The sequence below is a fragment of the Nematostella vectensis genome, chromosome 14 (assembly GCF_932526225.1).
Source record: "Nematostella vectensis chromosome 14, jaNemVect1.1, whole genome shotgun sequence".
Lineage (NCBI taxonomy): Eukaryota > Metazoa > Cnidaria > Anthozoa > Actiniaria > Edwardsiidae > Nematostella > Nematostella vectensis.
The window spans coordinates 4,635,373-4,919,055 of NC_064047.1; the positions used below are offsets into that span (position 1 = coordinate 4,635,373).

At 40.6% G+C, this 283,683-nt stretch overlaps 25 protein-coding genes and 1 long non-coding RNA gene across 46 annotated transcripts in view; 12 read left to right on the top strand and 14 right to left on the bottom strand.

Moving 5' to 3' along the window:
* Positions 1–10,600: 10,600 nt before the first annotated feature.
* On the bottom strand, positions 10,601–11,984 carry LOC116611462. The gene is made up of 2 exons (XM_048722074.1): positions 11,813–11,984; positions 10,601–11,671 (listed from the first exon to the last, which is right to left on the bottom strand). The coding sequence occupies exons 1-2, from the start codon at positions 11,982–11,984 to the stop codon at positions 11,226–11,228; spliced, it is 618 nt and encodes a 205-aa protein (XP_048578031.1). The 3' UTR covers positions 10,601–11,225.
* Positions 11,985–13,617: 1,633 nt separating this feature from the next.
* On the bottom strand, positions 13,618–16,676 carry LOC125559732 (beta-galactosidase 9-like). Its single transcript, XM_048721306.1, has 4 exons — positions 16,560–16,676; positions 15,001–15,349; positions 14,281–14,553; positions 13,618–13,757 (listed from the first exon to the last, which is right to left on the bottom strand). Exons 1-3 carry the CDS (start codon positions 16,629–16,631, stop codon positions 14,282–14,284), a joined length of 693 nt encoding a protein of 230 aa, XP_048577263.1. The 5' UTR covers positions 16,632–16,676; the 3' UTR covers positions 13,618–13,757; position 14,281.
* Positions 16,677–29,562: 12,886 nt separating this feature from the next.
* On the bottom strand, positions 29,563–30,696 carry LOC125559734. The gene is made up of 2 exons (XR_007306406.1): positions 30,394–30,696; positions 29,563–29,705 (listed from the first exon to the last, which is right to left on the bottom strand). It is a non-coding gene; the product is annotated as an uncharacterized LOC125559734 (long non-coding RNA).
* Positions 30,697–41,046: 10,350 nt separating this feature from the next.
* Positions 41,047–43,392, bottom strand: LOC116611463 (beta-galactosidase 9-like). 2 transcript variants are annotated; one of them, XM_048721308.1, is made up of 4 exons: positions 43,261–43,392; positions 42,434–42,782; positions 41,717–41,989; positions 41,047–41,181 (listed from the first exon to the last, which is right to left on the bottom strand). In XM_048721308.1, the coding sequence occupies exons 1-3, from the start codon at positions 43,330–43,332 to the stop codon at positions 41,718–41,720; spliced, it is 693 nt and encodes a 230-aa protein (XP_048577265.1). In that variant the 5' UTR covers positions 43,333–43,392; the 3' UTR covers positions 41,047–41,181; position 41,717. The 2 variants fall into 2 exon arrangements, with proteins under 2 accessions (XP_048577265.1, XP_048577264.1); XM_048721307.1 differs by having other exon boundaries at positions 41,047–41,186.
* Positions 43,393–51,498: 8,106 nt separating this feature from the next.
* On the top strand, positions 51,499–54,611 carry LOC125559891. Its single transcript, XM_048722075.1, has 3 exons — positions 51,499–51,518; positions 52,104–52,487; positions 52,562–54,611. Exons 1-3 carry the CDS (start codon positions 51,499–51,501, stop codon positions 54,609–54,611), a joined length of 2,454 nt encoding a protein of 817 aa, XP_048578032.1.
* Positions 54,612–54,815: 204 nt separating this feature from the next.
* On the top strand, positions 54,816–56,903 carry LOC116608828. The gene has a single exon (XM_032369867.2). It carries the CDS (start codon positions 54,816–54,818, stop codon positions 56,901–56,903), a length of 2,088 nt encoding a protein of 695 aa, XP_032225758.2.
* Positions 56,904–62,483: 5,580 nt separating this feature from the next.
* LOC5503456 (matrilin-3) lies at positions 62,484–65,414 on the top strand. Its single transcript, XM_001624482.3, has 4 exons — positions 62,484–62,771; positions 63,618–63,907; positions 64,470–64,725; positions 65,240–65,414. The coding sequence occupies exons 1-4, from the start codon at positions 62,582–62,584 to the stop codon at positions 65,242–65,244; spliced, it is 741 nt and encodes a 246-aa protein (XP_001624532.3). The 5' UTR covers positions 62,484–62,581; the 3' UTR covers positions 65,245–65,414.
* An 874-nt stretch (positions 65,415–66,288) lies between these two features.
* LOC5503458 (histamine H3 receptor) lies at positions 66,289–67,355 on the bottom strand. Its single transcript, XM_048722076.1, has 2 exons — positions 66,913–67,355; positions 66,289–66,645 (listed from the first exon to the last, which is right to left on the bottom strand). Exons 1-2 carry the CDS (start codon positions 67,353–67,355, stop codon positions 66,429–66,431), a joined length of 660 nt encoding a protein of 219 aa, XP_048578033.1. The 3' UTR covers positions 66,289–66,428.
* Positions 67,356–79,404: 12,049 nt separating this feature from the next.
* Positions 79,405–87,921, bottom strand: LOC5503459 (DNA helicase B-like). Its single transcript, XM_032371826.2, has 4 exons — positions 86,766–87,921; positions 83,400–83,968; positions 81,538–82,899; positions 79,405–81,271 (listed from the first exon to the last, which is right to left on the bottom strand). Exons 1-4 carry the CDS (start codon positions 87,331–87,333, stop codon positions 79,880–79,882), a joined length of 3,891 nt encoding a protein of 1,296 aa, XP_032227717.2. The 5' UTR covers positions 87,334–87,921; the 3' UTR covers positions 79,405–79,879.
* A 109-nt stretch (positions 87,922–88,030) lies between these two features.
* Positions 88,031–107,425, bottom strand: LOC5503466. Of its 2 annotated transcripts, XM_032371824.2 has the most exons (21): positions 107,135–107,425; positions 106,829–107,021; positions 102,915–104,151; positions 102,306–102,474; positions 101,746–102,054; positions 100,740–101,094; positions 100,053–100,348; positions 99,676–99,816; positions 99,242–99,440; positions 98,791–98,862; positions 98,535–98,554; positions 98,329–98,406; positions 97,837–97,902; positions 97,396–97,469; positions 97,013–97,134; positions 96,403–96,630; positions 94,750–95,873; positions 92,099–93,508; positions 90,976–91,206; positions 90,073–90,510; positions 88,031–89,774 (listed from the first exon to the last, which is right to left on the bottom strand). In XM_032371824.2, exons 1-21 carry the CDS (start codon positions 107,240–107,242, stop codon positions 88,947–88,949), a joined length of 7,698 nt encoding a protein of 2,565 aa, XP_032227715.2. In that variant the 5' UTR covers positions 107,243–107,425; the 3' UTR covers positions 88,031–88,946. The 2 variants fall into 2 exon arrangements, with proteins under 2 accessions (XP_032227715.2, XP_032227716.2); XM_032371825.2 differs by lacking the exon at positions 90,976–91,206.
* Positions 107,426–109,165: 1,740 nt separating this feature from the next.
* Positions 109,166–117,360, top strand: LOC5503460 (patched domain-containing protein 3). 2 transcript variants are annotated; one of them, XM_048722145.1, is made up of 6 exons: positions 109,166–109,282; positions 110,965–111,121; positions 111,709–111,894; positions 112,949–115,098; positions 115,315–115,707; positions 116,091–117,360. In XM_048722145.1, exons 2-6 carry the CDS (start codon positions 111,045–111,047, stop codon positions 116,192–116,194), a joined length of 2,910 nt encoding a protein of 969 aa, XP_048578102.1. In that variant the 5' UTR covers positions 109,166–109,282; positions 110,965–111,044; the 3' UTR covers positions 116,195–117,360. The 2 variants fall into 2 exon arrangements, with proteins under 2 accessions (XP_048578102.1, XP_048578103.1); XM_048722146.1 differs by having other exon boundaries at positions 110,965–111,076.
* Positions 117,361–118,757: 1,397 nt separating this feature from the next.
* On the bottom strand, positions 118,758–125,628 carry LOC125559892. Its single transcript, XM_048722077.1, has one exon. The coding sequence runs from the start codon at positions 125,106–125,108 to the stop codon at positions 118,758–118,760; it is 6,351 nt and encodes a 2,116-aa protein (XP_048578034.1). The 5' UTR covers positions 125,109–125,628.
* A 940-nt stretch (positions 125,629–126,568) lies between these two features.
* On the bottom strand, positions 126,569–131,614 carry LOC5503468 (serine/arginine-rich splicing factor 5; the record flags this gene model as incomplete). Its single annotated transcript, XM_032371813.2, has 8 exons — positions 126,569–127,424; positions 127,702–127,757; positions 127,833–127,926; positions 128,551–128,624; positions 129,642–129,732; positions 130,580–130,651; positions 131,090–131,160; positions 131,267–131,614. Coding segments are annotated over 8 exons (1,239 nt in total), but the record flags the coding sequence as incomplete, so codon positions are not given.
* On the top strand, positions 131,583–142,013 carry LOC5503461 (zinc finger-containing ubiquitin peptidase 1). Of its 3 annotated transcripts, none has more exons than XM_032371812.2 (10): positions 131,583–132,017; positions 132,150–132,206; positions 133,573–133,763; positions 134,546–134,704; positions 135,485–135,653; positions 136,669–136,860; positions 137,357–137,419; positions 139,630–139,735; positions 140,621–140,808; positions 141,321–142,013. In XM_032371812.2, the coding sequence occupies exons 1-10, from the start codon at positions 131,837–131,839 to the stop codon at positions 141,584–141,586; spliced, it is 1,572 nt and encodes a 523-aa protein (XP_032227703.2). In that variant the 5' UTR covers positions 131,583–131,836; the 3' UTR covers positions 141,587–142,013. The 3 variants fall into 3 exon arrangements, with proteins under 3 accessions (XP_032227703.2, XP_032227701.2, XP_032227702.2); XM_032371810.2 differs by having other exon boundaries at positions 131,585–132,017; positions 132,144–132,206; XM_032371811.2 differs by having other exon boundaries at positions 131,585–132,017; positions 132,144–132,206; positions 137,360–137,419.
* A 2,154-nt stretch (positions 142,014–144,167) lies between these two features.
* On the top strand, positions 144,168–151,882 carry LOC5503469 (dimethyladenosine transferase 1, mitochondrial). Its single transcript, XM_032371818.2, has 7 exons — positions 144,168–144,437; positions 145,496–145,644; positions 146,761–146,872; positions 147,274–147,425; positions 148,161–148,280; positions 149,581–149,708; positions 150,866–151,882. The coding sequence occupies exons 1-7, from the start codon at positions 144,326–144,328 to the stop codon at positions 151,068–151,070; spliced, it is 978 nt and encodes a 325-aa protein (XP_032227709.2). The 5' UTR covers positions 144,168–144,325; the 3' UTR covers positions 151,071–151,882.
* Positions 151,883–152,322: 440 nt separating this feature from the next.
* On the bottom strand, positions 152,323–163,090 carry LOC116611467. The gene is made up of 4 exons (XM_048721566.1): positions 162,351–163,090; positions 159,378–159,532; positions 154,385–154,577; positions 152,323–153,613 (listed from the first exon to the last, which is right to left on the bottom strand). Exons 2-4 carry the CDS (start codon positions 159,530–159,532, stop codon positions 152,873–152,875), a joined length of 1,089 nt encoding a protein of 362 aa, XP_048577523.1. The 5' UTR covers positions 162,351–163,090; the 3' UTR covers positions 152,323–152,872.
* Positions 163,091–170,376: 7,286 nt separating this feature from the next.
* On the top strand, positions 170,377–176,455 carry LOC116611465. Its single transcript, XM_032371815.2, has 3 exons — positions 170,377–170,845; positions 175,042–175,268; positions 175,725–176,455. The coding sequence occupies exons 1-3, from the start codon at positions 170,725–170,727 to the stop codon at positions 176,376–176,378; spliced, it is 1,002 nt and encodes a 333-aa protein (XP_032227706.2). The 5' UTR covers positions 170,377–170,724; the 3' UTR covers positions 176,379–176,455.
* A 1,954-nt stretch (positions 176,456–178,409) lies between these two features.
* On the bottom strand, positions 178,410–178,784 carry LOC116611472 (prostatic spermine-binding protein-like). Its single transcript, XM_048722078.1, has one exon. It carries the CDS (start codon positions 178,782–178,784, stop codon positions 178,410–178,412), a length of 375 nt encoding a protein of 124 aa, XP_048578035.1.
* A 329-nt stretch (positions 178,785–179,113) lies between these two features.
* On the top strand, positions 179,114–186,044 carry LOC116611466. The gene is made up of 7 exons (XM_048722079.1): positions 179,114–179,322; positions 179,785–179,861; positions 180,504–180,663; positions 181,160–181,385; positions 184,480–184,525; positions 185,161–185,314; positions 185,660–186,044. The coding sequence occupies exons 2-7, from the start codon at positions 179,795–179,797 to the stop codon at positions 185,883–185,885; spliced, it is 879 nt and encodes a 292-aa protein (XP_048578036.1). The 5' UTR covers positions 179,114–179,322; positions 179,785–179,794; the 3' UTR covers positions 185,886–186,044.
* A 189-nt stretch (positions 186,045–186,233) lies between these two features.
* LOC5503464 (mucin-19) lies at positions 186,234–215,082 on the bottom strand. 8 transcript variants are annotated; one of them, XM_048721777.1, is made up of 23 exons: positions 214,804–215,062; positions 214,601–214,698; positions 213,017–213,217; positions 211,917–212,471; positions 211,002–211,031; positions 209,961–210,245; positions 209,130–209,156; positions 207,463–207,668; positions 206,648–206,984; positions 206,424–206,501; positions 205,112–205,308; positions 203,500–203,694; positions 202,934–203,075; positions 202,559–202,657; positions 200,724–201,287; positions 198,317–199,618; positions 197,485–197,574; positions 191,890–192,330; positions 190,929–191,480; positions 190,445–190,480; positions 189,198–189,752; positions 188,347–188,476; positions 186,234–186,649 (listed from the first exon to the last, which is right to left on the bottom strand). In XM_048721777.1, the coding sequence occupies exons 2-23, from the start codon at positions 214,692–214,694 to the stop codon at positions 186,499–186,501; spliced, it is 6,267 nt and encodes a 2,088-aa protein (XP_048577734.1). In that variant the 5' UTR covers positions 214,695–214,698; positions 214,804–215,062; the 3' UTR covers positions 186,234–186,498. The 8 variants fall into 8 exon arrangements, with proteins under 8 accessions (XP_048577734.1, XP_048577735.1, XP_048577736.1 ...); XM_048721778.1 differs by having other exon boundaries at positions 209,961–210,158; positions 214,804–215,061; XM_048721779.1 differs by lacking the exon at positions 197,485–197,574 and having other exon boundaries at positions 214,804–215,061.
* A 1,773-nt stretch (positions 215,083–216,855) lies between these two features.
* On the top strand, positions 216,856–245,731 carry LOC5503465 (protocadherin Fat 4). Of its 2 annotated transcripts, XM_048721523.1 has the most exons (20): positions 216,858–217,138; positions 221,245–221,469; positions 223,008–224,365; positions 224,782–225,007; positions 225,359–225,655; positions 226,112–226,411; positions 226,882–227,205; positions 227,918–228,120; positions 228,937–229,081; positions 229,349–229,518; positions 229,800–229,935; positions 230,439–230,623; positions 230,727–230,934; positions 231,239–231,405; positions 238,233–238,381; positions 238,608–238,732; positions 239,117–239,310; positions 240,657–240,824; positions 240,991–241,179; positions 243,162–245,731. In XM_048721523.1, exons 1-20 carry the CDS (start codon positions 216,997–216,999, stop codon positions 243,429–243,431), a joined length of 5,181 nt encoding a protein of 1,726 aa, XP_048577480.1. In that variant the 5' UTR covers positions 216,858–216,996; the 3' UTR covers positions 243,432–245,731. The 2 variants fall into 2 exon arrangements, with proteins under 2 accessions (XP_048577481.1, XP_048577480.1); XM_048721524.1 differs by lacking the exon at positions 243,162–245,731 and having other exon boundaries at positions 216,856–217,138; positions 240,657–240,823; positions 240,989–241,039.
* LOC116614950 lies at positions 245,631–251,981 on the bottom strand. Its single transcript, XM_048721525.1, has 6 exons — positions 251,821–251,981; positions 251,353–251,526; positions 250,807–251,016; positions 246,975–250,371; positions 246,293–246,442; positions 245,631–246,004 (listed from the first exon to the last, which is right to left on the bottom strand). Exons 1-4 carry the CDS (start codon positions 251,929–251,931, stop codon positions 250,249–250,251), a joined length of 618 nt encoding a protein of 205 aa, XP_048577482.1. The 5' UTR covers positions 251,932–251,981; the 3' UTR covers positions 245,631–246,004; positions 246,293–246,442; positions 246,975–250,248.
* A 2,197-nt stretch (positions 251,982–254,178) lies between these two features.
* LOC5507853 lies at positions 254,179–262,264 on the bottom strand. 8 transcript variants are annotated; one of them, XM_048721526.1, is made up of 15 exons: positions 262,108–262,264; positions 261,288–261,404; positions 259,811–259,975; positions 259,348–259,464; positions 258,911–259,084; positions 258,494–258,610; positions 257,988–258,152; positions 257,423–257,539; positions 256,978–257,151; positions 256,571–256,687; positions 256,053–256,217; positions 255,489–255,605; positions 255,147–255,332; positions 254,591–254,704; positions 254,179–254,411 (listed from the first exon to the last, which is right to left on the bottom strand). In XM_048721526.1, the coding sequence occupies exons 1-15, from the start codon at positions 262,213–262,215 to the stop codon at positions 254,298–254,300; spliced, it is 2,067 nt and encodes a 688-aa protein (XP_048577483.1). In that variant the 5' UTR covers positions 262,216–262,264; the 3' UTR covers positions 254,179–254,297. The 8 variants fall into 8 exon arrangements, with proteins under 8 accessions (XP_048577483.1, XP_048577485.1, XP_048577490.1 ...); XM_048721528.1 differs by lacking the exons at positions 259,348–259,464; positions 259,811–259,975; XM_048721533.1 differs by lacking the exons at positions 258,494–258,610; positions 258,911–259,084.
* Positions 262,265–268,523: 6,259 nt separating this feature from the next.
* On the top strand, positions 268,524–274,990 carry LOC5507850 (aldo/keto reductase slr0942). Its single transcript, XM_001628424.3, has 9 exons — positions 268,524–268,600; positions 269,970–270,031; positions 271,215–271,397; positions 271,814–271,901; positions 272,411–272,512; positions 272,847–272,964; positions 273,319–273,375; positions 274,258–274,397; positions 274,602–274,990. The coding sequence occupies exons 1-9, from the start codon at positions 268,598–268,600 to the stop codon at positions 274,818–274,820; spliced, it is 972 nt and encodes a 323-aa protein (XP_001628474.1). The 5' UTR covers positions 268,524–268,597; the 3' UTR covers positions 274,821–274,990.
* Positions 274,991–275,079: 89 nt separating this feature from the next.
* On the top strand, positions 275,080–281,898 carry LOC5507852 (multiple epidermal growth factor-like domains protein 11). Its single transcript, XM_032376569.1, has 7 exons — positions 275,080–275,218; positions 276,135–276,203; positions 277,278–277,598; positions 278,167–278,458; positions 279,195–279,966; positions 280,392–280,487; positions 281,372–281,898. Exons 2-7 carry the CDS (start codon positions 276,144–276,146, stop codon positions 281,604–281,606), a joined length of 1,776 nt encoding a protein of 591 aa, XP_032232460.1. The 5' UTR covers positions 275,080–275,218; positions 276,135–276,143; the 3' UTR covers positions 281,607–281,898.
* A 184-nt stretch (positions 281,899–282,082) lies between these two features.
* The window catches only part of LOC116614948, an 18,827-nt gene continuing 17,226 nt past the window's right edge, over positions 282,083–283,683 (top strand). The window contains exon 1 of the mRNA XM_032376570.2: positions 282,083–282,592. The gene's annotated coding sequence lies outside the window, so the exon portion shown is untranslated. The remainder of the gene's footprint in view (positions 282,593–283,683) is intronic.

Consider the following 283,683-nt stretch of genomic DNA (forward strand, 5'->3'; position numbering starts at 1 on the left):
ACATTTTATGCACTAGTCATTTGGAACCCCCACCCCCATGGTCCCGGGGAAGTGTGGGGTTAAGGTGGCAGTTTAGAGCACTTTTGAACGAGAATCTGTCCCGAGGGGGTGGGGGAATTGACAGTTTTTGACTCTAAGACTTATCCCCACCGTGGGGGTTTGGGACAAGTTAATAGTGTCACAAATATCATGTTAGTTTCTGGCGTGAGACTCTTCTGTAGCAAGCAATTCCATGTATCAGCGTGTGGCATGCTGCACGTCGACATGTGCAAAAACGAGTATTAAAAAAAATTATGCCAGATGAAGATGATTTATTTTACCATCTTTTTTGTAACTGTTATCTAAATAGTTATTGGTACAAATGTACTCGCTGAAGTGTACTGGCTTTGAAAGATAAAAAAGCTTATTTAAAATGAGTTGTTGTCGAGTAGTTGCCTTTAGTTTGCACCCAAGGGGTAGGGGCATTTAACTGCTGTTTTGTCCCGAGGGGGTGGGGGCTTTTCTCGGTTTTGTACAGGGTCAAAGTCTAACCCCCCACCCTTCACCGGGTGGGGACACCAACTCATTTTTTTTTATCGGAGTGGACCTTTTAGTTGAGTGAAGGGTTATTCCGAATAAAGGAATTATAAATCTGGGGAAATAAATGAAATTGTAGGGATTAGAGTACCGTGGGGCATGTCCCCAAGCCCCCTAACATGTGCTTAGAAATTACATTTTTATAAGGACATTTGCGGATTGGCGCATCCCCCCTCAAACAGCGTTTTCAACGCAATATAATCTTGTAATGGAAGACAATTATCTCTGGCGTCTTTCTCATTATTCGCATTTTTCGCCTACTCGGTCTTCTAGAATAAAGGTCCAGTTTTGGTTGCTCCGCTTCGTTATCGTCACATGCAACAAATTTTAGATGCAATTATAGATCTTGTTGATAGGTTTTATGTTGCGGTGGACAAATTATTACTTGTACTACTTCAGCTCATCACACAATATTTAGCTAGCCCATTAATAGCAGTATAATACAAAAAACACCCAACGTTATCAAACTTCACATAGAAACGGCTTTTTTTGCTAAAATTGATGTAGATTTGTTGTCTTATGGAAAATCTGTATAATGTATTCATTGGAGGTTCTGTATTTCGTGGTGGTTAATAGAAATGTGTCAGAAAACAGAATATGGATTTGGTTTCCTTGTAGAGCGAATAAAATCTTCAAAAAGATACGAGCATCAACATTACTGTCAGAAGCGATACCTCGTCTCGTCTCGCGCGACCTATAAGGTAAAGTTGGAAATTCGATAAAATGATTACAGCAAAATGTGTATTGTTCAGTCCCCGCCAAGTATAAACTAAAACAATTATTCTCCTCAGGCTCAGCGAATAGCGGTGGATAGTCCTCGAGACGGAAAGCTTTAATTAAAGAAATTAAAGAATAATTGTTTAATATAGAGATATATGGTGGACCAAGCATGGAAACGAGGCTTGTGTCGGACAAGCAGCTCGATTATCAATGGCGAGTTTCGCCTCATTCTCGCGCCTCGTTGCTCTGACCTTCACCCCACGCCATGGTTCCCCGTGTATGTAAGTTTGTAAGACCATCTTTATTGAAATTACACTCGTGTGCATTATTTCAGCGATTAGACGCACCGTATTAGGGGCAGTCGGTCAGCGATTAGCGCCTTCGATCGCACACACAAATATTCCAAAATATTCAGTGCCTCGTTTGTTAAACGATAAAACGCGCAAGAGCGCTCTGATAAGAATTGGAAATTGAAATACATTTTGGAGGGAAACGGAAATGCATAGAAAGGGTGCGATAAGTGGGTCGTGTTGGGCTGAGAGGAAGAAAATTAAAAGCGTCATTCGGTGACTTTATTACTCCTTTTTTATTGTATAACACTTGATTATCACAATTTCTTCATTGGATTACGTTACCTTTAAATTTATCTCATTTCACATCATTGTTCACTCTCGTTTTACACTCACCTATGCCAATTTCGGTTCGCAAAAACGCTTTATATTTCCCCTGTAATAAATAACAAAACTTATTAAGTAAAGGAACACCAGATGCCTGAGAAATTATGAAGAAGGAAATATGTTTTTTTAGAGACAATGAAGTTGGTACTAGACACAGTGAACAGATTTAAAGAAAGCCAATCATGCAGCCATTTTATGCTTCCGTTCAATGGCGAGTCACAAAAAGCATCCATTTCCATCGGCTACCTCAAGCGAGTAACCAATATATTTTCAATCAAATATCACCAATAATGTTTCAGGCTTCATTTGTAGTTTTTTTTTTTTTTTTTTGGAGTTACCCTGCAAATAAACCATTGTATTTTCAATAATAAGCAACAACAAAAGAGTCTGAAGAACATTCTTTAATTTTACCTTTTTTTGTATGCCTTTTGTATGCGTCTTTACACTGATAGATGCACAGTGTACAGTGTTACACAGATAGATGCACATAATTTTTTATCTAGTAGGGCTAGAGCATTGCAAATTGGTGACTTTTCCCAAAATTTATTTGGGATCAGTTTGGGGTAAACAAATTTTTGATATGTGTAGCCTGGTAACCATGGCAACCAAGTTTTGAGACATAGGTTTAATGAAAATAAGGCAAAACGCTTTAAGTAGTTAAGATCAACTATTAATACGACGTGTTTTGAAAAAAACACAATAAAAATTTACTTTTCTTTTTAGGGGGGGAGGGATGGTGTTTTTTTTGTCAATTTTTGACCTCAAAATAGTGCTTGTAAAAATACCAAAAAAACATTCATATCCCCCTGAAATCATTAATATAACTTGAAACGAAGATTGAATACTGTCAAAAAGCTTTACATTTCGCTACCAAGTTTTTATTGATTAAAATCAATAAGTTTTATTAAATCCAATATGGCGGCTCCAAGATGGTGGATGCTGATGTCACAGAATTATCAAAAATCGCAGATTTTTTAAAACTAACATCTGAATTTGGCAAAACACTTTTGATACTCCTCTATTGTAAATAAAAAGTAAAAAAACCTTTTTGGAAAAGATATTTAAATTATTACTTTAATTAAGAGTTCGCAAACTTATGCTATATTAAATGTACCATGCCAATCAATGACGTCACAGATGTCATATATTGTTGTCATAGAAACAGTGTCCTTAATAATATATGTCTACTGCAATATAATAAGATTATCGAAAAAAAGACATACAGAAATACATATCTGAAAAAAACAGAAATATTGCACGTTTCTGCTCATTTAAGTGACTTCACCGTAACGTCACAAAGACAATTATTTTGAAGAATATCGGTGGCTTATTGAATACGAAGTGATTATGATAACTTATTTGGATTTGGGATGTTCTATGCAAAAGTTTCGAAAGATAGGCTATTTATAACCATATTTTGTTCCTCTTTGTCAGATAATGATTCAGCGATTTTTGTCGCTGTATCAATTAAAGTAGATTAGATTTGCCGTTTTATCGGGCAAATTTTCAAAAAGGTGCTGTTAATATATATGATGATTGCGGTTGTCATGGAAACATACCTGAGATGCATTTGTAGTGGACTTCCAGGTACTTGTATGCACTGAGAAATGGGTCGCCTAACATCCACTTCTTCGCCTAAAGCGTGCACGAGTTTTTCCCTTGACACTTCTCACGGATTGACGCAGAGCTGAGCCAGAAGGAATCACTCAATCACTCAATATTTAATTATTCGCACTTCCTCTGTATTTTTTATAAAGTTTGTTTGTTTATTTAAGCTTTTTAAATGTTTTTTAAATTATATTCTAACTTAAATATTGATATATGCAATGAAGTGCCTAGTACCTAAATTAACTTGTGTACGTCCGTAGTTGCAATACGAGATATCTATCTTGTGGCTTGAAGGGCACTTAACATGGTATACCAGGTCGTCTCGCAAAGAATAGCTGATTTGATTAGAGTCAATGATGTACTTTAAAATAACTATTTGGAGAGGTATAGAAAAGCGGTACTTACCTTTTAGTGAGGTGATTTCGTACACAAAATTCGTCCTGTGCTTCTCAACGTCATGCTCACAGCTGTTTGATGCTCCGTGCATGTTGTATTGTATTGCTGCCCGCACATCCCTCCAGCACTTCCCATAGAACTGAACACCGAATATGCCAGAGAATAAGCGGTTGGCCTTATTTGCGCACGCCTTGATGACTTCCGAAGAATTTCTGTGTGAATAATCCAGGCGAGTTCGCATGGACCTTCAAATATTATCCTTTTTCCATGTCATACCTATCATTGCGCACCCCGTCCCCCCCCCCCAATCCCCTCTTCGGGTTAGGAGCAAATGGCTGAAGTCATCATATGGTAAATGTCCCCATTTTCTTGTCCCCCTCCCCCCACCCCACCCGCCCCCCTTTGGGTTAGGAGCAAATGGGTGAGGTCGTAAGGGTACATCATTGAAAACAGTCACCAGATGGTAAAAGCTACAGAGAACTATAGTACCAAAGCTATAGAGAACTATAGTACCAAAGCTATAGAGAACTATAGTACCGAAGCTACAGAGAACTATAGTACCAAAGCTACAGAGAACTATAGTACCAAAGCTACAGAGAACTATAGTACCAAAGCTACAGAGAACTATAGTACCAAAGCTATAGAGAACTATAGTACCAAAGCTACAGAGAACTATAGTACCAAAGCTACAGAGAACTAGAGTACCTAAGCTACAGAGAACTATAGTACCAAAGCTACAGAGAACTATAGTAACAAAGCTATAGAGAACTAACTATGGTTACCAAAACTACAGCGAACTATTACAAAAGCTACAGAGAACTATAGTACCAAAGCTACAGAGAGCTATAGTACCAAAGCTATAGAGAACTATAGTACCAAAGCTACAGAGAACTATAGTACCAAAGCTACAGAGAACTATAGTACCAAAGCTACAGAGAACTATAGTAACAAAGCTACAGAGAACTATAGTACCAAAGCTATAGAGAACTATAGTACCACAGCTATAGAGAACTATAGTACCAAAGCTACAGAGAACTATAGTACCAAAGCTACAGAGAACTATAGTACCAAAGCTTTAGAGAACTATAGTACCAAAGCTATAGAGAACTATAGTACCAAAGCTCGGAGAACTATAGTACCAAAGCTACAGAGAACTATAGTACCAAAGCTACAGAGAACTATAGTACCAAAGCTATAGAGAACTATAGTACCAAAGCTACAGAGAACTATAGTACCAAAGCTATAGAGAACTATAGTACCAAAGCTACAAAGAACTATAGTACCAAAGCTACAGAGAACTACAGTAACAAAGCTACAAAGAACTATAGTACCAAAGCTACAGAGAACTATAGTACCAAAGCTATAGAGAACTACAGTACCAAAGCTATAGAGAACTATAGTACAAAAGCTACAGAGAACTATATTACCAAAGCTAGAGAGAACTATAGTACCAAAGCTACAGAGAACTATAGTACCAAAGCTACAGAGAACTACAGTAACAAAGCTATAGAGAACTATAGTACCAAAGCTACAGAGAACTATAATACCAAAGCTACAGAGAACTACAGTAACAAAGCTACAGAGAACTATAGCACCAAAGCTACAGAGAACTATAGTACCAAAGCTGCAGAGAACTATAGTACCAAAGCTACAGAGAACTATAGTACCGAAGCTACAGAGAACTAGAGTACCAAAGCTACAGAGAACTATAGTACCAAAGCTGCAGAGAACTATAGTACCAAAGCTACAGAGAACTATAGTACCAAAGCTGCAGAGAACTATAGTACCAAAGCTACAGAGAACTATAGTACCAAAGCTACAGAGAACTATAGTACCAAATCTAGCACCGAGCGGCAAATCCTCTCTGATCAAACGTCGTTTCGTGCTAAGACGTAGTAAGCGATTTCCCTCCCCTCCCATCCATGAGGTATATAGTTACTTAGTATTCCACTGCTTATCAGTGTGACGGGTGCCCAGTGTGGGACAGTGACATGGTTGCCATGGTTACCAAGCGCAGCAATCTCCATTGGGCACCCACCCGCCAACTCATCTAGTGTTCATGAGTTTAAACAAAGGTAAATGGACTCGAATGTCTTATGATATAATTCAAGTATTTAGAATAACCAAGGGAATATACAAAACAACAGTGGCTAAGTCTAAATCTCCTATCGGATAGAAACATAAGAGTTCAGGGACTCATGCCAGAAATAGGTCAATGGTACAAACAATGTATTCAAGGACTCCTGACTAAGCCTGTTAGATTATAACACTGTAAGATTATATAAAGTACATTTACTTAAATGAATAAACAATCATTTGTTGCATTATTAACCATACCTAAGTATTACTCTACTGGTTTGTGACATTGTTAACAAATGACTCATCACTGGGTTCATTTAAAGGGTCTAATCTTTGTTCTTTTCCTCCATCACATTAAGCTTTCACTGTGTTAAGACATGTATGGCACAAGAAACTCAGATTTTTCTGCAATCACCACCTTTGAATTAATAAAGATATATATATATATAATCTTGAGTTGCATTGTAAATGCCATATCATAACACTGATTAGGGCAAAAAAGAATTTTCTGAATTTTATTACAATGCTAGCTGTACGTAAATGTGCCTTCTCTATGCTAGTTATGCTCTCTACTCCCCAAAGGCAAAGCGTTTTGGTAGAATTTTGCAAAAGATAAGGGGTAAATTTGCTGTTAAACCAAAAGTGAGCCATAAAAACAATATAAATTGTTTTCATTGTTCACGGCATTTGTTATTTTACGTGCAAAGTAAGCAAAAATATCTATTTATGCTTTCATATTTTTTAGCAAACACAGTTTTTGGAGACAAAGGAGAGGGGTATAGAATACCGGACATGGAATTAGGACATTATTTCAGTACTGTAAGCTACCAGGCGCAAAAACACTACGAAGACAACGTATAAGCTTAACTTCTAGTTTTTTAATGCAAATATAACCAGAAAACATATAATGACATTCAATGAGGGATAGAGGTTTGATTTTAGAAAAGAAAAGCTTATCGAAAGGAAACAACATGTGTTTTTAAAACTAAACAGAAGCCTTTATGAAAAAACACAAAATGGCGATTTATATATAGTAGACAGTTCTCATCAGCTGATTCAAATATCTACTTCGCAATAGACCAAGCAAATTGAGGTAAATACCTTTAGCTCATTCTTGAGTGTCCAGGTCACAAATAAGGTCTTGAGACTTGATTGACTGCAAGTTTGAAGTTTACACGGGTCTCAACGCGACGCTAATGTACAACACAGCGAAATTTTCCGTAATCATTCCGAGTTTAACACGACTTTTCACAATAACTTGATAGAAATTAAAGCTATGGTGAAATTTACAGTAATAGAATCGCGAATCTGGCATTTTCCACTGCACAAATAACATGGATCTGAGAGGTGGAATTACAAAATCCAAGATGGCGGCCATGACAGAGTTTGCAGCGTAGAGCTGTGCATTTCTATTCTCTTTCACTGCGTTCAGCCGAATAGAAAATATTTATTGTCTATATTATAAAATAAGAGAGACAACGTGTAGGAGGATAGCCATCCAGCTGGTTAAGTTTATTGAGTAGTTACAGTATAAGCGATTAAACATTATGATACAATTGGTGAAAATATACCATCGATTCTAGAGAGAGTTATTAGTAGAGCTGGAAGGGGTCAAGTGAATAACGCGACGCCAAACAATGTATAATAAGGACATACTAAAGTCATGTGACCAAATAGATAACAAAAGAAACAACAACAATCTCGTTAATACCGAAAATAAATTCATTTCTATTCTCTTTCACTGCGTTCAGCCGAATAGAAAATATTTATTGTCTATATTATAAAATAAGAGAGACAACGTGTAGGAGGATAGCCATCCAGCTGGTTAAGGATGTTAAGAATTAAAGAGAACTGGCACGAGAATAATTGGAGAAGGCAAATATGGAATTACAAGCCTAAGTTAAGGCTTACAAGCAATTGGTGTTGTAGATCTTCCCTACAATAAAGATCTTTGCATCTTTCTGTCTTCCACCGACCGTGTTTCTTAATCAGGCGATCAGGGACATCGCTATTGGCTGCAGAGGTGGCGCCGCCACTCCTAAGCGAATGGAGACCACGCGTGCGGTGTCAATGCCGATAGATTTAAACTTGGCTAGAATAACTTCGCGCGCTCTAGAGTATGAGAGATTCGAACCAGCTCGTAGAGTGTAAACGTTATTCGGGCGATGCGCAACGAGAGATCGAAAAACAAACTCATGGGAGGAAGGATTGTCACCGGACAATAAGGCATACCTTTTTAACATGTTATAGGGGCAAGTAGCATTGCCTGTCTTAGCGATTATCACGGTTGAACCTAAGCTAAGCTGGTCTGTCTTACTCTTAGGGATCAAGATAGAAAAATAACTTTCTTCAAATTGTATGTGTGACCACTTAATATTACAGATTTCGTCATAGCGAAGAAAACCGGCAAAGCCGACCAAACAAATACAAACATCTCTAATATCAGATAGAGTAGCAAAAGTGCCGGCAAACTTATTAACTAACGCGGATAAATGCTCAGGCAAAATAGGTAAGCGTTGTCTAGATACTTTAGGCTTAGAAACTGATAACATGCGAGAGATACCCTTCAAAACGGCCTTACAAAAGTTACTATCACAAGGATTTGGGGCCCCACAGGATTTATGAAAGAATGAAATAGCATAGTAGCTGGACTGAACAGAGGAAAAAGACAGACCTGACTGCGCTAAACTAACTAAATACAAAGCAACATAAGAATCTTTAGCTGGGAAGTAGGTGACCTCGTCGAAACAGCTTGTCCACTGTCTCCACTTTTTAAACTTGGCAGAATAGCCTTTTACTGTAGTGGGGGCGTTGGATGACAATAGGACTTCAGGGACTTGTCTTGACAGGTCAACCAGCAGAGGGTTGTCTAAATAAGCAAAGCGATTTGTAAAGAAAAAAGGAAAAACAATTGTTAATCTCAAGTAAGTAGATTTTAATTTTACACCAATATAATGACATCATACACACAGGCTTAAAACAAACATAGGAAAATAGTTTCATTATGATTTCACATATATCATTCTATAGGCTATAAAGCGCATACGAATGTATCCTCTCTTTAATAACAAGTTCATCTCTTTTCATTGTATGATGTTTATCATATGGAATAATCCAACATGCGAGCTATAAAGCTCCAGGCATAAGCCTTCACAGCGGCCTTGATTACACTCTAAATATTCAGCTATAAAGCTCGGCTACTAAATAAAGCTAATGAGAAGCATCAAGCTTAATGACTAGAACCGGGGATTGGAATTTACCATCCGAGAAAATCGTGTTAAAGCTAGACGGACCAAAAATTCCACTAGAGTCCGAAAACTCCATCACCTCGAGGACTGAAAACCTGGGCTCATGTAAAGGAAAAAGCACTGACCAAAAAACGGACGATTGCCATTTCGGAACAACAAGACACCCATGAGCGTGGCACGCCTCTAAATGAAAAACCGTGCATGGAATGAGGTAGATAGGCGGAACAAGCCAGTTGTTGTCATGGGACCAATCGACGCTAAACGCATCAACCGCTTGTGTGCCCGGACACCAGAACTTGGAATAAAACTTAGCACACTTGGCCGAATTGTGAGAAGCGAAACAATCAGCTGAAAAGGGGCCGAACAATGAACTCATGCGAATGAAAAAGGCATTGGACACGGTCCAGTCATCATAGTCGACAACTCGACTGAGCAAATCTGCATACTCATTAAGTTGCCTAGGAACCCACTCGACTTCAAGAGAGACTTGGTGTGAAGCACAAAAATGAAAAATATCCAAAGCTATCTTATGAAGCCTCAGAGACATGCTTCCTTTGCGAGTTATTATAGCGGCGTTGTGATTGTCCGTATAAATCTTAACAATCTTACCCTCAATAAGCGGTCTAAAAGACTTAAGTGAGTAAATAATTGCTAACAATTCACGGCCATTGCTATCCGAAACGGATTCAATAGTAGAGAACGCTTGAAAAAATAATTCAAATTCAGCACTATCTAGAACAAGAGCATGACCACCGCATGCAAAAGCGCTAGCATCAGAATGAATAACGACAATGGGCTTAGAATAGGAAAAAAGAATCTTGTTATTCAAACGCACGGATGACAAGAGCCAGAACTCAACTTCTACGAGGCATTGTTGAAAAAAAAAACTGATAACAACGAAGGTCTAACTGAGTGTCCCATTGTTCTCTAAAATTAACAGCAGACTGCAAAAATCTGGTCATAATGATGGCAATATTACCGACCACAGGCGAAAGTGAAATTATCTTACCTACACAAGAGGCCAAAAAACGAGGTGTAACTAACGGCAAACGCGACTTAAGTTCTTGCAGAGAAGAAATTAACTTATCAATTCTAGGTCGAGGGATAGAAATACTCGAATCCGCAAGGTTCCAGACAATGCCGAGCCATTCAAGCGTTTGAGAAGGGTGCCAGACCGATTTCTCGGAACTAGGAACAATACCAGCGCGAATTAAGTCTGCACGAACAACCTCAGCTACGCGCTCGGCCGTAGCCAAATCTTTCTCGCAAAAAATACCGTCATCTAAATGATGGTGATATCCGGACTTCATATCGAACTTAAACAAAAAACCATTCTGAACGATAATTTGAATAAATGACTTCCAATCTTCCATGCGAAACTTCTGCTTAGGAATGCACTTGTTAACATGCCGAAGATCCAGTATGAGTCTAGGTTTCCCAGCGGAATTATACGAAACAGACAAAGGATTTATGACAGTCGGCGGAGCAAAAACTTCAACAACTAAGCCTAAGTTAAGCAATTCTGCAATAGCATCAAATACGAAAGTGGGATCACTAAGGGCGGACTTATTATTAGGCAAATGAACCCTAGTTGGCAAACTGGAGAGCGGGATAGAGTAACCTATATTACTAACATCCAGAATCCAACTAGGAGCGTTAATATCCTTCCAAAACGAAACATGAGCTTTAAGACGACCCTTTACTACAGGTGGGGTAACACCACTTTCGTATTCATACAAGTTACGCTTATAAAAGTCTAAGACAGTATCATTGTCATAATTGATAACAGACTTATCTTCAATCAAAGCTTGCATCTCTTGGTCGGGTGTAGCACAATCAATGCAATTATCACATGAAGTAGTAAGAGAACCAGAAAACGCCTCACTGACTTCACTAGCCAAGTTCTTAAAAAAAGGAAGGGCTACTGGCGGCTGGCTGACGTGGAGCTTGTTGTTGTGCCGGGAGTACCAAACTGGGGGAAGGATTTGGCGATGCGCACAGGGCAATCCCTCCACCAATGCCCAGGGGCTCCACAGTAACGACAGGATCCTCGTTGCTGTTCGTTGGGACGCTGTTGGCCAAAACTGGAGCCATACTGCTGGTAGCTTGGCTGTCGACCGGACCAACCGGCTCTCTGGTCGAACGAAGGCCTGTTGTAGGGCGCAAAAGCGCCGCGACCTCTTCCTGAAGGTTTCTCAGCATACTTGTGCTTGTTGGCTCTGGTTTTTTCTCGCAAAGCTTCCCGCTCGGCGGCCCTAATCTTCTTGTCGTCCTCCTGATCGATAGCTACCGGCGAGCCCTCGTAATGTTTAACAGTGGCCCAGCCACCCTCAGAGGAATCCGCAATTCTGATCTTACGATTTCTGTCTTAGATAAGCGATACGGCGTGTTTTATATGAAAGTTCGCGTCGTCGGTCTGTGGAGCAGTAGGGGTTAAGGCCAGGCTTGACAGTGATTTATCGAGATGCTCCTTGACAGAAAGATTGAATTTGTAGTTCCGTAGGTTACCAGGGTGAATGAGCTTGACTTCGGATTCGGTTTTTAACTGCTTCGACAAAGTTAGCGCTTGTTCAGCCGAGTCGGAAGACTCTTTAAATAAACTTGTGAGACTTGATTTATGGGCGTCAAGCTCGGTCAGTAGAAAGGATTTGAAGCTTTCTAGATCCTCTTTAGTAGCCATAAATATACCATCGATTCTAGAGAGAGTTATTAGTAGAGCTGGAAGGCGTCAAGTGAATAACGCGACGCCAAACAATGTATAATAAGGACATACTAAAGTCATGTGACCAAAAAGGGAACAAAAGAAACAACAACAATCTCGTTAATACCGAAAATAAATTCATTCCTTCTGCGGTAACTAGGCCAGCGATGACGAAATGAGGGGAGGCTAGATTAGCATAGATACTTCGTGTAAGAAAAAGGCCTGAGTAAGGTCGCAGCAAGTACACTAAAAAAATACACACACAATGGTGCATGGACTTCCTGGGCACTGCACAATAATGCACGTTGTTAGGAAAAACGACGAAAAAAAAAAAAAACAGTTCATTTTACAACTGGGCTACCACAGGTACCCCAGTAACAAACAACGCAAAAACCCAGAGGCGTGAATCGTTTTAACGATTTTAACGATTTTACTTTAAAAGTACTAAAACCAAAAGAACGAAAACTTTGCTAGCATTTTACTTTTTTTTGCAAACTAAGGGAGTGTTCATTAAATACACAAAGGGGGGGGGGGGGGGGGGGGCGGGGAGGTTGCAGGATTTTTTTTCCTCAATCAGTTATTTGCAGAATTTTTTTTTCCAAACCCCCCCCCACCATCCTCCAAAGTCACATGGTCCGCCCCTGAGGACGCCTGTGAAAAAGTATACCTTTGTATATATTTGTTTTTGAATATTTTTCTGTATAAAAAGGGATCCAATGCCCAACGTATAAGACATCGTTATATCTTTTTGTGGATTTGCATGCTCCACTGTGGGTAAATCCAGTTGTTATATACTGAAAGCTGGAAGTATCTATATTATGGTTTATAAAGACAAAAGTATTAAACATTGGTCATTTGGCTTAATATTCAATCTGTATTTTTGCTACTAACAAGATCATATCAGTAAAATTAAAGCTGAAAAGTACGGCTCCTAAGAGCCCCCCCCCTCCCTTTAGAGGACGTTTTTTTCGGAGCATCCCTCCTTTTGGTTGTTAAAAATATTCGAACCCCCACCCTTCAATAACCCCTTCCCCCCTTGGTGTATTTAATGAACACTTCCTAACAACTTGAATTGGATTGAACCGTAGAAAATCGATTGACGTCTGGTGACAAATGAGAGGCGCATGCGCACACGGATGGAAAACTTTTCTGACAAATCTAGCTTATAATGTGTCGACCAAGGTCTGATGTACAATATCCTATAGCTTAATTGTTAAAATTTTTTCCAGTAGCGAACAAGCACTTCGGAGAATAGTGAATTATACGGGTTCACCGTTGCGTTGCCATAGAGAAACAGCAATGTAAACACATGTTACGTTTTTTATAAAGTTCATCCCTAGCTGTATGGCATGGCCAAATAGTTTGATGGACCGATCCCTGTAGCAAAAGATACGAGTTGTGATTGACAGGATGGTTGGGAATTCGGAAAACTGCATCGCATCTCAAAAAATACCTCTTTCTGGTGCTTGCATCTAATCGAGGTAGATAAGGACGCTTTTGACAATTCTATTCCCTAAGAATTGTAAGATAAGTAATATGTAAGACTAACGGGAAAAATAGTGCTACACAACTACTCAACTTGTCCCGCAACAATCAGAAAAATACGATGTTCTTGTTTATGATACACTTTTTGATTATGTTTATTTATAAGACCCATGTGTGCCCATATAATAGTTTAACATTAATAGTTAATATTTCATTTTTAACTTGAGCTTGTCATTGCCATTTTCAAACAGTTGATTTCTTGCTGCCCTGTAAAAAAAGAGAAAGATGTCATTTAGCATGGACGACCAGTAACGGAAAAAAAAATAGATATTTCGTTTCAAGTAAAGTACAGAAGAAATCATACGCAGCTTTTAAGAAGCAGATTCTAGGTAGCGGCCCCTAGAGCCCGAGTTCAAAATGGCCGATTAATTAGGCTCGACTTTGTACCTGAAGTCCTTATTCTTTAACGTGCTATTTGCTATTTGCTTGTTGTTGGTACAGTTGTTGTTCGTGGTTGTTGCTGTTGTTGTTGTTGTCTTCGTGGTTGTGCTGTTGTTGGTATAGTTGTTGTTCGTTGTTGTTGCTGTTGTTTTCTTCGCGGTTGTTGGTGCAGTTGTTGTTCGTGGTTGTTTTCTTCGCGGTTGTTGTTGTTGTTGGTACAGTTGTTGTATTGTCTTCGTGGTTGTTGCTGTTGTTGGTACAGTTGTTGTTGTTTGTTTGTTTGCTTGTTTTGTTTGTTTGTTTGTTTGTGTTTTTTTTTTTTTTTGGGGGGGGGGGTGTCCGGACTTACCTTAGACACAATTGTATCTGATCTCGATGTACTTGTATGTGCCGACACACGGATCCCCGTACACCGAGTTCTTGGCCTGGAGTGTGCACGAGTTTTGCCCTTGGCACGCGGCAGTGATCGTCGCAGAGCTGGAGACGCAATTCGTGGTTTGTATGGAGGCACTAGGGCAGGCTTCAGACCCGGGGGCTGTTCGACCGTAGTTCGCGTACGAGACGTCAATTGTCTTACTGGCTGGGCACTGGATTGTACGAGTGTGGTGCTCGCATATTATGTCTGGTGAAGGATAAATGTGCAGGTGTTTCAGTTTGTTAGTGCGTCAGCTCATGAGGACGTCATCCCTGATTTAACACGCTCGAGGCATGGATATTATCATCTTTTTCTTCTGAAGCTGATGTTATTAATATATGTATTAGGATTTTAAATGCGGAGCGCTTGCTGTAGGCATTAAATAACAGGTAAAAAAATAGCTAATACATAGTAATGACGACGTTGAGACCAAATTTGCAACGCTTTTCTATCATAACTTAAAAGTACTTAACTGCTAAAAAATAAATATCTTCAGAGGCGAACCATGAGATTTCAAAAATATTTTAATTCGTTCCGCCATACTTTGTATAGGTCCCAATATCTCATTTTCCAGCCCACTTTTTTCAGCCCACATGCCCCCCCTCCCTTGCATCCCTAGAACTTGAAGAGGTAAAAAAAATACGTAGAGCTTACCTTTAAATCCGTTAATTCTGTATACTAAATTCGCCCAGTTCTCTCCAACGCCATTAACGCAATGAGATGATGCACCGTGCATGCTATATCTCGAGGCGGCCGAGACATCACTCCAACACTCGCCATAGAACTGAACACCAAACATGTCGGTGAAGCCTTCCTCGAAAGCCTCCCTCGCACATGCACTGATGACGTGGGTCATGTCAGGCCAAAGTGCCCACACTATTTCTGAGCGGTGGTTGTGGTAGAGGGTACGGAGCGAGCGGTTAGGGGCGTCTTCGTCATTGTAACATCCGACATGTCCGAGTGTGGCTGTTTTGCCATCTCCAATGCTCACCTCTATTTCACCCTAAAGTAAAGAACGATACATTTTGGTATAAATCGCAACCTCCTCTCTCCCACGAACACGTGTGTGTGTTCAAGCTAGGAGACAGCATAAACTGGCCTTGTCTCAGGGGAGTTAAAGCTGAAATGAAGGAGTTTTCATAAAAAAATCAAAGCATATAAGCAGAAGTGGAGTCTAAACGCTATAAAAGGAAAAAAAAAAGAAAAATCTTGTAAAATATAAACAGTAATCAAAGTTACTGTTTTAGTTTTTAGAGTTTTTAAAATTTTGTGGCTTTTCGAAAATGCAACGCTCTTACACGTATGTTATCAAGAAGCAAAGGGAAACATGTTTACTAGAAGGAAAGGGAAAAAAGCAAGAAGCAAAGGGAAACATGTTAACAAGAAGCAAAGGGATACAAAAAGAAGGAAAGGAAAACATGTTAACAAGAAGGAAAGGGAAACACCTTAACAAGAAGCAAAGGGAAACGTTAACAAGAAGCAAGGGGAAACATGTTAACAAGAAGCAAAGGGATACAAAAAGAAGGAAAGGGGAAACATGTTAACAAGAAGGAAAGAGAAACGTTAACAAGAAGCAAAGGGATACAAAAAGAAGGAAAGGGGAAACATGTTAACAAGAAGGAAAGGGGAAACATGTTAACAAGAAGCAAAGGGATACAAAAAGAAGGAAAGGGAAACATGTTAACAAGATGGAAAGGGAAACACCTTAACAAGAAGCAAAGGGAAACGTTAACAAGAAGCAAGGGGAAACATGTTAACAAGAAGCAAAGGGAGACATGTTAACAAGAAGCAAAGGGATACAAAAAGAAGGAAAGGGAAACATGTTAACAAGAAGGAAAGGGAAACATGTTAACAAGAAGGAAAGGGAAACATGTTAACAAGAAGGAAAGGGAAACATGTTAACAAGAAGCAAAGGGATACAAAAAGAAGGAAAGGGAAACATGTTAACAAGAAGGAAAGGGAAACAATTTAACAAGAAGCAAAGTGAAAAAACGTTAACAAGAAGCAAGGGGAAACATGTTAACAAGAAGGAAAGAGGAACACGTTAACAAGAAGCAAATGGAAACATGTCAAACAGAAGCAAATTAAACATGTTAAAAAGAAAAATGAGGAACACGTTAACAAGAAGCAAAGGGAAACACGTTTACAAGAAGCAAAAGGAAAGCAAGAAGCAAAGGGGAACGGGTTAATAAGAAGCAAACGGAAACATGTACCGTTCCATAGACGGTGATCAAAACAGAGGCGAACACAGCGCCAAGCGCTACCAAAACAATCCTCGAGGCCATGTTGTTGTGCAGGGTGTATAACTGAACTGGGTGTGACACTGTCAGGACACGGTGAAACGGTTAGGAATGGGACGTCTTATATAGGTTACATTGGTCATTCACAAAGTCATTTGTATGATTAATTTTGACGGCCAGCTTTTCTCGTTAGCTTCATTTTCGCTCATAGATTACAGATTTATCATTGGTAACTGAATGGTACATGACATTAATTCTATTATTTTCATTTCTGATATAATCCGATGAAAAAAAAAGTCGAATACAGACAAAATGAACACCAAGTTTTAGTGGATAACGCAGCCCTAGCGCCTTCATCGGTTAAAATTCCTAATAATCCAGGTATTAAAGAAGATACTCAGACGTTGGCAGGCACACCCAGGTTTGATATCATTTAGCTAATGTTTTACCGCCATTCTTGTTTCCATGGGAACGATAGTGTTAAATAAAAATTCAATTAGAAATAATTATGACACTAAGGTAGATTTTTTTGGTATCGTCAAGTTTCTTTTTATTTATTTATTTTTTTACAGATTTTATTTGCAAACGGAATTGAAATGTTTTTTTTTGCGGTGGCAGAAAGGGCGAGGCTTCTCATCGTGTGCTTGCGCCACTTGAGATAACATCACACTCAACTTGAAACGGTGTTGTGCTCTTTGCGCGCTCATCTCAGAAAGGAATTAAGCATTATGACTATCATCAACATTAGAAAACAGTCCATTCAAAATATAAAAGAAAAAAAAAACAAGGTAATACAAACATCTTCTAGAGTAGGTAAAAAAGGCCTAATACCTGACGAATCAAATCTTTGTTTTTTTCTTAAAAATATATAATAAGTTTTATTCAGTTGAGACTGCTAGTGTAAACTTGTGGGTTTTTGTCAGGCCTTCTTTTACAAATTTCAGATTAAAAAGTCTTTTAAATTTAGAATATAGTTTAACAGGGTGCTAAGTGTGGTTAAGGGCCAGTAGGGTTAAAGATACACAAAATACATGGGCCACTATGGATAATCACACACTTAACCTTGAAAAAGCTCTCATTAATTTGTATCCACTTCTGTGCCACAACAAAATTACCGACAAATACACAAGAAAGCTCGATGTAACGAAGGCTATTTGTCGTCATGCTTCATAAAGATTCAAGAACTTCTCCTCGGTCGTGATGTTATTATCTCACTTTACACTCAGACATGTCTCTGTGTGCGTCTTTTATTTCAAAGCCCTTAAAAATATTTCCGAGATTTCTTGCTTTCATCACGACTCACGACTCTATCGTTTTGGGTTGTTTATTTGTGTAGTTTAAGAAAAACTACACAACGATAACCTATACGGTAAAATAAGTTATCATCTATGCAAGAACTGTAGGCAGAAACCCATTGTCCTGATAATGCTAAACTTCCCCACATGGATTTTTTTGTACCAAACACACAGAAAGAGTAGTGGTCTGTATTCAGACATTTTATGCACTAGTCATTTGGAACCCCCACCCTCATGGTCCCGGAGAAGTGTGGGGTTAAGGTGGCAGTTTAGAGCACTTTTGAACGAGAATCTGTCCCGATGGGGTGGGGGAATTGACAGTTTTTGACTCTAAGACTTATCCCCACCGTGGGGGTTTGGGACAAGTTAATAGTGTCAAAAATATCATGTTAGTTTCTGGCTTGAGACTCTTCTGTAGCAAGCAATTCCATGTATCAGCGTGTGGCATGCTGCACGGCGACATGTGCAAAAACGAATATTGAAAAAAAATAATGCCAGATGAATATGATTTATTTTACCATCTTTTTTTGTAACTGTTATCTTCATAGTAATTGGTACAAATGTACTCGCTAAAGTGTACTGGTTTTGAAAGATAAAAAAGCTTATTTCAGATGACTTGTTGTCGAGTAGTTGCCTATAATTTGCATCCCAAGGGGTAGGGGCATTAAACTGTTGTTTTGTCCCGAGGGGGTGGGGGCTTCTCTCGGTTTTGTACAGGGTCAAAGTCTAACCCCCCACCCTTCCCCGGGTGCGGACACCAACTCATTTTTTTTTTATCGGAGTTGACCTTTTAGTTGAGTGAAGGGTTATTCCGAATAAAGGAATTATAAATCTGGGGAAATAAATGAAATTGTAGGGATTAGAGTACCGTGGGGCATGTCCCCTAGCCCCCTAACATGTGCTTAGAAATTACATTTTTATAAGGACATTTGCGGATTGGCGCATCCCCCCTCAAACAGCGCTTTCAACGCAATAGAATCTTGTAATGGAAGACAACTATCTCTGGGGTCTTTCTCATTATTCGCATTTTTCGCCTACTCGGTCTTCTAGAATAAAGGTCCAGTTTTGGTTGCTCCGCTCCGTTATCGTCACATGCAACAAATTTTAGATGCAATTATAGATCTTGTTGATAGGTTTTATGTTGCGGTGGACAAATTATTACTTGTACTACTTCAGCTCATCACACAATATTTAGCTAGCCCATTAATAGCAGTATACTACAAAAAACACCCAACGTTATCAAACTTCACATAGAAACGGCTTTTTTGCTAAAATTGATGTAGGTTTGTTGTCTTATGGAAAATCAAAATTTGTATAATGTATTCATTGGAGGTTCTGTATTTCGTGGTGGTTAATAGAAATGTGTCAGAAAACAGAATATGGATTTGGTGTCCTTGTAGAGCGAATAAAATCTTCAAAAAGATACGAGCATCAACATTACTGTCAGAAGCGATACCTCGTCTCGTCTCGCGCGACCTATAAGGTAAAGTTGGAAATTCGATAAAATGATTACAGCAAAATGTGTATTGTTCAGTCCCCGCCAAGTATAAACTAAAACAATTATTCTCCTCAGGCTCAGCGAATAGCGGTGGATAGTCCCCGAGACGGAAAGCTTTTTAACATCTTCACATCGCCTTCGGGGAATAATTGTTAAATATAGAGATATATGGTGGACCAAGCATGGAAACGAGGCTTGTGTCGGACAAGCAGTTCGATTATCAATGGCGAGTTTCGCCTCGTTCTCGCGCCTCGTTGCGCTGACCTTTACCCCACGCCATGGTTCCCCGTGTATGTAAGTTTGTAAGACCATCTTTATTGAAATTACACTCGTGTGCATTATTTCAGCGATTAGACGCACCGTATTAGGGGCAGTCGGTCAGCGATTAGCGCCTTCGATCGCACACACAAATATTCCAAAATATTCAGTGCCTCGTTTGTTAAACGATAAAACGCGCAAGAGCGCTCTGATAAGAATTGGAAATTGAAATACATTTTGGAGGGAAACGGAAATGCATAGTAAGGGTGCGATAAGTGGGTCGTGTTGGGCTGAGAGGAAGAAAATTAAAAGCGTCATTCGGTGACTTTATTGCTCCTTTTTTATTGTATAACACTTGATTATCACAATTTCTTCATTGGATCACGTTACCTTTAAATTTATATCATTTTACATCTTTGTTCACTCTCGTTTTACACTCACCTATGCCAATTTCGGTTCGCAAAGACGCTTTATATTTCCCCTGTAACAAATAACAAAACGTATTAAGTAAAGGAACACCAGATGCCTGAGAAATTATAAAGAAGAAAAATATGTTTTTTTAGAGACAATGAAGTTGGTACTAGACACAATGAACAGATTTAAAGAAAGCCAATCATGCAGCCATTTTATGCTTCCGTTCAATGGCGAGTCACAAAAAGCATCCATTTCAATCGGCTACCTCAAGCGAGTAACCAATACATTTTCAATCAAATATCACCAATAATGTTTCAGGCTTCATTTGTAGTTTTTTTTTTTTTTTTTGAGTTACCCTGCAAATAATCCATTGTATTTTCAATAATAAGCAACAACAAAAGAGTCTGAACAACATTCTTTAATTTTACCTTTTTTTGTATGCCTTTTGTATGCGTCTTTACACTGATAGATGCACAGTGTACAGTGTTACACAGATAGATGCACATAATTTTTTATCTAGTAGGGCTAGAGCATTTCAAATTGGTGACTTTTCCCAAAATTTATTTGGGATCAGTTTGGGGTAAACAAATTTTTGATATGTGTAGCCTGGTAACCATGGCAACCAAGTTTTGAGACATAGGTTTAATGAAAATAAGGCAAAACGCTTTAAGTAGTTAAGATCAACTATTAATACGACGTGTTTTGAAAAAACACAATACAAAATTACTTTTCTTTTTAGGGGGGAGGGATGGTGTTTTTTTGTCAATTTTTGACCTCAAAATAGTGCTTGTAAAAATACCAAAAAAACATTCGTATCCCCCTGAAATCATTAATATAACTTGAAACGAAGATTGAATACTGTCAAAAAGCTTTACATTTCGCTACCCAGTTTTTATTGATTAAAATAAATAAGTTTTATTAAATCCAATATGGCGGCTCCAAGGTGGCGGATGCTGATGTCACAGAATTATCAAAAATCGCAGATTTTTTAAAACTAACATCTGAATTTGGCAAAACACTTTTGATACTCCTCTATTGTAAATAAAAAGTAAAAAAAACCTTTTTGGAAAAGATATTTAAATTATTACTTTAATTAAGAGTTCGCAAACTTGTGCTATATTAAATGTACCATGCCAATCAATGACATCACAGATGTCATATATTGTTGTCATAGAAACAGTGTCACTAATAATATATGTCTACTGCAATATAATAAGATTATCAAAAAAAAAGACATACAGAAATACATATCTGAAAAAAACAGAAATACGTTTCTGCTCATTTAAGTGACTTCACCGTAACGTCACAAAGACAATTATTTTGAAGAATATCGGTGGCTTATTGAATACGAAGTGATTATGATTACTTATTTGGATTTGGGATGTTCTATGCAAAAGTTTCGAAAGATAGGCTATTTATAACCATATTTTGTTCCTCTTTGTCAGATAATAATTCTTTGAAAATTTGGTCATAATAGCTACAATGGTTCAAAAGTTACTGATGGGGGGCCGAAAGAGCCCCTCCACACCCCCCTCCCCCAGGTCAGGGGAAGCCCCAAAAAGCCCGGTCTGAATAGGGTTAATAGGGTTAGGGTTATGATAACTTATTTGGATTTGGGATGTTCTATGCAAAAGTTTCGAAAGATAGGCTATTTATAACCATATTTTGTTCCTATTTGTCAGATAATGATTCAGCGATTTTTGTCGCTGTATCAATTAAAGTAGATTAGATTTGCCGTTTTATCGGGCAAATTTTAAAAAAGGTGCTGTTAATATATATGATGATTGCGGTTGTCATGGAAACATACTTGAGATGCATTTGTAGTGGACTTCCAGGTACTTGTATGCACTGAGAAATGGGTCGCCTAACATCCACTTCTTCGCCTAAAGCGTGCACGAGTTTTTCCCTTGACACTTCTCACGAATTGACGCAGAGCTGAGCCAGAAGGAATCACTCAATCAATCAATATTTAATTATTCGCACTTCCTCTGTATTTTTTATAAAGTTTGTTTGTTTATTTAAGCTTTTTAAATGTTTTTTTAATTATATTCTAACTTAAATATTGACATATGCAATGAAGTGCCTAGTACCTAAATTAACTTGTGTACGTCCGTAGTTGCAATACGAGATATCTATCTTGTGGCTTGAAGGGCACTTAACATGGTATACCAGGTCGTCTCGCAAAGAATAGCTGATTTGATTAGAGTCAATGATGTACTTTAAAATAACTATTTGGAGAGGTATAGAAAAGCGGTACTTACCTTTTAGTGAGGTGATTTCGTACACAAAATTCGTCCTGTGCTTCTCAACGTCATGCTCACAGCTGTTTGATGCTCCGTGCATGTTGTATTGTATTGCTGCCCGCACATCCCTCCAGCACTTCCCATAGAACTGAACACCGAACATGCCAGAGAATAAGCATTTGGCCTTATTTGCGCACGCCTTGATGACTTCCGAAGAATTGCTGTGTGAATAATCCAGGCGAGTTCGCATGGACCTTCAAATATTATCCTTTTTCCATGTCATACCTATCATTGCGCACCCCGTCGCCAATCCCCTCTTCGGATTAGGAGCAAATGGCTGAAGTCATCATATGGTAAATGTCCCCATTTTCTTGTCCCCCTCCCCTCCCCCCACCCCACCCGCCCCCCCTTTGGGTTAGGAGCAAATGGGTGAGGTCGTAAGGGTACATCATTGAAAACAGTCACCAGATGGTAAAAGCTACAGAGAACTATAGTACCAAAGCTATAGAGAACTATAGTACCGAAGCTACAGAGAACTATAGTACCAAAGCTACAGAGAACTATAGTACCAAAGCTACAGAGAACTATAGTACCAAAGCTACAGAGAACCATAGTACCAAAGCTATAGAGAACTATAGTACCAAAGCTACAGAGAACTATAGTACCAAAGCTACAGAGAACTAGAGTACCTAAGCTACAGAGAACTATAGTATCCAAAGCTACAGAGAACTACAGTAACAAAGCTAAGTACCAAAGCTACAGAGAACTATGGTTACCAAAACTACAGCGAACTATTACAAAAGCTACAGAGAACTATAGTACCAAAGCTACAGAGAACTATAGTACCAAAGCTATAGAGAACTATAGTACCAAAGCTACAGAGAACTATAGTACCAAAGCTACAGAGAACTATAGTACCAAAGCTACAGAGAACTATAGTAACAAAGCTACAGAGAACTATAGTACCAAAGCTATAGAGAACTATAGTACCAAAGCTACAGAGAACTATAGTACCAAAGCTATAGAGAACTATAGTACCAAAGCTACAGAGAACTATAGTACCAAAGCTACAGAGAACTATTACAAAAGCTACAGAGAACTATAGTACCAAAGCTACAGAGAACTATTACAAAAGCTACAGAGAACTATAGTACCAAAGCTACAGAGAACTATAGTACCAAAGCTACAGAGAACTATAGTACCAAAGCTACAGAGAACTATAGTACCAAAGCTGCAGAAAACTATAGTACCAAAGCTGCAGAGAACTGTTACAAAAGCTACAAAGAACTATAGTACCAAAGCTACAGAGAACTATTACAAAAGCTACAGAGAACTATAGTACCAAAGCTACAGAGAACTATAGTACCAAAGCTACAGAGAACTATAGTACCAAAGCTATAGAGAACTATAGTACCAAAGCTATAGAGAACTATAGTACCAAAGCTACAGAGAACTATAGTACCAGACCTACAAAGAACTATAGTACCAAAGCTACAGAGAACTACAGTAACAAAGCTATAGAGAACTATAGTACCAAAGCTATAGAGAACTGTAGCACCAAAGCTATAGAGAACTATAGTACCAAAGCTCGGAGAACTATAGTACCAAAGCTACAAAGAACTATAGTACCAAAGCTACAGAGAACTACAGTAACAAAGCTATAGAGAACTATAGTACCAAAGCTACAGAGAACTATAGTACCAAAGCTACAGAGAACTATATTACCAAAGCTACAGAGAACTATAGTACCAAAGCTACAGAGAACTATAGTACCAAAGTTACAGAGAACTATATTACCAAAGCTACAGAGAACTAAAGTACCAAAGCTACAGAGAACTATAGTACCAAAGCTACAGAGAACTATAGTACCAAAGCTATAGAGAACTATAGTACCAAAGCTATAGAGAACTATAGTACCAAAGCTACAGAGAACTATAGTACCAAAGCTACAGAGAACTATAGTACCAAAGCTACAGAGAACTATAGTACCAAAGCTACAGAGAACTATAGTACCAAAGCTACAGAGAACTATAGTAACAAAGCTATAGAGAACTATAGTAACAAAGCTATAGAGAACTATAGTACCAAAGCTATAGAGAACTAGAGTACCAAAGCTACAGAGAACTATAGCACCATCATTTTGGTGGGAGGGTCCATGTCTCCCATGTCTCCTCTCTCCAAGCACCTTGGATAACAGTTGGGGCGGTGACATGGTTGCCATGGTTACCGAGCGCAGCAATCTCCATTGGGCACCCACCCGCCAACTCATCTAGTGTTGATGAGTTTAAATGAGGCTAAATGCTCGCATTTAGGCAAGGTTAGACTCACAACACAGGGCAGCGTCTCAGATATCCAGAGGTTATGCTTACGTGACCTGCGACGGCGCGCATGGTGCAGCGGTATGCTTTCGAAGGGTAGCTTTGCACCGAGCGGCAAATCCTCTCTGATCAAACGTGGTTTCGTGCTAAGACGTAGGAAGCGATTTCCCTCCCCTCCCATCCCTGAGGTATATAGTTACTTAGTATTCCACTGCTTATCAGTGTGACGGGTGCCCAGTGTGGGACAGTGACATGGTTGCCATGGTTACCGAGCGCAGCAATCTCCATTGGGCACCCACCCGCCAACTCATCTAGTGTTCATGAGTTTAAACAAAGGTAAATGGACTCGAATGTCTTATGATATAATTCAAGTATTTAGAATAACCAAGGGAATATACAAAACAACAGTGGCTAAGTCTAAATCTCCTATCGGATAGACTACATAAGAATTCAGGGACTCATGTCAGAAATAGGTCAATGTTACAAACAATGTATTGAAGGACTCCTGACTAAGCCTGTTAGATTATAACACTGTTAGATTATATAAAGTGCATTTACTTAAATGAATAAAAAATCATTTGTTGCATTTTTAACCATACCTAAGTATTACTCTACTGGTTTGTGACATTGTTAACAAATGTCTCATCACTGGGTTCATTTAAAGGGTCAAATCTTTTTTCTTTTCCTCCATCACATTAAGCTTTCACTGTGTTAAGACATGTATGGCACAAGAAACTCAGATTTTTCTGCAATCACCACCTTTGAATTAATAAAGATATATATATATATAATCTTGAGTTGCATTGTAAATGCCATATCATAACACTGATTAGGGCAAAAAAAAAATTTTCTGAATTTTATTACAATGCTAGCTGTACGTGAATGTGCCTTCTCTATGCTAGTTATGCTCTCTACTCCCCAAAGGCAAAGCGTTTTGGTAGAATTTTGCAAAAGATAAGGGGTAAATTTGCTGTTACACCAAAAGTTAGCCATAATAACAATATAAATTGTTTTCATTGTTCACGGCATTTGTTATTTTACGTGCAAAGTAAGCAAAAATATCTATTTATGCTTTCATATTTTTTTAGCAAACACAGTTTTTGCAGACAAAGGAGAGGGGTATAGAATACCGGACATGGAATTAGAACATTATTTCAGTAATTAAGCTACCAGGCGCAAAAACACCACGAAGACAACGTATAAGCTTAACTTCTAGTTTTTTAATGCAAATATTAACCAGAAAACATATAATGACATTCAATGAGGGATAGAGGTTTGATTTTAGAAAAGAAAAGCTTATCGAAAGGAAACAACATGTGTTTTAAAAACTAAACAGAAGCCTTTATGTAAAAAACACAAAATGGCGATTTATATATAGTAGACAGTTCTCATCAGCTGATTCAAATATCTACTTCCAAATAGACCAAGCAAATTGAGGTAAATACCTTTAGCTCATTCTTGAGTGTCCAGGTCACAAATAAGGTCTTGAGACTTGATTGACTGCAAGTTTGAAGTTTACACGGGTCTCAACGCGACGCTAATGTACAACACAGCGAAATTTTCCGTAATCATTCCGAGTTTAACACGACTTTTCACAATAACTTGATAGAAAATAAAGCTATGGTGAAATTTACAGTAATAGAATCGCGAATCTGGCATTTTCCACTGCACAGATAACATGGATCTGAGAGGTGGAATTACAAAATCCAAGATGGCGACCATGACAGAGTTTGCAGTGTAGAGCTGTGCATTCCTTCTGCGGTAACTAGGCCAGCGATGACGAAATGAGGGGAGGCTAGATTAGCATAGATACTTCGCGTAAGAAAAAGGCCTGAGTAAGGTCGCAGCAAGTACACTAAAAAAATACACACACAATGGTGCATGGACTTCCTGGGCATTGCACAATAATGCACGTTGTTAGGAAAGACGACGAAAAAAAAAAAAAAACAGTTGCATTTTACAACTGGGCTACCACAGGTATCCCAGTAACAAACAACGCAAAAACCCAGAGGCGTGAATCGTTTTAACGATTTTACTTTAAAAGTACTAAAACCAAAAGAACGAAAACTTTGCTAGCATTTTACTTTTTTTTTGCAAACTAAGGGAGTGTTCATTAAATACACAAAAGGGGGGGGGGGGGGGGGGGGGGGAGGTTGCAGGATTTTTTTTCCTCAATCAGTTATTTGCAGAATTTTTTTTTCCAAACCCCCACCCCATCCTCCAAAGTCACATGGTCCGCCCCTGAGGACGCCTGTGAAAAAGTATACCTTTGTATATATTTGTTTTTGAATATTTTTATGTATAAAAAGGGATCCAATGCCCAACGTATAAGACATTGGTATATCGTTTTGTGGATTTGCATGCTCCACTGTGGGTAAATCCAGTTGTTATATACTGAAAGCTGGAAGTATCTATATTATGGTTTATAAAGACAAAAGTATTAAACATTGGTCATTTGGCTTAATATTCAATCTGTATTTTTGCTACTAACAAGATCATATCAGTAAAATTAAAGCTGAAAAGTACGGCTCCTAAGAGCCCCCCCTCCCTTTAGAGGACGTTTTTTTCGGAGCATCCCTCCTTTTGGTTGTTAAAAATATTCGAACCCCCACCCTTCAATAACCCCTCCCCCCCTTGGTGTATTTAATGAACACTTCCTAACAACTTGAATTGGATTGAACCGTAGAAAATCGATTGACGTCTGGTGTCAAATGAGAGGCGCATGCGCACACGGATGGAAAACTTTTCTGACAAATCTAGCTTATAATGTGTCAACCAAGGTCTGATGTACAATATCCTATAGCTTATTTGTTAAAAATTTTTCCAGGAGCGAACAAGCACTTCGGAGAATAGTGAATTATACGGGTTCACCGTTGCGTTGCCATAGAGAAACAGCAATGTAAACACATGTTACATTTTTTATAAAGTTCATCCCTAGCTGTATGGCATGGGCAAATAGTTTGATGGACCGATCCCTGTAGCAAAAGATACGAGTTGTGATTGACAGGATGGTTGGGAATTCGGAAAACTGTATCGCATCTCAAAAAATACCTCTTTCTGGTGCTTGCATCTAATCGAGGTAGATAAGGACGCTTTTGACAATTCTATTCCCTAAGAATTGTAAGATAAGTAATATGTAAGACTAACGGGAAAAATAGTGCTACACAACAACTCAACTTGTCCCGCAACAATCAGAAAAATACGATGTTCTTGTTTATGATACACTTTTTGATTATGTTTATTTATAAGACCCATGTGTGCCCATATAATAGTTTAACATTAATAGTTAATATTTCATTTTTAACTTGAGCTTGTCATTGCCATTTTCAAACAGCTGATTTCTTGCTGCCCTGAAAAAAAAAAGAGAAAGATGTCATTTAGCATGGACGACCAGTAACGGAAAAAAAAATAGATATTTCGTTTCAAGTAAAATACAGAAGAAATCATACGCAGCTTTTAAGAAGCAGATTCTAGGTAGCGGCCCCTAGAGCCCGAGTTCAAAATGGCCGATTAATTAAGCTCGACTTTGTACCTGAAGTCCTTATTCTTTAACGTGCTATTTGCTATTTGCTTGTTGTTGGTACAGTTGTTGTTCGTGGTTGTTGCTGTTGTTGTTGTTGTCTTCGTGGTTGTGCTGTTGTTGGTATAGTTGTTGTTCGTGGTTGTTGCTGTTGTTGTTGTTGTTTTCGTGGTTGTTGCTGTTGTTGGTATAGTTGTTGTTCGTTGTTGTTGCTGTTGTTTTCTTCGCGGTTGTTGGTACAGTTGTTGTTCGTGGTTGTTGCTGTTGTTGTTGTTGTCTTCGTGGTTGTGCTGTTGTTGGTATAGTTGTTGTTCGTTGTTGTTGCTGTTGTTTTCTTCGCGGTTGTTGGTACAGTTGTTGTTCGTGGTTGTTTTCTTCGCGGTTGTTGCTGTTGTTGGTACAGTTGTTGTTGTTTGTTTGTTTGCTTGTTTTGTTTGTTTGTTTGTTTGTTTGTTGTTGTTGTTGTTGTTGTTTTTTTTTGGGGGGGGGTTGTCCGGACTTACCTTAGACACAATTGTATCTGATCTCGATGTACTTGTATGTGCCGACACACGGATCCCCGTACACCGAGTTCTTGGCCTGGAGTGTGCACGAGTTTTGCCCTTGGCACGCGGCAGTGATCGTCGCAGAGCTGGAGAAGCAATTCGTGGTTTGTATGGAAGCACTAGGGCAGGCTTCAGACCCGGGGGCTGTTCGACCGTAGTTCGCGTACGAGACGTCAATTGTCTTACTGGCTGGGCACTGGATTGTACGAGTGTGGTGCTCGCATATTATGTCTGGTGAAGGATAAATGTGCAGGTGTTTCAGTTTGTTAGTGCGTCAGCTCATGAGGACGTCATCCCTGATTTAACACGCTCGAGGCATGGATATTATCATCTTTTTCTTCTGAAGCTGATGTTATTAATATATGTATTAGGATTTTAAATGCGGAGCGCTTGCTGTAGGCTTTAAATAACAGGTAAAAAATAACTAATACATAGTAATGACGACGTTGAGACCAAATTTGCAACGCTTTTCTATCATAACTTAAAAGTACTTAACTGCTTAAAAATAAATATCTTCAGAGGCGAACCATGAGATTTCAAAAATATTTTAATTCGTTCCGCCATACTTTGTATAGGTCCCAATATCTCATTTTCCAGCCCACCTTTTTCAGCCCACATGCCCCCCCTCCCTTGCATCCCTAGAACTTGAAGAGGTAAAAAAAAAATACGTAGAGCTTACCTTTAAATCCGTTAATTCTGTATACTAAATTCGCCCAGTTCTCTCCAACGCCATTAACGCAATGAGATGATGCACCGTGCATGCTATATCTCGAGGCGGCCGAGACATCACTCCAACACTCGCCATAGAACTGAACACCAAACATGTCGGTGAAGCCTTCCTCAAAAGCCTCCCTCGCACATGCACTGATGACGTGGGTCATGTCAGGCCAAAGTGCCCACACTATTTCTGAGCGGTGGTTGTGGTAGAGGGTACGGAGCGAGCGGTTAGGGGCGTCTTCGTCATTGTAACATCCGACATGTCCGAGTGTGGCTGTTTTGCCATCTCCAATGCTCACCTCTATTTCACCCTAAAGTAAAGAACGATACATTTTGGTATAAATCGCAACCTCCTCTCTCCCACGAACACGTGTGTGTGTTCAAGCTAGGAGACAGCATAAACTGGCCTAGTCTCAGGGAAGTTAAAGCTGAAATGAAGGAGTTTTCATAAAAAAAATCAAAGCATATAAGCAGAAGTGGAGTCTAAACGCTATAAAAGGAAAAAAAAAAGAAAAATATTGTAAAATATAAACAGTAATCAAAGTTACTGTTTTAGTTTTTAAAGTTTTTAAAATTTTGTGGCTTTTCGAAAATGCAACGCTCTTACACGTATGTTATCAAGAAGCAAAGGGAAACATGTTTACTAGAAGGAAAGGGAAAAAAGCAAGAAGCAAAGGGAAACATGTTAACAAGAAGCAAAGGGATACAAAAAGAAGGAAAGGGAAACATGTTAACAAGAGGGAAAGGGAAACAATTTAACAAGAAGCAAAGTGAAAAAACGTCAACAAGAAGCAAGGGGAAACATGTTAACAAGAAGGAAAGAGGAACACGTTAACAAGAAGCAAATGGAAACATGTCAAACAGAAGCAAATTAAACATGTAAAAAGAAAAATGAGGAACACGTTAACAAGAAGCAAAGGGAAACACGTTTACAAGAAGCAAAAGAAAAGCAAGAAGCAAATGGAAACGGGTTAATAAGAAGCAAACGGAAACATGTACCGTTCCATAGACGGAGATCAAAACAGAGGCGAACACAGCGCCAAGCGCTACCAAAACAATCCTCGAGGCCATGTTGTTGTGCAGGGTGTATAACTGAACTGGGTGTGACACTGTCAGGACACGGTGAAACGGTTAGGAATGGGACGTCTTATATAGGTTACATTGGTCATTCACAAAGTCATTTGTATGATTAATTTTGACGGCCAGCTTTTCTCGTTAGCTTCATTTTCGCTCATAGATTACAGATTTATCATTGGTAACTGAATGGTACATGACATTAATTCTATTATTTTCATTTCTGATATAATCCGATGAAAAAAAAAGTCGAATACAGACAAAATGAACACCAAGTTTTAGTGGATAACGCAGCCCTAGCGCCTTCATCGGTTAAAATTCCTAATAATCCAGGTATTGAAGAAGATACTCAGACGTTGGCAGGCGAACCCAGGTTTGATATCATTTAGCTAATGTTTTACCGCCATTCTTGTTTCCATGGGAACGCGAGTGATAGATAAAAATTCAATTAGAAATAATTATGACACTAAGGTAGATTTTTTTGGTATCGTCAAGTTTCTTTTTATTTATTTATTTTTTTACAGATTTTATTTGCAAACGGAATTGAAATGTTTTTTTTTGCGGTGGCAGAAAGGGCGAGGCTTCTCATCGTGTGCTCGCGCCACTTGAGATAACATCACACTCAACTTGAAACGGTGTTGTGCTCTTTGCGCGCTCATCTCAGAAAGGAATTAAGCATTATGACTATCATCAACATTAGAAAACAGTCCATTCAAAATATAAAAGAAAAAAAAAACAAGGTAATACAAACATCTTCTAGAGTAGGTAAAAAAGGCCTAATACCTGACGAATCAAATCTTTGTTTTTTTCTTAAAAATATATAATTAGTTTTATTCAGTTGAGACTGCTAGTGTAAACTTGTGGGTTTTTGTCATGCCTTCTTTTACAAATTTCAGATTTAAAAGTCTTTTAAATTTAGAATATAGTTTAACAGGGTGCTAAGTGTGGTTAAGGGCCAGTAGGGTTAAAGATACACAAAATACATGGGCCACTATGGATAATCACACACTTAACCTTGGAAAAGCTCTCATTAATTTGTATCCACTTCTGTGCCACAACAAAATTACCGACAAATACACAAGAAAGCTCGATGTAACGAAGGCTATTTGTCGTCATGCTTCATAAAGATTCAAGAACTTCTCCTCGGTCGTGATGTTATTATCTCACTTTACACTCAGACATGTCTCTGTGTGCGTCTTTTATTTCAAAGCCCTTAAAAATATTTCCGAGATTTCTTGCTTTCATCACGACTCACGACTCTATCGTTTTGGGTTGTTTATTTGTGTAGTTTAAGAAAAACTACACAACGATAACCTTTACGGTAAAATAAGTTATCATCTATGCAAGAACTGTAGGCAGAAACCCATTGTCCTGATAATGCTAAACTTCCCCACATGGAATTTTTTGTACCAAACACACAGAAAGAGTAGTGGTCTGTATTCAGACATTTTATGCACTAGTCATTTGGAACCCCCACCCTCATGGTCCCGGAGAAGTGTGGGGTTAAGGTGGCAGTTTAGAGCACTTTTGAACGAGAATCTGTCCCGATGGGGTGGGGGAATTGACAGTTTTTGACTCTAAGACTTATCCCCACCGTGGGGGTTTGGGACAAGTTAATAGTGTCAAAAATATCATGTTGGTTTCTGGCTTGAGACTCTTCTGTAGCAAGCAATTCCATGTATCAGCGTGTGGCATGCTGCACGGAGACATGTGCAAAAACGAATATTGAAAAAAAATAATGCCAGATGAATATGATTTATTTTACCATCTTTTTTTGTAACTGTTATCTTCATAGTAATTGGTACAAATGTACTCGCTGAAGTGTACTGGCTTTGAAAGATAAAAAAAGCTTATTTCAGATGACTTGCTGTCGGGTAGTTGCCTATAATTTGCATCCCAAGGGGTAGGGGCATTAAACTGCTGTTTTGTCCCGAGGGGGTGGGGGCTTCTCTCGGTTTTGTACAGGGTCAAAGTCTAACCCCCCACCCTTCCCCGGGTGCGGACACCAACTCATTTTTTTTTTTTATCGGAGTGGACCTTTTAGTTGAGTGAAGGGTTATTCCGAATAAAGGAATTATAAATCTGGGGAAATAAATGAAATTGTAGGGATTAGAGTACCGTGGGGCATGTCCCCAAGCCCCCTAACATGTGCTTAGAAATTACATTTTTATAAGGACATTTGCGGATTGGCGCATCCCCCCTCAAACAGCGTTTTCAACGCAATATAATCTTGTAATGGAAGACAATTATCTCTGGCGTCTTTCTCATTATTCGCATTTTTCGCCTACTCGGTCTTCTAGAATAAAGGTCCAGTTTTGGTTGCTCCGCTCCGTTATCGTCACATGCAACAAATTTTAGATGCAATTATAGATCTTGTTGATAGGTTTTATGTTGCGGTGGACAAATTATTACTTGCACTACTTCAGCTCATCACACAATATTTAGCTAGCCCATTAATAGCAGTATAATACAAAAAACACCCAACGTTATCAAACTTCACATAGAAACGGCTTTTTTTGCTAAAATTGATGTAGATTTGTTGTCTTATGGAAAATCAAAATTTGTATAATGTATTCATTGGAGGTTCTGTATTTCGTGGTGGTTAATAGAAATGTGTCAGAAAACAGAATATGGATTTGGTTTCCTTGTAGAGCGAATAAAATCTTCAAAAAGATACGAGCATCAACATTACTGTCAGAAGCGATACCTCGTCTCGTCTCGCGCGACCTATAAGGTAAAGTTGGAAATTCGATAAAATGATTACAGCAAAATGTGTATTGTTCAGTCCCCGCCAAGTATAAACTAAAACAATTATTCTCCTCAGGCTCAGCGAATAGCGGTGGATAGTCCCCGAGACGGAAAGCTTTAATTAAAGAAATTAAAGAATAATTGTTTAATATAGAGATATATGGTGGACCAAGCATGGAAACGAGGCTTGTGTCGGACAAGCAGCTCGATTATCAATGGCGAGTTTCGCCTCATTCTCGCGCCTCGTTGCTCTGACCTTCACCCCACGCCATGGTTCCCCGTGTATGTAAGTTTGTAAGACCATCTTTATTGAAATTACACTCGTGTGCATTATTTCAGCGATTAGGCGCACCGTATTAGGGGCAGTCGGTCAGCGATTAGCGCCTTCGATCGCACACACAAATATTCCAAAATATTCAGTGCCTCGTTTGTTAAACGATAAAACGCGCAAGAGCGCTCTGATAAGAATTGGAAATTGAAATACATTTTGGAGGGAAACGGAAATGCATAGAAAGGGTGCGATAAGTGGGTCGTGTTGGGCTGAGAGGAAGAAAATTAAAAGCGTCATTCGGTGACTTTATTACTCCTTTTTTATTGTATAACACTTGATTATCACAATTTCTTCATTGGATTACGTTACCTTTAAATTTATCTCATTTCACATCATTGTTCACTCTCGTTTTACACTCACCTATGCCAATTTCGGTTCGCAACGACGCTTTATATTTCCCCTGTAACAAATAACAAAACTTATTAAGTAAAGGAACACCAGATGCCTGAGAAATTATAAAGAAGGAAATATGTTTTTTTAGAGACAATGAAGTTGGTACTAGACACAGTGAACAGATTTAAAGAAAGCCAATCATGCAGCCATTTTATGCTTCCGTTCAATGGCGAGTCACAAAAAGCATCCATTTCCATCGGCTACCTCAAGCGAGTAACCAATATATTTTCAATCAAATATCACCAATAATGTTTCAGGCTTCATTTGTAGTTTTTTTTTTGGAGTTACCCTGCAAATAAACCATTGTATTTTCAATAATAAGCAACAACAAAAGAGTCTGAAGAACATTCTTTAATTTTACCTTTTTTTGTATGCCTTTTGTATGCGTCTTTACACTGATAGATGCACAGTGTACAGTGTTACACAGATAGATGCACATAATTTTTTATCTAGTAGGGCTAGGCATTGCAAATTGGTGACTTTTCCCAAAATTTATTTGGGATCAGTTTGGGGTAAACAAATTTTTGATATGTGTAGCCTGGTAACCATGGCAACCAAGTTTTGAGACATAGGTTTAATGAAAATAAGGCAAAACGCTTTAAGTAGTTAAGATCAACTATTAATACGACGTGTTTTGAAAAAAACACAATAAAAATTTACTTTTCTTTTTAGGGGGGGAGGGATGGTGTTTTTTTGTCAATTTTTGACCTCAAAATAGTGCTTGTAAAAATACCAAAAAAACATTCATATCCCCCTGAAATCATTAATATAACTTGAAACGAAGATTGAATACTGTCAAAAAGCTTTACATTTCGCTACCAAGTTTTTATTGATTAAAATCAATAAGTTTTATTAAATCCAATATGGCGGCTCCAAGATGGTGGATGCTGATGTCACAGAATTATCAAAAATCGCAGATTTTTTAAAACTAACATCTGAATTTGGCAAAACACTTTTGATACTCCTCTATTGTAAATAAAAAGTAAAAAAACCTTTTTGGAAAAGATATTTAAATTATTACTTTAATTAAGAGTTCGCAAACTTATGCTATATTAAATGTACCATGCCAATCAATGACGTCACAGATGTCATATATTGTTGTCATAGAAACAGTGTCCTTAATAATATATGTCTACTGCAATATAATAAGATTATCGAAAAAAAGACATACAGAAATACATATCTGAAAAAAACAGAAATATTGCACGTTTCTGCTCATTTAAGTGACTTCACCGTAACGTCACAAAGACAATTATTTTGAAGAATATCGGTGGCTTATTGAATACGAAGTGATTATGATAACTTATTTGGATTTGGGATGTTCTATGCAAAAGTTTCGAAAGATAGGCTATTTATAACCATATTTTGTTCCTCTTTGTCAGATAATGATTCAGCGATTTTTGTCGTTGTATCAATTAAAGTAGATTAGATTTGCCGTTTTATCGGGCAAATTTTCAAAAAGGTGCTGTTAATGTATATGATGATTGCGGTTGTCATGGAAACATACCTGAGATGCATTTGTAGTGGACTTCCAGGTACTTGTATGCACTGAGAAATGGGTCGCCTAACATCCACTTCTTCGCCTAAAGCGTGCACGAGTTTTTCCCTTGACACTTCTCACGGATTGACGCAGAGCTGAGCCAGAAGGAATCACTCAATCACTCAATATTTAATTATTCGCACTTCCTCTGTATTTTTTATAAAGTTTGTTTGTTTATTTAAGCTTTTTAAATGTTTTTTAAATTATATTCTAACTTAAATATTGATATATGCAATGAAGTGCCTAGTACCTAAATTAACTTGTGTACGTCCGTAGTTGCAATACGAGATATCTATCTTGTGGCTTGAAGGGCACTTAACATGGTATACCAGGTCGTCTCGCAAAGAATAGCTGATTTGATTAGAGTCAATGATGTACTTTAAAATAACTATTTGGAGAGGTATAGAAAAGCGGTACTTACCTTTTAGTGAGGTGATTTCGTACACAAAATTCGTCCTGTGCTTCTCAACGTCATGCTCACAGCTGTTTGATGCTCCGTGCATGTTGTATTGTATTGCTGCCCGCACATCCCTCCAGCACTTCCCATAGAACTGAACACCGAATATGCCAGAGAATAAGCGGTTGGCCTTATTTGCGCACGCCTTGATGACTTCCGAAGAATTTCTGTGTGAATAATCCAGGCGAGTTCGCATGGACCTTCAAATATTATCCTTTTTCCATGTCATACCTATCATTGCGCACCCCGTCCCCCCCCCCCCCCCCCAATCCCCTCTTCGGGTTAGGAGCAAATGGCTGAAGTCATCATATGGTAAATGTCCCCATTTTCTTGTCCCCCTGCCCCCACCCCACCCGCCCCCCTTTGGGTTAGGAGCAAATGGGTGAGGTCGTAAGGGTACATCATTGAAAACAGTCACCAGATGGTAAAAGCTACAGAGAACTATAGTACCAAAGCTATAGAGAACTATAGTACCGAAGCTACAGAGAACTATAGTACCAAAGCTACAGAGAACTATAGTACCAAAGCTACAGAGAACTATAGTACCAAAGCTACAGAGAACTATAGTACCAAAGCTATAGAGAACTATAGTACCAAAGCTACAGAGAACTATAGTACCAAAGCTACAGAGAACTATAGTACCTAAGCTACAGAGAACTATAGTACCAAAGCTACAGAGAACTATAGTAACAAAGCTATAGAGAACTAGCTATGGTTACCAAAACTACAGCGAACTATTACAAAAGCTACAGAGAACTATAGTACCAAAGCTACAGAGAGCTATAGTACCAAAGCTATAGAGAACTATAGTACCAAAGCTACAGAGAACTATAGTACCAAAGCTACAGAGAACTATAGTACCAAAGCTACAGAGAACTATAGTAACAAAGCTACAGAGAACTATAGTACCAAAGCTATAGAGAACTATAGTACCACAGCTATAGAGAACTATAGTACCAAAGCTACAGAGAACTATAGTACCAAAGCTACAGAGAACTATAGTACCAAAGCTATAGAGAACTATAGTACCAAAGCTATAGAGAACTATAGTACCAAAGCTCGGAGAACTATAGTACCAAAGCTACAGAGAACTATAGTACCAAAGCTACAGAGAACTATAGTACCAAAGCTATAGAGAACTATAGTACCAAAGCTACAGAGAACTTTTATAGTACCAAAGCTATAGAGAACTATAGTACCAAAGCTACAAAGAACTATAGTACCAAAGCTACAGAGAACTACAGTAACAAAGCTACAAAGAACTATAGTACCAAAGCTACAGAAAACTATAGTACCAAAGCTATAGAGAACTACAGTAACAAAGCTATAGAGAACTATAGTACCAAAGCTACAGAGAACTATATTACCAAAGCTAGAGAGAACTATAGTACCAAAGCTACAGAGAACTATAGTACCAAAGCTACAGAGAACTACAGTAACAAAGCTATAGAGAACTATAGTACCAAAGCTACAGAGAACTATAATACCAAAGCTACAAAGAACTACAGTAACAAAGCTATAGAGAACTATAGTACCAAAGCTACAGAGAACTATATTACCAAAGCTAGAGAGAACTATAGTACCAAAGCTACAGAGAAATATAGTACCAAAGTTACAGAGAACTATATTACCAAAGCTACAGAGAACTATAGTACCAAAGCTACAGAGAACTATAGTATCAAAGCTACAGAGAACTATAGTACCAAAGCTACAGAGAACTATAGTACCAAAGCTACAGAGAACTATAGTACCAAAGCTACAGAGAACTATAGCACCAAAGCTACAGAGAACTATAGTACCAAAGCTGCAGAGAACTATAGTACCAAAGCTACAGAGAACTATAGTACCGAAGCTACAGAGAACTAGAGTACCAAAGCTACAGAGAACTATAGTACCAAAGCTGCAGAGAACTATAGTACCAAAGCTACAGAGAACTATAGTACCAAAGCTGCAGAGAACTATAGTACCAAAGCTACAGAGAACTATAGTACCAAAGCTACAGAGAACTATAGTACCAAATCTAGCACCGAGCGGCAAATCCTCTCTGATCAAACGTCGTTTCGTGCTAAGACGTAGTAAGCGATTTCCCTCCCCTCCCATCCATGAGGTATATAGTTACTTAGTATTCCACTGCTTATCAGTGTGACGGGTGCCCAGTGTGGGACAGTGACATGGTTGCCATGGTTACCAAGCGCAGCAATCTCCATTGGGCACCCACCCGCCAACTCATCTAGTGTTCATGAGTTTAAACAAAGGTAAATGGACTCGAATGTCTTATGATATAATTCAAGTATTTAGAATAACCAAGGGAAAATACAAAACAACAGTGGCTAAGTCTAAATCTCCTATCGGATAGAAACATAAGAGTTCAGGGACTCATGCCAGAAATAGGTCAATGGTACAAACAATGTATTCAAGGACTCCTGACTAAGCCTGTTAGATTATAACACTGTAAGATTATATAAAGTACATTTACTTAAATGAATAAACAATCATTTGTTGCATTATTAACCATACCTAAGTATTACTCTACTGGTTTGTGACATTGTTAACAAATGACTCATTACTGGGTTCATTTAAAGGGTCTAATCTTTGTTCTTTTCCTCCATCACATTAAGCTTTCACTGTGTTAAGACATGTATGGCACAAGAAACTCAGATTTTTCTGCAATCACCACCTTTGAATTAATAAAGATATATATATATATAATCTTGAGTTGCATTGTAAATGCCATATCATAACACTGATTAGGGCAAAAAAGAATTTTCTGAATTTTATTACAATGCTAGCTGTACGTAAATGTGCCTTCTCTATGCTAGTTATGCTCTCTACTCCCCAAAGGCAAAGCGTTTTGGTAGAATTTTGCAAAAGATAAGGGGTAAATTTGCTGTTACACCAAAAGTGAGCCATAAAAACAATATAAATTGTTTTCATTGTTCACGGCATTTGTTATTTTACGTGCAAAGTAAGCAAAAATATCTATTTATGCTTTCATATTTTTTAGCAAACACAGTTTTTGGAGACAAAGGAGAGGGGTATAGAATACCGGACATGGAATTAGGACATTATTTCAGTAATTAAGCTACCAGGCGCAAAAACACTACGAAGACAACGTATAAGCTTAACTTCTAGTTTTTTAATGCAAATATTAACCAGAAAACATATAATGACATTCAATGAGGGATAGAGGTTTGATTTTAGAAAAGAAAAGCTTATCGAAAGGAAACAACATGTGTTTTAAAAACTAAACAGAAGCCTTTATGAAAAAACACAAAATGGCGATTTATATATAGTAGACAGTTCTCATCAGCTGATTCAAATATCTACTTCCGAATAGACCAAGCAAATTGAGGTAAATACCTTTAGCTCATTCTTGAGTGTCCAGGTCACAAATAAGGTCTTGAGACTTGATTGACTGCAAGTTTGAAGTTTACACGGGTCTCAACGCGACGCTAATGTACAACACAGCGAAATTTTCCGTAATCATTCCGAGTTTAACACGACTTTTCACAATAACTTGATAGAGAATAAAGCTATGGTGAAATTTACAGTAATAGAATCGCGAATCTGGCATTTTCCACTGCACAAATAATATGGATCTGAGAGGTGGAATTACAAAATCCAAGATGGCGACCATGACAGAGTTTGCAGTGTAGAGCTGTGCATTCCTTCTGCGGTAACTAGGCCAGCGATGACGAAATGAGGGGAGGCTAGATTAGCATAGATACTTCGCGTAAGAAAAAGGCCTGAGTAAGGTCGCAGCAAGTACACTAAAAAAATACACACACAGTGGTGGATGGACTTCCTGGGCATTGCACAATAATGCACGTTGTTAGGAAAGACGACGAAAAAAAAAAAAACAGTTGCATTTTACAACTGGGCTACCACAGGTATCCCAGTAACAAACAACGCAAAAACCCAGAGGCGTGAATCGTTTTAACGATTTTACTTTAAAAGTACTAAAACCAAAAGAACGAAAACTTTGCTAGCATTTTACTTTTTTTTTGCAAACTAAGGGAGTGTTCATTAAATACACAAAAGGGGGGGGGGGGGGAGGTTGCAGGATTTTTTTTCCTCAATCAGTTATTTGCAGAATTTTTTTTTCCAAACCCCCACCCCATCCTCCAAAGTCACATGGTCCGCCCCTGAGGACGCCTGTGAAAAAGTATACATTTGTATATATTTGTTTTTGAATATTTTTCTGTATAAAAAGGGATCCAATGCCCAACGTATAAGACATTGTTATATCGTTTTGTGGATTTGCATGCTCCACTGTGGGTAAATCCAGTTGTTATATACTGAAAGCTGGAAGTATCTATATTATGGTTTATTAAGACAAAAGTATTAAACATTGGTCATTTGGCTTAATATTCAATCTGTATTTTTGCTACTAACAAGATCATATCAGTAAAATTAAAGCTGAAAAGTACGGCTCCTAAGAGCCCCCCTCCCTTTAGAGGACGTTTTTTTCGGAGCATCCCTCCTTTTGGTTGTTAAAAATATTCGAACCCCCACCCTTCAATAACCCCTCCCCCCTTGGTGTATTTAATGAACACTTCCTAACAACTTGAATTGGATTGAACCGTAGAAAATCGATTGACGTCTGGTGACAAATGAGAGGCGCATGCGCACACGGATGGAAAACTTTTCTGACAAATCTAGCTTATAATGTGTCGACCAAGGTCTGATGTACAATATCCTATAGCTTATTTGTTAAAATTTTTTCCAGTAGCGAACAAGCACTTCGGAGAATAGTGAATTATACGGGTTCACCGTTGCGTTGCCATAGAGAAACAGCAATGTAAACACATGTTACATTTTTTATAAAGTTCATCCCTAGCTGTATGGCATGGCCAAATAGTTTGATGGACCGATCCCTGTAGCAAAAGATACGAGTTGTGATTGACAGGATGGTTGGGAATTCGGAAAACTGTATCGCATCTCAAAAAATACCTCTTTCTGGTGCTTGCATCTAATCGAGGTAGATAAGGACGCTTTTGACAATTCTATTCCCTAAGAATTGTAAGATAAGTAATATGTAAGACTAACGGGAAAAATGCTACACAACTACTCAACTTGTCCCGCAACAATCAGAAAAATACGATGTTCTTGTTTATGATACACTTTTTGATTATGTTTATTTATAAGACCCATGTGTGCCCATATAATAGTTTAACATTAATAGTTAATATTTCATTTTTAACTTGAGCTTGTCATTGCCATTTTCAAACAGTTGATTTCTTGTTGCCCTGTAAAAAAAGAGAAAGATGTCATTTAGCATGGACGACCAGTAACGGAAAAAAAAAATAGATATTTCGTTTCAAGTAAAGTACAGAAGAAATCATACGCAGCTTTTAAGAAGCAGATTCTAGGTAGCGGCCCCTAGAGCCCGAGTTCAAAATGGCCGATTAATTAGGCTCGACTTTGTACCTGAAGTCCTTATTCTTTAACGTGCTATTTGCTATTTGCTTGTTGTTGGTACAGTTGTTGTTCGTGGTTGTTGCTGTTGTTGTTGTTGTCTTCGTGGTTGTGCTGTTGTTGGTATAGTTGTTGTTCGTTGTTGTTGCTGTTGTTTTCTTCGCGGTTGTTGGTGCAGTTGTTGTTCGTGGCTGTTTTCTTCGCGGTTGTTGTTGTTGTTGTTACAGTTGTTGTATTGTCTTCGTGGTTGTTGCTGTTGTTGGTACAGTTGTTGTTGTTTGTTTGTTTGCTTGTTTTGTTTGTTTGTTTGTTTGTGTTTTTTTTTTTTTTTGGGGGGGGGGGGGGGGGTGTCCGGACTTACCTTAGACACAATTGTATCTGATCTCGATGTACTTGTATGTGCCGACACACGGATCCCCGTACACCGAGTTCTTGGCCTGGAGTGTGCACGAGTTTTGCCCTTGGCACGCGGCAGTGATCGTCGCAGAGCTGGAGACGCAATTCGTGGTTTGTATGGAGGCACTAGGGCAGGCTTCAGACCCGGGGGCTGTTCGACCGTAGTTCGCGTACGAGACGTCAATTGTCTTACTGGCTGGGCACTGGATTGTACGAGTGTGGTGCTCGCATATTATGTCTGGTGAAGGATAAATGTGCAGGTGTTTCAGTTTGTTAGTGCGTCAGCTCATGAGGACGTCATCCCTGATTTAACACGCTCGAGGCATGGATATTATCATCTTTTTCTTCTGAAGCTGATGTTATTAATATATGTATTAGGATTTTAAATGCGGAGCGCTTGCTGTAGGCATTAAATAACAGGTAAAAATAGCTAATACATAGTAATGACGACGTTGAGACCAAATTTGAAACGCTTTTCTATCATAACTTAAAAGTACTTAACTGCTAAAAATTAATATCTTCAGAGGCGAACCATGAGATTTCAAAAATATTTTAATTCGTTCCGCCATACTTTGTATAGGTCCCAATATCTCATTTTCCAGCCCACTTTTTTCAGCCCACATGCCCCCCCTCCCTTGCATCCCTAGAACTTGAAGAGGTAAAAAAAATACGTAGAGCTTACCTTTAAATCCGTTAATTCTGTATACTAAATTCGCCCAGTTCTCTCCAACGCCATTAACGCAATGAGATGATGCACCGTGCATGCTATATCTCGAGGCGGCCGAGACATCACTCCAACACTCGCCATAGAACTGAACACCAAACATGTCGGTGAAGCCTTCCTCGAAAGCCTCCCTCGCACATGCACTGATGACGTGGGTCATGTCAGGCCAAAGTGCCCACACTATTTCTGAGCGGTGGTTGTGGTAGAGGGTACGGAGCGAGCGGTTAGGGGCGTCTTCGTCATTGTAACATCCGACATGTCCGAGTGTGGCTGTTTTGCCATCTCCAATGCTCACCTCTATTTCACCCTAAAGTAAAGAACGATACATTTTGGTATAAATCGCAACCTCCTCTCTCCCACGAACACGTGTGTGTGTTCAAGCTAGGAGACAGCATAAACTGGCCTTGTCTCAGGGGAGTTAAAGCTGAAATGAAGGAGTTTTCATAAAAAAAATCAAAGCATATAAGCAGAAGTGGAGTCTAAAGGAAAGGGAAAACAGCAAGAAGCAAAGGGAAACATGTTAACAAGAAGCAAAGGGATACAAAAAGAAGGAAAGGGAAACATGTTAACAAGAAGGAAAGGGAAACAATTTAACAAGAAGCAAAGTGAAAAAACGTTAACAAGAAGCAAGGGGAAACATGTTAACAAGAAGGAAAGAGGAACACGTTAACAAGAAGCAAATGGAAACATGTCAAACAGAAGCAAATTAAACATGTTAAAAAGAAAAATGAGGAACACGTTTACAAGAAGCAAAAGGAAAGCAAGAAGCAAACGGAAACATGTACCGTTCCATAGACGGAGATCAAAACAGAGGCAAACACAGCGCCAAGCGCTACCAAAACAATCCTCGAGGCCATGTTGTTGTGCAGGGGGTATAACTGAACTGGGTGTGACACTGTCAGGACACGGTGAAACGGTTAGGAATGGGACGTCTTATATAGGTTACATTGGTCATTCACAAAGTCATTTGTATGATTAATTTTGACGGCCCGCTTTTCTCGTTGGCTTCATTTTTGCTCATAGATTACAGATTTATCATTGGTAACTGAATGGTACATGACATTAATTCTATTATTTTCATTTCTGATATAATCCGATGAAAAAAAAAAAACTCGAATACAGACAAAATGAACACCAAGTAGTGGATAACGCAGCCCTAGTGCCTTCATCGGTTAAAATTCCTAATAATCCAGGTATTGAAGAAGATACTCAGACGTTGGCAGGCACACCCAGGTTTGATATCATTTAGCTAATATTTTACCGCCATTCTTGTTTCCATGGGAACGCGAGTGTTAAATAAAAATTCAATTAGAAATAATTATGACACTAAAGTAGATTTTTTTGGTATGGTCAAATTTCTTTTTATTTATTAATTTTTTTACAGATTTTATTTGCAAACGGAATTGAAATGTTTTGTTGCGGTGGCAGAAAGGGCGAGGCTTCTCATCGTGTGCTCGCGCCACATGAGATAACATCACACTCAACTTGAAACGGTGTTGTGCTCTTTGCGCGCTCATCTCAGAAAGGAATTAAGCATTATGACTATCATCAACATTAGAAAACAGTCCATTCAAAATATAAAAGAAAAAAAAACAAGGTAATACAAACATCTTCTAGAGTAGGTAAAAAAGGCCTAATACCTGACGAATCAAATCTTTGTTTTTTTTCTTAAAAATATATAATTAGTTTTATTCAGTTGAGACTGCTAGTGTAAACTTGTGGGTTTTTGTCAGGCCTTCTTTTACAAATTTCAGATTAAAAAGTCTTTTGAATTTAGGATATAGTTTAACAGGGTGCTAAGTGTGGTTAAGGGCCAGTAGGGTTAAAGACAGACAAAATACATGGGCCACTATAGATAATCACACACTTAACCTTGGAAAAGCTCTCATTAATTTGTATCCACTTCTGTGCCACAACAAAAATTACCGACAAATACACAAGAAAACTCGATGTAACGAAGACTATTTGTCGTCATGCTTCAAAAAGGTTCAAGAACTTCGCCTCGGTCGTGATGTTATTATCTCACTTTACACTCAGACATGTCTCTGTGTGCGTCTTTTATTTCAAAGCCCTTAAAAAATATTTCCTAGATGTCTTGCTTTCATCACGACTCACGACTCTATCGTTTTGGGTTGTTTATTTGTGTAGTTTAAGAAAAACTACACAACGATAACCTATACGGTAAACTAAGTTATCATCTATGCAAGAACTGTAGGCAGAAACCCATTGTCCTGATGATGCTAAACTTCCCCACATGGAATTTTTTGTACCAAACACACAGAAAAGAGTAGTGGTCTGTATTCAGACATTTTATGCACTAGTCATTTGGAACCCCCACCCCCATGGTCCCGGAGTTGTGTGGGGTTAAGGTGGCAGTTTAGAGCACTTTTGAACGAGAATCTGTCCCGATGGGGTGGGGGAATTGACAGTTTTTGACTCCAAGACTTATCCCCACCGTGGGGGTTTGGGAAAAGTTAATAGTGTCAAAAATATCATGTTAGTTTCTGGCTTGAGACTCTTCTGTAGCAAGCAATTCAATGTATCAGCGTGTGGCATACTGCACGGCGACATGTGCAAAAACGAATATTAAAAAAAATAATGCCAGATCAAGATGATTTATTTTACCATCTTTTTTTGTAACTGTTATCTTCATAGTAATTGGTACAAATGTACTCGCTGAAGTGTACTGGCTTTGAAAGATAAAAAAAGCTTATTTCAGATGACTTGTTGTCGGGTAGTTGCCTATAGTTGGCATCCCAAGGGGTAGGGGCATGAAACAGCTGTTTTGTCCCGAGGGGGTGGGGGCTTCTCTCGGTTTTGTACAGGGTCAAAGTCTAACCCCCACCCTTCCCCGGGTGAGGACACCAACTCATTTTTTTTTTATCGGAGTGGACCTTTTAGTTGAGTGAAGGGTTATTCCGAATACAGGAATTATAAATTTGTGGAAATAAATGAAATTGTAGGGAAATTGTCGTGCAGGGGGTATAACTGAACTGGTTGCGACACGGTAAGGACACGGTGAAACGGTTAGGAATGGGACGTCTTATATAGGTTACATTGGTCATTTACAAAGTCATTTGTATGATTAATTTTGAAAGCCCGCTTTCCTCGTTAGCCATATTTTCGCTCATAGATTACAGATTTATACTTGGTAACTAAATGGTACATGATATTAATTCTATTATTTTCATTTCTGGTATAATCAGATGAAAAAAAAAAAAAAAGTCGCAAACAGATTAAATGAACACCAAGTAGTGGATAACGCAGCTCTATCCCTTCATCGGTTAAAATTCCTAATAATCCAGGTTTTAAAGAAGATACTCAGACGTTGGCAGGCGAACTCAGGTTTGATATCATTTAGCTAATATTTTACCGCCATTCTTGTTCCATGGGAACGCGAGTGATAGATAAAAATTCAATAGAATTAAAAATATTTATGACACTAAGGTAAACTTTTTTGGTATCGTCAAGTTTCTTTTTAATTATTTATTTTTCACAGATTTTAGTTGCAAACGGAATTGAAATGTTTTGTTGCGGTGGCAGAAAGGGCGAGGCTTCTCATCGTGTGCCCGCGCCACATGAGATAACATCACACTCAACTTGAAACGGTGTTGTGCTCTTTGCGCGCTCATCTCAGAAAGGAATAAAGCATTATGACTATCATCAACATTAAAAAACAGTCCATTCAAAATATAAAAGAAAAAAAAAACAAGGTAATGCAAACATCTTATAGAGTAGGTAAAAAAAGGCCTAATACCTGACGAATCAAATCTTTCGTTTTTTTCTTAAAAATATGTAATAAGTTTTATTCAGTTGAGACAGTTAGTGTAAACTTGTGGGTTTTTGTCAGGCCGTCTTTTACAAATTTCAGATTAAAAAGTCTTTTAAATTTAGGATATAGTTTAACAGGGTGCTAAGTGTGGTTAAGGGCCAGTAGGGTTAAAGACAGACAAAATACATGGGCCACTAAAGATAATCACACACTTAACCTTGGAAAAGCTCTCATTAATTTGTATCCACTTCTGTGCCACAACAAAAATTACCGACAAATACACAAGAAAGCTCGATGTAACGAAGGCTATTTGTCGTCATGCTTCAAAAAGGTTCAAAAACTTCGCCTCGGTCGTGATGTTATTATCTCACTTTACACTCAGACATGTCTCTGTGTGCGTCTTTTATTTCAAAGCCCTTAAAAAATATTTCCTAGATGTCTTGCTTTCATCACGACTCACGACTCTATCGTTTTGGGTTGTTTATTTGTGTAGTTTAAGAAAAACTACACAACGATAACCTATACGGTAAAATAAGTTATCATCTATGCAAGAACTGTAGGCAGAAACCCATTGTCCTGATAATGCTAAACTTCCCCACATGGAATTTTTTGTACCAAACACACAGAAAAGAGTAGTGGTCTGTATTCAGACATTTTATGCACTAGTCATTTGGAACCCCCACCCCCATGGTCCCGGAGAAGTGTGGGGTTAAGGTGGCAGTTTAGAGCACTTTTGAACGAGAATCTGTCCCGATGGGGTGGGGGAATTGACAGTTTTTGACTCCAAGACTTATCCCCACCGTGGGGGTTTGGGACAAGTTAATAGTGTCAAAAATATCATGTTAGTTTCTGGCTTGAGACTCTTCTGTAGCAAGCAATTCCATGTATCAGCGTGTGGCATACTGCACGGCGACATGTGCAAAAACGAATATTAAAAAAAACAATGCCAGATCAAGATTATTTATTTTACCATCTTTTTTTTGTAACTGTTATCTTCATAGTAATTGGTACAAATGTACTCGCTGAAGTGTACTGGCTTTAAAAGATAAAAAAAAGCTTATTTCAGATGACTTGTTGTCGGGTAGTTGCCTATAGTTTGCATCCCAAGGGGTAGGGGCATGAAACTGCTGTTTTGTCCCGAGGGGGTGGGGGCTTCTCTCAGTTTTGTACAGGGTCAAAGTCTAACCCCCCACCCTTCCCCGGGTGCGGACACCAACTCATTTTTTTTTTTTTTTTTTTTTTTTAATCGGAGTTGACCTTTTAGTTGAGTGAAGGGTTATTCCGAATACAGGAATTATAAATCTGGGGAAATAAATGAAATTGTAGGGATTAGAGTACCGTGGGGCATGTCCCCAAGCCCCCTAACATGTGCTTAGAAATTACATTTTTATAAGGACATTTGCGGATTGGCGCATCCCCCCTCAAACAGCGTTTTCAACGCAATAGAATCTTGTAATGGAAGACAACTATCTCTGGCGTCTTTCTCATTATTCGCATTTTTCGCCTACTCGGTCTTCTAGAATAAAGGTCCAGTTTTGGTTGCTCCGCTCCGTTATCGTCACATGCAACAAATTTTAGATGCAATTATAGATCTTGTTGATAGGTTTTATGTTGCGGTGGACAAATTATTACTTGTGCTACTTCAGCTCATCACATAATATTTAGCTTGCCCATTAATAGCAGTATAATACAAAAAACACCCAACGTTATCAAACTTCACATAGAAACGGCTTTTTTTTGCTGAAATTGATGTAGATTTGTTGTCTTATGGAAAATCAAAATTTGTATAATGTATTCATTGGAGGTTCTGTATTTCGTGGTGGTTAATAGAAATGTGTCAGAAAACAGAATATGAATTTGGTTTCCTTGTAGAGCGAATAAAATCTTCAAAAAGATACGAGCATCAACATCAACATCAGCATCAACTGTCAGAAGCGATACCTCGTCTCGTCTCGCGCGACCTATAAGGTAAAGTTGGAAATTCGATAAAATGATTACAGCAAAATGTGTATTGTTCAGTCCCCGCCAAGTATAAACTAAAACAATTATTCTCCTCAGGCTCAGCGAATAGCGGTGGATAGTCCCCGAGACGGAAAGCTTTAATTAAAGAAATTAAAGAATAATTGTTTAATATAGAGATATATGGTGGACCAAGCATGGAAACGAGGCTTGTGTCGGACAAGCAGCTCGATTATCAATGGCGAGTTTCGCCTCGTTCTCGCGCCTCGTTGCGCTGACCTTCACCCAACGCCATGGTTCCCCGTGTATGTAAGTTTGTAAGACCATCTTTATTGAAATTACACTCGTGTGCATTATTTCAGCGATTAGACGCACCGTATTAGGGGCAGTCGGTCAGCGATTAGCGCCTTCGATCGCACACACAAATATTCCAAAATATTCAGTGCCTCGTTTGTTAAACGATAAAACGCGCAAGAGCGCTCTGATAAGAATTGGAAATTGAAATACATTTTGGAGGGAAACGGAAATGCATAGAAAGGGTGCGATAAGTGGGTCGTGTTGGGCTGAGAGAAAGAAAATTAAAAGCGTCATTCCGTGACTTTATTGCTCCTTTTTTATTGTATAACACTTGATTATCACAATTTCTTCATTGGATTACGTTATCTTTAAATTTATATCATTTCACATCATTGTTCACTCTCGTTTTACACTCACCTATACCAATTTTGGCTCGCAAAGACGCTTTATATTTCCCCTGTAACAAATAACAAAACGTATTAAGTAAAGGAACACCAGATGCCTGAGAAATTATAAAGAAGAAAAATATGTTTTTTAGAGACAATGAAGTTGGTACTAGACACAGTGAACAGATTTAAAGAAAGCCAATCATGCAGCCATTTTATGCTTCCGTTCAATGGCGAGTCACAAAAAGCATCCATTTCCATCGGCTAACTCAAGCGAGTATTTTCAATCAAATATCACCAATAATGTTTCAGGCTTCATTTGTAGTTATTTTTTTTTTTTGGAGTTACCCTGCAAATAAACCATTGTGTTTTCAATAATAAGCAACAACAAAAGAGTCTGAACAACATTCTTTAATTTTACCTTTTTTTGTATGCCTTTTGTATGCGTCTTTACACTGATAGATGCACAGTGTACAGTGTTACACAGATAGATGCACATAATTTTTGATCTAGTAGGGCTAGAGCATTGCAAATTGGTGATTTTTCCCAAAATTTATGTGGGATCAGTTTGGCATGGCAACCAAGTTTTGAGACATAGGTTTAATGAAAATAAGGCAAAACGCTTTAAGTAGTTAAGATCAACTATTAATACGACGTGCTCAACGTAAGTCCATGTCATATAAACGTTTTGTTTCAAGTTTTGAAAAAAACACAATAAAAATTTACTTTTCTTTTTTAGGGGGGAGGGATGGTGTTTTTTTGTCAACTTTTGACCTCAAAATAGTGTAAAAATACCAAAAAACATTCATATCCCCCTGAAATCATTAATATAACTTGAAACAAAGGTTGAATACTGTCAAAAAGCTTTACATTTCGCTACCCAGTTTTTATTGATTAAAATAAATAAGTTTCATTAAATCCAATATAGCGGATCCAAGATGGCGGATGCTGATGTCACATAATTATCAAAAATCGCTGATTTCTTAAAACTAACATCTAAATTTGGCAAAACACTTTTAATTCTCCTCTATTGTAAATAAAAAGTAATAAAAAACATTTTTGGAAAATATGTTTAAATTATTACTTTAATTAAGAGTTCGCAAACTTATGCTATATTAAATGTACTATGCCAATCAATGACGTCACAGATGTCATATGTTGTTGTCATAGAAACAGTGTCCTTAATAATATATGTCTACTGCAAGACAATAAGATTATCAAAAAAAAAGACATACAGAAATACATATCTGAAAAAAAACAGAAATATTGCACGTTTCTGCTCATTTAAGTGACTTCACCGTAACGTCACAAAGACAATTATTTTGAAGAATATCGGTCGCTTATTGAATACGAAGTGATTATGATAACTTATTTGGATTTGGGATGTTCTATGCAAAAGTTTCGAAAGATAGGCTATTTATAACCATTTTTTGTTCCTCTTTGTCAGATAATAATTCTTTGAAAATTTGGTCATAATAGCTACAATGGTTCAAAAGTTACTGATGGGGGGCCGAAAGAGCCCCTCCACACCCCCCTCCCCCAGGTCAGGGGAAGCCCCAAAAAGCCCGGTCTGAATAGGGTTAATGTTGTCTTAAGTTATTTAGTCTTGGGGGGCTCGCGCGCAATCTGACGCTAAGCGTGCGCGTGTCCTCTTGTAATACATGGACCCTTGACCAATCAGAGCGCCGCGATTTTTGTCGCTGTATCAATTAAAGTAGATTAGATTTGCCGTTTTATCGGGCAAATTTTCAAAAAGGTGCTGTTAATATATATGATGATTGCGGTTGTCATGGAAACATACCTGAGATGCATTTGTAGTGGACTTCCAGGTACTTGTATGCACTAAGAAATGGGTCGCCTAACATCCACTTCTTCGCCTAAAGTGTGCACGAGGTTTTCCCTTGACACTTCTCACGAATTGACGCAGAGCTCGAAACGTAAGTGGCTGAGCCAGAAGGAATCACTCAATCAATCAATCAATATTTATTTATTTGCACTTCCTCTGTATTTTTTACATAGTTTGTTTGTTTATTTAAGCTTTTTAAATGTTTGTTTAATTATATTCTAACTTAAATATTGACATATGCAATGAAGTGCCTAGTACCTAAATTAACTTGTGTACGTCCGTGCAATACGAGATATCTATCTTGTGGCTTGAAGGGCACTTAACATGGTATACCAGGTCGTCTTGCAAAGAATAGCTGATTTGATTAGAGTCAATGATGTGCTTTAAAATAACTATTTGGAGAGGTATAGAAAAGCGGTACTTACCTTTTAGTGAGGTGATTTCGTACCCAAAATTCGTCCTGTGCTTCTCAACGTCATTCTCACAGCTGTTTGATGCTCCGTGCATGTTGTATTGTATTGCTGCCCGCACATCCCTCCAGCACTTCCCATAGAACTGAACACCGAATATGCCAGAGAATAAGCAGTTGGCCTTATTTGCGCACGCCTTGATGACTTCCGAAGAATTTCTGTGTGAATAATCCAGGCGAGTTCGAATGGACCTTCAAATATTATCCTTTTTCCATGTCATACCTATCATTGCGCACCCCGTTCCCCCCCCCCCCACCCCCCCCCCCCCCATCCCCTCTTCGGATTAGAAGCAAATGGCTGAAGTCATCATATGGTAAATGTCCCCCTTTTCTTGTCCCCTTCCTCTCCCCCCACCCCACCCGCCCCCCTTTGGGTTAGGAGCAAATGGGTGAGGTCGTAAGGGTACATCATTGAAAACAGTCACCAGATGGTAAAAGCTACAGAGAACTATAATACCAAAGCTACAGAGAACTATAGTACCAAAGCTATAGAGAACTATAGTACCAAAGCTACAGAGAACTATAGTACCAAAGCTACAAAGAACTATAGTACCAAAGCTACAGAGAACTACAGTAACAAAACTATAGTACCAAAGCTTTAGAGAACTATAGTACCAAAGCTACAGAGAACTACAGTAACAAAGCTATAGAGAACTATAGTACCTGTAACGGCATCCGCATGCCATGGATAACCCCTTAGTTATTTTTAGTCATCTCATTACGTCACCAATCAATGTAACCCTAGCGATCACATGACCTTAGCTTTATAAACGCAGCAAACTTGTAAAGCCCCTAAGGCTCACAGAAATTCGACGGGTTCACACGGGTTTAAATTAGCGCCGCCCTAGGCCAAACTTGCTGTAAAGCTTACCAAGTTCTTACACGCAATAAAACCCTAGCCTTGTGGAATTTGTGAGTACTTCCCGGCTACGCGAATTTAGTGACTTTCTGTATCAAGTGCAAGTTGCAAGCGCGCACATGTCAGCCCTTAAGATTTATGAGTTCCCTTCAAAAATACAGTCCCTAGTAGAAAAACTCCCGGGATGGTTCGCGACAAAATGGTCAATCAAAGTGCAAGCACTACAACAGGAAAGGGGGTACAGCGCGTTTCCTAGCTTTAGTGATCTCGTCACAGAAGTATGTTTTCACGCCGAGCGAATGAACATTCCTCAACTCACACCGACCAAGCACTCTAGCACTCCAACTCCCATACAAACGCACCGCAAGCCACAAGAGCGCATTCACAATGTACTCCTAACTAAAACCAAAAGAAGGAAGCATTGGTTAAACACACAGAAAAAAAGGTCTGCCCGTACCATAACAACGCAGCGTCGCACAACCTAACTGAATGTAAAAGGTTCAAAGAACTCCCATATGAAGAAAGGCTAGAGTCAAATGGGCTATGTTTTAAATGCACAGGAAAACACTTTCGTAAAGACTGTGAAGAAACTCCTCCCCGATGCGAGGCCTGCAACAAGAACCACCTAACTTTGCTTCACGAAGACAGAAGCGCCCCCGCTAAACCTGCACCCCCTAGCCCCCCAGAAGCATCAGCAACATGCACACAAGTCTGCGGAGGGGAGGGGACCGGTAGGTCGTGCGCCCGAATAGTCCTTGTCAACCTCACACATGAGTCACAGCCACACAAAAAACAGCTCACATACGCCGTCCTCGATGATCAATCGACAGACGTATTTATCACGGATAGTCTATCAAGATTGCTAGGAATAACAGCACCGGAGCTCGACCTAAAAGTCAATACTATAGTCGGCTTCAACACAATTCGTACAAAAAAGATAACTGGTCTACGAATTCAAGATATCAAAAACGAACACGCGCACGTCAGGATTCCGTATGCATACACACGCGAGTACATCCCCGCCGCACAAAGCGATATCGCTAGTCCCGAAGTAGCGAAGCAGTGGACCCACCTCGCACCCATCGCAGACCAGATCGCATACAGACCGGACATAGAAATCGGACTACTCATCGGTCGAAACGTCCCGGCGGCCTTCCAACCAACTGAAGTGATAGCAGGAAGCCCTGAAGAGCCCTGGGCCGAGAAGTACAAGTTTGGCTGGACGGTAATCGGTCGAGTGTGCAAAGACAGAGATGGTGACGTGACAGCTCGTGTGAATTGTGTGACGGTAGAGAGAGAAGTCCTACTCGAGCACAACGCTTCAAGCGATACTACCGTACAGCCGCCCTTCGTCCGCACGACACCATCCAAAGACATGACAAGCCCGCAGCAAATACGCCAAATGATGGAGCTTGACTACACAGAACTCCACCACGACCGAAGTAAACAAAGACAAGGAAAAACAGAATCAAGAGAGGACATACAGTTTAACAATATAATGGAGATAGGTCTACACAAGAACGAGAATGGAAACTGGGAGGCACCCCTACCATTTAGAGCAAACGAGGTACACCTACCAGACAACAAGAAGCACTGTCTAGACAGGCTCCTCTCACTCAAACGGAAACTTCTTGGTAATGACAAGCTTAGAAACGATTACATCGCCTTCATGAAAAAGGTTATTGACCGTGTTCACGCAAGCCGAGTCCCCGTCGACCAGTTGCGTACCTCCCCTGGCAAAGTGTGGTTTCTCCCCCACTTCAATGTACAGCACCCTCGCAAGAAAGACCTCCGCGTGGTGTTCGACTGCAGTTCAGTATACGAGAACGAGTCCCTAAACAAGAACTTATTACAAGGACCCGACCAGCTGAACTCACTCATCGGCGTCCTCATGCGCTTCCGAAAAGAAGAAGTAGCCTTTACCTGTGACATCGAGCAAATGTTCCACAGTTTCTATGTTAATCCGGAGCACAGAGATTTCCTGCGCTTCCTGTGGTTCGAAGACAGCGACTTAACCAAACCAATAGTAGAGTTCCGCATGGACGTGCACCTGTTCGGCGCAGCATCGTCGCCCGCGGTCGCAAACTACTGTCTTCACCAGACTGCAGAAACAGGCAGAGAAAAGCACGGAGATGACGCAGCAGAGTTCGTACGCCGAAACGTCTACGTGGACGATGGTCTCAAGTCCCTTCCCACAACAGAACAGGCCGTGCGCACTATCAAAGCCACACAAGCAATGTGCGCGGACGCGAACCTGCGACTCCATAAATTTGCCAGCAACAGTAAGGAAGTTTTAGAAGCACTACACCCTGAGGATCGAGCCAAAGACCTCAAAGACCTAGACCTTAACCACGACAGCCTACCAGTCCAAAGATCGCTCGGTACTTACTGGTGTGTAGAGTCGGATACACTGGGATTTCGTATCGAGCTAAGAGACAAGCCTCTTACAAGACGCGGTATACTCTCCACCGTCAGTTCAGTGTACGACCCCTTAGGAGCCGTGTCCCCCGTCATCCTTACCGGGAAACAGATTCTACAGGAGCTCTGAAGTACCCATACAGACTGGGACGAGCCCCTCCCCGAAGACATCCGACCACGCTGGGAAAAATGGCGCACAGAGTTACAGCTTCTCGAGAACCTCAAGTTCCCCCGATGTCTCAAGCCTCCTAACTTTGGCACTCTGACTTCTACTCAAGTCTGCAACTTCTCAGATGCTTGCCACAACGGAATCGGACAAGTCTCATACCTACGCATGGTTAACGAGAAAGGAGAAGTCCACGTAAGCTTTCTAATGGCAAAGTCTCGAGTGGCACCCCTCAAACAAATCACAATACCCCGGCTGGAACTCACGGCAGCAGTAATATCCGTGAACGTTTCAAGCATGGTCGAGCTTGAGCTAGACCTACAACCCACACCACAGCGCCTCTATTACACCGACTCGGAAATAGTCCTAGGCTACCTTAACAACGACGCTCGCCGTTTCCATGTGTATGTCGACAATCGTGTGCAGCACATCAGAGATCAAAGCGAGCCAGAACAATGGTACCACGTGCCAGGAAAAGAAAACCCAGAAGATGAAGCATCTAGAGGAATGACAGCCGCACAACTTATCGAAAATAAGCGTTGGTTCAGCGGACCACAGTTCCTTTACGAGAACCCCACACCAAGCAACCAGAAGCCGTCATCTCAGCTAGATCCAGACGATGCTGAGTTACGCAAAGAAGTCTCTGTCCTCTCAACTAGTACCACTATGCATACACAGTACTTAGATACGAAGCACTTCTCACACTCGTCTTCCCTACTGCGCCTCAAGCACGCAATCGTTCGCATCCAACGGATGATAGAGAGACTACGCCCAAACAAGACACACAACTGGCGACCGACAAATGGCGCGTCTACAGTAAAGGAGCTATGGGAAGCAGAGAAGTGTCTATTCAAGACTGCACAAGCCACCACCTTTGAGAACGAAATAGATACACTGCAAAGAATGAAAGGAAACAATAGCAAGTTCGAAGATCGCAAAAGCGCGCGCGATCGCAACAACATCATCAAAGCCACCAGCAATATCTACAAGCTAGACCCGTTCATAGACGACGAAGGTCTACTACGAGTTGGTGGTCGTCTGAGAAATGCTGAAGAAGAATACCAACTAAAGCACCCTCTCATCCTACCAAAAGATCATCACGTGACTACTCTATTAGTCCGCCACTATCACCAGAGGCAGCAGCATCACCAAGGCCACGGCATGACCCACAACGCCATACGGCAAGCAGGATACCATGTCGTAAACGGTAGATCTGCTATTGCGCACATTATCGCGAAGTGTGTTACCTGCCGCAAGTTCAGAGGCATCACGCAAGGTCAGAAGATGGGCGACCTCCCAACAGAACGCGTGACACCATCATCACCATTCAGCTATTCCGCAATGGATGTATTTGGTTCATTCTACGTGAAGGAAAGACGAAGAGAAGTAAAGAGGTGGGGTTTGGTGTTCACATGTATGGCCTCTAGAGCGATCCACCTGGAAACGCTAAATAACATGAGCACAGATTCGTTCATCAACGCTCTTAGAAGATTTATCGCACGCAGGGGCAAGGTCCGCGAATTACGCTCGGATCGGGGCACAAACTTCGTCGGAGCAAGCAACGAGCTCAAAACAGCCCTCCAAGAGATCGACCGAGAATCCGTCAAGTCATTCCTATCCACCCAACAGTGTGACTTGATAGATTTCAAAATGAACGTTCCGCAAGCTTCTCACATGGGAGGGGTATGGGAGCGCCAAATTCGCACAACTCGCTCAGTGCTAACATCACTACTTTACGAACACGGTCGTCAGCTGGACGATGAATCTCTTCGCACTCTTATAACAGAAGCTGAGAATATCGTCAACAGCCGCCCACTCACAGTGGAGAACCTGTCAGACCCTCTAGCAGAAGAACCTCTGACACCAAATCATCTCCTCATGCTTAAAACCCAAGTCATCCTCCCGCCCCCGGGCAACTTCGAGCACCCCGACCTGTACTCCAGAAAGCGATGGCGCACAGTCCAATATCTAGCCAACCAGTTCTGGCTACGGTGGCAACGAGAGTACTGCACACAGCTCCAGAGTCGTCAAAAGTGGAACAAGCCACAGCCTAATCTACGAGAAGGAGATGTCGTCCTCATGACAGACCCAGATCTACCTCGTAACCAGTGGCCGCTCGCCATTATCTCCAAGGTGTTCCCAAGCAAAGACAACCTAGTGCGCAAAGTCCAAGTGACTACTGCTAAGGACGGACAACACAAGTGCTTCGAGCGTCCCGTCCACAAGCTTATCATGCTATTAGCAAGGGAAGATTAGTCAGCTTAGTCCAAGACACAATGAACACTTTCCAAATTTCAAGATATAAAGGACATTCTCAGTAATTCTTATATAGCTAAAATATACCAGCTTCATTTATAACAAGCAAACAACCATAAATCAAATTTAGGCTATCAATTAGTAATTTGCAATCAACAAATCATAATTTCCTTATCATGATTAATTAAACAAAAATAAGCAATCAGCTAGCATCGCAATTCAATGCTTAGAATATAAACATCTTTTATGCAATTTATACTCTATTTTCTTAATAAATGTAGGCACATTTAGGGAAGCAGTGTAACGGCATCCGCATGCCATGGATAACCCCTTCGTTATTTTTAGTAATCTCATTACGTCACCAATCAATGTAACGCTAGCGATCACGTGACCTTAGCTTTATAAACGCAGCAAACTTGTAAAGCCCCTAAGGCTCACAGAAATTCGACGGGTTCACACGGGTTTAAATTAGCGCTGCCCTAGGCCAAACTTGTTGTAAAGCTTACCAAGTTCTTACACGCAATAAAACCCTAGCCTTGTGGAATTTGTGAGTACTTCATCAAAAGTTTCCCGGATCTCTCTGCCACGCGGAGCTGACGCCGCTACATTACCAAAGCTACAGAGAACTATAAGTACCAAAGCTATAGAGAACTATAAGTACCAAAGCTACAGAGAACTATAGTACCAAAGCTACAGAGAACTATAGTACCAAAGCTATAGAGAACTATAGTACCAAAGCTACAGAGAACTATAGTACCAAAGCTACAGAGAACTATAGTACCAAAGCTACAGAGAACTATAGTACCAAAGCTACAGAGAACTATAGTACCAAAGCTGCAGAGAACTATAGTACCAAAGCTGCAGAGAACTATTAAAAAAGCTACAGAGAACTATAGTACCAAAGCTACAGAGAACTATAGTACCAAAGCTACAGAGAACTATAGTACCAAAGCTCTAGAACCTTAGTACCAAAGCTATAGAGAACTATAGTAACAAAGCTACAGAGAACTATAGTACCAAAGCTACAAAGAACTATAGTACCAAAGCTACAGAGAACTCAGTAACAAAGCTACAAAGAACTGTAGTACCAAAGCTACAGAGAACTATATTACCAAAGCTACAGAGAACTAAAGTACCAAAGCTACAGAGAACTATAGTACCAAAGCTACAGAGAACTATAGTACCAAAGCTACAGAGAACTATAGTACCAAAGCTGCAGAGAACTATAGTACCAAAGATGCAGAGAACTATTACAAAAGCTACAGAGAACTATAGTACCAAAGCTACAGAGAACTATAGTACCAAAGCTACAGAGATCTATAGTACCAAAGCTACAGAGAACTATAGTACCAAAGCTACAGAGAACTATAGTACCAAAGCTATAGAGAACTATGGTACCAAAGCTATAGAGAACTATATTACCAAAGCTACAGAGAACTATAGTACCAAAGCTACAAAGAACTATAGTACCAAAGCTACAGAGAACTACAGTAACAAAGCTACAGAGAACTATAGTACCAAAACTACAGAGAACTATAGTACCAAAGCTACAGAGAACTATAGTACCAAAGCTACAGAGAACTAAAATACCAAAGCTACAGAGAACTATAGTACCAAAGCTACAGAGAACTATAGTACCAAAGCTACAGAGAACTATAGTACCAAAGCTGCAGAGAACTATAGTACCAAAGATGCAGAGAACTATTACAAAAGCTACAGAGAACTATAGTACCAAAGCTACAGAGAACTATAGTACCAAAGCTACAGAGAACTATAGTACCAAAGCTACAGAGAACTATAGTACCAAAGCTACAGAGAACTATAGTACCAAAGCTATAGAGAACTATAGTACCAAAGCTATAGAGAACTATATTACCAAAGCTACAGAGAACTATAGTACCAAAGCTACAAAGAACTATAGTACCAAAGCTACAGAGAACTACAGTAACAAAGCTACAGAGAACTATAGTACCAAAACTACAGAGAACTATAGCACCAAAGCTACAGAGAACTATAGTACCAAAGCTACAGAGAACTATAGTACCAAAGCTACAGAGAACTATAGTACCAAAGCTACAGAGAACTATAGTACCAAAGCTACAGAGAACTATAGTACCAAAGCTGCAGAGAACTATAGTACCAAAGCTATAGAGAACTATATGTACCAAAACTACAGAGAACTATAGTACCAAAGCTACAGAGAACTATAGTACCAAAGCTACAGAGAACTATAGTACCAAAGCTACAGAGAACTATAGTATTAAAGCTGCAGAGAACTATAGTACCAAAGCTGCAGAGAACTATTACAAAAGCTACAGAGAACTATAGTACCAAAGCTACAGAGAACTATAGTACCAAAGCTACAGAGAACTATAGTACCAAAGCTATAGAGAACTATAGTACCAAAGCTATAGAGAACTATAGTACCAAAGCTACAGAGAACTATAGTACCAAAGCTCCAAAGAACTATAGTACCAAAGCTACAGAGAACTACAGTAACAAAGCTATAGAGAACTATAGTACCAAAGCTACAGAGAACTATAGTACCAAAACTACAGAGAACTATAGTACCAAAGCTACAGAGGACTATAGTACCAAAGCTACAGAGAACTATAGTACCAAAGCTACAGAGAACTATAGTACTAAAACTACAGAGAACTATAGTACCAAAGCTACAGAGAACTATAGTACCAAAGCTACAGAGAACTATAGTACCAAAGCTGCAGAGAACTATAGTACCAAAACTACAGAGAACTATAGTACCAAAGCTACATCATGTGAACGAAAAAGAAGCTCATGGTGCATGACGGTCAGGATGCGGATTGAGGGGACGTTTCAGGATTCCTGTGGATGTCTAAAGCAATTTCCACTAGACTCGTACCCAGTCGCTTATAAGGTAAAAAGAAAGAGCGAGAAAACTAAGAACGAATTATGGGGGAGGGGCGCAAAGGGTTCTGGGGGGTGCGCAATGTTACCTGGGTACGAGTCTGAGTCCATCTAAAGGTTTCGCACTCTGAACTAAATATTCGTCTAGTTTAAAATAGTTCAAAATAGGCAAAATGATACAAATTCGAACAGTACAAAACTCGGCAGATTAACTATTGACTAGTAAAGTATAAACAGTACGAATGGATTGTATATTTTCTGAGATTTAAGATTTGCAAGCAGTCATGAAAAAACTTGTCTCCGTAAGTCTCAGCGCCTAAATTCAGTCTCGTTTGTACTGACGATAAGCCCTTAACATATATATCCAAAAACATAATGCGGGAACATCTAAAGCGATAGCAATTTTCTTTGTCAGTCATCTTGGATTCTATTGGCACTCATGTTCGCAAATTATCAGGAGGTTTTTGAGAACGGAGATTTTTTCCCTCAGTGTTAAAAAAGAAACGCGCCCATATTGAAGCGTATTGAAAGCGTATTTTGCCTTCCAAACGAAAACGCTGGGTCTAGAGAAATACCATAGAATCGACTACCACGCATGTGCTGTTGTGCTGTGAGGCAATATCATATACTATGAGAACAGAAAAAGCCTCCGTTTTCGACAACCTTTGAATATGTGTAGACAGGTCTCAGTTTTTGGTCTATAAGCTGTCTATAGAAACTCCTCCTGGTAACTTTGGACATCCTAGTGTTCATCTCTGGTGTAGCTCCTGTTTAAAAAAAAAAAAGGACTCGATATTTCTGAGGCCCAATACTGTATTTGAAATCACATATAACCTTTAGATCTAGACCTAACTAATAAGAGGTTTCTATTCTAAAAAAGGCTAACGGAACTCTCTTCATTATTTTAACTATGATTATTTAAGAAATCACTCAACATTCTATAACATTTTCAGTTAAGGGGGGCTTGTCTCTTCAACGCGGCAAAAGTACGAGGGCGTTCATCACAGATACATTAGCACGGCCGGTACTATATGGTACTTCTACCCATTTATCCCCCGTTTGGCAGCGCAATGTTTCTTGAGCGAATATCAATAGATAGATGGAAACTATTAGTAAACGTTAATGTCGTTGATGTTCGCGAAAAAAAGCAATTCTCGGTCTAACTTATGCCTTTACAAAGAGTAATTTTTCTTCTCAAAGTTTAAAAGCGTAATTAGCAATAGTGCAGTACAAGTGCTTCGTCTCTCTGCGTGTCTACTTCCGCCCCTTTTTGCTTGACACAAAGGTAGTGCACGTTTAAGTATGAAACACAAATATTTAAAGTTCCACGAATGAGGCCAAATTGTAAATGTTTTTCATTTATCAGGAAGAAAATATGTATCTGAGGATAAATTTTAGTAACGCTCGTACTGCGATTTTGAGTAATCTAAGCTAACTCACTCTCATAAATGTCATGTAAAAATAAATTTTGCTTTTGTCAGTCAAGGTGTTGAGCTATTTTTATTGGTCAACACTGGAAACTCAAAGTAACAACGTCTAAGAACCGTAAATTAGTTTGTTTTCTTCTTTAACCAAGAAATTATATTTAAATACCTCTATCGCTGTCTTAGAACCCCTATCAGCCATGAACAAAAAAGTTTAATTGTTCTATCACAAGTAAATCTCATTTAAACACACCATCACGAGAGAATTGTGGGTGTTTTATTGTTTCACATTTCTCTGTTTAATATCAGCATATCAGAAATTTGGTTATGCTACTAAAGTTAAACGTACTCATCGAACGAAAGATTCTGATCAGTTATTGATTACAAATATCACGTTAACTTTCAGCCAATACGACTAACACGAAGGAGAGCGATTAGTCATAATAATCAATTACATGAATTAGTTTGTGACCACCAATGTTATCTATATGAGTCATTTATTTTTCTTACCGTGTCTCACTTGAACTAGCATCTCTGGCCGACACCATGATCTCAAGACGTATTTTGGTAGCGCTTGGCCTCATGTTCGCCTTTCTTTTACCTTTTACTTGCGGATCGGTATGTGATTTTATTTACTTTGCTCGCTAGTACTTTATTTTATTAAATGTTACTTTATAAAATCTGCATTTTGGTTGGCTCTTATAAAGTGCACACCCGAACTATGAGATAATGGCTTTGCGTGCACTATTAATTAGAACGAACTGGCGAAACTTCTTCTTTATCTCCGCATTATTTGCTAGTAAAAAAACCGGACCAAATGTGATGTTTTGTTGTTTACTTTCAGAATGATGACATTGAAGTTTCTCTTGCTAATGGAAGAATAAGTAAGATGCGATTGGAAATAAGAACAATCAAAAACTTAATACTTCCCAGCTTCCCCACCCAATTGTGTGTGTCCTTTCTTGGGCATTCTTGGGAACCCAGGCGTCGAGGTTAGCGTAACAAGGCGCGAGAATGAGTCGAAACGAGGCGGTACGGTGGAGGGATGTTTGGCCTCGTTTTCGCACCTCGTTGCGCTGCCCTCGACGCCCTGGGTTCCCGAGCTTAACCTTCATCACCTATGAATACCTCTAGCGTCTCCCCCAAAAGAAAAATAATTACGCTTTTTGGTGTCTGCTTTCAGGAACGGACCTGGTGGGACAATCGTCATCGTTCGTCTAGACTCGACTATCATTTCTCATATATTTTCTTTTATCACATTTAGTCCATCTCAGAAAAGTCGGCTGCTACAGAGACACGCACGACCGCGCACTCCGCATCCCATACCACAACCACCGCGGTCGTATAATATGGCGCAGATGGCCTGACATGACTTACGTCGTGAAGGCGTGCGCACGGCGGGCGTTCTTACAGCACATCCCGCGCTTGTTCGGTGTTCAGTTCTATGGGGAGTGTTGGGGGGACGTGGACCCATCCAGATACAACATCCACGGGTTGGCATCCAACTGCATTCATGGTGTGGGGGAGCACTGGTCGAATTACGTCTACTCAATGATCCGTAAGGTTCATTTAATATACAAAGCACGCTATCATGATGGGTGTGGTAATTTCTGTTGTTGTTTTGACTTGAACTTGTCACTCAAAAACTCACGTGGGCAGTTTCTCAAACCAACTAGACAGTAGCTGGTTTCGTGGGGGATTTGAGGGCTTTCAAGACTGACAAACGCGGACGGCTGTAAAGGAGTCTAGACAGTAGCATCATCCTTATTGTCTCACTCATTAAAACTTTCAAAGGTGGCCACAGTAGCGCGCGTCATATACATTTATTAATAATGTGCTGTGGATTACATAATACAGAATATAATGATTACAGAATAAATTAGCAGTTACCCAGAATAAGAAAAACACACAGAATCGCGGCATTTTTTTTTTATAATCACTAGTTTCATTCATTGATCAGGGGCAGCGGAGCGGTCCCATAAGTGTGTGTGTGTGTGGGGGGGGGGGGGGGGGGGGGGGGGGGGGGGGGGGGGGGGGGGGGGGGGGGGGGGGGGGGGGGGGGGGGGGGGGGGGGGGGGGGGGGGGGGGGGGGGGGGGGGGCGACAGTTGGGGTGGGGGGGTATTGTTTTCAGGGGAGGGGTGGGTGGTGGTTTCAATTTCTTAAGCGCTATTTATAAGAACATGGGGGATAACCTAGGTTTTTATGCACGCGGGATTTTAAACTGTTCAACAAATTTGTTGTCGGTTGCACATGTACCGCTTGAAAGGTTGGTTTGAAAAAAACGTTTATATATATAGAAACATCCGCTCAGAAAAGTGTGGGGGGGGCGCAGCCCCCCTGCCCCTCCCCTTCAGTCACCCCTGTTGATACCGTTATTAATGTATATTTTTTCTTGTATTTAAGCTTGCACTACGAAGAAGTTAAACCTTGCATTTGTGGTCGATGGTTCAGGAAGCATCAACAACGCAAGATTTGGCCGTTTCAGAGAATTCGTTAAAAAGATGGCAGAATCTTTTCCGGTATCCGCAACCAATACACAAGTTGCGACTGTGGTTTACTCGGAAGAACCCGAACTGATATTTAACTTTGGAAAATACAACGATATCAACGAGATTAAGACAGCCGTGGACAATATGCCCTACCACGGTAAAACCACGCACACAGGAAAAGCTTTGAAGTTCACGCTAGAAGAGGTAACTAACAGTACATAGCATTTGTATAGCTCTTATTATAATTTGTTTTCTCACCCGACCGCCGTACCGCGCGTAGCACCAAATGAATAGAGATTTTCGCGATAATAAAACTCTATATGTATCATTGTGCTCTTATAACTCGTTTCAAGCGCTTCTCAGTTATAATTCTAATAAGGGTTTATAAGGGGGCGTTTTTTACTCGTGATTTAGGAATGACAATGATTAGAATAGAAAAAGCGCGCGTTCGTTTATCCCGCGTCCCCATTCCGAAATGTAATAAAGGCCATTCCACCCATTCTGCTACCTGTAGCAGAATGACTGTAATGCCATTCTGAACATTTTTCTACCAACCATTCCCATTCCAGAATGATAGGAAAAAAAAACGCGCCCTAAAAATGACCCATCCTGACGCAAGCTTTTAGTCAAAAGTCAAGTCCAGAAACAAGAAAACGAAATATGCTTGTGCCATTTCGGGAAGCGGATCTATTTCATCAGAAGGGTTTATACCCGGATGATGCCGTGCTGACACACTTGGGCTATGTTTGATTCAATTCTTCCCTAGGTGTTTAAGAAGGCACGTAAAAACGTGAAGAATGTGCTTATTGTACTTACGGATGGCCATGCTAGTGACCTCGTGAAGAAGCCCGCTCAGGCCGTGAGGGATTATGGGGTCGAGGTATTCGCTGTGGGCGTTGGCTCTCCTGATATTGCCGAACTGGAGGAAATCGCCACAGACCCAGATAAAGACCACGTTTTCAGCGTGGACTTTGATGAAGTGAGCAATATCACAGGGGGCCTGGAGAATCAAATCTGCACAGGTAAATCTAGTCAAATACGGCAAAAACAGTCCACATGGGGACTGAGAATTTCGGAAGTGAATTTACGAGGCAGGGGGAGGGGATAGTAATGGAGCTCACGGAGATTTTTATACGCCTGTACGCCAATATACTGAAAAGATGTGGGTTTTTAATATTCGAGCCAACGGACGGGGTGGGGGACTAAAAAAAGAAAAGTAGAGGGTGGTGATCGCACTATTTGTAAGGGTATAAAATTTCGGGCCACTGCTATTCCTGATTCTGCTATTTCTTAGGGTATAAAATTCGACCAACAACTATGGGGGAAGGGGGAGGACAGATTTATTGGTCTCCACAGGAATCCCGACACCCCCGGCCACACCAGCCACTGGAGTAGACTAGAGAAAAACCCCTACTTTTTGGATCCGGTGAATAGAAGATAAATTTGAAAACATTTTAGAAGGGTCCTCATTTTTCATGAAGGTTTTATTAGCTTTAGAAATTATCATGGCAAAACTGTCATCTTATCTTGTTTCAGATTAAAACATCAGACAAAGGGCAATCAGGACATTTGGGATGGGGGCCTGCGTCCTTGACAAGATTACAGCGAGTTAACGTTGGGTCAGACAAAAATAGCTGTGCTAATATATAATAGATAAGGAAACTCGATCATGTATAATTAACGCGATTAATAAAGGACAATTTGAACTTTATAACTAGAATGGTTCCATTGTGTTCTGAAGTGGCCTCTTACATGCTGCCGGTCGACACTGCAGAATGTGCGGCCGTTTACTGTGTCACGTGAAGCGGCTCAGCGCGCCAAATTCGAATCTGATGCTTGATTGAACAGGCGAAATACAAAGAAAACCGGCAGAAAGCGCAATACGTCTTACATAGAACTAATTTTCTACTGTATTAGGGCCGTAATAACGCAACACTTAACCCCACAAATATTAGATAAAGGATTAATGAAAATTGCGCCCGTTAGTAGCCGATTTCAACAAAAGGATCAAGAAAAAGCCCTTTAATGTCAGAAATCGTGTGGAAATATTTTAAATGTCTGCTTATAGAGTTTCTATTAAGTTCCATGATGGCACTTGCAAACTTTGCACTTTTTTCACAAAGGTATCACCCTTTAGCAGGGCTGCATCCTTTTTGTCAGCTACGGCAATTCCCAAAGAAAGCAGAGGGTGTAACTGTATTGAACGTGTTTTAAGCGGTCGAACATTTAAATGGTCTATTGGTCTAACTGTGGCCTCTCCTGGAGCCCATGTCCATAACGTTTCTCGTATCACAGGTCCCAGGGTAGTCCCGGTCTCTAAACTATGTTATTATAAAGTGATTAACTTCGGCACGGGTCACTACGCATACAGCGCATTGAATTGGAGGTGAATAACGGATTTATGGCGGTTTAAAGGAATTATGAGCGTCGTTATTCAAAGGTCGGAAGGTAAGTTGAGATCATTTTAAAGGTGAGAAAAGTGTAAATCGGCTCGGTTTAAGAGGATATCAGTAGTTCAATAGATGCGCATGAATAACTGATTGAAATTAAAATGTTCAAATGATGTTGTTAAGAGACTGGTTTTATCTTAGCGCCCGTGCTAGTATTCGTTTTTTGGTAGGACATGCTAAGATTGAAATGGAAAAAGTCTTCATGATTGTTTGTTTCTGGGTGCTATATCTTCCTTGATTATGGCAGGGAAGCACTTCCCTAATTATGGTTTATACTACAGCCGTGAGTTGACTTGCTGTGAAGTCTTGTTTGTTGAGATATAAAGATCTCTGACGTCATCATTGCGACATCGTTTGCATAGCAACTTGATGAGTGATCTCTTGAATTCAGAAATCCTACCAACATAAAATATTGGATTTATAACCGAATTTAAGTAGTGTAACAAGACTGTGAATTCTGCTAATTCGATTGAAATGTTTAGTGAAGTAAATCTATATAGTTGATTAATCACAAGAAACGGTAGCCATGTAATCAGTGAAGCGGCTGTAACGAGAAAAAGAGTCCACGTCAGTCGCTGCTCCTGAACTTGTTTTCTTTGAGTCACTTGGTTTAGATTTCCCATTTGATGAGTATGATAAGATTGCCTTTTGAACGTTATTACCATCGCTGTGTAGCTACTAAAGACGGTTAATAGCATTACTAAGAGTACGAAAGTCGAGGCTAAACTTAGGTATTTGAATGCATCTGCTGAAACGTACCTATATCCATGGAACATAACCCAGCTGTGTAGCCCTACGATAATTCCTGGCAAAAGCCAGCTCACAGATATGATGTAGCGATAGACACGGCCACTTATCCTGCGATTCCTCAGCGGAAAAACCATAGCGAGCAGGCGCTCAATGGAAATCAATACCAGGTTAAATATTGAAACAAGCCCTAACCAGCTGTCAAGAGGAGTATGGAGTAAAGCAAGAAGCCGTGGAATTCCTAATTTTACGATAAACCCATAGTAGAAACCAGAAAAGAAGATTGGCAGTGGGATTAGACCAATCAGAAGATCTGCAACGGCAAGGTTGATTATGAGATACATGCTGCGCCTGCGGAGGTGGGGACTGTGGATAAATGTGAGGATGGTCAACATGTTGCCAATGACGATAAGGACATCGAGAAGAGCGAAGGCACTGAGCCAAAGTGGGGCCATGACCAATTCATAAATCGGTGGAGACGATGTTGTATTGTTCATGCTTGTTGAGGAAGCCAGCTATGTTAATTCTTTCGATGCCAATCTGAATAAAAAGTAATCATTGTTTAGAACTATTAAGTGTGTGAGAACGCGATATTGCTGATAAATTTGTAGAGAGAGGCCGTTAGAAGTTTGGTATTATCAAACTTTCGCTTCGATAAATAATCCCAGAATACAAAAAAAAAACGGATGAGGAGAAACAAAACAAATTTTCAAATATTGCTAGAAAAATAGGCAGTAATTTTGGTCTCTACATTCTAAGCTGGCTTTTTGTTTACAAATTTTATCGTCGCGAGGAAATTTTTTTGAGAGCTTTTTTGTGCTGTGAATTGTTTACATTGTAGTTTTTAATCTTGTCACAAATAGCCCGGTCTTATAGTCTTTTTGTTCTAAGGATGTGTACCAACGCTCTTTGTAATAAAAAAATGACGTAATTCGTAATAATTGACGCATAGCTAGAGTTTTGACCTTACAAATAGATTATTACCATCTCATGATTTAATTAATGCTTTTCTAATTCGGTCATAACTATGTTTAAACCTTTCAGAATACTCGTCCACTTATTTGTATTTTACAAAGAGTAAGTTGACACTCGATATTTCTGATATTTTCAAGAAATCGATTCGATGGTCCACTATGTCATACAAGACTGACCTTATATACGCAAAATGGTGCAATTTGCAACTACAGTTTTTAGATTTTTTAACAAACCCCCAAATTTAATTTGCACGTGCAACCTAGAAGCATTTGTTATTATATTAGCTCGAGATCAGATCGATCGCACGCTTTTAAAAGGCCAAACAGGTTTTAATTTGAACAAAATTTTTAAAAACAATTACCCGCGTGAGGCTGTCTGTAAAAAATATAAAAATATTAAATTGTTGTGGGTATTCTTAAGTTACTCCAGAAGTTATTTAACGATGAGATATCTGGCATTTAAAAAAGAACCTACCTTACAGTGTTCTTTAATATACTAAATGGAAGTGGCCGGAGTGTCAAGCCCATTTATAGTTTCCTTGGAGTATCTACAACTTTAGAAAAAATAATCGCCTGTTAAAAGGGAAGTTGATTTTATGCAAATATTAAGAGAGCATAAGATATCTTATTTATGCTCTCTATAGAGCAGAAAGCACGTTCGCTTGATGTCATTTTGACTTAAATTACATAATTGAGTATCCAATCGTGGATGATATAAAACATTTTAAAAGCCTTAGCTACCAAATTGACAGATGGTATACAGGCCCGTACCCAGGATTTTTCTTGGGGGGGGGGGGGGGGGGACTGGGGGAGAGAGAGGGGGGGAGGGAGTTCTCTGATAAAAATCTAACCACCTCCGAAAAAACAAAAAGGGATTTTTTTATGCCTTTGCAGTGTCTCTACGGGACGTTTATTGTCGAATTTGGCTACACACCAGAGTGATCTTGCTTATGATTTTGATTGTTGTTTACAAACTACAAATAGCACGTCTATTGAGAACCAAAAGTGGACTTTCGGCCCCCTGCATCCCCCCTGGGTACGGGCCTGGTATATGTGGATAAGCATTTTTACACTATCGAGAGCTTATCGCATACACCTATTTCAATAAACGTTATCGCCCCCCCCCCCCCCCCCCCCCCCCCTCAGTTAATTGTAACAGTTATTTTATTCAGTGGTTTATTTTTCTGTCTCCTTGATGTGCTGACTATGATCACTTGGCTGGGGGACGGTAACGGGTTTTACTTGTTTGCTGATACAAACTAGAGGCTTTACGAGGTGTGTTCTAAGAGAGGAAACACAGCATCATATTATGCCATGTACATACAATAAATAATAGGAAGACTTTCATTTTTCAGACAAGTGTTCAAAGTACCTGTTTCAAGGGAAAATGTATAGTATTTAGGGCTATAATATCCATTCCTTCCGCTTGGCGAAATGTATCAGATGCAAGGCACTTCCTCACTCTATGCCAAAGCGCATAGAAAGTGTAATAAAGAACAAGTAGCTGCATCTTGATATTGATTTTTTATATACCGACAGACTATAATAAAGTATTTTTATCATGATGTAATGCTTGTCCCGCTGCTGTTTTGTTAAACTTGTTTTTCAAGTAACTAAAAGAGTGCACGAACTTTTGATACACCCTGTAAACTTGGGAATAAATGGAAAGATGGAAATAATGTCCTACGTACGTACTCTAACTTTTCGCTTAAGGATTCCGAGACTGTTACGTTTGGAAAGTCGGGAAAAAATCAGGAATCTTTATCGTTTGGCCACGTTATGAGCCAGGAAATGTCGTACGTGCGTACTTTAACTTTTCGCTCAAGGATTGCGAGACTGTTACGTTTGGAAAGTGGGAAAAAATCAGGAATCTTTATCGTTTGGCCAAGTTATGAGCCAGGAAATGTCGTACGTACGTACTCTAACTTTTCGCTCAAGGATTGCGAGACTGTTACGTTTGGAAAGTCGGGAAACAATCAGGAATCTTTATCGTTTGGCCAAGTTATGAACCAGGAAATGTCGTACGTACGTACTCTAACTTTTCGCTCAAGGATTGCAAGACTGTTACGTTTTAAAAGTCGGGAAACAATCAGGAATCTGTATCGTTTGGCCAAGTTATGAACCAGGAAATATCGTACGTACGTACTCTAACTTTTCGCTCAAGGATTGCGAGACTGTTACGTTTGGAAAGTCGTGAAAAAATCAGGAATCTTTATCGTTTGGCCAAGTTATGAACCAGGAAATGTCGTACGTACGTACTCTAACTTTTCGCTCAAGTGCGAGACTGTTACGTTTGGAAAGTCGGGAAAAAATCAGGAATCTTTATCGTTTGGCCAAGTTATGAACCAGGAAATGTCGTACGTACGTACTCTAACTTTTCGCTCAAGGATTGCGAGACTTTACGTTTGGGAAGTCGGGAAAAAATCAGGAATCCTTATCGTTTGGCCAAGTTATGAACCAGGAAATGTCGTACGTACGTACTCTAACTTTTCGCTCAAGGATTGCGAGACTGTTACGTTTGGAAAGTCGGGAAAAAATCAGGAATCTTTATCGTTTGGCCAAGTTATGAACCAGGAAATGTCGTACGTACGTACTCTTAACTTTTCGCTCAAGGATTGCGAGACTGTTACGTTTGGAAAGTCGGGAAAAAAATCAGGAATCTTTATCGTTTGGCCAAATTATGAACCAGGAAATGTCGTACGTACGTACTCTAACTTTTCGCTCAAGGATTGCGAGACTGTTACGTTTGGAAAGTCGAGAAAAAATCAGGAATCTTTATCGTTTGGCCAAGTTATGAACCATATGACTGAAAATACTTATGAAAATACTATGCTTTTTCCATATGACTGCGCCCCCCCCCCCCCCTCCTCTTCGGTCAAAATTGGGTCATTTTTAGGAATCTCCAAAATACTAGGCTTTTTCCATATGATACCAATGACTGCGCACCCCTCCCCCCTCGGCCAATCCTGGGAACGCGTCTGACCAGCGTAAGGGTCTTAAAAAGGCCAAGGAAAGGCGTTATATCGCTTTATTTGAATTAGGGACCCTATTTAGAAAAAAAAACATTTAATGTAAAAAAAAAACATTTTGCAGGGTGGCTGTTTCCTCATCACCAGGAAAGCCATTAACCAGACTAAGGGATCGTATTAATATCTTTCCTAATTTCTTTTACTATGGGCGGCTAGTATTGCTTGAGCGAATATCGATCGATTGATAGATGGAAACGTCAATTTTATTCAATGATTGCTATAGAGCATTTCTTTCTCCACTCAGCCACTATAATGAATAATTCTTCTTGTTTAAGTGCAAAAACGTAATAAGTACAAGTGCTTGTTATCCATTTGTGTCTACTCCTTCCGCCTCCACATTTTCAAGACAAAGGGAAACGCACTTTAAAAAATACTATATAAATTTATAGAGCTTTAATTATTGAATAATATCCAATTGAAACAGGAAAAAACACATCCCAAAGGAGAGATTTTGTTTGAACACGCTGGTGCTCTTGCCTGCTTTCGTGATGATGAAATATAGCCAAGAAATGATGCCCGACTTTTGGTGTATTGTTATAGCTATGACCGTTGTTATAGCTGTAACCGTTAAGTAGACCAAGTAACCTTATAATTGACCCATACGCGGGCGTGTCCCTGGTTCCTATTACATTATTGCAAAAGGATACGAATCTCTGGCCTAGCTGTAAAGCTTTTTAAAGCTTTAAAACAGCTTTGTCAATTACGTTTTTTTTGTAATTCTAGAAGCTATAAAACTAGTGGTAAAAGTCCACATTTGCCTATGTCCCGCTTTTTTTTCAGTAGCGTATCTACGAGGATCCAGCGTACTTTGCGGGCGCTTCGGCCCAAAGCCGCAAAGTACGCTGGATCCTCGAGCATGTGCAGCCAAGTGAAATTGAAATGTTATCTGAATAAGAAAAACACCAGCATATGGCTTATAAGGAAGATCAAAAGGCCATATGGCAATAAGGAAGATCAAAAGGTCATGTCATGGTCTCTTGGGAAGATACTGTGCAAACATCGTCCAGCAGTCCCGCTCGACTGACCGCGACACAAATGACTTTCAAAGAGTGCACATACAGTAGAAAACATTTGTTCTTACTTTATTCGCTTTTCTCTAGTTATTCAGAAAAATGGAAAGCAAGGCAGTAACCCCCCCTTGCCTTTTTTTTTATTTTTTATCCACTAAAAACGTAAATTGTTTTAAGGGGTGTCCGTGATTGTGGCACAAATGGGATAATAGCAATAAATGTCACCCTGGCTTAAACGCTAACAGCATATAGACGAGAATATGGGAACAAGCGGGGTCTAAGTGTTAAAAAAAATACTTTATTTCCTTTTCCAGGTTTGAATTCCATCCTTCTGTTTGCTCTCTCTTATACAGTCGTTTTGGGCTTTGAGGTGGTATTTATAACAAAAAGATTGCCAAGAAGCTTTCTCTCTTATGATCCATGCGTATCCCTTTATTTTGGCAAAATTATCAAAAAAGGTGCTTCGATTTAAATAAAAATATATATATATATATATATATATATATATATATATATATATATATATAATGAAACTAAATCGGGACCATGACTAGAAGAGGTATAAAATCATACAGTGATCGAGAAACTAATGTTACTGCACTTTGGGCCGCTTAAAATAAAGGTATTCATTATCATTGTAGTTTCTTTTTACATAAACCGTCGTATACTTCACAGGTAAAACAGATGGGCGAATATAAAAGAATAATATTGCGGTATTACAACGTTATGATGCGTTAAAAGATTTTTTCCACCTAGCCATCACAATGAGTAATCTTTCGTTTTCTAAGGTTGAAATGTATCATTAAAACAAGTGCTGTTTATTGTGTCTGCTTCAACATTTTCCATTGGTCTTCTAAACACCTGAAACATTCTATTTGAATAGGTGAAAGGCTACATAATTGACAACTAACAATTATTTTTGTCAAAATAAATCCTGGTAAAATAAAAAAGGTTTCTTTATGTCGGGAAGAATGTTTATATATTTAAAATTAAGAATTTTCAATGAATTCTATTAATGCCTTTTTGTTATAGCTGGTAATTTGTCGAGGATTGCGGTAAGTGAGGGATTTGAAGTCTTATTCTGATAGGTAAAATTAATTTTAATTCTAATTCAAATTAGAACATGGAAGACGAGGTAAGTACGTTGCGAAAACCAAAAAAGTAAAATCAATTTTATGAATCACCAATATATCCTATTTAAAGAGATCCATCCGTTTAATCGAGTCAACAGAACTAGCATTCAACACGACAACATAGCCTCAAAACTGCTCCTGGTAGCAATCATCGCTTCTGTACTTCTCACTCTTTGTTTTTTTACCGGCGACAAACGGTACGTCAGTGCCTTTATATCTAATGCTTACCTAGACCAGTAAACCGTAACACAATATTAGGAAATGTTTGGCCGTACACATGAAAAAACAATTTGCTCTGTACGGCGTATATAGAGTGTGAAATACGATGTCCGTTTCAAGCCTAGTTTCTATTCTGCTAGTAGCACGAGCATCATGTCATCGACTAGGTACCATTTCCTACTTTTACTTTTATTAGTCGGGTACTGTAAATGACCTAATAAACGCCCGGGGCGTTTATTAAATTTCGATGTTCCGAGGGGGATCTTTCATTAGATAGGAGCCGTTTAATATAAAAGGGCGTTCTTTACAAACTATGAAAATATAACAAATCCATTCAAGTGCAGTTCTAGTCTCAGCCAGGATCACTTTAAATTATAGCATGCGTAGCAAGCGTTTACCGTAGGACGAATGCAATGATTTAACGGTGCAAGTATGCGGTAAACGGAAACTAGTAGTTGGCTTTGTTATTCCTGGATGCTAAACTGCGAGGACAAAACGAAAGAAAATTGCTGACATCCTAAGCAATGAGATCAGGAACGTTAGAGAGCGGTACCCTGAACTTGAAATAAAACAAGACACCACTCACTTACCAGTGTTGATTAAGCAAGAAGGCAATTAAATTACCATTTATATTTCCGGAATCACTATGTCGTTTGTTTTTAAGCTGGCAGGGAAGGGAGCAGGAGGGACGTTTAATAGAAGGGGGCGTTTATTAGAGAGGGGCGTTTATTACAAACTTGTAAGCTTAGGGGGTGCGTTCATTAGATCAGAGGCATTCTTTAGATAGGGGGCGCTTTTAGGTCATTTACGGTACGTTTCCGCTAGCGCGTCGGGGACAGTTCGCGCGCCACGGTGTAGTAGCTGGGATTACGCAACGTAACTTGAGGGGGTTTTTAATCAAACACGGAGAGCGCGTCGCAAACAAGGCACCTTAAGCCAAATTAATTAGATGGAATTTCGTGGTTTATTATCAAACTGTGTTCCCAACGCCCTTGACTGTGTTGATTTCTCTGCTGATAGATCCAAACGTTTTTTTGTTTATTATGCAGGTTGACATACAGGTTGACATTGGTGGTAAAAAAGGTAAGATAAAGAAAATTGCCTAGAAAAAAAAGCTAAATATCGCCCGGCGATAGTTTACAGGCGGGAAGATTGATTTTAATATGTGTTTTAATATGTGTGTTGTGTTGTTATTTTAGTTACTTTAACGCAAGTCGGGTGTTTCAAGGATACGCCCAACCGTGCTCTCCGGAACCTCTATCTGAACTATCGCCCGTTGATTCCCTGCAAAAAAACACCCCCAATTCCCCGATTTGATACAAGCATGTGCAAAGAAGGCATACGATAAAGGCTTTTGTAACATGCATGGTATTCAGTTCTATGGCGAATGTTTGAGTGACAAGCACGCCTTTACAACACTTACGTGGAGCATCGGCTGATTGCTTAAATGGTGTGGGAAAACATTTTGCGAATTATCTATATCGAATGAAAGGTAAAGGCTTGAAACGTTTTTTACGTACCAATATGTTTGGAAACAAAGTTTAATAGGGCATATTTGTATCATTTATATCCGAAATACACTAATTCATTTTAAACTACTTGGTAAGATTTCCCGCGATATTTCGGTCCACTTCCTTTATGGACTTTTTTTGGTATTTTAACGCTGTAAAAACAAGAATTTTAGCGAAAAAATGTCGGGATAAAAATAACAATGCTTAAAGTAATGTGTAATACAGAAATATAGGCCCAGACTGGGCCTTTTTGAGCTGTCTGTGACAGGGGGGGGGGGGGATAAAAGGGCCCCCCTCCGTATTTCATGAACAACTTAGGCTATGACCTACAGACAATGATCGCCATTATGCAAAGAATCGTCACGCCATATTTTGGGTGTGGTCGAATCAATTATGACTATTAAGAGTATGCCTAACGTCACAATGACGTCATAAATACGATTTTTAGCTATTCTTTCAAATATTGTCTAAATTATCAGATATCAGGTTGACATCACCTTGCATCATTTAGATATGCCAGAATGAACCTTTTTACGGCTTTGCAATGAAAGAAGGCCATAAAAAAACGTTTATAATCAATTTTTTTTGTAAGAAATTCCGCCATTTTTAACAATAGCTTTAAGAGAGCAAATTTTAACCACCCCTCTCTCCGAATATCCAAGGTAAAAATATTTCTAGCGCTGTTGTGAAACTTGTCACCTAAACAAACTTATAAAGTCAAAAGAGGCATTTAAGTCTGAGAAACAGGACAAAAATATGAAAAATTCACTACTTTTTAGTTTTTGGGAAACTTATATGTGCAAAAAACGGTTGCCATGGTAACAAGGAACGTCTCCTCAACATGCAATGTCATCAAAACATCCGCAGATAGATTTTAGGACAAGTCATCAAGGTTGGGCCTCTTAGCTGCTATGGTTCAGAAGTTATAGCAATTTTCCAGGAGAGGGGGGGGGGGGGGGGGGGCTTAAAGAGCGACCCTCAGTCTGAATAGGGTTTAAAAAGATTATCTAGTAAATTAGTAATTGTTTCATTAATTAATCTACCTACTCATTCCCTAAACGTCGTTGTGGAGCTAGTCCTTACAAAACCAAGAGGCGCTCATATAAAAAAAGTAGAAAAGTAGTATAAAAAGGTAGATTAAAAGACAAAGTATGAAAAGTATTTTCTGCTACAAAAAATCTGGTTGCCATGGTAACCGTCTGAGTAATCTTGACTATGGTCTGAATAGTAGTCTGGGTTAGGTTTAAATTCCATACGCTCATAACTAAGTGCGTTTATGAAAAACGCAAAGACTAACACTATTTACCTACACGTCAAGCTATCCCGTCGTTCGAGTCGCTCAGAACAAACTACCCTTCCGTGGCAATGTCTAATAGCGAGAAAGAGATGGTGGATCTGGCAGGACTTGAGATCTATCTCTACAACAGCAACACGGGAAAATATTGTGTATTTTGTAGTTGCAGAAAAAGTCATACATTCAAATGATGGAGACGTTTTTTAAAGAGACTTTTTGGTATCTTCAGGGGAGACCATTGAAATAAAAGCTTACAGTCATATATAGGACAGGAAACAATGCAACATTGAAATAGCTTATACATCTATTGACACTCGCCAGGTGTAATTAAATGTGCTCGTTGCATGCTCGGATTTTTCAAACCTAATTCTCGCCTCCACACTATGTTCTCGCTAAGAACCATTTGACCTCCAATTTTTTTTTTCTTCTTTTTTTTTTCTCAGGCCATTCTTTCGACCTTGCACAGAAAGGAGTCTTGGGCTGGTCTGGTGAGACGGCACATCGGGCTATTGGCGACTTCGAAAATAAAAAGTACATAATTCGCCAGAATACCATGAAGTTGTACTTGGACAAGCTTGGAATGAAGGGAGTTGTCGGAGCAAATAAGGTGGCTTTCAAGATTAGATAGGGATAAATAAACGAATATATCTGTATGGGTAAGGGCGGGTTCTTTATAAGAGTATGCCTAATGTAGGAAAAAGGAGAACATATTTGTCACCCTTTTTTGTCCTTTTCAAAAACAAAACAACTGGTTTGGACAAAATATCAGCTAGGTTTATTCGAGAATGTCCCCACCCAATATCGTAGAGCCGCTGTGTGCTATGTTTAATTGTCCTTAATCCATTCACTCTTGGGTACTTTTGAGCAACATTGTGAGAAAATCAGGCTGAAAATAGAACCTCAAACAAATAATAACAGCTTTAAATAACAGCTTTTCCACATTAGGAGAGTTTCCTAGGACACTATCAATTCTATTGGGGCATATATGTTATACTGTGGTTTAGGGTGTTTGAACGTTAAGCACGAAGAGAGGCCCTTGTTCGGGCCTCAAATCTGGAACATTTTTGTGCTGAGAAAGGCGTTACTGTGTACATTAGACATGGTACTTAACTAAACGTGTCGCGGCATAAGCGATTTTAAAACGAGTGGTATCGCTTGTATGAATTTACTGGGTCAAGTCGCCTGTCGTTCAACGAGGGATGAGCAGTAGCGGATCTAGGGGGAGGTTTTAGCCAAAAGCTAGATCCGCCCCTGATGACGCCATGATAACCGAAAACTAACAGCATTCCAAAGAAAAAAATATTTTGAGCATGCGCGAAACTTTTTTCCTCAAAGTTCACTGGGGGCCAAATAAAAGCGTTAACTTTTGTAAAAAGACATACGACTCAGAGTTTGTAGAGAAATGGAGAGAAAAGTAGGCACAAGATTGCAATTGGGTACTTAAGGTAATTCCCTTGAAATAGTTTTACAATCAATATTTTTTTTAAGCTTGGCATAAACAATATTGAAGTTAAGGGCTTTCAAAAAATGTAATTGAAAAAAAGGGGGCATAGAGTTGGCACGTTTTTACTGATCGCGCGAGGAAAAATCCCAACTTTTAGTTTTCAAAAAGAGTGCCTATAGTCTTTAGAAAATTAAGTTCTGTTTGTCGAGCTACCAAAATCCGATCTCCTAGTAGCTAACATTCAAAACAAATCACATTCAAGAGATCGCACTAAAAGACACTGTTTTCGCCACTATTTATACGGTAAAAAGCTCCATTTTGAAGTATTTTTACGGCTTTTAAGAGAAAATAAACAAACTTCTACAACCCAACTTTTTTTTTCTTATATCATTTTTCTGTATATATTTCACTATTTGAGCAAATAAAAACTGGGGGTAACCGACGTTTTTCTGTCAAAGCGATTTTAAGTAAGAAACGCTTGCCTTTTGCTTTGTTTTCTTGTACAACTGTGGCGCGCGCACCCTAAAAATTCGAACAAACAGCGCGCGCCACTATGCGCAGAAGAGGTGCGCAGTGCAATTCAAGGGAATTACCTTAATAAGAAAAGAGTCATGAACATTTAAGGGTGCACTTTTAGTCAGTTAGACTTTAACCAAAAATTATGAGTGCTCATTTCTTATTTGTTTTTAATTTCTCCTAGGACAAAAAAGGAATAATCTTCTTTTAGAATTGCAACTTCGTCAGGGCAACGGGACATGTTGATCTTTGGGATGGCAACAAATGCATCAACAAGTGCTACTTCACCGAGTGTAAAACCTACATTCTCTACGAGCTTCACCTCAATGAATGCCTTATAATATAATAAGACATCATAAAAAGGAAGCCGGTGCTGGGTAAATTTGGTTTACATTAAATTAATGATATGATATATTACGGTTAAATTTATAAAATACTGGGCACTGTTAAATCATTTTTAAAGAGAGAGTAATATGCAAGTAGAAACATTATTACCTTTTTATACTGTAGATTTACAGTATAAGTGCTACAAAAACTGTAGATTTACAGTATAAGTGCTACAAAAAAAAAACGTACGATTATATAAGGGGTTTAGACAACAGTAAAACCTCGATAAATCGATATGGCCGCAGAAGGGAAAGGGACCGAAAAATTATGTCGATATATCGAAACACTCGATAGAACGATATTTTGGAAAACCGACGAAAAAACCGTTAATTCGAAAAACATTTGTATTTAAATTCGTCACAAATAAAACAGGTGTTCTATATTTTTGGTGGAATTTTAGTATGAATTGACTATATCAAAATCAAAAAGTAGCATGTTAGTAAGGGATATTGTGAACATAACGTTTGAGGCCATCACAATATAAGGGAACATAGTAATTTATTGTGGGTGGTGGTGGTGGTGGGGGGGATTTAGATCCTTAACCCATCTAAAGCACAAAAATGGTGACCCTCTCCCAAGGCGACTAAAACTCAAGACTTCCCCCCCCATAATAATAATAACAATAATAATAATAATAAACTTCGGCCTTGTAAAAGTATTGGTTACTTTGTTGAAAAAGTAGTCTCGAGTAAATGAGACGCTCAACAAGTTCATCGAGGAGCGTCAACAAATTCTATAACGACATACAATGTAACGGCGTATCGTGTACGACTCTTTCTACCTGTGTTTGAATATTGCGGTATACACAGATTTGCCAGATTATCCCAGGTTGAGGCCAGTATAGTATAACGATAATTATAAAATGTAAATTCAATATAGGACGCGAGGCTTGGCAAGCACTTATGAACTCTTCGGGGTTGATAGTATTTGCATACTTTAGTTCCTTACCGAGCCAACTCCCTCCCCACCCCCCCTCCAAAAAAAATCTTTGTGTCAAAGATTTTTACTCATATGAGTAACAATGCATATTTTTATTCAAAACCTAACATTTTCTCTATCCTTTCTGCGTCATAGCAGTGTTTCAAAACAATTGAAATGTGAACTTTAACTCTACCTAGCTAAAGAACAAAAACAAAGCAAAGAACAAAATCTATCTTCTATCTGCACACATACTGATACAACTGCAACATAACAAGACGCAACGTAGGCAGACACGCGACAACGTCCATTCGAAGACCCCATGTCTAGCATGAAACGCTCTTTCCGAGACTTCTTTCGTATGATCGGATACTTTATCGTTCAGCGATAAAGCTAAACATCAAGGTTGTAGGGCTTGACCAAGGTTAAACGACGTCACTTTATGAATAAAAGACCCAAATTCAACAATTTTGATAAATTTCCCCAAAACAGCCAAATTTATCAAAACTTTAAAAAAGCTATTTTCTTTCACGAAATCACATCATCACTTGTCGACACACTCCAAGTGGACCCAGACCCCTTGACCGTTGGTGCGTTTGGAGATCTTGTCATGTCCAGCACGAATAGGTGAGGCACATGCGCTGCAGCGACCGCTGAACATAGCAGTCGTGACCGGAGTTCTAAGTCCTCTACTAGGAGTATTACGGGATGTCGGAGAACCTCGTTTCGGTGTGGAGACTCGGTTCGGGCTGAAACTCGCTGAGCTTCGATGTGGCGTTGTGCAGGGAGAATTGTTCTTTACTGGTGTTAAGAACTGTCCCAAGAAGGACATGGACAAAGGGGGACTATTCAAAACACTTGAACCTCGTTCTGGTGAAGAGGCAAAAGCGACGAGCCTCTTCCCGTATGTTGATGATGCTGAGCTGCTAAATCTCTTGCCAGGCGAAGAAAATAGCGATACCGATGTAGAGGCTAGGTTACGTCGGTAGCCTCGACCAGGCGTCGAGGACGTCGAATTCCCGTATGTAGAAGCATTAACATCGCTAAATTCGCGAAGAGTCCCTGGTAGTGATGAGTAGAGACCGCTGGTCTGCCCGGAGGACAAGGAGCTCGAAACTGGGTTACCATCGCACGCAGAATTGAGCTTTTCGTGTCGCTTGTCGGCAGACGATATCGAACGAGGCGGGTAAATTTCAGACGCTCTCTGCCTTAGATTTCGCCGACTAATCACGAAACCAACTTCCATGGCATCCCCAGGGGATCCCTCCTTGGGGGCATTGCTACCTTGGGAGGTATCCACGGGGTTTGAATTGCTCGGATGTGCTTGGGGTAGTTGTTCTTCTATCTCGTCTAGATTCTTTACCAGATCCGTATCATCCAGACTGTCATCCCCGAAAATATCACTCAAGTCATCTGAACAATCATCGGATTCGACCTTTCTCGGAAAGTCATTCTTAGAAGCTCCTGGCGCGACACTGGCGTTAACCATTCCATTTGTTTCAAATAATAGTCCATTAAAGCTGAGGGCACCATTTGTAAACTCACTTCCGGAAGAGGAACAGTTCACTTTGAAACTCCCACTTTCGGTAGCATTTTCTATTTGCTGGGAGGCCTGCCACAGAATCTCGTCATCTTCACTATTGTCAAATTCGTCCCCAGCCGAATACATTGGAGACGCCGCTGGGGTTACCACAGAAATCCCACCAGCGCCCAGGGCCCTAAGTCGCTCCCTGTTCTGAGCAATCATCGTCTTAAGAAACTCCGCAAGCCTCGTCTGCCTCTTGATTGGCTCACTTCGGACGGCGTTTGAGAGAGCATTAGGGTCGTGAATGACGTACACGCATGATCTTCCGCGAGTGACCGCTGTGTAGACATGCTGCCATGTCTCGTAACGAGAGCCTCCCACCACGTAGGCTATTGTGTTTGTCTCTGAACCCTACAGGTAACGTATTGATATTTTAGTCATCGTTAACATACCCCAAACTTAATCGTTTGCCTCATGATAAATAGTGCACCATATCTTATTCTGAGATTTAGCATATAGGGGGAAGGGGAGCTATAAATCGGGGGGAAAAGATTGGGAAAAGAGCCCTGATTGCAACACCTAAACTGGGACAAGGGTACTCCTACTTCTCGATAAGCTTTCAAAAGATACAGGACCTTAAAATCTACAACTTCATAAGCGCAACACAAGCCTTGTACCTGGTAAGTGTGAATGGTTCGCGCCCATGCATGCTTCATCTTCGCCTTGACCAGCTCCTTGAAATTCACAGTGATCATGCGCACTCCATCATCCAACAGCAAGCACCTGTTCTTCCTCTTCGCTTTGTCCTCCGCAGTAACGTCTTCCTTGATGATAAATATATCCCCGTTACTCAAGCGCACTGACAGCGGCATTTTCGGATCTGTAACATCAAAACAGTCCGTGTTTTTCCCAATACAAATCTTATCCCCTACTTGGAAGTCTAGCTTTCCTTTGTGATCTCTCGTCGGGTGCTTGTTATAATGTTGACAGCATAGTTCATTAATGGACTCACAATCGCGACGGCGAAACGCAATGAACTGTGAGTTGTTCTGTTTGAAGACATTTCGCGAGAGGAGACCCCTTACAGCTTGTGAGACGGAAACATCTTGGTTCGCGTCTCCTCGGAAAGGAACTGAAGCGAATTTTTCGCAGAAAATCGGCTCCTGTCTCTCGGAAATCCTTTGCGCATTTTGGACGATTGCCTCTGACTCGGATCTGTGGTTTATTCTCAAAGTCACGCTCAAGCCGTAAGGGCTCAACGACTCGAAGACATCACTGAGAAAGTTTCCCGGTTCAATAGAAGGCAACTGGTTGACATCGCCTAAAAGGACAAGCTGTTGCAGATGTGCTCCCTCCATGAGAGTACGAATCAAGTCTGAGAATATTCGCACTGAGACCAAACTACACTCATCACAAACAAGCATCTTCACGGAGGCAAACTTCCAAGGTGGCGTCCCAGAAGATTTGAACCTGAAGTAGCTATAGATCACGTGATGCATGGTGAACGATGGGAGTCCTGTGCGTTCCCCTAATATGGAAGCGGCCCGTCCAGTTGGGGCTGTTAGTAAAACAGGCCCTATACTTAGCTCAGGCTTCGTTTTATTATCTGCATTCCCCCTACTTCCCTCGACACTTTCTCCAGCACTTTCTCCAGCCCCTCCATTATTCTGTGCTGCACTCCTTTGAGGGGTAGGGCTGGTGCTACTCTGAGGGGTGTGGATGGTGCTACTCTGAGGGGTAGGGCTGGTGCTACTCTGAGGGGTAGGGTTGGTGCTACTCTGAGGGGTGTGGATGGTGCTACTCTGAGGGGTGTGGATGGTGCTACTCTGAGGGGTGTCGATGGTGCTACTTGGAGGGGTTAGGTTCATGGCTGGCCTGTCCTCTTGGTTGCTGTTTGGACTAATGTGACTATTTGCCTCTGAGAGGACTTTGCTGACTACGTATGTTTTTCCGCAGCCTCCCTTGCCTGATAACACCACCACTGGCATGTTGGCAATGAGGTGTGCAGCTCGGAGCTGATCTGCATCGTCACGGAAATCCTGAAACATTTTAAGGACATTTTGCTAACAGAGCACTGTTAGTTGTGATTTACACAACAAATGCTAAATTCGCTCCCCAAAAATCAGTTCGATTTGACACTATAATGGCTTAAAATGGAAAGTATAGATTAAAAGTAAATGGTAGACGTTAAGAAGAAACCATAATTAGCTACTTATGGTTTGGACATTACTTCATACTCGTGTCGCAGTCATATGTGCAAATACGTGAAAGTTTGATAACAAAACTTATAAAACAGGAGGTTTTTTTTTTGTAATGTTCGAATAAACTGCACAAACCACTACCTATATGTGTCAAAGGAAACCTGGTTAAATTAGATAATGTTCATAAAATTAGGTCACGGCCTTCCTCAGTAAGGCTTTTGTGCACAGCCGAAACATAGGTGCTGTTGATCATAACAAAGTGATTTCTTTTGTTATTAGTTAAATCGTTATGAGAATCTAGTTTTGACAACACAAAGAGATGCTTGCGATTTATATACCTTGTGAGATAGTTTGGTGGTTAGAATCCATGGGTCTTTTGCCATGAGCTCAGTAATGCACCTTGCTATTGTCTTCTCGTAGAACCTCAGCTTTGTCAAATAGACAATTTCTCCAACACCTTCAATAACCTCCTTGCCAAGGATCTTCTCTTGAATCAGAAAATCCATAGCTGCATCCCAGTGTAGGATATCACGATTACTTGGAGCCCATATCCGCCTATAATTCCTTGTACACTTAAGCTTGTTCGACAACACATAAGTGTGACCTTTGCTATAGGTTTCCTTTGAAATGGCATAGTAAATGAACAATGCATCGACCATAGCAGGATCAGCAGTCCTTAGGATCTTACTGTCCAGGAGAGATGAAAGCTTGGCCTCGCAGCCAAGGATCTTGTACCTGTTGTACAGGATTTTCCTGTAGCCAAAAATCCAGGGTTCATGCAGGATAGACTTGTCAAGTTTTTGAAGGGTTTTGAGAGGGAGGGAATCTAGAAGTTTGGCAGCTCGTTTTGGTAGCAGCTGGTGTATATATCTGGTGATAATTGGTGTCTGAAGAGCCTTGCCTTGGGCTACACAATGATTGACAGATGTTAAGTAAGATCTCTGTGTTTAACCACAGGCAGCCCAAGGGTACTGTCAGTTGTTTTAACCTTCATTTAAATAAAGAAATGTATGAGGAAAATTATATGTTAGCAAAAAAATAATTTATCTTGAAAAAATAAAGCTAACAGACCTTGTAATCTTGTGTTTGAGTCTTCCTTTGTTTTCATTTTGCTGATAGAATGTCAGCAAAGCAAGTTTGAAGCTTTCTACGGATTGTGTGCTTTGCAGTATATAAAAATAGCCTTTCCTATCAAACACAAGGTCCATAGCTTTATTTTCTCAAGATAAATTACTTTTTTGCTAACATATAATTTTTACCATACATTCCTTTATAAACCACAGACAGTAGCATTGGGCTGCCTGTGGTATAACTTGGAGAAAGCTTTCCCCTTCATGCATACATTTTTTAAAATATTGTACATAAAAAATCAATAGGACTTTATCGTGAGTAGGTTCTAAAAACACAATAAAACTTAAAGGAAAAAAAATCTCATTTTGGCAGGCAATTACCTAAATATGAATTTATGAGAGGGACAGAACAACCCTAGATTAGCAAAAACATGAATAAGCATATCACAGCCACAGGGGGAGGGGAGCAGAGTTCTTTTCTACCCCTCCCCTTGCACAGCACTGATGTGGCAGTGATATGCAAACTCCATGTTTTTCGTTTTTTTTGTGTGTGCAGAAAAAGCTATCAAAGCCTAAAGGCAGGCTATCTGCTAATGTGTTGACTAACAGATGGCTGATTATCAAACACGCTTTGATCAGTCAAACACACATATATAGTTTTACAAACATTCTGCCAGCACAAAAAATAATTTGCTATTCCCTCAATATAAAAACAATCTTTGACAAAGACTGTACAATAGGTGGATTAGTGGCGGGAAATTCAAAAACATGATTTTCATTGCTTTGTAATTCTCTTAAACCAAGCTTGTTTGACCCCATTTTAGGCTTAAAAGAATACTTATTATATGGGGAGTAAGCAATTTCTATATTGTTAGCTACAATAATCAGTCGTTTCCTTACAATAAAGCAATGTTTGAAGGTGACTATAACTTGAGTTGTGTGAGGTTAATTAATTCAGGACAGGGGGTCATTTGTCAGTTCTGGAAACTTATGCCTGAAAGGGTTAAACAACCTATTTACTGAGGTAAGATTGAATAAAACTTAAGTAAAAAGCACAAAGTTAAAGGCACCTTTTTAAAATATGTCCTGTGTGTTGCACCAACACCTTTGATTGCCAGAAAAATGTTTGCAGTTTGAGACTTTTGTATGCACACAGTAGCAAAACCAATTGGTTATCAATCAAAATCAATAACAATGTCAATGAGGATAATTATATCAATCAATCTAGAGAATAACAATACACCAAAAACCAAAAACTGGTTCACAAACACGACTATTTGGGCTTTTTGTATTCAACCAATCTAGAGAGATACTAATCAATGTGTTATGCTATGGATACTCAATATATAACTTTCAATAAGTCATAGATTGGCCAATACCAATTGATAGTGATTAAGAAATTATTTATATTAGTAAATTTCCTGTTATTGATAGTGGTGATCGTCAATAAGTACAGTATTTTCTAAGCAAAAGAGAGATGTACAGGACCCGAAACGATCCCCAAAAGTACCTGAACTGATCCCGGGACCCGAAACGACCCCCAGAAGTCCCTGAAATGAATCCCAACGAATTGCAGTAATGGACAAACAAAAGAAATGTGGAAGGATTGGCTTTCAGTTTTAAAAACATATGAAACATTTTAGCATTATTTGTGTTACTATAAGGAAATTTACATCAACTAAAACCATAGTAGTATTAAGAGTTTTATATACGACTGCGCAGGAAATACAGTGGTTGAGTCAGAAATTGGGGTCTTAATAACAATTCTCGTGATAGTAATTTGAAGAACCAGGCGTGAATAAATTATTTATACATAACAAGACATAAAAGAAAGTCTCCAAAGATAAGACATGCTGCTTTTCGCAGGAAGCAAAATGTATTAAGGTTATATTTTTTTACATGTTTGTTTGTATTGGTGAATGAAAGACCTATCATGAGATCATGCAGGGTTGTACGGCCGACTACATGAGGAAATTCAAAACTCACATAATATTGCTTTCAACAAAAGCCACATCTCTTTAATATTTTGCAACGGTAGTAAAAGCGTTGTTCGAGTGCATTACTCAGTGTGGTTTTGTCAGTCCATCTTCTTGGCCAAACCGACTGACTAAAATGTGTCAGTAAGAATTCGCTCGCATGAACATGGATTTCGTGGTGAAATACAGGTTTGGTTGTCAAATGAATATAGATTTTTAGGGGTGATGTTTACCGGAAACGAGATTTATAGTGTCAGAGTCATGTGTCGGAACTACAAATGTTTAGAGTGTGATGGAAGGTAAAAAGTTTGGTTGTTTTGAGCAAGGCTGTGCTATGTTTATGTTGTATTCCTTTCAGTAGCAATTATTCTGTTTATGGGTTTACCGCTGGGGCAATGTAATAAATAGTATTGTATTGTATTTGTTTTTTAGAAATAGAGTCACTGTAAACCCTTAATGGGGACTCCTTGGTATTGTTTCGGGTCCCAGGATCAGTTGGGGTACTATTAATGATCATTTCGGGTCCTGGGATTGTTTTGGGTCCTGGGATCATTTCGGGTCCTGTACAGAGAAGCAAAAAAAAAAAAAAAAGAAAGCTCTGGAGTGGCTGGGTAGTAGTGTAAACATGACATAACACCGGGTCTGAACACAGGCTTACCCCTGTATTTTAGAGAAGTGATAATCTGGTAGGCAATATCTGCATTTCCACACTCCTTATAAACCTCCACAGTAGGTACAAGCTTTTCAAGTGAGAATTCCAGTCCACGCAACTCCACAAACTTCACAAAGTCTTCACAATGTTGCTCATGAACATCGCAACTTTTAAGAAAAAGCAGAACAACACTTCTGTCTACACCTCTGTCGGTACGAGCTCGGTACTTCGGGGTCCCCTCGGCGTGCAACAGTCGACCTTGAGTTGATTTAACTTTTATATTCATCAACCATGCCGGGCTGAGAAATGCTTTATCAAACCTCCCCTTGATTTTCGTCTTACTTTCCATTCTTCCAGTACGCTTATTAATCAACTGGACATTGATAATTGCTGATCTCGGCGTTGAAGCCGAATAAGACTGACATAATCCGTTTGCGAGTGCAGATAGCTCGCTTGAGTCGTGGTTTTCGTAGTCATCATCATCACTGTCCTCTGACTCGTAATCAGACTCTAAATTTTCTTCGGCTTCTTCCGATTCCCCGGGAGGAACGAAGTATCCCCAAACTAACGGCATCACGCAGCAAATCGTGATATTACTAGATGTTTTCAGTGTAGTGCTCAATACTTTCCAGACGGAGTTTATAAACAAAACTCGCACATTTTCAAGACGTTGTCATTGTGTTATGGGTTGTTGGAGCTACCTTCGCATCTTGTAGTAATGGAGATCACGTCTCTTCTTCAATTAAGGTCTTTGATTAGGCGAAATCGCAATAAGATCTTAGAAACAGATGCTGTTAGAGTCGAATTCTCGTTTCGTGACTCCATTGTTTTGACCGTTAGTGTTTGGGGATCTGGGTACACGCACAGGAAGCCCATATCAGCTGTAAAACACTTTGGTAACCAATCACAATCTCGGACTGCAGAACCCTGAGATCTGATTGGCCAATTATAGACAATAGTTTGAACTATAAGACATGGAGATGAAAAAAGGCGAAAAAAGCTGACTCGTTCCTGGTCGTCTCACATGGTTTTCGGAGTCTGCAAAGCCTCAAGGGAAGGGTTAACGACGCGCGCAGGACATCAAGGGAAGAGAAGAAAGAAAGTGACGTTCCTTGCTCCCTTCCCTCTACGGATTCAGGGGTGACATTTTTCGCTGAATAATTTTCTTTTTGTCGTTGCTATTTTGCTTTCAAAAACCGAAGCGCGCGCGAATTTGCAAACCGCCTGTGAGAAGGGATTTCTTTTTCGATGTGAATTAATTAAACGATTTCTTTGGCAGGCTTATAAATTCACATTTATTTTTCTACTATATACATGAACCATTAAAATGATTTTACCGTGTTTAAGAGCGTGGAATAAAATGACAGTTTGCTTGGTTTTATGTTCTTTTTAGTTTCTCTCGTGTTGTTTATACTTTTATCACACAATCCAAGTGCTGCAAATGCGTCACTAGCTCTGATCGGTAAAAAAAAAAAAAAAAAAAAAAAAAAGAGAGAGAGAGATTAAAGTGCCGTTAATCGACAGATAGAATGAACCAAAGTTGTACACGAAGTTTTCCCACAAGAAACGTAATCATGCTAGTTCAACTTGCATCGCTTGGATTGAAAAAATATTCATAATACCCTTTTATCTTACAAATATAACTAAAACTTGTGATAGAATTCAACACAGAAGAACGAATTTGCAATGTTGGCGAATGCATTTAGCATTTGAATATCCAACCTAATAAATTCGGTAAGATTTCTTTTAAAATCCTAAAAAATATATTCTAAAATTGTTAGAGACTGATCTACTTGAGAATAAAAGTTCGTGAAAGATAGTAAGAATATAGCTTATGTAAAATATATTGATGCAAAGATTCATCGTTTTCTTGCTATGTACTTGAGAATCTTAGATTCGTGTGATCGTTATTTTTGTGCAAGAGTTACACTTACAACTCTATAATGGAATGTCTTTTCTTTTAACTAATAATACAATTTAAAAGGCCTTAAAACTAACGAAATGTTCGCTTAGAATGCTGTCTTTTGCTAACACGATATGAAGAATAGGTTTAAACTAAAATTGGATAACCCAGGACGTATGTTTAATCGTTATCCGGCGGTGACCATATATGGTCATACAATGAAGACAATGACCATATATGGTACTGGTGGTTACCATAAAAGGTAATTCCATTATGACTTCTTATCATGGCGGAGAGACTTCTCCGTTAAGCACCATTTCGCGATGCCATCTTGATGTCTTGACCTTTTGATCTGGAGTGCTTTCGTTATTGAACATTTTCATTTTTTGTTTGAATGCAAGGCTCTCAGGTTTTTTAGCAACCGGTGGCGGTTCCGGTTTGCGAACTTTTTCTTCGTCGGTTAACGAAATTCGAGCCAGTCTGCCGCGGTTGTACTCGATCTGAGAGTCATTACTAGTCCCTAGTCTTCCTAAAGATTGACTTTTCCCGAAGCCCGGGCCAGAGACCCGAAAAACGTTGTTACTTGAGCCTCCGTACTTCATAGAATCCGGGATTTGTATGTCATCTAGGTCAGCGGGCGTTGGGTACGAAGCAGGTCTTGCCGCGCGTGGAAATGTACTATATCCAGACACCACCACACCTCCATTAGTTTGAGGCGGCACAAATGCATCTCCTGGCCCACCCCCCGCGGGACTCATAGGTGAGCGAGAATCACTCGACGTTGAAGACAACGAGACTCGTGACGTGACAGTAGATGCACTCGTCATAACCGTATACCTTGATTCCTTAGGGGGAGGGGGTGGTGGAAGATCTTCGTGATTATGTATGGAATCATCCTCGGGTGGCGGCGGTGGGGGAGGGGGTAAGTCGTCCAGGTCGTCCAACGGAGGTGGTGGTCGGATGGGTTCCGGTGACTCGTCGGGCATTCGGGTATTTACGAGTCGAACGCTCGCCGCCGGTGTTATCTTTGCGGTGACGCCTTCACCTGAGCCCACAATATAGGTTGGCGAAGTCGGCTCGCGAATTTCGGTTGCCACGTTACTGAATGACACCTAAGAAACAAAATAAATAAATAAATGAGTGAGTGAGTGAGAAAAATTCTAGGATATAAACGTTTCCTTATAGCCTAGTGTAATCTCTATTCAACGGACACTCTTGTTCACTATAATGATTCACAGAATACAGTGAAACCTCCATATTACGGACAAACTAGGTCACTATCATGATCCACAGAAAACAGGGGAAACCTCCATTCAACGGACACTCTTGGTCACTTCCATGATTCACTCAATACAATGCAACCTCAATATAACTGACACCAATCGATTGCTTATTCGCCTGGACCTTTACCTGTTTCTTGGGCTTCTTGTCCTGTCCGTTCCTTAGCACTGAAACCACATTTCCCCGCTGTTGCTGTTGTGTCGCCATCTGTGACTGCTGGAGCCTCTCGATCCTCGCCTTCGCCTCCTCCCACTCTCGCGCCTGCCGTCTGTCAAGAGACCGACTCTCCTCTTGTCGCCGGTCGATCTCCTGATCGATAAGACGTCGGCGGCGCTCGTAGTCGGAAAGCGCTCGTTGTTTTAGCTCAAGCACGTGGTCCGGCTCGCCGCCTCTGGATACTCGCAAGCGTTGCTCTTCTTGAAGCTGTCTGCGCGCTTCTTCTTCCTTTTCCCGAAGAATAGCTTGTTCTTCCATCTTCTTTTTAAGTATTCGGTCTTTCTCGGTTCGCTCTTTGCTATGCTCGTCGGCAATTCGTTTCTCCTCTTCCTCGCGAAGTCTCTGAAAACCCTGCGAAAGATTAAGAATCTTTATGAAATCAAGTTGAATACTTTGGGGCAAAACTATGTAAAGAAACAAAAAAAAAAAGGGGGTTGACTATAGGTCTATAAGTGCGTGCGTGTTAGTGTTATTGTTTCGTGCGTAAGTGCTTAAATTGCGTTACAGGGACGTTTAGCCCAGATTAACACGCATGGTTATTATTATTGAACTGAGATAATGATAATGAACTGGGCATTAAAGATTAGCACGTATCATACGATATATACGGCTCGAACTTAAAGAACAGAACCATCCCCACAAAATCCAACATCGAAACAAACCCATCACGACCTCATAGTAGTGTGAACTCCAAGACCAACCAACTAAAAAAAAAGGCATTTTCCCCCAATACCACCATCTCCAGCCACCATCACAACACATCTAAAACCTTGAACCCTCACAACCCGCCACTACCCACTTGCGGTACTTACGTACCTGTCGGATGATGTCCTCGTTTTCTTTCTTAAGTTGAATCTCAACCCTCTTACGGATGGCGTCCTCTCCGGCTTGGCCATCTAGCTCCTGTTGGCGTAGAAGCTCTTGCTCCTGGCGCAGCTGCTCCCGCCGTTCTTTCTGGTACTGCAGCCAGTCACCTTGGCCTTGTTCGAGAGACTCCCTGAGGCGACGCTGAGCATCTCGTATTTGCTCGCGCTCGTTCTCGAGAGTCTGTGAATGCAACACCCTTTCGAGTCACCCATCATCATCACCATCATCATTATCACCACTATCATCATCACACTACCATCACCATCATCACCATCACCACCACCACTACCATCATCATCATCACCACCACTACCACTATCATCATCACCGCTACCCACATAACTATAATAATCACCACTATCATCATCACTATTATCATCATCACTATCATCATCATCACTATTATCATCATCACTATCATCATCATCACTATCATCATCATCACTATCATCATCATCATCATCATCATCATCATCATCATCATCATCAGCATCATCATCATCATCATCATCATCAACACTATCATCATCATCATCATTATCATCATCATCACCACTATCATCTTCACCACTATAATCATCACTACTATTACCACCACTATCATCGTCAATACTATTATCATCACTATCATCATCAACACTATAATAATCACCACTATCATCATCACGACTATTATCATCGCAACTATCATCATCGCCAATGTCATCACCACTATCATCATCACCACTATCATCACCACAATCATCTTCACCACTATCATCATCACAATCATCTTCACCGCTATCATCATCACTTTTATTATCGCCATTATCATCAGTCATCAGTTGTCAGTACTATTACGACGTACTTCGACATGAGCATCCAAGGCGTGTGCCACAATAAAGGACACCATCAACTGGATCATCACACTTGTGATGTAATATTACCGCTAACACTAGTAATAGTTATACCTTATCTCGTTATTATATCGTATTTGTAAGATGTAAAGTCATCTCGTGCATTGGTCCTGTGCGGTAGTGCTTCATTAGTGGCTAGATTACGAGTGCGTCTATAAGAGGACTAAAATGCCAACCTGCATCCTTTGCTTGTGTCGTTCCGCTCTCTCCTTCTCCTCTTCGTCACTGCTCAGCCGCCGCCGTCTTTCCATCTCGTCGCGTTCCCTCTCAATCCGTTCCGTCTCCGCCAGCAACCGCTGCAGCCTCAGGTCTCGTTCTGCGGGACTACGCGCGATATCCGGTTGATACGTTACCTTGGTAACTGACACAAGACCGGAAGCGCGTCGCTCATTGGTAAACTCCTCGTATGCACGCCTTCGCTTGTCCCGCTCCAAGAGTCTCTTAAACTCGAGCTCGACTTCCTCCGACGTCATGGACTCGATATAGTCCAACGTCTCGCGACTTTTGGGGTTGGGAGATAGTTTTTGCTTGCGTTGCACCTCGTATTCCTGAAGGTTACGCTTGTCCTCTTCGTCCTTGAGTCGTTGCTTTTCCTCCTCTAGAAGAGCCTGACGATGTCGCTCGATCTCCCTCTCTCGTTCTTCCTTTTCTCGCATGTACCGCGCCTGCATCTCTTTGTCCTTTACTTCTTTTTCTATGCGCTCTCGGTACTCTTGCTCGAGGCGTTCTCTTATGGCGCGCTCCCCCTTTTCCCTTTCCAGGCGGTCCCTTTCGATGCGTTCCGCGTTTTCACGCTCTGCCCGTTCCCGTTCAACCTTTTGCTGTTCTTCAAATTCGCGTCGGGCACGCTCTGCGTTTTCCCGATTGTTTCGTTCTTTTTCCAACTGTTCCTCGCGTTCACGTTCTTCGCGTTCTTTTCTTTCACGCTCTTGTCTCTCGCGTTCTTGACGTGCACGTTCTTGCTCTTGTCGTTCACGATCCAATCGTTCACGTTCTTGTCTCTCACGCTCTTGGCGTTCACGTTCTTGTCTCTCACGCTCTTGGTGTTCACGTTCTTGTATCTCACGCTCTTGGCGTTCACGTTCTTGTCTCTCACGCTCTTGGCGTTCACGTTCTTGTCTCTCGCGCTCTTGACGTTCACGTTCTTGTCTCTCACTCTGTTTGCGTTCACGCTCTTGATTTTCACGCTCTTGTCTTTCACGGTCTTGCCTCGCACGCTCCATCACCTCACGCTCTTGTCGCTCACGAAGTTCATGTTCACGATCACGCAATTCATTGTCACGCTTCTCTCGATCACGTTCCTCGCGCTCTCGCTGCTCCGCGATCTCGCGTTGTCGCCGCTGCCATCTCTCAAAGTCATCCTCTCCATCAGATACCTTGCGTCCGCGTTCTTGTGGATCACCACCCTTCTGGTTGCGGGGCATGCGCTCGTAGTCGAACTCGTCGCGTTTGTTGGCCGTGTTATTGGGTGAGGAGGGGGAGCGTGGTTGCTGTAACATGCTTTGTTTGATGACAATCGCTCGCCCGTACGGGGTGTTGCGGCTGTCTACGCGGATGGGGCTTCGAGGTGGTTCATCTACGGGCTCCTGAAAGTATCAGAACTTATCATCAGCAAAAGTGATAATTTCCGCGCTTGAAATGGCCGGGATGTAGTGTCTGATTAAAAGATGCGGGGCTTTTACACCCTGGAAATATATAAGGAATATTAAAATTACTACGTAGAGGATGCATGTATTATACTTTTAGTAGAATCAGCCAATAGAAGAACGTTTGAATAGAAAAAGAAAATTGTTAGCTGCGAAATGGTAAAATTCTGCTCGCTTCTTACATTTACGTTCTATTTCAACTGGTTCGGCAGGCAGGGTAACGAATTATCCGGACAGAGATTAACGGTTACAGAATACAGTACATGCCCTCCCCTCCCCCCCTATACACACGGAAACTACCTTGTGTTTTTATTGTAAGAGTGCGATGTGCTCTTACCACAAAGACAAAGTATTGAGAACGTTCGGTGGTAAGGAAACGAGTTGTGACGCACACAAATGCCTAGTGCACACTAGTCATATAACGACATAACGACATGAGTGCACGCAGTCTGTTTAGCCCGACATAACGACATGAGTGCACGCACTCTGTTTAGCCCGACATAACGACATAACGACATGAGTGCACGCACTCTGTTTAGCCCGACATCACGACATAACGACATGAGTGCACGCACTCTGTTTAGCCCGACATAACGACATGAGTGCACGCACTCTGTTTAGCCCGACATCACGACATAACGACATGAGTGCACGCAGTCTGTTTAGCCCGACATAACGACATGAGTGCACGCACTCTGTTTAGCCCGACATAACGACATGAGTGCACGCACTCTGTTTAGCCCGACATCACGACATGAGTGCACGCACTCTGTTTAGCCCGACATCACGACATAATGACATGAGTTCACGCACTCTGTTTAGCCCGACATCACGACATAATGACATGAGTTCACGCACTCTGTTTAGCCCGACATAACGACATAAGAGAAAAAAAAAACATTTTTTTTTTCTTTTATGTCATTATGTCCATGTCGTTATATCAAGTTTATGTCAAAATGTCGAACCATCCACCCTTGGACATACGAAGATAAAAGTTTGCGCACCCATTACATGTTATTTAACTAGTGTGCACCAGGCAAAACCAGTCGCCACCGTCATCGGTCGTCTAGGAAGTTCATGTGAACTAGATAGCACATTTCTGGCATCCTTGGCTTACTTCATAAAAAATGTGAAAATGGCCACGGTAGCGCGCGTCGCACCATGTCAGAACTCGCCTCTACCTGATTGTTAATCTTGACTTCCAGAGGTTCCGGTTTCTGTGGCGCCGTCTCTCTCTCGAGCTCAGCGAAAATAGCGTCAATGGACGACTTCTGTTCCTCCGTCAGCGTCCGTTGAACGACCGGCACAGGTTCTTCGAAAGTCGTCTCCATACGAGCTTTCACAATGGGCGCTGCATTCGAGGGCTTAGCAGGAACTGCAGGTTTCGCTGGGATAGCTGGTTTGACCGGTACAACCGGTTTCACATTCTGCTCCTCCTCGACTTCGTCTTCAAAGCGTATCTTGCGCTTGCGTTGGGGAAGTTCAGAGTGGTGGATTTCCTCCTCAGCGCGTTGCCGCTCTTCCATAATGCGACGTTGTGTTTTCAGGCGTCTCTCCTCTTCGCGCCTGAGAATTTCCTCGCGCTCTCGTTGCTGTTGAAGGTAGAATTCTTCTTCTTCCTGTTCCTCGCGTCGTCGCTGCTCCTCGATGTACCGTCTCTCTTCCTCCATTCTTTCTTCCTCGGCACGGCGTCTCTCCTCTTCCTCTTGCCTTCTCGCCTGTTCAGCCTTCCGCCTTACCTCTTCAGCTATCCGTAGCTCCGCCGACTTTTTTTCTTCTTCAGCTCGCCTCTTTTCGTCCTCAAATCTTTTCAAGTCCTCTAGTCGTTTGCGATCTTCTTCCCTCCGCCGTTCGTCTTCCCTTCGCCGCTCCTCTTCAAGCAATCTTCTCTCCTCTGCAAGCTTCCTCCTTTCCTCCTCAATGAGTCGCCTCTCTTCTTCCATCTTGAGCCGAATCTCTTCCTCTCTCTTTCTCAACCTTTCGTCCTCTTCAAACTCTCGGCGTTTTCTTTCATCAAGCATTGCAAGTCTTTGTTCTTCTTCCATTCTCTGCCTGGCTTCCTCCTCTCTCTCAAATTCAAGCTGTCGCTTTTTATCTTCCTCCTCTCGCCGCCGAGCCTCGTACTGTAGTCTTTCCTCTTCTTCTCTCCTTCTTTCCTCTTCTTCGGCTTCTTCCCGCCTCCTTTCCTCCTCCTCTCGTATTCTTCGATCTTTAACATCCCGCATTCGACGATCGTCGTCTTCGCGTTTCCGTCGGAGCTCGTCTTCACGTCGAAGTCTGTCTTCTTCTTCTCGAAGTCTTCTTTCTGTAAGTGCAAAAAGAAGCAGCGATTACGATGAGCTTTGCTACTAGAGTTTATAATATTCTCCCTTCATTGGTAAAGGCTACTGGTACATAGGGGAATTCAACACGAAATCGCGCAACAGGGCAAGCCATTCCCCTTAAGCTTCTCCTTGAACGCTAGTTTCAGCCATTCAAGACAGGATTTGAATGCTGCAGTAATAGCATGTTAGGTTCTACTTCGTTTAAGGTAGTGCAGCATTTTAAAGAATGTATACATCTATTTCAATAAAGGTTGTCCGAAAGCAACCATGCGTCTCGGAGAATATAGATAAATCAAAATTATCCATTAAACCAATGCTTGGCTCCGACATTGCTGGACTTTATTAGACACCTTTAATTTACGAATGATTAGTACCCATAAGCCATTTACTATTTGCCATTCGCCATTTGCACTGACATGTGAAATAGGTGTATACCCCGCTAGGTATCCCATGCAATATGGTCTTTTACCACAACGGCGTAATCTAGCCGTTAAATCCACAGAGCTTTACCTTCTTCCTCTCTGCGCCTAGCGTCCTTCTCTTCTCGGCGCATGCGCTCTTCGTCGTCCCTCCGATGCCAGCTGTCACTACGCCTGCGCAGATCTTCATCTGACCTCTGACGTGTCGGTTCGCGGGCGCTTGGAAGCCATCTGGTGGGAGAACGCGGGAGGCTTTCGTCTGGAAGAGTGGGTGACACTGTATCGTTGTCCGGTTCGAGAGGTGTCAACTTTCGCGGCTCTGAAAAAGAGAAAAAGAAATCTGCGTTTATTTCTAAAGAAATCAGCTTGGGGCAATTAATGGTCCTAAGCTCTTATGGAAACGCATTCATTGCCTACCACGATAGGTTAATTTGTTTATCTTCAGTACCTATAAAAAATGCTGGCTGTGTTTCATTTATTTAAGAACATTTCGCGCAATTTTACCCTCGCTTGAAAGTATTTTACCGTAAATCGGGGATCAAAATCTTCATTTTATTATAAGCGAAAACTTTCATACTACGGTCAACCTCGGATCCAAAATAAGTATTCGAGGTGCCATTACATATAGGAGCTATTGGCTACCAACAAATATCGGTAACAAATTTGCTAAGAACCAGCAGGCTCAATATAATCAAGTGTACCTCTGTTAGGGACCGGTGTCTGTTGACCAGCTAGCAATGTTGCCAGTCCGTGATAGATTGCGCCTTGTTTAACGATGCGCAGGGTGACATTCGCTCCTGAGCGTACCATACACTCTGCCGCTCTGAAAAATAAGGTGGCGAAACAAAGGATTCAGTAATGCAGTTACGAAAGGTGAGGTTGCGAAGGAAAGTAGATAAGGGAAAAAGTGGCATGTAAGGGAAAGTCGAAAACAAAGGGTTACAAATGTATGTCACGGTGGTTACAAATTTCTGTCATGATAAGGACAAAAGAAGGAAGAAAAGCTTGCGAATGGAAGGATATATTTGGCAAAATTAAGGATAAAAAATCTTCCAATCTAACTCGAAGACGTGGCTGTACTAACTTCTCTTGCGAAACGCCAATCAGACTCTCGCCATTAACAGCAATCAACTGGTCCCCTGCTTGCAAGCGGCCGTCCTGCCAATGAAAAACACGTTAATCTTCGTATATTTATAGTTATATTTTATGCAATATTGTAACCCTATGGTTTAACTAATAAAAAAAGAATCATGAATGTTGGGCGGGGTCACTATGATGTCAAAAAGAATAAAAAATAATAAAACACTGTTTGGAGGTTGGCCCCCAGGCGCCACTTCCTGCTACAAACCTGTAATATATAATCTCCGAAAAGCCAATGGATCTACAGGCACGTTTCATTGAACACGTTACATTTCACCTACTAGACACGTTACATTACAAACACTAGATGGCTCCAAGAGTGTAACAACGAAGTAACAAAGTGCTTGATCTAAACGTTTTTTAATGGTCACGCCAATGGCCATACCTTAGCTGCAGGGCCATCTTTCACAACTTGCTTGATGTAAATCCCAAGTCTATCTTGCCCTGCGCCCTAGGGAAAGAGAAACACGAAATGAACACCAAGAGGATAACTCGGTGACAAGGGCTTCAATTCTCATTCCAAAGGATCAGGTTAGAATCCAGGGTGAGGTCAAGGTGTACAAAAACTTGGTTTCATTCAGGTCCTCCCCCCCTCTCTCACTAGCATGCGTAGCTGGCGGTTATTTTAACTTTCAGAGAAGTTTTCTATCCGAGGAATACGCGAACTCGTTAGTAGTTTGTTTTGTTAGCTTTGTGAAAAGGCACGCGAAAAAGCTGGGGCTAGTGTAAAGGGGCGCCCGGAACTAAGCTGACAAAACAAACTGCGAACGAGTTGGCGTATTCTATGATAAAAACTGCCCTGAAACTCAACATAACCGCCAGCTACGCAGGCTACCCTCCCCCTACCAAAATTGGGAGCCTTCCCCTATAAACGTACCTTTGCTGCTACTATACTAAGCCCCATGCCACCGCGACCTTTGTTGAACGTGATTTCCGTGATCTCTGGTCCAGAGTTCTAAGAAAAGGGGCGATAAAGTTATTAATGACGTCAAAGTTATGGCTTATAAGCCGCAGTCGTTAGTTTCAATCCTGTTAAGACGCAAATATATTTTATACTATTAGAAGTACTATAAGCCAACTAACCATTCCATTGACTGCATCACCTGGGGAAGAATAAGTTTAGAAGTCATTAGAATACCTTACGTCAAGTCGCACGGGTGGCTAAATTCTAAGGGGGGCTCTCCACGTTTCAAAAAGGGAATGGATAATCGATAATGTACGAATTTGTAAAAATAGGGACATTCGTCCTTGGGAAGCAAGCCTCCTATACTTAAAGAGTCTACAAAAAAATAAACCAAGGAACCCTGAACCAACAGATGTCCGGCGTTCTCTTACTTACTCATTTTATATTTGCTTTGATACACTGTCCAGAGACCGGAAGAAACTGTCTGTATGGTCAGCTTGCAGAGGCCTAAAACACAATAAAAGGGTTTAACCAATGCATAGGCCGTATGCGTGGTCGGAATAGGGGTAAGAGTTACACTCATCAGGGGAAGTTATTTGATCCTAACTTCGTGATAATGTTGTTGGCTTTGTTTTCAAAAAAAAAAAAAACTTTCAGCTATTAAAAAACTGCTATCCGTGCACTGTTGTAAATTTTAGAGATAGAATTGATCCGTTTTTATTGTAGGATGGGTTGAATTTCACAGTGATGGAAATGGATTGAGTGTGCTGCGGATATGAGCATCTCACTTGCATACGGTTGGTTTCGTAGCGTAACAAAGCATGTGTCACGCAAGTCGGATTCAGGGAAGTTACTCGTAACTTTCTGTGGCTTGATTGCGTGTTACCTGTGTTAGCTAGCGGCTCCAGGAACTCCCTTAGCCCTTGTGGGACCCCCCGTATAACCTCGCACGAGTAGCCATCTTCTGGAAGCAGGAATGGAAGCTGGAGTTCCGGATCCTCTTCAAGCGTGATCTCCTGGCCGCTTTTATACGCCGTCTGGTCAGCGGTATCCTCAGCTATTGTCACTACGCGGTCAATGAATTCCTACACAAGCAAATAAAATAATAGATAGTTATATCATCAGTTGCGCCCTGCTTGCTGCATATCAGGACCAGAGATGGCCACGCGTCAAGGGTTGATACTCGATCATTCTTAAAGCGGAAAGATTCATCTGTAATTTTTCTGGCTATTTTCTGTCCTTTCCTTTTCTGCTTTCAGAGGCCTGTTTACTCATCTCAAGCCCGGCTAATGCGGCTACGAGTATACCAGTACTTCATACCTGTGATAAATACTCGTCCTGGGTCGGCCGGTAGCTTTGCAGTAGGGTTCGCATCTGCACGGAGTTTAGCTTGAAGCAAGACGATGAAATGGCGTTTATGTCAGCGGGTGAGCTCTTGGGAGCTTGGAGTAGATAGGCCGCCTGAAAGTAGACATCTAAAATCAGTCTTTCTGTCCGACCGTCTGTCTGCCCACGGAAAGATAAGAGAGGAATTGGGGGATTTGGTGGATACCCCCCCCCCCCCCCCTCTCCCTAAACAAGTATTTCTGTCTTGTATAGGATAACAAATAAAATCTCCAATTCGGGACCTACTAATTCCCACTCCTTCCCCGCTCCCTTTATAAGATTCTGAAAACGATTCTGTCTGTCTGTCCTACCTGCTCGATTCTGCCCAAATGACAATCCGCGGCTAGTTCTAGTCCCTGCCTTAGAGCCCAGTCCTCGACTCTCCTCAGCCGCTTGGAGATGCGCCGTCCCCATTCCCTCGAGCACAGGCCGAGTTTCGGTTCCAAGACAAGTTTGTTGAACAACCACATGTTAATGAAGTGGAAAAGTTGAGAAAATACTTGGATTGTTAATGCTGCGTTAACACGGCAGCGACGAAGAAGGGACATTGTTGAGGACAAATGGTAGATCACTTCGGACACAGTTGGCCGGTTGCTTCTTCGTCTCCCTACAAAACAATAAGTAAGATTACGTTCTGATTGTTTCTTTATAAAACAACATAGAGCTGGCATAACCGATATTTGTTTGTATGTAATGACCAAACAGTTGGACATACATAAACTTGCAGCCAATAAGAGATCACTTATAAAGAGATAACGGATGATAAAAAATTTCATTATTCGATTTGAAACTAAAATAAAAAGGTTTTAAACCATATAGTCGAATTCAGGAGTTAACAACGTAATCGCTCATCTCGGCACATAAGCATGGTGACATCCAGACCCCTTTTGACATATGCGTGATATTAGTTTGCATTAGGTATAAATAAGTTCAAATATAATAAATAATAAATTATTAATAAATTATTATTATTAAAATAAACTCTCAAAAGCAGTTACCTAGCAAGTTATCACCATTAGGCAATGGTCTTCCATCTTGACCATATCTGTCATGAACATGGAAGCTCCGCCCATCACCACCATGATCTGTGTCACTATCATTGATTGACGCTTCCATGTCACTATCCTCAACATCAGCATCATCTGACTGATCCAGGAAGGCTGGCAAGCTATTGCGTAACTCATGCTGGATGCATAATACCAAATGGCGGAAGGCTAACTGGACAGACTTGGCCAGCACTGATTGGCTGTCTTTGGTGTATGGAGAAATGTCAATGTCTTCTTTGATGAAGTGCAAGAGCTCGGAGCAGTTGGCCATCCAAAAGGCCAGGCTCCCTGGCATGTGGCTGTTTTCCTGGAAATAGTCCAAATAAATCATAGATGAGTAGGTGTTTGTTTGTGTTTCCTTGCTTTGTTGATCAACAACTCCTTTGTTATTGGTTATAATTGAAAATACAAAGGTTCGTTTGCAACTTCAAAAATCATCCACGATGATACTTTATGATATTTGATTGAAAGTTTCTTCAGTTGCTTGCTCGAATCAGCTGATGGGAGTGGATGTTTTGAGTCACTTGGTAATACAGTATGTGGAAGCATAAAATTGCAGAGAGATAAGTTCAAGCTTATAATAAGTCTATCGTATCATTTTCATTTACAACTTCACACATGCTTACCCAAGATTTGCTGAAGAGGAGGGGAATCAGATGGAAAAAGGATTGCATGACAACCATTCAATAAGAAATAACCCACTTTTTGTCAAGAGAGTGCAGGGTGCTTGAACAAGCACCCTGTGCACCCCCTTGGGTGAGTGTCTACACAAATGAACTGGGTCTCTAATATCAAAGTGAGTTTGTGACCAGAGGCATGCTTCTAATATCATTTTGCTGGGCTAGCATTAATAATGTGATCAGAAAGTCCTGCAAATCAAGTGAAGCAAGGTGGAGGCTAGCTTTTTCAGCATATTTTTTTTACTATGACTTTTAGCCAATTAGCTAAGTATACTCACCCTTATAGTAGATCTTGCCATGTTTGCAATCTTCATGATCGTCACTCCTAATCTTTCTGCTTTCTGCTGTGGCATCAGTTCTGGCCGATAAGCACTGGACATGCGATACCGTGAACACATGTACAATGTGTATGTTGGAGCGAGCTTGAAGTGTACTGCTAGACCGTTCACCTCACTGATCACTGCAGCAAAGAAAGCATCCTCCCCTGACTCTCTGAACTCTAAGGTGGCTGGTAGCTTGTCTCTGACACTGTTTGGGGACTTGGGTGAGCTTGGCGAGGGAGGAAGTCTATCGTAGGTGTACGGAAGCTGTTGAAAAATCATGTTAGATTTAACCATCAAGTCAGTGTACTTTTTTAAATATGTTTTCATAGACAATGAAAAATCCTATACAAATGAGATACACATCCATCAACCTTAATCAATTTCACATCAATCACTGTGAAAATTCAACCCGTATTACATTAAAAGTTATTCAAGTCTAGTTGTAAAGAAGATGACACTTTAATGCCACATCATGCAAATCAGTACAATTGATTTCAAATAGCCCTCAGACTTACATCATGCGCATCTATAAATTCTGGCCCACTGACTGTCTTGACATCGCCATCCACATCAAATGTTGTTTCGAACATTCCATCCTTGTGGACACTTGTGTCAAAATCTACAGAGTCCTCGACATGGTTCTCATGGTGACTGCGTAGTGCAGGGCCAGATGACCTGGGCCGGCTACAACAATAGACCAAAAATCATGTATTGTGCTCCGATTGTAAAATTGCAAAATATTATTATTTATTTTTATTATTGCCATCGTTTGTAGACAGAAAAACAGCTGTTCATTTTCAACTGCAGATGTTTTGCCCATCTGCCTATAATGTATTTTGTGAATATTTTTAGAATGTTTCTTTAATTTTTGCTTAAACAAATATGCATGCTAAGAATTTCTTATCTTTTGCATGGTTATTTGCTGAACAGGTATGCGACAAGGCTAAATTAACGGTTAAAAAACAAACAGGATGTAAACTCTGCTAGCGAAGTAATGCAGCTTGAAATGCAGACAGATACCACTCCAACAATTGAAATTATTACATCAAACTCAAATAGAGTTGAATAGTACTGACTTTCTATTAAAAGTATATTGCAATAAGATAAAAATTTATAGTGCATACCTTTGTCGGCCCCCTCGATGACCCTCAGAGTCACTCAGACTGCTTGCACTTCCTCTGTCACCGCCTGGTGCACTATGCCGCTTGTGCTTCTCCTCGTATGCAGGATCACAGAACCTAAAGACATGTACTCTCCCAAACTTGACCACATCTCCATGCTGCAGTGTCGTGGTCTCATAGACACGCTTCCCATCAACAAACACCTCAGCGTCACCATTACTGGGTGTCACAGACACCCTTCCATCCATATTTGTGATGACGCAGTGTCGTGGGAGAATGTGGGGTGCTACTAGCTGGAGGTGACTTCCCCCCGCTGACATCAAACTCTCACTGCCTACATCGGTGACATTCATCTGTAAGCGATGAATTTCAGGCTTGTGGTCGAGTTCTCTGCCATCGGGAGAGAGCTCTTGTAGGTAGGGAAGAAGGTGCTGTGGGTATGTTGATTTGGCTAACCTCTCAGCAACTGACTTATCAGGTGATACATCCTGCATAGGACTTCTTGTTGGAGACTTTGATCGCCTCTTATCCCTTCTGTACTTTGGAAGGTTTGCCCTACGCCGCAAGTGAAATGCAACTGACCCTCGGTTCTCTGGCCATGTCACTGCAATCCTCAGAGGGCAGTCTTCATCATGAACGACCCTCTCTTTGCCTAGAGTGGCACTAGTGTTGGAGCCCTCCGGTGGGATGTTCACCATAACTAGACAATACTCTTCAGGGTCTTCTTTCTCCATATTGTACTTGACCAGCGCCTCTTTCACAATATTCGTAGTGATCTCATCAACTGAGACTAACAGAGTCTTGTATGGAATCTCAGGTTTGAGTGTTTCGGCAAATATTTTCAAAGTTCCACCAGGGGCACTCTCGCGACTTTCAAACTCCTTGAGTTTTTTCTCCAGTTTTTGTTGCCGCCTCCGCCGCATGACTGCCTCAGGGTTGGATATGCTCCGTGTAAAGCTCGTCTCTGGCAATTCATCATACAAATGTTGTGCAATAGCAGTGTCATCTTTTCCAGCTTTGACCTTTTTAGCTTCTTCCTCTCTTTTCTTTTTCATTTGTTTCTTCTCACGTTTCGAGAGTCGTCGTTTTAGGTTCTGGTTTTGCTCCCCCTCAAAAAGATTTTTGGCGTGGACGATTTTATCCTGATCACTTTTCAAAAGGAACCTGCCTTCTCTGTCATCCAGCTGCCATTCTAGCTGTATTCGGAGCGGGTGATCAGTGGCTTTCAACTTGTGGGCTTCTGTCAATACAAAATAAAACTATTTCAATAAAAAGAAAATAATGCTTTTAATTCGAAACTAGTAAGGAGGTTTTTTTATATGCCTCTTTGTATATCTCACCATACTCAAAACTGTGTGTTGATGGGGAGGGAGGGGGGGGGGGGATGCAGACAATGATAAAAAGTCCAATCTATGCTTAAATACAAACAAGCAATGTTTGTCATGTGTGTTAGTAAACAAATGAAAGAATACATTTCCAATAATGCATTATTTAGATGTTCATAATAATTCAGTATGAGAAAACTATAATGGAGGGAATAGTAATTGAATATGTTTTATTTTTACCCATCATACTTTTTAAGATATGAGAATAAAAACATATATATCTGACTTAACACAATCTGACAATCTATGCATACAATCTGGTCTAGGTATGATTGTTATGGCTTTTCCAAGTCACACAAACAGGATGCATAAAGATTTATTGCTCATTTTGCTTGATGTCAACATCTTTATTATGTACCTCAATGGTAAAAAAATACAAGTGATCTCAATAAAATTACTTGTTGAGTTTGGGTTTTAGTTAGTCAGTAAATGTCAAAAAACATTCAGTATCTGAGAAGATTAGCTAACCATTTGGGGAATGTGATTTCTACAACTGAAATAAAAAAGCACCCTGTGTACAATAACCTACTATCCCTTTATTGTGCATCATTTGAACAAAACATGAATTGAATTCCTTTAGGACTTTAGAAAAATGTTTGTGTTATCAATGACTAAAATTCTCAGTTATCATCAGCGGTTTTATGTTGGTGCTGTCAATGTTTTTCTTGATAATCAAAGATAGTTAAAATTCTTCAAATTGCAAATGTCTTATACACCTAGCTGAGCTCCAACAATGAGAATTTAGATACATGCACGCTCATGGGGGTTCTGTATAATAAATTCAATTATATAAATATTAAGAATGATTCACCATAAATAGAGCCAGAGCAAAGAGAGAGAGAGAGACAGAGAAGGGGGGGGGGGGAGGGGGAGGCAATGCAAGTTGAGTTTTATTAGTAGTTTATAAGATAAACTAAGTAAAAGTCAATTTAAGTCAGTAAAAGTTTTCTTGATTTTTTCTGCCTCTAAAACAATCTGGTATCAAAGCCAGAAAACTTATCTAATGCTGAAGGCAAAATATACAAATGATAAGAAAAGGAAGAAGAAGAAAATTAAAAATGTAATTTCTCAATAATTTGATTGCATTTGACAGACATACAGACTGCTAGCTAGCATATCCACGCTAAACTGATGATAAACATTTTCAAATAACACATTTTCAAGTATGGAAGAAAATGCAATATTTATTACAACTGGACACATGACTGTACAACTGCTTCTAATATTTCACAAGCAAGTCTCGATTTTCAAAACACCCCCAGTGCGTAAACAAATAACGCAATGACGGAGAGATGTCTGAAATGTCGAAAAACTTTCGCGCGTGCCCTTGTAAATATTTGAGATTTGGTACGTTTAAGACAATACAGATAAAGGAAACGTTCACTCTTGCTTCAAATCGTCTATTTAAGTCATATTTATTACCAACACGAGCCTATTTATTGTATGTTTTATTGTTATTGAGTGCAATTCCTTTGTTGAGATTTTAGCGTGGTGTCTTTTTGCTCAACGCAAAGATACTATTGCTGGTGACTGAAATCGTTGTAAAGATTCAAACTTGAAAGCCATTTGAGTGCATTCGCCGAACCCAACAACAATACAAGATACTGCGAAGTGGATTCCCGTACTAGTAGTTAAATTGGCCTCTCGTTGAACCTGCTTTTGAACTCGGGAAATTTCTGAATATACAGTAATATGGTGCGATTAATGAAATTTGAGCTCAAAATGGTGCACGAAACAAGATTTGTTTCCGCAAAGGTCAGTACTTATTAAATAGACATAGTACAAAGACATCGCGCCCGTCGTCACACTGCTATCGAGTTTATAAAATTGTTGGTTGGGAAATTTTAAAATCAATCATCTTTTCGAATTTTATGAAACTCACGAAACCTCCGTGCATGATTGAGAGGTTGATTTCAGCACTATTACCAATGTTGATAGTTAGCGGATTAAAATAGGGGGAGTAAACGCTTTAGTCTACCATGTTCCTCATACAAGCCTAAACACTGAACGTAGATTCAGTGTGAAAATAATACAAAACCAAAGTGAGGGAAATAGTCTTTCAAGACGTCGGTTACGCATTAGTGGTTACGACTTCGAGTTGGTTGTAGCGTACAATAGAGGACGGTTAACCGACATTCGAGGGCTTGGTTTATGCCAAGCGATAAAGATTACAATGTCTACACCCGTTGTAGTTCAGAACTTGGAGTGTTTTTGTCTTAAAATGGACAGAATGTAGCGGGTACCCAGTTTGGCAAGCTCTTATTAATGCAAGCCGGTAAACAAACGAAGCTGGCGGTAGAATTCGCAGTACTTTTATAAACGGATCTTTCGACGAAGAGCTGATCTGAAAACCTGATCTAAAACACATTATTAGGAGCGCAATAGTTTCTAAAGTGCGGTTGGGTTAATTTGTTAGGCCTGTGAAATGAATAATTCCAGTAGGTAAACTTTAGAAGAGCGGGAAATATTCGAATTTATTCAAGACTCGCTCGTATAGACGATCAACGTAGACTTTACTTTCAACACATTTACCTCCATTCGGATGAACTTCGTATAGCGAATACGAGGGATTTGTCAGCATTTTCATATCTGGATGAAATTTATCCACCAAGATTTTGGTCACATCGTCCGTGTTATCCTTGCTTGAAATTCGTACGCATTTTGTCGCTACTTTGGACCCGGAATCTTGGAAGAAAAACCTCATGACACCACGGTACTCCAAATCCTGAGAAGGAAATATCACGGGTTACGAAACCTATACCTCTGGATTGAGCACAGGACTACAAAAGCCACTAACAAGAAGATCACAACTTTATTTTTTTTTTATTTTGTACAAACCTCTGTCGGTTCGCTGATTGCGAAGATATCCAGTCGGCTGGCATTCCATTCTTCGATCAGTTTTAGTAAGTATTCCCTTTCCTCTGCTAGCGTTCTTATCTCCGCCATGGTAAAATCTGTGCTCTTTTGTCTATGGAGTAGGTCTTTTCGGAGTTTTAAAACTTCGGGTCAGTCCCGCGAAGTGTGATTTCGTAATTACATTGTTGCAGCCATTCGGCTTTCAAACGGCCATTTTTACGGTCGACATCCAACACTACCGAGGCCTCGGTAAAGAATGCATAACAACATCTCAGAAATACTGCACGCTAATTGGCTTAAATCTTAATGAAGAATGTGACAAGGAGAGCGCAAACCCGGGAGGGGTAGTGATGATTATGCAAACAATGCAAAGAAGCAATTTTTCGTAATCTTTAGTTTATAAATTGGAATTTATGTATACGTCACTCGATACGTCAGATAATCGGGAATGCAGAGTACAGGAAATGCGGCTATGAAAAAAAATGTCATGGAACGATGATTCACGGGTGAGCAATTTACGATAAACGGCGGGGAAGAGCTTTAGATGTCTGAGCACGCAAAAAACATGGACTGAATCCTCATTCCAAAAAAAAAAAAAAATAATAATAATAATAAAATAAAAGAAATGACTGCTCTCCCGAAAGTTGTACCACCGCATTGTCACTGAAAATTATAAAAAGACAAACAGACAAAGTTTTTTTTTAGAAAACTGTAGGTAGTCAAATCGTGTTTGTAGGGGTGCTATACACTCTTTTTTTTTATAAGAACGTCTAATTTTCATTTGAGGCTGGGCCGTTCTTATTTTTGGGACATTAAAAGGCTGCATATGTTCTCAACGATGTTCTTAAATTTAAGTGTATATAAGAATATAATACACAATAAATTATTAGGAAGAGAATTACACTAATGATCCATAGCAATAATAAGGTTGTTACTATTTGAACGCGTCAGGACTAAAAAGAAAAAAAAAACATTCTGCTATCTGAGCCTCGGCATGTTCTTAACATGTTCTTATAAAAGGTGAAATCTCAGGCTGGACGTTTTTATAAGGTTCTCATAAAAAAGAGTGTATACTTATCCTAATAAAATATATCATAACAAGTGATTTCATGGATGGATGGGCATTTGATGATCCTATGCGATAAACATGCAAGCAATACCGTGAGATAATAGTCAGGATTTATAGACGTGACCGTATAAGCCGAATAAGAAAAAGACACTTGCTTTTTGTTTTGGCTAAGGATGCGGAAGTTCCACGGACAGCTTGGATAAGGTAGTGTGACAAACAACAATAACAAGGATCAGAAGTGATACTTTCACACAGAACATTGGACATGTAGTCGTTGAAATTGTCAACGCCCTCGTCAACCCGTCGATTCTGGTCGTGATTTGCACTCGAGGCGACCGGTAGCTCGGGAATTTCGCGAGTAGTGCACACTCTTTTTTATATAAGAACGTGTAATTTTCAATTGAGGCTGGGCCCATAATTATTAGCATTTTGAGGCTGAAAATGTTCTTACGACTAAGGGCGCGTTTTTTCCCTATAATTCTGGAATGGGAATCGTTGGTAGAGAATGTTCAGAATGGCATTCGAGTCATTCTGCTACAGGTAGCAGAATGGGTGGAATGGCCTCCGTTCCATTACGGAATGGGAACGCGGGATAAACGAACGCGCGCTTTTTCTATTTTAATCATTCTCATTACGAAATCACGAGTTCAAAAAAAAAAAAAAACGCGCCCTGAGTGTTCTTCTTATTTACTTTCTTTTCTCTAAAAAAAAAGAAATTAGTTCCTCCAGTTCAAATAGTCAAGAGTTCCAGGAAACATACTGTATACTTTGAATTTATTTATCAAAATTGATAGTTTTTTTTATTTTTTTTTTATTTTCTAGTGTTCCTGGTTTAAACTGTGCAATATTTGTTACCGTAATTTTTTTTTCCACTATCTTACAAAAACACCACGAGTTAATAATCAATATGTTAATGTATGCACTTGAATTCATTTGAATTTCAGATTTAGCGATAAACCGGACCCGGTGTCCATTGAACACACTTCGGTCTCGACTCGTGCTCGAGTTTCTAAGCGAATTTCTTCGCTTATTCGCACGTGGAACGTCGACGTAAACTCGCTGTAAGTACACCAATGCATTGTCACTGGTATAGCTCTTGTAAATGAGATGTTTACGTTGTAAAACTTCTGTTGTTTCCCTGCAACAGCCTTGACACCGGTACAGTGAAATCCGCTGTTTTGAGTGTTGGCTGAACGCGTGGCGGATTCATATGTCAGCGTTGTTGAACTGCAGTTCACAGATAACATTATAGTCGTTTATAGGGATCAAGTGATTTGTCATCAGAGCGCTTTGTCAGTGTCTGTATGTAGTAGGCTTTGAAGAAAGTGAAACAGAATGGCATAGCGTAAATCGTAAACAAACACTCTGACCCTTCCTTGCGGTCTCGCAGGTGGACTTCTATCTACATTTGAAACCCGCTAAAATCTTCCTATATTTTTAGAATTCTCTTTCTAATACGAAACTAGTTTACATCTCATATTTTTATTTAAAAATTAACCGAACAGAATAGTGTTAAATATATTTATCCCATGTTTTAGAATCAAGAATTTCAATTTCATTTTGCTCTTTCACCTGCTGATTATGAATAATTTTAAGGGGAAAATATAAACGTTTAAAAGTTTTATAACAAGAACCTTTCGGATCACTGGACCGATATGGATATCAACTAAATGAACAGCTATTCGCCTGTCTGATTACAGTGACTATTTTACATAAACGGTAATAGAAATCTTAAAAGCATTATCAATTATTCATTTATTTGGCCAAATCGGACAGAGCGCCAGAACTCTCCCTGGCTTGGGTCCGGCAAATTGCTTTCAGTATTATCTTGAGCGATGCCAACAGAGGGTTTCTACTGGATTGAATATTACCTTGGATGACAAATTCAAATTTCTTGCACGAACAAGAATCTGAAATTTGATAATAATATCAGTACATGGTTTAGAGAGAACAAAAGAATTATGCCGAAACAAACTATAGCCCTTTTACGTGTGTTTTATTTACAACATAAAATCCAGTATTCGAAATTAATAAATGATAATCATAATTGAAAAAAAAAAAAAAAAAAAAACGTTTAGAATATCTCCTCAGTTTTGTTTTGTTGTCTTTTTATTTTCTTCTGTTCTATTTCACCTTTTTTTTTTTAAGTGCTAAAATAATTATGTTGAAACTAGATACACCCTTTTTACGAGAACCCACTAATTTTCAGTTTAGACTGGGCCTTTCTTAATTTTGAAAGCGTTCATATGGATGTAAAATCAGGCTGGTATGGGGTATAAATCACGTTTTACGGACCGGGAAAAATGGCGTTTCACGTTTCACGGACCGAAAAATGGCCTTTTAAATCGCTAAATCACGTTTCACGGACGCCTCAATGGACGAATTCACGTTTCTCGTAGGGTAAAAACATGGCCAAATCTCGTTTCACGAAAATACCCTTCACCACCCTGTTAATTTAGAGACTTGCAGCCTGAAATATACACACAAGTGCTGATTATATCAATATGATACAAATAAAGTATTAAATGGTATTTAATGGTAATTAATGGTACTTAAGTCGCAAATATGAACACAATTTGATTCTTTATATCAGAACGCAACACTCTAATAATAATTTTTTTCTGGCTGCTAGAAGTCTAATAATAATTTTTTTCTGGCTGCTAGAAGTTTAGGATATAATCAATTATTTTATGCTTTCGTGGCTCACTGTTCACATTTTTTTATCCTATTTCTATGCTATCAGATGGTCCCACCAGCCTGCATTTCTATAGCCCTGCCTGTGTGCCTGTCTCCAGCCTCCTGACACCTGAAACCTGGGACAACATGCAGCCGGCTCAGGAAACAACCCCCAAAAGGTACCCAAGCCATGCCACTCCTAACCCTTCCTCGAGGGTGGTTAGGTGGGTTCTGAAATAACTTAGATCAGGGCCGTAGCAGGCCTAGAAATATTTGGGGGGGGGGGGGGGCACAATACGTAAACATTAAGAAAATATTAGGGGGGGGGGCACAATACATAAACATTAAGAAATATTGGGGGGCACAGCCAAGCCCCTACTGGTCATTTCCTTATAAATTTTTTAAATATTGTGGGGGGGGGGGGGGGGCACATGCCCCCAATGCCCCACTCCCAGCTACGGCCCTGTAGATATTTCATTTATATAAATATATCTGTTACATAACAAAGAGACATGTCTTTTGCTTTTTTTACTCAAAGGGGGAATGAATATCCTAAACAAACATTTTCCATCAAATGTTGGCAACACTCATCGCTCAACACCAAAATGCTCTTAGATGAAATAATGAGATATTTCTGGCCGATTGATAGAGGATAAAGCAGTAGCAGCAGTGAATGATTAGGGCTGGAAAATGGTGGAGTTAATATAGGTACTAAAGAAAGTGTCTGAGAGACCAATTTTTAAAGATTTCTGAATTAGTGGACGTTGGAAAGGGGTGCCACTGTGTTATGTTGACTGGTCGCTTGTCCTAGGTGCTGTTCCTGGTCACCACATGCTGTCTGGCTGGCATTCAGTACCTGGTATATCAGGTCCTTGTCCAATGGATTTGGCTGGTACAGCGCACACATAGCACGGAACCCCTGGATCACGATTGTCATATGCATTGCATTTGTCGGATTCTGTTCTGTTGGATTCATCTGGCTAAAGATGGAAAATAGGTAGGGAATATTTATATGCAGTGCCTGGGTGTCTTTTAGAGGTTATTTGACTTGTGTGACACTGTCGTGACACAACTTGTTATATTACTGTGTCTCTTTTTACCAGATCCCTCAAATTCTATTGTGTCTATTTGAAGGCAAGAAAAGTTATCTATTCCTCAAATCTTATTGTGTCTATTTGTAGGCCAGATAAGTTATCTTTCTCTCAAAACTTTATTGTGTCTATTTGTAAGCCATATAAGTTTTCTATCCCTCAAAACTTTATTGTGTCTATTTGTAGGCCTATAAGTTATTTATCCCTCAAATCTTATTGTGTCTATTTATAGGCCACATAAGCATACCTGTCAACTCTCCTGAATTAGGCGGGAGTCTCAAGATTTTGTACCCCTTCTCCCACTCTCCCGCGTTGAGCACCAAATTTCCCGCGTTTTAACAATTTTTATTGCTTCCGAAAAATTATTCTATAGAAAATCGTCATTTTGCCTATTTTTTATTAAAATATTTGAAACAATAATTCCCTTGCGTAGCGCTATTTATCTAACATCCTCATGAGATCTATAAGTGGATTTGTTCGTGAGAGCTTTCAATACGGCAAACGCCTTCAAGGTTAAACCCACCCCTCCCAAAAAAAAATGAATATACTCCATCCCTCCCCCCAAAAATTCTCAAGCCTTGAGATTTTCGGGGGTTGACAGGTATGCATAAGTTATCTATCCCTCACAACTTTATTGTGTCTATTTGAAAGCCACATAAGTTATCTATCCCTCACAACTTTATTGCGTCTATCTGTAAGCCACATAAGTTATCTATCCCTCAAATCTTGTGTCTATTTGTTGGCCAAAGTTATTTATCACTTAAACCTTATTGTGTATACTTGTAAGCCAGATAATTTTTTTTATTCCTCAAATCTTATTCGGTCTATTTGTTGGCCAAAGTTATCCATCACTTTAACCTTATTGTGTATATTTGTGAGCCAGATAAGTTGTTATCCCTCTAATCTTATTGGGTCTATTTGTTGGCCAAAGTAATCTATCCTTCAAATCTTGTAATGCAGGGCAGAGAAGCTATTCATCCCTCAGGACAGCCGTGCGACCAAAGATATGAACCGCGCCTCCAAACACTTCACAATGGACAGCCGACTACAAACCGTCATCTTCGTTCCTAGGCAACAAACTGACAGCATCCTCTCAAAGCAATGCATGATGGATATCCTCACAGTGCACATGCGCGTTGTGCTCTTGCCTCGCTACGAGAACCTCTGCCTCGCCGACCCGAGCACAAAGGATTGCCTTTTCATGAACCCAATAGAAATCTTCCAATTTAATAGTTCAAATTTCAAGGACTCTAAGCGCAAACTTGAACAGGCGTACCGAGATAAGACACGTCTCATGAGTAATGGGCGCCCTGTGTGGTACAACTTTGGCGCGATGTTTGGAGGTCTTGTGATGAATCGGACAACTGATGTAATTGATCACGTGACAGCTGTACAGGCGATGTACTTTATAAGGACACCTCAGGGAGACGCTGAGCTTCAGGAGGTAATGGACTGGGAGAAAAGTTACGTAGATGCTATGGAACAGCTCGAGAAAGGTCTACGTTGTGCTAGGATCTACTACGACGCGCAGCGCAGTTTAGATGATGCTATTGCCGAGAGTACTGGGACGGACATTACATTTATTTCAGTGACGTATATGCTAATGATCTCTTTCGCATGCACTATGCTCGGCAAGTTCCGCAACCCACTCACCGGACACTCTCTCCTCGCGAACGCCGGGATCTTCACTGTGTTTCTCGGGATCCTCGCGGGATTCGGGTTCACAATGCTGGTGCAGACCCCGTTCGTCAGTATCGCGGGCGCGCTTCCCTTTCTTATCATTGGGATTGGCATAGACGACATGTTTATCATCGTTGACGAGCTAGACCGTATGGAGCCACGACTCTCTGTGATAGATACCGTCAAAGTTGTCATGGCAAACTCCGGTGCTACCGTAACCATGACGACATTGACAGACCTGGTGGCGTTTGCTGTGAGCACGACATCGGAGCTTCCTGCCATTCGTTACTTCTGCGCCTACGCTGCGCTGTCGATCACTTTCGCCTACCTCATGATCGTGACGTTCTTCGTGGCCCTCATGGCCTTCGATGTTCGAAGGATAAAAGCCAATCGTCGAGACTGCTTTCCAGTCTGCTTTGCCAGCCCGCCTAAAGCAGGCGCGCGAGCATGGGACGAGCCTCGGGCCCAGATCGCTAGCAAGGTCCTAGGGTTTTGGGCCCGTTTTCTGATGAGGTCTGGAACTAAGGGTATCGTGGTCTTTATATCACTAGTGCTTTTCGGGTGTGGCATATATGGGGCTGTAAACATCAGTGAAGACTTTGAGCCAAAATTGCTGGCCAAAGACGGGTCCACATTCCTTCAGTTTAATGAGGCTTTAGAGAGATATTTCCCACGCTCGGTTGAAGTCCACATTATTACTGATGAAAAAGTTGACTATTCCAATCGGAAAGTCCAAAGTGGAATTTTGGATCTCTCTGCAATCGTCACTGAAAATCCATTTTATCAAAACACCACAATATCCTGGATTGTTTCTTTAAATGATTTTTCCAAGAAAACTGGGGCAAGCATCGAAGGGCCATTCTTTATGAAAACTCTCCAGACGTTCCTCATAATTCCAGCTTTTCAATTTCTTGCCGAAGATTTACGATTCTCTCCCGACGGCTCTACGATTGTTGCGTCGAGAATTCGGTGTTACATCAAAGGGAACTTGAACTCTATTGGCCAGCGGGACGCGATGGTGACATTACGAGAGGATGTTGACGAGTTCTCCACCGTTCCCGCTTACCCCATTTCCAAGCCATTCCTGTACTTTGAGCAGTATGCCATCACCCTACGAGCAACGGTTCGTAATCTTGTGATCGCCGGCATTGCCATTCTTGTCATTACGTGTCCATTCTTGGTCGACCTTTCAGTCACAATTCTCGTCTTCTTCGGCTTCGTAGCCCTCGTCTTCGAGCTGTTTGGTCTGATGTACGTGTGGGGGGTCTCTTTAAATGGAGTCTCAATGATTAATCTTATTATGGCTATTGGGTTCGCTGTGGATTATAGCGCGCACATTGCGCATGCCTACGTCATGTCCTCTAAAGCCTTGCCGGAGGACCGCGTCGTAGACGCGCTTAGAACCCTGGGCGCTAGTGTTCTGATGGGAGGTAAGAGTAGATCCCGATTTTTGCGTTTTACTTTCAACTTCAAAAGAAAGCAAGGGCACCTGGTTATTTAACTCTTTTCTCTGATGTCCGAGTAATAAGAAAAATCGCAACAATTCCCATAAGTGCCACACTATTCTTTGCTGTTCTGTTCCTGGGTTGTTATCGTTGTTGTTATATTGCGCGTATTGAGCTCCTTTTTTTTTTCTCGCTGCCCAGGGGCCAGTACATTCATTGGTATGGTGATGCTTGCCTTCGCCTCTTCGCAGATCTTCCGCATCTTCTTTAAAATGTTCTTTGGAATCGTGTTCCTTGGTCTCCTCCACGGCTTGTGCTTTTTACCCGTATATCTCACGATCTTCTGCCGATCAGCGCCGACGAGCCACCGAGAACCACCCGAGCGTTTCAGTCAACGAGTGTCTGACACTCACGAGATGAACGGCATTATGAACAAACCAATCATGGACATGAATTCGGGGCTCCAACATCTTTCCGAAAACGTCCCGAGGAACTCCGAGGAAAGCTCGACACCTCCTGGGGATTCACCGATTCCGGCCGAGACCGCCGAAGAAGACCGTCTTTGTCCGTCAGAAGAAGATACCAGGGGGAAGGGTAAGGCAGGTTTGTCACTTGCTAACCCTGACGCGGACAGGGAAACGATATTATGATATATTACCACAGGGTTGCCACAGATTGTTGTTTTGAGATTCTGCTTCGTCTTTGCCTATATGATCGCTATGGCAGTTTCATAGCGAAAAGCGCAACGAATAAAGGATAATAATATATATTTCAAACGTCCATATTAAGGCAATGAGAAATACCTGGGGGCTTTTAACAAATAGACAAATGACTGCGTGGGACACTTGATAAATTTACCTTAACTTCCACTCGACTTGCGGTTTCTTCGTGTCCGCTTTGCCCTGGTAAACCAAACTACTGGCAATTTGTTTGGGTCTTCTGTGGTGTTTCAGGCTTCCTTTCTTTTTTTCCATCAGTAACTGTTTTTGGGTTGCCTATCCCCAACCTCTCTCGCGTCAAGCCCAAACACAGGGATCCCGAACAAAACTCCGCGGAGCTGCCGGGTCGTTCTCTTAGATAAGACTGTAAGGTGTGTTGAGGCCACATTTGTAATAATCTGTCGCATTTCTTATAACCGCCACATTTGTAATAAGGTAGGCCACATTTGTAATAAACTATCAGATGTCTCATGAAAGAAAAATCGTACGACAACCAAACTTGGTAGGCGTCACGTATCAAGCGTGGTGCAACCAGATGGTCACAAAAATAAAGAATATCCACATCCCATGAAAGAAGCATCATATGACAACCAAACTTGATAGGTGTCATGTAGGTATCAAGGGAAGTGCAACGAGATGGTCACGGGATATGTGACGTCATCGATGACGTCATCAAAAGTATCGATATCTCACGAAAGAAACATCATATGACATCTAGTGTTAAGGCAGTGTCAACAAAATGACGTCATCGATGACGTCATCAAAGGAAAAGGAAATAATATCTCGAGAACTGAGCTTGAGTAATTTATGTTATTGATAAGTGAAACCCCGACTGATATATACGCGCCCATCTCTTGGGCGAAAAAAATATCATTATAAGATCCACCACACAGTACGTCGAGCGCAAACGCTTAGTTTCTTAGTTTTTAGTTAGTCTAGAAGCGTGTGTATTGTGATGCCTTGTGTATGTGTCTAAAAAAAACTTTTAGCCCGAGATAGATGGGCGCGTATGTAGTACCAAATGGACACTTTAGTAATGAACTCCTATTGATATCGCATTATGATACCTGCTGTCATTCTTATAACATGATAAGGCGTGCATTTTATTATTATTGAGTTAAATTGATTGTTACTTATATATTAATTAATATTTTTAATTACTGTTGGGAACATAATGATTATGAGAATAATAGTTGATTATCATTAATTATCAGAATTGCCCTTTTTCCACATGATGGGACTAAATATGCATTTTGTTCTTTATGGCATATTGGTCTTTCTTTTACGGGATAAAATATGATCTTTCATGTCTGACGATGTGTCTATTATGACATATTTTTTTGTTTATATTTCTTATTTTTAAATGACGTCACATATCACGTGGCCATCTAATTGACCTACCTAATTACATATGTGGCCGTTATAACAAATGTAGGTTATTGCAAATGTAGTCTCAACAAGTTGCGAAACTTCACACGATTTGTAATTTATTTGTACATAATAAACAAGTGTTTGTTTTAAAATTTAACCCATTGACTCCTGGCTATTTTTTAGCTGAATTTACAAAAAACAGACTGAAAATAGATACCTCCCCCCCTATTCTGAGTTTTATACAACCTGTCAAAGTCAAACACAGCTGCACCTAGTCAGCGGTATCCAAGCTTCCCAACAGTGCTTTGCGGTCCCCACTTTTAATTCCTCGTCGTTGTGCTGAAGCCAGCACAAGTTGATGGTTGCTTGTATTTTTCATCAAAAATACAGCTATGAGCATATTAGGAGAGTGTCTCAGGACATCATGAAGTCTTTTGGGGCATAATTGAGTGCTTTGCTTATGGATATTTGCAAGCAAAGGTGGATTCATGATGATTTTTTCTTGTTTGGCTGTGCCTGGATAAGAAAATAATTTTCTAATGAATCACCACAGCTCTCCTAAATGCTGTCTTTTCTGAAACCAAATTGATTCCAAAATTGTTTACACTGCTATTCTGGGTCTGTATGACCTGGAATTGATTTGTTTGGCTTTGGGGTGAAAAGACTCTTATCTGACTTTGGGGAGAGGAGTGTTGACTGGCCCTCCCCTCGTGAATTTTTCCCTGGATCTCCCAGAATGCTTTTCAATCCGTAAAGGCATCTTCGTGGTTTTACAAGCCTTCAAGGAGTGGACATTGTGTTTTGAGGCCATGGAAATGAACCTGGAGGATCAGAATAAAGGTATCTATTTGTGTCTTGAGCTGTGTTTGCTGTTCTCTCTCCCTTGTGTTGTATTTTGAGCGTTTTATTGAGAGGGGTGATTTGAAATTTGTCAAAGAACCTGTGCTATTATTTGGCTTAAGAGTAGTTGCCAACACCTTGGTTGGATGCATATCTTCAAGACCATTTATCCCTTAGACTGATGCCTGAGTATCTTCATCTTTTTGTGTTTAGTTTGCATTTATGAATTTTTTGGGTTGTGGGTACTTCCCAAAGCCGGTACAGGCCGGTTGAGGGGTCAATGTGTGTCACCTCCTCGCGCAGGCCCGCGAGGCGATGGGGCTCATAAACCACGACGACAACCGATTATAAACACAACGATTTATTCCGATGCTTGAATAACACACTTATTAACTTCCGGAACCTGGCAGCTCCTTCTACAATGTAGCTTCTAGCGGTTTTCTACAATAAAATTACAGCTATAAGTGCGAATAACAAACGACATAAGAATCGAGAAAATGAAAAACTCACCAAGCTGTCGGCCATTACAAACTCTGACTTTCTGACTTGTACAAACTTGTTTAGTCATGTGACACCGATATAATTACCACAGGTATACCGCGCGTCGGTAGCCACACCGGCCCCTAAATATAAACTACCTGAAAGTTTTTATTTACACTTAATCAAGCGGCAACCGACGATATCTCCGTTACTTTACATTACGCAGTTCACTCTCTAGTTATCCATCTCCAATTTACAGAGACGCGTCACCGGTCGCGTAAGTATAGTGCTGCTCACTTGAACATCTCCTCGCCTCCGTCTTTTCGCTCGCGTCGCGACAGTAGATACCGTCTTCACCATGGCGCTGCGCACACGGCCATCACTACTTGGTAGGACTTCCATCACACGTGCAAGTGGCCATTCGCCTCTCCGAAAGTTCTCATCAGCCAAAAGAACTACATCACCTTCCTTGAGGTTTTCTCTGACAGTAGTCCACTTCGTTCTCTCCATCAGCGTTGGGAGATATTCACTTGTCCACCGACGCCAAAATCTGTTGCTCAGATATTGGGCTTGTCTCCAGGCTCGCCTACAATACATATCTTCCTTTCCAAATACGCCTGGTGGCACACTAGGCGTTGGTCTCAAGTGAAGCAAATGGTTGGGAGTTAGGGGCATCTCATCCTCGATATCATCACTGTTACGTGTCAGTGGTCTGCTATTGATGATGTTCACGGTCTCCGCCATTACCGTGAGAAGCACCTCATCGGAAACTATTTGTTCATTCAACAGCGACTTCAACACACGCTTGGTAGTCTGTACCATCCTTTCCCATGCACCACCCATGTGGCTTGCCGCAGGTGGGATAAAGCTCCACTTAATCCGCCCTTGGATACAAAACCTGTTGATCCTCTCGAGATCCCATTCTTCGAGGGCTTGCTTTAGCTCCTTATCTGCCTTCGTAAAATTTGTACCATTATCACTATGGATCTCTTTAGGATATCCTCTAAGACTGATAAACCGTCGCAGGGCGTTAATCATGGAGTCCGTGTCCATTGAATGCGTTATCTCAACATGCACAGCTCTCATGCTGAGGCACGAAAACAAACATCCATACCTCTTAACCTTTGACCTTCCGACCTTGACCTCCATTGGGCCAAAGTAATCGACCCCTACGTAAGTGAAGGGTGGCTCCTCAGCTGCAACTCGCATAGCCGGAAGGTCTGCCATGAATTGCTCCATTGGCTTTGCTCTTCTTCTCTGACACTTAAGACACTTGCCAATCACTCGACGAACTGCAGATCGTCCCTTTATTACCCAATACTCGTTTCTCAGAGACGACAAAACTGACTCTTGACCCATATGTCCAACACTCTGATGATGATCCATAATAATCAGGTCTGTAACATGATTCTTGTAGGGTAGTATTATAGGATGTCGCAACTCGTAGTCAACCTGTGCCTTCCCGATCCGTCCTCCGACACGTATCAGTCCGTTTTCTTTCTGCGGACATAACTTACTGATTGACTTGTCAGATTTCTCATGCAATCTCTCGTCAGGGAATTCTTCTCGTTGAACATGCCGCAGAATTATGCACTCTGCCTCTTGCAACTCCTCAACCGTCATTAATCCTCCGACGTCCCTCTTCTCATGCTCACCTTGGGCTTCCTTGCGTTGCAACACCTTACTCCTTAAGAATTGCTTGTATCGCAATAACCAGGCGATCGATAACTTCAACTTCTGCCACGAAGAGTGGTACATGATGATGTCATTAATAACATTTCTCCGTTTCTCCTCACATGTCACATACACTTGTGCTTCCTTTCTGACTTCTGGGTCATCGTCCGTAATCTCAGGAATTGTGATCACCTTAGGCCAGTCTGCATCGTCCTCCAATAGGAAGCTCGGTCCCTTCAGCCACCGATCGTTCCTGATTAGAGTGTCCATCTTGAGTCCCTTTGAGCCATCATCAGCTGGGTTGTCATCCCTATTCACATACCGCCATTCTCCTGCATTGGAACCATCATGTATAATTGTCAAACGATTGGACTCAAAGGTGTGAAACCTCTTCGTTTCATTGTTAATGCACTTAAGCACCGACATTGAATCAGTCCAATAGTTCACTTTGTTTACCTTAAGATCCAGCTCTTCCCGGATAATCTTACTCAACTTTACCGAAATAACAGCAGCGGTTAGTTCTAGTCTTGGAATAGAGATCTCTCGCAGGGGAGCTAGTCGTGCCTTCCCCATGACAAATGAGCAATGTTTACGACCCTCTACATCTTCTAGTCGTAAGTAAGCCACCGCTGAATAACCTTGCCTTGATGCATCCGAGAACACATGTAGTTGAGCGTCTTTGAGTTCCTTGAAATCTTTCGGCTTAAAACATCGATCAACCTTCACCTCTTCTAGCTTGGGAAGATCTTCCACCCACCGCATCCACTGGGCAGAATCATCTGGGTTCATGGGATCATCCCATCCAACTTGCTTTCTGGTCAACACTTGTAGAAGCAGCTTTCCTTTCATGGTATAGGGTGCAATAAATCCAAGAGGATCAAACAAAGAGTAGACAATTGATAATACACTCCGCTTGGTTGCAGGTTTCTCCTTTGCACGTCTGTTGCTGTCCGCAACATCCCATACAAATTGATCATCTTCCACATTCCACTTCAAACCGAGTGTCGAAGTCGTCGGCCGCTCTAGCTCGTTCAACATTGACTTGGCTTGATGCTTCTCTGGTACCGATGCAATCACATCCTTGTCTTTACTGCACCACTTGGTCAAGTTGAACCCTCCCTTTTCCAACACTTCTCTGATATCACTTACAAGTTTAACTGCATTCTCAGTCGTATCCGTAGACTTCATAAGATCATCCACATACATATTTCTAACTATTGCGTCAGACACTTCCGGGTTGGTGTTATCCTTAAGTTCTATTGTCTTCTTCAAACAATAGTTCACTACACTTGGTGACGATGTCGCACCGAACAAGTGTTTCACCATCCTGTACTCCTCCAACTCTCCAGATAAATCAGAGTTGGGCCACCATAAAAACCTTAATGCATCACAGTCCCTTGGATTCACCCGTACCTGATGAAACATTGACTCCACATCCGCGACTAATCCGATCTTCTCCTCCCGAAAACGACTTAATACTGCAACAAGATTGTTTGTCAAGTCCGGTCCTTGTAACAATTGTTCATTTAACGAAGTTCCTCCATACTTTGCTGCACAGTCAAAAACAATTCGCACTTTATCCTTCTTCAATGGGTGTGTCACTGGGTGGTGGCTTAAGTACCACAACCGCCCATCACTTCGCGCCAACTCTTCAGCCGGTACCTTCTCTGCATGACCTCGCTCGATGTAATCATTCATTGTCTCCTTATACTTATCAAACAGAACACCGTCTCTAAGAAATCTCTTCTTCAGAAGACAGCACCTTCTTTCCGCCATAATCTTGTTATATGGTAAATAGGGCGGGTCTCTCCTCCAAGGAAGTGCTACCTGATAGTGCCCGTCGACTATCTCTAGTGTATCTTCCATTATCTCTAGTGCACGCTTATTTTCAATAGAAGGACAGACGTTTGAACTGACAACTGAATCCGCAAAGTCAGTTTGCCAGAGTCTTTCTAATTGTTGCTGCAATACCTCCTTATCAATCTCCTTCTCTATTTCTAAATCCGCAGTCTTGAGCTTAGCAGTTCTAGAGACATTGTCCTTAAACGAACAATGCTGTGGTGCACCTGTACCATCATGCTCAGCAAGCTTGGTATCTTCCGGGTGGGTATGTGCTACAAGACATGATTCCTCATTATAAAGTTCTTCAGGAAATTGCTTATTCGCTACATTAATAAGGTTAACCGAGCACTGGTCACTGTCCCTTTTTCCGCACATGGGACCCATCACCGTCCATCCAAGAGAATATCTCACACCGACCGGTTCTCCATCGTTACCAGCCTTGTATTCTAGTGGTACAAACAGCAATGGATTTTCCTTAAGTCCAATAATGAGTCCAACTTCTGACGCACCGCATTCTTGCAAGTTAATGCTCCTCAAATGAGTAAATTGTTCAACATCTTCCTTCCTTGGTATACAACTAGAAGATACAGGAATTTCCTTCACTGTCCTGACATTTAACAACTCACTTTCTACCATTCCATCTTGTGACATTACTACGAGATCAATCATGTGACCTTTGAGTTTCCTCGTTCCCGTTACACCAGCTAGTTCAAAGTTCATGGCAATGCCATCACATCCAAGGTCAGTAAACAATTGTTCCTTACACAATGACACTTCACTGCCACTATCTAGCAATGCATAAGTCTCCAATACCCTGTCATCTCCTTTCACCTTGACCTTGACCGGAATGACACCCAGGCACACTCTGCGCTCACCGGCCCCAGTTGCGACAGAAACTGAGGCTACACTTGTACTACCCGCATTAACACCTGTTGTTTCTGGTGCCGATGCGTTAGGTCTAGCTTGTCCGGGTGACTTGTCAATCTTGTTGTCAACCGTGTTATCCCTTCTTTCTTGTACCGAAAAATGTAGTAAAGTATGGTGTTCTTTACCACAACCTTTCACTTGGCACTTAAAGGTTGTCTTAGGACATGTGTCCCTAAAATGCCCTCCACTTAAACACTTAAAACATAATCTATTAGACAAGATTAATTTGTTTCTCTCTTCACTGTTCAGTTCCTTAAACTGTGCACACTTCCATAATCCATGAGGTCCAGAACAAATCACACACTTCCAGCTTGCATTCCCCTGTCCCCTCTGTTGTCTCTGTTCACTATTCTGGGGTGGGGTCACTCCAGTTGCCATGCTTGACCTAGGGGTTTGTTTCTTATCACTGTCATTCCTTTTCTTACCCCTCTGAGAGCTGGCAGACACAAGATCTTCCCCAAACTCATTGTTCACAAGTTTGGCTCTTTCCTTGATAAACTTCAAGAAATCCGAAAAATTAGGCCTTGACCCTGATTCAATAATCCTGCCCGCACGTTCGGTCCATTTTCCCTTCATGAAATATGGTAGCTTGTTGTTTAGTTCTCTAAGAGTACTTGTGTAATTTAATTCACTAACATAATCGCTTCCCATGCCTGACAATGTGCGGTGAGCTACTTCAAGGTGTCTAGAAAATTCCAGTAAAGCTGGCCCTCCACCGTTCCGCAATGGCGGGAGGTCTTGTAACCTTTTCAGGTGTGCCTTAGCAATAATGTGCGGAAGTCCAAAATTCTCCTTCAAGGTGTTCTTTGCTGTATTATAGCCCTCCGAAGTAGGCAAGTTCACACAACTTTCAATTGCATCCCTTGCCTTGCCTGTGCAATGTTGTATTAAGTACTGTAATTTCCTAGAATTATCACTAGTTAGGCTCTCGAGGCATGTCTCAAAGTTATGCATAAATGAAACATAGTTTATGGGATTACCGTCAAAGTGCATGTATTCAATCCTTGGGGTACTCATTGCCTGAGACAGTACTCTAGCCACATGTTCTCCACTATCAAATAATCCATTGTTGCTGTTAGTTGATGGTTGTGAGCCAGGTAAATTCAACCCAGCTTGGGCTTCCTTTGTTCCATTGTTCAGCATTGTTTCTTCACCACCCCGCACATGGCTACTAATCTCCCGATTCACCCTTTCACTCTCATGACTCTTGTCAACACTTAACTCCGATGATAAACAAACAGACACACAGGATTCCTTTAATCCAGCACTAGACGATACATTGTTATTATTTCCAATACAAGGCTCCACCATTAGCTCCTTATTAACAACAATTTCCTCTGTTAATTTCACAGTAGGGTTTGTACTCACATTTCCAATAGGTGCATGCTGCTCAATTTTGTTTTCAGATTGAGCCTTGAAAACATCACATACATCCTCTGACACAGCAGACTTATTACTCTGATCCACATTCAAGTCTTCCCTTTCCTTCTTATAAATCATGTAGCTTGTTTGAGCCTTTTCACATTTTACTTCAGCTTCCAAAAGTTCATGAGCATATTTTAACTCATCAAATTTTCTATTGAGCTGCTGTTTTTTCCGTAAATGTCCCAGATCTAATTTACTCAATGCTGCTCTCTCCTCTAAGGCAGCAACACTCTTAACACTTGATCTTGAATATCTTGAACTATGTCTACTAGAAACATGTGATCTGCTTTCTCTATCACTCACCCTTGACTTCGTGTGTCTCTCAGAAACCTGAGATCCACTTTCAATATCCTGCATATCCTGTTCGTCAATAGCAGAGTAAAGTTCGAGTTTCAGCGTGAGTTCCATGTCATAAACTCTTTGGGCCTCCATTTTCTCTTCCCCTTCATCCATTAAGTCCATAAGATCGGAGTGAACACGCACGAATTTCACCCACGTGTTGTGGTAAGACTGAAGTTTGCGGCTAACTTCATTCTTGTTTCCCTTGTACATCAATTCTTCGATTTCCTTTCGAAACCTTCTCAAACTGCCGAGGTAACCCGACCTCGAACGCTTTAAACTGACAATCCTCTCTTCCATGTCTTCTCCTCGAATTCTTCGAGTATTATACCTCCTCGATCGAGCTCCTAAACCTGCAGGACAAGACCGAGCTGACATTGCGAAATCCGTATTTGCTCCACTCGTAACCGAAACGTTCACACAATAAAATCCAATATTCACTCTTGTTATGGCCACAAATCACGCCACAAATCCTTCTGTATCACCGTAAATACTTCCTTCTCGTCGAACTAGCTCCAAATCCTCAGACTAGCTTGACGACTTGACTCTATAGCTTGAAAACTGTCACCTCCTCGCGCAGGCCCGCGAGGCGATGGGGCTCATAAACCACGACGACAACCGATTATAAACACAACGATTTATTCCGATGCTTGAATAACACACTTATTAACTTCCGGAACCTGGCAGCTCCTTCTACAATGTAGCTTCTAGCGGTTTTCTACAATAAAATTACAGCTATAAGTGCGAATAACAAACGACATAAGAATCGAGAAAATGAAAAACTCACCAAGCTGTCGGCCATTACAAACTCTGACTTTCTGACTTGTACAAACTTGTTTAGTCATGTGACACCGATATAATTACCACAGGTATACCGCGCGTCGGTAGCCACAATGTGTTAACTAGTCTTCGTGTAGCCCCTTACTCGTGAAATAAAACCTCTCGAAGCACGGGCTATAGGATAATTTGACTCCGATATGAAGTATAATGCCTTGTTAGTGTTGAATAAAGCACGTATACTTTAACTGGGTGTATTTGCTATGGCTTTGTCCCTACGATCTTGCTACCTTTCAAACGACGCGCTGTGTAACAGCCGCCGCCACCTGGTAAATGAGTAACTCGACCCCCAGCGGCGCGTTTTTCTCTTCCCCACTATATGACACTAACAAGACATTAGACTTCATTTCTTAGTCAAATTATCTTATAGCCCGTGCTCGAAGCTACACGTTTGCTACATTTAATATATACAACACACGCCCTCTGAAATTATTTATTCTAAATAACCTTCAACGAAGGAATTTTTACTTATGAATTCTGCGCTTAAACGTATACACCTATTTCCCAAACGGGAATTGGCAAGTGAGTCTCATTATATTTCTAATTCTAACGAATGCAGGAGAATATGGATCAATCATAAGATAATGCATTTAAGGCCGTCAATATCTCTGGCATCGCTGGAGTTCCTTTATAATCTCTCTGTTTGCGAGCAATTAGTACCCATAAGCACCTTCGGTCTTGGGACTGCCATTCGCACTAAATGGACATCGTACGGAGATACTCACAGCATTTCAGCTGTCATTGAAAAATTGATTCTACCCCCCAAAAAGCTAGGCACAAGGAATGACAGGTTTTTTTGTGCCTAGTGACCGATACATTACGTTCAACGGATCCTCTTAACGGTTGCAAATAAATTTCAATTGCTCTGATACCCCGTTATTTGATTACGTAAGGTACCGGTTATCCATGAGTATTTTTATATTATTTTGCAAATTGCACCCCCCCCCCCCCCCCCCCCCAGTACCACCCCTGCTCAGTCTAATAACCAATCCTTACATAAATGAAATACAGGAACACTTTATTTAAGGCTACTGATTTACACATGCAATTTTCAATTTAAAAAAATGATAAAGCAACAAAGCTCGTTTGTAACAGTCTTTCGCACCATTCATAATGCATAGTTTCAACACAAGCCGTATTTTATGAGTAAAAAAAAATAAACAAAAGGGTAGATGTGTACATGTCTATTTACAACTGACTATAGTAGAGAGGAAACGCATTTTGTGTATGTTTTACAGCCTTGCTATTCGACACTCCAAAATTCTAGAGCTGCTTTGCAAACATCAAGGTCTATAGCATACATATAGTACTATAAAGTGTATGAAGCTTATGGTTGTATAAAATAATGAAAGGGCTGTATAGACTTCACCAACAGATCAAGTCAGTCTTTGTTGGATCCTGCGCTATATATTAGAGCCTGCTGCCTATTCTTCATCGATAACTTCAGTGGCCTCCTCCTCCCCGTCCTCTTGCTGCTGTTCGTCATCATTCACATCCTCAGCTTCTTCCTCCTCCTCCTCCCCATTCTGCTTTGTCTCCTGCTGCTCTTCAGCACCGGCCTCGGCCACTTCTTCCTTCTCCTCGGCATCCTTCTGGTCATCCTCTCTGTCTTCCATCAATGCATCCCCCTCTCTGTCCTTCTGTGGTGACATGGATCCCTTGCTGTGGTCTTCAGGCGATCTTGATCTGGACTTGGACCGGGATCTGGATTTAGACTTGTCATGCTCCTTTTCCTTGGAGCCTGATCGTGACCGTGATCTGTGGGACTTGGACTTTTGTGGAGATGATGACGAGTGCCTCCTTCGCTTGGGAGAGTGGCTACGAGAACCACTCTTGGATCTTGAATGAGATCGGCTTCTAAAAGTAAAGAATACATAGGATCATTGGCGAACAACTGTATATGCTAAAAAAACATTTATCGAAGTTTGATTCTTTGTCTAGAAAGGGCAAGCATTTTTGTTTCTAGGCCCTGAATTTAACTTGTGGCACGTATATCGGACTTCTGTACAGTTCTTGTGTTCCTCATTTCCAAGATAGACATTCTTGATATGAGTTAGGATTTTTAATGTGAAACGCTTAGAGCCTGGCTGACATAAGAGCTGTATATATAATCTGAAATAGTCAACAGCCATACCTCCTGCGTCTTGAGCGACTCCTGCTTCTACTGCGAGATCTCCCTTTGACCTTCTCCTAAAATATCAATAGCCAGGTATTAGGAGAAAGAACTTTGAATATACAGGGAAAAAAACATATAATAGTACTTACAATTTTAAGTCGTATTCTTTTTCCAAAGAATTCTGTGTCATCTAGTTTCTTCAGAGCAGTTTTCATATCATCTTTAGTGGCAAACTCCACAACACTGCAAAACAGAGATGTGAGGTCAAACAGGTGACAAGGCTAGCTAAAATCTCTAATAAGAAATCAAATACAAAGGTTGGAATTGTAACAACTATTAGAAGTAAACAAAAAGGCAACTTTATTTGTTTTAATTTGTCGCTTATGTTCTACCTTACATAGGCAAACATTTGAAATAAAAGCCAAACAAGGAAAGTCTTTATTTTGCCATCACAGTGTTTTGAATTGCAAAAATCATTTCTGAATGGTTGAGGAAAACTTTTCTTCATGTCTGTATTGAGGTTTAAAGGGTTTTATACAACAACAGTAGTAAATCATGCACTCTGATTGGTCAATGTATTATTAGGACACACACTGCTTGGCGCACTCCACAACACTAGTTTGTAACTTAAAAAAAAAGTTTTAGCACTTTAATTGTTGCATAAAACAAATAAATCTGATTTTTTGTACCTTTGTCCTGTATTAAATGCAGAGAAGATGTCACAGCATGCCATGAACAACAGCCACATAAGTCAACTGCAACTTGTTGCATACTTTGTGTTTATGTGACGGTGATGTCATCTGTGCATCTTTTAGAGGACAGACACACCCAACAATAACATCTATTCTATATTGTTTACATACTTACCCTTCCCCCTGCCTTCTCTTGTGTGCATCTGCAAATGTGACTTCTCCAACTTTGCCCATGTACTCTTTCAGGTCCTGTGGAATATAGCATGTAAGACACAGTGCTATCACACTACACTAATAAAATAGACCAAGATAAAGCACAGCAAATCATGTGGCATAAGCACACACTGATCACAGAGCAGAGATAAGATTAAGAGTTTGCTCTCAACTATTGAAAATAAACTTACATCTGTACAAACAGAACAGAGAGTTCAAGAGAGGTATTCATTAAAGACTCATTAATAGGAGACTATTTCTTTATCTGAAAGCATTTTTTATACCATATAAATACAAGCAACATAAATAAAAAAAAAAACACAATATGAGTGTAGCTGAAAGAGACCAAAAATAGTGCCCCTGACTTGAAGTGGCCTTTACAACTCAAGCTGTGCTAAAATATTACTCCAACCAACCAGTCAAGAACAGCAGTTGTCCCTTGACAATCAATCACTTACCTTGCAAGCCCCCTTGGAAGCAATTTTCATGGTTTTTAACAATAAATAAATAAAGTGGTTCTGCACAGGGCCTGCAGTCAAAAAGCTCACGAGTACAGCCAAGGACAGGGCTAATGTGGTTGGTGATTTGTTTCTAAGGCTCTGAATGGTTGGAAATGGCTAGTGTGGGACGGACAACCAGTGCTTTGGTGGAGCCATCACGCGCATAGTAGGAGGATCAAACTGGTCAGACTGGTTTAACTGGTCTGTAGGTAGCTGGACAGGCATTGAGTCTGTCTGGGTTAGGTTGGGCACAGAATAAGGTTGTACTGTCTAGGCCAATGGTAAACTGTGGTTACGGTAAGTAACGGGATCTAGAGAACCAAGAGTTTGAAATGGTGTTATCAATTAAGTATACTCTCAGAAAAAGGGACCTGAAAGATTGATTGCAACAGTGCAATTCTGAACATACAAAGGGGCAGAACTGCTAGGTAAGAAAAGATAGACAACTGCAAGCTTGTATGCTGTAAGTGGTATAAAATCAACGCAACCAAGAGTTTACATTTATTTTATGTGGGATAAAAAGGCCAAATTTTATTTTCGAGCAATACATTACCTGCCAATTTGACCGTGAGGATAGGTTTTCTACAGCAAGTCTGTGCTCTGTTCTTATTGGAGGGGTCCTGCCTCTACGGGAAGACCTTGACCTGAAAAATCAACTTTGTTTATCAGTGATATACCTTTATTATAAACATACTGAGAAATCCTCACTGAAAACATATTCAGTAAATTTTCGTTTGTTCGCAAATCAGAGGCACGAACAATGTTTTTTTTTTTCACCGTGAGATTGGATGAACAATATTTTTCACTGCACTTGAATGACTTCAATCCCAACGCATCCACAAGTGCACAAAAATTGTACAAGTATTTTCCATTTAGTGATTTATTTATTTCATAGATGTCGAGATTTTAGAGATTAAAAATTGCCCTACTTGTGTAACATGAGTTACAGTCTCGTGCGTGACATTAGTGAGCAGATTCATTTCAATGTAAGTTCTCTCTGTTTTCAACTGAATCGTCGGACAAGCACAAACCTTGGAGCCTCTGCAGCCAAGTCTAATAAAATGTTATGTAATAGGCTTATTATAAATTTCTCAGCATGTATATAATAAACACAATACAGCATGGTAAGGGCTTTGTACAGTTTTCATTAAGTTGTTGTTTTGTATCAAAAAACTTACTCGTACTGCACAACTCGTAAATAAAAACTGTACGCGTGCACTTTCCATGTAGTATTCTCTATATATCACATTAACTGTGTATATTGCATCTCTATATATCACATTAACTGTGTAGTAATGTAAACAGGCAATCTCCTTTAAATAAAACATTGTGCCCAGCCCCTCCGAGAGGCACACAGTCTACTATTTTGTGACGAGAACAAAAAATTATTTGGAATGGTTATGTTACTACACAAACCTAGCCACTTAATTCTCCTAGTATAATTGTGTCAATATTACAAATGATTTTGAGGTTAGTGTAGAAACTGTATACCTTGAACTACTGTCTCTTCTGTAGCCATAGTCTGATCCTCTTGAAGGGTTTCGTGAATGTTCAACCACAACTCTGGAATAAAATAAATATTGAAAGCATTGCTTGAACTTTTTCGCCCAGCAAATACTAAGTGTACTCCATGTGCAAATAAAAGATCAACTGCTGTCTCAGATCTTTTAACCCATGTATCAGCATTCAGGCTGAGTCACAGACATTAGGAAAGGAGCCCACTTATTTCATTAATTATGAATACCTGGTTCTTTTCCAACTTGCATGTTAAAATTATCTAGGTTAGAGACTATACTACGTTAATGTAAAAAGATTAAAACAAAAAGAAGCACATCCAAATAAATACAAAATATTGGTTCGTAATAAAGGTAGAGCTATGTGCTTGTAAGATTTACGATGGCGGATATAGACGATGGTGTATAACTTAGTTCAATTCAAAGAGACTTCAAAGTCACAAGACATTACGAAATGAGCGTTTGGCAAACTTAACAAGCTTTCTACCTTTCGCCAAGTAAATTCCTCCCGTTTAAATCGTAAACACAGTCGTCAGCATCTCTGTAGTCATCAAATTCCTAAAATAAAAGAAAGTTCATGTGAAATGAGACTAAAAAGTTGACCAAAAAATGTTTGTTTCGAACAAAGACAGAAAGCGACTGAAAAGTTTAAACTTTTACTTACAACAAAACCATAGCCAAGCTTCATGCTAATCTCACGGACTCTTCCATATCCGCGGACAAACTTCTCTAGATCTCGTTCTCTGCAGTCTCGCGGTAGTCTGCCAAAGTAAACTCTCGTACTACGCGACATTTTGAGAGATGGAGAAAGAAGTTGTTCTCTCCAAAATGGCGGCTTCGACTGAGTCTCGTGAGAGTTGAAGGACCCGGATGACCACGTGGAGAACCATATCAAGCACAGTGAGCCAGCCCTTCTAAATAACGGGCCTTTGTTAAAAAAACGTAAACGGCATTCGAAAAACTTATAAAAAGTATAGATTATATTGCTGTTGCGAGGAACACACAGCAGTGAAGAATATTATTATTTTTATATCTCTGATTTTTTGTGACCCAAGAACCAACAACCTCGTTTCCAGTTCAGCTCAGCCGAGCGTGAAAAACGCCTGTTGGTAATTGACATGCGAGACGAAAAGATTTATTTTGATTTTCATTTGAAAAATGGGCTCAACACCGGTTATCGCCTCACAAGACCACTAATGCCAAGCAAAACGGTCAGAATTAACCTTTCTCTGTCATGAAAAGGCAACGGGAAGAGCTGTATCATGACGAATTCTCTTTCCCGCCATCACTATCTATTTGCCCTGTTTGCGGCGCTTCTGTTTCGAAGGACAACATAGACTTTCACGTCCAGCAGCATTTTACACAAAGCCAAACCCCGACCTCAACTATTACTTCAAATTACTACGATCTCGAAGGTAAATACTGCAATATCAGGGTTTGAATTTGAAATTGTCACTTCCGTGTTATGGAGACCTTTAACTGGTATTTTACAGGTAGTAACTTATAAATCAGATTTTATTTCTAATTGGTATTTCTAAAAGTTCCAGCATTTTCTGAGACAGCAGACTACAGAATATGTACATACGGGAAATGCCAAGAAATCGGTATGTACACTATTTATGCTTTGTGTTTATTCAAGGCTCTTTAATTTCACTACGGAAAATAAAAGTAATGAATAAATTTAATAGGTGTATGGCTGAATGAGTAAGTTTTGTATAATAACAAAGGGTGTTTATTTGTTATAGGGGGAAATCTCTAGCAAAATTCCAGATTTTATGGCTGTTCTTAACTAGGATTTGATTGTTAGAATAATTCTTGTTGGGCATTCATATTAATTTTCTTTTTTTCATGATACTTTTTCTAGCAAGTTTCTAACTTTAATTGGGTGTCATGTCTCTGTTTGCCTTTAAAAGAAAATAACTATTTGATCTTATGAAATGACTTTTTTATGACTTCTTGATTAATGATAAGATGTGATTGATGGAGGCCCTTACTTCTAGTACTTAATCCTGTTTATGCAACAGGGACCATATTCTAAGAATTGTGACCTGTGACTTCTTTTGAATGTATTTAGAAAAAAAACAAACCCACCAAATACAGCAGTGGGATTTTCTGTTGTTATATGCATTGTGTGTTGGGTGCTTGAATTCAAAATTTGAGAATAAATTTTAAAGACTAACATACTTCACAGTGACTTAAATGGATTATTTATGGTAGGAGTTCTTTTCTGAAATACTAGGATTAGAAGTTTTTGTAAATTTTGCAAGATTTTGCAGGCCCGTACCCAGAGGGGCACATCCCCCCCCCCCACCCCACCCCACAAACGCGGAAAGTCCACTTTTGGTTCACAATAGACATGCTTTTTGTAGACACAACTATAAAGCATAGGTGAATTTGATAAAAAAGGCATTCTAGAACACTCTGGTATGACATTAATCTATAAGTCATATTGTTTAAGCCAAATCTGATAATAAACGTCCTGTGAAACTACTGTGGCATCATGGCATACGAAAATCCCTTTTTCTTCTTTCAGGGGTGGTCAGATTTTGATTAGAAAACTTATGCCTCTCCCCCCCCCCCCCCCAAAAAAAAAAAAGTTTTTTTTGATTTCATCCCCCCCCAAGAAAAATCCTGGGTACATGCCTGTTCTGGAGGTCAGAACCTCAATAGGGGGCCAGGATATACCATTCACCAAACAGTCATCTATTATTATTATTTTTTTATCATTACTTATCTATTGATAAATTGGGTGAAATACAGTACAGAAAACCCAAGAGAGCCAATGTGGGTGAATACAGAGTATGTATGAACATTCTCACAAAAATTAGGCTTGTGATAAGGTCCAAAATCTTGTGATACCTGCCTAATGAAGGTAAGCTGACAGCTATGCATATAGTTTTATGACATTGGCATTGAGACAGATTTTTGGTAAATGTTTTTGTGCTGATTGAGATTTTGTTTTGAATACAGTGTCTGCATCAGAATGGGATGACCACCAGTTCTCACATACTCTTCAAGACCAGGGTCCTCTGTCATTAGGCACTGATCAATCAGACCCTAGCAACATCAGCCCTAGCAACAGCAGCCTGCTTGCTTTGCAGCTTCATCATGAGTTCCATCAAGAAGATGATGCAACAGCTGCCATGTATGAAACTGATAAGGTGTGCATGAAGTTAGATTGATTTACATCAAGAGGGGAACCATAGACAAGGAAATTTACTCCATTTCTTGCAATCACTCAGAAATGAAAATATTGTACTAGAGAATAGTTAGTTAGTGTTTTTAAGAAGGGCATGTAATCTCTCTCTCTCTATCCTTTAAACGTCAGTTATCCACTGGTCGCGGGTCTGACGGTGCATGATTCAATTTCAACTTCCAACGTTGAAGTTGAACTTCCAACGTTGAAGTTCAACTTCCAACGTTGAAGTAATAGCGATTTTTATAGAAATCACCACCCCTTCCGACCTGCAAAGCATCAAATGTCTACAAGCCTGAAGAGGCAACTTTTCCAATCAACAATGGTTAACAACATTTTGTGCAGCAGCAAAGCATTTTTTTAGGATTGTGGTGGAATGTTCATAATCGCTGAAAAATGTTCATAATCACTGAAAAATGGTTTGCATCTTCAAAATTATTATACTTAAAAAAGTCTAGTATTTTCAGGCTTTCTGCTTGAAAGCAAGGAGTAGGAGGCCTCCTTGAAAACAAGACCTTTTTGGCTACTTTTTTTTACAACATATATGTTGCTGATTTGGTTTGGATAAATGATTACTAAAACCTTATTGTACTTATTGGAACCATTACTTTTTTCAAATTAATGTTAGGGTCTGTATGCTGTGTGAATTTTGAATTCTGCATCCTTGTTCATACTCCTTGCCTTGTTTGTGGTACCATAATAGATATATCATAATGAATGATTGAATAACTGTTTTGTTGTTCTAAGGTCTTGGCCAAGGAACTTGAGAGGCAGGAGATGGAAGCGCTAGAGAATCATCCATGTGAGTGGAGCGACCATCTGCTTGCACAAGCAATAGAGAGTGAGGAGCAGAGGAAAGTTGAAGAAAAGCAGGAGAAAGAAAAAGAGGAGTTCAAGAAACTACAGGTACATTGTACCCTCCTCTTAATGGCTGACAGTAAACAAAACCCTTAACTATGACAAGTAGCCGAAAACCAATGACAACATCGATGATAGTGAGAGCTATCAATGAAAACTTATTTATTCAACTTGGATGACCAGTAGATTGACTTGATTTGTCTGATGTACATAAACAACTGATGGATACTAAAACCGTTGCTAAGGTGAGCAGTTATTAAGAAGAAAGGAAACAAGATATATAAACACAATAAAAACCAAAGGTACCTCTCAATGGCAAGGCTGATAGATTGTCAATCCTTGCATGTGCTGTTGCTTTGTTGTGTAATTTGCTCTTGGCATTGTATGGACTGATCACTATAACTGTGGATATAATTCGGCTTATATGCTGTGCTCTCGTCACACCTAATCAACACATTCCAGGTCTCCACTACATTAGCTGACTTCTTCATTCTCTCCCACATGTCTCTTCCCCCTGCAAATAGCACATTGGGTGTGGTCAAAGTATTTTCTAACTGCAAGAGATAGCACTATGAACAAACACATTTGCAGTTCTAATGAACTTTGTTGCTGTCTATCAGGCACCGCCATCGAGCACATCTCTTTTCGGACGATCTTTTATATGATGGGATGATCCATTAGCTTGAGAAGAATCGAAAGAACCTTTGAACACCCCATTAAGTATAGCAGTTAAGGGGTTTATACCATATTTTTATGGAGAGCTCCCCTCACCCCATTGAAATTAAAAGCAAACATTGACTATTATACCGCACTTCCTCTCTTCCACAGGCCATGTATGGAATGAATTCCACGGGTAGCTATGCAAGTCAGTACAGCAAAAGCTTAGAGCGTGATGTGAATCGTGGGAAGGCTTCTGTGGGTGATTACTACGCCAGGAAAGCTGAGATGCTCAAGATTCTCATGACAGATAACGACAGTGGCGAGTCCTGCACCAGGGGTGAGTAACGCAAGGGATCACCATGTCACGCAACGCAAAGTACATTTTGCATAACATAGCAAGCCCAAATATATGAAGTGGTAGGTTCTCCACCAGAAGTAGGTGACGCTACGTGCTGGGTCACATATCGGATTACGCCCTGTCACACAACGAAGCAAACATATCGTATCACTCAAGCGACCTATAATGGAATTGTTGTGAGTTCTCCACCAGTAGTAGGTCACGCTACGTGCTGGGTCACGTATCGGATTACGCCCTGTCACACAACGAAGTATACATATCGTGTCACACAAGCGACCTATAATGGAATTGTTGTCAGTTCTCCACCAGTAGTAGGTCACGCTACGTGCTGGGTCACGTATCGGATTACGCCCTGTCACACAACGAAGTATACATATCGTATCACACAAGCGACCTATAATGGAATTGTTGTGAGTTCTCCACCAGTAGTAGGTCACGCTACGTGCTGGGTCACGTATCGGATTACGCCCTGTCACACAACGAAGTATACATATCGTGTCACGCAAGCGACCTATAATGGAATTGTTGTCAGTTCTCCACCAGGAGTAGGTCACGCTACGTGCTGGGTCACGTATCGGATTACGCCCTGTCACACAACGAAGTATACATATCGTGTCACGCAAGCGACCTATGGTTGACTTTTACAGTACAAGTTAATTGGTCACGCTATGTGCCGAGTCGCGTAAAAGATCCCGTCATGCCACGCAGTGAAGTATACATACAGCGCTATTGATGACATACCGTGTGTCACGCAAGCGCTCACGGTGGATTAAGATTTTGCCGTCGAACCGTCATACGTTCCTTATCTTCCACACGACGCTTTATGTGACGAGTCGTACAAGGGTGCGCTTTTCACTGGAATTGGATACTTCATGGCAATTGATCCCTCGCCGTGTTAAACCTTGAACTTCCAAGATGATCGCGTTGTGTATCAACCCAATCGACATATAACTAAATGAATACCCAGTTTATCTTTGATGATCTATCTTTAAAGGTATTATCCCACGTCTACATCAGCGCTACAAACTGGGCGTTAGCGGTACCAAGGTAGCATGGACCTCGGCGGACATTGCACACTACGCTAGCACCGTGGGGGACGCTGGGTGGGGCTGTGGGTACAGAAATCTCCAGATGCTCGTCTCGTGTCTACTTGGGCTGGACATGTACAGACCCATGCTGTATGGAGGTAAGTAGCGTTAGAAGTCGACCATTGAACATTAGAAGAGGTATTGACTTGTGGGTGAAGTAAGGCTGGTGAGTTCTGGTCCATGTGGGACAAGTAGAGTTGGTGGCCTTTGCTGTATGGAGGTAAGTCGCGTTAGAAGTCCCACAACGAACATTGTAAGGCTTTTAGCAAAGACGTTTGCAGCGTTAAGGACGCGGCCAATATAAAAGGCGTTCACTGAGTTCTCAATTCTGAACTTATTTCTTTAAAATCACCTAGCAGAAGTTATACTAATAAAGATAATACTTTGCGTATCCACGTCAAAAACGACGGATCCCCCTAACATTCGAGTACCCCCAACCCACCCCCACTTTCCCTAGGAGACCTAAATAGACACGATGTCAGCGCTTTTGATAAATGGTCAGTAGGGTTGAATCAGAATTTAAACCATTAATGTTATCATTGTTTCCGAGTGGGGTACCGACACAAGATTCTATTTCACACTTTCTATTGTCAGTAGGTGAAGGTGTTCCCTCAATCACAAGGATTCAGCAGTTGATCGAGACCGCCTGGAACGCAGGTACTTCTTGTCCTAAATCCATTAGAATTGTACTTATTAAAGAAGTCATACTACCAAACATGATACAAGGGCCTGTCACTCGGGCTAGAAATGGTACGTCCAACTTCACTGTCAAAACGGAGTAGTTTTGCTGACTGTTTATAAGCCCTCCAAGTATTGATTAAGAGAGGGTGCCCTTACAAGGCAACAAAGTTTTGAGTAGGGTGTGTAAGGGTGGGCTTATAGGTGCTTAATGTAAAAAGGAATGGTAGTGGATTGAGAAAGTATGAGGCAAATTGAATATGTGAATATACCCACTGTTGTTTGTCGAGGATCACACATCAGGCCCGTACCCAGGATTGTTCTTGGGGGTGCCGAAAGCCGAAAAAGTGTGTGTGTGTGTGTGTGGGGGGGGATTTCTCTGATAAAGATCTGACCATGCCTTTGCGGTATCTCCACGGGACGTTTATTGTCGGATTTGGCTACATACCAGAGTGATCTAGCTGTTGCTCAAAAATAATGTCTACAAATAACAGCACGTCTATTGAGAACCGAAAGTCGATCTTTGGCTGTTGTGAGGGGGGGGGAGGTTCGCACCCCCTGCACCCCCCCCCCCCCCCCCCCCTGGGTACGGGCCTGCACATTGTGCTAGTACAGCTGGAGCTGTACGTCGCCTTTAGAAAGAAAACTGGCGTTCGGTGTTTTGATCAAGGCGTTTGGTGTTTTGATCAAGGCGTTTGGTGTTTTGATCAAGGCGTTTGGTGTTTTGATCAAGGCGTTTGGTGTTTTGATCAAGGCGTTTGGTGTTTTGATCAAGGCGTTCGGTGTTTTGATCAAGGCGTTTGGTGTTTTGATCAAGGCGTTTGGTGTTTGATCAAGGCGTTTGGTATTTTGATCAAGGCGTTTGGTGTTTTGATCAAGGCGTTATGTGTTTTGATCAAGGCGTTTGGTGTATTGATCAAGGCGTTATGTGTTTTGATCAAGGCGTTTGGTGTTTTGATCAAGGCGTTTGGTGTTTTGATCAAGGCGTTATGTGTTTTGATCAAGGCGTTTGGTGTATTGATCAAGGCGTTATGTGTTTTGATCAAGGCGTTTGGTGTATTGATCAAGGCGTTTGGTATTTTGATCAAGGCGTTATGTGTTTTGATCAAGGCGTTTGGTGTATTGATCAAGGCGTTTGGTATTTTGATCAAGGCGTTTGGTGTTTTGATCAAGGCGTTTGGTGTTTTGATCAAGGCGTTTGGTGTTTTGATCAAGGCGTTATGTGTTTTGATCAAGGCGTTTGGTGTTTTGATCAAGGCATTCGGTGTTTTGATCAAGGCGTTTGGTGTTTTGATCAAGGCGTTTGGTGTATTGATCAAGGCGTTTGGTATTTTGATCAAGGCGTTCGGTGTTTTGATCAAGGCGTTTGGTGTTTTGATCAAGGCGTTTGGTGTTTTGATCAAGGCGTTTGGTGTTTTTATCAAGGCGTTTGGTATTTTGATCAAGGCGTTCGGTGTTTTGATCAAGGCGTTATGTGTTTTGATCAAGGCGTTTGGTGTTTTGATCAAGGCGTTTGGTGTTTTGATCAAGGCGTTTGGTGTTTTGATCAAGGCGTTTGGTGTTTTGATCAAGGCATTCGGTGTTTTGATCAAGGCGTTTGGTGTTTTGATCGCGAAATTGGAAAGAGGAAAAAGGTCATTATGGACATTTCTTGCTTTTTTCTCTGAAATTTCTTTTCTTTTCCTTTTTTTTAAGTTTCAAGCAATGTCTTTTTTACAAGGGAATTTGAGCTCGCATTATAAAATAAACCTCTTGTTTGAGATGCCCACGGGAAGGAGGGAAGATTTCACTGTTTGGTCTACTGATCTTTATTTTTCATTGTTCTTTTTATATTTATTTTTCATTTAGTCAAAGTACGCATGGTCCCGAGCATGTACATTAAATTCCAATAAGTTTTCGGAGTCAACTTCTACCGCCTCGCGTTTACCCGGTGTTTTTATAGCCGCCATCTTCGATTTTGAAGAAAAAACGCCCTTTCCTCCATTTTCATTTTTGCTCAAAATCCAAGATGGCAGCTACGAATCCTTCGAGGCCGGTTATTCGCTATAAAAACACCGGGTAACACCTGCATTGCAGGCTATGAGTTGGTATATCTAAGGTGTTTGCCAGCCTCTGATCTCTTATCAGTAGTTTAACTTTTTTACCAGGATTCGATAAATTCTTATCAGTAGTTTAATTTCTTTTACCAGGATTCGATAAACAGGGTGCTGAGCAGCTGGGCTGCAAGTTGATTAACACTCGCAAGTGGATAGGCGCCACTGAGATAGCAGCTGTTCTCAGATCCCTGGGCATAAGGTGAATACACCTATTTCAAATAAGGTTGTCAGCGCAAACGGCGAATGGCAATTGCCGTTTTCGTTCTACGAACGAAAGTACCCATGGATCCCTTAAAAATATTTGCTACAAATTCAGAAAAATATAAATCAAACACACGACTATCCATTAAATTTAATTAATATGGTTTTGACATCGCTTGAGCTTATTTACCACATTCATTTTCAAAAGGAATTACTACCCATAAGCACCTTTCGGTCGTAGAACTGCCATTTGGCGATTGCCATTCGCCGTTTGCGCTGACAACCTTATTTGAAATAGGTGAATGCATATCCTATCATTTAAGGGCAGTGAACGTATCCGTTATAACTGCACTTTTTATCAGTGCAGCCTGGTGTATGACCTACTTGTTATTTTCAACATTCCCATAGGCCACCAGTCGCTATAAAACTCTTCAAAAATACACGGGCCGCGTCTATTCAAAACGACCGATTTCCCAAAAAAAATTGTAAGGCTTGATACTTAAACCCGATCTATTTATTAACAGCATATGATAGAAGGGTTTAACATTTTGTTATTGTACTACGGTCGCATTTTCCCAAACTTCGACCTTCGATCAATCTCAATTACAATCGGTTTGGGCAGGCTGGTTTGGGTTAACCTAGAATTACAATACAATAAGAATTCATGATATTTCTTTTTTGTAAACAGTCTTTTTGAATAGACGCGGGCCACCTTAAGACGCTTATTGTAGGTCATGCCAACTAGATCATTGGGAAGCAAGAAGTTTCTTGAAGGAATGCAGATTAACTACCCCGTCCAAACGACTTCACTTTACGCATATTCGATTACATAATTATTCTAGCAACAAGACTGTACTAACAGATGTCTTCATACTGTGACTAGAACTAAGCTGATTGACTTCCATCGCGCGACTGGATGTGACGGCACACACCCAGAGATGTTCTCCTGGATCAAGCGTTACTTCAGCTGCGTCACGCCAGGCTTTGGAGGAGGAAGCTTGGCACTAGGTGGGCTTGAATCCGGGAACTTCAGACAGACGTCAAAGCCACCGCTGTACCTCCAGCATCAGGGTAGGCGCTGTTGTTGAAATAGTCGACCTTGCGTAACCTGAATCTAGCGATATGGCAAGGGGAAGAAAAATGTCAATATTGGATAGGCAGCATCTTTACCATACAGTATATTCTGCTGTAATGAACTGTAGTTGTTGTATTTGATCAGAAATTATCGCTACACTCTTTTTTTATAAGAGCGTCCAGCCTGAGCTTACCAAATTTTAAGAACATGCTAAGAACATACCCAGGCTCAGATAGCAGAAAAATTTTTTTAATCCTGATGCATTCTAGAATGCAGAATGAAATATATATATATTGCTATTGATCATTTGTGTAATTCCCTTCCTAATAATTCATTGGATATTATATTTTTATATACACTTTAAATTTAATAACATTGTTAAGAAGTTACTCAGAACGGCCAAGCCTCAACTTAAAATTAGACGTTCTTATAATACAGAGTGTATACCAGTTCTATGGCTGGAATTGTAGGACAAGTGTTCATAATCTTAATATACTTTCATCCCCAGGTCACAGCCGGCTAGTGATAGGTGTCGAAGAGCATGCTGGGAAGGAGGGTGGCCTTTACCTTCTCCTCTTTGACCCCTCACACTCCGCCAAGCAGATGCAGTCCCTACTTGATGACATCAAGGCCAGTAGCTCAGGCCTGAGGCATCTCCGTCGCTCACTCAAGCAGATGAGGTGTAAACAGTACCAGATAGTTTATGTGGATGGGGTGATGGATGCACAAGAGATGGAAAGAAGTAAATTTATGGACTCGACTCGTGTACCATAGAAGAAGAGAGAGCTTGATGAGGGACAGTTAAGAGAGTAAGGCATGTAACAGAGGGTCGAAGCTGACAAACTTCGAACAACTTACAGAAAATAACCATCTTATCAGTAGAACAATATTTGTGTCAATCAAAACGCCATGTACGATTAAAAGTTCTTGGTTGCGTCTTATATTTTTCGGGTAAAAGCTTCATCGATAATTGATTGTGTATCTTGAAACCAAATAGGGGTTCCAGTACCTTTAAGTTGTTTGCTAGCAATGTTTTACGTTGTTACATGCTTTAACTCCTTGTTGTCCCTGACTAAATTCAATGTACGTTTTGTCCTAGAAGTCAAATAGCTTCTAAAAAACAAAATTAAATATATTTTCCAAATAATTATGTAAATAAATGCAAACGTTATCTTGGAAATAAAACAGATTATGAGCCTCAGCATACTGGAGCATACACTTTCAAATGTCAAATTCGACTCAAACCATTTTTTCAGCAAAATTGATAGTCCTCTTTCCCTCAACATAAGATCAGCTTTTTGAAATTATTATTAAAGATGTTTCTTCCTCAAGTGTACTATACAACTTTTTTCATAAAAAGTCCAACATTAAAAAAAATTAAGGTACAGTGTTCGTATTATTCTGTATCTTGATTTGGTGTAGGCTCTATTTCCTGCTATCGCTAGGCCTCATTGGCCACATACTGTGGCTTGCATAAACAAGCTGGAAACAGATCTGTTGACGGTTAGAAAACCTAACCAATTAAATAATTTAGTCTCCTTTACAGCCGTTTGCATTGCGACACTGGTACAGTGACACTGAAGAAGACAACATTAAATAAAACAGACTGCACACAGTTTTTTTCCTTCAAAACATATCAATAATTCTTGCAGCCTCCATAATTTTGCACTCTCCTAACATCCAAACAAATTAAAAAAGGTTCTTTTATTCCTGAAAACAGTGTGTTCGATTTAGGAGTCCTAAAGGTGTGAATATATTAGAGAATTATTTGAGCTATCAGGCTTCTTGTAATTGTGGAGTTTTTTGTGTTGCTTTAAGTTTCCTGATAGGGAAAACGTTTTGCCACATTTTTCACATTGGTATGGTTTCTCACCAGTATGAACCTTTGAATGTTATTTCAGGTCTCCAGATCGGGTAAAGGTCTTCTCACATTCCTTACACTTATATGGCCTTTCATTTGATTATCTATCCGGGCAAAGGCCTTGCCACATTGGTCACACTGGAATGGTTTTTCACCAGAATGGACTTTTGCATGTTTCTTCAGGTCCCCTGATCGGGTAAAGAACTTCAGGCATTGCTTACATTGGTGCTCTTTTATGCCCTCGTGAATCTTTAAATGCTGCTTCAGGTCACCAGAACGAGCAAAAGACTTGTCACATTGATCACAGTGATGTGGCTTTTTGCCAGTGTGGATTTTAACATGCTGTTTCAAATAATCAGACCGGTAAAATGATTTGCCACGTTCAACACATTGGAATGGCTTCTCCCCAGAATGAATCTTAAGATGTTTGTTTAGATCCCCACTTACTCCTGAATGGATCTTTCTGTGTTGGTTCAGATCTCAAAATTGGGCAAAAGCTTTATCACAGTGGTCACATTTATGAGTGCTTGCCACATTTATCACATTCATAAGGTTTTCTAGCATGGATCTCAAGGTGTTGTTTTAGGTGGCCAATCTGTGAGAAATAAATTCCACATTCATATGGTCTTTCTGTGGAGTGGGACATTTGGTGTTGCTTCAGGTATACAGGTCGGGAAAATACTTTTCCACATTATTCGCATATGTATTGCTTAACAATCTCTGATCCTTTTGAGCACTTTGCTACATCCTCTGCTTTACTTAGTAAACCAATAATTTCTGGTCCGACATTCACCTCTCTATTGAATTCTACTTGCTCAAATTGTCCAGTGGCCTGCCCGGTATTTTCCTCTTCTGTAGAGACATAGATAAGCTCAATGCTTTTGGTCTCAACTACCATGCCAAGCTCATTCATCTCAACTTGCAGTAAGTTAGCATCACAGCTCAGAGCTTGACCCTGAAGAAAAAGGGGTTTCATTTTATTGTGTGATCGAGCATACTGTTGGTAGCTTATACATAGGCCTTTACACTTTTTTTTCTGTTGACACAAATTTTCTCCCTTCAAGCTTTAAAAATAAGTCACCATTTCTGATGTGAAAGAGAATACAAGCAAATAAATTGTATATATGATACAGTTTGCTTTGACAATATATATGGGGACTTTTGCAAAGAAAGTTTAAGTTTGAAGTCGTTTCCAAACTTAAATTAAGTAAGACTCATAAATAATTTGAGAATGGAGTTAAATTATACCGACCTGTTCGATCGGGATTCCGTCTGTCACATCCGCCATGTTGCAATGAATGCCACAGGAAACCCAAATACAAGTTTTGCGATCTATACAAAATAAGATTATTCAAATGTTAAGTTTAATTAAATTAATATTAATGAACAATATACAATATACTTTTCCATGCTTTCTATATATGAATATTTCTTTTTTTTTTCGGATGTGGGAAAGAAGCCAAAATCAAAACCACAGGCCACCCAATAAATACTTAGCGATTTTAATCAGCGGACTCACAAGACGAACAACATGGCGGACGAACTCTCAAATGCGAACTTAAGTCAGATAACGCACTTCAACACTGAATAATGGCTTAAAATGTTTATCAGGCTGGATAACCTTGTGACTGTTTATAAAAACAGCACATGAGATGGCGCTTCGATTGCCTCCGATGCCTAAAGTATCGGATCTGCTACGTCTTTACGGCTTGACGGCACAGAAACAGTTCAGTCAGAACTTTATTTTGGATCTCAATATCACAGGTGCGTAAGATCTGACGAGGCGGAATCGTCTACTCAGGACACTGGTACTTGTTTGAGGAGCAATCAGATCACAAATATCTAACCCATTTGGATTTGCCTGTATAACTGCCACTGGTGTGGAATGCACTTCAGAGCATAGGCTTCTAATCATGTACAGTATTCCACATGTGTGTATTGTTAGTAAAGCAATGTCAGCGAGGCTGATCACTACCAGTGAGTTTATCGCACCTCCAGTGTTTCTTCCACATTACTTAGATTTAGGTTAGTGCTGGGGGGGGGGGGATGGACTCTTCGGAAAAGTAGACGGGGGTGATCATCACATCTTTTAGTGTATAAAATTGCGACCAACTGCCATTTCTTAGGGGTGTTGGAGGATTTTTTCAGATTTTGCCATTTCTAAGGGTATAAAATTCTACCAACTGCTATTTCTAAGGGGATGTTTAAGGGTTTTTTTTCCGATAAATAAATAAATAAATAAAAAACATTTATATAGCGCTTATACATCGCTGTTCTAAGCGCCGATTCTGTTATCTCTAATCGTATAAAATTCAACCAATTCCTAAGGTGGTGTAAAACGTTTTTTATTTTATTCTGCCATTGATTAGGGTTAAAAATTCCTTTGACCACAACCAATTTTCTATCTCTTAAGGGAAATAATTTCTGTCTATCATCCCAAAGTGCCCTTCTTTATGGTTAAAATTGATTTTTGTTGATGATCACCCCGTCTGTTTTTTATTTTGGGGGGTTTACTGTAATGCAGCTTGGGGTGTGGGGGAAAAAGTTGAACCCCTTACTTCAAATTTATTATTTATTATTATTTTTGTAGATAAGTATATATTATTATAAAAATTGAGTAACTTGAGTATATAGCTGCTTTTATTTTGGTCTTTTTATGGGAGCTTTAAAAACACACCCCTCTAGCCAAAACCAGTCTACTGGCCTAAAACAAAAAAGATACTTTTATTTTTTTTACCCCAAAGATTGGATATCCACAGAATCTCTATCATGCAGTGTGCTTTAGTTCAGTACTATACACATTTTTTTTTTCTTTTAACCAGACAAGATAGCTAAGGTATCTGATGTGTTTGACTGTTATGTGTGTGAGGTTGGAGCAGGCCCAGGCTCTCTCACTCGATCCATCCTAAATGCTGGAGCAAGGCATGTAGCAGCTGTGGAGATTGATAGACGTTTTCTCCCCTCTTTGCAGGTGTGTAATACCTCAAAGTTACAAAAAATGTTTGACTCAAAAGATTAAGTAATTTCATTTAGTATATCTAACCTCTTTTTGATATTTACTAACAAAATATATCTGCAAACAAAGAACAGAGTGGAAAGCATCTTTTTATTAATTGCCCTAGCAATAAAACATCAAATACCCAGTCTATAAGAGACTTTACAGTACATAAGTTTAAGAGGAAAAAAGCTTATGGTATCTGGCTGGAATAAGCCAGTTCAGAGTTAATGTAAAGGTGGGAAAGACTGGGTCGAATCAATCAAATCGGACCAAATGAACGATTTGCAGATGAAGAGTTTATATTGCGGTCTTGGAGAAAAATCCTTCCTACAAAGCTGTTTTACAAGATAGGGGAAAACCAACCACATTCATGTGTTGCATACTTATTGTTTTACCTTTCGACCGCGTTTTGTTATGAATACGGCCCAATAAATATTTTTTACGGATAGATTTACTTCGCTCAGTGAGCTAATTTGGTCGATTTCCGCTCGCAAAACACGGATAAAACATGCAACAACAATTAGTTTTGTTACAAAATGATTTTCGTCCACGAAATTCAAGTAATATTTTTGCTAAACAAGTAAGAACAAATTTGATTTGAATTTTATGGCATAGAAATTGAAACTGCACTTCTACCGATGCATTTTATACGCTGATTCGGAGTTCGCGATAAGCTTTTACAATATTTGAGTGAAGGAATAACTCAGGGTACTCAGAAAATCGCTCCATAAAAATACCTTTTGCACCTAATTCATCCCAAATTGCCCCTTATACGAAGTACAACAAAGTCCTCATGTGTGGCAATAAATGATTTCACCATATCTTTCAAAGCGGTTTTGTAGAAAGGATTTTTCTCCAAGACCCCATTACAAACTCTCTTGTGAAATTGCTCTTTTGGTCCGAGAGAACCCAGTCCCTCACGACATTTCTTAAACTGAATTGGCTTATTTTCTGCCTGACCTTGATGTATTATAGGACTAGGCTCTGTATGTTACCCCATTCGCTGCTGCAATGTCTTTGCAACAGAACACATGTTTTTTTTTTGCAACAGAACACATGTTGAAGTGATTTGGTATATTTTCTATTCAGCTTCTTGAGGATGCGGCTAAAGGACGTATGACTTTGCATCATGCTGACATCATGAAGTTTAACATTCCCTCAGCTTTTCCCCGGGCTTCTCCTACAGGATGGGAGTCAGGAGGTCAGTAAAGAATGGCTAAAGTATATCAAGATCCACTTACTCTAATGAATCCAATGATTTATAGAAACCTGCCTCTCAGCCCCATTTGGCGAGGGGTATTATCATTCCATGGCCATTGATTCCCGATTGGCCATCTTATTTGAGGGATGGATCCATCAAGGGGGGGGGAGGGCGAGGCGCTATCCTGAAAAATCCCTTGAAAAAACTTACCATTTCTTGAGTGAGACTTTGTCAGACACAGTTGAAAGAAAAAAGAAGGAAGTGTACTTTTGTAGCACTGTGAAGGATTCCTCCATAAAAAGACAAATTCTTAAGAAAACAGGTTATCTGTCATATGGATTTACATAGTAATAATTAGATGTGATAAACAGGGTATTGTTTAATTTAACAAATTCTTACAGATATTCCAGGTGTGCGCATGGTTGGCAATCTTCCATTTGGTGTATCCATACCACTTCTCCTTCAATGGCTGGAAGCAATTCCAGAGCGATCAGGTCCTTTTGCATTTGGAAGGACACCCATGGCTTTGGTTTTTCAAAAAGAGGTTGCAGAGGTATGGCAAGCAATGAAAATTAGTAATGGAGTTTATTTTTTACGGCGAATGTTATGTATGAATGGGTGGGGACTCCCCAAGTCACATATGCTTATCAAAAAAATAAATTACCCTAACCCTAAGTGCTAGCAAAATAGCAGATCTAGGGGGAGGGTTAGGGGGTTTAATCACCCATTTTGCCTACCAGAAAGCCAGTAAAAGAATAACTCCCCCCTCCCCCCTTTGTCACTAAGCCCCCCCCCCTCTTCAGCAAAAAGCTAGATCTGCCTGAATAGGTGTTATCAGTAGCCTTTTTAAACTGAGCGATAGCAAAAATGGCATTGTATAAGAAATTTCAACCCTAGATCAGAGGTTCTGTTTGTGAATCAGTTTTTATTTTGTTCATAACCAGCTTCAGTGTTAACACATTAAAAAAAAGATTTGGGCGAATTTTTCATACTAAGTGCAAACATGATCCAGCATCTCCTAGACCCTTCAGGGTTTACTGATGGTATATTTGGGGGAAGGGGGAGAGGGGTTCCCCCAAAAATGGTTAAAGCCTAAAACCCAAAAAAGGGTACAGTATCCTGCCACACAAATAATAAAAGAAAGGCAAGACCTATGAAAAGCCTTTCACTATAAACTCCTGCCCCCTTCCCTTCCAAAAAAAATAAAACCAAATCAATGCAGCAACCAACACAAAATCTTTTGGTGATTTCTTCTGTTTATTGTGATATAATTTTTGTACAAATAAAGAATATTGTGGCATCTGAGGGGAGCTATAACAGATCTAGGCTGGCTGTCATGGTACAGTACCTGTGTGAAGCCAAGAGGAGATACTCACTTCCCAGTTCTGTGTTTGTCCCTAAGCCAAAGGTATCGTAAGTACAATACTGCATTATTGTGACAATGACTATGGGTTAAACAGTCCATTTACGCAAAGCCTCCACTTGACCTGATCTCTAGATGCTCGTGCTTCCACAGCCTTTGTTTTTCCTTCAACCTTTCCCTCAAGCTATTGTACACGAAAAAGCCCTATTCTATTTCTTGAATACCATAAATTATATTAGATTTCTAATACATTCTTATACTATAAATAACTATGTATCCTATTCTTTAAAACATCATCAAAGACCAAGTTGACCAAAGCCCCTTTTCAGTTCTGCTTTTCTGTGGCTACCTTGCTATCTGAGTATTGTTCTCTTATAAGCAGGGTTCAAAATAGCGACTGGCTGCCGGCGATAGCCAGCTGTTTTCTGGTCTTAAGCAGCTTTATTTTTCTGTATTTCCTTCTCATATTTGTATATTTTCAGGCTTTTTATTCCCACCAAAATGCAAAAAGCTGACAATATATATCAGATTTTAAAAATATATTTTGAACCCTGATAAGATAGTTAGATCTTCTAATACATGCTTTCATTACTGTGTATCCTTAGCTTAAAACATTCTCAAAGAACAAGACGAGATTCATTTTTAGTTCTGCTTTACAGGGGCACCCTTGCTATCTGAGGATTGTAATCATACAAGATAGTTACATGTGCACGAGAAATATTCTTTCAGATGCGACAACAGAAGGGCGTGTTACACACACCCTATGCGTCTTTACTTAATAAATTGCTTTTTGTATCATCTAGTAATATACAGTATTCTTGTTGTATGGTAGGTGATAAAGGCTAAAAGCTTTGTTCATATACTGTTGGTGCCTAGAAATGATTAAGTACTCCTAATATATTAAGTACTTCTAATCTAACCATGTTATATCAGGGGTGTAGCAGGGGGTGGGGCACTGGGGGCATGTGCCCCCCCCCCCAATATTTTCAATTATAATGAAATGACCCAAGTTATGTTGCCTGCTACGGCTCTGTATATACAATATTCACATTAGTGATTAGACTATCTCTCCAACATTAATTGACGGTCGATTTATGTTGTTTTTGTATAAAATGATTTAAATCTTCTGTCAACTCCCAATATTTCGAGCCTTCAAGGAAAAAGTCGTAGGTATCAGTCATAGATATCAAATAGAAAAATAATAGTATTTGGGCACCAGAAAATTACCCACATTTTTGCGGCCGAAGGGGGTGCATGCAACCCCCCCCCGCCCCCCTGTGAATGCGCATTTTTGATAACTGAGGGTTCAAGTTATTGAAAGCCAACTGTATTAAATAATTCACAGGTAGATGCGTCACTGGTTGTTCTCACACCCCGAGTTACGCCACTAATTGATGCACCCTTCATCGTCGTTGAACAAGTCGTAAAAGCAGTCTTTGCGATGAGAAGAAAATTCATCCACACTCCTCTCAAGTAAGTCACTTGTTTATCCTATATGATCAACTCGAAAATTATTAACTACCTGAATAAATTGCCATATGGATAGGCTCTATTTCAAGCCCACCTCTGGCGTCGGGATCTTACGATCCACCGCCCCGTACTTTGGGCTCACGGAAACGGCTCATAATCGAGCCTACCATAATGGTCAAATGTACATAGATAATCAAAACATTGCTCTTCAATCTTACAATTGATTTTCACAATTAGTTACAGTAACAATTAGTAACAGTAAGGCAGTAATCAGTAATCTTTAAGATTGTCAAGTCCATTATTGTCTCAAAAATCAATTACATTATGCTTAAATTGAAGTCTACTGAGGGGGCTTGTTGTTTGGAAAAGGTTATGGTGGTGGGTTACCAGGCCCTTCTCCCCTCCTTCTACTCTGCTATTTTCGTCAGATTCGTATGACTAAAGTTTTGGAAGATACGAACAAAACGCAAAGTCAGCACTATGCTGAAAGAGAAAGACAGAGCACTCAGCTGAAAGAGAAAGACAGCACTAAGCTGAAAGAGAAAGACAGAGCACTAAGCTAAAAGAGAAATACAAAGCACTAAGCTAAAAGAGAAAGACAAAGCACTAAGCTGAAAGATAAAGACAGAGCACTATGCTTAAAGAGAAATACAAAGCACTAAGCTAAAAGAGAAAGACAAAGCACTAAGCTGAAAGAGAAAGACAAAGCACTAAGCTGAAAGAGAAAGACAAAGTACTAAGCTGAAAGAGAAAGACAAAGCACTATGCTGAAAGAGAAAGACAAAGCACTATGCTTAAAGAGAAAGACAAAGCACTATGCTGAAAGGAAGTTCTATGGTTGGGGTAGTGAACCCTACTTCCACCTCTTCCCCAATCCGTACCCAAAGCGCTTAGCTAAGATGGGGGCAAAGGGCACCCCCCCCCCCCCCCCCCCACCTAAGACCACTTAAGAGTGGTATTCTCGTGACAGAATAATCGCAGAGGTTTTTGCATGTGAAACCCAAGCTGACGAAGCTAGACGCCATATTGAAAATTAACAAAAAGACCCTGGGAGAAAGGCTGTGTTAAATCTGTACCTGCGCAATAATAAATCGTCCCTTCGCCCCTGCACTATATTACAGGATTTTCATAGTTATGTTAATGTATTTTTTTCTCTATAGACTGATGTTCCCAGGAAAAGAAGAACTAGTAGGTGATTTGCTTCGCCTTTCCTCGGTCAACCCTGAACAGCGGGCTCACGAATTAGCTATGACCGAATTCAACAGCCTTTGCTCCGCTTATCTCGAGATCGCGAGAACAATGGACTTATCACTTCAGCCAATGAGAGTGAATAGACCAGCTCATGTGACTGATGTGCTAAGATGATACAGTCTACCGCTTTCATGTCGCCATGAATGGCGGCTTACGATAACCTCCGAGCATTGAAATAATTCGTCTGACGCGAGAAACGTACTATTTCCCTCTCGGACTATCAGAGACCTGGGCGCGACCGATGCCTAGTCTCCGTAATATTGATATTTTAGCCAAGAGTCAAACTGGGTTAACTAAACCGAGAATTATAATTTGTGAAGTATCTCTAGGAATTCTTTACCCTGGGTATCAGAGCCTCCAGACTTCTCTCGCGACATTTTGGCTAAGCGTCACTGGGCGAGAGAAATCTGGAGGCTCTGGTACCCAGGGAGGGAATTCTTGCTCTTGGTACCTACGAATGCGTTTCCCACTGTATATGAAATCCTTTATATGTGAAGTCATCTTAAGATAACGGAGGGGCTTGAATATGCAAATATCCCTTATATACGCGCGTCCTGTTTGTAGGCAAGTTCTTCACTTAATGTGTGTGCTGTGCTATGATGACCATAGCATGTACCTTTGCTGTCGCTATGTGAACCTGGCTGCTATTATGAAAAAGTTCATGATTGGATGGTTGGGTAAGGTGGGTCTGTTGTAGTTACACCGCGAGTTCTAACGTCAGGCTCGATGCTCTGGGTGTTTGTTGACGATGACCTTCCTGATTCCATGTCATCCTTCCCGAGGAGCCTTCTGTAACTTTTTTCCTCAAGGATCCAGGCAAGATAAGGAAGGATGTTTTCGTAAAGTTATTTATACCTCTCTTGACTGTTCTTTAAAGATGTGTAAAATATCAAGAAACTATTAAAGACATATCATAGTTCTCTTGACAATTGATTGAAGATCCACATGATAAATATAGCAAAAATTATTGGCTTTTGTGACGCTCATGCGGAAATTTCTTGTATTTATACGGTCCACCTCCCATTGCTTGAAATGAGCACAGACCACAAAACACAATTCCATGATATAGCCCTGTTTTTTAGGCCAACACACGAAAAACCATAGTGTACGTCTCCTGTGGCTTTTACATCAATGCCCTTTTCTTGTATGTGTAGTGATTTGGGTGTCCGTTCAAATATGCATTGATTTTGTGGTAGGATGCTGAGTTCTACATGGTGTTTCAAAACTTCGAATAACAAAGTGTCTAGGAACTTCTATTCTTGGGTCTTTCGTATGAAAAATGCATTAAGTTTTTATCTTCTTAAGCGGGTCATCTCATTGCATAGGTTCTATGCTTCCTTGAAGTGCTATCGGTGTTTCAGATGTATTTGCTGCGCACTCTTCTCGCTTTTTTCGTTTATCAATCCCGCGAGCATCTCTGAAGGCCCCTCCTCCTCAAGAGGCTGGCGTAGAGAAGGTCTCAAGCAAGGGTTGATTTGAGTCAATTAACGCTTGGTCTTACACATAATTATTTAATGAATAGAGTGTTTGCTGAAGACTAGCATGCTGACCTGTCTGCTTGTTCTTCCGTAAACAAGTCCTTTAATTTCCGAGAGCTTCGGTGCTTGGTTTACCAAGATGTATCTTGTTATTGGTGTTATACTTTGATCTCTTCGACTATCTTAATGTGCAAAGATTTCTGCTTGTCGTTCTAGGCATCCGTATTGTTATTTCAAGGAGGTGCTATTTCAATCCCTGGTGTGCTTAGTTATCTACTTGTCGTCCCAGACACCCGAAATGCTGATCTGATACGGTGTAAGTTCAGTCCCTGACGTGCTGAGGTGGTTTCTCCTTTGTTTTACACACCCATATCAGGTGTGATCAGGATGTGCTTGTTGTTCTACCGCATCAAATGTATCGCTACTCTGAGAAGGTGCTTATTCCAACTCCTGACCAAGCCACCATTGTGTCGTCGAGTCTTCGGTTGCTGTACACGAGAAATTACTATTGATATATTCATAAAAACCAAAGTTGTCTTCGCTACTAACACTATCAGATGTAGAAAAGCTGCAATAATTTTGAGAGGAATCGGTATGCAGATGAAATTTGTCGGAGTGCCAGAGCGGGACTTTACAATTAGGTGTACTCGTTTGACACTGATTTTCTCGGATTCGGATCCGCTCTACTTCAAAGCACCTTCCATTGGCATCTTTTGTCATGATGTCAAATTTGGAGAGCCTCCCTACAAGGATATCTTTTGGCCATCCGTCAACTCTTTGGTCATACACACAGCCAGCCATGAATAACGTAGCATGTGCCCTGAGCTGGTTCATCCTCGTCTTAGAAAGACGATACTTCTCCCAAGACGGTTCATTCTCGTTGAAAGGAGCGTCTTTAAAAAAGGGCTTGTTTTCAAAATCATGTCTGTTTCTCAGTGCAAACGATTCGATCAGGGTCCATGCTCTTGTGTCTTCAAAAGCGCAATACATCTTAAATTCTGAGGTGTAGGTTCCATTCACTGGCTGAATTCCTCTTCTCTTGAAATCCAATAGTACGTCAAGGCACGTGAAAACGCAATAGAACTTGCGCTTTGGGTCAACGCATTGCTCTACGCATGCTCTTCCGTTAGGACACCGCTGTTGCTCACAGCAGCCGTTGCTGCAACCCTCTGATGACTGCTGAAATTTAAAAAAAAGGTTGAAAATTACAGAGAAAAATTAAGGTGGTTGAGGGGCATGTTTGTTTGTTTGTTTGAATGATTATTTGTTCATTCGTTTTTTTTTTATTTGTTTGTTTTCTTTCAGCTTATTTATTAGTAAATCAAACTTGGCTGTTGTTGTTTGATTGTTTTATTTGTTTGGTTATTAGTTTTTTTGATTATGTCTTCGTTTGTTTACTATATTTGTTTGTATTTTTTGCTTGCTTATTTGTTTGCTTATATGTTTGTTTGCTTGCTTTTTTTATCATTTCTTTGTTTGTTTGCTTATTTGTTTTTTTGTTTTTGCTTCATTTGTTTGTTAGTTTGCTTATGTTTGTTTGTTTGTTTGTTTGCTTGTTAGTTTGCTTTAGTTATTTGTTTGTTTGTTTTATTAGGTTTTTTTTGCTTATTCATTTGTCTGTTCTTGGGTGAGGTAGACCAGTAGCGACAAGGCCTCATGTTGATAATCCTAATGGCTTTCATTCCACCCAAAGTAATCAGAGCCTTACTTTATCTTGTTCAAGAAAGTCAATCACCCACTCCTTTGTTATTGTTAATCATTAAAAATACAGCGGTTAATTTGCAAAGAAGCTTCAAAATAACAATCTACGAATGAAGTCTGATATGTTATTGAGGATATTTAATTGAAAATATCATGGGTCCTTGCTTGCATTACCCGACTTAAATGGATGCTTTGTGTGACTCGCCATTAAGCGTAAAATGGCGGCGTGATTGGCCTTCTTTAACTCACCGGGTGGACGATTTTTTGGTGAAGGCGGTAGTAGTCATAACTCGAATTATCGACAAACTTCTCGGGTGTAGCGTCGTCTTTGTCTTGATCGAGAAGCTCGCATCTCTCTGTCGTTACCTGGAATGCTTGGCACCGGCAGTTGCGTGTGCACTGAAAAAAGCACCCCTCGGGACCGCCATCCAAGCTTACATTCCTGTATAATGAAACATCCAACATGTTATGTCAATTTGCTGCAACGCTGAACAGGAGTTTTTACAACCAACGATTTTTTTTACTTTATTATTTGATATGCAGCTATATGCTTAGACATAAACAAATAGCAATTCCTTTTTCCTCCACTTCCACGTCCAACAGCCTCCCTCCTTCTTTAACAGTCCCTCCTATCATTCCCTACCTATCCTCATCCTCCTATATCAACACTCATCCCCTATCCCTCCTAATCTCTCACTATACCTCTACCCCTCCTCATCCTGCTATATCACCTCTCGTCCGCTATCCCTCCTCATCTCTCACTGTACCTCTACCCCTCCGCATCCTGCTATATCACCTCTCGTCCCTTATCCCTCCTTTTCTATAATTATAATTCTACCCCTCCTTGTCCTTCTATATCACCTCTAGTCCCCTATCCTTCCTCATCTCTCACTATACCTCTACCCCTCGGCATCCGGCTATATCGCCTCTCGTCCCCTATCCCTCCTTTTCTATGATTATAATTCTATCCCTCCTTGTCCTGCTATATCACCTCTCGTCCCCTATCCCTCCTCATCTCTCACTATACCTCTACCCCTCCTCGTCCTGCTATATCACCTCTCGTCCCCTATCCCTCCTCATCTCTCACTATAGCTCTACCCCTCACTGTCCTTCTATATCGCCTCTCGTCCCCTATCCCCCCTTTTCTATAATTATAATTCTACCCCTCCTTGTCCTGCTATATCACCTCCCGTCCCCTATCCCTCCTCATCTCTCACTATACCTCTACCCCTCCTCGTACTGCTATATCAACACTCGTCCCCTATCCTTCCCCATCTCTCACTATACCTCTATCCCTCCTTGTCCTGCTATATCAACACTCGTCCCCTATCCCTTCTCATCTCTCACTATAGCTCTACCCCTCACCGTCCTTCTATATCACCTCTCGTCCCCTATCCCTCCTCATCTCTCGCTATACCTCTACCCCTCCTCGTCCTTCTATATCAACACTCGTCCCCTATCCCTCCTCATCTCTCGCTATACCTCTACCCCTCGTCGTACTGCTATATCACCTCTCGTCCCCCATCCCTCCTCATCTCTCACTGTGCCTTTACCACTCACCATCCTGCTATATCACCTCTCGTCCCCTATCCCTCCTCATCTCTCACTATACCTCTACCCCTCACCATCCTGCTATATCACCTATCGTCCCCTATCCCTCCTCATCTCTCACTATACCTCTAACCCTCCTCGTACTGCTATATCACCTTTCGTCCCCTATCCCTCCTCATCTCTCACTATACCTCTACCCCTCACCATCCTGCTATATCACCTCTCGTCCCCTATCCATCCTCATCTCTCACTATACCTCTACCACTCACCATCCTGCTATATCACCTCTCGTCCCCTATCCCTCCTCATCTCTCACTATAGCTCTACCCCTCACCGTCCTTCTATATCACCTCTCGTCCCCTATCCTTTCCCATCTCTCACTATACCTCTACCCCTCCTTGTCCTGCTATATCACCTCTCGTCCCCTATCCCTCCTCATCTCTCACTATACCCCTACCCCTCCTCGTCCTGCTATATCAACACTCGTCCCCTATCCCTCCTCATCTCTCACTATACCTCTACCCCTCACCATCCTGCTATATCAACACTCGTCCCCTATCCCTCCTCATCTCTCACTATACCTCTACCCCTCCTCGTCCTGCTATATCAACACTCGTCCCCTATCCCTCCTCATCTCTCACTATACCTCTACCCCTCCTCGTATTGCTATATCAACACTCGTCCCCTATCCCTCCTCATCTCTCGCTATACCTCTACCCCTCCTCGTCCTGCTATATCAACACTCGTCCCCTATCCCTCCTCATCTCTCACTATACCTCTACCCCTCCTCGTACTGCTATATCAACACTCGTCCCCTTTCCCTCCTCATCTCTCGCTATACCTCTACCCCTCCTCGTACTGCTATATCAACACTCGTCCCCTATCCCTCCTCATCTCTAACTATACCTCTACCCCTCCTCGTACTGCTATATCAACACTCGTCCCCTATCCCTCCTCATCTCTCGCTATACCTCTACCCCTCCTTGTCCTGCTATATCACCTCTCATCCCCTATCCTTCCCCATCTCTCACTATACCTCTACCCCTCCTTGTCCTGCTATATCACCTCTCGTTCCATATCCTTCCGCATCTCTCACTATATCTCTACCCCTCCTTGTCCTGCTATATCACCTCTCGTCCCCTATCCTTCCCCATCTCTCACTATATCTCTACCCCTCCTTGTCCTGCTATATCACCTCTCGTCCCCAATCCCTCCCCATCTCTCACTATAACTCTACCCCTCACCATCCTGCTATACCACCTCTCGTCCCCTATCCCTCCTCATCTCTGACTATACCTCTACCCCTCTTCGTCCTGCTATATCAACACTCGTCCCCTATCCCTCCTCATCTCTCACTATACCTCTACCACTCCTCGTCCAGCTATATCACCTCTCGTCCCCTATCCCTCCTCATCTCTCACTATACCTCTACCCCTCCTCGTCCTGCTATATCACCTCTCGTCCCCTATCCCTCCTCATCCCTCACTATACCTCTACCCCTCCTCGTCCTGCTATATCAACACTCGTCCCCTATCCCTCCTCATCTCTCGCTATACCTCTACCCCTCCTTGTCCTGCTATATCAACACTCGTCCCCTATCCCTTCTCATCTCTTACTATAGCTCTACCCCTCACCGTCCTTCTATATCACCTCTCGTCCCCTATCCCTCCTCATCTCTCACTATACCTCTACCCCTCCTCGTCCTGCTATATCAACACTCGTCCCCTATCCCTCCTCATCTCTCGCTATACCTCTACCCCTCGTCGTACTGCTATATCACCTCTCGTCCCCCATCCCTCCTCATCTCTCACTGTGCCTTTACCACTCACCATCCTGCTATATCACCTCTCGTCCCCTATCCCTCATCATCTCTCGATATACCTCTACCCCTCACCATCCTGCTATATCACCTATCGTCCCCTATCCCTCCTCATCTCTCACTATACCTCTAACCCTCCTCGTACTGCTATATCACCTTTCGTCCCCTATCCCTCCTTATCTCTCACTATACCTCTACCCCTCACCATCCTGCTATATCACCTCTCGTCCCCTATCCATCCTCATCTCTCACTATACCTCTACCACTCACCATCCTGCTATATCACCTCTCGTCCCCTATCCCTCCTCATCTCTCACTATAGCTCTACCCCTCACCGTCCTTCTATATCACCTCTCGTCCCCTATCCTTTCCCATCTCTCACTATACCTCTACCCCTCCTTGTCCTGCTATATCACCTCTCGTCCCCTATCCCTCCTCATCTCTAACTATACCTCTACCCCTCCTCGTCCTGCTATATCAACACTCGTCCCCTATCCCTCCTCTTCTCTCACTATACCTCTACCCCTCACCATCCTGCTATATCAACACTCGTCCCCTATCCCTCCTCATCTCTCACTATACCTCTACCCCTCCTCGTATTGCTATATCAACACTCGTCCCCTATCCCTCCTCATCTCTCGCTATACCTCTACCCCTCCTCGTCCTGCTATATCAACACTCGTCCCCTATCCCTCCTCATCTCTCACTATACCTCTACCCCTCCTCGTACTGCTATATCAACACTCGTCCCCTTTCCCTCCTCATCTCTCGCTATACCTCTACCCCTCCTCGTACTGCTATATCAACACTCGTCCCCTTTCCCTCCTCATCTCTCGCTATACCTCTACCCCTCCTCGTACTGCTATATCAACACTCGTCCCCTATCCCTCCTCATCTCTCGCTATACCTCTACCCCTCCTTGTCCTGCTATATCACCTCTCGTCCCCTATCCTTCCCCATCTCTCACTATACCTCTACCCCTCCTTGTCCTGCTATATCACCTCTCGTTCCATATCCTTCCGCATCTCTCACTATATCTCTACCCCTCCTTGTCCTGCTATATCACCACTCGTCCCCTATCCTTCCCCATCTCTCACTATATCTCTACCCCTCCTTGTCCTGCTATATCACCTCTCGTCCCCTATCCCCCCCCCATCTCTCACTATAACTCTACCCCTCACCATCCTGCTATACCACCTCTCGTCCCCTATCCCTCCTCATCTCTGACTATACCTCTACCCCTCTTCGTCCTGCTATATCAACACTCGTCCCCTATCCCTCCTCATCTCTCACTATACCTCTACCACTCCTCGTCCAGCTATATCACCTCTCGTCCCCTATCCCTCCTCATCTCTCACTATACCTCTACCCCTCCTCGTCCTGCTATATCAACACTCGTCCCCTATCCCTCCTCATCTCTCGCTATACCTCTACCCCTCCTCGTCCTGCTATATCACCTCTCGTCCCCTATCCCTCCTCATCTCTCACTATACCTCTACCCCTCCTCGTATTGCTATATCAACAATCGTCCCCTATCCCTCCTCATCTCTCACTATAGCTCTACCCCTCACCGTCCTTCTATATCGCATCTCGTCCCCTATCCCTCCTCATCTCTCACTATACCTCTACCCCTCACCATCCTGCTATATCACCTCTCGTCCCCTATCTCTCCTCATCTCTAACTATACCTCTACCCCTCCTCGTACTGCTATATCACCTCTCGTCCCCTATCCCTCCTCATCTCTCACTGTACCTCTATCCCGTCCGCATTCTCCTATATCACCTGTCATCCCCCTATTTCTTCTCAAATGTCAAGCAATCAGAACAATTGACCTCCTGTGTGATTCGACTCAATGAATAATATACACATACCTATAGGAAAACCCTTGCAGACACTTCCCACGGGTGACGTGCTTCTTTGGCAAGAAGTCGCTTTCGTAACAAGTTCTCAAGGGGCATTCCTCGGCCTTCACGTGAACTGCACGTGACAACATAACGATGAACACGTGCAAGAGGATTCTTTGCATCTGCTCAAATGAAATGGCGATTTAGACTAAATAACAAATTCAATACCTCTTCGCAGAGTTTAGATTAATGAAAACTTGTCGTCTCGAACACGATCAACCATCCCCATATCTACGGTTTGCGATGCTTACGTAGCTAAAAACAGACGTAGAAGGTAGAAATGACGATAAGTTTTATTACCTTGATTTCATTATTTTAAAGGGGAAGTTGCTCCATCAATATTTAAAAAAAGGAAATATAAGGAATATAGAAAAGAATATAGGGAAATTACTAGTAGGGGCGTGTCTGTGACCCAGGTATTTTTACATGGCTTTAAAGAGAAAATCTAGAAGTTTTTGCACTGCCTTTTTTGTTTACAAAGCCAAATTCTATTATTTAATGCAGAATTCCAACTTTTGAAAAATATTTTTTTAAGTCTCAAATAAAATCAATATACTTTATAGTACCAAAACTAGGTACCATAAGAGGTATGCTATAAAATCATACAAAACTATAACGACAATCGTGGTACAAGTTTTTTCTGTTACAAAATTACACAAAAACAAAGTAACCAATCCTTTTTGCATTTTCAATAAACTTGTTATTATGCCCCTTCATGGGACCTCTCGCTGGTTCAATCCAAAGATCCCCTATCACACCTGTTAGTAAAAGTTCCTTTCTGATGTTTCTAGAACTTGTTTCAATTATTGCCTCGCGTCACTTCTTAAAAAAATATAGCCGTGTTTATCAGCCTCTTGTAATTTTGTGTTTTCCCGCGGTTTGCTGTCAGAGAAGCAACAAGAGATATCGTAAATAAATTGTTGTTAGCCTCTCGGCAACCAGTTATTTGTGGGGCAATGCAATAGCGTAACTTCGCGCTTTCCGCGTTCCGTTTGCTCAAACTTCCCAATAATGAGTTTTCACTTTAGTTTCCGCATCTGTGTCGGATCATTTAATCATTTAAGTACAACAGATTAGCCGAAATACTTAAGCCGATGGAAATGGGTGTCTACAAAACGAAGACCTAAAACCTGTGACCCCAAAAGCTACGACCCCATAAGCTTCGACCCCCCAAAAATTTTAGTTATTATTTCGTCTACCTTGTTTCCCAAATGGCTACACAGTGCGAAAGTTTCATATGGAATCAGTGATCCTAATGAGGAAATTCAGCGAATTTTGTTGTGCTTTTCATCGAGGAAATATTCTCATGTGCGCGCCAATGAACTATTTTTAATCGTCGTTTATTTGTCCCATTAAAAATTGTAGTTGCACTCATTTTTCAGACACGCTCCTTTGCCCGAAAAATTATCCCAAAAACTCTCCCGGTAACCTAAACAGACCCGGCAATTACCGGTAATTTAGGAAAATGCCCCCAGAAGAGTTTTCGAACTCCCTGGCAAGTAAATTATAATTTCCAAAGTTTATGAATAGATTGGCTAAACAGTTATTGGAATCCTAGTTTCGTCGATGTCTGTAGACATCTTGCACCCCAAAAATTGCTCAGGCATCGACATTTTTCGAAAGACAGACAAAGAACAAGTAAATAAAGTCTCATTTTGTAGAAAAACTTCTAATAATTTCGCAAACCTGTTTATATTTTTAGGCGCACTGTGACAGCTAAATGTCAAATCATTTGACAGAGATGAAACCTGATTGGTTGGAAGGAAATCCGATTAAACCATGTAAGCCTTGATTGGTCCACTTTACTGGGCAGTGGAATGGTTTTCTCTGTGATGAAAACTTTCTACAACTCGAAACAACTTTAAAATGGAGCGATTTCCCGTATAAAGTTAGCGGGGAATTAAGATTTTGGAAGAAACACCCGAAAATGTTTACCGGGTGACATTCCGGGTTTCTGAGTTTATCGGGGTTTTAAGAAACGACCACCTGGAAACACAAGTAGTTCCCTATTTCCCAGGTCACAGGTTTTAGGTTTTAGGTCTTCGTTTTGTATAGAACCCCGATGGAAATGGTGCTTTGTGTGACTCGCCATTGAGCGGGAGCATAAAATGGAGGCATGATTTGCCTAATCGCACCATCTTACTTCAGAAACGTTTCCAGATTTGGAGTATCGCAAATATTATTATTATTATTATTATTATTATTATTATTATTATTATTATTATTATTATTATTCTTATTATTATTATTATTATTATTATTATTATTATTATTATTATTATTATTATTATTATTATTATTATTATTATTATTATTATTATTATTATTATTATTATTATTATTATTATTATTATTATTATTATTATTATTATTATTATTATTATTATTATTATTATTATTATTAATCCTTGTATGATTTATATTTCAAAACATCTTTGTAACAGGAATCGAAATGGGGTCCGGTGAACCGGACCCGGGATCTTTATCTCTCTGTTAACGGATTCGTAGTGAATATAATTTTTTTTTTTAATTTTCTTCATTTTATAATAGCTTTAATTGTTAACTGTCACTGAAGCAAAAAATCAGTCTTAAAACTGAAAAATATTATTTCATTTCACCTATTAATTGTGAATCTGAGCTAAAGCTCTCATATTTTGCTCCCTAAAGGAAACTGGGAAATGAAATCCACTTAGTAAAAGATATTAAAATAAAAACTGCCCCCCTTTGTATCAGGATAACGGCGAAAAAAGAAGGAAAAGGAAAAGCGATTTGAAGAACGTACAAAGATGGAAATACGCTTTGAACAAAACGGTGTGACGTGAAAGTAGTACAGAAAAATAAATCAAAAGTGAGGTAAAAAATTGAGAGGTAAGATGTCTAGATGAGAATATGAACACGATGCAGATTTGTGCTGAGAATAAACTAGAGATTTTGACTAACCTTCGTTTAGTTTAGTTTGAACTTCTGTAAGTGTCTGTTCCACTCCTACAGCTGTAAGCGAATGACTAAATATTGAAGTGGGATTCTCTGAAAGAGGCGATAATCAATTATTAATCTTTTAAATTCTTTAGCGAGAATTAAGCCATTTTTCACGACGCCTCGCTGGCACAATTTGCAAAAACAGATACCCCAACGTGCAAAGGAATTTGATCTTTATTGTCTCACCTCTTCGAAAAACAAAACAAAAACAAATTCGTGGCTCAAATTCAGATGGCTTTCCCGGTTTTTGAACAAATGGAAGAGTTACACACTGTTTTGAAAATAATCGTTGTTTCGAAAAATACTGCAGCAGTATTGAATAAGCATTTTTATTTTTCTGATATTTGTGGAAAATGCTTCCTCCTATTTGACTTTGTATATGGTGTGACAAATAAGAGAAAGTTGGTAACATTTTTAACTTTCTTTTTTTTGTCTTGTAAGGATCATGGGTACTTTAGAGCATCTTATCCACCTGCTCCCAGCGAAAAATGTGAATAATGCTAAACTATACATAACGGTGACTACTTCATGTAACCATATTATAGTGTATCATAATAGTATATTATACTGTATTCTAATATCTTCTTTATTTTCCTGTATTTCCCCATATTTCCCTAGTTTACACTGTATTCTCCTGTATTTCCCTGTATTCTCCTGTATTTCCCTGTATTCTCCTGTTTTTTTCCCTGTATTCTTCTGTATCTCCCTGTATTCTCCTGTATTTCCCTGTATTCTCCCGTATTTCCTTGTTTCTCCTGTATTTCCCTGTATTCTCGTTTATTTCCCTGTATTCTTCTGTATTTTCCTGTATGTCCCTGTATTCTCCTGTATTTCCCCTGTATTCTCCTGCATTTCCCCTGTATTCTCTTGTATTTTCCTGTATTCCCCTGTATTCTCTTGTATTTTCCTGTATTCCCCTGTATTCTCCTGTATTCCCCTGTATTCTCCTGTATTCTCCTGTATTTCCCTGTATTCTCCTGTATTCCCTGTATTCTCCTGTATATCCCTGTATTTTCCTGTATTTCCCTGTATTCTCCTGTATTTCCTTGTATTCTCCTGTTTTTTCCTGTATTCTCCTGTATTTTCCTGTATTTCTCTGTATTATTCTATATTTCCCTGTACTCTCCTGTATTCCCCTGGTTTTTCCTGTATTCCCCTATATTTTCCTGTATTTCCCTGTGTTCTCCTGTATTTCCCTGTATTCTCCTGTATTCCCCAGTATTCCCCTGTATTTTCCTGTATTCTCCTGTATTTCCCTGTATTCTCCTGTATTCCCCTGTATTCTCCTGTATTCCCCTGTAGTTTCCTGTATTCTCCACCACTCCTTTCCATTGCTCTTGATTGTGAAAATAAAGCCAGATATGCTGTGCGTTTCAAATTTTCCACTCACAGCCACTGTAAAATTGGTAACGTAAACCAAGTGAATAATTAAGTTTTCACTGGATCGCACTCACGTGGCACACTAATTGTAAACGCCCGATACGACAAATGTACATTTCAGGCGCAATACCAACAACACAAACAAACTCGTTTGTTTCAAGTACTTTCACGTCCGCTTTAGGAGGACGGGACGCCCTAAAAAAATCAGCGCGCGCATTTTTAGGCTTGCACCAAACGAAGCGCGCGCTGCATGCCGGTAGTTGAGGTAGGTTTCCACGGTGAGTGCGCGCGCATGCTTATAGCTGGAATGGCCTATTTGTTAGGCAGCCATGTTCACTTTTTTCGATGATTTTAGTATCCCAAGTATGTCCTAATGGTTTAAAAAACGATATTCCCTAGTCGAGGCAGAAATAAGATTTTTATATATTCGGACAATTCAGATAGCGTGAACTCCAAAAATAGCTCAATCCTTCAAAATAGGGCTGGTATAAAACGTTTATAACGTGTATAAAACGTGTCTTTGTTGAAATAGCGTGCATGACCCTAGTAATAAGGCTATTCCATAGCACTACTGGTAGTGTTGCTATTATTATATCTCGTACTCTTTTGAACAGTTTAAAGACAAAACATTTTTACTGTTACAGAATATGTTGAGTTGACGCTCCTGGAAAAACTTGCCATACTCGGCGAAGAGTATGACTATTGAGTATACTTGGTTCCGAGGGGTAAACCTCTTTTCCAGGGAAAACTGTCCCATTTATTAACTGTTATAATGACATTGATTAGTATGATTAACCATACTGAAGGCTAGTAGTATTCTACCAAAGCAGACAAGGCTGGCCTAGCTGACATCAGACACTTGCGATTATAGGATCCTGGCTCACTGAAAGGATGCGAGCAAGTTCAGGGCGACTCAATGATGGAATGATTATTTTTTGTTTTTCGGGACAATACGAGACACGGCCCAAATAACAGATATTTTCAGCTGCACTTAAAGGTATCTACTATATATCTCATCAGCCTAACTATGCAGTAGCAGACCACTCTGCGGCAACTCTTATCGGCAATTATCGCTTTTGCGTTGTGCCAGGCATAATCCATAGTTTTCTTTATTTTCCGCTGATGGCTTTGACGTTCGTAAGGCTATAGGGAAATACAGCCGCTGCCACATTGATTGCTGGCTCAATCTGCCACATAGTTCTGTACCCAACAGTGCTCTCCTTTCCTCTCAGCTCTTCTTGTATTGCATCAACTTCCATTGAAGCCACTGAAGCTTCGTCGGCCAATCCTTTTTTTTTTTTTCGCTAACACTCTTTTAAGCTGTCGTAGAATTAAGGGAATTTGATAAAGGTAAAGGTGTGTTTTTTGAAAAACCTGTATCAATAGTTCTTAAACTTTATATTTGCAAAAAAAAATCCATAAATCGCATTCTAAGACGGCTAAAATGGGCCATTGCAGTGCTGTTTCCCGTGACCTGTTGACCGTGAATTAGCGCCAAATCTTTGACTTTTCCAGCGTATTATTTTTAGGCGAGATCTCGAGCTTGCCGGGGCGTAAACTAGCGACAGGTTTTAAAATATCGCCTTCAAATTTTCGGCATCTGATAGATCATTATGCCATGTCATAAAGTGTGTGAGGAATTTTCGATCTTTGACTGAAGATCGCTTTTATAGCACTTTTCCTGTCCAAATTTCCGCAGAAATGAGCGTTACAACTTTGATTCGTTATATTTTGTTGACAGTGTCAAATAACAAAAAGTCTTCCATACTTTGGTATATCATCTATCTGTCATTGAGATGCAATTACATGCAAGTGCATGCGCTCTTTTCTTTAAACTCTGACTGGCTTATTTGATACCGATTTTATTATTTAATTATTTTTTACAAAGTCGTACTATATGCTAATAAATTACGAAGTCAAATAGCTGCAGGAAACAAACCCAGACCACGGGCCACCTGTGGATTAACATAAATGAAACCCATGCTTGTAAAATACGGTACAATATGAGAATACGCATTTGTTCGGAGAGAGAAGAGGGGGGGGGGGGGGGGGGGCGCTTTCGCGGCTTACTAACGCGGAATGCTGCATTTTCAGTCAGCCGTTTTAGAAGAACAGGTTATGGGAAGACATCTCAAAGAGAAGAACTACAAATAATATCTTTGTGTATATTTAATGACTTCAACCGAAAATATCGCTCTCACAAAAATCAACAGATGGGAATGGATGCTTTTTCACACTTGGTTCTTTGCTAGGATAATAAAATAAAGCCCCGATCCCAGCACTTGTCGCATGCCTGGGTGTGTATCGGCGGCGAGATAAGTTCAAAGAGAAGGTGAGCTGTCAATCAATCATGTCTCATACCAACATCACAACATTGGCCGTAACTAGGCAGGTTTTCGAACAATAGAATCGAGCGTTGTTTCACTCCCTTCTTATTTTATATAGAACCTAAATACGAAGTTAGGTTCGGAGAGGGCTCGGGCTTGTCACGAACACTAAGAGGCTATGGTTACACAGTACCGTTCAAATGTTTTGAGACTTGAAAACAACGATCGCTAGGGTTTTTAGACAAGAGAAATAAAATATAACAAGAGGCAACTAAAAAGGATTTCGCTAAATCAGAAGGCAGGAGACATTTTGGATTATAAGGTTGAAAATATTATATTCGCTGAGTTCAATATTCAACATAAATTGGCCGGGGAATCATTTTTGCTTATTTTATAAAGAAATCGCTGACAAAGACAAAGTATCTTAATTCCCGTGGTCTGAAGTATTATATCATCGTTTTATTTCCCACTATAATATTACACTTAATCACGACTAGCATCATATAACCACTTTTTGTCGTCCAAGGGGTTGGTTGGAGGGGGCGGTTTGTAGTCTTATATATCATATGAAAAAAGGTAATATATGACGATCCTATATAAGAAGAAATTACAGTACTTTTTGGCAGCAAGTGGACTTTCGCGAGCCCCCTCCCCCCCCCCCACGCCCCAACCCACCCTCCCACGCCCCAACCCGCCCCAATCCTTTTTGTATGTGCGCCTGTTGTTATTATGGTTCAATTTTTTGATCAATCAATCGAGCAAGCATTGAAGGTCATCTCGCTTATAGACCTTACCGTCCAACAGTAATATTGACATAACTCTCTCATACCGCCACCCACTGTATAGAATATTTAAACAATTTTATACAAATAGAGCACGGAAAGTAAACAGGGATCAAATACCTCTTTTGATAAGCACGCAATATTTGTTTTTTTACTTCTTTCGAACATTTTATTTCTTAACAAGGAAATTAATCATTAACAAGAGAGTCCGTAACGGCATACCCATACAACACGTTTCAATAGCTACATTCAAGGACTGTGACAAATCATAAGCATTTGGCTCGCGTATTGAGTTTGGACGAGTGTTTAGGTGCGCTAAGGTGATGAATTCCAATGAAGTGGAGCTAGACGAAACGCAACAGGAGCTCGAAAAGACTAAGTTACTCACTCAAGAAATCGGAGGCGCAATAACAGCGATAGAACGCACTGTGTTTCGCGTACGAGAGACCGGGTACACCACAATCGCGAGCATCCACTCTGCCGCAAATAAAATCATTGATCAAATACGACTCCACGAGAAAGCCTTGGTAGCTAGAGTCAAGGAGGTGACACGATGGAAAGAGACGTGTTTGGTGAAACAGAAAGATGATCTTAAACACTTGGTCAAGGAACTACAAGAAGCAATTGAATACACAAATGATGTAATAAATCATAACAGTGCTAGCGAGGAGTTCGTCGACTGGCAACAAGCTTTAAGAGAACAGTTCAAGGATTTGAGAAGCATGTCGGATGAATACGATCGCTCGCCGAAATGCTCACCATCACTAGATTTCAAATTTCTGTACGAAGACGACTCGTTTCTTCAAACATTTACTAGTTTTGGTGCAGTCATAAGTGAAATACCGGAAGTGAATAAGGCACAACCGGAAGTCGAAGAGAAAAGTGAATCAGGAAAGGCAGTTGATCATAATGGCACTTCCAGAGTGCCGCTGATAACATTAAACGGAGAGTTGATGAACTTAAGCGATGAGTCAGAAAATGATGATGAAGACTCCGATTGTGACTATGATTACGATGATGATAATGATATTCATTGCGTCGAGGAGGTCACGGAGCTGAGCACTCTTCTCTAGTTCATCTTTGCCTCCGTTAGCCCCCTCCGCAGGCGTCTCTAATAGAAACAGAGAATCAAAGAGAGAAACGCCACGCTGTGTCGGGAACGGAGGGCCACAAGTTTATTAGCTATGCTATTATGTGTCACCCTCATTTTAAATAAAGTCTTTATTATTATTATTATTATTATTATTATTATTATTATTATTATTATTATTATTATTATTATTATTATTATTATTATTATTATTATTATTATTATTATTATTATTATTATTATTATTATTATTATTATTATTATTATTATTCCTTTGGTAACCGGAAGCGTGAAAACCTCTTCTCCCCCCTGCGCAAATTTGTCTAACCACAGGAATCCCGATTTAGAGTTTCTCTCTTTCTCTGTTTCTACTACGATGGGGGTTTCTACTACAATTGGGGCTATGCCTCCGTAGGCGCTATAAAGGACCTTCTTACACTCTCAAGTCCTTCTAACGGTAATTAGAAGCCTAATCAAGCCTAAGCCATTATCGATGCTTTCGATACATGTCCTTACTAGGAGATCTCAATAGAACCTTCAATCTCTGTCTTCAATTTTTCTATATTCTTTAAATTCCACAAGGTTAAAGTTCGCGGACTTTCCTCGAGTATTTTAGTTTTTCAGTTTAGCGATTTTTTTGAAAGATTCTTTGAAGATATAAATGACCCAATTAATGCAGAGTTGTAAAAGGGGATGCGGTAACATTAATGTTCCAAAGAAAATAAATACAACTATTTCAAAAAGGGTTGCAAATGGCGATTGGCAAATTGCAGTTCTACGACCCAAGGGTACCATGGGTCTCATTATAACTCATCAGAATGCAGGAGAACATGGATCAATCATACAATAATTAATGAAAGTCCATCGAGGTTTGGCTCTGGCATCATTGGAGTATTCTATAACTTGAATTTAAGCGAATAATTAGTGCCCTTAATCACTTTCGGGCTCGGAACTGCCATTCGCCATTTGCTATTCGCCATTTGCCATTCGCCATTTGCCATTCGCCATTTGCCATTCGCCATTTGCCATTCGCCATTTGCCATTTGCTATTCGCCATTTGCCATTCGCCATTTGCCATTCGCCATTTGCCATTCGCCATTTGCTATTCGCCATTTGCTATTCGCCATTTGCCATTCGCCATTTGCTATTCGCCATTTGCTATTCGCCATTTGCTATTCGCCATTTGCTATTCGCCATTTGCTATTCGCCATTTGCCATTCGCCATTTGCTATTCGCCATTTGCTATTCGCCATTTGCTATTCGCCATTTGCCATTCGCCATTTGCTATTCGCCATTTGCTATTCGCCATTTGCTATTCGCCATTTGCTATTCGCCATTTGCTATTCGCCATTTGCTATTCGCCATTTGCTATTTGCGATTTGCTATTCGCCATTTGCGCTGACTATGTTTACTAAATTGTTCGAATAGCGGTAAACTCCTTTGACATCATTAACATTTGAAAGTACTATTTGCAATGAAACTACCAAAAAACATTTGCAATTCAAGGCAGATACTTGATCAACGGTATATTTTTGTAAGTATCCCAGTCCTTGCTACTCTGAATTAGCAGGTTTTAATTCTACGCCTTGGTATTTACATTGGTATTGCAAATAACGATGTTATCGGCCTTCTTACTGTAAGAATCATAGAAATAAAGCATATAATATTTAAGATTTTAGAAATAAACACTACCGTTAGGCTTTAAGGTGATTTGAAGAAAAATCAATAGTGTACATTAGTCAGCACAGCTGCTACAGCATAATCTCTATTTCTGAACATTAGATAAAATAGATCATGGTGCTAACACAACATCAAAAAAGTATTCCTCAAGTAAAATCTGTTATTAACAATGTTAAAAAGATTTGAAATAAACAATCTAAAAAAAATCTGACCGTTGATCCCTTTAATTGTTATGCTCAGTAAACAAAATAACGAAGAAATGATATAAAGTTTCTCTCTGTTTGCTCTGGTTATTTGTTCAGACTTGCCAGGTGCATTGTTCTCGCCGGTTCAATTTCCCTTTTTTTGTAATTGCCAAACACTATTATTAAAATTACACAAAAAATGGATCAATTCTTGAAACATAATAAAGAACAATTTGACTTACGCACATATAACGCATATATGATTATAACATAGACAAACACTCCTTTCTTCGCAAAATATTTCCATCGAATTTTTGGATTTTTCGATTCTGCCCTATGCGTGCATCAAAAGGAAAAAGACAAAGGGTGTATTTTGTTTCAAAGCTAAATTAAACACAGTTGTTATAATACGGGCTTAAGTCGGCTTAGCAAGGTACCGGAAACATTGCCAACTGTTACATAATTTTTTACCTCCCTTGTGAAGCACCCTATCATGTCACTTCTATTTTACTGCGGTTTACCATAGTCTGGGAACTCTCGCCAGCAATTTCCAAAAGCTCAATCATCTTCTGGCTTCTGTTTTACAAATTTTCATTTGCAAGCACTGGTATAGTTTGAAAAATTACGCCAACTCCGTGAGGCGCAGACTAATCAAAAGGCACTAAATGACCTAAATGTTAGTTCGAAGTTATTGACAAGACGCGCAGAATATTAAAAATTGCAGTACTCAACAAAAGTAAGAAAGACAGCTGAAAGCTAAGAGGTGATGTTTTGGTTCACTATTTATTTTTGCGCGGGTGTTTCTCTTATCATATCTTACCAAGCGCAGTCTTAGTGAAACACTCCTGCTGAAGAAGACTTGCTAGCCGAGGTCAGCTTCCTCAAGTTAAGATGAAGCAGGCGTTGTGTATGAGGGTTCTTCTGTACATTGTGCCATTGTGGCTTGCATTACCATTTTGTGTGTTCTATCAAGTGGATAACGCAAGGAATGGGATGTTTGAGATTTTCAAAGGTAACAGAAGCACAGTCAGGGCTGTAGATTGCGTTTCGTTTATTTATTTGTCTCTTTAGACATTACATTGTATCATTTGAGGGCTTTGTGGCGAAACACGCCGCCATTTTTACGATCCCACACAATGGATTCATTTCCATCTTGACTATAATTGAAGAGAGTTAGGATCTTTTCAATCAAAATATCGTCGATAACGTATCAGACTTCATTCTAGGATTGGTATTTCGAAATTTTCTTGCAAATTAACAGTTGGATCTTCAATTGTGAACAATGCCAAATGAATGGTTGATCGACATTCTTCAAGGAAAGTACTGAGTTTTTTTTGTAAAAAAAACAGATATAACATTCAATTACCACAAATAAATACAAGTAAGAAGACGGATAAGCGGATACAACTAGCCTGTGTAGCGGCTCCAGGGAAGGTCGCCCGCGCGCTCGCTTTTTCTTATCTCGCCCCCACTTCCGCCGTCCCTCTCCCTTGAGCCGCTAAGCAGGCTAATGTTATCGAGGTCAAGGGAACAGGCTGATATCCGCAGTAACTCCAGTTCGCTGACCTGATCCTCTATGATGCTGTTTAGCGGGACGATTACAAACACAAATGCTTTTGATTTCGTTCTCGCTTCGGCAAGAAACACAAGGGTTTTTCAAACCCCGTCGGCATAATTGCCAACGCATCATTCTTTAAAAATAGCTTCCCCAACTGCTCGTTCGTTATGGCAAAATCCGGTCGTTTTGAATCTCGTAGGGTCGACCGCAGGCATTTTCTCGCGTTGATACGATGCGTTGATGGATGTACAACACATACAGCTATTTCAATAAACGTTGTCCAAGAGCGCTCGGCCGCACGCGCTCATACCGCGAGGTGGTATGGGTAATATATGTTGTAACAGGTTTTCAGTAAATAAGCCGCAGTCTTATAGTGAAGACCTTCGCTGGCGAGTTATCTGGATGGTACAGTTCCTTGCATCATCTATCGAAGACACTGCGGCATTTCTTTCTATGTGCCGCGCACAATTGTAAAAGGTATCTGCAAAAATAGGGACAAAAATAGGGACGACAACGGCAACGCGAAAGACGACGGCAGAAAACAATTGAGAATTCAAAGATCCAGACGTGAAATATACTCTGAAATTGACTTTGTCTGATACATTTCCGCCGTTTTTCTTCAAACGACAACGTGAAAACTCCAAGTTTAATGGTGCAGCGAGGACGGGAACGTGTGCGCTGAAAACTAGACTATCCTTTTTCGCTATGCTAGAAATAAAATTCTAGGTTTTACTATAGTTTTTGGGGAAATACATAAACGAGTGAATTTTATCCAAACTAGTTTGAAATTGAGCGCAAAGTATGAAAGCTTTTTGGGTTCTCCCTGCAGTCGGTCGCCGTCGTCGTTGCTATTTCGTTCAGGCACTTTGCTAACAGGTTTTATTTTAGTTTAACTATACGGAATCTACGTTTGATACTTCTAACGGGATAGGTGCCAAACCTTCTCTTGTTTCCTTGTTTAAGGACGCGCAGATATATAATTTAGAAAATTATCAAGACTGTACTGCCATTCTGATAGCGTTCAACGAAGTTCGTGTCGGCGATGAAGGATGGCAGAGCTTGAAACAACATATATTACCCATACTACCTCGCGGTATGGCAGAGCGCTAGCTCTTGGACAACGTTTATTGAAATAGCTGTATGACACGTCCCAGCCAATAGCAAGCCTTCGGTCTTTTAGAGACCGGAGTGAACGGCTAGGACAATAGACTACGGGCAGGCTCTCCTTTCTTCCCCTCTCCCCAGTCCCCCTACCCTTTACTTGAGCCGATACGCAGGCTACGATAACATCGAATCCATCTTGAGCGGTCGGTTTTCGATTGTTTACAGCTCTGCTAAAAACGCCACACATACAAGAAATTTACGAAGGCGCTAACACGGGACTCTACCTTCAAGGAAAACCTCGTTGTCTACGTAGTCGCCAAAACCCACTTGGTACAGACGTGGGGTATCGATCTCATGTCTTTAGCGATAACAACACCAAAACAATCAGCCCTCTTTAAAAATAATAAGTGAGCTTGTTTCCGTATTTAATTCGAATATTTTTGTTGCAATAACGACAGCACTCGTTCTTGGGCTGTTGACTGGCTTTTTCTTTTCCCGCGGATATACCGGAGAACACATAGTGCGAATAAACTAATAACAATATAGAAAAAATATAGACAATTAGAGCAAATATAGACAATTTTAACGTAGCGCGTTTATTTTGACAAAAAAACGAAAGTAAAATTACATTGCATATGAAGAAAACGTTGTCGTTTTGGGGGTCTGGTACCGAGGACTGTTAGTTTCTTTTCAGAGACTTACTCCAGTGAGTAAAGATGGTCACAGTCATTGTTTTTCTCTTCTGATTACAAGACATAAAATTTACGAAGCACCTGCGGTACAATGACCTTTAAAATATCAAGAATCATCCAGTTCATCCAAATAAGAAATATATTAGTTTCCTTATATGGAAGTGACCGCGTTTGGCAAAAACGACAATTGTTGGCTAAATTTTCTTGATATGTCAACAGTTCATGTGATTGGTTAATTTTGACAGCTTCTTGAGGACACACGCTGAGCGCAGCTTAGGGGCGGCGCGGCTAGAACAATGGTCTGCCGGCAGGCTCTCCCTTCTTCCCCTCTTCCCAGTCTCCTTCGGCCGCGCGCTCTCTTCTTCTTCTCTCGCCCCCTCTTCCCCCGTCCCTCTCTTTTGAGCCGCTACACAGGCTAGTCAGGAACCAAGTTAGGAACCGAGTCAGGAACCGAGTTAGGAACCAAGCTTGGAACCGAGCTTGGAATACCACTTTGTACGTATGCCATTTTGACCTAATAATAACTCTTTAGCGGAGCTCCCGCGCGGCTTCGAGCGGAGCACCATACACAAGGAAATAAGGAATCCTAGGATATTGCCCGTGGGCAGTTTCGGATATTTTTTTTCGCAGCGGGCTTTGCTTACATAGCCAAGTGACTTGGCGAATTTCGACCAAAAAATCAAAATCAACCAAAAAAAAAAAGAAACAGGTCTTAAAAATTGATAATAGGCGACGAGCACTTTGGGACGGAGTTTTATTATCCTAACAAGATTGTGTTAAAGAAAATTTTGACGAAAAAGAAAAACAATTTACAAGACGGCGAGCGCCACCGATAGCCAAGAAATACATAGCTTATCGGACAAACAAACAAAAGAATAAATAAGAAGGGATGCAAATACCCAAAAAAGTCTCTTTTTAGATAGTGAAGCTTCTTTGTAAATGCAAAATTTCCATCAAATATCGTCACAAAGCAGCACAAAGTGTTTGGTGTTTTATTTTACATCAAAAGTTTGTTCTCTACATACCGTGGAGTTTTCACAGTCCATTCATGCCGTGAAGACTGACATCTGAGCTTTCTTTTTCATTGTTTAGATCTATAGCACCTTTGGGATGAAGCCTGTAGCTTCCAAAAGGTTAAAATAGAAAAAAAAAGCCCGAAAAGTAGTTGAATTATATCACGGTGAAAACAACGCTGAACGGTAAAAAAAAACAAAAAAAAAAAAAACAAGTAAACCTTTTTGCTTGTGTTCCATTCATTTGGGCCCACGGATCATATTCTTCTTTTTACGTCTGAAGGGCTATTAAAACCAACATCTCTCACTCCAAGGTCTATTTGGTATCTTGTCTTCGCTTTTCATTCATTTGGGCCCACGGATCATATTCTTCTTTTTACGTCTGAAGGGCTATTAAAACCAACATCTCTCACTCCAAGGTCTATTTGGTATCTTGTCTTCGTCTTAGTTGAATGTTTTCAAAAAGCAAGCAAACAAACACAAAAAAACCTTATGTCGCAGGTGATAGGGGTGGTCCAGGGTTTCTCGAATAGGGGGGGGGGGGGGGGGGGCACAATGCCGAAAGAAGGGGTAGCCAATATATCAAACATATGAAAGATATTAATCTGTGTGGATTTACCTGCTTAGCCCCATATTTTTAAGTTGATGATTGAATGAATGAAACAGTTTTTATGGCTGCAATCATGTCTTAAATATTAAATATTGAAGAAAAAAAACTTAGACTTGTTTACTATTTAGTAAAAACGCTTTTAGGTAAAACTCATTCGCTTGCTATATATGCTCGACGCTACATAATTTTTGTAGAACTGAGGCTTAAGAAAGAACTGTCTTTTTTTATCAGGAGAACTTTTGTACAACCACATGATCTCAGCGCATCACGTGACCTCGCCGTTTGAATGCGGCTCACTTTGCACAGGCAACCCATCTTGCAGATCATACAACTACAAGCCAGGAGAGCCTGGTGAACAGGCCACGTGTCAGCTGAACAATTCAACCAAGGTAGCCAATCCCAGCGCGCTTGCCAAGCATGCGCAGTTCGAATACTACCAATGGTTTATCAACACGCAGGTACGTTTTACCTTGTTGAATGGTTTGGGAGAACATAATTGGATATCTTAACGCTTTCATTAGCCCACATAATATCAACACCAAAATTCTCCCCATTCATTTGTATGATGGCCGTTAATTGGAGAATTTAATGGGATGTAGATACACGGGGGGATGGGTGAGAGGTGGGGCTTGTTACAATTACAAACAGTTTTACCATACCCCTGCAATTAGGGGGAAAAGACTTAAAGTATTTGACTGATTTTCCCTCAAGTGCCACGACACAAGGCCGTAGCAAAAGGTGGGGCACTGGGGGCACGTGCCCCCCAAATATTTTTTTAAATTATAAGAAATGGACCAGTAGGGGCGTGACTGTGCCCGCCATTGTTTCTTAATAAGTCTGTATCGTGCCTCCCCCCCCTTAATTTCGAGGCCTGCTACGGCTATGCGACATAAAATGGACGTTCTTTGTTACAGTCCCTGCAGTCCTGCCTTGACATCTGGCGCATGCGCATGCACAGTGGAGAAAATGGCATCTTTATAATAAAGGATAGCAATGGCACTGACTTTAAAGTCTGGTGTGACTTTTACTCCGAGCCCTACATGGTTTGGACTTTGGTACTTTCCTACGCATATAAGAACAACCTGAAGTACCCATTTTGCAGCCGTTCCTTCTCGGATAACTGGCCCGAAAATGATGATGACCCAAACTGGAACAGTTACCGAATGTCCCTACCCAGAATGCAACAAATTGTTGCCCAGTCTACTCACTGGCGCGCGACCGCAGGATTTCCAGTTTACGGCGTCGATTATCGCGACTACGTGCGAGGAAATTTTGCGAGTTTTGACGTCATGAATTTTGAAGGTTACCTTGTGTGTAAAGATGTTGAATTGGTAAATGTTCGTGGGATCAACGGAAGGAATACCCAAGCTGCGTTTTCGCAACGCAACGAGGTCAGCACATTATACATCGTTAGCTCTTCTACTGAATGTGCGTTCAACGCTAGTGCAGGATCAGTTGATATGGAGAATAATTTTGGATATTATTGCGGTGAAAACAGAAACCTGGCATTTAGAGGAATGGAAAATGATAGTAGCACCACTCAGTGGTGGTTCGGGGGATACATGTGAGCATTAAGGGGCACTTGTCACCCCATGACAGGTAAACCGGAATCCGGAATCCATGAAAAAATTTGACTTGGAATCCGGAATCCCACTTACACTAGAGTCCAGAATCCAAGACTTAAGCTGGAATCCGGAATACAAGGATCCTGGAAAACAAAAATAGAATCGAGAATCAACGGGTAAAAAACCCCATGGATTCCGGAATCCACACACTAGGATCCTGAATCCAGAAACCTATTTGACAACCTGTCATGGGGTGACACTTGCACGGTTAAAGATTACTTTTAGTGGCATTTGGAAAGCTCTAGACCAGTCAAAATCATGCGGAATATTCGACCAGGGTCCGTAGTGCTACCAGACATATAGGGACGTGACAAATAGGGACGTTCGTCAAAATTACCTATACGGACGCAAATATCAAGCAACTGAGCACCTGAGATAAAGGTACGTCAAGAATACGAGTCCGTGGAAGACAAGGGGGGACACAGTGGCCAATTTATCTTTTGTGGGAGGGGAGGGTGGGTGCAAAAGTACACATGACCTATACGGACGCTAATAACAAGCAACTGAGCGCCTGACATATGGTTGGTTGGTTGGCTTTGGTTTCGTCGGACTTCCAACTGAACCAGTAAACTAGTGACAATGTCGCTTTAAATAGCAACAGGTACAGGTAGGATAGAATGATTGAGAAATACTAACTGTAAATAATTATTTCGGCGTTAAGTCTAATTTACGGAAAGTGTACCCTCACGAATAAACACACCTAATGATTAAAAATAATAGTTAATAAAATATAATCGCCAAACCAAAAAGCTGCATTTTTATCAAATAAAGCTTTGTACTGCATCAGAACTCTTTAATCGGCATAATGGCCCAGTATTAAATAAGCGGACAAGAAAACCCTAAAGGAGTTATCCCAAGGAAAAGTCCCCTCAACGTATTTGAGCGGTGGCATTAATAAATGATAATAATAAATAATTGTCAAGCCCGATAAGGGAAGTCTACTTTGAGTTACAAGAAGTTCTTCAGATTCCTGTATCTCTATCGTATAATGACGTCATCACCGTATAGAACAAACGCACCCCGGTAGTACTGGTGGCTGTATCTGTCATTAACCGAGATAGTGTCTTTGATGGACTGGCACTAGTTGACAATCCGCTGGACAGGTGACAATACAAACTCTTCCAGTGTGGCATTGTCGCTTTTTGTCAAAGCGTTGCGAGAACGAAACGCTCTCCTGCAACTAGAAACCTTCGCGCTGGACCCATCACGCCCTCGGCTTTGATCTGGCCCCTACCGCTATGACAGCAGCTTGGGTCGGCCAGGCGCGCGTTGATCTGAGACGAGCTGATTTCCTTCATCGCCAGGAGGTATTCCTCTCTTTCGGCGCGATCATGCTTATCATGCCTGGCTCTGGAGCGACAAATATTTCCCCCATATTTGAGTCACCGTGCGACGCGATATAGATGAAACCGAGCCCCTCCTTGAGTCACTGCATCACCGCATTCTTGGTCTCATGATACTCGATCAGACATGTCACGTCGGGCAGTATTTCCCTGATCTTTAAAGTTTCTTCACTTGCTGCAGGGAGATATGATAACCTTCTGTTAAAAGGTATCACCACGTAGGCTGCATCCCTGTTGCGTGTCAAAGTTTTTGCGCTCAATCTTGGATTAGCGGCCAACCAGTACCACATGTTCGCAGTGCTTGTCTTCAGCGCATTCTCTTAGTATCTCAAGAGTAGTAAGTGATGCTCCAGTACGAATCGCCTTTTTTCAGAGAGGAATCTTCCGTCTGGTGATTGCAAAGCACCGAATGGGACCATAAAAGTAACAACTTCAGGAACAAACATAACTTCTTCTCGAGCGAGATGGTTCAATTACTAGTCGGTGAAGCTCTTTATGTAGATAGGACCCTCTCTGTTCTCAGGATAGCTAGCTCGGGGCATCACAGACGAAAGTCACTATCTCGGTCCATAGCTTCGTATAACCCTGATGCATGTTACTGATGCATGTTTTATTCACAAACCACTGGACGCTAGTGCTTTTCGCGCGGGCTCTGCAAGCACGTGTCTTGTTGATGCTCGTCATCGTCGCTCTGGTCTAGCGGTCTGTCTTGATGATGCTCGACATCGTCGCTCTGGTCTAGCGGTCTGTCTTGTTGATGCTCGTCATCGTCGCTCTGGTCTAGCGATCTGTCTTGTTGATGCTCGTCATCGTCGCTCTGGTCTGGCGATCTGTCTTGTTGATGCTCGTCATCGTCGCTCTGGTCTAGCGATCTGTCTTGTTGATGCTCGTCATCGTCGCTCTGGTCTGGCGATCTGTCTTCGAATGTCTCATCGCGATGAGCATCAGACCTCAAGTTACGACGATTCAAACATGATAAATAGATTAAAAAAGTCAAAACCCCCATTCTCGACTGCTCTCCCTCAAAACAACAAAGACAATGCAATGAGTGTTTATTTGACCTATATTCTATGATTAAAAAGAATCTGAGATCTGTTCTGTGGACTAACCCTGGCGTGCGCATAACATCATTACGATGGTAAGACTATGCCCTAATTAGCATAATTTCAAGTATTCTCATTTTGAAATAAGATGACGAAAAATCCTGAGTCCACTGGTTACAGGATGAACGCATATTATGTTTTCGAACAATTTTGAAAAGAAAGATAAAGAACTGCAGAATTCTCGATTAAATCAAAAGCATTTTCTCAAAGCTTTTTCAAACAAAGCGGAAAATAGTGGGAAAGGTGTTAAAAGTTACCTGTTTGCTTCTAATTTTTGTGTATTTGCAGTACACTCGATACCGGAACTGCTTTTCAAGAGTTCTCGCATCTTTGCGCAAACTGGGTCACTTTGAACCGTTGAAAAGCAGCAGAGTTCCATTATCAATCCCACAAGGCAACAAAAGCACCCGCTTAAACCAAACGCCAGAGGTCTTATCAAAGGTAAGAATGATGTACATAATGGCAACGGAACTTCCATTTTGAAAAGAAAACATATATCAAAATATCAAATCTCTTTTTTTTTTTTAAAAAAAGATCATTTCGGGGGTGGGTGGAAATCGTGTTGATTATAGTATTTCCAACTTCAAGAAACCTGCATCTCTTTGAAACCTGTATCGATAGCAAAGCGAACATCCTTTGTCGCCAAGATTCAATGTCTACTCTATCCACACAAAACGAGAATTTACAATAATATTTATAGTGTCAGGACATAACAAGAGCACGGGAGAGAGAGAACTGGCGCGTGTATATAGGGTAGTGAGGAGCATCGATCCCCTCCCCTCCCCTCTCGCAATTCCTGGGTAATCAGGCGGGGAACGTAAAGGGAGCATGGGCTGAGCATGCCTCCAAAATTTGACAAATTTCTAGATTCGTTTGCTCATAAAAGTTTTCATTTCTCTTTAGATTTTGAGAAATGCACTCCGTGGTCTTATCTATGGCCGTGTTTGCGTTCTTGCAGCTGAACGCAATGTTTGTACAGGGTAAGTTGAGAATTAACCACTTGTGACGCAGAGAGAAAAAATCAGCTCAGTATTTATTTGCCTTGCCATGAATTGAAGAGCGGTAGCCGTTAGTAAACCTAGTTTTCCTTTTTTCTGATTGTTCTTTTTCTAATTTTCTTTCTAGTTTATCTTGTACTCTTTGTGCGAATCGAGTGACCAAAAAGAAGTTCTTACATTTATAACTGAGAATAAGAAATTCAGGGGTTCGTATAGGAAAAGGACGTTGGTACCTCAAAATATGGATGCGTCAACTTGACGTGCGCGAGGAATTAATTAATGCAGTGTGCTTTAGCGAGGAATTTAAATATGGGGAATCAAACTATGCAAAGAAACAATTGTAAAGCTGACCCTATATACCATCCAGATTATTAGAGGGAAAATAAATCACCTGAGTAATTTAAATGGCGACGTTTTCGATGCTTCTTCGGAGCATCATACCGTTCGCTCTGACAAAGAGTTACAGATGGAAACGTCAGAAAATTCCTTTTTTTTAAGAAAAATCCCCAATAATAAAATTAAAATTGACCTTGTATTGATTTCCTGCCTTTGCTTATAGCCTCCACTGTAAGAAGGAATTGGCTCATAGAGACATTTTTTTTTTCATCCGATTACTTGACGCAGGGGAGCAATCGTGTCCGGCTGCAGTAAAGGTTGGCTGTTACGAAGACAAAGTTCACCACCGCGCCCTGGGAAAGCTGTTATTTCAAGACCGCTCGGAGACCGGGGATAGATTCAGTGGCGTGCTTATCGATTGGCATCACTATGACAAGTACTTGGAGGGGTGAGACTGACAAGCTAGGAAAGCACGGGTGTAAGCGGTTCTTACAGGCGCGTACACACGGGGATGCGCAGGGTGCGCGCGCATCCCATTTGCCGCGCAGGGGGGGGGGGGTGTGCTCAGTCATTATTGGAGGATTGTCAAGTACTATACTTTTCCCATATGATGCTGATAAACGAGCAAGCGAGGGGCAATTTGCTTCCGGACAGTTTCCGAAAGGCATTTTGATGATTCCCTGATGATCACCTGGTATCCTTTTCACTTGCGGTTTCTAAATTCGTTTATTTGCTCCTGATCCTAGAACTTTATTATTGATTTTCCAATTTGCCGGAAATTTTTTTCCGCCTTTTTTATCTTCGCTATGAATATTATTCGATGTGAAATATGTTTAATGCGTCGATTTTTACACAATCCGCACCCCCTTACTAAAAGCCTGCTAATCTGTGTTAATGTGGAAAAAAAAAAGAACTTAAACCCGATTTGTAACCAATCATTCCAGACTAATATGTCGTTGCGCAACGGCGGCGAAAGGGAAAGGCTACACGCACTTCGGCCTGCAGTTCTATGGCGAGTGTCACAGTGCACCGAATAGTCTGGCGAACTACGGGAAACACGGAAAGAGTGACAACTGTGTCGACCACAGACTTGTGGAGTGCGAAGACGAGACTTCAGATCACTGCGTCGGACTGAGTAACGCAAATTATGTTTACAGAGTCACAGGTAAGTAACGCAATTCCACAGGATGGTGTCACGCAATCATACCCATATTTAGTCAAGTAGGAGTCGCGTGACGACGAGGTAACGGATAACAGGATAAGGATCGTCGGGCAGAGTAACGCAAATTACAGTCAAAGGTAAGTAACGCATCTACAGGATAGCAACGTAATCAATCCAACTAAAAGTCACGCTGGTGTCGCGCAACGCTATTATGCCGTTGATAATCTTATGACGAGTACACAATGGAGTGTCATGGACTACGTCACGTGGAAGTCACATGACCATAAGGAAACTAAAATATATAAAATCAGGAATGTTTGAAAATAAGCAAAGTATGCCTTCTCTTTTTATATTCAAAGTAAATCTTGTTTATTTTTTTGATTGCAGGTTAAAAAAAGATTAAAAGGGAATGGTTGAAAAACACGTTAAAAACATGTGCTGCTTTTGAGGGCGAGGGTTCTAAATAAAGCCTTTCAATTTAACTATGTGTGTCTGGTGATAGTCGTGGCTAGGTGGCGTACTCGCGCGCGCTCCGACTTTTGGCGGCAAAATGACAACAACAAAAAGCCAGAAAGTTTTTATGTGAGAAAGGAGTTGTTGTCATTGGTAGCGCTGCTTGCGCTGGCCAGTACTGTTGTTAATATTTGCATAAATTATGTGTCATACCGCTGGCGCGCGCGGGCTTGCTCTCTCGGCATACGCCATCTTGTTGTCCTCGCTGGCTGTCAGTGTATATCTTGGGCTATCTTTCTACATGCAGGGGAGGATCCACGATTTTAAAATGGGTCGTGGATAATGGCCAGATAGATGGATTATAACTGATCCAGTGGTTCTTGGTAAATCACATAGATCTAACAATACTTCACACTGAATTGGATTTGTCGCGTCAGCAAAGTCAAGCAGGCGAAGGCACATGGACAGTACCTCCTGCCCTCAGACATTTATTCTCTTCAAACAAAGTGAATTTTTTTTACTAAAAAGGGAGGTGGATATCCACCCCCAATCCACCCCCCTGTATCCGCCCCTGAAATGGCGCTGTTTGTGCAGCATGTTGGCAGGGTCTGGATGGGGTTAACCGACTAGCGACAAACGGCTTAAAACGTAACTGACTACCGACAAAACATGAAAAAAAACTAGTGACTAGCGACAATTTTTTTAAAAATCTACTTAAATTCGGCCATTTTAGAATCTGCACTATGTATTTCCTGTTGCATCAACGTTTCAGTCAATTATTAATTGAATCTTGTTTATAGGTGAAATCTAGTACAAACAGACAAAAGCGAATACTAGCTTAGATTGATCAACTACCGACAAAGACCGATAATTCTTACCGACTACCGACAAATAATTGAAATTTTTACTGACTACCGACATGTAGACCCCCCCCCCCCCCCCATCTAGACCCTGTGTTGGGAGGTACTGTGGAGCAGTTCGCCTATTGTTGTCTCCATCTCCCCCTGATTCCAGCTACATTCTTATGCGCCAGGGTCCCTTCCCCCCTATTAAGTTGCATGTGAAGCGCTTTGGGAAATTACATTAGAAAACCCTTTACCAGCAGAATTCACAAAATCGAATTTACAAAATGCCCCTCAAGTTTTCTCCCATCGCGGGCTCTTTTACAGAAAGAAAACAATCAGTCGGACATAGATCGAAAGATAAAAGGGATGTGCTAAAAAAACACACACACACTGTCACCCTCTTATGTCCTGTTGATCAAAACTCGGATTCCGCGTGAGCCGAGGTAAGATAGAAAAAACAATTCGGTGATTGAAGGTACCAGAACGAACACCTTAAGTTAACGTCACAGTATGTATCGTGGCATAAGACTTCGTTGCCGTATGAATTACGTACCAGAAGCACGCTAAAAAGAAAAGATAGCATATGATACAAGAAGCCCACTTTTAATTCATAACAAAATATGTTATAAAATCATGTAATATTTGCGATAGTTCCCACGGGGCTAGGGTTGCTAGGGAGCTGTCAATAGGCCGGAAGGCGAGTAAGATTAACAATACTCCATTTGGTGTAGAGCCAACGCTCACTTGAAAGATAATCAGTAAACGGCAAAGGAAACAGCCCAGAGCGTCCCAAACAACGTCCCGAAGGTAAAGACAATTTCATATTATATACGGAATAATTTAAAACAAAGTTGTCTCTCTAGAAGATGATGAAAATATTTGTGTCACCAAGAGGCGTATATACAGGGAAGGCAATGTCTTTTGCGGTATGGTGATTGTTCTTTGTGATTGCAAGGTCTTAGTCATGTGATCTTCTTGAATGTAAGGTGAATGAGTCATATAAATCCTAAGAAAGAAGACGTTCAAAAATAATTGTGTTAAACGAAAACGCCTTCTAGGAATAAGTTCTTTAAAGAGAGAAATTTGACATCACCAAAACAGGATGAGAAAGCATTGATTTAGAGATACTTTTTAGGTTAAATTTTTAATTAATATAAAAGGATGTATTGCTAACCAATTTGATGAAATAGAACAAAACAGCAATCAGTCTTTGTCAGGGGAAATACAAGGAAATTACATCACCTAGTGTCATACGATTTTTTTCATTATCAAGGATAGAGCAACGGAAAATGAGTTTAACACTACTTCATAGATAAGCAGATACTCAAACAAAAGCCTAAAATATAATGACTTCAAAGGTTTGATTAAAATTTTCACTATGTAAATAACGTTACTTTTATATGATAGTGTTAATGTGTTTGTATTTCCACAACAACACTTAAACTTATAATTATATGCCCTATAGCCTTAAAAGATTTTCTTATTGACATGATAGAAATTTAGGTGAAACGGTTTTAAATAAATGGTCTTTTCTCCCACATTAAAAGAAATCATAGGCCAACATACATCCCTTAAAGTACCTGAAACAAAAAGCTCTCAATTTAAAACCTCAAGTTTTTTTTTGTTAAAGGGTTTTTTTTTTGGGTGGGGAGGGGGTATCTTAGTGGTCTTAGCAGGGGCTGGTACTCGATCATACACAGCAAAAGAAAACCTTAAACTTTTCTATCCAAGTCAATGTTTCGCTTTCAAACGTTACCACTTCTTTTCTTCTTTGCACTTGTGATTTCATTTGTCTCCTTCACAGATGATTCGGGTACTCGTAATCTTTCTCCTCGCCACGGTGGTTGAAGGTGGGTACACAGACCGGGAAACAATGCAAATCTGATTTGATAAGTGGCATGTTCTTACAAGCATTTTGATTATCGATATGATGATTTACCATATATTTGAATAGATAGAGTACAGGAAATCATAAATATAGCTATCGACAGGTGCTTACAGAAGAGTCTATTGTTTTTACAATATTCTTCACACCACAACTAGGGTAAAGAAAGTCAACACGAATATCGAATTACTAAACATGTGATTTATTGTGGTACTTTGTATCGGTCGTACGACGCTCTTAGGGAGATTGAGGGGGGGAGGGGTCAGGAGCAGATCTAGGTTTGGGCTGAGCGCCTGCCCCTTCCACCCCCTTCTATTATCAGATATTAGGCTTAAAATAACGAGAAAAAAAAAAAAAAAGAAATCTACGGAAGAAAAATGAATTTGCCCCCACTTTCTTAAAAGCTTTGCTTCGCCTCCCTCACCCAAGGGGGTAGGCAGGGGAGTGGCCGAGGGGGCCCACCACCCCCCCTCCCTTCTAGACAAAAATTTTTTAAGGATTTTTTTAAAATCCTGGCTACGCCGCTGTCCTAGATCCGCCCCTGGGGGTGGGAGCCTTGTGCGACGCCGATGTGTCTTTTCTTTTTGTTTTGCTTGACAGCTGTCAATCAAACATGCAGCGAAGATTTTTACAAACTCGGTTGCTTCAGAGACTCTCGCTGGTCACGTGGTATGAGCGAGCTGTTGATCAATGACCGTCAGCGCTCATCTCCAAACCAGTTAAACTGGAATGACTGGAACAAGTATCTACCAGGGTAAGCCTGTTTTTCCGGTTTAAGCAACCACAAAATAATTTAATATTTTTAATTTATATTTGTTTAAACAAATAAATTTCAGAGGCTTGCCCAATAGTAATACGATTTTGAGTATTACCGGGTTCCCTGTGCTAGGAGATGAACCGTGACGGATACAAACGCCTGGGACTATGCAGCACATGCACTTATTAATTTGTCGATAGAATTGTTTTATAGTTATTTGAGACTGGGTTATTTATAACTTAATACTGTGTCAAAATTTTAAATTCATTTAATCATTCTAAGGTCTCTAATTTTTTCAAATGAGTTCCGTCTTTTCACGGATACGGATGTATCTTATTGTAGGCTGGCGTGTCGATGCGCAGCCAAAGCCCGCGAGAAAGGTTACACACTGTTTGGAATCCAGTTCTACGGGGAGTGCTGGGCAGGCGCTGGTGCCTGCGATATGTATGATCAGCAGGGTACCTCATTACGCTGTGTGGGACAGGACTTCCGGTCATGTGACAATAGCGACAACCAGGCATGCGCAGGGGGCCCAAACGCTAACTATGTGTATTTGCTGACCGAGTGATGTAAGACAAGGCATGGGATTAAGGCGCGCTGTTAAATGCCCCCCCCCCCCCCCCCCGGCATTTTATTGATAACTTATATAATATATTTCATCTCATTATGTAGTCTTATCATTGCTTGACAGTCTCTAAATAGGAATAAAAAAAGGAATCTACCATCACATTTGCAGTCCCATATGTCCCAAGTAGTCACACTTGATAACTTATTCCAGTCCTTGCTTTCTTTGGCAGTTTTGGATTTGGATGATGGTGCAACACCCTCCCCCCCTCCTCCTCCGGCACCTTTACCCCCCCCCCCCAACCCCGTCTGGGAAGACGAAGTCTCACCCTACCAAACATCCACACTTTCATTTGATTTTCTTTCGAATTTATTAGACAATCATTTGATGAAAGCTACTAGAATTACTTTAAATGTTCCCTAGGAAAAATTACTTTCTTGGAGGCTACCTTTCTCTTGGGTAGTTATTAAAGTTGTGAACTAAATACTGCCCATCGCACGCTGTATTACATGATGGGAATAATACGAAGTTTTGAGACTTTCTCATAGGATCTGCCCGATACAATACAGACTATAAACTACACTAAAACACTAAAAACTAAGCTGCAAATATGGCTCTATGTGCTGCGTGATAGCGACGTGTGCTTCGATTTATGGGAACGTCGTCTACCTTTTCTTTTTCCAGCTTTAGCATGCATCGCGGACTCATTCTTCAAGTGTTTAGTCTTAGCATGCGTGTTAGGGTAAGCCTTTGATCTTCTCTGGGCTCTGCAACGTTTAAATTTTGCCGGTAGTTAGATAATACGTGCATTTTTAGATCTAAAAATGATTTCACAAAAATTATTTCATAAACCGGCGATAAAAAGGTTTTTGCATAATCCTACGTTAGTCTGAAGCTGTTTGAGAACTGTGCACATTCGTATAAGAGTGTCTCTAAATCAGTCGTGTATCATGCCAGTCGGTGCTAGTCCTTTCAAGCTTTTACGATGATAATCATGCTTATGTGTTTATTTAAAGCATGTTTCATAATAAAATCTAAAAATATTCATTGAGAAGCCATTTGTTTTGTTGCATACATAACCCCACCTATTTCTATCTCGTTCTAGTTAATATGATCCTTTTTGCTGTGCCTTTGTTTATCCTCCTACTTTGCCAGTTCCATCAAGAAAAAGATAACAAAACTATTTGATAGCTCTTTCTTTATCGAAATGTCATGATATTTCCTTCCTCTTCCTATGAAGTAAATGCTTTCAATTTGCTTTCAAAAGCCTTTGATCAGTTAAATGTACGATTGCCTGTCTAGTTGACATCGGTCTGGGACTTGCGTCCCCCGTCCCCCGTCCCCTGCGTCACAGTTTAATCATCTTTGACTTCAGTCTCTTTTTGTCGTTTCCTCTTAAATGTTTAATCGTGTCCACCTGTCCCTTTTTGTCAACTGTCGTGTCCGAGACGGATATTTTGTAGATTAATTGATTTTTATCATCGTCACTGCAACAGATGATTCATTGGTTCAGAAACACAGACAAGCCCCTTTTGCGCTTGTTCCATCTCTAGTGACAGCGTTCAAGCGATTGTTTGTCAAAACATCATTGTGCGCAAACCATGAAATACACCAACTTGCGGTTTCGAGAAACAAACGCCTGGATACCATATGTGAGGCGTAGAAAGGACTATCTCACGAGACCTGTCACACGTACGTTTGTTTACTCTTGTGACCTGTCTCGCAAAAAAAATAATTACAAGTCGCACGCGCATTTTTTTGCGTGTGACACAACCTTTTGCAACTTGTTTTGTGTTTCTCGCGTAAAGTAGAACGCTTTTCTACTTTTTGCAACAAATTGATTCAAGTCGCAGGAAAAGCTTTACATGTGACAGGACGCGTGCGACCTGCAACATTTTTTTTTTGCGAGACAAGTTGCAGCCGAAAAGTCTACGTGTAACAGGGCCTTTACTCGCACTCGCACGACTAAAAAGTCACGTGACTTTTTGAGTGACACATTCAAGCCAAATTAACACAGAGATTACTACGCCCGTAACGCCAGAGAGTGGCGAATGAAGGGATTTAATAAGGCCTTTCTGACAAAGAAACTTTTCTGGCTGAAACGTAAGCGCTGAATATGTTGTTTTTTTGTTGTTGTTATTTTGCCGCCGAAAGCCGGAGCGCGCGCTAGTTATCCCTCAAAAATGTCACGAGATTTCTTAGGGCAAAAATGCCTATTATGCGATGCGTCATATTGACGGCCTTCACACGCCTCCGAGCATCAGGCTAATACGCCATTCCAGCTATAAATTTAAGCGCGGATTACAATAGATATTTAGCTCAACTACCAGGATGCAGCGCGCGCCTTTTTAAGCTTGCACGGAACGAAGCGCGCGCTGCAAGACGGTAGTTGAAGCAGGTATCCAGGCCAAGTGCAAGCGCGCATGCGTATGGCTGGTATGGCCTATTGAAATGTGTTACTCACTCTCCATCGCAGGAGCCGCAGGACCGCCTACACATCATGCTTATCGTCCCGATGCCAGTGTTGGGTGCGTACTCGCTGCAGAAACCTTGCGAAGCGTACTGCCCGCATTCGTCCGAGTAATCCTTACAATCTAAAGACGAAGCGACAATCAGGAAAACGCAGTGGCTATATGCCCGGCAGTCGGGAAAGGTCTTTGATGGACTAAATGACAGTTTTCAATTTGTTCAATTTACTCAGTAAATTGAGGACCTAGTGAGCTCAAATTATTCTGAATCGAACTTTGCTGTCTGTATTAAATCGCTATTTTAGTGCGCTTGAATTTACATCGCTGCTGCAGTAATCAGTGCCGTAGTAGGCCTCGAGATATTGAAGGGGCTCAATACAGAACATTAAGAAAATATTTGGGCCACAACCATGCCCCTACTGGTAACTTTTCAAAATATTTGGGGGGCACGTGCCCCCAGTGCCCAACCTCCCGCTACGGCCCTGCTGTTCTAACAGTCGGGAAAGGTGTTTAAAGTGTATACAAGCAAGTTAGTGGCACTAAAATTACGATTTAATGGTGTACACAGACAACAGAAAACGTTCAATACCGACAACTAGGCTCAACACAGATTCGCTTGCCCTTTCTCAACAAATATAGAATAATTTGAACTCTGTGGGTGGGGAGGGGGGGACTCCGATAAAAACAGACGGGGTGATTGTCGACACTACGATTTTTTTTTGTTGTCGAGCATCGTAGGTAGTTGTAGGCTGATTTACACTCTACGACTCGAATGGAAGAGGGGTCGTGGGCAAGTCGCATACGACTGAGTTGCGCTATCTAAATCAGTCTTTAAAGACTCTCTTACCTTCACTGTCCACTGACGCACGGCTTGTGTCATACTTGTACTCCGAGTACTTGTCTGCCTCGTCCTTAAAATCTTTATCAGTAAATGCCTGGCTCTCGCCATTCAATGGGTTATTACCAAAATCAAGCTCTTTTTCCAGAGACTTCCAGTTGAACTCTGATTCTAGCTTCTTACTCTTAGCCTTCTTATGATGCCTTCGGTGACTATCAGAAGGATCATCGTCAATATTGTCATGGTAACCGACAACGTCATCGTTTGAGCTTAGGGCGTCGTCATGGAAACTATCATCGTCTAATGTACTGTTCCTTTCCATGTTGGAAAAAGGCTGTAGTTTTGGTTCTAAATCAAATACATCTGGTCCCTTATATTCGTCGTTGAACTCATCTTTGGTGTAATCTTTTTGGGTCGAGTCACTTGCTAGGGAAATTGGAGCGTCGTTGTCGATTTGTCCTTGAGGGGGTGGTGTTTTTGTACTGTTGCCTGATATCCCGTGATGCCGTCTAAAAGCCTCTGAGTGAAACTCCTCAGGGCAATAGTCACACAAGTCGTGGTGCCCTGAAATAAACAAAGCACTTCATTTTCTGCGACTAATACCCAGGGTCCCAGAGGTCCTTGCATCGCGCGGTAGAATGCCGAAGAAAAGCAAAGTGGCAATTACCAATTACTTGAAGATCTGGGCACGACTTCAACTGGCGTCAAGAATATGCGAGAGCAGAGAAGTTGAAAGAAACACGATTCTGGACGAATGACAAAAGCCGGATATTAAAGAAGGCCAATACGCAGCCATTTTATGCTGCCACTTAATTCCGAGTCACAAAAGCATCCCTTTCCATCGGCTAAATCAAGCGTGTAACCAAGATATTTTCAATCAAATATCGTCAATAACGTATTAGAATTCATTTGTAGATTGTTATTGTGAGGTTTTATTGCGAATAAACCGTATTCTCAATGATAGGCGATAACAAAGGAGTGTTTAATTGACATTCTTTAAACGGTTGTAGAAGAGTTTTGATAGAGCTCAATGAAGTCGACGTAGTGGACGCCCAATCACCCGGCTCTCACAAGATTTCTTTGAGAATTGGGATAACAAGGACATAATGATTATTTCGATGATGACAACGATATTGTAAAGTTAATGATCCATTACTCTCTTTACTGTCAATCAAATATGCCACTACCTCATACATCTTTTCTATTGTTTTAAGCAGGGTGTGAAATGAACTAGCTTAAAACAATAAATTATTTACCTTCAAAACATGGATGACAGAAATGAACGGAGATTCCTGTAAATAAAAATAAAAATTGCATATTTAGTTGAAGACAGAATGCAAATTGTGTGATGTTCTTGGGAACATTGAAAAAGCTGAGATGCTGGATGCAGTACTCAGTCATAGCCAAATGCTAATAACATCGCATGGAAATCTTCTTGCCAAACCGCCAAACCGCCTTTCTCACAGCCACATATTTTTTGCTGTTTGCGCTTTCATCCCCTTAGCTCATTCATCTTATACTCTTATCTTATATTTGTAACGACATTCTGTGCATAAAAACCAAGCTGTGGTTGCCTTTATCTTATTCATCTTACCCTTTAATATCTTTGTAACGACATTCTATGCATAAAAGCCAAGCTAAGGGTACCTTTATCTCATTCATCTTACCCTTTAATATCTTTGTAACGACATTCTGTGCATAAAAGCCAAGCTGTGGGTACCTTTATCTTATTCATCTTACCTTTTAATATCTTTGTAACGACATTCTGGGCATAAAAGCCAAGCTGTGGGTACCACGCCCCAAACACGTGCTCCGAGTGTGGAAAACTCGCCATTGCGTGCATCTGCAGCTTCGTATAGAACTTTCCCACTCCAACCGTGTAGATATCAACACCCATACGCCTAAGCGAGAGCGACGGTGTGATGACGTCATCAAGTGATCTTCCAGCTGCCACCACGATCAACGCGTGGGGCACGCGAGGGCGGCCAGACGCCTCGAAAAGGTATTCCTTAGCAACGTGAAGACCGCGTCCGATATATGTCCCTGGCCCGTCTGTTCCTGGGTATTGGACATTGTTAAGGGCATCGAGGATGTTGTTCTTGTCGTAGTAAGTGTGGAAGTTGAATATGACGAAAGCCTCGAGGGAGAAAATCGCGAGGCCCACGCGCGTGAAGTGCGCGCTCACTTGGAAACTCTGAACAACGTTCCAGACGAAGTTTATGATCTGCTTGAAGTTCATTTCCCCGCCGACAGACATCGAGCCGTCGATCAGAAAACCCAGGTCCAGGCATACTGATAAAGAATTTAAAGGCCTTGTATGAGTAAACATTACACATGCAGGCCCGTTCCCAACGTCTCTTGGAGATACTGTACATAAAAACACCCATCTTTTTTTTTCGGAGGTGGTCAGATTTTTATCAGAAAACTCACTCCCCCCCACCCCTCTCCCTGTAAGAATAATAATAAAGTCTATCTTGAATTTCACTTTTTGATGATTCATTCTTCTTATGTCACATTCTTTGGTTTAGCCCCTTTTTATTTTGTGACGAAGATGAAGTAGCATAATAAATCCTGGCATATTTGTGTCAAAGAAATTTCCTGGAATTTTCCTTGCATTTAAGGGCTACCTTTAATAACACATCCGGTATAGATCGATAAAGATGATATAGATTGATAGCGGTGAATAAATACAATATCTTACCATGCATCCCAGCCCCTCCGTTAGTCCCACCGCCCTGTCCTCCACCGACCATACCACCACTGGTGCCGCCACCAATACTTCCACCACCACCCATTCCACCACCAATATTGCCACCGACGCTACCTCCTCCACCCATTCCTCCACCCATACCGCCACCGCCAACCTGTCCGCCACCCTCTCCACCACCCATACTGCCGCCATTACCGCCACCCATACCGCCAACATTACCGCCACCTATACCGCCACCATTACCGCCACCCATACTGCCACCATTACCGCCACCCATACCGCCACCCATACTGCCACCATTACCGCCACTCATACCGCCACCATTACCGCCACCCATACCGCCACCCATACCGCCACCATTACCGCCACCCATACCGCCACCATTACCGCCACCCATACCACCACCGTTGCCTCCCATTCCACCTTCACCACCTGTAATTGAAACAAAAGTCGAACGCGTTAAAACCTGCAATAACAATGACTTAAAGCCATGCTTTCGGTTGCAACAAGCCATGCAAAGCGAGAACAGATATTTAATGATGGTTATGAGCAAATGGAAATATGGTTATAGTCCTGTTTGTTGGTAAATAACGACGATAAGTAAGACGGTGTAATTGTTGGTTACGAGGTAAATGTTTTGTTTGTTCTTTTGTTTGTTGGTTGGTTCGATTGTTTGTTTTTTGATATAGCAGTTTATAAAGCTTTGTGCAACACCACAACATCATGCTACGATGTAAAAGGCTGCCTTAGACGTGCTTAGCAGCTGCGTGTAGAGTTTGCAAAACAAAATGCATTTCTTTATGCTTTTAAGCAGTTGCCTTGCTATTCAGCCATGCAGGCATAACATTGAAAGTCACAAATGATATCTTGCAAAAGGTTGCACTTCTCCAACCTCTCGTGTTGCTGCTTCCATGTTGTATTTGTTATATTGCTTTAGAGTTTAGCTGCTAAACGAGAAAGGAAGCCTGCAGAACATGCAAACACGTATATCCTTTTGGTTGCTGTGACGTTCCGACAGCATGCAGACCATGCGCAAACCTTCCTTTGGGTTTCTGTGCATGCATTTTCTTTTCGTTGCTGTAGCATGTAGACCATGCGCAAACTTTCCTTTGGGTTCCTGTGATGTTCCGACAGCCTCAATCGTCCCTGGAGCAGACTCCACGCCGATACCATTTTCCTGAGTTGACACTACCCCTTCAGGCAGCGCGTCACTGAATACGTGTACATCACCATGAAAACCACTGTTACCATGGCCAGCCTTCATAAAAGTGCCTAATTCAGAGTTAGGTCTGGTTTTGATATTAGCGTTGTCATCAGGTTTATTTGGAATTGCTCCACTTATTATCTTAACGTTGTTAATGGGGCTGACTACTTTGCTAGGCTTTGCTTCGTCTTGGCCCCAGGAGCTGCTTTGGCCAGCACTTGTATAAGCTATTTTACTCGCGGAGCTATCTCGCATACTAGGGCTCATAAGCGCCGGTCCTGTAGGTGTAAGTGCAAGCCGTGAAGTTCCTTCCCCAGGTTGTGATGCTCCAGTGAGAACACTAGCTTGGTTTGAAGCTCGAAATCCAAGTCCAGAAGATTGAATATTACTAGTAATACTTGTTTGTTGAGGCCCATGGTTAACTAAACGACGGGCATCTTCTCTGCTAGTGTCATAAATACCAGAAGATTCACTTTTTGGTAAGGTCTGAGAGGGAATCAATCCCGGTACGACGACGTTGTTTTCCTTAAGCGTTGGTGGACCAAACGATTTTAATTTCTCACTTAAAATCGCATCAGTAATCGACTCAATTTTTCTGTTCAAATAACTTTTGACATAACTAGACAGGGCATCTTCCGACAACGTTTCACTTGCTTTCTCAACGTCTCGAGGTTTGCTATAAATAGCCTCTGGATTATTTCCCGTGCTATTTGCTACTGTTTCTAGCTCACTTCCTTTATGAAGAAGCGATTCGTGTTGACTACCCGACACCTTCCCTGCAGCATCATTTATTTTACCCACGACCCGACCCATCTCAAGCATTCCAGGGTTCGGCGTTGGCGATATGCTGGACGCCTCCGCTGAAAACCTCGAGCCATTTCTTTTCCCTTCTTTAGACTCTTTAGATTGCGCAAAATGGGCCGTTTTCGATTCTTGAACTAATGGGGGAATCGTGTACACTTTCAGATCTGACGGATTTGCTACAATGTCTTGACTTCCACTTGACAACTCTTTTAAAGGGAACTTCTCAAATGTCCCTGGCACTTGTGTATTAGGCATTGAAGCCTGGACTCTTTCACTTAACCTATTAATAGAGTACTGATTTGGGTCTTCACTTAAAGCTTGAGTACTATTTTCGTCCTTAATATCGCGTAAGGTTTCGGGTGAAAATGGATCCTGCAAAGCTTTGGCAGAAATTGACTCAATCTGCGAGTCAAGATTACTAGAGCTAGTGTTCTCTTGTTTGTCTCTATTGTCTGGAATGCGACCAAAAACCTGCTCAGCACTTTTCGTTTTTGTTTGAGGTTTTTTGAACGAGCTAAGAGCGCTCGAAATTTTACCCTGGATGTAAGAATCAAAGATTAAGGATAGATTTCTTGTATTTTCTGGCATAAAAGGGATGTTTTTGTTCAGTTTTATAAACTCCTTTAACTGGTTATCTTCCTTTGCCGGAGTGTTGCTTCCATCTGTCAATTCTGCTATTCTTTCAATGTCTTCTTGACTGCTAACCCCTTTTAATCTCTCTTGTTTCTCATTATGTTTGAATAGTTCATTTTGCATTTCGCGTATTTTTTCTTTATTGTATTCTTTACTCTTTCTGATATCATCTTTCAATTTTTCTTCCTGTTCCTTTGCAATTTCCTCCGCTCTCGCCTTCTTCTCCCATTGTAAGCGATGTTGCTTTCGAATTGTATCCTCCCTTTTCTCATTTTCCATTCGATCTTTAAGCTCTTGTTCTTCGTTATTCCTTCCGTCGCCATCCTTTGCATTCAGTGGTTCTTTCAAAGTGATTGAGTCATTCATACCACTAATTGTCTCTGATATTTTGTACAGTGCTTCCGGCATATGTTTATTCTTCCTTGCAACCTCAACGTCACTTTTATCACTGGGATTTGACTTTTCAGATATTTCATCTTTGTCGTGGCTGGATCTACTGCTAGGTTTGGCGGTCCCAGTGTCTTCATTGTGGTTTTTGATCGTTATCTTCAAGACGGTGAATTTTCCCCCCTCTCTTTCTTGTCCTTCTCGCCTACGGATGATGGCTGCTCGTGTCATCGGTGTTTCTTCCCGGCTTTCATTCCTAGCAAAGTTTTTCCCAGTATCAGTTTCATTAAGGTCACGTCGTCGTCTCTGTCGAATGTCTGGTTGGTCATCATAATCATCGTTCATTAAATCTGTTTTGTGGTCAAGAACTTCTCTATGATGATGACTATCATGATGCTGATGACTCTGGTGATCATGGTGATGATTATATTGATAATGTTGATAATGGTGGTGATGTGAATGTCGATGTCTTTTGTGGGATTCTGGTGGTAAGAAAATTGAAGCATTAGAATGCATACAGAATACAAGGTTCGAGAACAGAATGAAAGCTGACATTAATAGATAATCAAAGGTACGAGGCTAGTGACCTTGTTTCCCATGACAACCAAAACAAAAGCATTTTCTGAACTGTATTTCTGGTGAATGGTTTTGTTTTGAAAAGATCTCTTATATTTCTTAAATAGCGAACAATACCGAATTAGGAGAATGACTCAATATAAGCACTGCTTTCGGTCGTGCTAAAACTTTATTTGAGTTACAAAAAGAAAGGAAAAAATCTACAATGAGTAAATACATGTTCTTTACAAACGTTTACTTTCAGGGCCATTGCTAAGAAAACTTTTAACGGGTTATGATAAATCTCTCCTTTTGAATCCTTTTCTCTTGGCCACAGTCGATCGTGAGAAGTAAGAACTACTATTTCTTTACTGGTAAGGCAGTCATGAAGAAGGCGGGAAGTATCCTCTTGATGTGTACGTCTTCTTTTTTCTCCAAGGCCATCTGATCTTGTCTTCCTCTTTTCTTGGCACATATCTTGTTATGTAAAAGTCTACAGCTGAGCTGACCAGGTGAGGTGAGGTTAGGTGAGGTGAGGTGAGGTGAGGTGAGGTGAGGTGAGGTGAGGTGAGGTGAGGTGAGGTGAGGTGAGGTGAGGTGAGGTGAGGTGAGGTGAGGTGAGGTGAGGTGAGGTGAGGTGAGGTGAGGTGAGGTGAGGTGAGGTGAGGTGAGGTGAGGTGAGGTGAGGTGAGGTGAGGTGAGGTGAGGTGAGGTGAGGTGAGGTGAGGTGAGGTGGTGTATAAGTAAAAGAGTTTCTAAGCATGTAGGTCTGTAAGTAAGTAAATCTGTCAGCAAGTAAGTAAGACTGTGAAGCAATTAAGTATGTAAGTAAGCAAGTCAGTAAGCAAATAAGCAAATTAGTAAATAAGTAAGGTATTGTTATTAAATTTGAAATTGTAGGATATATTTGTTTACTTTTGTGTCAATCTGTTGTCCATTATGTCAATATAGAGAAAAGAGCTCTTACTGTTACTTAAACCATAAAAAAATATTACGCGTACCATCACTACAGACGTCACTGCCTTTAACGGGGTCGTTGCCGTCCGAACGATAATTCCCTGTCAGTTCATTTAACAGCACTACAAAGCTAACAGCATCCTAACAGCATACTTTTAAAGTTTTTAGCATCTATTTTACTTATATTTATTTAATTTCATTGTGCTTTTATCCATTTAGTTTAATTCATCTTAATTATCAGTGAGCAAAGAAATACTCTCGAACATTATTTGTGAGCTATCTGCGAATTATGATTTACTTTAATAATTATTTAAATTATTATTATTGTAATGTGACGTTTTATCTTAACATGTCATTTGTGACTTAACCTATGCCAGGGAACTGCTCTAGGCTTTGGGTTAATTAGGGATATCGACGGATATCAGGAAACTCTAAACGATCAAGTCATGCTGGGGTCCGGATCTTTGTGAAAACATGCTATCTCAGAGCTGCAGCACCCCTCGCATTATTGGAGGGGCGGAGGGGGGGGGGGGGGCGATACAAGAACATGAAGAAATATTGTGGACATAACCACACACCTACTTATCATTTACTTATATATTTTTTAATATTTAGGGGTGGGGGTGGCAGGAATGTCTTCTGTGGTTCTCTCTGATACGGCCTTGTATCTTTAAACCTCTGTTTGAGACCTTAGAAGAGAGAGATATGGAAAACAAGAAATCCCATCAGTCTTGACTAATGGTGCTATGGGAAAGATCGCATTGCTTTGTGTCCTTGCTAAAATCATGAGGAAAACGAATGCTGGGAGAGATGGAGGCGCTTATTTGAGATTACTCCTAACATCTTCAAAGGTAATTTCAGGAGGGTTTTTTAGCAAAAAGTGTGCAAAATGATAACGCGATCAAGTTACTATCAAGATCCTGGACCACAGCATGGCTGATACGATTTTGTTTTCTATTCTAAAAGGGCTATGATCTAAGGGGCGTCACTCTACAAATGAATACTAGACAATTATTACTTGCAGCAAGCACCCATGTTTGCATTACCAGCTCTTAGACCGCAGAGAATTGCATTCGGGCGACAACGGCAAAAATCAGGGATGGAGTTTGGCATCTGATTCATGGTGCACGATGGAACTAATGGAACAAAAAAAAAAAAGAAAAAAAGTCAGCTGACTGAAAAAAGAAGTTGTTGTGTAGTGTCAAAAAAAGTGATTTATTTTGTGCGAAAGTCACTTTATTGGTCATTGTGAGTGTGCATGCGGCTTTCGGCCTGGTGTTGTATCGATCGATAGGTTATTTTGGAGGGCCTTTCTTTCATGATATTTCGTGAAGTTTGAAGTGAATTGTTTTGTAAAATACAAGTTTTATAGGTCCCCTAAATTTGAAATTACAGTTACAAAGGCTACAAACGTTACTTTTGCTTGTGCAAAAAGTTTGCAGAAAAAAAAAGGAAATTGATAGTGAGGAATTGCGAGAGAGTTTATGGAGAAAGTACATTTACGTCGTCAACAGGTATGGATGCTAAAACATAAAAAATGGTCAATATTCTTAATCTATTCGCATTCCATTTCTTTCTTCAGGCTGTCGTTTTGGAGGTCGTTTTTACTGGTTGTTACTGCCATTGTGTCATGAATTAGATAAAATGTAGGGAAATTGAGCAGGGCTTGTTCAAGTACAATTTCACCGACTTGCTTATTCCCATAATTTGTTTGCGAAAGTGTGTCTTAAAAGTATCAGGACTATAACCATAGATTATTGAGCATGATAAAATGTCCACTGTCAAACTGTCAAGTTAAGCAGTTATTGGTCGAGTGCTTATTCGTTCATAATAACACCACTTGAATTTTAATTAAGGTTGTCAAATTATCATACCAACCTGGATAATTTCCAGGTAGCGTGCCTGGCATGTTTGGTCTGGCCTGAACACCATTTGGCTGCTGGACTTGCTGTTGAATCATGTTTCCAAGTTGTTCCCCCTGCGAGTTAAGTAATCCTTGTTGCCTCAGTTGCGTCAGTAAAATTTGCCCCGTCTGAGTAAAGAGACCACTTTGTGCCAGAGCTTGCGGCTGGGGAATGCCAGCTTGCTGGAGAATCTTCTCTTGAAGTGCTGGATTAGTGATATCACCTGTGGAAGAGGGTGTCCCCGACAAAACACTCCCCTCGCCATTCTGGCCTGAGTTGACTCCAATGCTTGTTCCAGTTCCAGTATTTAGAGAACCAGGAAGAACACCAATTCCTGTCTGCCCATTCAGATTCGTGCCCAAGCCAACCGTCGATGTCCCTGCTAAGGTGGTGCCTCCTATTCCTGTCGATGTAGTTACCCCACCCACTGTTGCAGTACCAGCCATAGATACCTTTCCTGCACCGAGGCTTTGTACAACACCAGACACCCCTTGTTTGTTCAGCATCTCCTCTCCTTGTGGACTTAGCAGTCCCTGACGTTGTAGATCTTTCAGCATTGCTTTCTGATCTTCTTGCACTAGCATCTGTTTTCCATTTTCGTTCAAAAGGCCGCTCTCACCTAATTTCTTCAAAACTTCCTGTTTGTTTTCTTCAGTAGCTTTGCCTTCTTGCTTGTTTTTCTCGTTAACAACCGCTTCCCCTTGCTTATTAAGCACACCTTTCTCTGCCAACGTGTTCAACAGCTCTTTTTGCCCTTCCTCCTTCGCCAAATTTTTTGCGAGCTCCTTCGTTCGGCTTTCAGTCGTTCCAGATGTGGTTGTCCCAGATTCTGATGTTGTTCCACTTCCTGTGTTCACTCCACCCGTGGTTGTTCCACTCCCTGTGTTCATTCCACCCGTGGTTGTTCCACTTCCGGTGTTCACTTCACCCGTGGTTGTTCCACTTCCGGTGTTCACTCCACCCGTGGTTGTTCCACTTCCGGTGTTCACTCCACTCGTGGTTGTTCCACTTCCGCTGTTTACTCCACCCGTGGTCGTTCCACTTCCGGTGTTCAACCCACCCGTGGTCGTTCCACTTCCGGTATTCACTCCACCTGTGGTCGTTCCACTTCCGGTGTTCCCCCCACTTGATGTAGTTCCACTTCCGGTGTTCCCTCCACTTGATGTAGTTCCACTTCCGGTATTTCCTCCCGTTGATGTGGTTCCACTTTCTCCACTTGAGGTCGTGCTACTTCCGGTTGTTCCTCCATTCGAGCTTGTTCCATTTCCGGTTGCTCCTGTAGAAAGAGCCGGAATTTTTGGTCTCCATCTTTTTCTAATTAAACAATAAATTTTTTATGTTGGCGCAAACGTTCTTTTCTGGGCTTATTAATTTGATAGATTTAGTATTTCGTAAGAGATATCAATGCGTTTTGGCGATTTAAACATTTCTCATATTTAGGACTGCGAGGACTATCTCTATTACCCCTTTCCTTTCACGCGTAACTCATCACTCCTTTTTCACCCTATATTCTGCCTTTGACTTACTTATTCAGGAAGCATAATCTATCTATCCATCCTATCCTATAATGGTAATCGAAATACTTATTTAGCGATCATAATGACTACTTTTATATTTGTATACTATTGTTTGAGTGCCAGTGTATTATATCGGATCACTAAACGATGCGCGGGTTTTCCCATGCATTACAACCATTTCGGAGTAAAGTTAATAGAGATAATACACTGAGAATCGGTTTGACAAGTATTTTTTGCTGTGGAACTCTATAACAAGCAAATAATATAGGATAATGTTAGAAATAATGTTTAAAACATAAATTAGTGCAAATATAACTAATTTTTAGATCTTTTCTTGGAACTGGGAAGTAATATGATTTTCAGTTTTCAGGTTTCTTTATTTTCACGCGCACGCTATAGAATATCTTCCGAATATCTTCTTATTTTAAACGAGCGTGCGTTTTTTTTATTTTATTTTCAATAACATTTTTGTCATTGTTGTTAACGTAGAAAACACACTTCTAACAGCTCGTCGTTATTTCCAGTATTACTCCGTTATTAATCCGAAATGATCGTATTTACGGAGCTCTGCACTTCACTTGGTCTAGCGAGAATGACTACTTGGACCAGGTCCTTTTCTAAGATTTTTTTTTGTCGTATAATAAACAAATTATTGTACAGTTAGTTGTGTGATACGGCCGGATAATTCTACTCATTTAACCGTTCTGTTTTTCTCGACCCGAAGAGGGGTTCGAAAAAAAACTCGTAAGATTATCCGGCCCTATATACACAACTAACATTTCCATGACCTCTATATATCGTCGTCTATTTCCACTTCAAACACGCGCGTAATATACTCCAATGCTACCGCGCATGCCTACTCACCTCCCTCCGCTGACCCGGAAACTTGCTTTATATACCCTACAAACTGACTAGACAATGATGCCACTTGCGAAAACTCCGCTGCAATTTGTATGTAAGACTCTTGAGATGCCATCATATTCAATTGAGTCTTGTCAATAGCCTTTCCCATGCCGAGGACAAAAATGGAAATCCCTGACGTCTTCATACTTGACGCGACACCGACATCATCGCTAGACTTTCCAGCGATCAGAACCAAAAGCATTTTCTTAGCAGAGCTCCGTGCTTTGCTGAAAAGGGCGGTGTTACACGTGGTTAGCCCCTGACCGGCTGCTGTGGCTCCCCCTATGAGTTTTATCTCAGAAAGGCCACTTTCGATCTCTGCCGAGGAGGAGAACTTAGAGAAATCGAAGGCAACCTTAGCGGAAGATCCAAATATGACGACGCCTACACGGTAAGCGCTTGAGGATATTGTGAAGCTGCCGTATACGGCTTTGATGAAATCGAGAGTGATTTTGAGGTTCGCTTCGCCTCCTAGACTTGTTGAGGTATCCAGCATAAAACCAAGCTCAACTTCGCCTCCTGAAACTATGGATACATGCATATGACGCTGTGACATATTGCTTGCAAGCTTAGCCGAGCGGAGCACACACAAGTCCTGCGTAGATCTAAAACAGGAATTTTTAATTGTGCTGCTTTGAAGTCTGCGCCTTAGGTCAGCTACAAGTGCTTGAATATAATGCTTTAGTATTACTTCTTACACTAACAGACTGATGTACAAATGGATGCTTTGACGTTTTTACTACATATATTATATGCTTTAATCTATGATTTTTATTTAATGAAACCATTATTTTTAGCAGAGGGCGTTTACAGATGTTAGTTTTAACAATGAGGCGGCTATCTTTATTCTGTTTAAATTATTTCACACATGTAGTAAATTATGTGATGTTTTAGCTATTTGTATCTTTTATATAATGTTTTTATCATTTAGTCTATTTTATTTTTCAGTTTACATTAATTAACTTTATTTATTATCGCTATTAACATTCTTAGACGAGGACAACAACTGGTCCCAAAATTGGTCAAAGGTCTAAGTGAAAGTCTTGTAGTTGTTTGTCCGTCAAGGTTAAAGAACGTCACGTGACTTGTGGACGTTATACGTACGACACGAAGAGTGTTAAATTAACATGATAAAGTTAGATTGGTGATATTGGCCATAGTGAGATTCAAATAGAGTGCAAAACCTCACACACGCAAACATAATAAATCAAGACACGAGCATTTCAAGAAAATATTCAACATGGGCAAATACATCAGAAAATAACTATACCAATAATACCCAATTTTGGAAACAAAGTCATCAAGATGGTAACTCTACGATTTTCCTCATTAGAAATCCCCGTCTGCCCTTTAAAATGTCCCACTGGACACAATATACTAATTCTTTATAAAAGTCCTAATGATGGGGCTAATAATCTTGGTTTTGTTTGGGCTCCCTGTGTTTATGCTTGGGATCCTTGTGTTCATGCTTGGGCTCCCTGTCTTTATGCAAAGTTTCCCTGTGTTTATGCAAGGGATCCCTGTGTTTATGCTTGGTCTCCCTGTGCTTATGCTTGGGCTCCCTGTAATTATGCTTGGGCTCCCTGTGTTTATGCAAAGTTATCCTATTTTTTATGGAAGGGATCCCTGTGTTTATGCAAAGGCTCCTGTATTTATGTTTGGGCTCCCTGAATCTATGTATGGGCTCCCTGTCTTTATGTTTGGAATGCTTGTGCTTGGTCTATTGTGTTTGTTTGGGTTACCTCTGTCTTATCATGGGATCCCTGTGTCTATGTTTGAAACTTCTTTTGGCTTACCTGCACCACCCCCAGTCATACCGCCGTTACCTCCTGCGTTGCCACCGTTACCCCCTGCATTGCCACCTTCAGCAGTCCCGCCAGCCGTGATGCCTCCAACTGTCGATTAATTAAATGGAAATGGATTAAAAGAAAAAGCAGTAGAGTCTCCATATAATGACAGAAAAAAAAATTACCACGAGCCAAAATCCTACTACACGGCTTATTGTTTTCAAGAATTCATTAGAAAATTATCAACAAACTGTAATGTCGCTTTCCACTTCGGCTCAACAAAGCTAAATGCAGTATAATAAATTTATGCCAAAAGTCTATCTGTTGATTATGGTGTAGTAACGTGACACTTTAAATGACATGTGTGACACAAGCGGCTTATACCTTTAGTGACGAGCGTGACACACTGGCTTGATAACCCTGTGAGTTCTGACCAGCTTGCAGCGTAGAGAATCAGTTCAGATGATGACGCCATCCCGGTAAGCTGTTCCTTGTCGTATTGGCCTCCCATTCCAACGCATATCATCTAACGAAGAAAATAGAAACTTAGTATTGAGAGTATAAATTTTATAATAGGATGTTTGTCATTATCATCATCGTCATCATCAACATCACCATCGTCGTAAACATCATCATCAACAACATCACCACTATTATCCATCATCATCAACATCAAAGTCGTCATTTATTTATTTATTGTCGCCGTCGTCATCGTCATCATGAGCATTTCCCTCAATATCATTAGCCCATTATTGTTGTCGTCATCGTCATCGTCATCGTCATCATCATCACTGTTGTCAATATCACATTTACTCATCGTCATCATCATCATAATCGTTATCATCATCATCATCATCACCATCATCATCATCATCAACATCCTCACTGTTGTCAACATCATTTACTTATCGTCGTCATCATCATCAAGATCGTCGTCGCAAGGCACATACCTTGATCCCTATCTCTTTAATGGCACTCGCCGGGGCCGTCACGGAATCAGTGGACTTTCCCGCCATCATCGCCACAAGAACACGTGCGGAAGAGCTGCTGGAGCTTGCGAACATTGATGTTCGACACATTGTGATGGCGGCACCAGCTGTACACGTACCCCCAACCATGGACACGCCCAGGACAGCGGTCTTCACCTGAGCAGAGAGGTGGATATACACAAGATGAACATATACGTACATGTCAGTTTGCTTCGTTTGGGTTTGTTTAATTAGTTATCGATTGTATACTTTCTTACACAGTTCCTTATTGTTGTTATTTTAGTTTTTACCACTTCAGGTGACTTCTGTTTCTATTCCCATCGCAAATGTTGAATTTGCATTAACCCTATTCAGACCGGGCTTTTTTAGGCTTCCACTGACCTGGGGGGGGGAGGGGGGGCTCTTTCGGCCCCCCATCCGTAACTTTTGAACCATTGGAGCTATTATGACCAAATTTTCAGAGAATCCTTATTTGACAAAGAGGAACAAAATGATATATTGTGTTGCCATAGCAACACAATATGACGTCATTATGACGTCATTTAAGGACATATGGTTATAAATAGCCTACCTTTCGAAACCTTTGCATAGAACATCCAAAATTCAAATAAGTTACCATAATCAGTTTGTTTTCAAAAAGCGACTGATATTTAAAAAAATGCTTTGTGACGTCTAATGACGTCACATCTTGTCTTTTTTCGATAATCTTGCCATATCTAGATATTTTTAGTGACACTGTTTCTATGACAACAATATATGACACTTGTGACGTCATTGATTGGCATGGTACCTTTAATATAGCATAAGTTTGCAACTGGACTCTTAATTAAAGTAATAATTTAAATATCTTTCTCAAAAATTTTTTTTCTACTTTTTATTTAAAACAGAGGAAATTAAAAAGGATTTTGCCAAATTTAGATGTCAGTTTTAAAAAAACAGCGAATTCTAGCGAATTATGTGACATCAGCATCCGCCATCTTGGATTTAATGAAAGTTATTTAATTTAATCAATAAAAACTGGGTGGCAGAATCTTAAGCTTTTTGACAATATTTAATCTTCGTTTCAAGTTGTATAAATGATTTCAGGTGGATATGAATGTTTGTTTGCTATTTCTACAAGCACTATTTCGAGAAGGTGAAAAATTGACAAAAAAACACCACCCCCCCTAAAATAGAGATGTAAATTTTTATTGTGTTTTTTTTCAAAACTTGGTATAAAACGTTAAAATATGAAATGGATTTACGTTGAGCACGTCGTATTAATAGTTGATTTTAACGACTTAAAGCGTTTTGTCTAATTTTCATTAAACCTGTCTCAAAACTTGGTTGCTATGGTTACCAGGGTACACATATCAAAATTTTGTTTACACCAAAGTGATCCCAGATAAATTTTAGGAAAAGTCATCAAATTTCAAAGCTCTAGCCCTAATAGTTCAAAAATTATTACAGATCAAAGGTGCTGGGTGCCTCAAAAGCCCCCCCCCCCTCGGTCTGAATAGGGCTAACGGACTGATTTACGCCATGTGAACAACATTTTGTGACGTATCACTATCAATACCCAGCTTGATCTTACCTCAGCAAACGATGAGAACTTAGTAAAGTCAAAAACGACTTGAGAAGAACTTCCAAAGATCATAAATCCGAAGCGAATGGTCGCAGTCATGCCTATCTGCTGGAATACGGTGACAATGAACTCCAGGGCGAGTTTGAAGTTTGCCTCTCCACTGATACTAGAAGAAGTATCCAGCATAAACCCGAGATCACAAGAACCTGAAAACACAAGAGATACAAATAATTAAGGGTGTACTGACATTAGTGTTGCTCAGTAACGACGTTGCTACGCTGATGGCGTTGAGCGCGCGCATATACATAACACGGAATTCGTCATTCCAAGCTTTCCTGAAGTAAAAGAAGCAAAAATATGCGTTTCAAGTTCCCAAAAATTGACTTTAAGTTGGTCTCAGCCTTTTCGGGTGATGATATTTCCCATATTTTGCAAAAAAGAAGATTTAGTCAAGCCAACCTTTTTGAAGCCAAAGTTTTCAATTTTCACTACCTGCGCGTGCTGCAAACACCGAACGCTCGTGAACGCATTGAAAATCTTATTTCAAAGTAGCGCGCGCTGTATCAGAATTTTAAAATACTTTTTCCATTTTTATCATGACATGACGGATATCGTTCCTTTGAAGTGTAAATACCACGAAACACTATTGGAATTTGTTTTTAAACTTCATTTAAATTTCATCATGTGAGATATCAGTGTGTCTGAGCAGGTCGAATAAGCACACGCGGGCTTTGTTTCACTTCCGGTTTTGCGTTTTCTAAAAAAAGCTTTTTTTGTCGCCAAGTTATTTTTAAACGCAATATTTTTTCTGTATTCCTGTTTATTAAATTCTCCTTCATATGGCCAAGCATGGATTTAGTGTTAATGTATTAGAAACTAAAATTATATCAAATAATCTGGATTTCAGGACATTTCTCAATCATTTCTAAAACGCATGCTTTGCTTAATGCACCCATCTCTCAACATTCATAAAACGTATCCAATATTTGTTTTCGAGCAATTTACTTGAAATATTTGCTTTTATCTGTATCTATGACGTCACATTATGACGTCACGGGGTAACGTCATCATAATCGTCAGCACACTTGTGGTGGTCAACTTGGCAAATATCAGACCCTTATGACTTTCTACAAGGCTTTTATGCTATATTCACTTTACTTAGCAACAGATGTCAGTACACCCATAAGGCGCTTACACAAGGGGGGGCAATGCATATTTTTATCGCCGTGAAAGCTTGAATAATACTAAATTACAGCCAGACGGGATTAAACTTAATTGCGTAAAAAGGCTTCTTCTCGGGTAGTAATTTGTCACATCCTACCCGTTCCGCCTCCGCCTCCGCCAACACCACCTGCTCCGCCAGAGCCTCCGGCACCTCCACTTGCAGATATGCCTCCGGCTGTAAAGTAAGAACCAAAAAAAGTCTTATCGACGCTATAAGGGCAGCCCTCTTAAGTCTCCCACAAGACGTTCTGACATAAATAGTAATCTGTCATCAAAACGATGACAAATACCTATTAACTCAAATACCTATTTACTACCCACCAGAACCTATCAATGAGACCAAGGAGCCCTTCTTCTCAGAAAGTCCTCCAAATGCAGTCGCGGTCAGCACGTAAGAAGACTGGAACGCGATGGTGGTTAGTTGGGATTGCTCGAAACTTTCCCCCATTCCAAACGCGATTGTCTTGACGCCCATCTCTTTAAGCGCGCCTGCGCCGGCAGCGACGTCGTCAGTAGACTTCCCAGCAATCATCACTACCAGAACCATGGCTGCGCCAGACTGGGCACTAGCAAAGAGCGAGGACTTGGCCGTAGTCAAAGCAGCGCCAGCCGCGCACCCACCACCAACGAGTTTGACGCTCGCGAAAGCGGACTCCAGCTTAAAGAGGAGGAGAAATGATTAGCATAAAACCCGAGGAAGCGTTATTCTTATATGCTAGCATGGAGGGTGCATCCCCCTTAGAGGCCAAAACGTGGCTCATTTCTTTATAATTAAGTTCAAATAATATGCTTATTTCATTTGATCCTTATGACTGCGCACCCCTACCACTTACCCTCAGCCAATCCGGGGGGGGGGGGGGGGGGTACACATTGGGTGATAAGCATTTGGGAAAAAATTCTGAAGTTGAAGGACCATCATTCTAGCAGCCATTTCGATGCACTTTCACAGTGCATCACGTCAAGTAATCATTGTCATTATCAATAAAAAAAAACATTATTGGACGACGGATTGCAACTGGAAGTACAATGCAGGGTCGTAGCCAGGGGGAAGGCCCACGGGGCCAGCCCCCCCCCCCCTTCCATCAGGCAAAAGTACAGTAAATATATGAGACATTATTGGTGATTTTTCGTCGTACCTGAGAGACTTGTGTGTACTGGTCAAACTTGAACACGACCTGCGCTGAACTCCCGAATATGACAAACCCGAAGCGAAGAGAGGTCCCAAACCCAGAGCCGCTAAATGCCATAAAGACGCTTTTCACGAATGTTATACAGAGCTGAAAATTAGTCTCGCCTTGTATACTGCTGGATGCATCCAGCATGAAAGCGAGATCACATTTACCTGAAATACCAAACAATTTTGTAATTGAGTAGACACACCACAGCTACAATGACGGATGGAAAGTGTTACGACAGATTGCCTGAAGATAGTAGTGACGGAGTTAGACGTATAGCCATCAGATATTTACAAAGCCGTCAGGTATATAGACAGATAGGCAGTTAGCCAGACAATCAGACGGACGGAAAAGCAAATAAGAGACCGACATATAGACAAAAAGACTCATGGGCAGATAAGAAGTCGATTGACACATATTGACGGAAAACTTTTAGTTATATAGACGGACAGAGGACATATAAAAAGTATAGACCGACTGACATATAGAAGGAAAGATGTATAGACGGTCAGTCAGACAGACGGAAAGGCCTAAAGGTACACAGAAAGACATACAGAAGGATAGACATTGAGACGGTCAGACCTAATGGTAGACGGATATAATAGGAAGGATAGACATTTAGACGGTCAGACCTAATGGTAGACGGATATAATAGAAAGGATAGACATTTAGACGGTCAGACCTAATGGTAGACGGATATAATAGGAAGGATAGACATTTAGACGGTCAGACCTAATGGTAGACGGATATAATAGGAAGGATAGACATTTGGACGGTCAGACCTAATGGTAGACGGATATAATAGTAAGGATAGACATTTGGACGGTCAGACCTAATGGTAGACGGATATAATAGGAAGGATAGACATTGAGACGGTCAGACCTAATGGTAGACGGATATAATTGGAAGGATAGACATTTAGACGGTCAGACCTAATGGTAGACGGATATAATAGGAAGGATAGACATTGAGACGGTCAGACCTAATGGTAGACGGATATAATAGGAAGGATAGACATTGAGACGGTCAGACCTAATAGTAGACGGATATAATAGGAAGGATAGACATTTAAACGGTCAGACCTAATGGTAGACGGATATAATAGGAAGGATAGGCATTTAGACGGTCAGACCTAATGGTAGACGGATATAATAGGAAGGATAGACATTTAGACGGTCAGACCTAATGGTAGACGGATATAATAGGAAGGATAGACATTTAGACGGTCAGACCTAATGGTAGACGGATATAATAGGAAGGATAGACATTTAGACGGTCAGACCTAATGGTAGACGGATATAATAGGAAGGATAGACATATAGACGGTCAGACCTAATGGTAGACGAATATAATAGGAAGGATAGACATTTAGACGGCCAGACCTAATGGTAGACGGATATAATAGGAAGGATAGACATTTAGACGGTCAGACCTAATGGTAGACGGATATAATAGGAAGGATGGACATTTAGACGGTCAGTTAGACTGACTGTCAGAACTAAAGGTAGACGAAAAGAGATATAGACTGATGAATGGACAGACACATCGACCAAGCTACGGTGATGGAAAAAGGGGAAGACAGTCAAAAGGTTAAAGAATAGGAATGACAGCCACACAATAATCTTTACCTCCGGCGGCAGCCCCAGCACTGGCAGCTGAAAAAAATATACCCATAATCAGTTATGTCTCAAGCAGTGAAGATATAACCAATCATGTCTCTCACTGCCTCATTTACGCGTTCAAACAAATCTTAGAGTACTCGGCACTCCTTGTCGTGTTTCTTCACTTGTTTCGTTGGTTTATCTGTCAGGCGCAAAATACTTGATTCGAACTATTTGCGGCTGTCTCGCCCATTTTCTTTTTGGTCGATAATGGCACGGAATAATATAAAAATCCACATCAATCAGTCCAATAGTATTTTCCCGTGTAAGTCTTAACTCTTTCAAACAATTTAGGCTGTTGCCTCTCTTTATCCAGGACTATGTCGTCATTAAGGTACTCGTTTTGGCTTGAATAGTCATTTATGGTTAGATTGTTTTGGCTTGATCAGTCATTTGTGGTTAGATTACTGTCATGTTCAATTGCGTCTGTGTTGTCAATCTGCACCATGGTGGTAGTTTAGTTTTTATCTCTTTTATCGCTGTGTCGTCTTCTATCCGTTTTATCCGTATTTATGATTTCATGTGGCATTTGTCATTTCCTATCTTCATCTTGCTTTATCCATTAACCATTATTTAAGCGCGTTCCATTCACCGTTTTCCGTAACATTCATCACACATCTCGCCTTAAACATCCACATCTTGGTTACATCAACCTTAGCTCTCAGTCGCTTGATCGTCCCCCCCAGGGTTTATACTTGTCGTTTAATCGTTTGTTATCCCCTCTTTAACTTAAGGTCGCGTCTTTTCTTCTCGTTGTTTCCGTTGTAGAGCTTTACGCCTTAGCAGTGCAACACCTACCCCCACCCCCAGAGTCTCCTGCACTTCCCCCGCCAGCACCACCAGACGAGCTAGCTCCTCCCGCAGAACCTCCCCCGCCAGCGCCGCCAGAGGATGATCCGCCTGCTCCGCCGCTCGAGCCACCCCCTCCGGCCGACATGGAACCGCCCCCCGCAGACTGGCTTGACGAAGACGAGGACCAGCTCCCTCCTCGTCTTTCTACCGGTGTATCGGAGAATAGGGATATTGGCTGATAGTTATCGCTTCTCAGTGCCCCTCTCTCCACTCGCGGGAAGTGACTCTTGGCTGCACGTTCATAATTTAGAATTCGTGATGCACATTGAGTCCTTGCCATCATTACAATAGTTATGATACTGTAAGTGATTTAGGCAGCGTGGTCAAATCTTTGCGCACTTCTGACCATGATTAGGGTATAATCTGATGCAACGTTTAATTGAGTACATATTCCGTCAAATCTTTTAGGGGATTATTTAGGTGTAAAATGGACTGTGGTGACAGGTGTATATGCAGAACATGTCACACCAGCGCCAAGGATTCAAATAATAGGCCGTTCGCAGGGCTGTATCAGGGGGGGAGGGGGGTTGTTTACCGGGAGCGCGTGCCTTCTCAACAACAGCCTTAGGAGCAAGAATTCGCCAGCAATGAAGGCCGGTGCTGGCGCAGTTTGCACGGGGCTTTTGTCGGGCTTGGGAACTTTTTTAAGCAAAAGGGTGGAAGGCCTATAAAGATATTGCCACTCGACAATTTATGGCATAGGATAAAATTCCAAAGTTACGCAAATGTCATGTATTTTCGATCAATCACACCTTGCTTAAAATAATTTCATTTGGATTTTTTAATAACGGGGCAGGCCTCGCCGGGACCACGTGTCCGTTCGACTTCCCCTCTCTGCACTTATTTTTGTATGTTTTTTTCTGTATTTTGTTGTATATCTTTATATATAAGTGTGGAGGAAGCCTCTAAATAAATAAAAAAATGTATATATATAGTTTATGAGCCTGATCAATGTAAACTAATCAAAGTTTTTGTATTCATACTTACTCAGAGCTGGGACTGGATTGTCATTTGCCGCTGAAAATTAGAGGGAAAAAATTAGCTAAAGACAGTTTTTATTTACAAGACTGCGAATACAGAGATGTATATATATGCGGAACCAGAATCTGACGAAAGGAGAAGGAAAGGAGGGGGAGATGTCCGAACGAAAGTTATTTTGTTGGTTTTAACTCCACAAATTTCCTTTAAAATTCTATCCCAAAAAAGGCACGAGGGGAATCTCACCTTAACCCTGCCACCACCTTTATATCTAATAGATACTATGAATTTTATCATCCGAGTAATTATCTCTTATCACTACCCCGGTCATGTTTATTGTTATTTTGACATTTAACTCAAGTGTGTCTTAATGCATCGTATGTTATGATTTTGTCATTGTATGTACGTACGCATGTTCTAACTTCCATCAGCTATACTGGCAGGGGCGGATCTAGCTTTTCGCTAAAGGGGGGTTAGGCTCAGTGACAAAGGGGGAGGGGTTATTTTTTTCGTTACATATGGCTTTCTGGGGAGGGGGGGTTAGACCCCTTAAACCCTCCCCCTAGATCCGCTACTGACTAATGCGGAAGACACAGAGCTAGGGTCCACATCAAGTGCTCCCTTGTGTGTATTGTTAGTAAGCACTGTCACTGAGGGTGGTCACTACCAGTGGGTTTATTGCGTTCCCAGTGGTTCTTTTACGTCCCTTCGGTTCAGGTTAGTGTAGTGCAGCTTGAAGAGACGGGAACTCCGGTTTAGTGTCCTTATGCGAGAAGACTGGAAACACGGGAGATTAAACTTCAACTCACTTGTGACGCAAATTCGAATCATAGCAGGAACCCGAAAAAATCCCCAGTTTGAGTCAGGATTCGAAGCTGGGTCACAGCGGTGAGAGGCCATTTTATTCAAGTGTGTCATCCGTACCTTTACAGAGTGCGTCTTGTAAGGTTCCAGCAGCGTAGTCAAGTTGTGGAAAGTCAACCGTAATCACATTCTTATTATACGGCTTCCCCGCCATTGCTTTTAACTGATTTATATCAAAGGAATTCCCAAGTCCTACTGTCACAATCCTAACGCCCGCGTTCCGTAACATCTCCGAGGGTTTTACGACGTCGTCATGTGACCGTCCGTCGGTAATAACCACCAGTAAATTCGACACGTCTTTCCTCGCAGTCTTATACAGCTCTGATAGCGCCATTTTGAGTCCTTTACCGGTAAAGGTTGTCTCTCCTAGGAATTTGACCCTGTCGAACGCGGCTTCTATATCGCCGCGTTCCTTGTAAGTGTTGAAGTCAAAAGCGAGTTTAGTGTCAGTAGAATAAATAATAGCTCCCACGTGGGTCCCTTTTTCTGACACGTCAAAAGCCCGTAATACTCGCTTCACAAAATTAATGCATTTTTTGAATGTCCCCGTGCCGTACATTTCTACGCTTCCAGATGCGTCTATGAGAAAGCCGAGGTCAGCTTTAGTCGGACAGGCTGTCAATCAAATGTCAAGTCAAGTGTCAGTCATTCCAACCGTCAGTTTTTTGTCAGCAGTCTTGTAGGTGGAAGGAGGTGGGGAGTGTCACGAAGAAAACTGATTTCAAATGTCAGCCTTTGGTGAAAGGGGTGGGGGGGGGGGGTATAGTTAGGAAAATAAAAAAAAAAATAAAAAAATGCCAGCGCGCTAAATCAAGAAAAAAGAATAAGCTTCAGATCTCCGAGTAGCCGAACTTCTCATGATTCTAATCGAAATCTTGCCTTGTGTATTTTCTAGTCACTCTTATTGCACCTGGAATGCTGAATTCTAATTCTATTAAAAGAAAGAACGAATACAACGTGGTCTGGCCGAGTCGGAAGCGTTCAGAAGGATCCTAAAAATTACACTTACCCTGAATTTCAAATATGCGTTTGTTTGAATAAAATCGGGATCTTACAACACCTTTTTTGTATGGTTTTTTGTGACTTCGTCTTCCACGACACTCTTATCACAAGCCTTTTAAAAATTCACCTAAGAATGCGATTTTGTTCTTATCACTTACATTTACTTGTAGTTTCCTCGTCATCTTTTTTCTGTTCTTTCAGCCTGTTATAGCCATTTCGCCTGTAAGCATTGGCGTCTGGGTACACGCCCTCGTAGAAGTCGTCTGCCCTGGATAAGCTCGGTCTTTTGTGGTGGCCTCTTGACTGGAGCCCAATCCTTTCAATATAAAACCGGCTCTCTACTTGCTCTGTGGTATCCTCTAGATCATCATAATACAAACATTGTTAAAGAATGTCGATCAACCACTCCTTTATTATTGTTTATCGTTAAAAATACAACAGTTTTTTGCAAGAAAATTACGAAATATCAATGCACAAATGAAGTCTAATAAGTTATTGACAATATTTTATTGAAAATATTTCGGTTTCTTTCTTAGTTAGCAGATGGAAATGGATGCTTGTGTGACTCGCCATTAAGCGGGAGCATAAAATGGCGGCGTGATTGGCCTGCCTTACTGATCAATTTTACTATATTTTTATCGATTTTTCTATCTTGCTATCTTTGGAGTTTTCTGTTGGGTGTATGCTAGGCATGGGGGAGGGGGTGTGTACGACAAAACTTTCCAGTGGGAGGGGGCGTAGGGTTGTAGATCTCAAAAACTCTATAGCCTCTAAGTACGCCTGCTAAATAGGGCCCTACAATAATGCTTATTTTAAAGTTATCGGAATTTCTACTAATAACATACAAAAGTACTTAAAGCAGGCAATGGCATGTTTTTCTTATTCAAGTGAAAAAAAAAGACAAACATTCTTCGACTAAAACGTTATAACAATCTCTAATATTTATTATTGTTATTGTACTTGTCTTATTCTAGCTATTTTGTAATTATTTGTATTTGAAAAGAGGGCACTGGTTATAGTAGAGTGTTCTAACGGTTGGTATCACTCTTCTAATGTTCACCTGCCAGCTTACGGGTAGTTCAATTAGGTCGAGTGCCTTCATGTGCCACCTTCATCCTCGCCACCTTTACAATCTTACCATTGTTATTTATAGAATAGTGTATTTAGTCTAGGGAAGTGCGAAAATGCCTATCTTTTATACAGTAAAAAGACCCTACTAGTAACTTGATAAGCATCTTTGTCAAATTATTTTGGCAAGTATATTGGCAAATTCAATGTGTGTACTTTTTCACTAGGGGTGGCTTGTTTCTGACTGAAGGCGGGGTAAACTGAAGGGTTTGATTCTCATATGTTAATAAATCATTTTAGCTTTTTTTTAAGTTAGTGGGATGAATCTGGAAAGAACGATTCCGTTTTTCTTTAAAATGGTTTTACTGGAGTTTTTCATTAAAATGTTTTGTGTCTCAGAATTTTTAATGCATATTTTATGGCGTTAGGACAAAGAGACCCATGAGATTTCCTGATTTAATCCGTCCAACATAAAAATTGAAATACATATTACACATTCTTTTTTATTCGACTTGCGCCGCATTAAAGAAAATTACCTTGTTTAGTTTTAACAAACTTTGAAGATTCCCTGGATTGAAATAGATAGTTGAATAAAAGATAATCCTCTTTTTTGTCTGTGTTGACAACAATTTTTTTCATTGTTGAATCTTTTTTGATGAACAATTTTGGCTCACCTTTTGGTCGAACTACAACTCTTGCTTCACTGGATATGATAAAAGTGAAGTAGACGAGCCAACAAAATACTCCAAAAGTCACCGCGCTCTTCATGTTTCTAAAATACCGCAAACACAAGACAAAACAAAATACTTGAACTCATTATTTGTTTACGACCCTCGTACACCAGCAAGACTTTTGCGTACGTTGGAATAATTCTTACCTTATTTAGTTCCCTCTTTTTTAGTTTACCCTTAGAAACGATTTTACATTTTCCGCCAAAGTTTCATCGAGTCGTCACCAAGTGTTGTGTTGTGTTGCATTTTTTATGCGCGGATTCACAGTTTGCAGTCTTTGTGCTCATGCAGCCTTTTGATCCGTCCCTTGGTCTGTACCCCGGCCCTCGCGAGATCACAGGTGTCGCCCGTGTTACCCCGACCTGGGGTCAAACGCTCCAAAGAACTGACGATGAACAATTGTCTACTGAAACCACAGGTAGCCCAAGCTCGCCCGTGTTACCCCGACCTGGGGTCAAACGCTCCAAAGAACTGACGATGAGCAATTGTCTACTGAAACCACAGGTAGCCCAAGCTCGCCCGTGTTACCCCTACCTGGGGTCAAACGCTCCAAAGAACTGACGATGAGCAATCGTCTACAGAAACCACAGGTAGCCCAAGCTCGCCCGTGTTGCCCCGACCTGGGGTCAAACGCTCCAAAGAACTGACGATGAGCAATTGTCTACAAAAACCACAGGTAGCCCAAGCTCGCCCGTGTTGCCCCGACCTGGGGTCAAACGCTCCAAAGAACTGACGATGAGCAATTGTCTACAAAAACCACAGGTAGCCCAAGCTCGCCCGTGTTGCCCCGACCTGGGGTCAAACGCTCCAAAGAACTGACGATGAGCAATTGTCTACTGAAACCACAGGTAGCCAAGCTCGCCCGTGTTGCCCCGACCTGGGGTCAAACGCTCCAAAGAACTGACGATGAGCAATTGTCGACTGAAACCACAGGTAGCCCAAGCTCGCCCTTTGGGAAATAATCCTACATTTCTTGCTGAATTAACAATTTCTATTACGAAACAAGTTTTGTTGGGAATGTCCAAGCTCTGTCTATTGAATATATTTTTGACTTATGCGTTTAAACGTTTTCTACGACGTCTAAATCAACATTGAGCTTAACTAATTTAATCTATACTTTCGTTTTTTTTTTTTAATTGCATCTAATGCAATCAACGGCTCTTGTCTATTCTCTCAGTTCCTTATTCAAATCCGGGGGTACTTACATAATAAATAATACGATTTGACTAACAGTATTTATGCATTACACCCGTGTAATGCACAAGTCAATTGAAACGCCGTCCCCCCGACCCCCGAATATTTTCTAGATTTCATACCTCAACGACTTCTGCTAGCGTAACTCAAACCAAAATTGTTAAAACTATCCTCCAACGCTTCAAAACTCGATGATAAAGACACCCCACCATGTATAAAACAAGAACGGCAAAAGTGATCAATACAGAAAATAATCGATACACTGATCTACAAAAATTTCGGAAGCTGTCCTGTCGTAAGGTTTTCGCATTACTAGCCCGGCTAAAAATCCCCGCTAATTTAGCAAAAAGTTACAACCCCCGCCCCCCCCCCCCCCCCCCCCGGGAGAGAAGTAGCTGTACAAAAGCGTACTTCCAAGACCATGTCCCCGTTACTCCCACGCTATGCCCCGGGGGTCGTGGGCCGGGGTTTCAATAGACTTTTATGATGTCATTGATTGCTCAAAGCGAGGAACATTCCAAAGAGCTTTTTCTTTTTTTACTAAAGCTTTTTATTGTCTTAGGTGTCATGTATTTTTCAAAAGTTTTTTTTGGCACTTCTGAAAATATTCAATGCGTACAGTTTGAAAGCGTTTTTTTATATTATATAAATAAAATAAAACAGAAAGCCCATCAAAAAGGATGATTAAATATTATTATACGAAAACATGAATGAAATCGGATGAGATTTGAGACTACTAGACGTCAATTTTATAACGAGTTAAATTAAAAAAATGCTATAAAAAATTACTAACGAGCCTCCTTAATTTTAATTGACTGGTGCAATTTTATAATGTCATTGATTGCTCAACGCGAGGAACATTCCAAAGAGTCTTTCTTTTTTTACTAAAGCTTTTTATTGTCTTAGGTGTCATGTATTTTTTAAACGTTTTTGGGCACTTGTGAAAATATTCAATGCGTACAGTTTGATAGCGTTTTTTTTTTCGTGACCAAAGCGTTTACAGATCTATTCAGTATGTGTGCAACCACGCATTTTAAAACCTTACTACGCACTTGTTACGCACGCATGCCGTTAGTGTCAGTTTTAGTGTTTCATTATGCATGCATTGGTGGTGACTCCTTTACTTTTTCTGGACTTTATCAGAGATGACAACACATGATCACAGAATGGTATCGGCAAGGGCTGTTTTGCTTGTGTTCTGTGTTCTATCTTGTTGTCAAATACTGGACGCTTGGAGAAGAAGACGGGGTGATACACCTCCGTCAGCAATTAACTGTGTAGTATCAGGTAAGTAATGTTTGAAGTCGCTTGATTTTATGTAGTAGCACTTTCGGATTCCAACCGTATGATACATTATGATCATAAAATCCCTTTTACATCTATTACAGGGGTACGATTCGTGATTTCTCTTTAAACTGGAATTGGAGCTTATTAAATAGTAAAAATAAAATCCTTCTTTGAGAAAGTCAATTCAGGAAATCATGAGCTTTATTTTACTACCACTTGAAGCACTCGAATACTGTATGAACAGAAACAGGGTCCTTTGCTAACTAAATACCGATATTTTTGTAAAAGCATCGTAGATCCTGGTACCGCATAAAATTTATATCATTTGTTGTGATATACAACATAGATCGTTTTGTTTAACGCAGAGCATGATACTATAATGAAATAACTGTGCATAACAACAAACAAAGTTTTTTTTTTAAATAATGGGATGATATGATGGATTCGTTTACATAACCCAAATTTTTCCATAATAAATCTTTAGCCTTAGTTATTAGTATATGATAAAACTAGGTTTGACTTTCACACCATTGCCTGAATGCTCCAAGGGAATTACAGCTATGCAGATAGTGAGAATGCTTTCGTGATAACAGCCACTGAAACTGACATCGTGACAACTCGTGACAAGGAGACACTCATTGACTTAATTTGTCTTACTCATTACCAGGTTACACACAATCTCTTGGCATGATACTAATGGAGCTTTTTGGAATGCAAACACAATCGACTTCGTATTACTCAAGCCATCGGTCACTGACCCTAAAGGTAGTGGTTTTCTTCTCAATACTTTGCCTTTGTTCATTGAACAGCCTAAAACTCGTATTTACCGATCTCCAAGGTTCCAGCTGAAATTATTTACCGATCTTCAAAAGGTTCCAGGAGAAATTTGAAACCAATTTATTTATGTGATGTATAAATGATTTGAATTACAACTGCTGTCATTTAGGCACCCGGGGTTTGTCAATTTGAAAGGCGATGCGTGGAACCACCAAAACTCTAGATCGGCATGCATCGTGTACTAGATTCTAGCACAATCATTGTTGTTTTAAGTTGTGTAACAGTATTAAACACGAGGTTCCGCTATTAAAAGGAAACAAAGCTCCTCCCAACCCTGGGCTCAAGAACAATCATATCAATCAGCCGTCAACATGTCAGGACAATTGCTCTGAGCGCTAAATTCCAATTTCATATTCAAAACCAAATTAAATATCATTCCAAGACTTGTTTACCTATTGTTTCTATTTATTTAAATAATGCTATGTGCGCTCTAAAATACGAGAATTTTTATCACAACGAAGTTATAATTTATGCAGATGCGTTAGATTATTTATACCGAAAACGTGAGTGGACAGCAATCCATTAACACAATTGTCTTGTTACCTGTACAGAGATATTTTATTCCAAACGACTGAGGCTCAGGGATAAGCATTTTTTCTTTACAGGAGACTTTTGTAATTTGTGACAGCTAGCGTGGTGGTATTCTGATTACAGTTGCAAATTCGAGCCCCGGGGGTGGGTGGGAGGAGCTTCACCTTGGGGGTACCCTTGTCATTTTGGAAGCCCTTGGCTGCCCTTGTCATTTTTTTATTGTTCTCAATCACAATAGGACATTCCAGCTATAAGCATGCGCGCGCACTCACCATGGGAACCTACCTCAACTACCGGCATGCAGCGCGCGCTTCGTTTGATGTAAGTTTAAAAAAGCGCACGCTGCACTCTGGTAGTTGAGGTTGGTTTCTATGGTTATGCGCGCGCAAACTTATAGCTGGAATTGCCTATTGGAAGAGAAATTATGAGCTAAAAACCTAAAAATAATCACCTGAAAACAAAGTTTAATGCTTTATTTACAAAATTCAATCGAAAATATCGCAAATCAGCCGATGGAAATGGATGTTTTTTGCCACTTGGTACTTTGCTGGGATGACGGCGGCTGACAGAGGCGAGGTTACGGGTTAAAATCCGAGTCTGGCGATGTCTAAAGGTCCCATTTCTCATTGTGCTTTGTATGTTAACAGCCATTAATACTAGCTCGTTTCACTTCCTCACCCTTTCCCGTCTGATTCCGTCTGATTACCTTTGCGAGAAACCGTGTTCTGACGTTATTTGATTTTGCGAACTTTTGTATCACACTAGCCAATCAGAACTGCCATAAGAAATGCACCATGAAACGTAAACATAGTAAGCGCGGAATTTTCTACAATTCTCGTGGAGAATGTTGACTTGACTCCTAAGAAGGCAAGTATAATATCAGAATCGTTTAACCATTACTAGTTTAGTTTGTGGTTTTCTAAATAGGTCCTAAATCTCCTTATCGATTCAGAAATTAGAAGAGGAAGCACGGTCAAGAAAACTAACGTGGTTCGCATTAAACGCGGATGGAGTATGCGGACTAAAAAAAAATTACATGGTTAGTTTAGACTTTATCTCTCCGCAAATTTAAATAGAAAGCATCGGTTATTTTTGGAAATATATTGGGAAGTTTATAAAATACTGGTCTGTTCATATGTTAAATAACTTTAAATAGGTTACCGGTAAATAATAAAAAAAACAGAAAATCCCATCAAAAAGGATGATTAAATATTATCATACGAAAACATGAATGAAATCGGATGAGATTTGAGACTACTAGACGTCAATTTTATAACAAGTAAAATGAAAAAAAAACGAGCCTCCTTAATTTCTTAACAAAACTACATGGTTTTGGATAAATAAATAAGATTTATATGGCCAATTTTTACAAAATTATAAAAGTTGCCGGGTATCTAGTATTTGGGTGGGCATGGGCTCCCGGCTCTCGGGTATCTAGACAACCCCATTTATCCTTTGCGATATAATAATTTTTTTCATTAATATCGATTCCCTCCATACATTCCTTTATAGAACCACTTATGGAAGCCTTGGGATACTTATGATTAACCCAACCATTTAATTTTCGCATTGTAATTTGAGTAAAAAATATAAAAATCGGCCGCGAACAAACATGCTTGCCGCAGATTGTAAAATGTTTCAGCAAAACATAAGGCATAGACAAGACGACGTTCTTTTCATGTTCGATTGTGTTTATATTCATTAACATGTATTTTCATATGTAGTGGAAGAAAACGTAACTGTTACAAGCTTTAAAGTAAAACAAATCGCCACAATAACCAACAACAGTTCCCTGCTAGCAGAGGCCTCTTTTCTCTGTATTTCGCTGGGCTGGAGTTCGCGAGGAAAATATACCTCTGCCATGGGTCGCAAGTTCGTTTGATCAAACCGCCGTCCACGATCGTGGACGGGAGATCAAGAGCGCAGGCTCCGTTAATTAATTACTGGCCACTATTTGAGCCCACAATGACTAGCGCATGCGTGAAGCGTATATCCGCTGTGGGAAAATAAGCCCGCATTCAAAACGGCGTCCTCCGTAGAAATATCACGCGACGAATTATAAGAAGCCATTCAATGCCTTATCTTCATTCAGAATTTTCTTTTGACTAACGAGTCAATCTTCCGTTTACAGGTTTTGCATATTCTTCTGGAATTAGCTGACCTAAGTTTACAAAACATTTTTGTAACATTTTCTTCGAGTCCAACTGGCCGATATTTACATTGAAGAAACTCGCCTGCCCAGATGTCTTGAAATTTATCCCACAAACAAGACAAAACTCGTCTTTGCTGCGTTTGCTGTTCAATCTTTTCAGTGACGTTTTAGGTGATTGATATTGAACAGTTGTTTTCTTTTTTCGAAGAGGAGAACTAACCGGAGTTTGATTCATAATTTGCGACTAAACCCATGCAAAGCATATTAGCATATTGACAGCTTTCGCACGGTGGTACGGTTTTCGGCACGTCAAGCGCGGTCGCTTAGAAACGCACACGCATGCGCTACGAAAACAGTTCCGACCCATGGCAGAGGTCTCTTTTCCTCGAGAACGCAAGCACAGCGAAATACAGAGAAAAGAGGCCTCTGCTAGCAGGGAACAACAACAGAAGTAGCGACAAACAACCAAAAAAGCAAAAAACATAAATAAAACCTTTTAGGGTGACTAATAGGCGACTCACAAAGCCTATTAGAATCATGATTGATGTGTATCTATGTAAATTAATTGCCGTTACTTTGCTGACAGAATGGAGTCCGTGGTCTCAGTGCTCCACCAACTGTTCTATCGGCGTTACATCGCGCACGCGTACAAAGACCACGGTCGAATCGAATGGCGGGACATGTACGTATGCGCTAAATGAAACCAAGAGCTGTGGGTCTGACAACGGGGGATGTACGGGCCCCGGGGCCTCGTGTGATGAGCCAACAGGGGTCTGCAGCTGTAACCAAACGGGATACTTGCTGGACCAAGGTATGGGAATGTTACCAGAGTGATACATGAGTTTTGTTGTGAGGTGCGTCGGCAAGTAGGTGCAATAGAGGATAAGAGATCACGTGATCTTTTGGGTGGCAATTTCAAACCCAAATAATCAAACATAAAAATCAGAAATGACTGCGTCCTTCACTCAGGGAACGACGAAGGAATCTTTAGATGAAAATAAACGCTTTCTGACAAAGAAACGTTCTCACCAATTCCTAAGCGCTGAATAAGTTGCTTTTGTTGCAGTTGTTTTGCCGCTAAATGCCTGAGCGCGCGCTAGTTTGCCACCCAAAACGTCACGTGATCTCTTAGCGCAAGTCCCCTGTTAAACAAGGAGCTGCGGTATAAAAGTCGCGCGCCTGGTCCAAGTCGTCATTTTCGCTAGACTTTGTCGAGTGCAGAGCTTGATAAAAGGAGCAAAAGGGATATGAGCAAGTTCGAAATACTGTCTTAAACATCAATAGTGCAAAGATAACTATTTTTTTTTAATTTTCTCTGGTGACTGGACAGTTAATAAATAGAGAATTGAGCGATTTTGAAGCAAAAAAGTTTTCAGGTTTTGTTATTTTAGCACGCGCGCTAAAAAAATAGCGTCATTTCAAACTAGCGCGTGCGGCTTTTGAATTTTATTTTCAATCATAATTTTTGTCCTTGTTGCCGTAGAAAATCACTCCCAAAGAGCTCGCCGTTATTGCCTTGGACCAGGTTCGCGCCTTTTATACCGCGGGTCTTTCTTTAAACGGTTCACTTGCTGGCACAAAGAATGCTAATGGGTGATGAGTTCTAAAATAGAGTTCCCTTTTTGTTTCGTTCATGTTATATTTTGAAGTGCGCTACATTTTGCCAAGGACTGCGAATGTTATCACCATTTTAAGAAAGGATTAACGTTTGCGCTTTGGCTGTTTGGTGATTTAGTGTTGTTCAGCGCATCTGAATGTAGATACAACCATGCGAATTATTTGATGGCACATGCTTGAAACGTTCTGAGAAGGTTTCTTGTATTTGGTGATTGTGATGCGCCTTGTTTAACTGGCTGGCTGGCTTGTTGCGGGCTGGCTCAGCTGATTGGCTGGTTGTTTAACTGGCTGGCTGGCTTGTTGATTGGTGTTTATTTTTTGTCTGGTTGGCTTGCTGGCTAATTGGCTGGATTCGGTTATGCACTGGCTGGGCAAAAAGAGGTGACTGATGGTAGGGATTATTGACAGTGAGTGAAAGGATGATTATACAGGCATAGGAACGGGTTGAGAGGGGGGGGGGGGGGGGGGGAGACAAAAGGGCGAAGCAAATGGCGGAAGAATGGTTGTGTAAAAAGTCGGGATGGATAGCTAAGGACCAAAGGGTGAGTGGAGATGATTTAGCAGACATAGGAATAGATGGACAATGAAAGGAGGATAGGTGAGTGGGGATGATTTGGCAGAGATAGGGATAGATGGAAAGGAAAGGAGGATAGGTGAGTAGACGTGTGGCTGTCAGACCGTCTTTTCGCCGTTTGTCCTATTGGCTGACAGATTACTTTTTGTTCTACTCAGATCAAAAAACATGCAAATGGACAGGCTGCCCATCGAATCCCTGCCGTATTTGTCCTAACAATACCTACAGCGATCAGTTCATGCCGGTTTGTCAGCAATGCTCGTCCAGCTGCACTGGAAACTACACCAATAGCACATGTTCTGGTATGACTTGCCCCAGTAACTACAAACTTGCAACAATCGTCACCAAACCAGATAGCCAATTTGCTGAGTTAATTTCCAGCGCAGACTTTGTCAACGTTGTAACCAATGTGACATGTAAGCGGAACGAAACAACTGGCTTTTCCTCGTGGAGCCCTGATGTAACTAGGCAGTTTTGCCGGCGCCTGAATGACCCACCGACGAATCTTACTCTGTCCGGTAACACGCTACTGGAGCATGCCGCAGTTGGGACAGTTATCGGGACTTTCTCAGCGCTGGATCCGCAAGTTGGGCAGGAAATTGTCTTCAATGTAACATCCTCGTTGTTCTCAATAAACGGCACTAAGCTACAAAGCACTTGGCAAGATCCTAACCTAAACGGACCGATATCCCTTAATAACGGTGAGGTAGCAATAACAATCAGAGCTACTGATAATGGGAATCCGCCCATGTGGCGTGAGCAAGAGTTTAAAGTGCGAATATTGGATGTCAACGACCCTCCTGGGAATATCTCGTTGTCGAATCATACTGTGAATAAGAATGCTCAAGTAGGTTCACTTGTAGGGGTTTTCACCGCTATTGACGGTGATGACCCAACGGCAACCCCTTCTTCAAACTTCACCTGGGAGCTAACGAATTCTAGCAATGGACTTTTCAAGTTGAATGGATCAAACCTGGTGGTAGCCAAACCACTTAATAATGTTCCCCAAAATCAAATTCAAATTGAAGTCAAATGTACTGACTCGGGTCAACCTTTTGAAAACGCAACGCAGAAGTTCGTAATATACTTGATAATGTATGACGATTATCATGCCAGCATCACATATCGGCCGATTTCTGTAAAAGAGGACGCATCGGTAGGAACAACAGCTGGAACTCTGACAGCAACACAGTCTTTGGCCTTACCGGTCACTTTAAGTATAAATCACTTGAATAACACTGTTCTTGAGAAGTTCAAAATTGGCGCAACGACGTGCAGCATTACAGCTGATACGGCAACATGCACCGCGGATATATTGGTCAAGTCAGAACTGGATTTTGAGGACAAAAGCACGTTTACTTTCACCGCCTCTGCTAATTTCTCTAAAGGAGTAGTAACACGTGAGTTTACCATCACAGTTAAAAATGTGAACGAGGCACCAACCGACATATATCTCAATGGAACACTCACTGTGCCCGAGAACGCTGTAGCGGGCGCGATTGTCGGCTCATTCTTGGTAAGTGAGTTAATTATGTGTTTTTCAGACCTCTAGAAGTCATGATAAGTCGTGCGATAAAAAATCAAACAGCTGGCTTAGCAATGCTGTTACTGTTTGTACACCATGTTGGAACATACTGGCGGATGTTGGGAAAATGATTCATGTCAAAATTTTGTCTAACAGTTCGACAATATTTACTTTGTCTTGTTACCATAAAGCGAGTTACAGCCGCAGAAACTGTTATCAAATATTACTGACAGTACATTTTGTGGCTTCCTGTATAACAACGGCACACAACCAAATGTCATATATCATTACTATTGAACTGGCATTGGAAATCCTTGATATGACCATGCTCAAAACTTTCTATGATGTAGAGTCTTGGTATAACCATGTATAACCAAATACAGAATTTTCTTTTCATCAAATCATAGGTAACAGACCCTGACAAGACCCAAACACATAACTGCAGCTTGGTTAATAGCGCCCAGTCTACGGGCAGTAGCTACTTCACGGTCGAAAATGGCACAGTGCTTGAAGTAAAAGGAGAGCCTGTAATAAACTACGAGAAAACGAGGCATCTAGCAATCAAGGTCACGTGCACAGACGACGGCGATCCCAACCTGTCAACCACGAAGGACTTTAATATCACGGTTACTAGTAAGCCCATTTGTTATTACAAATACGATATCTTCCGCATTCTCTCTAATCTTCTTTTATTTATACTTTATCGATATCAATCCACAAATTTATATCCGGCCAAACATAGACATGGACATTTTATTATGACATAAGGGAGCCTTAAGACCATCAATCCCAGAGCTGTTTCTTTTCAAAGATGTGTTTTGTGTCCCTTCCGGGATGATCTTACCCCCCACCCCCTCCCCCCTCGTTGATCCTTCCCCCTCTCCTTTTACCACCCCAGTCCCCCGTCTTGTATCCCCCGCCCTATCCTCGTTTTGCTCCCGCTTGTCTTTCTTGAGCCGAAATAGTTGTTGTACTCATCGACAGACCAAAACGAGCCACCGCTGCAGGTATCGATCACCAGCCAAACGGTACCAGAGAACTCTCCGCTTGGTACCTTGGTCGGGTCGTTATCATGCGAGGAGCCTGACAAGCTTACAAATGACAAATGCACCTTCACTATTGATAGCCAAAATTATGCATTCCGTCTTGGATCCGATGGCAAGAGCGTTCTAGTGAATGGTTCCCTTGACTACGAGGTGGAACCGGTGATTGACATTGTTGTCGTGGCAACAGACAAAGGAGGGCTTTATAAGAAAGTAAAGCTTCAAATCAACATTACAGGTAAAGAGAAAATAGCTAACAACCTTCTTCGTTCATAGGAGATAATAAATTAGTACTTTATTCAAATGTTTAATATCTATAACCGGTAAATTGCGTCACAGCAACTTACCCACTAGATTATTTTTATTTTATAACAATATGACCTCATTATACGGCTTCCTGTCACGGCGCAATCTCACTCCAGAACACTAACCGATCAAAAAGTCACATTATGAATTCCTGCTTTCTTTTATTCTTGCCTCCATCCCCTGTATCAAAATGGTCAGTCCTTTACACACCATGGGCTTGAACGATGGAACTACCCACTTTGTTACTCATCGCTTGTAATCAGTCCATTAGACAACATACAGTAACGATGGAACTACTAACTTTGTTACTCACATGTTATCAGTCCCTTACAAGCCATAACCTTGAACGATGGAAGTACTCACTTTCTCCATCATTTGTTATCATTAGACCAGAACGACGCCCCAACCGGGATCAATCTACCAGGGAATGGAGGAGATCTTAGCGTCTACGAGAATAGCCGGTCAGGAACGGTCATTAGTGCAATAAAACTTGTCGACCAAGATGGAGATCCGCCCAGTTGCTCTCTGACGGACGATGCCGGGGGACGCGTGGCGGTCCAGGGGACTAATCTAATTACGGGCTCAGCAAACTCGGACTTCGAGGAGTCAGCAGTTCTCCACATAACGCTCAGCTGTTCCGATGGGAAGGTCCAGAGTATCCAGAAAAGCTTTAATATAACTGTTAAAGGTAAGAGTCCCCAAATAGACGCCTTCGAAAGCAATAAAATGTGGATTAAAAAATGCCAATCAACTACTCCTGCGATATTGTTTCTAATCGAAAATACAACGGTTAGTTCGCGAGAAAACTTCAAAATAGCAATCTACGAATAAAGTCTGTTACGTTATTGACGATATTTGATTGAAAATATCTTGGTTACTTGGTTGAATTAGCCGATGGAAATGGATGCTTTGTGTGACTCGCCATTGAGCGGAAGCATAAAATTGCGACACGATTTGGCCTTTTTTAAGACTTCCCCTACAAGCTGCGTCTGCACCACATAATCATGATGTATGATTAAAAACGAGCCGTATAAAACTCGAGTCGCAACAAATGCCACTTCCTAAACGATACCATGTGGGTATGCTCTTTGAGGAAATAAATATAAATCTTGTAATATTTTCCCATTTTTAGTTCCTTTCCTCGAATTTCTTTTTCAGATGTAAACGAAGTTCCAACAGATATCACCCTAAGTCACCGACAAGTGCTTGAAAACGAGGCAAATACTCGAATTGGAATCATCACAGTCACGGACCCTGATGTCAACCAATCACATCGCTGCACGGTTTGTGACGTCATTGATGAAGGGCGTTGTGATGCTAGTGCAGATTTTATAGTCGACGAAAGATTACAACTATTGACGTCAAGAGGCCTCGATTTCGAGTCCGGGCACATTCGGCGGATTGTGATCAACTGTACTGATAACGCCACAAGTCCACAGATGCCTTTATCCGTGGAAAAGGCCTTTAACATCACCGTTATTGGTAAGTTGCACACTACTAACCCCAAAAGACCATTAGACACCCTAGACGTACAAAATTACCAATGTAGTCGTATTCAAGACACACAAACAACGCCCATGAACAACCTTATCTTTATGCTTCTAGCAGATGACGTCACATGCATAAAAGCCTTAAGTGTGACGTCATTGCACGGATTTTATAGAAACCCTCTTCGATATTATTATTGTAGTGCCGTCAATGCGCATGGAGATTAGGTATAACTTTTGGTGCCCCAACAACACGACAAAGTACAATCAAAATTAAAAGCATTAACAGAAACAATATACACAAATAAGCAGCGTTTACCAATGCTATGGATTGGGGGAGGGCAACATATCAGTCAATCTTGTTTTAAAAAATGTAGTTCTTCTACCCCGGTCACATCCTTAGTAGGCATTACATACAATATTTGGGAGTCTGGTTCAATCAGTATTTTCGTTTTTTTTTATCGCTCTAGAACTATGTAAGTTGAGTGGCAGCCATCTTGGATATGGAGCCTAGTCCCTAACGTTGTAGAATACCACAGGTCTCCCTCGCGCTCGCCATAAGCTCTACACCATTTAGAAAAACGACAGCCATCGATTGATATGCTTTGTGAATAGCTCTCCATACAACTATTTTAAATCTAATTTCCTGAGTGGTTGAGCGCCATAGGAGAGTGAGTTAGCTGATGACTGCCATTGTGTGATTTCAGATGTGAATGAGCCACCAACCAGTGTGTGTAGTTCGCCGTTTGAGCAGGCGATCCGCGCATCTGTCGGGTCAGTGGTCGCGCGTCTAAGTGCTGTAGATCCTGATAACGCTGGCTCCGTCAAACAGGCGCTGACATACAAGATTATTACGGGCTCAGGAGTGTTTCCCTTCCAGCTCTTCAAGAACATGATTTTCAAAACTGCAGTGAGTTGATATTTGCTTTATGGCAACTTCATAACACATCCTGAAAGTATGTAATAATTCATTGTAAAGGCAGCTCGCACAACGTGATTACGTGATTAATATGCCATATTTTAGAGTGGTGTGTAGCATTGATACTCAAGTTTTCATTTCCATTAGTAAAAAAAAACTAAGGAACTTAGTTAACTAATCTATTAGAAAATGTTAGAATATACAGTGTGTCAAATGATAGAAAATATCATTACCCCATCCTCGTGGACCCAGGGCGTCGCGGAGATCGGGCAGACAGGGAGCGCGAGAAAAGTCCTTTTTGTTTCTCGCGCGCTCCCTGTGTGCCTGATCTCCGCGTCGCCCTGGGTCCCCAAAGATTTCAATACCTTCCTCAATAAATTCCTCAAAGAAGAAACGATCGGTACTAAAATACACAATACATCCCGGATGGGAGGTGAGTGGGTAAGAGATACACGTCCAAGTGTACTTAAATGGCACTGGCAATGCAGGGGCGGATACAGGGGGGGGGGGGTGGATTGGGTGGATATCCACCCCCCTTTTTGAGCAAAAAAAGGGAAAAGTCACTTTGTTTGAAGAAAATAAATGTCTGGACGGGAGGTACTGTCCATGTGCCTTCGCCTTCTTGACTTTGCTGAAGCGACAAATCCAATTCAGCTTGAAGTATTGTTAGATCTATATGACCTACCAAGAACCACTGCATCGTTATAAGCCGCCTATCCGGCCATTATCCACCCCCCATTTTGAAATCCTGGACCCGCCCGTGCAATGTCATGTGAAGCTCATCTCTGTTCTTCTCTATTATATCAGGATGTCATTCAACCCACGAACTTTACATTTTCCATTCAAGTGACTGATGATGGTCGAGTTGTCACGGATGTCTCCCCAAACGGTTTAACCTTCAATGTCAGCAAGCCCAACACTGTAGTCTTCAACTGTTCTTTAGCGGTCACAGGTTAGTTTGGCATCCCATCATTCCACTTTTATAACCTGTAAGCAGAATTAAGATCAAAATCATTCATTTTTGCATTAGTTAATACATTTTTACATAATGGACTTTTTGACTGAGCTTCTAAGTTGGCCACTTCTAGTTAATTTTTTTTACATTTTTACATTGGCCTCATCTGATAGCATTAAAGCTCTTTGGATCTCCCATTGTTTTTATTAATTCATTTTGTTTATCTACTTCATTCAATGATTGTATTTATATATCTTTCCTTAGCTGACTTCATGTCAGACGCCCTTGACCTTCGCCCGAGCGTGGTGTCAGTTCAGTCCAGGGATAACTCGTTGATTGGTCGACTCTCGCTTCCGAAGAAGTTCCCTAATGAGACATTCAAGTACTTGCTGAACTCAGATGAAACTGTCCCGTTCGCTATCAACGGTGATCAGGTATTTAGGGAAAAGACAAAAAAGCGTAATCTCCCTAAAAAGGAAACAATAACAGAACCCAGTCAATAAGGGTGGGGATTAGGTAGATTCTATACCGAGGCCTTATCCTGAATTACGCTGAATCTACCAATCAAAGGAACACACTATTAGCTGCCACGCAGTTCAATGGAATGGGAAAAGTATCACTGTGTTAATGTCACGGTAGTTTTCTTTTATTGCCATTTTTTTATAAGATGTCAAAGACGTTTTCAAGATGTTTAATTTTATTTCCTTATTGTCAGGTTTTTGTTAAAAGTATTGCCATGAAGGACTATGCTTTGATATTCGAGAACAAGTCAGCATTTGTATATTTGGACATAAATGCTGAAAGCAGCCAAGGTGTCAATAGAAGCGAAGGGCATTTTGTCAAGATTTCTGGTGGGTAGATACCTAGCGAAACATGACGTTTTCAGCGAAACATGACTAAGTTTTCAACCCAACTTTCCCCCTCCGAAAATGAAACGCGAGCAAATGCGACTGGGAAGAGTTTCCGCTTCATCATTTGCCTAGGCGGATTGTTTTGCGGGGGGGGGGGGGGGGGGGGGGGGGGGGCGGGGGCGGACCCCACCCTGCTCATTTGCAAGGATGAGAAATTACGTTGGTAATCATTGAATCTATTGAATTGATTAGTCGCATTTTTAAGGAGTGATTGAATTATGACTTTTTTGTATATTTAGATCAAATAAGATTGGTAGTGACCTATTTCCCAAAGCTCAGGAAAGGCTTAGAATGTGAGAAAATTAATTAATCTATAAACTTCGGTCAGTAAATTACTGTTGGACCCACCCTGCATTCTTCTCTGGGCACGCATCTGCAGAAACTATAGCGTTGTCTTTGTCACACAAGAAATGTTCTAAAGCTTATAATTTCATCCCACGCAGATGATGTTCCGGAGATGAAAATGTGTCTGGTCAAGAAAAGCATCGAGGAGAAGAAGCCCCAGGGGAGTATAGTGGGGCAACTATTGATGGAGTATGGAGCCCCTCCCCTGTACCAGTGTTCTATGACAAGCTGTTGCAATCAGATCGGAAAAGTCAAACCGGACACTTTCCCCTATCATTGCAAGGTAAAATTATAAATCAAGCATGTTGAACAAATAAAGACAAAGTACATTTTTTTAAATCAGTAATTGAAAAAAGGCGTGTATTAATTTTCTTTCTCTTTTGAAGGTTGACGAATCGGCCATTGGCGCAGGTCCGCAGCATAATGTCTCAACACTTTTCGAATTTGATTCAAGCTTTTCACTCCGCACTCGTACACAGCTAAGCTATCAAGAGTTCAATCTGACTGCTGGTGTCATCCAAATCCCATACAGTTGCTATGACGACCAGCGACCATTGCAGCTCTTGAGGAGAACTTTCAATGTGACAGTGCTAGGTCAGTAATTGCAATGTATTTTCTAGGTTGCGATTTCTTTAAAACTATTGAGTTTTTATTTTGTGCATAGTGGGGATTCTATTGTTGTTTCTATTTAAACTTTATTACCTAAAATAAAATAACGTCGTAGTATATTATTCTGGCGTGCTAAATGTACAAGTCTTCTAGACAAAAAAATATTACAGAAGAATCATTTAAAATATAAGCTAGTTTATTCCAATGCTTACAGTAAATATATTCATTTTATAAATTCAAGTTTTTTTCACACTTGAACACAAATTAACAAAAAATATATGTATCCCAGAGTGCAATGCTACCGGACACTGCCCTCTCGCCCCAGACTGCGCGCGGTGTGATCATGGTGGCACGTGTGTCGATAAAGAGAACGGGTTCTCATGTCGCTGTCCCGCGGAATACACGGGAGAAAGATGTGAGGTGGATATCGACGACTGCGCATCTGAGCCGTGCCAGGTAATGGCTAATAAAATAACATAATGAGATACTAGACCAACAAGCTAACCGAGTTTTCAACATTGAACATCAATTTTTTATGTATTTTTAAGTACCAAAGTTGTGAAGGTGTTGCCTTCCTTCGTTCAAAAACGTCGTTTTCGTTTGTTTCACACAAGACTTATAAATGCATACGCATATAAATCTGTGTTCGTTCTGGACGTTTTTTCTTCTGCTGATGGACAGGGAAAGGCTTACTATATAAGCACTAGATATATTCATATCAATATTTGGGTTGTATCACCGCTTAATGTAACAACTGCCGCTTAATGTAACGCTAACGCTTAATGTAACAAAAATCGACGCGTAATGTAATATAATTATAAATTTAACCTAGAACGAAAATACTCATATCTCGGGAAAGAAACATCGTCGGGCAACCACACGTGGAGAATATCATAAATGTGTCAGGGGGGGTACATATATAATCATGTGAGGTGTGACGTCATCGAGCGCGAGCCACTATCACTAGGAAAACAAGCTCCGAAAGCTAGCGAAAACCGACGAAAGCTACACAAAGGGAGCGCTTTCACAGGTGCTTGCTCGAGTGTAACGCTTATTTTAACTTTTGACAGGATACATAACTCGTCAAAGAAATGATATGTTTTACCTCTATTTATTTATTTTAGCATCCCTGATTATAGTCAGGATTTGCCTTTATTTATTGATTTTTATTTTTTATTGGAGGAGGAGGATGGGAAAGGGAACGGGTTTCAAAGTTTAGTCCCTGTGCCAGTCAAATTACAAGATAAGGAAAAAGCCAAATGCACAAAATACTTTTGACTACTTTTCCAAGCCAAGGTGCGACTTCTACATGTAAGGTCTTATATCATTATCCCGTAATGGCGAATATTTGCTCGCGGAAAAGTCCGATCTTCATACTAGGGCTTTACTCAGACAAATAACGAAATAGATTTGCTTTTTGATCGAAAAAAGTTCAAAGTTTGTATTTGGCACTGCTTTACTAAATGGCGTGATTCTAGTGCGAGAAGACAGCTAATAATCTACGATTTTTGCAAGACAGTGTCAATCACCGATCAACTCCGTGTGTATAGCTGGTGTGGTTGAAAACTTGTCAATCAACGATCAACTCCGTGTGTATAGCTGGTGTGGTTGAAAACTTGTCAATCACCGATCAACTCCGTGTGTATAGCTGGTGTGGTTGAAAACTTGTCAATCACCAATCAACTCCGTGTGTATAGCTGGTGTGGTTAAAAACTTGTCAATCAACGATCAACCCCGTGTGTATAGCTGGTGTGGTTGAAAACTTGTCAATCACCGATCAACTCCGTGTGTATAGCTGGTGTGGTTGAAAACTTGTCAATCACCAATCAACTCCGTGTGTATAGCTGGTGTGGTTAAAAACTTGTCAATCACCGATCAACTCCGTGTGTATAGCTGATGTGGTTGAAAACTTGTCAATCACCAATCAACTCCGTGTGTATAGCTGGTGTGGTTAAAAACTTGTCAATCAACGATCAACTCCGTGTGTATAGCTGGTGTGGTTGAAAACTTGTCAATCACCGATCAACTCCGTGTGTATAGCTGGTGTGGTTGAAAACTTGTCAATCACCAATCAACTCCGTGTGTATAGCTGGTGTGGTTAAAAACTTGTCAATCAACGATCAACTCCGTGTGTATAGCTGGTGTGGTTGAAAACTTGTCAATCACCGATCAACTCCGTGTGTATAGCTGGTGTGGTTGAAAACTTGTCAATCACCAATCAACTCCGTGTGTATAGCTGGTGTGGTTAAAAACTTGTCAATCACCGATCAACTCCGTGTGTATAGCTGGTGTGGTTGAAAACTTGTCAATCACCGATCAACTCCGTGTGTATAGCTGGTGTGGTTGAAAACTTGTCAATCAACGATCAACTCCGTGTGTATAGCTGGTGTGGTTGAAAACTTGTCAATCACCGATCAACTTCGTGTGTATAGCTGGTGTGGTTGAAAACTTGTCAATCACCGATCAACTCCGTGTGTATAGCTGGTGTGGTTGAAAACTTGTCAATCACCGATCAACTCCGTGTGTATAGCTGGTGTGGTTGAAAACTTGTCAATCACCGATCAACTCCGTGTGTATAGCTGGTGTGGTTGAAAACTTGTCAATCAACGATCAACTCCGTGTTTATAGCTGGTGTGGTTGAAAACTTGTCAATCACCGATCAACTTCGTGTGTATAGCTGGTGTGGTTGAAAACTTGTCAATCACCGATCAACTCCGTGTGTATAGCTGGTGTGGTTGAAAACTTGTCAATCAACGATCAACTTCGTGTGTATAGCTGGTGTGGTTGACAACTTGTCAATCAACGATCAACTCCGTGTGTATAGCTGGTGTGGTTGAAAACTTGTCAATCAACGATCAACTCCGTGTGTATAGCTGGTGTGGTTGAAAACTTGTCAATCAACGATCAACTCCGTGTGTATAGCTGGTGTGGTTGAAAACTTGTCAATCACCAATCAACTCCGTGTGTATAGCTGGTGTGGTTAAAAACTTGTCAATCAACGATCAACTCCGTGTGTATAGCCGCTGTGGTTGCAAACTTGTCAATCAACGATCAACTCCGTGTGTATAGCTGGTGTGGTTGAAAACTTGTCAATCAACGATCAACTCCGTGTGTATAGCTGGTGTGGTTGAAAACTTGTCAATCAACGATCAACTCCGTGTGTATAGGTGGTGTGGTTGAAAACTTGTCAATCAGCGATGAACTCCGTGTGTATAGCTGGTGTGGTTGAAAACTTGTCAATCAACGATCAACTCCGTGTGTATAGCTGGTGTGGTTGACAACTTGTCAATCAACGATCAACTCCGTGTGTATAGCTGGTGTGGTTGAAAACTTGTCAATCAGCGATGAACTCCGTGTGTATAGCTGGTGTGGTTGAAAACTTGTCAATCACCGATCAACTCCGTGTGTATAGCTGTGGTTGACAACTTGTCAATCAACGATCAACTCCGTGTGTATAGCTGGTGTGGTTGAAAACTTGTCAATCACCAATCAACTCCGTGTGTATAGCTGGTGTGGTTAAAAACTTGTCAATCACCGATCAACTCCGTGTGTATAGCTGGTGTGGTTGAAAACTTGTCAATCAACGATCAACTCCGTGTGTATAGCTGGTGTGGTTGAAAACTTGTCAATCAACGATCAACTCCGTGTGTATAGCTGGTGTGGTTGAAAACTTGTCAATCACCGATCAACTCCGTGTGTATAGCTGGTGTGGTTGAAAACTTGTCAATCACCGATCAACTCCGTGTGTATAGCTTGTGTGGTTGAAAACTTGTCAATCAACGATCAACTCCGTGTGTATAGCTGGTGTGGTTAAAAACTTGTCAATCACCGATCAACTCCGTGTGTATAGCTGGTGTGGTTGACAACTTGTCAATCAACGATCAACTCCGTGTGTATAGCTGGTGTGGTTGAAAACTTGTCAATCAGCGATGAACTCCGTGTGTATAGCTGGTGTGGTTGAAAACTTGTCAATCACCGATCAACTCCGTGTGTATAGCCGCTGTGGTTGAAAACTTGTCAATCAACGATCAACTCCGTGTGTATAGCTGGTGTGGTTGAAAACTTGTCAATCAACGATCAACTCCGTGTGTATAGCCGGTGTGGTTGAAAACTTGTCAATCAACGATCAACTCCGTGTGTATAGCTGGTGTGGTTAAAAACTTGTCAATCAATGATCAACTCCGTGTGTATAGCTGGTGTGGTTGAAAACTTGTCAATCACCGATCAACTCCGTGTGTATAGCTGGTGTGGTTGAAAACTTGTCAATCAACGATCAACTCCGTGTGTATAGCTGGTGTGGTTGAAAACTTGTCAATCACCGATCAACTTCGTGTGTATAGCTGGTGTGGTTGAAAACTTGTCAATCACCGATCAACTCCGTGTGTATAGCTGGTGTGGTTGAAAACTTGTCAATCAACGATCAACTTCGTGTGTATAGCTGGTGTGGTTGACAACTTGTCAATCAACGATCAACTTCGTGTGTATAGCTGGTGTGGTTGAAAACTTGTCAATCACCGATCAACTCCGTGTGTACAGCCGCTGTGGTTGAAAACTTGTCAATCAACGATCAACTCCGTGTGTATAGCTGGTGTGGTTGAAAACTTGTCAATCAACGATCAACTCCGTGTGTATAGCCGGTGTGGTTGAAAACTTGTCAATCAACGATCAACTCCGTGTGTATAGCTGGTGTGGTTGAAAACTTGTCAATCAACGATCAACTCCGTGTGTATAGCTGGTGTGGTTAAAAACTTGTCAATCACCGATCAACTCCGTGTGTATAGCTGGTGTGGTTAAAAACTTGTCAATCAACGATCAACTCCGTGTGTATAGCTGGTGTGGTTGAAAACTTATCAATCAACTATCAACACCGTGTGTATGGCTGGTGTGGTTAAAAACTTGTCAATCAACGACCAACTCCGTGTGTATAGCTGTGGTTAAAAACTTGTCAATCAACGATCAACTCCGTGTGTATAGCTGGTGTGGTTAAAAACTTGTCAATCACCGATCAACTCCGTGTGTATAGCTGGTGTGGTTGAAAACTTGTCAATCAACGATCAACTCCGTGTGTATAGCTGGTGTGGCTGAAAACTTCAAAGTCAACTATCAACTCCGTGCGCCTGTACGGATGTAGTCACACATTTCAACAGTCGTTAGGTTTCCGCCCAGGTATAAATAAGTTTTAAATAACAATCAAGCAAGGAACGATTCGGAAGTTTTTTTTTTAATTCTACCCGCGCTGTGTAAAAAAAGGCGACATTTGTCGGTAACAAATTTACTCTAATTTCGTCGGATAATTTAAGGGGTATCAGTTTTTGAATCGCAATCGTTCATCGACTTGCTCGCAAGTTCTCGCAATGGTCGGACATGCTTGGCTAGTTTAATTCGAGTGCTTGGTTCTTTCCGGATCGTCAAATTTTCCTTCAAAATGCTCGGGTCGCAGAAGACATAACCTCAAAGAGCTCTTAGAATGTAATACCCCCTCTGTTTAGCGTTATTTTGAGAGATGATCAGAAGGAAAGGCCTTCTAAGACACCTCAATCACGTTATTCATTATCAATTTAAACAAGGTTTAACAGGAAGTTTGCCGGTAAACAGATTTTTTACAGAGCCCTAAGCGACAACAGATTTTCGTTTGATTTTGACCTCAAGAAAAATTGTCCTAAGTTTGGTCGTGTCACAACTCACGTAGCTCAAGACATATGATTTTTCCTATGATGACGTAGCCAATGACGTCATGTCACATGTCCATTTTGCTGGACCCCATTGACCTCAAGACAACTTGGCCTAAGTTTGGTAGTGTCACAACTCCCGTAGCTCAAGATATTGATATTCGTATTTTTGATGACGTCATTGATGACGCAACTCTAAATGAGCGCCCCGTTACACCGCCTTGACGCTTAGACGACTTACCCTAAGTTTGGTTGTCTTGCGAATTGTTCTTTCGAAATCTATCAAAATTCTATATCCAAATTCATGGTTATTACATTAAGTCCGTTAAGTCCGTTATTACATCAAGCGTTGAAAATTTCTTACGTTAAGCGTCAACTGTTTTTACATTAAGCGTTGATTTGTTCTTACATTAAGCGTTAGTGTTACATTAAGCGTTAGTGTTACATTAAGCGGCGATTTTTTGTTACATTAAGCGTTAGTGTTACATTAAGCTGCAGTTGTTACATTAAGCGTTAGTGTTACATTAAGCGGCGATTTTTGTTACATTAAGCGTTAGTGTTACATTAAGCTGCAGTTGTTACATTAAGCTGCAGTTGTTACATTAAGCGTTAGTGTTACATTAAGCTGCAGTTGTTACATTAAGCGTTAGTGTTACATTAAGCGGTGATTTTTGTTACATTAAGCGTTAGTGTTACATTAAGCGGCGATTGTTACATTAAGCGTTAGTGTTACATTAAGCGTTAGTGTTACATTAAGCGTTAGTGTTACATTAAGCGTTAGTGTTACATTAAGCGGCGATTGTTACATTAAGCGTTAGTGTTACATTAAGCGTTAGTGTTACATTAAGCGTTAGTGTTACATTAAGCTGCAGTTGTTACATTAAGCGTTAGTGTTACATTAAGCGTTAGTGTTACATTAAGCTGCAGTTGTTACATTAAGCGTTAGTGTTACATTAAGCGTTAGTGTTACATTAAGCGGCGATTGTTACATTAAGCGTTAGTGTTACATTAAGCGTTAGTGTTACATTAAGCGGCGATTTTTACATTAAGCGTTAGTGTTACATTAAACGTTAGTGTTACATTTAAGCGGCAGTTGTTACATTAAGCGGTGATAAATGGGTGACCTTCAAACCCGCTCGGTCAATCTCTTGGAGGCCTGGGTCTTAGGGCTTTTAAAGATTAGTGAAATAAATATTTTACCAAGCGATCAAGTTTTTCTTGACAAATTCTTGCCGCGAGTCTCAAATTGACAGGAATCAGCATTTTCCACCATGTTTTCTGGAGATCAGGGAGCGGGAAATCTTAAGCATATTTAAATATGGCATCAATGTCCATATAAGGCGATACATACGAAGACACTATCCGTGGTGAATGTTTGCGATATGCGCTGCGGGATCATGAAAAGTGTGACTACGCTATCATTAACTAGCACGAGAAAACTCCTAAATCTAAGTATGTTAACTATTTTCTCATATTAATCCGTTGAAAAATTTGCTTTCAAAAATCAAAGATTGCTCGGAGACTATGACGGTGTTACCTTAAAACAATACCATTATATGAAAATACTATGACCTATTTGGACATGATGACAAATGTCACGCATTCTTTCCATAGAATGGCGGTACCTGTCAGGATGGAGTCGCGTCATTCACGTGCGCATGCGCTGAGGGGATATCTGGTTCTTTGTGTGAAAGAAATTCTTCGCTCTGTGAGAAATGTGTTCGGGGCACCCGTTGCGTGACCTTTCACAAGGCAGCTACCAGGTAACGCTCGTCCATTTTATAAACAATTTGACGAATTCGATGCATAAAAGTGTGAGTTTGTTGTTGTTGTTGTTGTTGTTGTATTGCTATTGCTATTGTTATTGCTATTCCAAATTAGGATATATCTTCTATTGCCCTTTTACAACGTTTGAGTCTTTCTTTGGCGAGTTGCCTATTTGCTAGTTACTCCAAGGCAAACTTGAAAAAAGTGATATTCACACTTCAGGTGCGCCACCGCTGATTTCCAGGAACGCATCATTGTGAACGGTTCAGATTTGACTTCAAGTCAGCGTGCATCGATAGAGAGAGAGATTGTGGCAATAATAAAAGCTGTTCTCTCAAAAAGGGCCGGTAAGACAACTTTGTATACGTAATGAAAAATTGTACAGTTAGGCTAATAATATCTTACGTTAGTTATTTCTTAATTAGCGTTTAATATACTTACATAAATGAAAACCGAGAGACAATACTCTCCTGCCATTCGTAAATACTTATACTCAGTCTCGCATTAGCTTATAGTTGTCATGCACTAAAACATTAATTTTGTGACGAAAAAATATGCGAAAAAACTAACAAAAATCAAAGGTGTTAACTCAAATCAGTCGATTGAAACGGAAGCTTCCCTGGCAGACAAGAGACTTAGCCCATAAGAAGTTTTTTTTTTCATAAAACAAAGAGCCTCATCAATTAAAATATAAAATAGCATCTCTTTGTTGTTTTGTTTTTCTATAAAAGGCAATTCCAGAAGTCGTCGCTCGGCCTCCGACGTCTACGCTGAGATTCTTGAGACCATCACAATCGGACCGACCAACCAAACACTTCTGCACGTTGTCGTCTTGGATACACAGTATGAGCGTATGAATTCAACATACGCATGCGCACTGCTGGCCAACTCCAGGCTCCCTTGCGTGGGAGAGAAAGACTGTGAGGTTAGACTTTAGAAACTTCCATGTATTATATGGAAAAAGCATAGCATTTGACGATTCCTTAATAAGAAATGACCCACCTCTGCCCCCCAAGGGGGGAGGGGGGGGGTAGCACACGTGCACCCTACGAAACCCCTGTGTACATGCCTGTGTACGCGCCTGTATAACATAACATCGACATACGACATGTAGCTACCTTATTACACTTAATTTTCGCGACGTCAAAATTTCACGATTTTGAGATGGCGATATTTCACGACCGACACTTTTTTTTTGCGATGTCCCTATTTTCGTAAAAAAACAGATCACTTTTATGTTCGCGATTTTGTGATTTTGAGATAATAAAATCAAGCAAAACAATTGAAATGAAAATGTGCTGTAATCATCATAACTGAAACTATATTCAACAAAAAGATGCGTGGGCTAAATTTAGTTTCATAATAAAATCTAAAAATACAACCCCTTACCGTACGTACTATATGTACATTTGATGACTAAATAGATCAGGTGTTTTCTTAAAGCTTATTAAACGGCCAATATTCCCCCCAAAGGCTTCTTATGTACTCACTCAATTTTCGCGCATCCTAATTTTCGCGACACTTAATTTTCACGTCACTTTATTTTCGCGAATCTTTTAAAATCGCGAAATTCGCGAAAATCAAGTGTAATAAGGTATTCAAAATATTGAAAGCAGTGTGTCTATTGGACGTTTGTTTGAGGATGTGATTGATTATTTAGAGCGGATGGCCTGTTAAATGTCTTGGATCCTAAAAAACAATATGGACCAGCCTACAATTGGGGAGGGGCCAATTCCCGTCGACTCATAACTAAACAAAACGCATCATTAACTCCCGGCATGAGCTGGCTGTAAATTGACTAAAATGCTAAAGTTATAAAAATAGAGAAACCCATCACCTAGTGTTAATTACCCGCTTGGCAAGTGCTAGCGCATCCCGACACCAAGCAATAATTTCACGCGTTGCATGTAGTAGCGTAGCCCCGACACCCTGCGATATTTTTCCGCGTGACAATTCTATTGTCTAACGGTTTATGTTTCCGTCGGACAAATGATAACTGATGGGGATATTTTTCTCCTACTCTATTTTTTTCTGCGAATCCTTGGGTGATTCGCTTTTCTATTTATTGTTTTTAATTTCGCGGACAGGTTTTGCTTGTCCGTATTTTATTAAAGATTTTCTAGAGATCTCGTTACCGAAACGTGTTCCCTAAGTAACCGATGCCTAATATGTTTCTTTTCAAAGGTCCTCGCCTCATTCCAGCCTTTGTTTTGTATGAATCTTTCCTTGCCTTATTTCATTATGATTCACTGAATATGTTTCTTTTCATAGGTCCTTTCCTTGATAAATGAGCCCTGTCCGGGACAAACCGAAGGCGATAAGGAAAAGCAGAAGTCTCTCCTGACAAGAGATCAAACCGTTGGGGTTGCAGTGGCGGCTGGACTGTTTATTATTATTTTGATTATAGCAATTGCAATCCTAATTTGCAAAAAAAAAAAGGTTAGTTTCTTACTTCAAAGTTCTATTTTAGAAAAACCATTAGCCTTATGTTAAAAACGTTCGGCAAGATTCATTTTTTCTGTAACTGAAAACACATTTTTAGATTTTTATCTTGGATGGTTTTATGAAGATATAATAAAGTAGTAAAATTTATTCCATTTTACAGAGCGGCGAAGGCAACATATCTTCGATCGACATGAAAGACTTTAGCAACGCAGCCGACACTAAATCTGCTTACGAGACACTGGATACGACGAGGCGACGGAATCCTATATACGAAGGGTTGTCGCCAAGGACAAAGAAAACCGCTGACCCCTACGTGATGCCGGCCTTGTCATCGAAGGGCAAATATACGGTACATATAAAACACATGCTTTTTGCTACCTTAAAACAGCGCAAATATACGGTACATATAAAACACATGCTTCGTGCTACCTTAAAACAGCGCAAATATACAGTACATATAAAACACATGCTTCGTGCTACCTTAAAACAGCGCAAATATACGGTACATATAAAACACATGCTTCGTGCTACCTTAAAACAGCGCAAATATACGGTACATATAAAACACATGCTTCGTGCTACCTTAAAACAGCGCAAATATACGGTACATATAAAACATACATGCTTCGTGCTACCTTAAACAGCGCAAATATACGGTACATATAAAACATACATGCTTCGTGCTACCTTAAACAGCGCAAATATACGGTACATATAAAACACATGCTTCGTGCTACCTTAAAACAGCGCAAATATACGGTACATATAAAACACATGCTTCGTGCTACCTTAAAACATTGCAAATATACGGTACATATAAAACACATGCTTTTTGCTACCTTAAAACAGCGCAAATATACGGTACATATAAAACACATGCTTCGTGCTACCTTAAAACAGCGCAAATATACAGTACATATAAAACACATGCTTCGTGCTACCTTAAAACAGCGCAAATATACGGTACATATAAAACACATGCTTCGTGCTACCTTAAAACAGCGCAAATATACGGTACATATAAAACATACATGCTTCGTGCTACCTTAAACAGCGCAAATATACGGTACATATAAAACATACATGCTTCGTGCTACCTTAAACAGCGCAAATATACGGTACATATAAAACACATGCTTCGTGCTACCTTAAAACAGCGCAAATATACGGTACATATAAAACACATGCTTCGTGCTACCTTAAAACATTGCAAATATACGGTACATATAAAACACATGCTTCGTGCTACCTTAAAACAGCGCAAGTATACGGTACATATAAAACACATGCTTGGGTACGTATAAATGTACATGCATATACATATAATACACCAAAAACTGGAACTCGACTCTGCCAAATTTTCGTCTTTAATAAGACTTCTTCAGGGCAGACTTGAGACTATTCATTCTTCTGGTTCACGAACACGACTATTTGGGCTTTTTGTATTTATACTTTTACATATGCATATATATATATATACACATACATATACACATGCACATACACATACACATATACACATATACACATACACATATACACATACACATATACACATACATATACACATACATATACACATATACACACATACACATACATGTTTGTGCTTGATCAAATGGTTGTCTGCCTGTGTGTTGTTGCGCTTAACCACGACATATTCTGTGTCATGTGCATGATAAGGCAAAACACACTAAACTGCCATTTCCCTGGATACCTATGTTACAAACAAAAACATACAAACATAAACAAAACAAGAGAAAGAAAGAATCAAACAAATAAACAAACAAGCAAGTAACAGAAATCAATCAAACAAGCACGCAAGCAAACAAACAAACTATAATAGCGCTGAAGATTATACTGTAACAGCGTAATGATAATCCTTAATTACCGTTAAAGATAATACTGTAACAGCGTAATGATAATCTTTAATTTAAAAAAACTCTCATGAACAAAATTAATACGCTTTCTAATCGTTAAAGTGCTACTCATAACTGAAGGATTTCCCTCCTTGTTTGTTTGCTATTCCATATCTAGATGTAAAACAAGCCGTACTGGCCCCACTTACTAACACCCGGGAGTTTATGAAAAAGACACGGAGCTCCTTTTAAACACGTAGCATACATTTATTCAAGAAGAACCACAGTCACTACTGTCACCGTGTCTTACCTATCTATCCGCTTCATCCAATCCGTGTTCTCTTGTTCGTTGTATCCATTTAATTCGTATCATCTATCCGTCTTATCCATCTGTTCGTCTTTGCAATCACTTCTATTATTTTAGGGTATTGGTTGGAGTTAGAACTTAAAATAAGTTGTTATTTATTTTAAGCCAAAGCCGGGCCCTCGATCCATAGATCATCGGACAGAAGTGAACGAAGATCAGACATACGATAACACAGAGAACGAGATCCATGCAGAAGCCCATGTTGATGGATACCAGACATACGACAACCCGACGTACGACACAGAGCACGAGACGCACGCAGAAGCTCATGTGAATGGATACCCGACATACGACAACCCAACGTGCGACACGCACTCACCTGCGCGAGCTCCAGCTTACAAAAGGACACGGAGCAAGCCCCAAGACGAGCTCTAGCCGGCGATCAAACAGGATTTTGCCAGATCCCTAGTGTCACACCCGCCCAGAATTGAGATTAGTTTCCACTACTCGAAATAATTCATCAGCCCGACTCACTATGTATGTCAATGGCAATAGGGCTGTAAAGGGTAAGCGCGTATCTAACATCCCCTCCCTTTAACCGTAAAGAGCTGTGTCATTTACTTTTTGAAGAATCTTGAAGTTCTCTCGAATGATATCTAAGACAGCATAACCCCACTCATATACGCTTGCTTTGCGTGATATATTTTTTTTCGGGGTAGCAATCACCCTCAAGGACTATTTATAAATCTCCGGCAGGGGCGGCGAAATGGTCCCAAAAGTACAGTGGGGAGGTTGAATTGGCCGGGGTGAGGGGAGGGGGTGGGGTTGGAGGTATTATCATTTCGAAGGGGGAGGGGGGTACCTGGGTTTAACATATAAAGTACATTATAAAATATACAAATAAAATGATACAAACAGTTAAAAAAAAACTATGTAATCGTCTGTTATCGAGCAATTTATTTATACATGTAGCACTTGTAGGTTCATGTAAAAACCGCACGTTCATGTGAAAAAGGACGTCAGCTCAGACCAGTGTGAGCTCATTTAAAAGTCGTACAAGGACATGTAAGATAACAGCATAAGTCTGGATTTAGATACGATATTTATTCAAAATAATATTTATGTTACGAGAAGATTAATTGCTAGCAAATATGTAAATCACTGAGAGGTGCGGGCTTGCTGTTGGTGAGGTAACATGGGGTCTGGTAACTACTGTTATATCAAGCGCGTGACGCCTGGAGCTTTTAGGAAAATTGCTTGATAAAATGAGGGCACTGAGACAGTACTGAATAATTTATGCGCTGGCGAAAACACATACAATCGTAGTGTCGAACAGGTACGAAAGGCTGAATTCAGTCGCCGTTTTTACTAACTTAAAGCGTGAAAAACTATACTGAACAAAAGATGGCAGATTTGTTTGATAATGAGGGAGTCATAAAGAAAATTATAGCTTTAGCTTTGCGCTAGTTAGCATTCCCCAAAACGTGACAGTTCGCCGGCAAAAAGCCGCCATTTCAAAACAAGAAGGTTGGTTTAACCGCGCGGTACTGGAACTAGTCTTGCGTTTCTCAGCACTGGCGGGCAGAATTTTTTTTCATCCGAAGAAATTTTTTGTCTATGATCTTTACATGCTTGAAATGTACTATATTTCTATTGCTAGGTATAACGAGGGAGTGTCCATGATGTACCCTAAAGGATAGGAGGGGGGGGGGGGGGGGGCTTGAGAAGGGCCCGTATTTTTAGGCCCCAAATGGCTGATCAGTTTTCAAATACTATGAAAAGTATATGAGATGTATGATTATGAAAAGCTATGTGAAGCCCATTGAAATACTGAGGGGAGGTGATGGTACACTAAGTTTAATAAGTAAGTACGTAATTACCATAACTAGAGTCGTTTCACTGCCTGAACACAATTGGATGCCAAATAAGCATTTAAAAAATGACTGGGAATCGGCGAAAATGATTTGGCCAAAGAGCGAACAGATGCAACACAAGGTTGACAAAAAAAATTATAGAATTTTATTTATATCCAAGCTCTAGGAAACCCAACTCACTGTTCCATGCAAACCGCTAAGATTACCTTGCCCAAGTATCTGGGAGTTAAAAAGTTTAAACTCCAACGCTATTGTTTCTAGTATTTTCTATTCAAATATTTTCCAGTTAAACCCGCGTATCACAAAAATTTGATAAATATGATATTCTGGTGATTCCCTGGTACTCTTTCGCGCACTAGGGCTTTGTATGCCACGGTGATTGGCTAACTGGGGCTTCGTATGCCACAATGATTGGCTAACTAGGGGCTTCGTATGCCGCGATAATTGGCTAACTGGGGCTTTAAATGCCACGATGATTGGCTAACTGGGGGCTTTGTATGCCACGATTTTTGGCTAACTGGGGATTCGTATGCCACGATGACTGGCTAACAGGGGTATCGTATGCCACGATGATTGGCTATCAGGGGGCTTTGTATATATTCCACGATGATTGGCTAACCGAGGATTTTTATGCCGATGATTCGCTAACTGGGGATTTGTATGCCACGATGATTGGCTAGGGAAGTAAATCTATATTTTTGACCAGTTTCTTTAAAACTACCGCGTTAGTCGTTGTAGCGCGTATAAGACACACACGTTCTTGTTTTCCATGTTTTTTATTTCACTATAAGTATAGCTTCTGTAAATCTCGTGGTAACGGACAGGATAAAAAAAATGGTCAATTCCCACACCCCCAAATCCGAAAAAAAAGGTTAATAATCCCAGATTATCCTGACAGTGATTCCTGCAAATATGTAAGCAAATCAAAAGGAAAATCAACAAAACACATGGAGTAATGTAATTATTTTTGTTGCTGTGATGTTGGAACAAAACGATTGCAGCCATATATGGCAAATGTTAATTGGCAGGTGTCATTTAGCTTTTATAGCACTTAATAAGCTTCATTCGGCATTCTCGGCGCTTGCGATGGTCCCAGCCCGCCTTCTTGATGCATTTCATATAGTCTGAAACACACTGAAAAATATGATAAAAATAACATTTTCATAAATTCATCAGGCTGTATTTTTTTTTCTTTTTCAAATGGCCTAGAAGAGCCTGGAGCAAGTGAGCGGGAACCCTGTCGTAGTCTAAAACGTTGGTGTCCAGACCTCTTTATCAAGATCACATGCAGCAATAGTAATTACCTCCTGACAGTTTGTGCGGAAATTTCCATTTGTAAAAAATAAAAAGTTAAAAACAGGAAAGATTGAATTTCTTCTATCCTCCCCTTTCGGCTTTCTGGGTGATAGGGCTTTTTTGTACCTTTTGATAAGGTCTTGTTGGACGAGTTGGCCTGGGGGGCCTGGTGGGACGAAGGCTGTGAAGACACTTGAAAAACTCCTTTTTGCATCTATGTCTCGATATCCACGAATTAGCCTTTCGTATGCACTTTCTGAAGTCATCCTTGCATTGCTAAAAGAAAGTCAATCACGGCGCTATGTTTAGTTTGTATACCGCCAATAGTTGCTAGGGGTGGTTGCCTACGGGGACACCATAGTGCACCATATTTAAAGTACCTACCTGATGGCGGGCTCACATGAACGAACTAGAAATTGCTCGAGCCGACTCCATTTCACCTCTCCGCACAACAGGGAAAAGGGAATAGACCAAGCAATGGATGTCGCTATCTTAATAATTTTAAACGTTTGTTTTTAAGGAATTCTCAAGGACTGGAATTGGTGGGGTGTGATATTCTATAAATTGTTGGAAATAAAACAATGGCATTTGTAAATCGTTGTAATTTGGCAGTTTGGTCATACAAAATCCCCCCCCCAAAAAAAAAAATGTCTCTTCCTTCTTTTACTTTTGTCTTTTCGTGTCTTATTTTTTACCGTTTACCAGGACTAGCTTGTATATATGCGGTGAAGCTCTTTGTTAGCGATAATCACATAACATTTCTTTGATTTTCTTTTGAAACCATTCGACAACTAAATCTTACACTTACTCGCTTCGATGGTCCCACACCTGATCCCTTATCGCCGTCGTCGTCATCATCATCATCATCATCATCGTCGTCGTCGTCATCAGATTCTAGACTATTCATATCAAATTCATCGTTGGAATCCTCGAGCTTCTGTTGAAGCTCTTTCTTTGACTCCTCTTCCCTGTTCGCCAAAACACAAGCAAGCAGGGTACAGACAAGGGCGACCACAAGTAAGAGTCTCATCATAACAAACCACTACAGAATCCTTTCTTTTCGAGGGTTTAGAAAAGATGCGATGATTTGCTTGTGTGTGCCGCTTTTATAATGCCGAGCATTGTCAATAACACTTCACATGAATAGCCAATTAACCGGGGGGTCACCCAGAAGACAAAATGTCATGATAATGCAAGCAGATAATAAAACTACACGAGTATTAATAATCTAATATACCAAAGTTTCTTGTTTCACCCACAATGTTAAGGGATCTCCTAGGGATTGTCTGTTAATTTATTATAGTACGACAGTCTAATGGATATCTTTTTGGTTTATCCTTTTTTCGCTAAAGTTGGAGCTTGCACTTAATATTCCTGCTAGTAAATCAAATCTCTTTTGTTTTTAATTACTTGAATTTCTTTCAATGATGCACTTTCTTAGTCTTTGACAAATTCGTGCACACTTTATTCCATTTTCCAATAAAATAATAAAAATGCTGAAAATCCTGTGTGATAAAGATAAAGAGATAATAAAATTCTATTGTAAAAGCAAACAACTTATTTCTTCGGAAATTACCCCCCCGGTGAACCGGTGGCCAATTGATAGTCAAGTGGACAACTTGCACGACGCGCGCACGTGATTTCGGTGATGTCATGTTGGATGAGCTGCTCGGCTGAGCAAATGCTTTTTTTAGATTTTTATGTTGTTGACTTTTGTTCCGAGCTCTTTGTCTCCGTGAACAATTATCAATCATTTATTCACTTGCTACTTCTTTTTTTATGATTTTTTTTTTCGAATTATCCGTGGCGTGTAAATTAAGTAAACAAAACAACAACAACAACACAACAAAGATTTGCACGATTGTCGAGTAACGCCTTATATTTTAAGGCAAGTTTCACATGAAACGTAAAAGCTAATTATTTGCTTATGTAACAATTCGGCACATCTTACATAAACATTACACTTATCTTTGATAGCTCTATTCTACTTATTTATTTTTTATTCTCCAAATCGTTGCCGTAGAACAAATAGTGAAGAACTGAAAAAGATGAAAAGATCAACACTGCGACTTGTTATCTTCAGGGAACTCTCGCAGACGACGTTAAAACTAATTCGAAACACATCATTATTTGCTTGACAATTGAACATGTCTTTCAAACACACCGCACATTTAAAAACTTCTGCTCTGTGATTTGTAATTCATCTTATATTTGTTGTCATTCTGTTTGTACATCGGCTCAATTCTTAAGTTATGTTAAGGTAACTATAGAAATGATTTATTAGATCAGACCTTGGTTTGAATATAAAAGACACCTTTTATTTGATTCAAGAAAATGACCAAGAAAATACTCACAGCAATCACGGTCAACAAAACTTTTTGCATTGAGAATTTAAACTTACTTAACTTACTTACTTAAACAATGTGATACTAAATGACGATGGTATACTATATTTCTGTAAGTTTTCTGGAAAACTTATACATTAGGGTCAAGATTAAGTACTTTGCAGTCGAAATCGTAAATTTTATCCGTAGAATTGAAGAACAGGCCCGTATAACTGTGAGGTTTTCGTTTGGGGTGGTTATTTGCAAAAACCGGGACAGCTCATGCATATTTTCATTTCTGTTTTTACTGGAACGAAAGACAAGTTAAACTAGGTAACATTGATTTACGCTTATTTTTAATGTCACTTCAAGACATTGAGATTTTTTTTATTATTGTACTCTGACATACACATTGGGGAGGGGAGAAAAATGCTCAATGTCGACAGACCTGAAACCCTAAAATGGCCAATTTGCACGAATTCAATGCAGAAGGCTCAGTTTCCTGATAACAAGGGCATACAACAAGCCCCCTTTCCCTAAAAACGGCATAAAATGGCATATTTCGTCGTTTAAATATATTCCGATGCCAAAAATATCAAGTTGCTGGGGAAAAAATATCTGTTCCTTTTTCGAGAAGAGACAATTCTTTCTTCCAGCCAGCAGTGGTTAGGCATTTTAACACATGAATAATTGCCAGTAAAACCGATCGGGACGATTTTTCCCCAAGCTTCCGCTCCAGCGCCCCAAAAAATATATACTAGTTCGACTCCACAAATTTGCCAGAAGAACCATGCACCACGGGACGATTTTTTCCCAGCAACCAAGGGGTCTTCCCAGCCAGTAAAAAACGGGCTGCGGAACAGATCCGTTTTGTGCCCTTGTAATAAAGTCAACATTTTCTCTTTAATACCTTTTCTCAAAAGGAAGAGACCTTTTGTTCTCGTGTTTATGTTGAGGGGGGGGGGGGGGGGTGCGTGTGGGATGCACCGATTGTCGACCCACTTGGTCATGATTTCAAAACATTTCAGTCTTCTTGCAGGAAAGTTGAACGGCGTGAGTTTAGTCGTAAAAGAGGATGTCCTTGTAAAAGGGTCTTTACGGGGATATTACTTTTAATTAGAGGCTTTTTCGTGTGTTTACTTAGAACAGTAGCAGTCGATTGGATTTGAAATATGAAATACATGCACACTTTTTTTTTCAGCAGAGCCAAATTGTTTCCCGTTTGATATCAGATTTCTGCGACGGACCATACGTGCGTGCTTATGTATGTTTTGTGTCGGTATTAGACATGATACCTATTTAGACTATGTTGAATTTCAGCCCTAGACATAATAGGAAATGAAAGAAAACGGTGATTAATGGGGCGCAATTTTGAACTGAGTTATAACTGAAAATATAATCAATAAAGTGCAACTAACTTTTATGGGACATTACTAAAGCTTTCTTAGATTCGTCCCTGCATATTTATGACGTCACCTTTTAATTTTTTGCTAGAACGTCCTCTTAACCCCAAATGTAAAGAGCTGACCTTGAGTAGCCTGGGGAAGAGACTAGAGTTACCATCGCTGAAATAGTTATAGTCATGATGATAAGCCGTTTTTCTGTTGGAATTATTTTCCGGGATAAAAACTCTTTCTAATAATATTAATTTCATACACTGAGGTTTATCAATTTACACCATATATTATATATTTCTGAGATATAAACCAACATCAAAGGCTCATCATATCAAGTCATTCAGAATGTGACGTCACGTGCTCATGCAGATGGCAGATGGGGCCTGGGTCCGCGCATGCACTTATTAAAATCCAGCTGACACTGGTACTTCTCCTTGAAGCTTTTAGCGTCAAACCAGCACTTCATGAACTTGAATCGGCATTGCTGAATAAAAACATGAAGACATCAGGTAAACTTTAAACAATCCTTCTAATGCAATCCCTCTAGGTTTGATAAGCAGCAGCGTAAATAAGATTTCTTGACTTAGAAGACGAATAGACTTTGGTATCATCTGTTAGCAAAAACCTATCATTAGACGTGCACAAAAGACTAAGACTGCCACATCAAAGAACTCAATAACTTGATCTGGCCTTTTGACTTTTCTACGCGCCAGGTATGATCTAATAAATCACACTACAGCTGATCCTGGAGCAACTGTATTAACTAATATTGAAATGACGCAGGGTCTTCTGGGTACGCCATATTGATAATTACCCAGAAGACCCTGGGGATGAGGATAAATAGTTAAGTTAGGTTACCATGGTGAGTGTGCGCGCATGCTTATAGCTGGAATGAGCTATTGAGGGAAAAGAAACTTACCATCCATGGTCCCCCAGGTTGTCCTGACCCGTTATCATCGTCATCATCATCATCATCGTCGTCGTTGGATGTACCCATCACTACGTCATCGTTAGCCGGCATTGTAGGTCTGGGTCCGCGCATGCACTTATTAAAATCCAGCTGACACTGGTACTTCTCCGCGATGTTTTTAGCGTCAAACCAGCACTTCATGTACGTGAATCGGCATTGCTAAAAAAAGAGACAAGGAGATTACTATCATAATCAAAACCATCATCGTCATCGTCATCACCACCGCCACTATCACCATCGCCATTGACATCGTTATCGCCATCGCCAGCATAATCTTCATCATCTTCATTACCATCACCATCACAATCACCATCACCATCTTTCATATTACCAACACAATTATCACCAAAACTACTGGTTCAGTATTAACCCACCATCTACGGATACCCTGCCTGTGAACCATCATCAACATCATCATCATCATTACCATCACCACCATCATCAGCATCATCAACATCATCATTTTCATTACCATCATCATCATCAGTCACCTACCATCCACGGACCCCCTGCCTGTGAACCATCACCGTCATCGTACGCAAGCGCATCGTTAGCCGGCATTGTAGGTCTGGGTCCACGCATGCACTTATTAAAATCCAGCTGACACTTGTATTTCTCCGTGATTTCTTTAGCGTCAAACCAGCACTTCATGTACGTGAATCGGCATTGCTGATAACAAAAGGAAAAATAAAATGTATATGAATTTTATCGTGACTCTTTTCATCTGTGTTTGCTTTATCAAACGGGTCACCTACCTACCCTCTAATCCCCAAGCAAGCTTTACATCATCCAGACTGCGCGCGAGAGGACAAGTTTTCTTTACTTCGATTTCCATGAGAGAAGTTATGTTTCCAATAGCACTATCCTATTACTCTGGCTAAACTAAGACTGAGAGTCGAATGCCTGTCCTAGATAACCACAGGGCCTACCTACAAGACTTACTTACTGCCCTTCGGCACTCACCATCCACGGACCACCATCTCCGCCACCCCCAACGTCCGGGGAATCCATCTTCGGCCAATCAACAGCCGCCGCTATGGCAACGCCGATGAGAATCAGTAAGATCACCTTCATAGTTAGTTCCTTGTTGGGTTCGGACACCTACCTTGTAATGGAGTGCAATCACGACCTGCCTCTTATATAGTGATGGGTAAAATAACAGTGATTTATTCACGTGTCCAGCACGTGGTCGATCTGTTTGTTCACATGTACAGTTGTGTGTGCACAGGTTATGGGCAAAGGCTGCTCAGCTTTGAGCCGTGTGGGTCGAGGTAAGTGTTCAGTGTTCAACGGCCGTTGCACCAGTTCATATATTTATGATTCACTGTGAATGCCTCAAATGTTCTAGTTAGGGGCTAGGTCTATATAAAGAACAGGGCTTTATTACAGCTTTACATATCGCGTTTTATGCCTTGGTGTAAGTAAACTTTATATCAGCGTTCTGTTGTTGAATCATTGTTCCTGGTCATACAGTCAAAATGTCAAAACGGTGAAAATTAAAAAGGGAATTATCAGAATTCTATCAAAAACAGTTCTCAATTTTGAAACAGCGGGTCGACGTCTGAAAGGCTTCAGAACGTGATGAGCTAGCCTCTTCCCCAGGCTACTTCCAGTCAGCGCTCTTCGGATTCAAGATGGCGGACGCTCTCAGAGTTGACCCATGGGCTGAACAGGCAAATCATGTGAAAAAGCTGGCAAAACTTGAACTTGGCAAAAGGGCACACCTGCACGAAACCATAGTTTACATAAGCTTCCAGTAAAAACAGTCTCACATACGTCACTTGACTACCGCCTGAATATTTTCAAGAATTCTTTATATTTACCAAAGATATAGCCTTTAGGGATCGACCACTGCATATGGATGGCCTACAGGTAATGCTGCGAAAAACACTGGACTAACGGGATTTCCATAAGCTGTTATGCCTATGTTTTTGGCGAAAACGTAAATATGTAGTTTTTGTATTATTATCCGTTTGAGTACTTCAAATAATTATTCTAAGATATAATCAAACAAAAATGTAAATGTACAAGGATGGGAAAAGAATGCAAACTAACACCTTTGCCACTAGCAGCAGATGCAAAGATAATATCAACAACTACAGCAGCTACAACAACATCTGTAGCAGCTGCAACAACAACAACCTTTTGCAAAGAGATAAGGGGTGAGGTTGCAGTGGGGAGGGGTCCGGCTAGTCACAACTCGCAGCGGAACTTCGTCCGACTTCATCTTCCGTTAGAGTTCGTATGGCTCTCTCGATCCCCTTTCTCACCCTTCCTTGCAATAAAACCATTTTCACCCTTTTTGTCGATTCCTTGAGCCTCTTACAGGAAATAAAACAGGAAATATTCTATGGACTGAACAAGCAAACTCACATCAGTGCATGTAAGAAGTAAAAACCCAAATATCCCGAACTCTTAAAATTAACTCGAATACTAACTGGAATAATAACGTCTGATATGCAGTTTGAATTTTAACAAACGGATAAGTTTTCCACCCCTGTGCCGTAGCAGGGGTTGCGGGTGGCACTTGGAGGCACGTAAACGCCAATTTCTTTTAAAAAAAAAATATTGAATAACCGCAGTAGGAGTGTAGCTGTGTCACCAATATTTGTTCTTAATGTTTCTGAACCGTGCCCCCCTCCCCCATATTTTTCTAGCCTTGCTACAGCTCTGTACCCTTTACACTCCAAGAGATTTAGACTGCTCGCCCAAGTTTGTGCTGACAGGCAATTACCCAGACTGGGTAATGCTACGATACTGATGATTGTTGACGGTGTCTACAGCGCAAGCTTTGCAGGCTGCGAGTAAAGGAGTCGAAGAGATCTTAGCATAAACGACGGGAGAGTAGTTTGCAATGGTCTTCGGTGATTCTAGAAAAATGAATACTTTTGGTGGACTGTTGGAAAATAGAAAATTAGACAGAATGTCAAAGTCGAAATATCGTGCGGGGCAATCTCGTCCCCAGAGCTCACGTACCAATGTGCTAGCTTTGAGATACAAGATTTATTTCGCCACCGGCACAAAGGAATGGGCTCACTTCTAAGCTAGAAAATATGGGTAATAGACGCGTACACAGAGGGGTGCGCAGGGTGCGCGCGCTCTCCCCCACCCTTCCCCCCATTGACGGCCAAAAAGTGGGTCATTTCTTATTAAGGAATCTTCAAATACTATGCTTTTTCCATATAATACCTATGACTGCGCACCCCCCCCCCCCCCCCCCCCTCGGACAATCATAGGAACGCGCCTGGGTAAGGCTGTGGGTGGGGTTAGGGATTCTGGTGCTGGCCACCCAACCACATCATAACAACAAGTCATAAGTCATAAGTTTTCCAATGTTTTATTTTAAACTTCAAATATAAGACAACCACATCAGTCTCATATGTCGAAGTTACATTGCAATTATTTGCTTGTCACCAAGGGAACCGGATGATTCCAGAGTCTTATGCGTTGGCACCTGCCCTGATGCATTTTGCCAAGTCAATAAAGCACTTCGCCTGGTCTCTCCAACCGCCCGCCGCAGCAAGGCACATCTTCAACTTACCACGACACTCAACCTGGAAAACGCGCAAGTGCCATTTAGATGTAGAAATGAGATAAGAATAAGATTGCTCCTAGTGTACCGATACGATTTGTATACTTTCCAAGTATGGGGGTTTGACTACCTTATCATCTGTCTCAAGGCGTCCAGTCTAGACCGGTAAGATAAGTGTACCGGTGAAATCTGTATACTTACAATGTATGGGGGGACAGTTGGGAGGTGTTGTACCATACAATTCTTGTAATCTTTTGCGCATTGAAGCTTGTCCCCTCCATTCTTCACGCATTTGTAGAGATCAACCTTGCATTGCTTCAAACAAAGAGTTTGACCATCAATTATTACTACTAAACTACTATTGATCTCGTTTAAGCTGTGCTACTACTCATGCGCGAACCGAAGATTGGTTGGGAGGGGGGAGGGCTGGTTACGCAGTTAAAGTTACCATATGGAAAAAGCATAATACTTGTATATTTTTTAAAGTACTGACCTACTTTTTGGCCGCCATGGGTGAGGGGTGGGGGCGGCCTATGCGCGCCGTATACGCGCCTGCTTCTCCCTTACAGTAGTGAGATCCAAGCTAAATTTGTCTCCTTATCAGTGAGTTTTTCCCTAATTTTTGCTATGTGTGGTTAATCCTAAGTGAAAAAAAGTATATTGAGCACTCTCGACGGCGTCACAGGCAACCGGAACCGGAAACAAAGATTACACCTTGAGTATGGTGATAGTCACATGCGCAGTATAATTAGCTTACAATGTAAGGATGACGTGTCGGGGCCGGGCCATCCTCCAAAGCGTCCAGGACAAACGCGCCAGCATCGACAGCGGGGGGACTGGGGCCCTTCATCAAGCATTGGCCAAACTCCTTGAAGCACGTGGCTTTTGCAAGAATACCGCTTGCAGATGACACGCATGTCTTGAGCTCGTCTTTGCATACGATCTAAAAACAAAAATGCAAGCGGATGATGTCGAATCTAGTTTCACCCAATGCGGTTTTTTTTAACATTTTAATATAAGGTGGAGATATAGTTTGAACCTCGAGGAGTGAAGGAAGAAATTAAGTGCTAGCTAGAAAAACTGGAACCGGAAAACTTACCACGAAGGGGGGGATAGTGGGGCCCAATTCAGCCATGCAGTTCTTGTAACCCGTTATACACTCCATCTTTGACTTCTTCTTCAGTCTGAAGCAGTCATACAGGTCGATCTTGCATTGCTGTTATAACAGATAGCAAAATCAAAATCATTTGGGGGTCATGATTATCAATCCAATCGATAACTAAACATTCCAATATTGTCAGCTCTTCAATGAACCACTCCACGCTGCAAGAGTCATGGGGTGGCACGGTTTGTCTATTACTTTGAGAAGTGTGTTTAGCACCTGAAGATACTGATCTTTGTCACATAAAAATGTTGAATATGGCGAAATATCCTATCTCCTTTTTTTTCCGATCAATCAATCAAGTTTATTTCATCAAATAATAGTATAGTATAATGATAATAATGCAAAAAATTAGTGATGATGAGGAGTCTACTAAAAGTACAATGCTTATGAGGTGTAGACCCTTCTCCCCTCCACCACCAAAACTCCATAGCTAACAGCTTGCTGGCTGGCCGTGGTCTATGGTCGTTTCCATCTTACGATGCATTCAGGTTCACGCACCACGTAAGGATGTCTATGCGGTGTTGCATCATCCTCCATGAAGGTAACTGGTGAGCTTGGTCCACCGTCCTTCAGGCACTTGGCGAAAGCGATGAAGCACTTTCCTTTTGCGATGAAGCCATCAGCAGTGGCAACGCACTGCTTCAGGTTATCCTTGCACGCAATCTGGAAAATTAGATGGATTTTAAGTAGGTTCCCTTTTTTCGAAGTTATGTCAGATTTAAATCAAAAGCCGAAAAAACGTAGCAGATTTTGTACTCTCATGTGCAGAGTCGATTTAAGGGCCACGTATGTTCTGGAGAGTTGTTGGGAACAAATGAGTCTAAACGATGGGATATTCCGCCGATAGATGATTGCGTTGTATATAAACCTACAATAAAAGGGTGTACAGATGGGTTATATCATGCACGTGGGGAGGACTGATGGGATTAGAAAAAGCGATCAAGATGAGGGAGGGTAGGGTGGTGGGTTGAAGTAGAGGATTTAATACGAGGATTGGGGAGGGGTAGAGCACTTACCACGAAGGGGGGGATGGTGGGGATAAGTACAGCCATGCAGTTCTTGTAACCCGTCATACACTCCATCTTTGACTTCTTCTTTAGTCTTAAACAGTCATACAGGTCGATCTTGCATTGCTGTTATAATACATGACAAAACCAACTTAATTTTTGATAACATGAAAAATGTTGCTCACGTAAGTGGAGAATATTTGCATCATTTTGATCATTGCTTCTTATTATTTCACGTGAATCCTCTACTAATTCATGAATATCTCGGCACCACTTACTCTCATAAATAGGGGTGCTAACCAAATTAGCAACGATGTCCAAAGTGTCCCTACACCCCCCACCCCTCTGTGCGCGATCGCTGACATGGTTAAAGCCAAGGAGAAAGGTCATTTGTGGCTTACCATATTTGGACTTACCACATATGGGTGTCTGTCCGAGTCCTCCTCGTCTTCCATCAAGAAAGTATCGATCGCGGGAGGACTGGGGCCCTTGTTGATCAAGCATTGGCCAAACTCCTTGAAGCATGTGGCTTTAGCAAGAATACCGCTAGCTGATGAAACACAGGTCTTGAGTTGGTCTTTGCATGCGATCTAAAAATATAATGTTACCGACAATTTCAAAACTGAGTTCATTTTTATAAACTCGCAGTTTTACATTTTCAGATAGGGAAATTTAACGGAAGGTGGAATGTTCAGGGTAAAAAGGCTGGGAATAATAGTGGAATGGTATAACACTCAATAACAGGGATGGGTACGAAAATGGGAAATAAAGTGATAGTCTACAGGAAAGAGTAAGGGACGCTTGGGGGATAAAATAGTGCATTCAAGACGACCGGGGAGAGGGTAGAGGTAGATCACTTACCACGAAGGGGGGGATGGTGGGGACAAGTACAGCCATGCAGTTCTTGTAACCCGCCATACACTCCATCTTTGACTTTTTCTTCAGTCTGAAGCAGTCATACAGGTCGATCTTGCATTGCTGTTATAACAGATAGCAAAATCAAAATGATTTGGGGGTCATGGTTATCAATCCAATCGATAACTAAACATTCCAATATTGTCAGCTCTTCAATGAACCACTCCACGCTGCAAGAGTCATGGGGTGGCACGGTTTGTCTATTACTTTGAGAAGTGTGTTTAGCACCTGAAGATACTGATCTTTGTCACATAAAAATGTTGAATATGGCGAAATATCCTATCTCTTTTTTTTTCGATCAATCAATCAAGTTTAGTTCATCAAATAATAGTATAGTATAATGATAATAATGCAAAAAATTAGTGATGATGAGGAGTCTACTATAAAAGCACAATGCTTATGAGGTGTAGACCCTTCTCCCCTCCACCACCAAAACTCCATAGCTAACAGCTTGCTGGCTGGCCGTGGTCTATGGTTGTTTCCATCTTACGGTGCATTCAGGTTCACGCACCACGTAAGGATGTCTAGGCGGTGTTGCATCATCCTCCATGAAGGTAACTGGTGAGCTTGGTCCACCGTCCTTCAGGCACTTGGCGAAAGCGATGAAGCACTTTCCTTTTGCGATGAAGCCATCAGCAGTGGCAACGCACTGCTTCAGGTTATCCTTGCACGCAATCTGGAAAATTAAATGGATTTTAAGTAGGTTCCCTTTTCTCGAAGTATGTCAAAAGCCGGAAAGGCGTAACATATTTTGTACTCTCATTTGCAGAGTCGATTTAAGGGCCACGTATGTTCTGGAGGGTTCTTGGGAACAAATGAGTCTAAACGTTAGGATATTCCGCCGATAGATGATTGCGTTGTATATAAACCTACAATAAAAGGGTGTAGAGATCGGTTATATCATGCACGTGGGGAGGGCTGATGGAATTAGAAAAAGCGATCAAGATGAGGGAGGGTAGGGTGGTGGGTTGAAGTAGAGTATTTAATCGGAGGATTGGGGAGGGGTAGATCACTTACCACGAAGGGGGGGATGGTGGGGACAAGTACAGCCATGCAGTTCTTGTAACCCGTCATACACTCCATCTTTGACTTCTTCTTCAGTCTGAAGCAGTCATACAGGTCGATCTTGCATTGCTGTTATAATACATAACAAAACCAACTTTATTTTTTATAACATGAATAATTTTGCTCACGTAAGTGGAGAATATATGCATCATTTTGATCATTGCTTCTTATTATTTCACGTGAATCCTCTACTAATTCATGAATATCTTGGCACGACTTACTCTCATAAGTAAGGGTGCTAACCAAATTAGCAACGATGTCCAAAGTGTTCCTACACCCCCCCCCCCCGCCCACCCCTCTGTGCGCGATCGCTGACATGGTTAAAGCCAAGGAGAAAGGTCATTTGTGGCTTACCATATTTGGACTTACCACATATGGGTGTCTGTCCGAGTCCTCCTCGTCTTCCATCAAGAAAGTATCGATCGCGGGGGGACTGGGGCCCTTGTTGATCAAGCATTGGCCAAACTCCTTGAAGCATGAGGCTTTAGCAAGAATACCGCTAGCTGATAAAACACAGGTCTTGAGTTGGTCTTTGCATGCGATCTAAAAATATAATGTTACCGACAATTTCAAAACTGAGTTCATTTTTATAAACTCGCAGTTTTATATTTTCAGATTGGGAGCTTTAACGGAAGGTTGAATGTTCAGGGTAAAAAGGCTGGGAATAATAGTGGAATGGTATAACACTCAATAACAGGGATGGGTACGAAAATGGGAAAGAAGTGGTAGTCTCCAGGAAAGAGTAAGGGACGCTTGGGGGATAAAATAGTGCATCCAAGACGACCGGGGAGAGGTAGATCACTTACCACGAAGGGGGGGATGGTGGGGACAAGTACAGCCATGCAGTTCTTGTAACCTGTCATACACTCCATCTTTGACTTCTTCTTCAGTCTGAAGCAGTCATACAGGTCGATCTTGCATTGCTGTTAAAATACATAACAAAACAGACTGATTTGGGTTTTTGATTATCGGTCTATTTGGTTACCGCATTTGACAATATTTTGAGACCTTAAAAAATTTTATTAAGAGCTCCGCCTAGCAAAAATAAAGGAGTGGTTGAAATACTCTGCTACTTCAAGGTGTGTGTGTGTACCATTTCGCCTCAGAAGATTTCCTGCCGAAATAACCTCTTCCCTACAATCTTTCCTCCCACATCCCCCCTTCCCTCCCTATCTCTCCCTACACCACCAAAACCCTATAGCTAACAGCCTGCTGACTGGCCGTGGTCTATGGTCGTTTCCATCTTACGATGCATTCAGGTTCACGCACCACGTAAGGATGTCTAGGCGGTGTTGCATCATCCTCCATGAAGGTAACTGGTGAGCTTGGTCCATTGCCCTTTAGGCACTTAGCGAAAGCGATGAAGCACTTTCCTTTTGCGATGAAGCCATCAGCAGTGGCAACGCACTGCTTCAGGTTATCCTTGCACGCAATCTGGAAAATTAAATGGATTTTAAACCTATTCAGACTGGGCTATTTTGAGTTGTCTGTGACTCTGGGGGGGGGGGGGGGGGGCTATAGGGCCCCTCTTCCGTATTTCATGAACCGCTTTGGCTATGACCATCAAACTTACAGACAATGATCACCAGCATGCAAAGAATCGTCAAGTTTTATTTTGGGTGTGGTCGAATCAACAATGACGTCAAAATGACGTCATAAATACGAGGTCTAGATATTCTTTCAAATATTGCCTAAATTATCAGATATCGGGTTGAAATCATTTTACATCATTTAGATATATCAAAATCATTCTTTTAACGGCTTTACAATGCAAAAAGGCCATAAAAACGTTTATAATCAATTTTTTTAAGAATTTCCGCCATCTTGGGTCCGCCATCTTGGATCCGCCATCTTGGATTCTTATGATTTTTGCAAAAGAAAAAAATCTGTAATTATTACGAAAAAAATATTTGCATGCATGTTTTACTGCTCATAGTAATGATAAATGCATAATATCAGCTTTCAAAGCTTCATCAAGTAAATCTAGTGACATTTTTAACGAGAGCAAAATTTACACACCCCTCCCCCCAAATATCCGAGGTAAAAAAATTCTAGCGCTGTTGTGAGACTTGTCACCTAAAGAAACTAATAAAGTCCAAAGAGGCTTTTGCAATTGAGAAACAGGACCAAAATATGAAAAATTCACTACTTTTTAGTTTTTGTGAAACCTATGTGTGAGAAAACGGTTGCCATGGTAACATGGAGCGTCTCCTTGACATGTCTATTATGGCATCAAAACGTCCGCAGATAGATTTTAGGAAAAGTCACCAAGTTTTAGTCTCTTTAGCTTCTATGGTTCAAAAGTTATAGCAATTTTCCCGGAGGGGGGGGGGGGGGGGGGGGCTTAAAGAGCCCCCCACACACACACCCCAGTCTGAATAGGGTTAAGTAGGTTCCCTTTTCTCGAAGTACTGTATGTCAGATTTAAATCAAAAGCCGAAAAAAACGGATTTTGTTTTCATATTTGTATCTCCGCACCGCTTACGAATCAAAAACGTTTCCTTTCTTGTATAATTTCAGATTAGAAAAAGCAGGCATGTGCCGTGTCTGCGAAGGAGATGTCAAAACAAGTATGTACGGTAGTAATGCCCAGATATATGGACGTTTTGTGGATGGGCGGCCTTATGCAGCAAGGGCCGTTGCAGGGCAGTGGGCTGGGCACTAGGAGCACGTGCACCCAGAGTGAGAGTTGAGGTAGAGAGCACTTAAAACGATCGGAGAGAGGGTAAGCGTTGTGAGCACTTACCACGAAGGGGGGGATAGTGGGGACAAGTACAGCCATGCAGTTCTTGTAACCCGTCAAACACCCCATCCTTGTCTTGCTCTTTAGTCTGAAGCAGTCATACAGGTCGATCTTGCATTGCTGTAATCATCAACAGAGTATTAATAAATAAATTTGATATTCATTACTTTACAGACGAAATGACATTGGCGGCTAAAGAAATATTTACGATTTCAAATTTTGTATTGCTAGTGATCGACCTTTAACGTGTGGGAATATCTTGAAATCGCTTGTTTCAGAGGTCTTGAGCTGTCGCAGGGCAAATAAATTTGTCGCTTCTCACATAAATAAAAATCGACGGATATCGAGTCCTTCAAGAAGACCATGTGATTGACTTAAACCAATGAGCGTGCATGAAATGTCACAAAAAGCAAATGTAATACTGCTACGAATAAAATGCTAGCAAGGGTAGAATATCCATATCCAAAACCACCCATATGCAAAAAGTAGTGCTATTGATTATATGATATCAGCTCACATAGAGGTGAGGGCGTTTTCTTCGTCACGGCACCATTGGAAATATAAATCTGCTAATGACATTCAGGGAGTTAATTAATTGTTATCTTATAATAAATACATGCTTATGACGGTAATCTTATATTTCTTGGCCCCGGGTTTCTAGAAAGCAAGTTAACGCTAACCAAGGGTTAATTCCCCCTTTTCCTAAACAAATTTCGCGATATTTATCCCTGGGCAAAATACATCATAGCACTAACCAGCTTTCTAAGAACCTGCCCCTGTGAGAGGAATCGAGTAATACAACGCTGAGGGCTGTTTATCTTACCACGTAAGGATGTCTATCCTCATCGTCCTCCATAAGATACCCATCGAGATCACTAGGGACTGCTTGCGCCGCCGCGAAGGCAAAGAGTAGAAGATAGGCGAACTTCATGTTGTGTGGAGCTCGTAAGTCAACGGTAATGACCACCCTCGCCACTGATTCTTATATACCCATCCTAACAGCTACTTACAAACAAGGGTGCTGTGCAATGTTTGCTATTCCACAATGAAAACCAAGATGCTAAGTTTAATATGTGAATAGAAGAAAAAGGCCTATTGTTGATGGTATTGCGCCAGCGTTATTCTTTGCAAGCAGGCTTTGTAAATAGTATAACTAGGAACACTAAGCTGGAGAAAGACTAGATGGACTTATGTAAATAGTCTTTCTTTTTTTGTTCTGTTTTATTCAATTTCACACTACTATAGTTTGCTCAGGTTTAAATCTGTTTTGTTGCATTTTGTAGTTTTATTGTAAAAGCGAAAACCACAGGCAGAGAAAATTAATTTAGCGATGTGCCTATGACTTGGAAATGAACAGTGGGACGAAAGGAAAACAATCTCATCCTGTTGGATTTTCGAAATACTACTTTTTCGTTTCCTGATCGGGCTAAAGTGAATTATAAACACACAAAAAATAATATTGAAATTGTTTATTTCTAATTGGAACATGATGTACGGATGGTTGTATTTCATATATATGATATTTCAGACTTCCTTTTTATTACGTGTAATACACACATATTTCTTATATAAGGTTTATTATTATGAGCACCATTTCAATCTGCATTTTAGAGCTCATCACACGAACAAAGCAATATTTTGAGCCTCGGCATGTTTTTCAAATGTTCTTAAATTTTTGTAGAAATCTCAGGCTATGCCTTCTTATTTGTGAAAGTATGATAAAAAATAGTGAATGTAGCACTGTTCAGGCTGTTTAATTAAAACGTGTATAGTGTTGGCTGTTTTAGGCTGCTCTTGAGGACAACAAAAACTTTGCAATCGTATATTTTGTTTAAATACACTCTTATTTTCTAATTTTGTCTAATTTTCGCTTGAGGCTGGGCCGTTCTTATTTTTGGGACGTTTTAAGGCCGAATATGTTCTTAACGATGTTCTTAAATGTCTGTGTTAAGAATATAATACTTAATGAATTGTTAGGAAGAGAATAACTAATGATCAATAGCAATAATAGGTTGCTACTATGATTCTGCATTTTAGAGCGCATCAGAACTAAAAAAAGACTTTTTTTTTCCTATCTGGGCCTCGGCATTTTCCTAGCATGTTCTTAGAATTTGGGTAAATCTCAGGCTGAACGTTCTTATAAAAAAAAGGTTCTTATAAAAATAACGTCAGCCCTCCCCCTCAACCCCCCCCCCCCCCTCTTTCTCGACTGTTCTCCCTAAATATATCAAAACAACGCGAGAGCGTTTATTTGACCTCTATGATAAAAAAAACATCTGAGATCTCAGAAAAACGGATCTCAGATTAGTCCGGTGTGCTAATATTAATAACATTAGGATGGGTTAGCTTGAAACAACTTAGTAAAGCGCGTCGCAAAAAAAAGGCAGAATTTACCTAATTAAGAGAGTATTTTGTGGTTTTATTACTTTTATTATCAGAATATTCAGTTTCCCTGCTGCCCGGGACCATCCTACCCCTCCCTCTAAACAACCGCCCACTCTAATATATTATCGCGGGCTCAGTCACATCTCGAGTTCCTGGATTTCATCTGAGAAAAATACTCCGATTATCCTCTTCGACTTTCTCTGAAACAATGGTAAGAAAATCCGCATGATTTGCTAATAATCTCGCCATGCGTTTGCTTTGGTAAGTTACTATATAAGTTTTTTTTTTAAACTAATCTACTCTATTTGAGACGGAGTAGATCGATCTTATGACATGTCTGCCAGTCGGTGGTGTAGCCGTGTAGGTAGCAGGCCTGTCAACTCTCTCGGATAAACCGGGAGTCTCCAGGTTTTGCAGCAAATCTCCAGGTCTCCAGGTTAATCGCAAAATCTCCAGGTTAAGTAATATTCTCGGAGACTCTTAGGTGTAATTGCCTGAAAATTTCGTGATGATAAATACAAAGTTTGAAAAGCGCGGAAGTATGAACGCGTTTTTTTTTTTCTTTCTAAAAGCCAGTCACCAAGCCATGTTTAAACATGGCGCAATCGATTAACCTGAGTATCAGGCCCCCCTATGTTTCTATCGCGCTGGCGAAAACAAGACTTTTATTTTTCCTGTCCAACTTTAAAAAAATAAAATCGACTGATACTAAGGCTAGCAATTCATAGATTACGGTGTAATTCAAAGTGAGTTTTCAGGGGCTCTTCCTTCGAGATACGAAGGGTTAAAAAAAACTACTAAAGAAAAAGGTGTATTTGATAAAAAAAAGTCGTCGCTGAAATCTACAAAAACTTGCTCCATTCAAATTTTACGAGGTAATATATTGACCGTTTTATGGTGAAAATCGCGAATTTGCTATATTTTATATAGTGAAATAATCACAAAATTGCAACCCTTTCGTATAGTTTGAGCATCAAACGGACCCCTTTCGGGTGTAGCATCAAACGGACCCCTTTCGGGTGTAGCATCTCCGTATAGTAACCGGGCCGTAGCAGGGGGTGGGGCACTGGTGGGGCACTATGAGTCAGCATGATAGAGTACCCCTCCCCCCCCTTTCCTGGTGCCCAATGGCTTTGAAAAAAAAAATCAATCTAATGAACAACAACAGGAAACAAATTGTGCATTTATGAAAATGTGTATACCGTAAATGATCTAAAAAATGTTCGGGCGTTTATTTGAGGGGGGGGGGGGGGGGGGGTTCAATAAATAGGAAGCGTTTATTATAGAGGGGCGTTCTTTACAAAGTAACTATGGAAATATAACAAACCCATGCAGTGAAGTTCTACTCTCAGTCAGGATTACGTAGCGTAGCAAGCATTTCTTGACATTGAGCAAGTCTCACCCCGTAGAAGTCAAACTACTATGCCGTTTGTTTAAGCTGGGATGGAGGGTACGGGCGTTAAATAAAGGGGGGCATTTATTAGAGAGGGGCGTTTATTTCAAAGTTGTAATTTTAGGGGGGGGCGTTCATTAGATAGGGGGTGTAGCAAAATAGATTAGCATAGCCCCAATAAAAACAATGCATTAGCCCATATGTCTCATGACATGACTCTCTTTTACGTTTGATATTTTATTGATATGCTATTTTGAATTTTCCATTATGTGTCTTATGTGTTGTTGGACATACGCAAAACACATCAATGTAGGCACTGCTCTTTACTTAATAATTGGAAATGGCAATAGCTGGGGGGGTTAAACTAGTGAGGGAGTGAAATAATCTATAAATGCTTTTCTTTAGAAAACTCGCTATCTTTTATCTACCTGAAACAATTTTGAAGGGCTGGGCAGTTGCTCTTTAACATGATGAGAAATGCACCCCCCCTGTCTATGGGCCTGTTTGCAGTATCACTACACTACACTATAGAGCTTATTCTGTAATCCATTTATTCACAGATATTCTATGTATGGTGTCACATACACATGGAAACTCATGTTAACTCATGCTAACATCTTAAAAGCACATGGCACAGTTATAAGGGAAAAGTTGGGAATGCAGTTCGGCTGGCAGCAGAACTTGGCTACCGGCTCATAGATTGCGCTGAGATCCATGGTAATGAAGGTGAAGCGCTGTCAGGGGTGTTGACTAAGGGCAAGGTCAAGAGAGAGGAATGTGGTAGGTAGGAAAAGTCATGTGGTTGGGGTTCAGTGTGGAGCTTGCAACCTTAATGTAAAATGTCTAAGATTTCGCTATTTTTCACAAGGAGGAGTAGCTCCAAGTACCACACAACTGATAATAACCCAGTACCTTTAATTAATCTTTAATAATCCTTGATCTTATAAAAAATACCCCTATTCTCTGGTATTTTGCTATGTACTTGGTATCCAGTCACTTCGTCCACAAACCGTGTCGTCCACAACTATTTCGTCCACAAATTGAGTCAACTCGTCCACAAGTAGAGTCAACTCGTCAACAAAAATAGAGTCAATTCGTCCACACATAGTTTTCACAAAAATATAGACTCATAACATAAGTGTTTCATATTAAAACGTCTAACTGTGAAAAAGAGAGTCTTTTTAACTTCATATACACAGTTATTCGAAACACCAATTCGACATGAAACATTGCATTAAAACGAACCCTTCCGAACCCCAACGTAACCGTTGTGTTGTTTAACAAAAAAAAAAAAAAAACACTGCCGACACTAATTCAACACGAAAATTTCGTTCTTATTCCTTTAATACACCACGAATCCCTACGTAACTAGCACCGAATTAATCCCTGGAATACGTAAATAAATATAACACACCCAAGTGCATTGGGTATACTGTAGTCTCAGTCAGGATCACGTTTGTAAATTATAAGTGGTCTGTATACAATAAGTTGACTTTAGAAACACACTAGCATACACACATTGGCACCAGAGTCGGGCCAAGACTGGACGCTAGCACAGTCTATTACCCGTGCAGTTAATAGATGTTTTGAAAGGCACTTTCCGCCGAAATGGTATGGTATAATTGTTGTAGTATATAAAACACGCTTTAGAGCAATTTTCTTTTCGGAAACACTTGCAAATCGGCTGTTACACCCGCCATTTTGCTTGATTCGGGGCGCAGGAAAATATCCACCTCTTAGGAGGTGTATATTGCATTTTATCCCGAGTTTCTCAACCAATCAAATCGCTTGTTTTTGCGATGTTCCCGAGTTTAATAAACTAATCATTTTTAAACGGGTGTTGGGACATTTGTCTGAGGGCCGTTGCTATGCAAACTTCAAGACGTTATGAATTTTCGCAAACATTGGTGAAATTGAATGAATTTTGGCATATGGTATAATTGTTTATGGATCTCTATAATCTTCACAATAGAAAAATTATATTATTTTAGCTGTTGAAGTATCTGCAACAAAAAATGTAGCTTTATAACATTATTTGGGAGGGTGCCTACAAAGTAACGTGTGCGTTTTCGATTCTCCAAATAATAAAATTTTCGCAAATTTTTTATTTTTTCACTCTTATTTGAATAATTTCTTTATCTTCTAAAATATCGGGAAAACTAGAGGGCAACTACGTGAATATTCTCTGACTAAAAAAATCGCCAGTTTCGGGCGTTTGTTTTCGAGACTAAAAAGTCGCGCGCGAGTAAATTTTTTTCCCGCCAATTGATTTCCCGCCTGAGAGTATGAAGTTCCCGGATGATTGCATATTCATTCCTATGTGCAGAATACATAATGTGGCTAACTGGTGCTTGTCACTAGCTTGGGCTATTTGTAATATTCCTCCGTGTGAGGAAACCGTACAGCCAGTAGCGGATCTAGGGGGTTACAGCCTACAGTCTAGAAGCTGATAACTCGAATATTCACGATTATTGAGATGAAACTCAAATTGCTCTAAAACCTATCATTTTCTTTAGATAGCGGGAAATCCCTATACAGACGAGTTGTGCAGGATTCTTGTGTCTTGATATTCTTAGTCTGTTACGTCATCAGCGGAAGCCCCTGTCACGCCTATTTCGAAAATCGTTGTCAGTGCAAACGGCAAATGGCGATTGACAAATGGCAGTTCTACAACCGAAAGGACCCATGGAGCCCATAACGTCTGTTTCAAATTCCGAAAAATGTTAATAGAACATACGGCTCTCCATTGGATATAGTTAAAATTTGGTTCTGACATCGCTTGAATTTATCTAACCTTTATTTGCAAATAATAAACAACCATATACGCCTTTCGGTCGAAGAACTTCTATTTGTCAATAGCGATTCGCCGTTCGACCTTTATTGAAATAGGCGTATACCAGGCCGGTACCTTGTGACTATAACTATGAACATAACTATTTGTGTCCGCGCTAAAACTTATCAAAAAAACTACTGGCGCACAGGTAGCCAAGGCAATGGTTTTGAAGCTTGTTCGTACCTTGGAATCGGCTGTTCTTCTTAGAGGTAAAACGAGTCGATTGAAGAAGCGAGTTTTTGCGAAATGTTGCCAATAAAATTGCCTTAAAACTTAGATCATGTCTTGTTGTTGTCAAATGTATGTCTAATAACCTCCTTGTTTTACCTCTAAGAAGAACAGCCGATTCCAATCTCAAAACCATTTCCTGGGGGCTACCTGTGTGTGCTAAACGTATCAAAAAGTATACGGATCCAAACGAATCCGTGTTAGTGTGGACGGCCCCTGAGTCTGTTCCGCGCCAAGAACAGGTTTTCTCGCAAAACAAGGCGCAATTCAGCCAAATTGGAGAGTATGTCGTGGTTTTATTATATTAATTTTGCCTAAAAAAATTCTGAACCCCTGCCCGGGACCATGTTTGCCCTCCCCTCCCTCAAAAAACATTTAACGCCGGCTGTGAAATGTTATCGCGGGCTCAGTAGCATCTCCAGTTCTCGATTACATCTGAGACTCTTACTTGCGTCTTCGACTTTCTCTGGAACAATGGTAAGAACATCTGCATGATTTACTAATTATCTCCCCACGCGTTTGCTTTGATAAATTATTATATTAGTTTTTTTTTAACATCTACTCTATTTGATACGGAGGAGTTCGATCCTATGACGTGTCTGCCAGTCGATAGCAGGCAGGTACATTACGCTGTGTAATTCCATCGTTCGCATTGCTGGTAACTACAAAAGTATTCAGGTGGTTGGGGTTTGCATTTCTGGTAGAGTCCGGTGTGGCCTTAGTTAACTATGAAGTTCACGTCAAATCTACATGCATGATGTAACTGGTGGAGCTGCCCGCAATAATATCGGAAATATCGGAAATATATTTTCCTTTTCAGGGGCTGATCCAGGATTTCCAAAAAAAAAGGGGAGGGGGGGGGGGGAGCAAGGGTTTCAAGAAAGCGGAAAGTGGGGGGGGGGGGGAGGAATTCATTGTTCCTCTGTGGATTTCCTTGTATTTCTTGTTATTTATAAGCCAAATATCTGAAAATTATGCACCAGTCAATTGAAAACACAGCACCCCGACCCCCGGGAAATAGTGGGGAAAGTAACATTCATCTGGTGTAAAATGTGCGTTACTTTCCCGGGTACCGGGGCCTGTGACCCTGTAAAGGCCCCGATATATGGCCCCGGTGTTTTCCGATAATGTCCCACTATCGAAAGCCATACCTTCCTTTGAGCTGCCATGTTCCAGTGAACTAAACTTCAGCGGGAAAAAGCGTATGCATACTACACCCACTTTCAGGCCCTTTGGGCTACCCCAAATTTAAAAATCAACAGATATTGATAGATAGAAACTATATTTTTCTTCAGTCAATACTATCATAGATTAAGATTTGCAAGCATCTTTGTTGAAAAATTATAATTTGAATACGCCGAGAAAAAAACGGGGACGCAACTTCCAATTCAGTGTTAATTCCCTGCCCCCTTTCCTGGTCTGTTGAGGGCTTCTGTTAAATCCCCTGCACCCCGGTGGACTACAGGTGTTAAATAGGTGTTATATCTCCCTCATGACCGCGTTAGCTCCCGGGTATGTCCCTGGGGTGGGGGGGTCGGGCTGCCAATTGACTGGTGCATTTGGGGGCTGGGGCCTGCCCGGCCCACCCGAAGACCCGCCCCTGAGACCCCCCACCCCCATGATACCGGGTAAGGGTGGGGGATTTCAACCCTAATAAAACTGAAAAATGCCATCAACCACTTGGGAAAGTCACAGAAAAAACACACAGAAAAACTGTAAATTCCATCACCCCCCAGTGGTTGATAGAGTTTCTTTAATGTCCATTGCATATACCCTAATGTTTTTGATAAATTATTACATATTTGCATCATTTATTCTTTTACCCTAATTAATTATCTGCTTCCAGGCAATGAAACAAATATTCTGCAAACTAAACACTGGTGCAAGTATTCCTGCGATGGCCCTTGGGTAGGTAGATCTATGAGGTGAGAGGAGAAGGAATAGAGGGTGCACTTTAAAGTTGGATACTACGATGTCCATATGCCACAATTATTGCACAGTTATGTAGGCATTTTTTATTAGTTAATTTAATATGGAAATAGGGGAGGGAGGTTAGTTGAACTGGTGAGAGAATGACATTATCTATCTAAAATGCTTTTCTTTAGAAGGCTCACCCTCTTTCTTTGGGTGCTTTGTGTAACCCATATTTAGCAAATGACAGGACGTTTGGGATATTCATGTATCTGACACAATTTTAAAGGGCATGTTCTTTCACAGTTTTTCTGATGAGAAATGCCCCAATATTTCTACTAGTGCTCTATAAGCACTGTTATGATAATACAGTGAAAGCTTGATATTTAACAATTAAACTACAAGTCTGAGTTTTCAATGAGTCAATAGATAGTCAACATGGCACTTAGCGCCGAGTTGACTATTTGACTCATAGAAAACGAGAACAAGAAGTGTAATTGTATATACCCACTCACATACCACCTTCAAATAAATGACGGTTTTAATAATTCTCAGTAATAAATAATATAACACAAACAACGAAAAAGGTATTTCACAAAATTAAAACAATGCAGGCTTGTTTGAAATGCTGTGTTTCTAGTGCTTTTGCGAGCGCACGCAACCGGTGTTTGCAGCGTGCGCAGATAAACAAAAATTGAAAACTTTAACACCAAGCAGTCTTGGCTTCGTACTTTTAGTGTCCTTTTGTAAGGATGGAAAAAACATTTACTAGAAAAGACTGTGAACCAAATTTCTCAAATTTGAATCAAGGTTTTTCATCTCTTTTGCTTCTGTGGCTACTTCGCCGGCTTTTTCGCTACTCACTATCTATGGCTCAATAGATGGTGAGTACGGGAGCCAATCAAATTGCGAAGAGATTGGTGATAGTATGTGAGTGGATTTATACTGTAAGGATATAGCAAGGGAAAAAATGCATCATTATATCGGGGTAATCATTTAATCAAGATAATTTCCGAGATATTTTATGATTAGCTGAACCAGAAACCCATATCGTTATACAGAACTTACCCTTGCATGGAGTATCACTAGAAAGAGCTTATAACTGTAATCCATTTATTCAGATCTTGTAGTTGTGTGTGTCATATACACATGGAAACTCATTTGTTGACATTTTTCAAAGCACGTGGCAGAGTTCTAAGGAAGAAGTTGGGAATGCAGTTCGGCTGGCGATAGAGCTTGGCTATAGGCACATAGATTGCGCTGAGATCTATGGTAATGAAGGTGAAATAGGTGAAGCGCTGTCAGAGGTGTTGACTGAGGGCAAGGTCAAGAGAGAGGAACTCTTTGTAACTTCTAAACTATGGTAAGAATGGTAAGAAGTCATGTGGCCTGGGTTCAGTGTGGAGCCTGCAATCTTCATGTAAAATAACTCGGATTTGCCTATTTTTTCCCTTAAACCTACTATTGGTTATACAGTACATCTGTGCCTTTAACTTATATTAACAAACCCTTAATCTTATAATTATCACACCTATTATCTGGTATTTTGATACATACTGTATACATTAAAATTCGGCAGTTGTTTTGCTTTTACCTTTGGCAAAAAAGTAAATTTCAAAATACTCTGTTCTCTGCAAAACCGGCCTTCTCTTTCAAAGTCTATGAGTGAATACACAATATTACATACAATACTACATAATAACTATTCTTTTCCATATGATACCTTGTTTAAGCCCCCCTCATTCAGCAAATTTAATATTAGAGGGGTATGACTTATAGGTGTGATAGTCATCATCCAGATGACGTCTTGCCAGCCTGCCAAGCCACACTCAAGAACCTGCAGTTGGATTACCTCGACCTGTACTTGGTGGGTACAGTCACAATCTCACAGGGCTTTTATTAACTTTTAAAGTAGGCGGTTGAGATTGATAAGTAGGGGGTGGAAGTTTTTTTATCTTTTTAGTTAAAAAAAAACTTAGAGTCGACTTTTTTTTTAAAAAGTAGCCGGTGCTCGGTGGGAAATAGCTGGTGCTTCCACAGGCCGCCCCTGTCTCAATTATATTATTTAGCGTATGCCAATTTACAACATTTACTTCGTTTTTAAAATCATAAAAAAAATTGGAATTCCAAAATATGGTCAAAATATTCTTAAAAAGAAAAATCAATAATGTTGCCTAGAAAATCTATAAAGATATTGGTCAGAGATTCTGATGTTTTATTCATTTTATTTTTATTTATTTTTTTTAATTTTATACCAGAGCCTTTATTATTGTTATATTCCATTGATATGTAAATTTATATATTTATATGTATAAATATGTACATAAGTACAAGCATCAGCCAGAATGTTTTGAAATCCATTGTTTCTTTTTATAGATCCATATACCTGTTGCATTTAAAAAGGGAGTACGTTTACCTCATAGTATAGCAGAAGGAATCATCGGCTACACACCTGAGGGTGTCCAGAACACATGGCAGGTTAGTGATTAACCTCTAATTTCTCCTTACATTATCACTTACCGAAAACAAACAGAGACATGCTGAGAATTTAGACATTTATATGCTCTGCCTCAATTTAAATTCACTTTGTAGCAAAAACAAATTGAAACTATGCAAGGTGGAAGATTTGCATCATGTCAATTAGATTATTTTTTAACATTCTGATGCATACAGTATCCGAATCCAACCCCATCATTCCAACCCTTGCCTTTCATTAATGGCTGGTCCTGACTAGGATATGCAAGCGTGAGAGCAAGCACAAACCTAGTGAGAGCCAGCCTTAACATATACCTGATATCCGTTGTTTCCCTAGGCAATGGAAGGTCTGGTTGCTAAAGGTCTTTGCAAGGCAATTGGTGTGTCTAACTTCTCAGTGAAGAGACTCAATAAGTTATTGGAGACAGCATCCATTGTGCCAGCATGCAACCAAGGTATTGACTGATGACATTCATTCTACTATACCATTTTGCATTGTTATGTTTGCATTTCAAATTGTGTTAAGTTAAACAATGCCAACAGCAGTAGCAGAAAAAAAAAAAAAAAAACAGAGAGAACAAGGCATTATTTAAGCCAAACACTGCTGTGCTGGATATGGTATAAGTTTAAAGATGTTGTCTATTGTAGTTCCATATTTGGTGTACATGTACAAGCAGCAAGTAAATGCTGTAGTTATGCTAAATTTACAGGGATTTATAATGTTGGTTTTGAAGGGCGTCACATACCCTCTACAAGCTACCCCCTTCATTCTTAGCAATACTCATTCCTTGTTACTGTTTGTTTTTAAGTTGAGCTACACCCTTACCTTCCTCAAGAAAAACTCAAGGAGTTCTGTGACAGCAAAGGTAAGGAGTTCTGGGACAACAAAGGTAAAGAGTTCTGTGACAACAAGGGTAAGGAGTTCTGTGACAGCAAAGGTAAGGAGTTCTGGGACAGCAAAGGTAAGGAGTTCTGGGACAGCAAATGTAAGGATTTCTGTGACAGCAAAGGTAAGAAGCTTTCTCACAGCTAGCGCACCGGAGGCAGTTTGCGCGCCACGGGGTAGTAGCTCAGAATACGCAACATAATTTGACCTGGGTATTCTAGTCAAATTAGGAGAGCGCAATGCAAACAAGGCACATTTTAGCAGAACTAGAGGGAATTTCGTGGCTTATTTTCAAACAACTTTGTTCCTACCGCCCTTCGAACTATGGTCAAAAAGCGTCTATCGTGAAAGCCATAAAAGCCACCCTCAAAATTAACTGAGAAATGAGGGATTGTGAATGGCTAATTAAGGTAATGCTAGATCCAGGCCTCCTTCTAACTATCATCCAGCTTACTGCATTACCTCCCCCCCTCCCCCTCCCCCCTCCACACCCCATTTTGCGCTTTCACATGCCAGTGCAGTTAATAGGGGACTTGCGCTAAGAGATTACGTGATCTTTCTGCGTGGCAAATTTAAAACAAAATAATCAAACAAACAAAATCCGAAATGACTGCGCCCGTCTTACCAGAAAACGACGTAAAAATAAAATATTTAAATGAAACTAAACCCTTTCTGAATAAAAAAGAAATTCTGTATTTTTTCGTAAGCGCTGAATAATTTGTTTTTGGTGGCTGTTATTTTGCCGCAAAAAGACTAAGCGCGCGCTAGTTTGCCATCCAAACAGTCACGTGATCTCTTAGCGCAAGTCCCCTATTAGGAGATAGGTGAATGCCATGTATGAAAACACTTCGGTTTGTTCCAGGCATCCTTCTCACGGCATACTCCCCCCTCGGCAATCCCGGACGTCTTGTGCCAAAAGAGAGGCTCGAGAGAGAGCCTAAGGTCATGGAAGAGCCTGTTATTAAGGAGATTGCTGCAAAACACAACTGCTCTGTCGCAAGGGTATGTAACCAAATAAAACACAATATTGGTATCGATGCGAGTTCATTGTTTCCGTGTGCAAAGGAGCTTCAATTTACCAATTTTCAAGTAGAATTTTACCTCTTTTCATGTCTTCCAACCAATCAGAGCTCTCTGGGATCACGTTAATTTACAGTTGCCTCTCCATATCTCCTGCAAAGTATTACAATCGATATCTCTCCCCAGGTCCTTCTGCGTTGGGGCATCCAGCGTGGTTACCCAGTCCTACCGAAGTCTACGTCACGCGATCACCTGCATGACAACTTTTCCGCGCTAGGACTGGTTCTGACTGATGACGAAATGGCTGCCATAAAAAGCATTACGACACGGCAGCGTTACCTCACTCAAGGCTGGATGTACGCGGAGGGGGAATATGTCGACCCTTTTGACGGCGAAATAGATTAGATTTGATTATGGTTAAGGTCACGTCTAAAAAACCCAGTCCATATTTCTCTCCAGGCGTCTTTGACAAATTTTTATTATGAATGTGTAAATGTTAAAACAAAGTGAATAGTTAAAAATGCAAACAATTGTAATAAGTACACATTTTTAGTAATAAATAGATCGTTTTTCTACCTTTTTTTTTCTCCTGCCCCCTCTCATAGCGTATAGCGTTACAAAGGTCAGAACCAATAGTTTGACCATGTCACTTACGTGACTAGGTATCGCTGGCTCAATCCATTCACATCTACAGTGTGACGTCATATCCTGTAAGACTATCCTTTATAACGCGTTCACATAACGCGCCTTTCTTCAGTGATAGCCGACCTAGTACACGAGCTGGCCAAACAAACTACTCAAAGGTAATGTACGAATAAGACGTACTTGCACTCTGGGATTTTTAAATATTCCACCTCTATTTGAATGCTAGTTCAAAGCGATAGCATTATCCCTTTGTACTTATAAGCTTGGGAGAGAAAGTATGATGGAGATATGTATGATGGTATGTATTTCCCCATGCGTATTAATTTTTATGTGCAGAATACACACTGTGGCTAACTGGTGCTTGTCACTAGCTATGGCTAGCTTGGGCTATCTGTAATATTCCTCCGTGTGAAGAAAGCGTACAACCTATATCTATGGTACAATAGAAGCGATAGCAAGTTGACGCCAGAATGCCCAAGTTGCGTTCTTTTACAATTTTCAGTCTAGAAGCCTGATAACTCGAACCCAGATCGTTTAAAATATGTTTAAAGTTTTCGATTATTGAGACGGAACTCAAATTGCTCTAAAACCTATCATATTCTTTAGATTATAGCGGCAAATCACTTCACTTAGACGAGCTGTGCAGGATACTTTTGTCGTGATATTCTTAGTCTATTACGTCATAACTAGAATCGCCTGTCACCCAAATACCAGGCCGTGTGTCACCTCCTCCCTCCTCTTTTGGCCAAATTTTTATAAGAAATGTATGGGAGCTGACTTTTACAAATCTACCGTCCGCCATATGTATAAGTGCCCCCTCCTTGGGTCACTAGCATAGCTAACATTTCCTTTGTCTGGTTGACTGGTGTGGGCACGGGGCGAAAGACTCTCAGTTGTAAAGAGTTGGTGTACACTGACTTAACGACATAACAATATAGGCGCGCGCACTCTTATGTTCGTATGTTCAAGTGTGAATGGTTCCACATAAAGACATAACCCCTACTTAACGATATAGTTATGTCACTAGTGTGCACGTCAGGCATAACTCATTGGCATAACTCCTTTTATTCTCAGGTTGGCAACATGATGCTACAAAAATGTGCTTTTTTTGCCATAGCGACTATGCTCGCATTCGCCTTACAGGTAAGCATGAAGATGCTGCCAAATAACCACTTGTGGTGGTCATGGTAATGGTAATGACTATAGTGTTAACAAATGATGATGATGATGATGACGATGATGATGATGATGATGATGATAAGGATGATAGTGGTGTTAGATGATGGAAATGATCATGATGGTGATAATGATGATAGTGGTGGGGGGTGATGGTTGTGGCGATGATAATGATGATGATGATGATGACTATGCTAATGTTGATATATCGACTTGCTAATGTTGATAATTCGACCTGGATGTTGATAATTCGACTTCGATGTTGATAATTCGACTTGTTGATAAATTGACTTGTTGATAATTCCAGTTAACTGTTGATAATTCGACTTGACCGTTGATAATTCGACAGTTGATAATACGACTTCGACTGTTGATAATTCGACTTCGACTGTTGATAACTGAATTGTTGATAATTCGACTTAATTGTTAGAGGAGAAAAGTAGTAAAACCTACATGTGGTAAAGATAATAAATCTTCCTGAAATAAGAAACTGATACAATAAGCATTTACTAGCTGACCACAAGACTTAAGACCCAAGCTAAACATTCGATTAACAATTTTTATTACACAAAGTATACAAGCCAAAAAAGCCCGCAAAAAAACCCATACTGGTTATTTAAAGCATTCTTGATCACTACAAGCTGCTTTTTTGTATAAAATATAATTTAACTGCTCTGTCAGTAAAAGTATATAAAGTACATATATAAAGTTAGCTATCGAAATCGGATTTCGATAGCTAACTTTATATATAGTATTTAAGTTTAAAAATCCCATTTCTAGCTGTGTAAACAACAACTTACTCTATTGTCACTGAAAGGTTTTGTTGTCTTCAAGAGGCCGTAGTATTCGATGGCGATCATAGTAATAATGATGATAGTGGTGGGGGTGATGGTGGTGGCGATGATGATGACGACGACGACGACAACGATGATGATGATGGTGATGATAGTGACGATGGTGGTGACCGCCGATATTGATATCGACTAGTTTGATCTTAATAACATGTAGATAGAAATAAACTATTTTCTACCCATATTCTAGGAATCTCAAGCTAGCGAACCAGGTGGCAGGGTTCTACTCAAACTTGAGCGCTTCTCCAATCCTCGTGGTCGCTGTTACAACCCCAGAATGCACCGCGACTTCTGCTGTGATCGGAGCTTCTGGCTCCGTCGCTGTACCAGAAAGCTAGATCCTTACTTCATCATCTGCGTCAAATTGACACAGGGAGCCAACAAGTGTACGCATGTGTTCGAGACTCGAACATTCAAGAAAAAAAACCTGCTCGAGTTTTCTGTTGGTGATGCACTCGACGATCAAAACCGGCAAAGAAACCCACTTGCGTTTGGGTTCTCGAGATGGAAGGTAAAATTCCTAGTGTGGTGTTTTTTTTTTTAGTACGATGACTCCTTAGTCGTGCGTCACAGCTCAGGAACACTTTTGGGGACAAGGGAGGTAGAAAAAGTGATTGTTACGCTAAATCCTAATAATAAACCACGAATTTCCCTCTATTTTGGCAAAAATCTGCCTTGCTAGCGACGCGCTCTCCGTGTTTGATTAGAAAACCCGGTCGAATTATAAGTTGCGTAATCCGAGCTACTATAAAAAATAACCTAGGGCATGCTGATATCTCAGAATCTATTGTTCCTAAACAGTTACCACTCTTTACGGGGAGGAATACAGGGGAAAACAAAGCTAAATGAGACGCTTATAGTAGGGTTTCAAGTAACAAGCTCGCCAAAAAACTAAAAATCTAAACAATCAAGCCAGCAACAACCTTTGACTGGAAGGGCTCCTGGTTAAAAGGGCTCGAACTTCGTTAATTTTTAAAAAAATTAAATATGTGGAAAACAACACTTTTTCATGTTTGAATTCCACAGGGGTCCCATGATCCAAAAATGACCCATTCTGATACATGTTTTTTATCATATAGGGATTTTTGAGTGTCCGAATAACAATAAAAGATCAAGATTACCCGTCACGTGACGACTTCGTGGACGGCTTCCTTATCCAGCGATCCCTACCCCCCTCCTCCGATGGAAGTAACGCACGATGGCACACCTTCAGTCGCACAGGAAAGACCTCTGAATTTAGAACCTCATTCAGCGTACAGTGTAACAAGAACTATTATGGCCCAGAATGTTCCATGAAGTGCCAGCAGAAAGACAATATCGAAGGGCATTATACGTGTGATGAAGCCACAGGAAGAAAAATATGTCTTCCAGGTAATGTATTAGCCTCCTGCACAGGCATGTCGAGTGTTTTTTGTACATTTTTAGTGTTGGACTTTCTGTGGTACTATTAATGGAAGAGAGGGGACTGAGGGCTAGTTGAACCGGAATTTGGGCCTTTTATCGGAAAAGGGCTCATCGATTTCGGTCTTTCTTGATCCGGAAAGAGCTTTTTATAGGGGACTTGCACTAAGATATCATTTGCCTTTCTGGGAGGCAAATTCAAATCAAAATAATAAATAAAAAAATCAGAAATGATAAAATAAAATATTTAAATAAAACTAAAAACTTTCTAAAATAAAAGAATTCTGGCTTTTATCGTAAGCGCTGAATAAGTTGCTGTTATTTTGCCGCTAAAAGCCTGAGCGCGCGTTAGTTTACCACCCAAAATGTCACGTGATCTCTTAGCGCAAGTCACGTGATCTCTTAGCGCAAGTCCCCTATTCAGAGGCTCATTCTTTTCTGAACACACCACAGGAAGCCCGAAATAAATAAAAGCTCCTTTTCCCAATAAAGGCCCAAAACATTCGAGACGCCTGTGGCGGAGAGGCCAGTAATGTATAAAATCGAAATAAAATAAATTTCTCAAGCTTATCACCCGTGTTAAATTCAACGATACCTCAGTCAGTCGAAGGCGACCCAGGCCTTCTGTCTGTCCTCTCAATGGTTATATGGAGGTTTTACTTTGTCTGCATCATCTCATTTGGTTTATAATTTTTTATTGCCTCAGGCTGGCACGGTGTCTCTTGTCGGGTACCCTGTGTACCCCACAATGACAATGTCAACGGTCACTACACGTGTGACGCCACAACCGGAAGTAAAACTTGCCTACCTGGTTGGCATGGCGACCGGTGTAACATCTACTGCAGGAAGACGCCAACGTCCATTTGCGACGGATCTGGAAAAAAATACTGCCTTCCAAACTGGTATGGAAAAGATTGCAGCAAGTATTGCGCGCCCACCGGCAACTTTGCTTGCAACAGCCTGACTGGAGAGAGAGGATGTGTTGCTGGGTGGTATGGGGATCAGTGTGATAGATACTGCATTGCAACACATGATGACACAGCAGCCTTTAGTTGCAGTGAGACAGGGGAGAAGGTTTGCCACAAAGGCTGGTACGGTACAAATTGCGAGCGACATTGCGTGCGCACTCGCAATTCCGTCTGCAGCAATATCACTGGCGAGAGAATTTGTAACAAGGGATGGCATGGTGTCAACTGCGATACATACTGCATGCCGAGAAATGACCAAAACGCCGCATATTCCTGTGACAAGGACGGTAAAAAGGCGTGCTTCCCGCTCTGGTACGGGTCAGAATGTGATGTGTTCTGCATTCCAAGCCCCAACGGACACTACACGTGCAATAAGGAGACTGGCGCAAAGATATGCGCTCCAGGGTGGAGTGGGGTAAATTGTAACCAAAATGTTTGTTCTCCGAGAAATGATAACAGCGCGGGATACAAATGCGACGGGAATGGCAACAGAGTCTGTTTGAAAAACTGGTTAGTCTGCCTATTGTCCTCGAATGTGACAGAAAATTGAACTGCTGATTATTTTGGCTTTTTGTCGTCCCCTACTTCGCTTAGACCGGGAAACTTAAAGGCCTAGTTCAAATGCCGTTCTTTTCATAAGGCGTTCCAAATGCAAATGTGTGTGAATAGACGACGTTGATTGTTTGAACAGCATACGGAAAAGAACGGCGTCTAAACTAGTCGAAACAAAATTTTTTCACCTCTTTGTCTGGAGGAAAACGGCTTAGATGTATCAAAAAATGACAGCCATTCCTGGCTAATTGCATTTCATTTTTGGTCGTCGCCATTTCACTGAGAAAAAAAGGCCGTCAAAAACAAGCCCCCCCTCCCCTCCCCCATCCATCGTTCACCCTTGAGATCTCATGGTTCAATTGCAACACCTCTAACTACCACAGGTATCCCGAGGGGAACTGCACCCTCTTTTGTCAGCAGCCTAGCCCCTCCTTCTTTTGCCACAGAAAAACAGGGAGAAGAATTTGCCGACCGGGGTGGTGAGTGTACCTATGAACACTTCTATACAACAAAATGCCCCTTTGAACAAACCTCAGCTAATAACCAACATACGGTTTTTTTTTTTTTTTTTTTTGCAGCACAACCAAAGTATATTAATATATACAATATATAATGTAACTTACGTGACAAAGTATATTAATATATAATGTAACTCACGTGACAATTTATATAAATATATACAATATATTATGTAACTTACGTGAAAAGGATATTAATATATACAATATATAATGTAACTTACGTGACAAAGTATATTAGTATATATAATGTATAAATTACGTGACAAAGTATATTAAAACAGTAAATAATCTAATAACTCCCTATCTAAAGTACGCCTCTTATCTAATGAACGCCCCCCTAAGCTTACAAGTTTGTTTGAAACGCCCCTCTCTAATAAAAACGCCCCCCTCTATTTAACATCCCCCCTCCCCTACCCTTCCTCCCAGCTTAAAAAAAAAGAAATACATAGGAATCCCGTAATATAAATCAAATTTAATTGCCTTCTTGCTTAATCTGAGCTTGGCTTCTACATATTGACACTTGCTCAATGTCAAGAACCGCTTGCCCCGCAGGCTATAATTTAATGTGATCCTGACTGAGATTAAAACCCCACTGCACTTGGGTTAGTTATATTGTTATAGTTTTTAAAGAACGCCCCACTCTAATAAACGCCTCCTATCCCCCCGGGCATTTATTATGTCATTTACGGTATATACAATATATCATGTATAAAGCACGTCACAAAGTATATTAAGATAATTATACAAAAGATCATGTATTTACGTGACAAACTATATTTATATATACGGTATATCATGTAACTTACATGACAGCAAAGTGCGCAATTGCATTCCACTTTTAGGTACCCGGATGGACAGTGCGACGTCTATTGTCTCCCACGTGACGACATAAGCGCCGCGTACAGGTGCGACCCGGTCAGCGGAGAGAAGTCCTGCAAGTTTGGCTGGTACGGACCTCAGTGTGACTGTTCGCCCAAAGATGATAAGACCGCTGGCTATACATGTGACAAGTTGACAGGCGTACGTGTGTGCCAACCGGGGTGGACTGGATTCATGTGCGACTCTCGTGGAAATTGATGTTATTGGGCGAATACTAGGGAAAACTAAATAGCATGACGCCAAAAAAGTGATCGCTAAAAAATTAAAATAAATAAGAACAGAGGTATCAGTTTTTTTTTGTGTAGCCAATTTAATATTGGTTTCAACTATTATCAAACCAGATGGAAAGTATTTAATCTAGACTTCACGATTAGTATTTGCTTGGTTATTCTTTGATTGTAGGGTGCCTTTGTAAGATGTTATTTATAACCCAACTTAGATATGCAGATATGTGAGGTTACTGACCAGTTCTACTAAAATTGAATTTCAATGTGTGTTTTTTTGTTAAAGCACATTACATTCCCACCCATATCTTAATGTTTCTTAACTTATGTTTATTTTCGTACTTTTTACTTCGCTTGGCAATTTTTAAAAACTCATTACTCGGTGCATTGACCCGTTTCGGGAGACGCGTTAATTTATAGCAAAGGAAAGTAAAGTAACTCTATATATTTGTTTTTGTCATCCCCATTCTTGCCATTCCACGCCATCATATATGTTCCACATTTTCCTGCCCTCCAGATTATCTATCCATCATATATGTTCCACATTTTCCTCCCCTCCAGATTATCTATCCACCTAAACGAGAGGATGTATCCGAAGAGAGCATTTTAATATTAATAAGAGGCAGAATGTCGAATTGAATTTTAAATGAGAGAGGAGAATTTTATTAGATCAGATTTCATTCTAGTTCTACAGTTAAAAATCATAATAAATGAAGCGTATGTTTTAAAACTTAAACGAGTCCCAAATAGACTGCGGACTGCACCAAGTAAAGATGAACGGTGCTTTCCGTTAAAGACACGCGACCGCCTCTCTCCGCGCAAACTCCGAATATCAGTACCCCCTGATGGGTAGGAATGAATAGTTAAATTGAAGGATGTGTTTCTTTAGAATTATATTCGTCAGTTAAAACCGTTCATGGACCGCCGCTTCTTCCTGAGTCAACTCTTCAAGTTGAAACGGTAAAGCATTCACTTACGAGTATCTAACAAACGCCTAAAGTAAGACGAATAATCAGAAAAATTTGTTAACGATTAAAACAAGACGATAGTTTGAAAAATTTGTCAACGATTTAAAAAGGACGATAGTTTGAAAAATTTGTCAACGATTAAAACAAAACAATTTTAAAAATTGCCGACGACTAAAACAAGACGGACGATATTTAGAAAATTTTTCAACGACTAAAACAAGACGATAGTCAGAAAATTTGTAAACGATTAAAACTAGACAATAGTTTGGTACGAATACCCGCTTTCAACCGAAAACGTTTTTGGCTAGGGACACCTGGACCCAATTTCCCATCGATTAGCGCATCTTCAGAATCGATGGGACATCTGGACCCAATTTCCCATCGATTAGCGCATCTAATGGATGCTTGATAACAAACGATCGCGCATTATTTTGCGTGGGGGGCCGATAATAGCGAGAGGATGTATCCGAAGAGAGCATTTTAATATCAATAAGAGGCAGAATGTCGAATTGAATTTTAAATGAGAGAGGAGAATTTTATTAGATCAGATTTCATTCTAGTTCTACAGTTAAAAATCATAATAAATGAAGCGTATGTTTTAAAACTTAAACGAGTCCCAAATAGACTGCGGACTGCACCAAGTAAAGATGAACGGTGCTTTCCGTTAAAGACACGCGACCGCCTCTCCCCGCGAAAAGTCCGAATATCAGTACCCCCTGATGGGTAGGAATGAATAGTTAAATTGAAGGATGTGTTTCTTTAGAATTATATTCGTCAGTTAAAACCGTTCATGGACCGCCGCTTCTTCCTGAGTCAACTCTACAAGTTGAAACGGTAAAGCATTCTGTCACGGAGGAAAATAACGAAATATAGATTAACTTCATCTTTGACAACTAAGTATCTTACTTTAATTAAACACCGACCTTCCTGAAGTTAAGAACCGTTATAAGTACGTTTTGTTTATTCAACTTAAAGGCGTCTGTTTGTTTAAGCAAGTTATATCGACAAAGTAACTTTAGCCGTTCCTATGAAATAGGATAGCGAAAAGTAAAAAGTTGACCCTTGACCCTGTGGAAAAGTAGA

Excerpts from the sequence above, each read along its gene's own strand:
- LOC5503458 (XM_048722076.1), bottom strand. The coding sequence starts at position 67,355 with ATGGCCCCACTTTGGCTCAGTGCCTTCGCTCTTCTCGATGTCCTTATC. Across the intron at positions 66,646-66,912 it reads GTTATGTTCCATGGATATAG|ATTTACTTCACTAAACATTT; the intron begins GTACGTTTCAGC and ends TCAACTATATAG.
- LOC5503465 (XM_048721523.1), top strand. The coding sequence starts at position 216,997 with ATGACAACACATGATCACAGAATGGTATCGGCAAGGGCTGTTTTGCTT. Across the intron at positions 228,121-228,936 it reads ACATGATTTTCAAAACTGCA|GATGTCATTCAACCCACGAA; the intron begins GTGAGTTGATAT and ends CTATTATATCAG. Across the intron at positions 239,311-240,656 it reads TGGGAGAGAAAGACTGTGAG|GTCCTTTCCTTGATAAATGA; the intron begins GTTAGACTTTAG and ends TTCTTTTCATAG.
- LOC116614950 (XM_048721525.1), bottom strand. The coding sequence starts at position 251,931 with ATGAAGGTGATCTTACTGATTCTCATCGGCGTTGCCATAGCGGCGGCT. Across the intron at positions 251,017-251,352 it reads AGGCAGGGGGTCCGTGGATG|CAATGCCGATTCACGTACAT; the intron begins GTAGGTGACTGA and ends CTCTTTTTTTAG. Across the intron at positions 250,372-250,806 it reads AACCTGGGGGACCATGGATG|CAATGCCGATTCAAGTTCAT; the intron begins GTAAGTTTCTTT and ends GTTTTTATTCAG.
- LOC116611467 (XM_048721566.1), bottom strand. The coding sequence starts at position 159,532 with ATGCAAAGAATCCTCTTGCACGTGTTCATCGTTATGTTGTCACGTGCA. Across the intron at positions 154,578-159,377 it reads CTGCAAGGGTTTTCCTATAG|GAATGTAAGCTTGGATGGCG; the intron begins GTATGTGTATAT and ends TTCATTATACAG. Across the intron at positions 153,614-154,384 it reads ACCAAAAAATCGTCCACCCG|CAGTCATCAGAGGGTTGCAG; the intron begins GTGAGTTAAAGA and ends TTTAAATTTCAG.
- LOC116611466 (XM_048722079.1), top strand. The coding sequence starts at position 179,795 with ATGCACTCCGTGGTCTTATCTATGGCCGTGTTTGCGTTCTTGCAGCTG. Across the intron at positions 179,862-180,503 it reads GAACGCAATGTTTGTACAGG|GGGAGCAATCGTGTCCGGCT; the intron begins GTAAGTTGAGAA and ends TACTTGACGCAG. Across the intron at positions 181,386-184,479 it reads TTTACAGAGTCACAGGTAAG|ATGATTCGGGTACTCGTAAT; the intron begins TAACGCAATTCC and ends TCTCCTTCACAG.
- LOC116611463 (XM_048721308.1), bottom strand. The coding sequence starts at position 43,332 with ATGGCCTCGAGGATTGTTTTGGTAGCGCTTGGCGCTGTGTTTGCCTCT. Across the intron at positions 42,783-43,260 it reads TGATCTCCGTCTATGGAACG|GGTGAAATAGAGGTGAGCAT; the intron begins GTACATGTTTCC and ends TCTTTACTTTAG. Across the intron at positions 41,990-42,433 it reads CAGAATTAACGGATTTAAAG|ACATAATATGCGAGCACCAC; the intron begins GTAAGCTCTACG and ends ATCCTTCACCAG.
- LOC5503469 (XM_032371818.2), top strand. The coding sequence starts at position 144,326 with ATGGCGCTTCGATTGCCTCCGATGCCTAAAGTATCGGATCTGCTACGT. Across the intron at positions 144,438-145,495 it reads TTTGGATCTCAATATCACAG|ACAAGATAGCTAAGGTATCT; the intron begins GTGCGTAAGATC and ends TCTTTTAACCAG. Across the intron at positions 145,645-146,760 it reads GTTTTCTCCCCTCTTTGCAG|CTTCTTGAGGATGCGGCTAA; the intron begins GTGTGTAATACC and ends TTTTCTATTCAG.
- LOC5503461 (XM_032371810.2), top strand. The coding sequence starts at position 131,837 with ATGAAAAGGCAACGGGAAGAGCTGTATCATGACGAATTCTCTTTCCCG. Across the intron at positions 132,018-132,143 it reads AAATTACTACGATCTCGAAG|TTCCAGCATTTTCTGAGACA; the intron begins GTAAATACTGCA and ends TATTTCTAAAAG. Across the intron at positions 135,654-136,668 it reads TGGCGAGTCCTGCACCAGGG|GTATTATCCCACGTCTACAT; the intron begins GTGAGTAACGCA and ends CTATCTTTAAAG.
- LOC116608828 (XM_032369867.2), top strand. The coding sequence starts at position 54,816 with ATGGTTAACGAGAAAGGAGAAGTCCACGTAAGCTTTCTAATGGCAAAG.
- LOC116611465 (XM_032371815.2), top strand. The coding sequence starts at position 170,725 with ATGAAGCAGGCGTTGTGTATGAGGGTTCTTCTGTACATTGTGCCATTG. Across the intron at positions 170,846-175,041 it reads GATGTTTGAGATTTTCAAAG|GAGAACTTTTGTACAACCAC; the intron begins GTAACAGAAGCA and ends TTTTTTTATCAG. Across the intron at positions 175,269-175,724 it reads AATGGTTTATCAACACGCAG|TCCCTGCAGTCCTGCCTTGA; the intron begins GTACGTTTTACC and ends TCTTTGTTACAG.
- LOC5507853 (XM_048721526.1), bottom strand. The coding sequence starts at position 262,215 with ATGAAGTTCGCCTATCTTCTACTCTTTGCCTTCGCGGCGGCGCAAGCA. Across the intron at positions 259,465-259,810 it reads CGCCTAGACATCCTTACGTG|CAATGCAAGATCGACCTGTA; the intron begins GTGCGTGAACCT and ends GTATTTTAACAG. Across the intron at positions 256,218-256,570 it reads CCACCATCCCCCCCTTCGTG|ATTGCGTGCAAGGATAACCT; the intron begins GTAAGTGCTCTA and ends CTAATTTTCCAG.
- LOC125559891 (XM_048722075.1), top strand. The coding sequence starts at position 51,499 with ATGGCTGAAGTCATCATATG. Across the intron at positions 51,519-52,103 it reads ATGGCTGAAGTCATCATATG|CCTTGTGGAATTTGTGAGTA; the intron begins GTAAATGTCCCC and ends ATAAAACCCTAG. Across the intron at positions 52,488-52,561 it reads ACCAAAAGAAGGAAGCATTG|GTTCAAAGAACTCCCATATG; the intron begins GTTAAACACACA and ends TGAATGTAAAAG.
- LOC116611472 (XM_048722078.1), bottom strand. The coding sequence starts at position 178,784 with ATGGGGGTTTTGACTTTTTTAATCTATTTATCATGTTTGAATCGTCGT.
- LOC5503456 (XM_001624482.3), top strand. The coding sequence starts at position 62,582 with ATGACTTACGTCGTGAAGGCGTGCGCACGGCGGGCGTTCTTACAGCAC. Across the intron at positions 62,772-63,617 it reads TTACGTCTACTCAATGATCC|CTTGCACTACGAAGAAGTTA; the intron begins GTAAGGTTCATT and ends CTTGTATTTAAG. Across the intron at positions 63,908-64,469 it reads TGAAGTTCACGCTAGAAGAG|GTGTTTAAGAAGGCACGTAA; the intron begins GTAACTAACAGT and ends ATTCTTCCCTAG.
- LOC125559732 (XM_048721306.1), bottom strand. The coding sequence starts at position 16,631 with ATGGCCTCGAGGATTGTTTTGGTAGCGCTTGGCGCTGTGTTCGCCTCT. Across the intron at positions 15,350-16,559 it reads TGATCACCGTCTATGGAACG|GGTGAAATAGAGGTGAGCAT; the intron begins GTACATGTTTCC and ends TCTTTACTTTAG. Across the intron at positions 14,554-15,000 it reads CAGAATTAACGGATTTAAAG|ACATAATATGCGAGCACCAC; the intron begins GTAAGCTCTACG and ends ATCCTTCACCAG.
- LOC5503459 (XM_032371826.2), bottom strand. The coding sequence starts at position 87,333 with ATGCCGTTAGTTTGGGGATACTTCGTTCCTCCCGGGGAATCGGAAGAA. Across the intron at positions 83,969-86,765 it reads CACTTCTCTAAAATACAGGG|CCCAAGGCAAGGCTCTTCAG; the intron begins GTAAGCCTGTGT and ends ATCATTGTGTAG. Across the intron at positions 82,900-83,399 it reads CCACCAAACTATCTCACAAG|GATTTCCGTGACGATGCAGA; the intron begins GTATATAAATCG and ends AAAATGTTTCAG.
- LOC5503464 (XM_048721777.1), bottom strand. The coding sequence starts at position 214,694 with ATGAAGAGCGCGGTGACTTTTGGAGTATTTTGTTGGCTCGTCTACTTC. Across the intron at positions 211,032-211,916 it reads ACAAGACGCACTCTGTAAAG|CGGCAAATGACAATCCAGTC; the intron begins GTACGGATGACA and ends TCTAATTTTCAG. Across the intron at positions 197,575-198,316 it reads GCTACCTGGAAATTATCCAG|TTCCATCGTGCACCATGAAT; the intron begins GTTGGTATGATA and ends TTGTTCCATTAG.
- LOC5507852 (XM_032376569.1), top strand. The coding sequence starts at position 276,144 with ATGATGCTACAAAAATGTGCTTTTTTTGCCATAGCGACTATGCTCGCA. Across the intron at positions 277,599-278,166 it reads TTGGGTTCTCGAGATGGAAG|GGATTTTTGAGTGTCCGAAT; the intron begins GTAAAATTCCTA and ends TTTATCATATAG. Across the intron at positions 280,488-281,371 it reads AGAATTTGCCGACCGGGGTG|GTACCCGGATGGACAGTGCG; the intron begins GTGAGTGTACCT and ends TTCCACTTTTAG.
- LOC5507850 (XM_001628424.3), top strand. Across the intron at positions 270,032-271,214 it reads ATTCCTGCGATGGCCCTTGG|CACGTGGCAGAGTTCTAAGG; the intron begins GTAGGTAGATCT and ends CATTTTTCAAAG. Across the intron at positions 272,965-273,318 it reads TGTGCCAGCATGCAACCAAG|TTGAGCTACACCCTTACCTT; the intron begins GTATTGACTGAT and ends TTTGTTTTTAAG.
- LOC5503460 (XM_048722145.1), top strand. The coding sequence starts at position 111,045 with ATGCAGCCGGCTCAGGAAACAACCCCCAAAAGGTACCCAAGCCATGCC. Across the intron at positions 115,099-115,314 it reads CGCTAGTGTTCTGATGGGAG|GGGCCAGTACATTCATTGGT; the intron begins GTAAGAGTAGAT and ends CTCGCTGCCCAG. Across the intron at positions 115,708-116,090 it reads AGAAGATACCAGGGGGAAGG|TAACTGTTTTTGGGTTGCCT; the intron begins GTAAGGCAGGTT and ends TTTTTCCATCAG.
- LOC125559892 (XM_048722077.1), bottom strand. The coding sequence starts at position 125,108 with ATGTCAGCTCGGTCTTGTCCTGCAGGTTTAGGAGCTCGATCGAGGAGG.
- LOC116611462 (XM_048722074.1), bottom strand. The coding sequence starts at position 11,984 with ATGGCTACTAAAGAGGATCTAGAAAGCTTCAAATCCTTTCTACTGACC. Across the intron at positions 11,672-11,812 it reads AGTCAAGCTCATTCACCCTG|ACAGAAATCGTAAGATCAGA; the intron begins GTAACCTACGGA and ends CGCTTATCTAAG.
- LOC5503466 (XM_032371824.2), bottom strand. The coding sequence starts at position 107,242 with ATGGCGGAGATAAGAACGCTAGCAGAGGAAAGGGAATACTTACTAAAA. Across the intron at positions 98,863-99,241 it reads GGAGCCGCTAGCTAACACAG|GCCTCTGCAAGCTGACCATA; the intron begins GTAACACGCAAT and ends ATTGTGTTTTAG. Across the intron at positions 97,903-98,328 it reads TTAGTATAGTAGCAGCAAAG|GGCGCAGGGCAAGATAGACT; the intron begins GTACGTTTATAG and ends CTCTTTCCCTAG.